General features: G+C 59.4%; 21 protein-coding genes and 1 long non-coding RNA gene across 31 annotated transcripts; 13 read left to right on the top strand and 9 right to left on the bottom strand.

Moving 5' to 3' along the window:
* The first annotated feature begins 5,798 nt into the window (after positions 1–5,798).
* On the top strand, positions 5,799–9,871 carry NHLH1 (nescient helix-loop-helix 1). Its single transcript, XM_050330555.1, has 2 exons — positions 5,799–6,472; positions 8,389–9,871. Exon 2 carries the CDS (start codon positions 8,674–8,676, stop codon positions 9,064–9,066), a length of 393 nt encoding a protein of 130 aa, XP_050186512.1. The 5' UTR covers positions 5,799–6,472; positions 8,389–8,673; the 3' UTR covers positions 9,067–9,871.
* Positions 9,872–20,307: 10,436 nt separating this feature from the next.
* On the top strand, positions 20,308–29,121 carry VANGL2 (VANGL planar cell polarity protein 2). Its single transcript, XM_050330592.1, has 8 exons — positions 20,308–21,116; positions 22,339–22,601; positions 22,692–22,812; positions 24,228–24,835; positions 25,321–25,457; positions 25,590–25,725; positions 26,400–26,631; positions 27,154–29,121. The coding sequence occupies exons 2-8, from the start codon at positions 22,531–22,533 to the stop codon at positions 27,412–27,414; spliced, it is 1,566 nt and encodes a 521-aa protein (XP_050186549.1). The 5' UTR covers positions 20,308–21,116; positions 22,339–22,530; the 3' UTR covers positions 27,415–29,121.
* A 5,024-nt stretch (positions 29,122–34,145) lies between these two features.
* LOC126647947 (SLAM family member 7-like) lies at positions 34,146–40,300 on the bottom strand. The gene is made up of 8 exons (XM_050330562.1): positions 40,215–40,300; positions 38,502–38,795; positions 38,143–38,421; positions 37,219–37,314; positions 37,019–37,063; positions 36,239–36,291; positions 35,238–35,321; positions 34,146–35,087 (listed from the first exon to the last, which is right to left on the bottom strand). The coding sequence occupies exons 1-8, from the start codon at positions 40,273–40,275 to the stop codon at positions 35,007–35,009; spliced, it is 993 nt and encodes a 330-aa protein (XP_050186519.1). The 5' UTR covers positions 40,276–40,300; the 3' UTR covers positions 34,146–35,006.
* Positions 40,301–41,332: 1,032 nt separating this feature from the next.
* Positions 41,333–44,708, top strand: LOC126647949 (SLAM family member 7-like). The gene is made up of 5 exons (XM_050330565.1): positions 41,333–41,415; positions 41,910–42,026; positions 42,147–42,440; positions 42,521–42,784; positions 43,624–44,708. Exons 1-5 carry the CDS (start codon positions 41,349–41,351, stop codon positions 43,731–43,733), a joined length of 852 nt encoding a protein of 283 aa, XP_050186522.1. The 5' UTR covers positions 41,333–41,348; the 3' UTR covers positions 43,734–44,708.
* Positions 44,709–45,069: 361 nt separating this feature from the next.
* Positions 45,070–48,440, bottom strand: SLAMF1 (signaling lymphocytic activation molecule family member 1). The gene is made up of 6 exons (XM_050330322.1): positions 48,085–48,440; positions 47,705–47,986; positions 46,193–46,309; positions 45,833–45,897; positions 45,213–45,356; positions 45,070–45,126 (listed from the first exon to the last, which is right to left on the bottom strand). Exons 1-6 carry the CDS (start codon positions 48,401–48,403, stop codon positions 45,070–45,072), a joined length of 984 nt encoding a protein of 327 aa, XP_050186279.1. The 5' UTR covers positions 48,404–48,440.
* Positions 48,441–50,791: 2,351 nt separating this feature from the next.
* On the bottom strand, positions 50,792–54,653 carry LOC126647790 (SLAM family member 5-like). Its single transcript, XM_050330321.1, has 5 exons — positions 54,427–54,653; positions 53,070–53,390; positions 52,734–52,997; positions 51,778–52,225; positions 50,792–50,834 (listed from the first exon to the last, which is right to left on the bottom strand). The coding sequence occupies exons 1-5, from the start codon at positions 54,479–54,481 to the stop codon at positions 50,792–50,794; spliced, it is 1,131 nt and encodes a 376-aa protein (XP_050186278.1). The 5' UTR covers positions 54,482–54,653.
* A 1,942-nt stretch (positions 54,654–56,595) lies between these two features.
* Positions 56,596–60,589, bottom strand: CD244 (CD244 molecule). The gene is given in 10 exon segments (XM_050330319.1): positions 56,596–56,673; positions 56,754–56,813; positions 56,935–56,997; positions 57,151–57,216; positions 57,366–57,439; positions 57,675–57,788; positions 58,355–58,498; positions 58,501–58,623; positions 58,704–59,033; positions 60,505–60,589. Coding segments are annotated over 10 exon segments (1,137 nt in total).
* Positions 60,590–63,830: 3,241 nt separating this feature from the next.
* Positions 63,831–66,224, top strand: LOC126647788 (uncharacterized). Its single transcript, XM_050330318.1, has 3 exons — positions 63,831–63,882; positions 64,031–64,348; positions 64,650–66,224. The coding sequence occupies exons 1-3, from the start codon at positions 63,831–63,833 to the stop codon at positions 64,967–64,969; spliced, it is 690 nt and encodes a 229-aa protein (XP_050186275.1). The 3' UTR covers positions 64,970–66,224.
* Positions 66,225–71,535: 5,311 nt separating this feature from the next.
* Positions 71,536–92,601, top strand: KIRREL1 (kirre like nephrin family adhesion molecule 1). The gene is made up of 15 exons (XM_050330392.1): positions 71,536–71,697; positions 86,880–87,029; positions 87,394–87,543; positions 87,998–88,155; positions 88,238–88,388; positions 88,926–89,031; positions 89,160–89,308; positions 89,411–89,538; positions 89,642–89,768; positions 89,907–90,007; positions 90,110–90,308; positions 90,407–90,514; positions 90,618–90,757; positions 91,128–91,205; positions 91,908–92,601. Exons 1-15 carry the CDS (start codon positions 71,637–71,639, stop codon positions 92,388–92,390), a joined length of 2,289 nt encoding a protein of 762 aa, XP_050186349.1. The 5' UTR covers positions 71,536–71,636; the 3' UTR covers positions 92,391–92,601.
* A 1,957-nt stretch (positions 92,602–94,558) lies between these two features.
* On the bottom strand, positions 94,559–110,251 carry TUFT1 (tuftelin 1). Of its 2 annotated transcripts, none has more exons than XM_050330453.1 (12): positions 109,576–110,251; positions 106,206–106,280; positions 106,012–106,116; positions 105,091–105,177; positions 102,996–103,067; positions 102,250–102,366; positions 99,317–99,445; positions 98,229–98,323; positions 97,557–97,662; positions 97,365–97,448; positions 96,860–96,960; positions 94,559–95,800 (listed from the first exon to the last, which is right to left on the bottom strand). In XM_050330453.1, exons 1-12 carry the CDS (start codon positions 109,633–109,635, stop codon positions 95,746–95,748), a joined length of 1,086 nt encoding a protein of 361 aa, XP_050186410.1. In that variant the 5' UTR covers positions 109,636–110,251; the 3' UTR covers positions 94,559–95,745. The 2 variants fall into 2 exon arrangements, with proteins under 2 accessions (XP_050186410.1, XP_050186409.1); XM_050330452.1 differs by lacking the exon at positions 102,250–102,366 and adding an exon at positions 101,085–101,201.
* Positions 110,252–111,451: 1,200 nt separating this feature from the next.
* CGN (cingulin) lies at positions 111,452–126,133 on the bottom strand. Of its 4 annotated transcripts, none has more exons than XM_050330362.1 (21): positions 126,116–126,133; positions 119,970–120,927; positions 119,777–119,877; positions 119,470–119,539; positions 119,242–119,337; positions 118,863–118,984; positions 118,539–118,680; positions 118,242–118,454; positions 117,723–117,871; positions 117,352–117,493; positions 117,071–117,271; positions 116,064–116,270; positions 115,727–115,984; positions 114,966–115,136; positions 114,654–114,815; positions 114,151–114,240; positions 113,547–113,630; positions 112,532–112,650; positions 112,324–112,432; positions 112,060–112,223; positions 111,452–111,958 (listed from the first exon to the last, which is right to left on the bottom strand). In XM_050330362.1, exons 2-21 carry the CDS (start codon positions 120,906–120,908, stop codon positions 111,817–111,819), a joined length of 3,681 nt encoding a protein of 1,226 aa, XP_050186319.1. In that variant the 5' UTR covers positions 120,909–120,927; positions 126,116–126,133; the 3' UTR covers positions 111,452–111,816. The 4 variants fall into 4 exon arrangements, with proteins under 4 accessions (XP_050186319.1, XP_050186318.1, XP_050186317.1 ...); XM_050330361.1 differs by lacking the exon at positions 126,116–126,133 and adding an exon at positions 122,632–124,210; XM_050330360.1 differs by lacking the exon at positions 126,116–126,133 and having other exon boundaries at positions 119,242–119,301; positions 119,970–121,425.
* LOC126647913 (uncharacterized) lies at positions 121,788–126,039 on the top strand. The gene is made up of 4 exons (XR_007630684.1): positions 121,788–122,301; positions 122,365–122,428; positions 124,825–124,992; positions 125,720–126,039. It is a non-coding gene; the product is annotated as an uncharacterized LOC126647913 (long non-coding RNA).
* A 194-nt stretch (positions 126,134–126,327) lies between the features above and the next one.
* PSMB4 (proteasome 20S subunit beta 4) lies at positions 126,328–129,796 on the top strand. Its single transcript, XM_050330465.1, has 7 exons — positions 126,328–126,563; positions 127,561–127,767; positions 128,402–128,548; positions 128,642–128,723; positions 128,808–128,924; positions 129,482–129,570; positions 129,673–129,796. The coding sequence occupies exons 1-7, from the start codon at positions 126,343–126,345 to the stop codon at positions 129,683–129,685; spliced, it is 876 nt and encodes a 291-aa protein (XP_050186422.1). The 5' UTR covers positions 126,328–126,342; the 3' UTR covers positions 129,686–129,796.
* A 2,470-nt stretch (positions 129,797–132,266) lies between these two features.
* On the bottom strand, positions 132,267–150,729 carry POGZ (pogo transposable element derived with ZNF domain). 2 transcript variants are annotated; one of them, XM_050330365.1, is made up of 18 exons: positions 150,598–150,729; positions 144,310–144,434; positions 143,087–143,262; positions 142,587–142,695; positions 141,387–141,566; positions 140,908–141,108; positions 140,562–140,671; positions 139,915–140,249; positions 138,747–138,901; positions 138,131–138,231; positions 137,738–137,884; positions 137,244–137,375; positions 136,661–136,833; positions 135,775–135,915; positions 135,346–135,405; positions 134,889–135,001; positions 134,104–134,128; positions 132,267–133,973 (listed from the first exon to the last, which is right to left on the bottom strand). In XM_050330365.1, exons 2-18 carry the CDS (start codon positions 144,431–144,433, stop codon positions 132,368–132,370), a joined length of 3,888 nt encoding a protein of 1,295 aa, XP_050186322.1. In that variant the 5' UTR covers position 144,434; positions 150,598–150,729; the 3' UTR covers positions 132,267–132,367. The 2 variants fall into 2 exon arrangements, with proteins under 2 accessions (XP_050186322.1, XP_050186321.1); XM_050330364.1 differs by having other exon boundaries at positions 132,268–133,973; positions 137,244–137,378.
* Positions 150,730–150,745: 16 nt separating this feature from the next.
* LOC126647852 (methanethiol oxidase-like) lies at positions 150,746–160,935 on the top strand. 2 transcript variants are annotated; one of them, XM_050330420.1, is made up of 13 exons: positions 150,746–150,770; positions 153,333–153,595; positions 154,936–154,989; positions 155,240–155,352; positions 156,407–156,592; positions 157,107–157,227; positions 157,970–158,152; positions 158,229–158,407; positions 159,056–159,134; positions 159,546–159,667; positions 159,814–159,906; positions 160,329–160,447; positions 160,559–160,935. In XM_050330420.1, exons 2-13 carry the CDS (start codon positions 153,592–153,594, stop codon positions 160,719–160,721), a joined length of 1,416 nt encoding a protein of 471 aa, XP_050186377.1. In that variant the 5' UTR covers positions 150,746–150,770; positions 153,333–153,591; the 3' UTR covers positions 160,722–160,935. The 2 variants fall into 2 exon arrangements, with proteins under 2 accessions (XP_050186377.1, XP_050186376.1); XM_050330419.1 differs by lacking the exon at positions 150,746–150,770 and adding an exon at positions 151,586–152,365.
* Positions 160,936–161,694: 759 nt separating this feature from the next.
* LOC126647889 (methanethiol oxidase-like) lies at positions 161,695–164,897 on the bottom strand. The gene is made up of 9 exons (XM_050330478.1): positions 164,715–164,897; positions 164,065–164,185; positions 163,792–163,974; positions 163,362–163,540; positions 163,119–163,197; positions 162,861–162,982; positions 162,676–162,768; positions 162,457–162,575; positions 161,695–162,216 (listed from the first exon to the last, which is right to left on the bottom strand). Exons 1-9 carry the CDS (start codon positions 164,880–164,882, stop codon positions 162,051–162,053), a joined length of 1,230 nt encoding a protein of 409 aa, XP_050186435.1. The 5' UTR covers positions 164,883–164,897; the 3' UTR covers positions 161,695–162,050.
* A 7,265-nt stretch (positions 164,898–172,162) lies between these two features.
* LOC126647787 (methanethiol oxidase-like) lies at positions 172,163–174,965 on the top strand. The gene is given in 10 exon segments (XM_050330317.1): positions 172,163–172,345; positions 172,869–172,989; positions 173,079–173,261; positions 173,513–173,691; positions 173,850–173,928; positions 174,055–174,176; positions 174,266–174,296; positions 174,299–174,357; positions 174,453–174,571; positions 174,800–174,965. Coding segments are annotated over 10 exon segments (1,227 nt in total). The 5' UTR covers positions 172,163–172,177.
* A 2,044-nt stretch (positions 174,966–177,009) lies between these two features.
* On the top strand, positions 177,010–181,443 carry LOC126647894 (methanethiol oxidase-like). Its single transcript, XM_050330483.1, has 11 exons — positions 177,010–177,055; positions 177,846–177,958; positions 178,389–178,574; positions 178,749–178,869; positions 179,053–179,235; positions 179,360–179,538; positions 180,476–180,554; positions 180,642–180,763; positions 180,870–180,962; positions 181,079–181,197; positions 181,281–181,443. Exons 1-11 carry the CDS (start codon positions 177,049–177,051, stop codon positions 181,441–181,443), a joined length of 1,365 nt encoding a protein of 454 aa, XP_050186440.1. The 5' UTR covers positions 177,010–177,048.
* A 605-nt stretch (positions 181,444–182,048) lies between these two features.
* Positions 182,049–187,260, top strand: RFX5 (regulatory factor X5). Its single transcript, XM_050330441.1, is given in 11 exon segments — positions 182,049–182,138; positions 183,139–183,264; positions 183,670–183,703; positions 183,829–183,911; positions 184,660–184,788; positions 185,678–185,794; positions 186,025–186,106; positions 186,383–186,581; positions 186,706–186,806; positions 186,909–187,049; positions 187,052–187,260. Coding segments are annotated over 10 exon segments (1,170 nt in total). The 5' UTR covers positions 182,049–182,138; positions 183,139–183,151; the 3' UTR covers positions 187,223–187,260.
* A 289-nt stretch (positions 187,261–187,549) lies between these two features.
* On the top strand, positions 187,550–191,228 carry LOC126647786 (polysialoglycoprotein-like). The gene is made up of 3 exons (XM_050330316.1): positions 187,550–187,555; positions 187,594–190,141; positions 191,224–191,228. Exons 1-3 carry the CDS (start codon positions 187,550–187,552, stop codon positions 191,226–191,228), a joined length of 2,559 nt encoding a protein of 852 aa, XP_050186273.1.
* Positions 190,915–213,289, top strand: PI4KB (phosphatidylinositol 4-kinase beta). Of its 4 annotated transcripts, XM_050330390.1 has the most exons (14): positions 190,915–191,024; positions 191,224–191,293; positions 194,977–195,898; positions 199,594–199,632; positions 204,337–204,564; positions 205,890–206,117; positions 206,915–207,024; positions 207,310–207,414; positions 207,675–207,798; positions 207,892–208,157; positions 208,670–208,806; positions 208,879–208,946; positions 209,662–209,713; positions 212,757–213,289. In XM_050330390.1, the coding sequence occupies exons 3-14, from the start codon at positions 195,008–195,010 to the stop codon at positions 212,936–212,938; spliced, it is 2,430 nt and encodes an 809-aa protein (XP_050186347.1). In that variant the 5' UTR covers positions 190,915–191,024; positions 191,224–191,293; positions 194,977–195,007; the 3' UTR covers positions 212,939–213,289. The 4 variants fall into 4 exon arrangements, with proteins under 4 accessions (XP_050186347.1, XP_050186345.1, XP_050186344.1 ...); XM_050330388.1 differs by lacking the exon at positions 209,662–209,713 and having other exon boundaries at positions 205,890–206,111; positions 208,670–208,997; XM_050330387.1 differs by lacking the exon at positions 209,662–209,713 and having other exon boundaries at positions 208,670–208,997.
* A 2,394-nt stretch (positions 213,290–215,683) lies between these two features.
* ZNF687 (zinc finger protein 687) lies at positions 215,684–227,327 on the bottom strand. The gene is given in 12 exon segments (XM_050330504.1): positions 215,684–216,484; positions 216,778–216,919; positions 217,192–217,304; positions 218,003–218,293; positions 218,574–218,736; positions 219,549–219,725; positions 220,364–220,542; positions 222,218–222,912; positions 222,915–224,129; position 224,182; positions 224,263–224,551; positions 227,179–227,327. Coding segments are annotated over 11 exon segments (3,711 nt in total). The 5' UTR covers positions 224,533–224,551; positions 227,179–227,327; the 3' UTR covers positions 215,684–216,019.
* Between the last annotated feature and the right edge of the window lie 719 nt (positions 227,328–228,046).

Here is a 228,046-nt window from a genome sequence, read left to right as displayed (position 1 = left end):
ATGTTCCAGGAGCAGTCCTGGAAGGAATTCAAGCTCTGGGGCTTTAGAGGGACAAGGTGGGGATGGATCAGAAGCTGAATTCCACAATCCTGGAGGTCTTTTCCAGCCTCAAAGATCCTGGGACTCAGCTGCTCCTCGGAACTCGTGGTGTTTGCCTCGTAAAGATAAAAATAAACCCACGTATTTAACGACACCCAAACGACCCCCCCCCCCATTAATGTGCTCGTTCCCCAGAGCTCATTAGCATTAGGGATGCTCTAATTAATGCTCAGCATCTCGGGGGGGTGAGGACAGGAGGGTGTCAGGGGAGTTGTAACAGTGAGGTCGGCGCAGCTGCTGAACTGGGATGGGCAGGACGGAGGCACAGAGAGGGTGGGGAGCCCCCCCTGGCACGGGTTTTCCAGGGAATTTGTGGCTGCCCCATCCCTGGAAGTGTCCAAGGCCAGGTTGGATGAGGCTTGGAGCAACCTGGGCTAGTGGAAGTTGTCCCTGGAATGAAATGATCTTCAAGGTCTTTCCAGCTCAACCCATTCCATGGTTCTGCTGATTTGGGAGGACAGGGGTCCTGTTCGTTCCCTCCCCTGCTCCAAACTTGCCTGGAAAAAAACAGGGAAGAAAAGAAACTGAGCAGCCAAAGGCAGATTCCCCCTGAGGAGATGATGAGCCTGGGAGAAGCAAGTTCTGCAGCCTGTTCTGGGGGTTGGGGGGGGGGGTAAAAAAACCCCAGTGATGCAACTTCTGGCAAGTCCTGCTGAGCTGCTGCTCCAAACCAAGCGGGGAGGGCTGGGCCGGCATCTCCCGGGGCTGAGGCTGCACCTTCCTGCTGGGATTTGCTCCTGGGGGTGAGATCCGCCTGTCCCTTCCACTTCCCGGCAGGACATGACCCCCCTCCCCATTCCCGGATCACCCCAAGCCCCCTCCAGCTCCAGCCGAGCCCGGCTGGGTGGTTTTTTTTGGGCAGCTGGCACGGGCTGTCTCCACCCGGAGCCCTCGGGCATCTTGCTGAGACATCCCCCCCTCTTCCTCCTCCTCCTCCTCCCGGTGCGCATCATTTGCAAGCATCGCTCTCCTCCCCTCCCTCCCTCCTTCCCTCCCCGCTCGACTCTTGCCGGGATTTCTGCACAAAAAGAAGATGCCACCGACTCTCTTTGACCCCCTGAACTCAGCTGGGGCTGAGCCCGGGGAGGAGGAGGGGTTGCAGCTGCCCCCCCGTGCCCCGAGGGGAGGGGGGGACATATGGGGGTGACACAGTCACCGAGAGAGGAGAAAGGAGAGGAAATGGGTGTTTTCTCAGTCCTCGGCCTCCCCACTCCTGGGAACTTTATGGCTCTGGAATATTAAGAGGCAGGAAAGTTAATTAATACCCAGAACAAAGGCAGGGCTGTTTTGGCTTCTGGGAGAAGGAAGCGGTGGAGACAGGAAGGGCAAAAATTGGTGTCTTCTTCGGTGGTGTCTTATCAGCAGCTAAAATTGAGGTGAAGTCCTTGGAGGGGGGGTGAGGGGATTAATTTTTTGGAGGGTTTGTGCCAAAGGGGGCAGGGTTAGGGTTGGGAGAGCCCTGGGAACAGCTCCCCTTTGCCGAGCTGGGGATGTTGGAGGGTTCAAGGTGCTGTGGGGGCTGTCTGGGAGCAACACAAGGTCCAGCAGAAGGAACAAAGGCAGCTCAGGAGCAGGAGCGGAGCGAGCCAGGGCCTTGGCTGGCACCCAGCAGGAATCTGAGTCCAACATGTGTTTGAAATCAGGGGCTGAACTGCTACAAATAGGAGCAGAGGAATTGCCAGCTTGGAGCCTGCCCAGGGTCCGTCTCTTCCTCCCCCTGTCCTTGGCACCACCAGGGACCGGCAGCACCAGAGCCCCTGGAGCGACGCCGTGTCCCAAATCCACGGCACGGGGACACCACAGGGACACCACAGGGATACCTGGGCTCCTCATGCCCTCCCTCATCTGCAGGAACACCCAGTGGCATCTCACCATCACCCCCTGCCTGTCTGTCTGTCTGTCTGTCTGTCCACCCAGCCGTGTGGATTCCTGGAGGAAAAACAGCCCTGCTGGGGAGACACAGGGAGGTGATTTGGGGACAAACCCAGCCTGTCCTTCCTGTGCAGCCCCCCCCCAGGGCCTCACCCTGTGCCCTCCAACCTCTGCTCTCCACCTGCCTCAGCCGAGGAAGAGCAGGGTGAGGAGGAGGAGGAAGGGGTGGGAGATGGTTTTTAGGATGTTTCTGCCGCCCAGGTGATGCTTCCCCGGCGCCAGCAGAGGTTCCGGGGGGCTAATCAAGATCGACATCAGGAACAAAAACAGCATCTCCACAGCTCCCAGCCAGCAGAAAGGCAGAAGCAGATGGGCTGGAGGAGGCAGGAGCTGCTCTAAATGGATTGATGGAGAGGCCTTTAAGGGAGATGGATTGGAGACGGAGCCGCTGGAGGAAAAGGGCCGGGGTGGCCACGCTGTGAATGGGGCAGGGGCCCAGGGACAGGCTGGGAAGGGAGAAAGGCCTGCAGATAACAGATGGATGGACACAAAGACTGGAAGGGAAGAGGGGGGGACAGATGGACAAGCAATAGAGAGAGTCGGGAGGAGAGAGAGAGGGATCTGGGCGTAATTAGATTGGATCTGATTATGACAGACTCGATTAGAGCAATATTATGATCAGGAGCTTCTGTCGCTATTTGGCTTTTAGGGGGGAACAAAGCCAGGGGAAGGGGGACGAGCAGAGGAGCAGGGAACAGGGCAGGATGAAAGGGGAGAGAAAAGGGAAGGGGGCTCCTTGTGAAAGCTGTCAGGGGTGGTGGTGACAGATTGTGTGGTTATGGAGCACCGGGGCCGTCTGTCACCGACAAAAAACCTGCCCTGGCCCCCGGAGCCAGGCACAAAAAAAAAAAAAAAAAAAGACAAAAGGGGGCTCCCAGAGCTCAGGGCTCCCTCCCTGCCCTCCAGGAGTTTCCTGGGAGGAGTAACTACACCTGGGTGTGCACACACACACCTTCCTCAGGCACCCAGCAGCACGTTTGAAGGCGGGGAACACACGTGGGAACACGTGGATGGCACCCCCAAATGCCCCCAAAACAGCCCCCAGGCCTGGCTTCCCCACTCTGGGGTGGCCTAACTGGGGGGTTCAGGACCTGAAGGGGCTCCAAGAGACACCAGAGAGACTTTGGAGAAGGGCCTGGAGTGATAGGACAAGGGGGGTGGGTTCACGCTGAAGGAGGGGGAATCAGGTGTTGAAATTGGATACTGGGAAGAAATTGCTCCCTGGGAGGGTGGCACAGGTTGCCCAGAGAAGCTGTGGCTGCCCCTGGATCCCTGGAAGTGTCCAAGGCCAGGTGGGAGCGCTCTGGTCTATGGAAGGTGTCCCTGCCCATGGCAGGGTGGAACGAGGTGAGATTTAAGGTCCCTTCCCACCCAAACCGTTCTGACATTCTGTGATTGACAGTGGATCATGCCCCCAGGTGAAGGTTCACAGGCTCTGTTGGTGCTTCTCCACAGAATCCCAGACTCCCTGAGGCTGGAAAAGCCCCCCCATCCCACCGAGCCCACCCCGTGCCCCATCCCCACCTTGTCACCCAATGCCACGGCCAGTCCTTCCCTGGGCACCTCCAGGCACAACATTCCAGACTTCCCAGGCTGGAAAGCTGGGAATTGTGTGTGGCCCCCAGCTTGGGAAGGCACCAGAGCAGGGGTAGGAGCTGCAGGGTCCCCAGGGAGTTGATCTTTCCTGGCTGCCTGGGCTGATCTCCATCCAGGTGTCCCACCCCACCTGTAGGATGGAATTGCAGCCCCCTCTCCACGTCCAATCCTAACCTCTGGGCCCAGCTCTGCTCCAGCAGCTGGAGGGTTAAAGCTGCCTGTCTTCCCAGACAGGCCCAGTGGTCCCCAGTGGCTTTGTACAATATGTCACCTCATCTCCTGCCAAATGCTGCCTCTTCCAGCCTCTTTCCAAACCTCTCCCAGCACACACAGGAGCTGCTCAGGGTCCCCCAGCACCCCAGCCCCTTGCAGCTGATCCCTGAGCCTTGTGGGGTCCCAAAACCACAGGATCATGGAATGGCTTGGGTTGGAATGGGACCTTAAAGAGCATTTTGTTCCAATCCGTGGGCCAAGGGACACCTTCCACTAGACCAGGTTGCTCCTGCCTGACACTTCCAGGGGTGGAGCATCCACAACTTGTGCCACCCCCCTCCCAGGGAAGGATTTCTCCCTAAAATCCAATTTAAGCCTCTGCTCTGGCAGTTTGAAGCCATTCCCACTGGTCCTGGCACTCCATGCCCGGGTCAAGGTGGACAAACCCTGGGTGGGGACAAATCCCCTCGGGTGGGGACACCACAAAGGACCCACCTGAGTCCCTCAACCTCTCAGGTGAAGCTCAAACCAGAGGCAGCTTTTAAATCCTTGGCTGTGCTCCCTCAGCAACCTCTTCCTTCTTGCCCCCTTGTGTTGAGAGGGAGGCCCAGGAATCCCAAGGAATGAGGGATTTCTGAATGTTCCAGGGATCCTGCCAGGTGAGAAAACAGGTTGGTTTTGACGTGGAAAACCATTCTCTTCCAACCAGGAATACTCAGGAGCGAAGGACAAAGCCAGAGGGTAAAAGAGAGGAATATTTTCCAAGGATTCCTCGCTGTGGACTCCCCATCCTTGAAAAAAAAAAACTCACTTGACTGGAGACGAGACAGAGGGAGCTGAAACCTTCCCGTTAATTTGGCCGAGCCCGAGCCCACTATCCCAGTGGGAAGGCTCTGGAAGCAGCTCCAAAATCCTTCCCCCCTCTCTTCCCGGCAGGATGCCCGGAGCAGCCCGGGATCAGCTGCGGAGAGAGGGGAGGGATGGGGAGGGGGGGGGCCCTGCTGGCGGCCCTGGCAGGGGGAGCAGAGCCGGGCCCGGGGAGGTGGGCAGGGAATAAACACCAACAGCCCATCAGCGTCCTCCGGGGAGCCCCGGGAAGGAGGGAGGAGATGGGGAGGGGGATGTGCGTGCCCGGGAGGGGGATATTTGGGGTGGGATGTGCAGCGGGAGGTTTTGGGAAGGGGAGGATTTGGGATGTGTGTGTGTGCGTTTTCCCGGTGGAGAGCGGTGATTTGCGTTCGGGGTGATGGATGCGATGGATGCGGGACGCGCGGGGGGATCCAGGCGGGATCCAGGCGCGCCTCGGGCTCGGAAGGAGGGGGGTGAGGTAGGGAGGGCGGACGCTCCCATTTTGCCACGAGCTCATTAAGGGAATATTGTTTCCTAATCGGTGCCATAGCAATGGCGAGGAGGCTCCGGAGCCGCCACCTGATCCCTCCGCCTCGGCAAACTCCGGGACCATCTGCCGAGCCGTGCCAGGCGCTGGAGCCCACCCAGGTGTCCGTGCCCATCACCTGGGCTTCGCCTGCTGTGCGGGGCGGGCACCGGCCCCCGGCGATGGCAGGAGGGGGGCACAGGGAGAAGACAAAGGTGGGAGAGTCCAGCGAAGGCGTTGGGAGGTGGGGGAGGACTCCCAAAGGCGGTGGGGGTGAGGATGAAGCGCTGGGGATTTTCTCAAGGAGGAGTTTTGACGGGAGGATTCGAGCAGGGTGAGAGGCAGAGGCCGGGGTCGACCCCCAAAGGATCGTTATCTCCTGCTCCAAGTGTTTCAAAGCAAGTTTCTGTGTCCTCTGCGCTCCCCTTTCCTTCCCTTTCCCTCGGTTTCCTCACCAAACTTCACTCAGGTGGATTTTCAAGCAGGACCTGGTGGGCTGGCCATGGTCTGGGCACCCCCCCCCGGGCTCAGCCACCCCACAGCATCCTCAGGGAGCTCCACACGGACACACAGACACGGACACGCAGCCCCGTCACACCCCGCGGGGCTGCACACGGGTGGGATCACCCGGGAATGGTCCTTCTTCTCCCGGCGCCGCTCCTGCCTCCCCTGTCCACGTCCCGTCCCCTTCTCTCCATCCCCCTTTATGAAATATGCAGGGGGAACAGATGTCGCCTTCTCCCGGAGCACCCGCACCCTCCTCCCTCCCTCCTTCCCTCCCTCCCTCCCAGCCCAGCCCACCCCACCACCCCATCCACCCTCCCGGACCGCATCCAACCTCCACCTCCCTCGTGTCCCGGGGGGCTCCCACGTCCCGCACAGCCAATGACAGCCCCACTCCCGTCTTTAATATTGATGAGGGGGGAGCGGCCGAGCGGCCAATGAGACACTCGGGGTCGGGCCCGGCGGGCGAGGCCGGGCTGGATAAATAGGGGTTTGGGGAACATGCCCCCCTTGGAGGCTCCAAAGCCACATTCCTGCCCGAGCAGGGCCATGCCTGGGCCCCGAGGCTGCCGGGATTCTCCTTGATTCCTCCCCAGCCCAAATCCATCCCACGGAGCAGGGGAGAGACCCAGGGAAACTTTCTCCCTCCTCGATGGATGGATGAGCCAAGGGGTTCCTCCCTCCTTGGATTACTTGAGCTTCGTCCTGTGGGAAGAGGAGAGCTGGACCTCGGGAATGATCGTTGGATTGGGGGTAAGGGGGCTGTCCCGGGGGGTGGGTGGCTCTGGAATGGGAGGGGGATAGAGAGTTAAACTGCATAATCCATGTGGGAAGGTGGCTCTGGACTCCTGGGAAAGGGCTTGACCTGGGGGGGCCGGGTTTAGCATCCAAACCTTCTTGGCACTGGCACGGGAGGATTCAGAGCAGGGAAAAGGGAAAGGAACCTCCATCCAGGTGGCCTGAAAGCAGGTCCCAGACACACTTTGGGTGGCCTGGGAGTTTCTAAAAAAAAATTGTCTGGAAGATTGTCGGGAGTGGAAGGAAAAGGGTAAGAGGGGAGGTGGGAAGTGTTGTTACTGCCCCTCAGGGGTCTGAGCACTGGGGGGGCTTTGCTGAAGGCAGGACTGCAGCAAGTGTGGGTTAAAAAGAAGTTCTCACAGTAGGTGAATTTAGGAAGGTGGCAATTTGCAGCTTATCCAAAGGAAAGAGGGTGAAAGAACCACTTGGAGCACGAGTCTCCCACGCAGAGGAAAAGCTTGGGTAGGACTGGACTAACCCAGCGAAGGAGGAGCGGGAGAAGGAGTTTATTTGAGTCCAGCTGAGCTTCATGGGTCTGGTGTCTCCTGCCAACATCCTGAGCCCCCCAGGAGGGCCTTTTTTGGGTGTTTGATGCACCTTTGATTCCCTCCTGAGGATGCAGAGCCGGGGACAGCGACACATCCCACGGACTGTGCCCAGACTGGTGGTGATTCCCAGGCTGTCCCTGCTCCAGGTCACCCTCCCTGCCTGCCCACAGAGCTTCCAGGGTGGAGTGTCCTGCTCTTTCCTCAGTGCTGGTGTCCCAGGGATGGATTGGGTGCCCTGGGAGGCCGTGGTTTGTCTCCTTCCCTGCGCTGAAGGAATGGAGCCAGGGAGGCAGCGGAGCCGCCGCTCCAGGGGTGGAATTCCTGCTGGGGCATCTCATCTGCACCTGGATGGAACCTCCAGCAGCCAGATTGACCCTCTGGTTCAACACCTGGGTTTGCAGAGCAAGAGGAGAACAGGGTGTGTGGTGGGAGTGGGGTGGGAAGGGGGCAGTGAGGCAGCACAAGAAACCAAATTCCCAGCACCTCGGAGCAGCAGGGAGAGCGTTTAAGGAGAACATAAATGTGATCCTGGATGTCCAGATCCTGGCCATCCACAGCCCAGGAGGTGGGAAATATGTCTGTGTGTGTGCAAGAACCTGTGTGTTTGTGTCAGTGAGCAAAGACCCCACCAGACGTATTTTGGGGGTGCTCAGACAGTTCTGCACACGCTGATGGGCCTCCTCAGGCTTTTTTGGACATTGCTGCTGCAAACTCACCTCCTGCAAGTCTTTTCAAGCAGGGTAGGGACTATTTCTCCCCTGTCCCCTGTTGGGTTTGTTCCATTTCTGGGCTGTGGCTCAGCACAAGTTTCCCCCGAGAGAGGTCACGGCTCGTCCATCCCAAGTTTGTCCCCCCCCCTTCCCCTGCCCAGCGCAGGAAGATTCTCCCGCAGCAGGACCTGCCTTTCCCGACGTGCTGGAGGGGTCTGTGGGGGCACAGGGAAGGAGGAGGAGGAAGAGGAGGAGGGGGAAGCAGCGGCAGAATTCCCGGAGGGACGGAGTCTCTTCTTGGCCGCACCAAGCCGAGCAGCTGCGAAGGGTTCCATATGTCGGGGGTGGGATGGTGTGGCAGGATCCGTGACATACGGGCTCATTTAGTGCACAATGACCCCCCCTTCCCCGAGCCCCCTGCGGGCTGGTTTTCCCCTTCCCTCATCCACCACCTGCCATCCCCTCCGGAGAGCCGGGAGAAACGGCTCCCACTTTTTCCCGGAGCGCTCCCCGCTCGCTCCTTCTGCATCTCCCGTGCCCAGGGAGCCGTGGAATGAGACCCGACCCCTGGAATGAGACCCGACCCCCCCCTCCCCGTGTTTGTGTTTTCCAGAGCACCCGGGAGGAGTTCGGCTCTGACACCTGAGGGCTCGCAGCCCGCGGCGAGGAGGACACGCAGCGATTTATCTGCTTTTTATGCATCCCCCCGTCCTCCCCGCGCCGCTTGTTGCCAAAGTTGCCGCCCGGGGGAAAATGCCCAAATCCCCCTGCGGACGCGGTGTGTGATGATGATGACGAGGAGGAGGAGATTCCCCGGAGGGTCGCTGTGAGCCGCAGACCCCCCTTGGAGCCGTGACTCGCCCCGTTCCCCGCCACGTCCGCCCCTCCACTCGCGGAGATGATGCTCAACTCGGAGCAGACGGAGCTCGACCTTCCCCCGCCGCGCTCCGAGGCCGAATCCGCCTTCAGCGGCTGCGGGGGCAGCGCCGAGGACGCCGGAGGGGTCGGGCTGTGCCCCCCGGCCCGGGCGGTGGAGCCGGGAGAGCCCGTGAAGAAGGAGCTGCAGCACCTGAGCCGCGAGGAGCGGCGGCGCCGGCGCCGCGCCACGGCCAAGTACCGGACAGCCCACGCCACGCGCGAGAGGATCCGCGTGGAGGCTTTTAACATGGCCTTCGCCGAGCTGAGGAAGCTGCTGCCCACGCTGCCCCCCGACAAGAAGCTCTCCAAGATCGAGATCCTGCGCTTGGCCATCTGCTACATCTCCTACCTGAACCACGTGCTGGACGTCTGAGCGGCCCCGGCTCGCGTCTGTCTGTCTGTCTGTCTGTCCGTCCGTCCACGTGTCACATCTGCGACATCTGCAGCTGAAACACGTGCTGGGTGTCTGAGCCGCCCGGCTCGTGTCCATCTGTCCTGCCTGAACTTGTGCTGGGCTTCTGAGCCAAGAGCTCGAGTCCCTCTGTCCCTCCGCGACCTGACCCCCATGCCAGGCACCCAGAAGGCTGCGCTGTGTCCATCTGTCTGTCCACACCCCATATCCATCTGTCTTCCCGTCCTGCCCGAGCCCAGCTGGATGTTTGGCCCCTCAGATGTCCGTCTGTCCTGCTGGATCCGCTGCCTGGCCGTGTGTCCCCCCAACCTCTGCCCATCCTGCTGATGCTGATCCCACGTCCTGCTCTGCCCTGGCATCGTGTGGGCACCCAGAGCTCCCCACCAGGACCGTCCTCTCTGCTGGGGGAGCACAGCCCGAGGCACTCCCGGGGCTCCTTCCCTGCCTGTCCCGGCTCTCCCCACCCTAAAAAGATTCCCCCCACTCCAAAACGGAAGGGATGGACCTGGCCACGCTTTCCGTGGATTCCAGCGGCTGGGAGATGGAGCAGAGAGGCTGGAGCAGCACTGGGAGGTGGGGGGGTCTCCAAGGTATCCCCCTCTTGTGCCAGGCTGGAGGGGACACCCAGGGGTCATTCCGAGCCCCTCAGTGGCACATCCCCAAAATTCATCGTTCCACTCCCCAGATCCCCAAGTCCCCCTCACCCAGCGAGTGTGAACCCCCCCAACCCGACAGATGTGACCCCCAAGGCACCCAGAGCCCCCCACCACCCCCCACCGCAGCTCTTCATCCCTCCCCACTCTTCCTCTGCCTCCTGGTGAGAAGGACCTGAGGGGGGGTCACAACCTTGATAGGGGGTGGGGGTTCCATCCTTGGCTCCCCCAACCCCAAATCCCTTCCCCGGCACCATCAAAACCTCCCCCCTCCCCCCAGTCCTCCCAGTAGGGCACTGGTGTGGCCCCACCTCTCCCAGCGTGGGGTGAACTGCACTTTACCGGCGGCTGCGGGGCCGGAACAGCGGGAAGGAAGCAGGAATGGCCCCTTTTCTCCCAGTTTCCAGCAGCTTCCAGCAGCCAGGAATCTCCCCTGACCCCCCCAAAAACACGGAGCAGCACTTGGGGAAAAAGAAGGGAGAGGGAAGGGAAAGAGAACTCGTGTCAGGAGTGAATGTTTTGCCTTGTTTTGGGGGTGTTTGGTGGGTTTGAGAGTTAATTTTTGCACTGGCAGTGGCGAGAGCACAAAGCAGAGCCCCGGGAGGGGGGGCAGGATCCCAGGGGAATGGGATGGGGCTGCTCCTCCTCGACCTTCATCCCCAGATAGGCAGGGATCCGGATTTTGGGAGGCCAGAGGTGACACTGCTGCAATGTGGGGGTCAGTGAACTCCACCAGACCCCCAGAGCTGGAAAAAAAAATGTCCTGGGGCCACCTGGGACCCCCTTCCCGGGGTTTTGGCCCCACAGACCCCACCTGGGATTCCCGGGATTTCACATCTCCATCCCACCCCTCTCTGCCTCCAGTTCCCAGCACCACCTCTCTCCATACCTCATTTTTTCCCCCCTCCCCATGGAAGCAGGGAGAAGGTTCTCTACCTCTGTCTCACTTGTCAGTGAATGTTGGATCCCAGAGGGCTGGAGCAGCTGATTCCAGGGAGCTGGAGCAGCAGATCCCAAATCTGGCTCGCCCATCACCCCAGAGCAGAGCAGATGAGCCCACCCTTCCCCTGCACTCACCAGTCTCTGTGCCACGAGGATATTTATTGAATTAATTTATTGAAAAATGTTATTATTATTATTTATTATTATTATTATTTATTTGCTGTGTTGTTGTGCACTTTTGGGTAAAGGAAAAGGAGAGAAACAAGTGTAAAAAAATATCAAGATCACGTCGGGAACCCCCCAGGCCACCCTTGGATTCCCCGTGTTCGGCTGCTCGGACTGTGCAAGGATTTATTATTTATGACTTCACGAGGAAGGTGGGGAGGGGGAAACGAATTAAATCGCCAGCACAAGAGAGAGATCTTGAACTTGCAGTGCTCAGCTTCGCGTTTTCTGACCCTTTTGTTGCGTTTTGTTTTAATTTTCACCATCTCTGCTCGCTGCCGGGCTCGCTCTGAGGGATCGCGATGCGCCCTCCTGGCACTCCAAATCCTGCACCTTCGCCTTTCCCTGGGTGTGCCAGCCCCGTCGGAGCCCAGCTTGGCTTTGTCACCGCCGGCTGCGGTGACAGCAGAGGGGATGAGGACGCCCAGCCCACCCTCAGCATCTCCAAACCCCGACAAACCCCCCTCTCCCTGTGGTGTCTCCTGCAAACCGCTGGAATATCGGTGTGGACCCCGTGTCGCTTCTTCCCCCCCGCCCCATCCCGGTCGCCGGAGCTCCCCCCGGGCCGTTCCAGCTCCTTTGTCCGCGCCGGTCCCGCCCGTCCCCCGGGGCGAGGCTGCAGCTGCTTCCCGACCTGCTCCAAATTTCTTCCTCTAATCAATTGGCCTCGGCTGCGGCTCCGCTGCCAGAGGGAAACAACGACCAAGAAGGGAGGGAGAGGGGGGAGGGAGGGCGAGACAGCCCTGAAGGGGCAAACGAGGGCACGGGAGGGGACCTCGGCCCTCCTTTTTGTCCCAGCTCATGGATTTAGGAGCACGGGATGGTTTGGGGGAGAAGAGACCTTAAAGATCTTGTTCCAGTCGATGGCAGGGACACCTCCCACCAGCCCAAGTTGCTTCATCCTGGCCTTGGACACTTCCAGGGATCCAGGGGCAGCCACAGCTTCTCTGGGCAACCTGTGCCAGGCCCTCCTCACCCTCCCAGGTGTGGGGGGATTTCTTCCCAATATCCCACCTAAATTTCCCCTCTTTCATTCCCCCCACCTTGTCCATCACTCCAATTCCTGCTGATGGCATTGATGAAATGTTGATTTTCCCCTTGGGATGCTCCATGTCCCCAACCCCCTGCACCCAAACCCAGCTCTTCTCCCAACCCTTCCAGCTCCAACATCCCCATCCCAATCCCTGCAGTTCCAGGAGGGAATATTGGGGTCAGGGCAGCACCAGCTCCGTGGCAGTGACTCCCCAAACCTCTTTGGGGCCCGTTGTCCCCTCTGCCAGCCCTGGGCCCTGACATATGGTCCTCATTGTGCCTCTGACAATGGAAACACTTGGCACTAATTTGGATGCCAGACTCTGACAGATTATTTTTTTTTTTTGGGGGGTGGGGTGGTGTCCCTCAATGTGCTTTGTGCTCCAAAAAATGGCAGCTCAGCTTCTCCTCTGCCTCCCACGGTGTTTTCCTGCACACTTCCAGACTTCCCTTCTTCTCATCTCTCCATCCTGGGCTCTGTGGGATGCTGGTCCTGGAATTTGGTGCTTCCTGAGGGGGAAAATCCCTCCGGAAAAAGGGTCCTGGAGTTGCATTTCTGTGTCCCTGCCTGGGGATGACACACAGGGGATGGTTCTTGGCCTTTTTTCCACGTCCTTTCCTCTCCCTAAAAGGAGCAGCCGGGACAGGATGGGTTGGGAAGATGGAAGGACACCCCTCGTTTTGGCTCCTGACCCCCCTTCCACGTCCCTTCTTCCCCCTAAAAGGAGGCAGGATGGGATCCCCTGGGTTGGGAAGGGGGAAGGACACCCCTGGTTTCAGCACTGCCCCAGGCTGAACCGGGGGCCCTGCGTGTGTCCCCCCTTCCCCCTGGATGTCACGGTGTCACATCCCTGTCCCCCAGCCCGCCGGTGAGGCAGCAGTGCCATCTGCTGGGTCCCCACACGCTCAGCCCAGACCCCCTGTCACGGTCCCCACACCCCGGCTTGGGGACCCCCACCCCTGCCAGCCGTGCCCTGGGCAGGGGGAGGAGCCCCCTGTCCCCAGAGCGGGGTGAGGAGGGAGGGGACCGTCCCCGTAAATCACCAGGTGGAACAAAGCGGCCCTTCCAGATGGCCGGGAGGCTCCAGCAACCCCAGTTGGCCGGGAAGGAGCTCCCAGCGCCCATTAATCACTCCCGGGGCTGGAACGGGAGCGAGGGGACAGCCCGGGACAGCTGCTGGGGAGGAAGGGGGGGACAAGGAAGACCCACACCCCCAAACCGGGGATCGCAAGGACCCGAATTTGGCCACAGATCCTGCGACCCCAAAGTTACACCCCAAGGCTGCTCCAGGGATTGAGCCCATCGGGCCACGCGAAAAGGTGGGGAGGGGGGCGGGATTGGCCCTGCCCAATCGCCCCCAGACCCACCGCTCCCCGCCCCAGAATTCCCGCCCCCCTCTGTCCCCGCCCCATCGTCCTCCGCCCCACAATCCCCCGCCCCATAATCTCCACCCCAGAAACCCCGCCCCGTCGCCCCCGCCCCATAATCCCACCCCACTGCCCCCGCCCCATCGTTCCCCGCCCCTGCCCCTCTCCCCCGCCCTTCCCCTTCCCCTCTCCCCCTCCTCATCGCCCCCTCCCCAAAATCCCCGCCCTCTCTTCCCCCCTTCCCATTCACACCAAACAACCCATTTAAATCCGGCCAATGGGAACGCTCCGGGCCGGCAGCGCCGCACGCCATTGGTCAGAATCGGCGAGGGGGCGGGGCCTGGCCGTTCCCAGCCCCGCTCATTGAGAGAATGGCGCGGCTGTTCCGGCCACGGGACGCGCTCCGCCGCGCTCCCCACGCGTGGGACCGTCCCGACCCTCCCTCCCCTCCCATCTCCTCCCCTCCCCACCGCCCAGGGCCTTGTGGAGAGGCTGGTTGTGCGTGGAGGGGCTCCCTTGGATTGGGAATGCTTCTGTCTGGAGTAAAAGCGGGGGTGCTGTGCCTCCTTCTGTGTGTGTGTGACTCCCACGAGTGACAGCTCCTTCCCACGAGCCCTGCCGGGCGAGGGGATGATGCTGCTCCAAACACCGGGTCCCCCGTGAAGCCCCCACCACCACTACGGCTCCCTGTTCTCCAGTCCCTCCCTGCAAAGGGGTGGTCTCCAGGTGTGTGTGTGTCCCCACCTCATCCCTCCTTGCTCCCTCTGCATCCCAAGGGAGCAGCTGGGAGGGGAAGGGCGCAGGGGGGTCTTCCAGGCCATCCCACCCAACCCGCTGATGCTGGAGCAGAGAGAGGGTCGGGGCTGATCCCCCCTCCCCGGCACCGGGAAGCTGCCACTTGCGTGACCACGATGACCCCACCCCGAGGGGCTTGGCCGGACCCTCCCCTGAGCACCCCGACCCCCAGGGGCAACGCTGGACCCTCACCCCGGGACCTGAACCCCGTTTTCATGGGTGGGGAGCACCCGATGGAGTTCACAGCCACGTCCTTCACCCCCACCCCAAAACAGCCTGGCCTGGCACAAAGGTGGGAGCAGGTGGGCTGTGCCCCCCCCGAGCTGAGACCCCTTTGATGGGGGGTCTTTGCCAGGGCACAGCTTTCCCCTTCCCACCCTCAGAGAGGGACGTGGGCTTTGCGTGACTCCCCCCGAGTGGGGGAGACCCAAGGGGGGCTCAACCCTCAGCCCCACCCACCCACTCACCCCCACTCCAAGAAACGGGGACCCCCAGGCCCAGGGCACCCCCAGGGCATCCTCACCCCAAATGCCTCTGCTGTGGGTTGAGGGCCGGGGAAGCAGGTGGGACCCCGGGGCAGGTGCAGAGGGTGGGACCCCGCGGGGCGGGGATCCCCCCACCCCCCATCCCGCAGCAGGATGGTGGGGAGGAAACCGGGGGGCGTCTGCGTGTCCTCCCCCACGCCAGACAATGGCCCCGGAGGGGCGCCGGGAGCGCGGAGCGCAGACAATGGGCGGGCGCGGGGAGCGGCCGGGAACGGGGTGGGGGCTCCGGGAGCGGCGGGGCTGGAGGGGGGCGCTCCGCTGGGGATCAGGGTTTCCTCCGCCTCCTCCTCCTCCTCTTCCCTCCTCCTCCTCCTCCTCCTCCGCCGCCGCCGCCGCAGGAGCCCAGGATTTCGGTGCGGGGGGGACGCGCACAAAGGTGCGGCGGCGATGGTGAGTGCAGGGGGCACCGGGGGGACACCGAGGGGACCCCGCCGTGCGGGGCAGGGAGGTGGGGAGAGCGGGGCCGGGCTCGGGGCCGGGCTCGGCGCGTCCCTGCGGGAAGGGCCCCAGGAGCCGGGGACTTTCCTGGCCCGGCGGCTGCTCGGGGAGCCCCGCGCCCGGGCTGGAGCCCCGGGGGTCGTGCCGGGGGGTGGGGGGGACACTGATGGTGCCCGGGTGCTCCCCGCTCCCGGGGAACCTCCCCGGTGGGCGATGCGGAGGGAATCGGGACCCCCCCCTCCTCCCCCGGGACCCGCCGGCTGCACGGGGCGCGATGCCACGGTACCCACCCGGTGGCCTCCGAGCCCTTTGTGCCCTGCACGGCTGACTTTGTGCCCACCCCTGCCCGTCACCCCTGCGCGGGGGGCACCTGCGGGGTGTCCCCTCCGTGTCCCCCCCGCCACCTGCCCGGTACCAGGGCGGGGTGGCAGCGCCCGAGGATGGCGAGGGGAGAAGCTCGGCTGCTCCTGCCAGGGCTGGGGGTCCCGCGGGGCAGGGTCTGCTCGTTCCTCTCCCCCCCTCCCCGGCTCTGCCAGCGCCCCCACCTGCTCCCGGCACAGACCCGGCCGGATCCTGAGCCGGTTTATCTTGGTCCCGTCCTGGCAGAGCCCGGAGCCAACAGGGAGTTCCCTTCTCCTCTCCACACCACCAAGTCGGGCCCTGCCGCTCTGTCTGGGGATTTATTTTTTTCCTTGGGAGAGGGCGTAGAAGAGGATCTTTTTTTGCCCCCCAGGCCTCGGTGTAATAACCCGGGTGGAGGTTAAAAAAAAAAAAAAAAAGAAAAAAAAAAAGGAGAAGAAGAATTAAATATTATCTTCACGGAGCCTCTGGGGACGGCTGGTGCTTAATCACAGCAATTTGGGATTGTGCTGGGACCGAGCTGGGCTCCGAGGCAGCCTGAGTCAGATGTGATCCCTGGGTTTCTCCCGTGTATTCCCAGTGTCTTTGTGCTGGGGGGGGTGGGGGGGAAAGCTCGGGATGAGACCGGATGATTTAATTAGCAGACGAGCCGCTGATGGCTCCTTGCCTGGCTGGTGGACCGTGGGGTGGCTGGTTTAGGGGTGAGGGTCACCGTGTCCCACGGGCAGCCCCCATTGTGGGAACGGGGCTTGGGGGGCATCCCCCCCCCGTGCTCCGTCTGGGCTCCCTTCAGCCTTTGGAATGATCCAATGTGGTTCCTTGTTTTCACCAGCTCGCAGACAATGGGGCCGGAGGGGGGGCTGGGAAGGGGGGGAGCCCATCTCCCGGCGTCTGGGCAGCGCTGGAGCAGCCCCAGGTCTCGGGGCTGGCTTAATTTTGGATTTCAGTTGTGGGTTTTTTTGCCGAGGGTGGGTGGCAGATGCTTTATGGCTTTATTGTCCGGCCGGGGATCCTTGGGAAGGGGCCTCGGAGGAAAGCAGGGACCATCCCTGCCCTTCCCAGGCTGTTCCCGGAGCCAAAACCGGACCCCACGGAGGGATTTCAGCCCTGGCACCTCCAGGAGTGCTGGTGGGTGAACACACACTCCCCTTGCTCCTCGGTCCTGGATAGATCCCGTCTCTGCTGCTTTTCCAGGATCCAAGACACGGATAAATCCTGCTGCCTGGCAGGGTTTAGGAGGGTTATCAGGCACCTGGAGCTGCTGGAGCAGAGCTGTGATGGATCTAAAAGCACAGCCCCTTGGTGCTCTGGGGGTCCTTTTGGGGTAGGAATGGGCCTTTTGGGATGTCACTCGGAGAGACAGAGTTTGGGAGGCTGCTCTTGGAGAATGGGTGGAATTCCAAGGCCATGGATTTCCAGGAGCGCAGCCCCTGGTGCCTCCTCGGCTCATCCTGCCTGAGCATCCCGTGGTGCCACTTGGGGACTCCTCCCTGTGCACCCTCCTGTGTCCTGGCGTGCTCCAGAAGGTTTGTCCCTTGGTGGAAGTGCCACTCGGTGTGGTGGGAGCAGGAGGGGGCAAGGGACGGTGGGATTTGGATCCCGGGGAAACGCTGCTGCTCGTCTCCATGGAGACCCCCCCCACTAGGAGAGCTTGGGATGAGGTGGATGGAGGATTCAGGGATGTGGGGCGTGGGCTGAGCCCTCTGGCAGGCGTGGAGCTCTGGGAAGGGAGGCGTGGATCAGGTGGGATCAGGGTAGGATCCCTGCTGTAGGATCCATTAGTGCAGGATCCATTGGTGTAGGATCCCTGCTGTAGGATCCATTAGTGTAGAATCCCTGCTGTAGAATCCATTGGTGTAGGATCCATTGGTGTAGGATCCATTGGTGTAGGATCCATTGGTGTAGGATCCCTTGGTGTAGGATCCATTGGTGTAGGATCCATTGGTGTAGGATCCATTAGTGTAGAATCCATTAGTGTGGGATCCATTGGTGTAGGATCCATTGGTGTAGGATCCATTGGTGCAGGATCCATTGGTGCAGGATCCCTTGGCTGTAGGATCCATTGGTGTAGGATCCATTGGTGTAGGATCCATTGGTGCAGGATCCATTAGTGTAGGATCCATTGGTGTAGGATCCCTACTGTAGGATCCATTGGTGTAGGATCCCTCAGTGTAGGATCCCTCAGTATAGGATCCCTTGGTGTAGGATCCCTCAGTGTAGGATCCCTCGGTGTAGGATCCCTCGGAGTCGGATCCCTCAGCGCACACCTTGCCTTGCAAACACCCTTCCCCCTTTTTATCCCGCCCCATTCCCAAGCAAATCCTTTCCTTTTGTCCCTCTCCTCTCTCCCTGTGGTTGCAGATCCCCCAGCGCTCCCGGACACTCTGCAGGATCCAAACTCCAGGAGCGAGGCCGGGCTTTGTCCCGCCGTGGGAATTCCCGGCCGGAGGAGCCGCGGTGGGGGCCGGAGCGCTCCGGGGATTGGTCCCTTCCCAGGGGGATATTGTAACAATCCCGAGTGACCCTAATTAAAGGTGGCACTTTGGAAGGGATATTAAACCTGCTGCCTCCAAGCTGACGCTGAGCAAGTGGAGGAGCAGAATGAGACCCCCGGAGAGGGAGGGAGGGGGGGTTTGGATTGAACCACTCGGCCTTTCCCGCGTCCCTCTGAAGCGCCAACGGACCAAAATGCTGGAAGTTTGTGGATTCCTCCTTTTCCAGGGGCAGGAAGGGCCCTCCCAGTTTGGTGTTGGGGGGACTCAGGCATGGGAAGCAGCCTCAGGGTTGAGGGACCTGCTGTGAGCTCCCAGAGCAGCTTCAGCTGCCAGGGGTGGATACAGCCAAGGAAAAGGAAGGAAAATTGGGATTTGTGCTTCTGGAGGGGTGAATGAGAGGGGAGGGAAGTGATTTGCCTTGGAGGCCTCTCCCTGATTCCTTGTTGGGTACTTGAAGGCTTGGATAGACGTGGCAGGGGGGGGATCTGTTTTGACCCCACAGCTCCTCCCTGAAGAGCCCATCTCCCCACTCATCCAAACAGGAGCTCCCACGGGGCTTTTCCTCGCCAGCCCCAGAATCCCTGAGGTTGCAAAAGGCCTCCAGGGTCACCAGGTCACCACCAGGAGCCTCAGCTGCAACTCCTGCCCCTCCACGGGGACCCTGGGGGGGGTCATCCCGGGCACCCCCGAGGAGCGATGGCCGTGGCGGTGATGCCAAAACCGGCCTGGGAACGGGAGCACCTCCCAGGCCCAGGGGCTGCTGACAGGGGACAAGCAGCACAATTTGCTTGCTTGGCTACACCAACACGCCCTGTTGCCTCCACACAATGGGCACCTTCCCCCGGGGAAGCTCCCGAGGACTCGGAGTGGGGGACGGAGCTGTGGCTGCTTCCCGGACGGTGGGGACGTTGGGGACAGTGGGGACAGCGGGAGGTGGGTGCCCCAAAGAGCAACGAGTTGTGTGGGTGGAACCTCAGGAATGTTGGTGGTTTTTCTTCGTGGAAAAGGTTGTCAGGCATTGGAAGGGAAGAAGGGACAGGAGGAGGGGGAACAGCCTCAAGATGCTCCAGAGGAGAGTCAGGTTGGACATGAGGAGGAATTTCTTGCTGGAAAGGGAGGTGAGGACTTGGCAGGGGCTGCCCAGGGAAGGGGGGGAGTCCCCACCCCTGGAGGTGCCCAAGGAAGGACTGGACGTGTCACTGGGTTGGTGACAAGGTGGGGATGGGGCAGCACAGGGTGGACTGGACTGAACTGGACTGGGTGGTCTCAGAGGGCTTTTCCAACCTCAAGGATTGTGGGATTCTGTCTAGGAGGAGAACACCTGCCCAGATGTGTTTAGTGAATTGTCCTGGAGTTGCAGATGCTGGGAAAGAGCACTGAGGGTGTAAATGGCAGCGGGCACTCCCTGCTGCCTTCCCAAACCCTCTTGGCCAGGAGAATTGCTCAGCCACCGGATTCTCCCTCTGCCCTTTGCTCCAAGAGGGTTTTTCTCCGGGAAGCCTCACGTCCAGCTCCCAGTGCCGAGGGGAAACAGGGATGGCAGGAGAGGATTTCCCTCAGGATTCGCTCTGGAGCCGTTGGAAAAATCAGCTTTTTCATCTCCAAACGCTTGGATCTATTTTTTATTTATTTTTTTTTTCCCTTTGGGAACATTTGAATACAAAAGCTGGTTGGTGTTTGAGGTTCAGGACTCCAAAGGCAGCGCAGAGACGGCGGCAGCGGCTTTTCCCGAGCTTTGAACCAGCCCCATCCTGAGAAAAAAAAAAAACATCCAGTCTGGACTTGAAGAGTCAGGAGATGGAAAAAAGAAAAAAAAAATCCTCTCCTCCCCCCTGGGGAGAGCTCGTTCTGACGGTTCCTAATCACCTCACCATTCAAAATGTGAATTTTCCTCCTTGTTTGCATCTGGCTCCGGCTCCCAGCCCTCGGGAAGGCGAAGCTGCTTCTCCTGGAGACCAGGAATCCATTCCCAGCCTCTCCACCTGAGTGCCCTGTGCTGCTGAACCGGCTTTTCCCCCCTGCTCTGCGGGGCAAACCATCTTTTTTTAACCAGGAGGACGAGGGAGCTGCTGTTTCCAGCGACAGGACGGCTGCTTGAATTCCAAATTATCCTTGGAAAACTGCTGGGATGGGGGTGATTCCCCCTGCAAGCCTCTGGGGAGGAAGTTGGGCCGTTTTGGTGCAGGAAGGACAGACGGCCTGCGTTGTCTGGAGTGTGGAAATCCATGGATCACGCCGGAGAAAACCATCCCACACCAGTGGGAAAACTCAGGGAAAGCCCCTCAAAGCCTCTCCCTGCAGCCTGTGGAACGTCACCAGCTTGGGAAGGATGGGCCAGGCTCACCCAGCTCCTCACTCGCTCCCTGTGGGAATCAGTGCCTGGATCTCCCTTGGAATGGATCAACCTCCATCCCCCCCCACCTCTGGATTTGCCTCGGGGACCTGGATAGCCCCAGGGTCCCCCTACACCAACAGCACAGCCAGGGGGGCACCCCTGGATTGGAGGGGGAATTCTGGTGTGGTTGAAGTGTGTTGGCCTAGGGGTGTTAAATCCCTGGGCCGTTGGGATATCTGGAAAATCCCGGAGTTCATTTGGCTGCTGGCTCAGGGTGCCGATGCCTGGCTTGTCCTGAGGTCCCCCCACCAGCAGCACAGCCACGGGGACCCCTGGGTGACACGGGGGCTGCTGCCCACGGGATTGTGGTGCCTGAGGGGCCTTAAATCCTGTGGGATGTTTGGAAACCCCCAAATTTAACCAGGCTGCTCGGCCTGGGAGGTGACACTGGGCAGTTTTGGGGGGGGGAGTGTGGGGAGTCCATCCCACCCTCACATCCCTCCCCTGCCCTTCCCAGCTACCCCCCCCCAGGAGCCAAAACCCAGCAGGGTGATATTCCCGGCGGGAAATTCGGGTGTTCCTTGCCCTGATTTCCTTCTCTCTTGCTCTCCCCTCACCCCTCCAGCTCCACTGCGACCCCCCGGCGCTGCCGCCCGTCCTTTGAGCTGCCCCCACCCACCCCTTTTCATGCCCACCCCTCCTCGGGTGCCCACCAGCTGGATGCCGACCCCTCCGGAGGCTCAGGATGCTCCGAGTGCCTCGGTGAGCAGCGGGACGGGGGTGCAGCCACCGCCTCGCCCGGACCCCCCGCGCTGCCCCTCGGGTGAGTGAGAGACCCCATTCCCCCCCCCACCGCCACCACCCCCAGTATCAGCCTCTTACTGGTGTTACTGGGCCGGAGTGGGGCCGGAGCTGGGTGGAGGCAGCTCCAGGCATTGTTCCCGGCAGAAACCCGATCCCTGCCCGCAAACAAAGCCCAGGAAAGGGTTGGGGTGAGGGGGGGCACAGGGGGGTCTTTTCTCTCCTGGCCCCCTTCCCCCAGCGCTCGCTGGGAATGCCGGGACGAGCTCCCGGCGCTGTTCCCATCTCCCAGACAACGCTGGAAGGGGGGGGTGGTGGTGGTTGTGGTGGCAGGGGGTGGCTTTTGTTTCCATAGTGATAAATGTGGGAGCATCCAGCATCTGGGACAAAAGAATCCTCCCCTCCGACCCCCCCCACCTCCTTTTTGCCTCCTTGACCCCGGCTCCCACTCCTGGAGGCCTCAGAAAAGAGGCCAAAAGACATTTGGGGGGTTGCTCGGTGGAAATGGCATTTCCCTGGAAACCTGGGAATTGTTCCCAAACACAGCCAGGGACCAAACCACCACGAGGGGTTTGGGGGGCTGGGGGTGACCCCCCCTGGGCACCTCAGGGGGATGGCAGGAGGATTTGCAGGATGCTCCAACGGGATCCAATATTTCTGGGTTGGATCATGCAGCTCCGGGTATTCAAAGTGTCCAAATTCCCTCCCTAGAGCCCCCCCAGTGCCAAACCCACAGCAGGGCACTTTGGGGGTCCCCAGAATCACAAGGATGAGCTGGAGTGGGACCCCAGGAGACCTCCAGGTCCTGCTGCATCCCAGTGAATCCCTGATCCCGGACACGGCCTGGGCTCTCCTGGGTGTGGGATCCTGGAGCAGGGAACGTGTCCGGGCAGAGCTCCCCTCGCCCAGCCGGGCCTGGAACCTCGTCTGCACCCAATTATTCACCCCCTTCCTTTGGGCCCCCACCCCAGGCATTGTCTTGGCAGTTGAATTAATGATGGTGGTATTAATTAAGGTGTAAATCCCAGCGGTTGATTGGGGGGAAGGGCGGCCGTGCCGGCCCCAGCCCGGGCTCAGGATAAACCTGAAAATGCCCCAAATGACCCCAAATCCCTTTTCCTGCTGATGTCCCGCCCCTGATGCTGCTGGAGCTGCAGGGGGTGGGTGGTGGGTGACCCTTCACTGGAATATTCCCTGTGGGAATACCGGGATGCCACAGCTGAGCCTTCCCTTGGTCCCTGCAGGTGGGCGAGTCGTTTTCTCCTGAGAAAGAGCCCAACCAGGTGATCAAAATAGAGACCCTCAAGGTGACAGTCGACTTCTTGAAGGTGCCCCTGGGCCTGAAGAAGCCCCCCCTGAAGGAGGCCCTGGCCGCCGTCCCGGGGCCGGGGAGATCCAAACCCCTGGAGCGGCACAAGCCCCGGCGCTCCGACAACATGGACAATGAGTCGCAGTACTCGGGATATTCCTACAAATCCGGGCATTCCCGCAGCTCCCGCAAGCACAGGTGAGGGCTCCAGGGGTCCCCTCTGGCCTCCAGTGGGTGCTGCCACCCCGCTGTGCCCACCCTGCTCCCTTCTCTTTCCCCCCCCCCCAGGGACCGGCGGGACCGGCATCGCTCCAAAAGCCGCGACGGGAGCCGGGGGGACAAATCCGTGACCATCCAAGCGCCGGGAGAGCCCTTGCTGGACAACGAGTCGACACGGGGGGACGAGAGGGTGAGTCGGGGGATTGGCACCTCAGTGCCGCCCCTGGGGCACTGCCAAAGGGTGGGAGCCGCTGGCAGGAGCTCCAGACGCTCCCGGTGCTTCCCGGCGGAGCGGTCGAGCCGGTTGGGCCGGGCCCGGGCTCTCCGGGGGTAAATGGAAGGAGCAGCCGGCTCCGACAAAGTTGTCGCAGCGCTCCGGGGCTGGAAAACACCCGCAGGGGATCCAATCCTTAGGGATCCGCTCCCCCCACCAAGGGATTTAGCTCGCCCTGGAGCGCCCGGCGGGATCGCGGAGGAGGAGGAGGAGGAGGAGGAGGAGGCTCCGTGTTGTGCCTCTCCCCGGCCCACAGAGGTCCCCCGTGCCCTCCACGGGTGCTGGAATTCCTCCGGACTCCACGGAGCCTGATCCTGGGCTTTCATCCTCTCCCAGCCGCCCACGCCGGCGGCTCCGGCTCTTTTCATCTTCCCTCTCCCAGGAGCCGGCGCCGGCTGAGGCTGAGCCTGCCCTGTCCAGCCGTGGCATCGAGGGCTCTGCTGGGGATGGGCTGGGGCACAAACTGGGTCCCCTCCCACCCCCCAAACCCTCTGCTTCTGGAAAGCCTCAGGATGAGGCTTTGGTTTAATCTGAAATAGAATTCACAGAATTCCGGAGTGGGATTGGGTTAGGAGGAAACTTTAGGCTCATCCAGTCCCACCAGGGGAACACCTTCCACTAGCCCAGGTTGCTCCAATCCCTGTCCAGCCTGGCCTTGGACACTTCCAGGGATAGGGAAACCACAACTTCTCCGGACAACATTTTCCAGCGCCTCCCCACCCTCGTAGGGAGGAATTTCCTGGCTTTCCTGAAGAAATTCATGGGAAAAACCTACATTATGATTTTTAGGGAGGCCCAAGTGCTGCAAACCGGGGTGTGAAGGGCTGAGGGAGGGGACAGACCCAGGGACAGACGTGTGGGAAGGAATCAAACAGGAACGGGGTTGTTTCGGCCCTGCTGTGGCTGCAGGAGGAGGAGGAGCAGGAGGTTCTGAGGGGTAGGAGGAGACCTGTTGGGATCCCAGGGACTCCTTCCTGGGTGTGTTGGGACAGGAACTGGGCATGTTCCTTCTGGCCCCACCAATGAGGGGGTTTGCCTGCCAGCAGGAGACTTCCCACTTCCAGAGTCGCTCTCGCCGGTGCCGGAGTGCGGAAAGGAGCCCCCACAGGAGGGGTTTTCCAGAGGGTCCCGCCCCAATCTCTGCCTCGGCCCGGGGTTCCACCACCCAAATGGGGGTGATGGTGCCCGGCAGCGCTCTGGGCGATGAGGTGTGGCGGGTGGGATTGGAAATGTGGGGTGGGGTGGGGGTGGAGGGGTGGGTCTGGGTGAGGGCAACACCCCACAGGGGCCCGTGTAACCCTCCCCCTACGCACCCTCCCACCCCCCCCCAGGATGACAACTGGGGCGAGACCACCACGGTGGTGACGGGGACGTCGGAGCACAGCATCTCCCACGATGACATCACCCGCATCACCAAGGACATGGAGGACAGCGCCCACCTGGACTGCTCCCGCCACCTGGGCGTGGCGCTGGCCGGGGCGCTGGCGCTGCTGGCCTTCCTCACGCCCCTCGCCTTCATGCTCCTGCCCCAGCTGCTGTGGCGGGAGGAGCTGGAGCCCTGCGGGACGCCCTGCGAGGGGCTCTTCATCTCCGTGGCCTTCAAACTCCTCATCCTCCTGCTGGGCAGCTGGGCCCTGTTCTTCCGGCGCCCCAAAGCCTTCTTCCCGCGCGTCTTCGTCTTCCGGGCGCTTCTCATGGTGCTGGTCTTCCTGCTGGTGGTGTCCTACTGGCTCTTCTACGGCGTCAGGATCCTGGACTCGCGGGACCGCAACTACCAGGGCGTGGTGCAGTACGCCGTGTCGCTGGTGGACGCCCTGCTCTTCGTGCACTACCTGGCCGTGGTGCTGCTGGAGCTGCGCCAGCTCCAGCCCCAGTTCACCCTCAAGGCCGTGCGCTCGGCCGACGGCGCCAGCCGATTCTACAACGTCGGCCACCTCAGGTGTGGAGTGGGGTTTTTGAAGGGGCGGGTTTGCGTGTTGATCGTGGGAAAGGGTGGTCGGGCCTCGGGAGGGGCTGCCCGGGGAGGTGGGGGAGTCCCCACGCCTGGAGGTGTCCAAGGTTGGGGTGCTGAGCGCTCTGGAGGGACAAGGTGGGGATGGGGCACAGGGTGGGCTTGATGACCTTGGAGGGTTTTTTTTTCCAGCCTTAACGGTTTTCTGTGAATCGATGGAATCCTGGAATGGTTTGGGCTGGAAGGACCTTAAGAGTTGTCTCATTCCCACTCCTGCCACGGGCAGGGATGCCTTCCACTAGTCCAGGTTGCTCCAAGCTGGCCTTGGGCACTTCCAGGAACGAGGCAACCACAGCTTCTCAGGACAACCTGCTCATCCATCCCTCCCTCCCTCTCCTCCTGCCCCTCCGTGTGTCCCCCTCTCCCCACACGCTCCTGACTCTCATTCCATGCCCGGCCCTGTCTCCCTGCAGCATCCAACGAGCGGCCGTGTGGATCCTGGAGAACTACTACCACGATTTCCCGGTCTACAACCCCGCCCTCCTCAACCTGCCAAAATCCGTCCTGTCCAAGAAAATGTCCGGCTTTAAGGTCTATTCCCTCGGCGAGGGTGAGCTCCTCTTCCCCCTTCCACCTTCTCCTCTTGTTCTCTCCTTCCCCTCCCGCTCCTTGGCTCCGGAGAGCGCCGGGCAACCCCTGGGCCTGCCCAGCCCTTGTCCAACCTCCCCGTTGTTGCCTGCAGAGAACTCCACCAACAACTCCACGGGGCAGTCCCGCGCCGTCATCGCTGCGGCCGCGCGGCGCCGCGACAACAGCCACAACGAGTACTACTACGAGGAGGCCGAGCACGAGCGCCGGGTGCGCAAACGCCGCGCCAGGTACGGGCTCGGCGCCCGGAGCGGGGCCCGCGGACGGGTTCTCGTGGAGGGTTCCTTCGGGAACTGCTCCAGCTCTGTGTTCCATGGGGTCAGTCCTTCAGGAACTGCTCCAAGTCCATGTTCCATGGGGTCAGTCCTTCAGGAACTGCTCCAGCTCCATGTTCTGTGGGGTCAGTCCTTCAGGAACTGCTCCAACTCTGTATTCCATGGGGTCAGTCCTTCAGGAACTGCTCTATCTCCTTATTCTGTGGGGTCAGTGCTTCAGGAACTGCTCTATCTCCTTATTCTGTGGGGTCAGTCCTTTGGGAACTGCTCCAAGCTCCATGTTCTGTGGGGTCAGTCCTTCAGGAACTGCTCCATCTCTGTATTCTGTGGGATCAGTCCTTCAGGAACTGCTCCATCTCTGTATTCCATGGGGTCAGTCCTTCGGGAACCTCTCCAACATGGGTCCCTCATAGCCTCATAAATTCTACCATTAGACCTGCTCCCCTGTGGGCTCCTCTCCCTACAAGTCACCACTTCCAGTCCATCCATGGTGGCGTGGAGGGAGCTCCCACAAAGCTGTTTTGGGCTGGAATTTGGGCCCTGTCCGCAGAGGGGCAGTGAGAGGCTCCCCCCAAACGCAGGGTTCTCTTGTCCCACCCTATCCACATCCATGGCTCTCGTCCCCACAGGCTGGTGGTGGCGGTGGAAGAAGCTTTCACCCACATCAAGAGGCTGCAGGAGGAGGACCAGAAGAACCCACGGGAGATCATGGACCCCCGGGAGGCTGCCCAGGCCATCTTCGCCTCCATGGCCCGGGCCATGCAGAAGTACCTGAGGACCACCAAGCAGCAGCCCTACCACACCATGGAGAGCATCCTGCAGCACCTGGAGTTCTGCATCACCCACGACATGACGCCCAAGGTGCGTGGGGCGGGGCAGGTCCACAGCTTTGCTCGAGCACAAGGACTTGGGTGGGGGTTTTTTTCCCCATGTGGGAGGGCAAGAGAGGGGGAACAAGGACAGGAGGTTGTAAAAGTGGGAACAAGGGACAGGAGGAAAAGTCCTCAAGCTGTGCCAGGGGAGGGGCAGGTTGGCCATGAGGAGGAATTCCCTCCTGGAAAGGGTGGTCAGGAGGTTTGGAGTCCCCACCCCTGGAGGTGTCCAAGGACGTGGCACAGAGTGCTCTGGGCTGGGGGCCAAGATGAGGATGGGGCACAGGGATAGCCTGGACGATCCTGGAGGTCTTTTCCCACCTCAGCAATCCCAGGATCCAGGCAGGACAAGCAGTTGTGCCCCCCCCCATGGGAACCACCCATGCTGGGATGTTTTTCCAGCAGGACCTGCCGAGCTGCTCGAGGCTGCAAACAAAAACCAACCAACCAGGGCTGAGCCACGGGAAGGTGAAATTCCCCGTGACATCCCCGTGTCCCTTCCCTCCCCAAGGCGTTCCTGGAGCGGTACCTGACGGCCGGGCCCACCATCCAGTACCACAAGGACCGCTGGCTGGCCAAGCAGTGGACGCTGGTCAGCGAGGAGCCGGTGACCAACGGCCTGAAGGACGGCGTGGTCTTCGTGCTGAAGCGCCAGGACTTCAGCCTGGTGGTGAGCACCAAGAAGATCCCCTTCTTCAAGCTCTCCGAGGAGTTCGTGGACCCCAAGTCGCACAAGTTCATCATGAGGCTGCAGTCGGAGACCTCCGTGTGAGCTGAGCAGGGGGTGTGGAGAGGGGGGTGTGGCTGGGAGACCCTCCCTGCTCCCCTCCATCCACGCCAGGGCTCGTGGAGGTCACCTTGGAGGGGCTCACCGAGGACTTTGGTGGTCCAGGACCCAAAGGACCTTGGGCAGAACTCCAGGAAGCGGCTCCGGCGCCAACCCAGGCTCGGGGTCACCCGCCCTCCACCTCATCACGGCCCCCCTTGGGGTGGGCTGAGCCCTTCCTCCTTCTCCTCCTCCTCCTCCTCCTCATCCTCCCTGAAACCCAGGGCCTTGTAGCATCTCCCCAGCACGGCCAGGAAGGGGTGACGGTGACCCGGTGGCCACAACTCAAGGGCTAATCCCAAACCTTCTTCACCAGCGTCTCGGAGCAACCGCCGGGTCCCACCAGGATCTTCTGCTCTTGCTCCCGTTTTCCTCCTGTCCTGGCTGGCTCTGGCCTTAAACCACTTCAAGCCCGGCCTTTGGGGCTGGATTTTTTTTAATCCTAGAGATTTTTTTTTGGGGGAGGGGAGGGAGGGAAAGGGGGAGAGTATTTTGCGAACACCTCCACATTCCATGGCTGCTATGAAAAACCTTCCCCCGGCGTTCCAGGACACTCCGGGCTGGAGGAGCCTTCCTCCTCGCCTCTGCTGATGGGTTTTTTAGCAAAAACGAGTGGAAATCTGATTTTTTGTTGTTTTTTTCCAGTGAAGCAGGAGGTTGGTTTGGGTGTTTTCACAGCAGGGGGTTGGTTTTTGGTGTTTTCACGTGGGTTCTGCTGCTCTCCACGTTCCTGCTTCCAGCAGCACCTCCGTGGGGCTTCCCGGTGCACTTGGAGCTGGAATTGGAGGCAAAGCAGCTTCAAACATCTCCTGGGGTCCAAGTCCTGGATCTGCAAACCCGAGAGGCTCCTGGGAAGGGGTCAACAAGGTCCTTCATTACCGTCCCTACGTGATTCCCACAGAATTATTCCCGTCGGGACGTGACAAAATTTGCCTCCTCCTGCTTTCTGTCAAGGTTCTCAAATACCTCATGGATTTATTTTCACTCTTTCACGTTTTCCCACCAGATCCCACGTCCAGCCACGCCACGGGGGGGTCCTGTGGGGCACCCGTGGGAGTGGGGGGCTGGTCCTGGTAGGGTTGATTTGCTCATGGAGGTGCTGATTTCATTCCGAGGAGGCTCGGCTTGGGTTGGATTTGGGGTTGGTTTTATCCTAAGCACTAAAAAGGTGGGAATTTGAGGGGGGGGGAGGTGGGAAGAGAGGGGAGGGGCTTTCCCTGGTGCTGGAGGGGTCCAACCCCACCCAAGCTCTCGCTGCTCGGGGCTGGCCTTCCCGAATTCCAGGAAATCTCCATTTTGGGGGAATTTTTAACCCCTCCTGCTGCTCCCCTCGTCTTCAGCCTCATGAGGCTGAAGGACCCAATTCCAATTCCACCCCCCTAGCAGGGGCCCATTTTTGGGGTGTTTTACTACAAAAAGAAAGATTTCAGCAGTCAAGTAGAAGGGTCAGCCAGGGAGGGAGGGGATTTTTCCACTTGTGAGTTTAAGAAGAAGAAGAAGAAGAAGAAGAAGAAAAGCCTTTTTTTGTTGTTTTTTTTGGGTCCCTTCTTGGGGTTGGTTCGATTCTCTTTTCAGCAGAGCCCAGACCTTGTGCATGCGTGTAGAAAGTTGTAAAATGTAAAATTGTTTTTTAATATATATAAAAAGCTCGGGGTTTTTGTTTTGTTTTGTTTTGTTTTGTTTTTATTTACAGTTTGCAGTGGGTCGGAATGTTCCGGCAGTGGTAGAAACAAGTTTTGGTTGGTGTTTGTTTGTTTGGCTTTTTATTTTTGTTTTTTTTTTCATAGAGGGACTAAAATTGTACAATTTTTTTTTTTTTTGTAATAAAATAAACCCGTTTTGACTTTTTTTCCTTTTTTTTTTTTTTTTTTTTTTGCCTACGCCTTGGGGGTTTTTTAGGGAGGGCAAAGCCCTGAATCATCAGGACCCACCCACTTGGGTGTTCCCTTTGGCTTTAGCACCTCCCCTTTCCCCCACCACGCCTCGTGGGTGGGTGGGGAATATTTTCACGCTCCCCACCATCACCCCAGGGGTGACTTCAGGGGTTCTCCTGAGGAGCTGCTGCTTTGGGGGGAGGTTGAGGGGGCTTATTCCATCCTATTCGGGTGGTTTTTTTGCTCCGTGTGAGTAACAGAAGAGCCCCCAAACCTCCTTTTCCCCCACCCACGTTCCAAGACACGGGGGGCGTGGGGGGGAAAAAGCGACTCGTGGGCGGGGCACGAAGGGCTGAGCGTCCCGGCAGAGAAACTCCAGGGGTTTTGGGGTGAAATCCCACTTTATTGGCTCGGCTGTGCCCCCCCTCGCCCCATCCTGGCACGGGGGTGGGGTGGGCACAGCGCTCGCAGGTCCCTGTCCCACGCGGGTCCCCGTGCCACGCGGGTCCCGTCGGGATGTGGAACGTCCCCAGGAAGGGCTGAGGTTCCTCGCGGTCCCCACGGTGCCCCCTCGTGTTCCCTGGGGGTGTCTGGAAGCCACCGGGATCCCCCCCCCCTCCCCAGGACCCTCAATCGTCACCGGAGCCGCCACGAGCTGGGGGGGAATCCGGCTGCGAGAAGGAAAATCGGGGGGGCTACAAACCCTCCTGAGGGTCTCGATGGGCTGGAGGGGCCGGGATTCAGCTGCCCCTTCGCCCAGAAGGAGGGAAATACCTGGGGTTGGGGGGGGTCCGGCTCAGAGAAGGCGGTTTCTGTGACGTCAGGGGCTGGGGGGGGCTCTGGGCCCTTCCTCTCCCCCTGCAAGAGAGGTGGGAGATGCACCACAGGTACCCCAGGGACAAGGGAGGGACCCCCGGGGACAGGAGAGGGACCCCCAGGGGTGGGAGAGGGGGTCCAAGGAAGGGGAAGGACCCTGGGGTTGGGGAGAACCAGGATGGACCCCCAGGGGTGGGAGAGGGAGTCCAAGGAAGGGGAAGGACCCTGGGGTTGGGGAGAACCAGGAGGGACCCCCAGGGACAGGAGAGGGACCCCCAAGGAAGGGGAAGGACCCTGGGGTTGGGGAGAACCAGGAGGGACCCCAGGGACAGGAGAGGGACCCCCAAGGAAGGGGAAGGACCCTGGGGTTGGGGAGAACCAGGAGGGACCCCCAGGGACAGGAGAGGGACCCCAGAGACAAGGGGGGGACCGCAGGGTGAGATGGGACCTGTAGGGACCCCAGGGGTGGGAGGGGGTCCCCAGGGACAGGAGGGCTGTGGGGAAACTGGGGCCTGGATGGAGCCCTGGAGGGGCTCTGAGATTTGGCTCCAATCCCTCCCAGCTCCCCAGAAAGGGGTCCCTGTCACACCCCCCCCCCCGGGGCTCACCTGGGGGGCTGCGATTATTGGGGTGGTGTCATGGGCAGGGGGGTGGTCCAGGACTCCCAAATCTGCAAGGTGAGGTGGGATCATGGAGAGAGCAGGTCAGTCAGTGATGGAACAGTGAAATATCCCAGAATCATGGAATGATTTGGGCTGGGAGGGACCGGAAAGATCCTCCAGTTCCACGGGCAGGGACACCTCCCACCAGCCCAGGTTGCTCCAACCTGGCCTTGGACACTTCCAGGGATCCAGGGGCGGTCACAGCTTCTCTGGGCAAGCTGTGCCAGGCCCTCCCCACCCTCACAGCCAGGAATTCCTTCCCAATATCCATCCAAACCTCCTCTCTGTCAGTCTCAACCCACCCCCTTGTCCTGTCCCTCCATCCCTTCTCCAAAGTCTCTCCCCACATCCCTTGAAGCCCCTTCAGGTCCTGGAAAGACCCCAGTCAGGTCACCCCAAAAGCTTCTCTTCTCCAGGTTGAACAATCCCAACTCTCCCAGCCTTTCTGATGGATCAGAGCTGCTCCATCCCCTCTGTTCAGCTCCTCTGGAGTGGCTCCAGCAGCTCCAGGGCTGGAGGGGGGTCTGGGGGTGGGTCTGGAGGGGGCAGAGGGGCAGAATCCCCCCCTGCCCTGCTGCCCACACTGGGGGATCAGCTCAGGGCACGAAGGTTTTAGGCTGGGTCATGTCCAAGCTCTGCCCCACCAGCTCCTCCAAGTCCTTCTCCAGCTGCTCATTCCCAGCCTGGATTGGTCCCATCTCACCTGAGGAGTCACTGGCAGGCACAGCTTGGTCCTGACTCCCTGTGGGCCAGGACAGACAGAGCTGTTACCACAGCAGGACTCTGGAAAATCCCACCAAGACCCTCTTGGGAATAACCTGCCAAAGCTCCAGTTTCGATTTGCAGGAGGGTCAAGAAAAAAAAAAAAACCCAAGCCCTGAGATTTGCGTGAACACAAGAGGAGAAACCTCAAGATGGGGGGGGGAAAGGGCAGAGCTGAAACCCAGAAATGCAAAGCTGAGCAAGGATAGGGGGAGTTTTTGGACTTCTGGACTTTCAGAACCAGATCTGAGCAAAGGGGCAACCTCACAAGGCTGAGCTGTGGCCAAAGGGGTTTTTTTTTTTATTTTTCTGACTGGTGGGATCATGACCAGGACCCCCCCTTCGTGGTGCTCTACCACAATAAACTGACTTTTTTGCAACACTTCTCGATATTTTGTGAGGATGTGGCTGAGAGGCCAAGCCAGCTGAGCGAGGAGGGGGGGAGACAGATGCTGCTGGGGGGGTAGGAGGGGGCAGATCTCACCTTCCCCCTTTTTCCTGTGGTAGGTGAAGAAGAGAACGAGCAGAGCAACCACCACGAAGATGATGGGGGACCAGTACCTGACGGGAAAGGCCGAGGAGCTTTCTGTGGGGACAGACAGGGGTTGTGGGCCTGGGGGGAGGAGGGGGGGGCTGTGACAAGCACTGTGGGTTGCTCAGAGCCCTCCAGGGTGGTGGCACATCCCTTCCTTTCTCCGTGGGACTCACGGGTTTGGTTCCTGGTGGCTCGGCTGGGGCTGGGGGTGCTGATGGGGTCCCCCGTCCAAGGAGGGGTCACGGTGTCTGTCGGCCACGTCATCGGTGTGGACACATCCCTGGAAGCTGTGGTGGGGCCTGTTGTCTCCAGGGGGTCTCCTGTTGTCTCCAGGGGGTCTCCTGTTGTCCCCAAGGGATCTCCTGTTGTCTCCAGGATGTCATCCTGCCGTGTAGGGCTTTGATTCCCTGGCTCCTCCTCTTGGAAAGTGGAGAGCTGGGAACGAGGGTTTTTAACCCAGATCAGTCCTCCCCAAACCACAACTACCCCCTCTGGGTGAGAAAACGTCACCCCACATCCCTCCAGCTCAGGGGACTGGGGACAGAGATGTTGGGGGGGGAGTGGGGTCATGGCCTGGAGGGTGAAGGGTTTTGGGGTGGCCACGCTTGGGGTCACTTGGTGACGGCCCCAAGGCTACCAGAGCTCCAGGAGGGTTTGGAGTGACAGGGTGGGATCTTTTGGGGTGTCTGTGCAGGGCCAGGGGTTGGACTCTGTGATCTTTTTGGGTCTCTTCCAGCTCAGGATGCTTTGAGGGGGCTGCTGAACACCAGCAGAGCCACTGTCCCACATCCTGCCTGCTCGCACCTGAGCAGCCCCCCCGAGACAAAACCCCCCCAAAACCAGACCATGAGCCAACGGTGCTGCTGCTGCTGCTGCTGCTACTGTGGTGGTTTTTTTGGGGGGGGCCAAGCCAAGGGTTGGTTGGAAACTGAGCAGCTCTGGGGGTTGAGCAACCAGTGGCCCCACGAGGGGTGGGGGACTCTGCGGTGGTGAAATGGGGTCCCCCAAGCCGAGGATCATAAAATACCAAAAAAAATACCCTGAGTTCTGGACCTTAAAGTCACGGAATATCAGAGGGCAGCCCGAGCTGGGGTCATAAAGTCATGGGAAATGCCGAGTTGGAAGGGACTCACAAAGATCATCCAGGTCCAACTCCCGGCCCCGCACGGGACACGCCAAGAATCACCCCATGGTTACACCAAAGTCCAGACAAAACCAAACCTAAGCAAAAAAACTCCACAAGCATCCCTGATGCTGGGCCAGGAGAGGGGCAGACGAGGTTTTAGGCCCAGCTCAGTGCTGGGAGAGCTCAGGAGGCCCCCAAACCCCAAGCCGAGTCGTGACCTGAGCTTTGTCCCCCCCTGCCCCGCTGCAAAGGGGCCCTAGGAAGGCCCTGGGGGTGTTGCCCTCTCTGCCTTCACATCACCCCCTCCTCCTCCTCCTCCCTCCAGCCCCACAGAGGCTCCCCCAGCCCCACTCACCAGCCCCAGAGCAGAGCAGGGCAAGGCAGAGCCACCTCGCCCCGAAGCCCCTCGGCTCCATCCTCCTCTCCCCCACCACCGCCCCTTCTGCAACATCTTCCTTCCCTTTTTTTTTTTTTTTTTTTTGTTGCCCAGCCAGCGGCTTCCTGTGAGCTCAAAGGTGAAACTGGGCTGATTAACAGCCCCCAACATCACCCCGTGGAGTCATCTCTGGGAGTGGCAGGGAAAGGGGCTGGAGCTGGGCAAGGAGAGGGTGATGCTCCAGCAGCTCCTCAGCTGCCTTCAGGCCACTCCCTGGAGCCACCACCGCTGTTTTGAGCCCAATCCAAGCTGAGAGTTGGAATCCCAAGGGCAGATTTGGTGCCACGTGGGGCAAATCCCTCGGGAAAACACACAGCCCACCGAGGGCTGTGCTTTGAACTGGTTGGTGTGAACTGGAGGAGCCCCAAACCAGCCCCGTGAAAACGCTGAGCAAACCCGAATTCCTCAGATGAGATGCAGACAGGAAGGGAGCTCTGGCATTATTTTTTTATTATTATTATTATTATTATTACTATTATTATTCCAGAAGCTCCTGGAGGGCTCTCCCATGCCAGGCAGCTTCAAAGGCATCTCCATTTTCATCCCTGAATAATTTACCACGAGGCAAAGAGCAGGAGGAGGGGCAGGTGCAGGAAGAGGGTTCCGGAGGCACCGGGGGGTTGATGGCAGAACCTGCTGTGGGGGGCTCAGCCACCAGCTCTGGAAGGTCCCCAAACGTGGGGGAGGCAGCAGCTGTGGTTGTGGTGGGGGGAAGAAGGTTCAGCTTTTCGTGGGTATTTTTTCTTCTTTTTTAGGTCTTCCTTTAGCAAATGAAGAAGCTGCCGAGAGCGGGTTTGAAAGTGGAGCCAAAATAAAAATAACAATTAAAAAAAGCAAAACAATAACGTAACAAAACAATCAGGAGGGAACTTCTTCCCGGACAGTTGGAAGGGGCTGCCTGGTGAGGTCACCAGTCCTGGAGGTGTCTAAGGAATGACTGGACGTGTCACTCAGATAGTTTTTTTTGTTTTCTTTGTTTTTTTTTTTTTTTCAACTCGTTCCGGTTGGGAAAACGCTTCCAAAATCCTCAGGTCCTTTCCACAAGGACGAGCAGTCGCAGTTTTGGTGAAAGGAGGTAGAAAAAAGGAGCTCAGCCACCACCAAAAACCCAGAGCAGGGTTCCTGAAGCTCCCTCAGCAGCAGACGGAGCTGCCCCTTGGGCAGGGTGTCGACATCCTCTTGCAGCTCTCACATCCTCTGGGTGCTGACACCCTTCCTGGCCCCCCTCCCTGCACCCAGGCAGGACCTGTGATGAGGAGGGAAGTGGAGAGGGGGAAGATGCTGCAGCTCCATGCTCAGCTGTGGGAGCTGTGCTGGGGAGGTCCCTTCAGATGACCAATGAGTAGCTGCTCTTCTCATCCGCCTCCTGGGCCCCCAGCGTGCTGTTGACCATCTTCTCATCGTCTGTCTGCAAGGGCAAAGGGACACAGGCTTGGTTGGGGCTCGTGGGAGCTCATCCCTCCCCTTGGTTTGAGGCTCTGGACCCTGAGTGTTCCCACATTCCAGGGGTTCCGTGTCCCACCCATCTCCTGGGAGATGGACATCAATCCCAGCTCACCTGGGCTGGAGCCTTGACGGTGGAGTAGATGGTCCTGGAGGTCTCTCCCCCTTTTGGGTTGTCTCTTGTTCTGTTAGAGATGCTCTGGGGGGAAAAAAAAAAGAGATTTTAAAAGGGTTTGAAGGGGCTGGGTGTTGGCAAAGAGACCCCAAAAAGCCAGAGATCCCTCTCTGATCCACCCCTGGAAGTGTTGGCCCATCCCTGGGACTGTCCAAGGCCGAGTTGCTGCTTTAATATAATTTCTTTAATACAGTGCATTATTCTATTTTATGCTGGTGTTTTATGCTATTTATACCATTATACTATATTTATGTAGTTATTTATATAATATTTATACTATATTATACTTTCATACTGTATTAGACTATTTATACTATTTATACTATTTATACTATTTTATACTATTTATACTACCTTATACTATTATACTATTTATACTCTTTATACTGCTATATTATTTATACTCTTTATACTATTTATACATTTTATACTATATATAAATATATGTATATTTATAAAACATCTATATTTATATATGTCATATATACATTATATATAATATATACATACTTTATATATATAATACATACATACTTTATATATAATATATACATACTTTATATATATAATATATATATACTGTATAGTAAAAGCTATATTTTAGCTTTTACACGTGCAATAAACAATTCTGACCGAGATCTTTCATCTGCTCCCTGGTTTGCTCGTTCCTCCCAATAAACAATTCACTTCACATAAATAAATAGCCCTGATTTGCCACCCTTGGAAGCTGCGAGACGAGAAGGATTTTCATCCCCCTCCCCTGCAACAACTTGAATTTAAACTGTTCAGGCTGGGTCCTGAGCCTCACCCATCCTCTGGCACGAGGAATTTCGGGAGCCAGGGGGTTGTTTAGGGAGCCAGGGGGTTGTTTAGGGAGTCAGGGGGTTGATTCTGCACCGTGTGGCTCAGGAGGATGGGGAGATGGATCTGCAGGGACTCACCTGCTGGCAGTGGTTGACTTGGGCGTACACGGTCGTGAGCTCCTGCCTGGCCTCTGCAAGGAGGAGAAGTAAAAAAAAAGCAGGATGTTGGCGAGGGAGAATCTCCAGTGGGATCCCCCCTGGGTGATCCCACATGCTCCTTGCCCAGGGAATTCCAGCCTCGAGTGTCCAGGCTCAGGTGGGACCCCAATCCTGCAGCTCCTGGAAGCCTCTCAGAGGTTTTATTGTGGATCTGCATCGAGGAATTGCTCCTCATCCCAGAATCCTCCTGCCCCTGCCACTGTGGGGCACTCCCAGCTCAAAGGACAGAGAAAATCAGCTTGTTTTATTTAAATCCAAAAATCCCTGGGTGTTTTCAGAGGACAAGATGCATTTGTCTCTCCTTCAAGAATTGCAGGAGGAATTAACACCAGCTCATGGAACAGAGGGGAGCGGAGAGGATTTTAAATCCTTCCTAATCTCCTTTTTGGGTCAAAAATTTCTCATTTGAAGTGCAGGAGAACAGCCACGAGGGCTCCAGAGAGAGGGTTTGCCCACAGTTTCCCTATGGAAGAGCTGGATCCAAGTTCCCATCCGCAGCCAGCCCTGACATCCCACTCGGACACGTGCAGATGAAAAGCACGAGGCAGCAGCTTCATTTCAGATGAGGGAAACGATAAACCAGGGGATGCTCCAGTACCAAGCCATGGCAGTGGATGATTTCCCTCCTGATCTTAAATGTGAGCAGGTTGTTCCCAGCAGGAAAAAAGGGGGAGGGAGGGAACAGCCCCCAAACCCTACCTGTGTCTGTAGCCCCAGTTGCAGACAAATGGAAGATCCTCCAGCCTGGGGGAGAAGCGACACAGGGCAACCATCAGCAGCAGCCCCAAATCACCCCCCAAGGTGCCCTGGCACAGCCTGGCTGTGTCCTCCCCTCTCAGGCACCATCTCCTGCTTGCCAGGGCTGCAGGGATGGTTTTCCAAGGGGGGATTCAGCTCACCTTTGGATCTACAGTAGAACAAGGCGACTGCTGAAAGTGCCACAGCTGCAGTCACCGTGAGGGCGATGATCACGGCCAGAGGGATGGAGTCGGTGCCTGCAGGGAGAAGAAGGCCCAGTAACAACGTCCCCAAACAGATCTGCCTCTTCCTGGCACTGAGGCAGAGGGAACCTGGCCCATCTCTGCCCCAACACCCCCCTGAGCCCTCGTCGGGACAACTCGGCCCAACCCGGCAAGGAGGCGGCGCTGCACGAGGACGAGCGGCTTGGCAGAAGCAGCAGCAGGAGACTCCCAGCCCAGCCCCTCACGGCCACGGCCACCCCCCATGGCCCTTGGACCTCCAGGGACATCCTGGAGGAGGTTTTGGGGACGAAATCCCCTGTTGGGTGGGGGTGCCCAGCGAGCCACGCTCCCACCTGCACTCCGCCCTTGGCTCTGCAGCGCTGATGGATTCCCTGCTCCCATCCCAAGGCAGGATTTTTGGGGGACACCTGCTCTCCCTGAATCCCCCGGGGGACACAGATGGCACGTGGATGCTGAGGGCACTGCCCAGAAAGCCTGAAGGGAGGAGATGGACCGTGCTGCTCTCAGCACCTCCATCTGCCCCTCCTCGGGGCAGGGCCCGTGCTGGTGCCCATCTGACCCCCTGCCCCCTGTGACAGCCGGCCCTGCAGAGCTGTCTGGGGCACACGGGGACACCGAGGAGCGAGGCTGGGCACACACAGGGGGGGTGGCAGCTCACCCGTGGGGGGAGGCCGGGTTGCGTTTTCTGGCCAGAAAGAGGGGAGAGAACAGGGAGAGAGGTCAGTGCCTCTGCCAGGGGATGCCACCGCTCTCTGCACAGCCCAGGGGCAAGGCTGGAGCCTCGGGGAGCATCACCCAGCCCATGCCAGCCCCCGACCAGGCCCTTTGGGGGGCTCTTACCTGCGCACAGCTCAGCGGGCCGGACGGTGACGTTGCGGCTGCTGACGGGGTTTCGTGCCCAGCACGTCAACGGCACCGACTCCTCCGGGGGTGACTCCTCCACCAGCACCGTGGGCCCCTCTCCCCGGGGCTGCTCCCCCACGCTCCAGCCGTAGGACACGTTCCCCAGCCCGGGGGAATGGTCCCCGGCCCCGGGCAGGGCGCAGCGCAGGCCGTAGCGGCAGCCGCCGGCCGAGCAGTTCTGGGCCTCGCAGCTCACCCTGGGCTCTGCCAGCTCGCCTGGGGGCAGGGCAGGGGCTGTCAGCAAACACTTGGAACATCAAAAACCAACCCAAAAATCAAGGCTAAATGGCACCTACTGTACACGTGGAGGGTGAAGGTGGATTTTGCCTTCGGGTTCAGTGCAGAGTAGGTCCCAGCGTCCTCCATCGTGAGCTGGGAGATGGTGAGGGCCCTGCCCTGCTCCGAGATGGTCAAGCGTGTCTTGTATTTGTTGTCTGAAAACACGGTTACAGGAGGTTCACTGAATTCCACAGTCACTATGGGTACATTGCCAAAGTGCCAGAAGGCTGCATCTCCAGCCAGATCGTGGATGTGGAAGGTGACGGACCCACCCACGGCTCCAATCACCTCTGTCTCGGAGTCATCACCCACTGTGGAGAGAAATTGGGCTGAAGGTGCTGTGCCAGGGGGAGGAGGTACAACAAGGGTTGGGGGATGTTGAGGAGAAGGCAGAAATGCTCAGGGAAGGGTCCTGGGCTGCGGTCACACAGCGTGAGGTCAAACAGAGCCTTTCAACGCCCACACGCAAAGGGTGTGGAGGAGGTCAAAGCCTGGGGCTGGAAAGTACAAGGAGGAGTTTGCAATGGCTTGGAAAGGTCAGGTAGATTCATTTTGACCACCACAGGCTGAGCTCACCAATGTGAGCAGGGCAAGGAGCCACATGTCAGTCAGATGAGCAGCTGCTCCTCCCTCCCTTGGAGGAGAAACCTGGAATCATGGAATGGTTTGGGTTGGAAGGGACCTTAAAGATCGTCTTGTTCCATCCTCCTGCCATGGGCAGGGACACCTTCCACTAAACCAGGCTGCTCCAAGCCCCATCCAACCTGGCCTTGGACATTCCCAGCTGCTCTTCTCCAGCCTGACCATTCCCACCTGTCCCAGCCTGTCTCCACATGGGAGATGCTCCAGTCCCAACTTCATGGCCCCCCCTGTACTTTCTCCAACAGTTCCACATCCTTTTCATCTGTTTCTCAAAGCTGGACACTGCTCCAGGTGGGATCTCACCAGAGTAGAGGAGGAGAATCCTCTCCTATGACCTGCTGGCCACAATCCTTTGGATGCAGCCCAGGATAAGGTCCCTCTGGATCCATCCCTTCCCTGCAGCCTCTGACCACACCACACAGCTTGGAGGGCGAACTCAAGGAGGAAGGCATTTCCCTCATTATTTTGCCTGTTTTCCACCTAAAAACTCAGCACTTCCCAGTCTGGGCTGGGAATGGAAAGGGGAACTGAGCCTGGCTCAGCTGTCCCACCAGATCCCGAGGCTGTCACGTCCCCCCAGGCTCAGCAGTTCTGGTTCCCTCAGCCTGGCCCTTTGGGGCATAGACAACCAACCATGGTAAAGGAAAAGGCTGGTGGGGATGATAAACCTGCAGGAAATCTGTGGACCAGCTGATAATAAAGATACCAGAGGCTGAGGGAAGGGGCCAGGGCAGCCTCTCTGCCCGTTTGCCCTCAGCTGAAGAGAGGCAGAAACACCACAAAATAATTCCCTGCGAGCACCAAAGAGGGCAACGTGTAGGGGAGCAGAACCTGAACGCAGAGCAGGGTGGACCGTGCACATCTGGCAGCAGCTGGATGGAGGCTGGGCCAGAGCTGAGACCTGACACACTCACTCATCAGCAGGGACCACATCAGAGCCAGAACCCGAGGCACTTTTCCCCCCTTGGTTTGCCCAACACCGCTGGGACAAACTCCATCCTTGCTCCCTCACATCCCCACTCTCACGGGCATCCCCCTGAGCTCCTTCCCTGCTGCTTCCACGGCAAAAGGAGCATCCCTGCACTTACTTGCCCGGTGGAGGAGGACGAGGGAGGCGAGAAAGAGGAACTGAAAGGCGTCCATCGGCATCGGCCTCCTGCGCGCGGAGCGTTGTCTGCACCCACCATCTGCAGCGGGTCGTGCCGGCGAGCGGAAGGCGAGGGAGCCTGTGAGCACACACGGGGTTTCAGCAGCTGCAGATGGGTGGAGAAAGCTGTGATGGTGGCCCCGTGACTGCCGTCGTGCTGTCGTGACACCTGGACGGGGCGAAACGTCGGGGCGGGACGATCCCACCTCCATAGCGGAAAGATCGAGCTCGTAAATTCCCGTTTCCAGGCAAAGACGAGGGTGGCAGATGGGAGAAAGAGCATCATCGTGGCACTGTGTGTGTGATGAGTGTCCCAGCCCTTTGGGGTGACCAGCTGGAAGAGAGGACTCACCACAGGGTGGACTTGGAGCTGGTGGAGCCACTCCAGAGGAGGCACCAGGATGATGAGAGGGATGGAGCAGCTCTCCAACGAGAAAAGGCTGGGAGAGTTGGGATTGTTCATCTGGGATGGTTCAATTGTGGCCTTCCAGGACCTGAAGGAGCTACAAGAAACAGGGGGGGAGAGGGCCTGGAGTGACAGGACAAAGGGGGAATGGCTTCCTAGTGACAGGAAGTTTAGGTGGGATATTGGGAAGGAATTCCTGGCTGTGGGGTGGGGAGGCCCTGGCACAGGTTGCCCAAAAAAGCTGTGGCTGCCCCATCCCTGGAAGTGTCCAAGGCCAGATTGGAGCAACCTGGGCTAGTGGGAGGTGTGCCTGCCCATGGTAGGGGGGTTGAACGAGGTGAATTTTATATCTCTTCCAAATCAAACCATTCCACGATTCAATTATTCCTCCAGGGTATGGGGGAAGAAGGGAGCTGGGTTTAGTTCAGTGGAATTCAACCACAATGCCAGTCCCTGGGAGGTGCCATCAGGCCCGATATCCTCACTGGGGAAGAGGACCCAGGGCTGTTTTAATGCCTGACCTCTCCAGCTGGTCCAGTGCACTTCTCATTTGCCTGGATTTCAGTAATCATGTGACTTCCCAGAATAACAAGAATTAGGGAAGCGCTGCTTTCCCTTCCAGTTCTCAGTCAGCTCTCCTGTCTGGGGGGGTCGGAGGGGACTGTCCCCATGGGAGTTCAGCCTGGAGAAGAGAAGCTGTGGCTGCCCCTGGATCCCTGGAAGTGTCCAAGGCCAGGTTGGACGGGGCTTGGAGCAACCTGGGACAGCGGGAAGTGTCCCTGCCCAGGGCAGGGGGTGGGACTGGATGAGCTTTACAGCCCCTTCCAACCCAAACCATTCCATGGTTGGGACCCAGCAGCACTCCCGAGGGACACCAGTGACAGCACACCCTGGTGACACCAGCCCATGGGCTCCTGGGCATTGACCCACCACGTTCTCCACGAGAACCATCTCTTCAGGCTGGTGCCCATGGAGGATTTGGGACACTTGTCACGCACAGCCACGACGATGTTCTTTGTCCCAGCTTTTCTTTGCATGGAACTGGGAGTTTTTCAGCTCGAGTTTCCTTTGTGGGGGTGAGATTGTCCCCCCATGATGTTGCTTTCCGAGTGTCACCACCCGAGGCCGCAGTGACAGTGACACCAGGAGGAAGCTCAGGGTTCTCTCCGCCCCTCCAACCACCAGTGAAACCCACTGTGTGCACCCACTCGTGTCTTCCTCTTGCACCAGGATCAGCCTCCAGACCAGCAGTTGCTGAGGGCAGACAAACCCTCTCCGCCCACCAGACGCCGATGGACGCGTTTCAGTTCCCGCTCCTCGCCCTCCTCTTCCTCCTCCACCGAGCAAGTGAGTGCAAAATGCTCCCCTTTAACCCCGACCCCTCCTGCCTGCTCCTCAAACATCCCCCCACCCTTGCTGTGCCTCCTCCCCCTGGCACAGCACCTTCAGCCCAACTTCTCTCCACAGCGGGCAATGGCACCGCGACAGAGGTGATTGGAGCCGTGGGTGGGTCCGTCACCTTCCACATCCACAATCTGGCTGGAGATGCAGCCTCCTGGAGCTTTGGCAGATCACCCATAGTGGTTGTGGATTTTGATGAACTTCCAAAAGCCCTGTTTTTAGACAACAAATACAAGACACGCTTGACCATCTCGGAGCAGGGCAGGGCCCTCACCATCTCCCAGCTCACGATGGAGGACGCTGGGACCTACTCTGCACAGAACCCGCAGGCAAAATCCACCTTCACCCTCCACGTGTACAGTAGGTGCCATTTAGCCTTGATTTTTGGGTTGGTTTGTGATGTTCCAAGTGTTTGCTGACAGCCCCTGCCCTGCCCCCAGGCGAGCTGGCAGAGCCCAGGGTGAGCTGCGAGGCCCAGAACTGCTCGGCCGGCGGCTGCCGCTACGGCCTGCGCTGCGCCCTGCCCGGGGCCGGGGACCATTCCCCCGGGCTGGGGAACGTGTCCTACGGCTGGAGCGTGGGGGAGCAGCCCCGGGGAGAGGGGCCCACGGTGCTGGTGGAGGAGTCGGTGCCGCTGACGTGCTGGGCACGAAACCCCGTCAGCAGCCGCAACGTCACCGTCCGGCCCGCTGAGCTGTGCGCAGGTAAGAGCCCCCCAAAAGGGCCCGGCCGGGGGCTGGCGTGGGCTGGGTGATGCTCCCCGAGGCTCCAGCTTTGCCCCTGGGCTGTGCAGAGAGCGGTGGCACCCCTGGCACTGGCACTGACCTCTCTCCCTGTTCTCTCCCCTCTTTCTGGTCAGAAAACACAACCCGGCCTCCCCCCATGGGTGAGCTGCCACCCCCCCTGTGTGTGCCCAGCCTCGCTCCTCGGTGTCCCCGTGTGCCCCAGACAGCTCTGCAGGGCCGGCTCTCACAGGGTCCTGCGCTTGGCAGCGGGGCAGATGGGCACCAGCGCGGTCCCTGCCCCGAGGAGGGGCAGATGGAGGTGCTGAGAGCAGCACGGTCCATCTCCTCCCTTCAGGCTTTCTGGGCAGTGCCCTCAGCATCCACGTGCCATCTGTGTCCCCCAGGGGATTCAGGGAGAGCAGGTGTCCCCCAAAAATCCTGCTTTGGGATGGGAGCAGGGAATCCATCAGTGCTACAGAGCCAAGGGCGGAGTGCAGGTGGGAGCGTGGCTCGCTGGGCACCCCCACCCAACAGGGGATTTCATCCCCAAAACCCCCTCCAGGAGGTCCCTGGAGGGCCAAGGGCCATGGGGGGTGGCCGTGGCCGTGAGGGGCTGGGCTGGGAGTCTCCTGCTGCTGCTTCTGCCAAGCCGCTCGTCCTCGTGCAGCGCCGCCTCCTCGCCGGGTTGGGCCGAGTTGTCCCAACGAGGGCTCAGGGGGTTTTGGGGTAGAGATGGGCCAGGTTCCCTCTCTCTCAGTGCCAGGAAGAGGCAGATCTGTTTGGGGACGTTGTTACTGGGCCTTCTTCTCTCCCTGCAGGCACCGGTTCCAGCAGCCTGGTCAGGATCGGGGCCGTGGCTGTGAGCGAAGCCGCTGCACTCGCAGCGGTTTTCTTGGTGTTCTACTGCAGGGACAAGCGAGGAGCTTGACTCAGAGCCTCTTGTCCAGCCAATAATCCCAGAATCCCTGAGGTTGGAAAAGGCCTCCAAGGTCATCCAGTCTGCCCTGTGCCCCATCCCCACCTTGGCCCCCAGCCCAGAGCGCTCAGTGCCATGGCCATGCCTTCCTTGGGCACCTCCAAGGGTGGGTACTCCCCCACCTCCCTGGGCAGCCCCAGGGCTCCACCCTGACAGAATTTGGGGCTTTTACACCATCTGAGAGGCACAAGGGTGAGGGTGGCCCTGCCCTGCTCTGGACCTGCCCTCACGCTGGGGGAACTGGTGGTTTGCAGACATTTCCAGGGAGGAAGCTCAGTGGGCACAGGAGAGGGAAGTTGGGGAGGTGCAAAACCATTGGTTCCTGTTCCACCTCAGCAGTGGATCCACCTTGTGACCATCCTCACCAGCAACCCCTTGCAAAGGGCTTTATTCCAAATTTATTCTCCTTTCCCTTAGCCGTGGCCCACGCAGTCAGACCTGCTGTAACAGCTGAGTTGTGCTGGGATTATTAAAACACCCCAGAGTGGGTCAGTTGGATTTTACAGCCCTGCTCCCCCATCCAGGCCACCTCCACCATCCCCACACAGGATATTTCCACGGGGAACCGAGAGTTGCTGCGGGCAGGGGTTGGCCGGGCCACGAGCAGGGGCTGCCTCCTCCTCTGCCCCACAGCCAGAAATTCAGCTTCAAGTCCATTTGGAGAAGCTCAGCTGTTCCCACAGAGATCAGTGGGGAAAATGAGGGTGGGAAAATGCAGTGGGACAGGGGCTGGCCAGCCTGGAGGGGCTCCAAAACCCTCCTCGCTCCTCGGGACAAAACCGAAAGTTTTTGTAACCTGTTGCAGAGCTCAGAAATAAAACCACTTCTCATTTTCCCCCTGCTGAACCCCTGCCCCCTGTGTGTCCCCAGCTGCCACAGGCCCTTAGGAAAGCAGGACCGTGGGGATGAGTTCCTGGTGTGGGAAGCCCACAGGGCAGGGGTGAGGTCGGAGCCCAAAATTTCTCCAGCCACCCTTCCCGGTGCTGCTGATCCTTCCCCTCCGAGTCACTCCCTCCTCTCACATCCAGCTGTGAGGTGGGATCCAGAGTCCCTCTCCCTTCTCCCAGTGCTCCAGGATCCAGCCAGGAGCCTCCAGTCGTAGGCAGAGGAGGTTTCTTGCCATGCTCTTTGCTCGGTCATCCCTCCCTTCTCCGGGCACCTCCGAGCTGCTCCCACCGGAGGGGCTTGTGTGGATTCCTCAGGGATGAGCAGGTGAATCCAGCCAGGAAAGTGGATTTTGGTGCCCATCAGCCAGGCTGGTGCAGCTGCCCACTGCCCCAAGAGAGGCTCAGGCCCTGGGCATCATCACACCAACATAAACCGTCGTGGGCTCCTGGGGGGGGCTCTGCAGCGAAGATTCAGGGGGGGCAAAGAGCTCAGTGAGGTGCCAGGGTGTGATGCCCAGCCAGGGTGAGGGGCAGCCAGCCTTACCTGGGAGAGGGGGGGGTGTCCCTGCAGGGTGGGGGGCTCTGGAGGGGCGTGGGGGGCTCTGCCAGGGGCCGCGGGGGGGCCAGTGGCTGCAGCGTAGATGGTGGTGCAGGAGGGGGGGTCGGCGGTGCGGGGCTCTTTTGGCTTCTGCAGGGGTTGGACAAAGGGCGAGCAGTGAGAGGCGAGTCCTTCCCTCCCTCCTCCCGCCGTTTCCCGCTCAGTTTTGGTTTAAGAGGAATAGGGGAAAGGAGGGAAACAGCCCAGAGTGTCCCCAAAGCCACCCTGGAGCGCGCTGGGGGTGGCGGGGGGCTCAAGGAGGCTGCAGCGCCCGAGTTTATTCCCGGCGATTCCCAAATTAAGGGTGACTCCCGGCACACGCGGGGTTGGGTGACCCTGCCCTCCTCCCATCCTCAGCCGCGGGGCTGCGTTGACACCCAGTGGCCAAAGCACGACACGGAGGTTGCCACCCACGGAGGAGGCACCGACCACGACCGTGCCCACGCTCCCCCCACCACCACTGCAGCACTGGGGGTCTAAAGCACCAAAGGAGCGTTTCGAATGCTGAAGGACACCCTTTTTTTTCCCCTTCCCCTTCATCGGGGGTCGGGCTGGTCGTGCCTCACCTCCACCCTCTGCACCTGAGAGTAGATGGTGTGCTCGGCACGGTCCTGCGTGGGCTCCTGGTCAGCTGTGGGGGGAGGGATCACAGGATGATTCAGGTTGGAAAAGACCTCTGGGATCACCTGCACCCCATCCCTACCTTGTCCCCCCCCCAGCCCAGAGCACTCAGTGCCATGGCCAGGCCTTCCCTGGACACCCCCACGGGGTGGGGACTCCCCCCTCCCTCGGAGGTCTTTTCATCCACGATTCTGTGACCCACAAGGTGCCCACGGCAATCCTTGGTCCCTGGTGCACCCACAGACCCCACAAACGCACACACACAGACCCAGCCCAGCCCACCACCCACCCCTGACCCCCCTCACCACGGGGCAGGGCCGGACGGGGGGTCCTGAAGACCCCCAGGAAGAGGATGACGATGACGACTGCGACGGGCACCACCAGCAGCAGCACGAGGAGCTCCAACCTCAGCCTGGCACTGCCTGGGATGGGGAGCAGAGAGGGGAAGGAGGGCCCAGGTCACCCCAGAGCCGAGCAGGAGGAGCTGCAGAAGCCGCTGGTTTTGGGGCTGGTTTAGGCAGAACAGGAAACGAGGTGGGAAATGATTGAGCTGAGCTCTCTCTCTCTTTTTAATCAGCTCGAGGCTGCACCAGGCAGTTAAAAACCTGCTGAGGGCGTGGATGGGGGCCAGACAAAGCCCCAAAGATGACTCTGTGGCTTTATCACCACTCTGCCACCTCAGAGGAGGGACAGTTTGGGGCCAGATAAAGCCCTAAAGACATCTCTGGTGGCCTTCTGGAGCCTGGCAGGGAGGCAGCCCCTCTGTCCCAGCTCCAGTGACCTCACACAGGGGTGGCACACAATGTGAGTCGGTTTTTTGGGGGGAAAAGGGGGTGAGAAACAAGTTAAACCCCCTCTGGGGCATCTCATTTCAGTCTCTGCTTTTCCTAAGCGAGAATCCCCCAGAGCTTTTCCCACGGGGACGTTTTCCCGGCACAGGTCACAGCAAGAGTCCCATCAGAGGTGGGACTTCACCTCAGTGTCCCTGGGGGAAGGGGCAGCCCCCACCTCACTCAACCCCCCAGAAAAATTCCCCCCACTCTGGTCACAAGAAAAAGCTGAAAAAAAAAAAAAAAACCCACTGAGCAAGAACGGGACTTTTGCCCCAAAAGCCTCCAAAGGGGAAGTTCTCACCGAGGGTTTTATCCTCCCCAAACCACCTGGGAGGAGTTTCAGGCCTCTAAAGCGAGCCTGGAGCAGCAGGGCGTGGAAAGGGCAGGGGCTGGGCTGGCTGGAGAGGGAGGTGGGACCTGCAGTCCCCGGGTCGGTGTTTATGGGGAGCCCAAGCAGGTGGTGCAGGGGCTGATTTTCTTGTAAAAAATGGACTTTTGATGGGGAATAAAATGGAGAGACAAAAGTGCCCTGCAGGGCTGGGAGGCTGCAGAGAGCTGGGTTGGGAAGTGGGGGCCTGTTTGGCCTGGAGAAGACTGAGAGGGGATGTCATCAATCCGTGCTAATACCTCAGATATCCACACAAATATCTAACCCCAGAGGGGAATCTCAGGAATCCACAGAAATCTCTCAAATATCCATAGAAATCTCTCATCTGAGCTTGGGGGAAGGGGGGGACTCTCACCAATCCATCCAAATCTCTCAACCATCCCTACAAATCTCTCAACCATCCCTACAAACCCCTCACCCGAGGAGGGGGGATCTCATCTCACCCATCCATCCAAACATCTCCCAAGAGACATCCCGACCCCACCCGGCCGTGTCACCCACTCTGGGTGACCCTGCCACGCCCTGGGTGACCTCCAGAGGTCCCTTCCAGCCCCAGCTGCTCTGAGATTCTGGGATTCTGGGATTCTGGGACCTACCCCCCGGCTCGTGGCTGCACTCGGAGGGGTGGAAGGTGACGGCCCGGCTGCTGACGGGGTTGGTGGCGGTGCAGACGCAGGAGGAGCTCGTGTTCCACGGGGGGTAGGAGAGGTGCAGGAAGCTGCTGTTCCCAGAGCAGGGCCCCCAGGTCCTGCTGTCCTGGCTGCCCCAGCTGTAGGAAACGTCATCCCCTCTCTCCGCCGTGCAGTTGAGGGCGATGCTGCAGCTCCCGTTGGCGACTTCCCTGCTGACGATGCGGATGCTGGGATGGGACACCGGCTCTGGAGAGAGGGGGTTACCTCATCAGGATGAGCATTTACCACCCTCCCACCTCCCAGACCTGCCCCCAGGCCAGGAGAACCCGGAATGTTCCTCTCACCGTAGACCTTCAGCTGGATCTGCTGCGCCTCCTCCTCCCGCCCTGTGCTCACGCTGTACTCGTAAATCTGCCCGTCCTGCCGGCTGGTGTTGAGGATTTCCAGGGAAAAGTCGGACTCGTGGAAGAGTATCTGCCCCTGGAAGTGGTTGGTGGGCTTGCCCCCCGAGTACTTGACCAGGACTTGCTTCTTGTGAGGCCCCCCCCGTTTCCAAAAGGCTTCCCTGAAGTCCAGGGTGAGGTTGCGGAGCCTGGGAGGGATCCTCAGGATCGTTGCCTTCCCCAGGGTGCCCAGCACTGTCTCACTCTCCCCGTGGTCCATTCCTGGGAGGAGGGTGGGGAGAAGGGCTGAGGCAGAGGGAGCTTCACCCCAACCATCCCCCTCCCTATCCCAGCTCTGCCAGAGGAGGGAGAATCCTCCAGAATCCTCAAGGAATCAAGCCAGAAGTGTCACCAGACCCACCCTGGTAATCCCCGGGCTGGGCCAGCCTGGGTTGCACGAGATAAGCCAGTTGAAGATGCAGCAGATTCTTGAACTGCATCCCCAGGGTCCTCCCCCACCTCCTGCCCGTGGGTGACAACACCAATCCAACTGTTCCCCACCCTGAGCTCTGCCCCCCTGCCCACCCCACAGGCCCTCAGAACCAAAGGAGAGACCCCCACCCCACCCTCAACCCCACATCCTGAACTCTGAGAGGAAGCTCTGCCTCCCCTCTGCTCTTCCTCCCCACCCTCCCCTTCCCAGAGCTCGCAGAGTCTGATTTGCATCTCCCTCAAATTCACAGCAGCACGGGGTGCTTTGGTTGCTCCAACCTGACCTTGGACATTCCCAGGGATCCAGGGGCAGCCACAGCTTCTCTGGGCAACCTGTGCCAGGCCCTCCCCACCCTCACAGCCAGGAATTCCTTCCCAATATCCATCCAAACCTCCTCTCTGTCAGTCTGAACCCACCCCCTCGTCCTGTCCCCTCCGTCCCTTCTCCAAAGTCTCTCCCCACATCCCTTGTAGCCCCTTCAGGTCCTGGAAGGCCCCAGTCAGGTCACTCCCAAAGCTTCTCTTCTCCAGGCTGAACAATCCCAACTCTCCAGCTTTTCTGATGGATCAGAGCTGCTCCATCCCCCTGCTCAGCTCCTCTGGAGTGGTTTGATATAAATCCCACTCTATCCCTCTCCTGGATGGTCCCAGGGGGGTTTCAGGGATTTCCAGGGCAGCACAGGGGAGGATCTTCTCCCCCCCCATCCCAACCCTCCCAAACTCTTTGCTGTGTTTCATTCAAGCCAAGTGACTCAGATTTGCCTCTCCATCCTTGGGCAAACAATCTGTTTTTGTAGGAAAAAGAGCGTGGGAGGAGGTGCCACCTCAGCCACCAGCGGTGGGAGCGCAGAAGGGACCCCAGGGTGCCACCCCCACCTTTCCTACCGCCTTCTTTCCATCAGGGTGGAAAAGAAAAGAGGGGGAATTACCCCAGAATGGCCCTGGGGAGGCCCAGGTAACCCCACAGCCACCTGTCCTGCAGCATCTTCCACTGGTGGGCTTGGAGGGGACGACCCAGGAGCCTGGACAGGCCTGGGAGGGATTTTGACTCTTCCAGGAGATCCCCCTGAGCTGATCAGAGCTCTCCAGGCACCCAGAAAATGGGCACTGCTCCCATTCTGATGGCAGGTGGCCCTGCCCAAGGCAGGTGGTTGGAACCAGATCATCCCTAAGGTCCTTCCAACCCAAAATATTCCATGATTTTATCCCTGGGGTAGCACCTCCCAGCAACCCAAACTGAGCATCACAACCAAAAATATCCCCAAACAACCTAAACTGAGCATTTAAAAAAAAAAAGAATACCCCTAAATAATCCAAACTGAGTATTACAATATAAAAATACTACCAAACAACCCAAACTGAGCATCACAACAAAAAATATCCCCAAACAACCCAAACTGAGCATCACAACCAAAAACTACTCCCAAACAACCCAAAATGAGCATCACAAAAAAGAATACCCCCCAAATAATCCAAACTGAGCATCACAACCAAAAACACCCCCAAACAACCCAAAATGAGCATCACAAAAAAGAATATCCCCCAAATAATCCAAACTGAGCATCACAATCAAAAATACTCCCAAACAACCCAAATTGAGCATCACAAAGAATACCCCAAATAATCCAAACTGAGCATCACAACCAAAACAATCCCAAACAACCCAAAATGAGCATCACAAAAAAGAATATCCCCCTAAATAATCCAAACTGAGCATCACAACCAAAAACTACTTCCAAACAACCCAAAATGAGCATCACAAAAAAAATACCCCCTAAATAATCCAAACTAAGCATCACAACCAAAAACATCCCCAAACAACCCAAACTGAGCATCACAACCAAAAAGAAAACACCCCCAAAGAGCCCAAACCGAGCGTTTCAGGGAGGCACGAACCCCAAGCAGCCCCCAGGGCGATGAGCAAAGGCAGCAGCGATGACGATGACGAGCAGCCCATGCTGGGAAGTCCGGGAGCCTCTGCCTGGCCGGGGTTAAAAATCAGCTGCCGGCTGTCCTTACGGGAACAGGTGCCCTCGAATCAGCGCCGCTCTCGTGGGCCATGAGTTTCCTGTTTATTTGGGGCTGAATACGGCTCTTTTTTTTTTTTTTTTTTAGTGGTGGTTTTTGATGGTTTTTTTTTTTTTAATCTGCCTTTCGTTTCTGAATCGGAAAGTATTCAAAGCGCCGGCTCGCGGTTCGGCAGAAACGACCCCAGAGACCTGCAGGGGGAAGCGGAGCCTCGGTTTATTCTTGCAACAAAACCTCATCCTCCAGCCGAGGGTCCTCAGCTCAAAAAAAAAAAAAAAAGAAGAAGAAATAACCTGTGAGGAAATAATTCCTTCGTCTTGCTGCGGCTTCTTCCCGGCGCTGGAACCTTTGAAAAGATACTAAAAGAAGCGGCAGGAGGACCCCTCGGCATCCTCAAACGCTGCTTCGTCCGCCCAGGGGGTGGGACCACCTCGGTGCCCACCCAGAGGGGTTGGTTCTCACCCGTGGGAAAGCCCCAAATATCCTGGGATTGACCCGCTTGGGGCTTTGTGGGATCCTCAGCCAGGAGGAGAAGGAGGAGGAGGTGGTCTTGGAAAACTCTCCCCTGGCAGAGGGAATCATCCCCTGCTGTCGGGATCGAGGGAAGGGCTTTTGCCTTTGGGTTTCTCCCAGTTTCGTTGCTTTCCCCGTTTTTTTTTTTTTTTTTGGAGGTGGGAGCAGCAGGAATTCACACAGCGAAGCATCACTGAGTCTTCGGCGAGTTTTGCCGTCAGCAGAATTATTTCTGACGGTAAAAACCACCCGAAACCGCCCCTGGGGGCATCCTGTGAGGCCCCTCCTCCCACCCAGAGAGCGGCCACTTCCCAATAATCAGCAGTTCGCAGCGGGGGAAGAACCCAGCAAAGCCCTTCCCGAGGAAAACTCCTTTCCCTTATCCAAAAGCTCAGCCTGAGATCTCCTGGTTGGGAATTTGGCTGAGGTGCAGCACCAGGCTCTGTGTTTATTCATTGCAGGAGGTTTTAGGGACATCTTGGGTCTTTTAAGAGGCAGATGAGCCCCAAACTTCCACGTGGGAATGGATCAGGACCCAAGAAAATATTTTCAAGGAAGGGGGGGGGGGAGGACCTCTGCAAAAATAAATATTGATGTTCAAACGACCCCCAGAACAGGCACCTAAAAACGTGGTGTTTGCGTAAAAATTTAATGTATAAACAGATATTTGTCCTCAAACCCAGAGGGAAAGCCAGAGGTGCCCCCTTGGCTCTGCCCCCTTGTCCTGAAAAACAGAGAATGCCCAAAATATCCAGAGAGCCCTTGGAAAGGCTCAGGCTGGGTGGCCCCACTGGTCCCACGGGGTGAAGGAGAGGAGGATTTCCTGGTGAACCCACGGAGGGAGGGATTAGGTGGAAATCATCTCCTCCAGCAGCCACTTCTCTCTGCACCCACGAGGTCTGGGAGCCCCATCCAGCTGCTGGTGACGTGGTGGGGGGTGAGGAGGCGAGGGCAGATGTTGACTGCAGCGTCCTCAGGCCAGAGCCAGGTGGAAGAAGAGCAGGAGGAGGTGCCCCAGGAACACCAGCCCGCCGGTGGCAGGTGCAGGATGCGTCAGAAAAGGATTCAGCTGGAGGCAGAGGGAGACCAGGGGTAGGGGGAGGGATCTGGAGTGATCCCAGTCCCTGATCCCTTCTCCAGGTGGGCTCCTGCCCCCCCCCCCACCAGCCCACAGTGCTGGGGGGAAATGGTCCCACAGCTCCTGATCCAAGGGATTGCAGGGACCACCCCCTTGGGGGTCGGGCTCTTCTCTTGTCCCACACAACCAGTGACAGGAGGAGAGGGAACGGCCTCAAGCTGTGCCAGGGGAGGCTCAGGTTGGCCATGAGGAGGAATTTCCTCCTGGAAAGGGTGGTGAGGCCTTGGCAGGGGCTGCCCAGGGAGGTTTGGAGTCCCCACCCCGGAGGCATCCAAGGAAGGACTGGACATGGCCCTCGGTGTGGATGGGGCAGGGGGTGGACTCGATGATCCTGGAGGTCTTTCCCAACCTCAGTGTCCCCCCAAAGCTACTCTGGGGCCCCTCCAAAGCCAAGGCCACCTCCCAGCCCACCCCACAGGGCAGCTCTGGCCCCTCCTACCTGTCCAGGAGCAGGGGTGCCTGTAGGTCAGCGAGGCGTTGTTGGAGGAGGCCGGGTTGCTGACCCTGCAGACGTAGGTGCCTTCCGAGGGGTTGAAGGAGACTTTCTGAACAGGGCCCTCCCCACCCTCCAGCAGGACCTGCCGGGGGGGGATCCACTCGTAGGTCACCTCCTGGAGCCCCACGGAGCACTCGAGGGTGGCGTTGCAGTGCTCTTGGTCGCCCTTGGTCACCGTCACCGTCACCCGGGGCTTGGGCACCGCGTCTGCCAGGGGAGGCAGGGAGGTCACCACCCCATCCCCACCCCGTGGGACGACCCTGCCCTCCTCCAGCTCACCGTACACCGTCAGGGTGACCCTGTCCCGGTCCTCCTTGCCCGTGTCATCCTCCAGGTACAGGTGGTACTCGCCGCTGTCGCCTTTCTGCAGGCGGCTGATCCGCAGCGAGAAGTTGGCGAAGAGCTCCAGGCGGTGCCTGGAGGTGCTGTTGGGGTACTGGAACTTCTCCTGGGGGCTCCAGCTGGCCAGCTTCCTGGTGTCGTTGAGCCGCCAGTGGATCCGGGAGTAGCTCCTCTGGTGGGCCGGGCTGGGGCTCAGGCAGACGACGCCGCCCACGGCGCCTGCCACGGCTTCGCTGTGGGCACCACACTGTGCCCAGGCTGCCAAAAACACCAGGGTGGTGCTGCTGGGACACCCCCAGCTCTGGGAGCTCCTCCCACGCTGCTCCCATTCCCGGTGGAACTGCTGGAACTGCTCCTGTTCCCAATGGAACTGCTGGAAATGGTTCCATTCCCCATGGAATTGCTGGAATTGCTCCCATTCCCCATGGAGTTGCTGGAATTGCTCCCATTCTCAATGGAACTGCTCCCATTCTCAGTGGAACTGCTGGAACTGCTCCCATTCCCCATGGAATTGCTGGAATTGCTCCCATTCCCCATGGAACTGCTCCCATTCCCCATGGAATTACTGGAACTGGTTCCATTCCCCAAGGGAACTGGTGCAACTGGTTTAACAGGTTCCATTCTCCAATGGAAATGGTTTAATTCCCCAATGGAACTGGTGCAACAGGTTTGACTGGTTCCATTCCCCAAGAAATGGTTTAATTCCCCAGTGGAGCTGGTGCAACTGGTTTAGCTGGTTCCATTCCCCAGGAGCTGGTTTAATTCCCCAGTGGAGCTGGTGCAACTGGTTTAGCTGGTTCCATTCCCCAGGAGCTGGTTTAATTCCCCAATGGAACTGGTGTAACAGGTTTCACTGGTTCCATTCCCCAGTGGAACCGGTGTAACTGGTTTAACTGGTTCCATTCCCACCCCTCCCCTCCGTGGGAAAAGCGAATGACCCTCTTTGCTTCCGATTTCCTGACACCTTCCGTGCCCTTCCACAAACAGGATTTCCACCCTCATCCACCCAGAACCCCCCCCCTTCCCCTCGAGGAGGAGATTTCTTTTTCTTCACTTTCACTTTTTGGGATCTTCTCCAGGCTCCCCCCCAGAGCTGCTTCACCCCCAGAGTGGTGGTGGCTTGGGGGGAGCCGAGGGGGTCACCCCTCAGGAGCAGCACCCGGATGGGGACAGTGGGGGGGAGGGACAGTGGGGACAGGGTTAGGGTTCACCCCAGCACATCCCCAGGGTCCCCCAGTGTCCCCCACCATCCCCAAAGCCAAGCCAGCCCCACACCCTCGCCCCGCTGCCGTACCTGGAGGGACGATGACGAGGAGCAGGACGAGGTTCACAATCAGCCCCAGCGCCATCTTCTCTCCCCGCTTCTCTCGGGGTTCTCACCCAAACCCAGGGGTGCAAATCCCTCCTGTCTGGGCAGATTCCCAGCGAGGAATCCCCCCCCCTTACCAGATCCTGCAGCCCCCCTTGCCACTGTCCCCAAATGTGGGGCTGGGGGGCTCTGCAGGACAGGAGAATCCCGTCGGGGAGAGCCCCTTTAGTAACGCTCAGCTCACACAGTTCCTCCTGCAGCGCTGGCGGGAAATCACCCGCCCAGGAGGCCTTGAGGAACCCCAGACTTTGGGGCGTTGATGCCGCCTCGTGGGACCCTTGGGAACAGGCAGCAACCCTGAATTCCCCCCTTCCACACCGGGGGGACACCTCACAGAGCCCCTCATGGAGCACCAACCTGCCCACTGCAGCCACCCCAAAATCATCCCAGTGGTAAATGGGACACAGATCCCACCCAGGGTTCCCATTTCCACACACCCAGGGCCGATGTCTGAGCCTCAGGTGGCACCAGGACAGGGTCAGGTTGGGCATCAGCAGGAATTTCCCCATGGAAAGGGTGGTGAGGCCTTGGCAGGGCCTGCCCAGGGAGGTTTGGAGTCCCCAGCCCTGGAGGTGGCACTGAGTGATGAGGTGGGGATGGGGACATGGGGTGGACTCGGTGACCTTCGAGGGCTTTTCCAGCCTCAGGGGCTCCCTCAAGGGGGGAAAAATGGCCCCTGGTTTTAATTAATAGTAATTAATGGTGATTAATGATGGGCAAATGGCCTCTGGTGGCTTCCCACGCACCGACAGGAGAACAAAGGGCGCCCGCTGAGCTCTGACCCACTTTAATCCCAGGAAATGAAAATAGAGATAAAATGAAAAATAAAATAAAAATAATCTAAAAAAAAATTACAAAAAAATTCATTAAAAAAATAAAAATGACACGAAAATTAAAATAAAATAAAGGTAAAAGAGTTTAAAAAATAAAATAAAATAAAATATAAAAAAAAAAATAAAATAAAATATAAAATAAAATAAAATATAAAATAAAATAAAATATAAAATAAAATAAAATAATATAATAAAATAATATAAAATAAAACAAAATAAAAGAGCCCGAGGCTTGGCACAGTTTAATCCCAGAAAATTAAAATAAAAAATAAAAATTAAATTAAATTAAAATCGTTTCAAAAATAAAAAAATAAAATATCATAAAAAATAATTTTAAAAATAAAAATGAAATTTAAAAAGCCTGAGCCCTGATCCAGTTTAATTAAAATAACATTAAAATAAAATAAAATTTCCATCCCCTCCTGAACTTTTCCCACTGAATCCATCGTGTCCCAGACCCCGCTGCCGACTCCCACGTGCAGAGGGAGATGATGTTATGGCTCAAGAAGTGTTGAACTCTTTCCAGGACACCGCAAAAGCCGAAGATGGAACTCGGGGTGCTGGAAAACCAACCCGGCTGTGACAGCAAAGCCTCTCCCGACCCCCACCCCCCCGACCCCCTTAATGATCCCAATTAACGCTCGTTTCGCAGCCACAAAGCTGGACGGGGAGGGAGGGGACCAAAGTGCCAGCTCTCTTTTGAATGGCGAAGAAAAACCCCTGATTTTCCCCCTCGGGAAGATCTTTGAAGCCTCAGCCCCTTTTCCTTCCCCTTCCTTCTCCCTGGAGGGCCAAGAGCACCTCCATCCCTTCAGGCTTTCCATCCCTTCGGACATTCCCGAGCCTCAGACGAGGCAATTCCTGCTTCCTCCCCTGCGCCAGGGGTGCCTTTCGGGCTATAAAGAGCCAATTAAGCTAATTAAACAAGCGCCTCGTGCAGTTCAGCTCGTGTTTGCACCTAAAAAAAAATAAAAAACTGAATTCCCGAACTTGTCAAGCCCTAAAAACCTAAAAGGTCCCATATCCCCTCCTCCTCTTCCACTCCCACTCCCACCAGTCCGATTCCATCTCCCCAGGAGACAGTTTTCCATCCCAAAGTCTCCAAAACACAGCTTGGGGTGGGGGGAATCCTTCCCAAAAAAAACCTATTTCTGGCACAGTTTTCTGGGACAAACCCCCGGGTGGAGTTTCCAGGTGCTCCGGGAGAGCAGGTCCAGAGGGAAGGGAATCTCCAGGGAATCTCCAGGGAATCTCCAGGGAATTAGGAGAGGTGGAGACTGGCAGGAGGTGGGGGTGGGGTCCGCAAAGAGGGGCGCCAGGGTCGGGGACCGCCCAGATCCTGCAGGGAAACGGGTGGGATTTAGCACACTGAGACCCCAAAAATATTTGGAGACCCCTCCCCAAGGAATCATCTGTTACCTCTAAATAGGCAGTGGAGACCAAAGCTGGGTCCAGCCTCTTCCTCCTGAGAGAAGGAGACTGTGGAGAAGAGGAGGAACCTCCTGTTAAGGGAGAGTGGGAGTGGGATGGGGAACCCACCACCCAAAGGGGTTTGGTGTCACCACAAATGGGGTCAGGGAGGAAACCAGGACAGCCTCACCCTCCTGCTGAGCTGGACAGTGGAGTAGATGGTGCAGCTTCCAGGTTGCTGCCGGTCCTCCTGCTGGTTGGGATGAACAAAAAAAAAAAAAGCAAATTTTGGGGGTGAAAGAGCGGATTTGGCAGCTGGAAGAAACGGGTTCAGCATGGGGGGCTCACAGGGAGCCTGTGGGGCAGCTCCAGACCCTCCAGGAGGGACCCCCAGCACTGACCCTACCTGTGTTGTGGGGCAGACCACGGCGTACACGGTGTTTGGTGCCTGGGGGGCCTCAAAGGTGCCGTTCTGAGGGAGAGAAAAAAACCCCCAGGGTGGTTAAAACAAAACCCCAAACAACCCAAGATGGTTAGATGAGCTGGGAGGGCTTTTCCAACCTGAATTATTCCAGGTAGGAGGGGACACTCAGGGACACACACCCCCCCCCCAGCACTCACGGGGTCTTGGCTGGTTTTGTCGCTTCCCACCTCCTCGTAGATGGTCAATGGCTCCTCCACGGGTCCAGGGGGGGCTTTGAAGGGTCAGTGTGAGACATCAGAACCCCCAGATTGGGGGGTTCAGCCCTCAAGAAAAGCAAAGCAAAGCAGAGGGAGAAAAAAAAAAAGTCCCTCAGCAACTGGGAGGTTTTGTTTGTGGGCAGCTTGGAATAAAGCGAATATCCAAATGGGAATTGTCCTCCAGGTCCCACAGGGTTGGGTTTCTCCTCCTGAGAGACCAATTCCTGCACCCACCCCCCCAGGACAAACCTTCTGGGGGGCTTTTCCTTCTCTTCCTCCACCAGCAGCAGGTGACAACCAGGAGGAGCAGGGTCAGTCCCATGGCCGAGGTCACTGCAGACCACAGGATGAGGGGGGAAAGATCTGCAGGGGAGCCACAGAATCCCAGAACAGCTGGGGTTGGAAAGGGAACCTCTGGAGATCCTCCTGTCCACCCCTCCCCCCCCGGCCAAGGCAGGGTCACCCCGCAGTGACAGGACAAGGGAATGGTTTCCCACTGACAAGGAACAGGTTTGGTTGGGATATTGGGAAGGAATTCCTCCCTGGGAGGGTGGGAATGGCCTGGCACAGGTTGCCCAGAGAAGCTGTGGCTGCCCCTGGATCCCTGGGAGTGTCCAAGGCCAGGTTGGAGCAACCTGGGACAGTGGGAGGCGTCCCTGCCAATCCCAAACCATCCCATGATTCTACAACTCTGTAAATTAATACGTTTACCTTAAATACATAAATATAAAATACATAAGTATATATTTATATATATATATATTTATATGATTTTTTTCCCAGTGTTTTTGAGCACTGAAAATACCCTTTTTTTTTTCCTTGTGAAGCTCTGAGATCTGGGATTCTTGGCACTGTCCTGTGCAGGGCCAGGAGCTGAACTCGGGGTTCCCTTCCAGCTCGGGAATTCCGTGATTCCCAAAAAAAATCACCTGAGTGGTGACAGAGAGCCACGATGTCAGCGCTGGCCGTGCTCCAGCTCACGGGGTTGCTCACATTGCAGAGGCAGATGGTGGGATCAGCATCCACAGGGACCTGCAGGAACAGCTGGGGATGCTCCAGGGCCGTGGGGGGATCCCCCTGCACTTCCAGCTGTAGGAGACGTTGCCAGGAGCAGGAACGCTGCAGGTCAGGGAGATGTTGCACCAGCCCTGCTCCCAGGGAAGAACCTGTGCCTGCAGATCCACCCAGGGAATGGGATCTGTGGGATCAGAGAGGGTGAGAAGGGACAGGGGGGATCGAAGGACAGAGGGATGGGGGGATGGGGACGCAACCACTCACCCCACACCGACACACAGAAGGACAGATGGGTGACAGTGCCTGATGGATCCTCAAACTCGACCTTATAGACCCCCCTGTCTTCCTTTCTAACCGGGGAGATCCTCAGGGAGAGGGTGTCTGGCTGGAAAACAACTCTCCCAGGAAAAGAACCGCCGGTGTAGGAGACACGTCCATCCTTCCAGGCCGTCAGGATGCGTTTCCATTTTCCTTCATCCGTCTTCACTTTCCATTCCACTGATTTCCACTCCCGTGGAAAACGTCCCCGTCCCTCTGGCAGCAGCTCCAGCTCTCCAGCGGTGGACACAGCTCTTTCCAGGCATTCCTGGGCTCCTAAAGCAGAGAGTGGGATGAGCCCCAGGTGGGATTGTGACCCCAGGAGATGCTCTGTGGCTGCAGGGGGGGGGGCACGGTCACTGCTGGAGCCCCCCCCATGCTCCAGACCCCCAGCACAGTCCCTCCCATCCCACTTCCCCACCTCCATCCACCCCAACGATTCCATTCCCTCCTCACCACCCCAGCCCTGCTGTGTGTGTCTGTCCCCCCCACCCCCACCTTGAGGGGGGAGGGGGAATTTTTCCCTCTTGACCTTTCCCCCCCCCCTTTTTCTGTGCTTGCCCCTTTTCAGAGCAGCCCCGGATGTCGAAGGGCTGTGGGGGAGGTGACAAAAAACAGCCCCCCCAAACCCTGGGAACATCCGGAGGGCCGAGGCCACTTCCTGGAGCTCTGTGTGGTCGGGGTGGCTTTGGGGGGGACACAGGGGGGGGACCCTGAGCTGAACCTGGTCTTTGCAAAGCCTCACGGGTGTGAGGACACCCCGTGCTCCCCCTGGACTCGGCAGATCCAGGGAATATGAGAGGTTGGAACGAGAAAAGGCACCAAAATCCCCCCACTGGGAAAATGGGACTATTTATCACCTGGGACCTGCAGATCTTTAAAAGGGGCCCTTCCCACTGCTCCAGCTCCTAAATATTTCCTGCAGAACGCAAGGGATTAGCTCTCAGTTGCTGCTCTGATGTTGCTGGGCAGGTGGGAGAGGGTCTTAATGATTCTGGAATTGTGGAACAGCCTGAGTTGGAAGGGACCCACAAGAGTTACCCGGTCCAACCCCTGGCCCTGCACAGACACCCCAAGGATCCCACCCTGTCCCTCAGGGCATTGTCCAGCTCTGACAGCCTTGGGGCTGTGCCCACAGCCCTGGGGAACCTGTTCAGCTCCCAGAAAACCTCTAGGGGAACAACCTTCTCCTAAAATCCAACCTCAACCTCCCCAACTCAGCTCCAGCCGTTCCCTGGGTGCTGTCCCTGCTCACACAGAGCTGCCCCTCGTGAGGAAGCTGCAGCCCCCCCGAGCTCTCCCCTCAGTCTCTTCTTCTCCAGGCTGAACACACCCAGCTGCAGCCAGAAGATGCTCCAGGGCCAAGCTGGACCCCAAACCCTGGTTTTTCCCCTGCTCTTTTTAGGAAGAAGCCCCTCAGCCGCCACCAGCTCCCCTGAAATCACTGGGAAAAGTTGCCGCGTTTGTCCAGCAGAGGGATTTGACCTCAGAAAGCCGCGTTTTTGGGGTCAGGAAAGGTCACGGCCACGGGCATCGCCCTGTCAGGAAGTGGCTACTTTCGGACAAACCCCTTGTCCAAAAACGCTGCCCAGGAAGGGGAACTGTGTCCCCCCCCCCACCCCTCCCTGTGTGAGAACCGGCCCGGATCGACCTGCCCTGGGCAGAGAAGTGAGGAAAACCCCCCCAAAAAACCCACCCAGCCCCTTCCCGCCTCCCTAGGGACCCCCAGGGTGTGACCCCTCCTCACCTCGGCCGCTGGCCACGACCACCACCAGTAGCATCAGCATCAGCAGCAGCGCCGAGGGGCACCGGGGACCCCTGAGCCGGAGCATCTCGGAGCGAACCCCCCCAAACCAGCACAAGGTCCCGGCGGTGCCGGGAGGTGCGAAAACCCCCTCGGTGAGTGCCCGGCGGCGACTTCCTCTCCTGCCTTCGCTCCCCTCCCTCCTCCTCCTCCTCCTCCTCCTCCTCCTCCTCCTCCTCCTCCTCCTCGTGATCTCAGCCGTGACCCCCGGGCAGCCCTTCCTTCAGGGTGGGTGCTGGGTGGGTGCTCGGGTACCCCGTGCGGTGGAGGGGCAAGGATGGGTCGGGCTCGGGGCCGGGCAGCCCCCAAACCTCCGAGGAAATTAATTTTACTGACCCGAGAGGGGGAGGGTTTGGGGGTTTTGCTTTCCCTTTTGCGGCTCCTTCGGGGAGGAGAAGCCGCTCCAGGCACGGTTTGGATCTCGGTGACCTCAGAGCCCACCAGCGGCAGGATCGGGCCCGTGGGGAGCCCAAAGACCCCCCTGCCCCGTGCTGTGGGGTCGGGGAGCTGGAGAGCCCGGCCAGGGGTCTCCCAGCAGATGTGGGGGCAGCACAGCCAGGCTGATCCTGCCTTCGTCTCCCTCCACATCTCCACCTTTCCGTGGGACAGAGCAGGTTGCCCTTCTCCTCATCTGCTCCCTCTGCTGAGCCCGAGGTAATCGTGGGAGCATTTTGGGGTCAAAAAGCCTCAGCATCACTTAAATCGGGCTGTTACCAACGGATTATTGTAAAAAATTATTGGGTTTTTTTTAAGGAAACTTTGTATTTCTAGGAAAATGTTCTCAAGGATTTGCCTTGTTGTGGGAAGCAAAGGGGGAGGGTGGTGAGTGAGAGCTTCACCAGAGCTTCCTTTCACTGCCTTTGGAAAATGGGATTTCCTTTGTATCAGCCTTGGAGAACAAATAAATATTGGGAGAAAATAACGCAGGCGATGCCAAGCTGAGGAAGTCATTAGGGAAAGGTGAGTGGAGGTGGAGGATACAAGAGAAGGAGGAACTGAAAACACTTCCCAAACTGCTCTCAGGCTCCCTAGGGGTGAGAAGCACCAGAGGTTTATTTATTCCCTCTCCCGAATATCTCAGCTCCAGATCTGTAAATAAATCCGGGATGGCTTCCGCAGCTGGAAGGAGCACCGTGTTATCTGGGAGCAGCACCGAGTTCAGTCGCTCCCTTATCTGGCCCAGACACCACCTCGAGCAATCTCCGGCGGAGATATTCATGAGCTTGTCCCCAGGGTGGTTCTCCGGTGCTCCGGCAGCTTTTTCCTGGGATATCCAGGGTGTCACTGGAAGAGAGCAAGAGGCGCCGGGGTCAGCGGTGCCTAAATCCGATCACTCCCGCCGTCTGCTCCTGGCCCTTGGAGCCGCGCCACTAATCACCTTATGGTAAGCTCATTGCCATTCCCGGGCGGCTCCCAGCCATTCCCGATCCCGCTGATGGCTTGGAAAACCCTGTCTGGGCGCTGAGTGATGCGTGGGATGAGCTGGGGACCGGGGTGGGGGGTTCAAGCTGAGCAGGGCCCTGGTTCTACCAGGGGGATGCGAAAAGAGGGGGTAGTTCCCAGCCAAAAAAAAAAAACAAACCCAAAAAAGTCTTGGAAAAAGGCACTGGGAGAGGAGAGGGGTGGGATGAGCGGGATTTCTGCAAGATGGACAGTCCAGGTGTGTCCCCGAGGATGCTGAGGGGTCCCCACTCCATCTCCAGGGGGTTGCAACCCCATCAGTGAGGGAAACGGCTCCCGGAGAAGCTCCACGGCTTTCCCTCCCTCCCCACGCGGTGCCCCGGCAGTGACGCGGGACGCTCCAGCTCCCACGGCCCCTTTCTCTCTCTCTCTCTCCTCTCCTCGCCCCTCGTCCCCTCACAGGCAGAGGAGAAAAAAAACACAACTAATTAAGGCTACAAAGGGAAAAGCGGCGTTTTGTGAGGCTGGAAAAAAAAAACGTCGGCTCCGGAGAAGGGGCTGAGCCGATTAATTAGAGCTTTTGTCTGCGGCCCCATTCAACACGTAGAGAACAATTTACATCAAGGGGACCTTCCTCGGGCTGGAAAAGCTCTGCCCGGGGAGGAGGGGGGAGGAAAGGCGAGTGAGTGGAAGGAGGAAACATTTACCACGTCTCACGGACCGTGCTGAGGAGGAAGGGAAGACGCCGCACACTCGAAGCACCGCATTGCAGAGGGTGTTTTTATTCAGCGCATCATCCGCTCTTCCTCATTCTCCTTCCAGCTAAATTTGGCCCCCGAGATGCGCAGACGAGGAGGGCGACGGGGGGTTTGGGGTGGAGGGAGGGGGGAGTCTTGGGCTCACAAAGCTGCCCTCCGGGGCCTCGGGATGGCTTTGGAATGAGGTTTCCCGGCTCCGGCGCTTGGGAAGGCGGTGCAGCCGAACGGGGCAGGTGATGCTGCGCGAAGGGTCCCGTGGGGACCCCCGCGGTCCCCCTTCCCCATGTTCGCAGACAGGCAGCTTTGTGAATGCTTTCCCGGTTTAAAGCAGTCCATCCCGCCTGCGCTGGCGCTTCGAAACCACTCCGGGAGGAAAAGAAATCCAAAGATTTTTTTTTATTTATTTATTTTTAAAGCCGGATCCTCTCGCAGACCGGAGCGCGGCTCTGCCCGGGAGGTGGCAGCATTAGACCGCGCTCAGCTGGGCTCGGCCTTGAGCCCCCCTCAAAAACCCGTCCCGCGGGGAGCTGAGCCCCCTCGCACTGCTCCCAAATCTCCCCGGGGAAGCACCAAACCGGGATGGAGCTGCGCGGGGGCTGCATCCAGGGGGAAAACAGCATCTTATGGAGTCACTGAGCCTATTCCCAGCTAAAATCCACCTGTCGTTGGGGGTGCAGCCGAGTGCCTGTTCCCAGCTGGCTCTGATGGGAAAAGGGCCGGGATGAGCAAGGAAGGACCCCCCACCCCAGCTCTGCCCGTGCCCCCCACCCCCACCCCCGCGAGCTGGATCGTCATCCCCGGCCTCCGCGGGCTTATCCATCACCTGCACGGGATCCCAGGGAAGCGGGAGCTGCTCCTTCCCTCTCCTGCCTGTCCCGGGGCAGAGCCGGGTCCCGGCATCCACCACCCACCACCGCTTCCTCCACCAAGCCCGTCCCACCGCCAAGTTACCACTTCCCTCTGCCCACGGGCATCCATGTGCTTCCCGGCTGCCAGCCTTGGGCAATCCCCCCTCTGGCAGCGCTGCCGCCGCTCCCGGGTCCCGGGGAGGGTCTTGCCCCAGTGGGTTGGGGGCTGCAGCACCCACGCAGCCCCACGCGAGGAGGGGACATGCTCGGAGCAGGGGCCACGCTCCTCTGCTGTTTGCTGGTGGCAGTCGGGGGTAAGGATGCTCCCGGGGCTGGGGGGGACGCCAGGGCAGGTGGGGTTGGGGCATCCTGGCAGCTCCAGCCGCCGTCCCTAGGGGTGATTTTGGTGGGGGAGGAGGTGGAGACCCCCCTCTGCCTCACCCCACCCCTGGTGCCTTGCAGGGCTGCGTGTCCCGGTGCTGTGGGGGCTGCAGGGACAGTCCCTGTCCTTCCCAGCCCTGAGTCCCGTCTTTGAGGACATCGCCCGCGTCACCTGGAGGACCCGGGGGACCCACATAGCCGAGGCCAAGCCCCGGGAGAAGAAATTCTCCGTGGATTACCTGCCTGCCTTCCATGGGCGGCTCTTCATCCACCCTGCCAACCTCTCCCTGGAGATTGGGCAGCTGAGGCCGGAGGACAGTGGGAACTACGAGGTGGTCGTGGACACCTTGTCCGACCCCACCTCCCCAAAGACCTTCCAATACTTTCTGCGGGTTTATGGTGAGTCCAAAGCTGGAGCAGGAGCTCCATCCCATGGAATTTCCCCCCACCTCTTTGACAACGTGGAAGAGCCTGGGGTGGGCATGTGGTCAGTGGAGGAATTTCCCTTCCTCTTTCGGTGTCTGCTGCACCCACCGCACCCAGCCCTGGTGGCTCCCAAATCCCGGGGGGGAGTGTGGGAGGGGCTGCACCCACTAACCCCTGTCCCAGTGGCACCCAGCACCTCCCTCCTTCTCAAAAGTGGGGGCCAGCCCCCTAACCACCCACTGGCCCTGTGTCACACCACGCCCTGTGCCCACAGGTGAGCCCTCCGAGCCCGGTAACGCAGCAGGACACGGTGGGAGCACCGCGACCCCCCCGGGGGTGACCGAGCCACGCCCTGGAGACCCCACAACGCCGGGCACGGGCGGGGGGCAGCCCCCCGGGGGCAGAGAGGGGCTGGGAACCTGTGGGGGGTGGAGACACTACTGTGTGCTGAAGGGGTACCTCGTGGCCGCCGTCCTGGGGCCGCTGCTGGTGCTGCTGGTCATCGTCCACCTCGTGACCAGGGACAAAGTGTCAGCAGGGGATGAGTCCCCCAGAGCTGCCATCCCTCAGGGATGGTCCCCATGGCAACGGTGAGCCCCTGTTCGTGCTCTGCTGCCTCAGAGCTCCCCCATCCAGGGGAAGCCGAGGTTGTCCTCAGGAAAGCCCCTCGAGGGTGGGAAGTGCAGGACGTTGAGGCAGCCGCGTTTCACAAGCGGCTGCCCCGAAATGTGGCAATGCCACTTCCCCCCAGAGGCCACCAGAGCTCGTGGAAGGACCCAAACACATCGTGGCACGTCCCTTCTCCACACATAAACACACACACACACAATCCAGGGATCCTGGGACACCGCCGGGCTCGCGTTTCCGACCCCAAATGCGCTGCGAGCGTCCCATAAAACCTCCCCTAGTTTATAATAAGTGAATTATTTACTGGTGACCCTGAGTAAATGCTGCACAGCATAAATTATTGAGTGGCAGATCTGTCAAAAAGTTCTCATAAATAAGTTATCCGGTGCCGTCTTAATGTTCCCAGTAAATTACTCATTCAATCTCCCGTCTAAACGCTCTCCTGGGGAAATTACTCCTGCCTGCTGATTTATGAATTAGGCCTGGGCAAACGAGGACGAGGAGGAAGGAGGGCCCTGCCAGGACAGCCCAGGGTTTTGCCTCGCCAGGATTCCTGAGCCCATCCCTGGGCTCCCCCTCTGGGTGCTCTGGGATGGGGTTGGGATGGATCCTGGTCCGTGTGGTGATCCCAGAGGGATTGTCCCCAGCCTGGTGTGTTCAGCATCATCCCAACAATCCTGGGGCTCTGCAGGGGTCCCACAGCTTCCCAAAGTTTGGGGGAGCACAGGATCCACTCCCAGCCCTGCCCTCCAGGAGGGACTCAGGGGGGATCCCCCAAATCCACCCAGCACTGACACCTTTCCCTGTCCCCAGCAAGGCCAAATCCTCCTCACCAGCAGCCTGGGATTGCTGTGTCCACCTCCATCATCCCAGGAACCCAATCCCTTGGGTTGCCAGAGCCTCCTGGGAGAGTGGGAGAACGGGATTTGCCCCCCCGTGGAAGGGCTGGGATGGCTCCCTGGGGATGCTCCTGCCTCTCCGGGGCTCCCCTCACCCCTCACCCCCACGTGGGGTCCGTTCCGGTGTTTGCTTTAACAATTAAATGTCGGTTTGGGGGACAATTATTTATTTAAAGGGAACAACGTGTTAACAAGATCCCGATGTAATCCCCGGTGACAGATGTCGCCTTTATTAGCACCTCTGTCCGAGCCGAGAGCCCGGGAGGCAAAAACAAACACACACAACTACAAGGCTCGTTAGGAGATGCAGGAATTAAGTGTGAGAGGGGAAATAAATATTCAAAGGCAACAACGACAGCCCTGAGATTGTTGTTGTTGGCGCCGGGGGTGGGGAAGTGAGGGGCTGGAGTGACCCTGGAATGACGCTGGAGATGGATCCTGTGCCTGGGCTTTGTCCCCCCCTTTTTGCCCCTCGATGCTTGAACCTGCTCCCTGGAATATGAGGAGGAATTTCCTCCTGGAAAGGGTGGTCAGGGTCTTGGCAGGGGCTGCCCAGGGATGGTGGGGGAGTCCCCACCCCTGGAGGTGGCACTGGGGGACAAGGTGGGGATGGGACACAGGGATGGACTGGAGGGCTTTTCCAACCTCAGGGATTGTGGGATTCCCTGAGCAGGGAGCAGCAGGATTTAGGAGATGGGGAGGCTGAGGCCCAGCTGGCAGCACCCAAAGGAGAGGCATCACAAGGAATCCCGGGTGGAGAAATCCCCAATCCTGGAGCAGCAGGGGATGGGACAGGATTATTTCTGGGAGAACCAGCTCAGTCCTCGGGCACTGCCTGGGGGGTTGGAGAGCAGATTGTGACCCCCACCCAGAGCAGGATTAGGCCAAGGAGCTGCTGGGGGGTGGCTGGGGAGGGGTGATGGGTGGGGGGAGATGGGGATGGGGGTCCCACAGCCAGGGCAGGGCCAGGGGGTGGGGCTGAGAATGGTGGCACCCAGCACCCACCAGCACCCACCAGTACCCACCAGCACCCCCCAGTCCACCAGCACCCACAGGCACCCTGTGCCACCCCCTACAGCCCCCATCAGTGCTTCCCACAGGGCTGAGCCCCCTCCCCCAGCTCTCCCCACCCTCCTTCCCCTCTTCCCTGCCTCCCTCCTTCATCCCTTCATCCCTTCATCCCTCACCCCCCTCGTGGAACGTGGTTTAAATCTCCCGAGGAGCTCAGGAGTTATTTTGAGGGGCTGGGGAGGGGGGAAGGAGCCCAGAGAGGCTTTTCCTTGGGAAATCAAGTTTCCTGCAGCTCCACAAATCCCAATCCTCGGTGCAGGCAGGAGCTCCTGGCCCTCCTGGACGGGAGTTAATTCCCATGGGATGGAGGTCGGGGATAGAGGAGCGAGTGAACACCGGGCAGAGAGGCTTCCTGGGAACTGCTTTTTTTTTTGTGTGGGGTGGGGAGGAGGGAAAAAAATATAAAAATATAATAATAAAGAGCCTGGAAGAGCTGGAGCAGAGACTCTTCCAGCCTGGCAGGAATTCACCTGCCTTTCCTGCTGGAAGCACTTCCCATACCCCAAAAATAATGGAAAGACACTCAAATTCTGTTACTGGTGAACAGGCAGTGAAATTCCTTCCCCCACAGGGACCCCCCGGGCCCCCATCCCGGGACGAGGGAGGGAATCCAGGCGGCTGCTTCCAAACGGGTCCTGGAAGGCGCCGGGAGGCTCCGGATAAATATCCCGATGATTGTTGTTATTGCTGGCGCAGATGGGGCTTTCACGGCCCGCCGGAGATTCCCGGCACGCCCCCCGGCGCTCGGGGCGGCGAGAAAACCGGCGGCCCGTGCCAATCCCGGCTCCGGGGTCTCCCGATGCCAATCCCAGCTCCGGATCTCCTGATGCCAATCCCGGCTCCGGATCTCCCGATGCCAATCCTGGCTCCGGATCTCCCGATGCCAATCCCGGCTCCGGATCTACCAATGCCCATCCCGGCTCCGGGGTCTCCCGATGCCAATCCCAGCTCCGGATCTCCTGATGCCAATCCCGGCTCCAGATCTCCCGATGCCAATCCTGGCTCCGGATCTCCCAATGCCAATCCCGGCTCCGGGGTGTCCCAATACCAATCCCGGCTCCAGGGTCTCCCGATGCCAATCCCGGCTCCAGATCTCCCGATGCCAATCCCGGCTCTGGATCTCCCGATGCCCATCCCAGCTCTGGATCTCCTGATGCCAATCCCGGCTCCGGATCTCCCGATGCCAATCCCGGCTCCGGATCTCCCGATGCCAATCCCGGCTCCGGATCTCCCGATGCCAATCCCGGCTCCGGGGTCTCCTGATGCCAATCCCGGCTCCGGATCTCCCAATGCCCATCCCGGCTCGGGGGTCTCCCGATGCCAATCCCAGCTCCGGATCTCCTGATGCCAATCCTGGCTCTGGGGTCTCCCGATGCCAATCCTGGCTCCGGATGTGCTGATGCCAATCCCAGCTCCATATCTCCCGATGCCAATCCTGGCTCCGGATCTGCTGATGCCCATCCTGGCTCCGGATCTCCCGATGCCAATCCCAGCTCCAGATCTCCCGATGCCAATCCCGGCTCCAGATCTCCCGATGCCCATCCTGGCTCTGGATCTCCCGATGCCCATCCCGGCTCTGGATCTCCTGATGCCAATCCTGGCTCTGGGGTCTCCCGATGCCAATCCTGGCTCCGGGTCTCCCGATGCCCATCCCGGCTCCGGGGTCTCCCGATGCCAATCCTGGCTCTGGATCTCCCGGTGCCCATCCCGGCTCTGAGGCTGGAGGGGTGTTGTGCTTCCCACCCGCTCCACAACATTCCTGGATCCGGATGTTCCCTCCCAGGGTGGTGGGACTGGGAAGGGTCTCTTGTGGATGACTCATGTGGAGTCATCCGGAAGGACGGAATGAGATGCTGGGAAGATGGGCCAAGCACCGGGATAATGGACCTGGCACTGGGATAATGGGCCCAACACCGGGATAAGGGGCCTGGCACTGGGATAATGGGCCTGGCACTGGGATAATGGGCCCAACACCGGGATAAGGGCCTGGCACTGGGATAATGGGCCCAACACTGGGATAATGGGCCCAACACTGGGATAATGGGCCCAACACTGGGATAAGGGACCTGGCACTGGGATAACGGACCCAATTCCAGGATGATGGGCCCAGCACTGGGATAACGGACCCAATTCCAGGATGATGGGCCCGGCACTGGGATAATGGGCCCAACACTGGGATAAGGGACCTGGCACTGGGATAATGGACCCAATTCCAGGATGATGGGCCCGGCACTGGGATAACGGACCCAATTCCAGGATGATGGGCCCGGCACTGGGATAACGGACCCAATTCCAGGATGATGGGCCCGGCACTGGGATAATGGACCCAACACCACAACGATGGACCCAGCACTGGGATAACGGGCACAACACCGGGATTAAAGGGCCCTGATGCCAGGATGATGGATCCAATGCCAGGATTACGGGCCTAACAGCGGGATAATGAGTCTGACGCTGGGATGAGAGGCCCAACACCAGGATAATGAGTCTGTCCCTGGGATGAGGGGCCCAACACCGGGATTACGGGTCTGACTCCGGGATTATGGGCCTGCCACTGGGATAAGGGCCCCGACACGGAGCTGACTGGGCTGTGCTGGCTTTGCCCCCTGCTTTTTTCCCCAGATTTTGGGGGTCCCCACTGCCTCTGCCAACCCCCCTGCAGTGCCAGCCCCAGCTACTCCCGCTCCCGAGCGCGGACACGGCGGCTTTTCCCTCTCCTGCCGTCAGCAAATTCCCGGCTGCCGCCGCCGCCGCTCCTCCCTGACCTCTCTCCGTGCTCCACAAACTCCTTCGGATTTCTCTCCTCCTCAAATTCCTCGCAGCGGGGGCAGATCTGTGGGGCCCTGGAGACCCTGCTGGATCCAGGGAAGAGTTTTGGGATGGATTTGGGAGCCCAGGAATATCATCCCAGCCCGGCTTCCCCCCCTGTGGACGCTTCCCAAGCCCAAACCCATGGGATCAGTTTTAATAAACATCCTTTATTTTCATCTCCCTTTATTGCCATCATCCATCTCGGCTCCTCTTTGGCCAGCGGGAAGCTCCTGGTGCCTCTGAGCTTTGCCAGGGGGAATTTGAGAATCCCTGGATTCCTGGGGGAGGTCCCCCCTGGTGGGGGGGAGGGGGGGAAAGCTGCAGCTGGAGGAAGACTCCGAGGAAGAAGAGGGAACACAAGGGACACTGGGAATGTGCCAACCTGCAACCACTGGAAGAGGGGAGGGAAAAAAACATTTGGAAATCCCCAGGAGAGATTAAAAAATGGGAGGGGGGTGGTGGTGGAAGGAGGGGGTTTAGCAGGCTCTGGAGCTGCTGCTCTCCGACCCCCTTGGCAGAGCTTGGGATGGAGCAGGGCTGGGGCTGAGTCAGGCGCCGCTTCCCGGTTTTTCCATGTTTCCTCTAAATCCCTCCGGGCTAAAAATTCTATTTAAGATTAAAAAAAAAAAAAAAAAAAAAAAAAAAAAAAAGGAGGAGGAGGAGGGGGGGAAAAAAACCCCAAACCAACCTCTGGCAGGGAAGAGCTGGAGGATCACACACACAACACGCATCAACACGCGTGGACAGGCGTGCACACACAACACGTGTGCACAGATGTGAACACACCCCCCAACACGCGTGTTCACACCCCAATATGCATGTACACACCCCAACATACATGTGCACACCCCAACACGCATGGGCACACCCAACATGCATGTGCATACCCCAACACACATGTGCACACCCCAACACGCATGGGCACACCCAACATGCATGGACACACCCCAACATGCATGGACACACCCCAACACGTGTGGGCACACCCCAACATGCATGTACACACCCCAACATGCATGTGCACACCCCAACACGCATGTGCACACTCCAACACACATGTGCACACCCAACATGCATGTGCACACTCCAACATGCATGTGCACACCCCAACACGCATGTGCACACCCCAACACGCGTGTACCCACTCTAACATGCATGTGCACACCCCAACATGCATGTAAACACCTCAACATGCATGTACACACCCCAACATGCATGTACACACCCAACACGCGTGTGCACACCCCAACACGCATGTACACACCCCAACATACATGTACACACCCAACACACATGTGCACACTCCAACACGCATGTACCCACTCTAACACGCATGTGCACACCTCAACACGCGTGGGCACACCCCAACACGCATGTAAACATCCCAACACACATGTAGACACCCCAACACGTATGTCCACCCCCCCACCGCCCCCCACGTGCACACCCCCACCACACACGCGCCCGCACAGCCCCACGCGTGACACGTCCCTCTCTCTCCCCCTCCCTCCCTCTTTCCCTCCGTCCCTCCCTCCCCTCGCACACGGACCCCCTCCCCCGGCACACGCAGAACCCTCACCCCCACCCCTCTCATCCCCCCTCCCCTCCCTCCTCCCACCCCTCCCTCCCCCCGTCCCGCCCCCGCCCGCCCCGCCCCTCCCGCGGCGCACTCGGGGCTCGGCGCGGAGCGGAGCCGGCGGAGCCCGTGGCCCTTCCCGGCCCCAGCCCGGCCCCGGCCCGGCCCGGGCCATGCTCTAGCGCTGCCGGTGCCGGTACCGGGGCGCGGGGCCGAGCGGGGCGGCGACCACCCCCCTCGGGCCCTGCCCGGAGCGCGGCCGGCCCGGGACGGGAGCATGCGGATCCTCCTCCTCCTCCTCCTCTGCCTGCTGACTCTCGCCGGGACCCGCGGGCAAGGTGGGCACCGGGCGTCGGGGCGCTGGGGATGGGGGGCGCGGAGCGGCGGGAGAGGGGATCGGGAAGCGGGAGGAGGCGGGTTCCGAGCATCGGGGCACCGGGGAGCGGGAATCGGGTACCCGGGGAGCGGGGAGAGGGCATCGGGGAGCGGGCGGAGGCAGCGCGGGGCCGCCCGGAGCGCGATTCCCAACTCCTCGGGCAGCGCTCCAGCCCGAGCTCGGCTCGAGCAGCGGAGCCGGTCCCGCCCGTGCCCGCTGGGATGAGCGCGGCTCCGGCCGGGATCGGAGCCGGGAAACCGGAGGGATCGGACCCGGATCGCTCCGCCGTGGGTTTTTGGGAACCCCTTTGCCATCCCGGAGGAGCTCCCGCCCGGCCGCGGTGCCCCCGGGGCTGCTCCTCGTGGTCCCCCCACCCTCCCGCCCCACTCCCGTACCGGGGAGGGGGGTGGTCCTGATGGAATCGGGGCCGGTTCTCCCCACCCCCGGGGCCGATCTGTTCGCCCGCTTCTGGTCCTGTTGGATCCTCCGCTCTGGGGTCAAGGTTTTGTCTTCCCCCCCCCGCCGCCTCCGATCTGGATCCTGGGCCCCCCCATCCCGGTCCCGCGGGGTTCCCGGGTCGGTGAGTCGGGGTGTTGGGGATTTGGGTGGGGGTCGGGGACCGCGGGATCAGAGGGTGCCCAGCAGTGGGGTCTCGGCCCTGGGCACCCCCCGTGGGGGGTGAGGGTGATGGGGGGACCCGGCCTGGCCATGGCGGGAAGGGAGAGGGGGGAGGCTGCCGTCCGTCCGTCCGTCCGTCCATCCATCCGTCAATCCGTCTGTTCGTCTGCGGGGAGTGGAAGGGACATCTCCGGGGGGGAAAATAAAAACAGCCAGGACCCCCCGTTCCCAACGCGGCCATCCCTGAGGATAGGCACCGTGGGGAACGTGGGCCCCCCCTTTTTTCCACCCACACGTTCCCCAGGGCTCCCAGCCGAGGGGAAAGGGGGGCACATCCCGAGCCCCCCCTCCCACGTCCCTGTCTGACCCCCCCCAGTGCCCCCTCGAGGAAACTGAGGCGCGGGGAATCGCTCTGCCAAGGTCACGCGGAGGGAGAGGAGCAGGGTGGGGGTCCAACCCCTCTACCACCCCCCCCATCCTCCTCCCACAGGGCCTCCCCTGCCCCACGCAGCGAGTTTTTGGGGTCTGAGCCCCCCCTCGGCCGGGCATTGCCCCCCGCGCCCAGGCGGCCCCTGCGCGGCCCCCTCCGGCTCCTTCCCAGCCGCAAAATCCAATCTAATTTTTAATTAAGGGGGCGGCGTTGCTAAGATGCCAAGAGGAGGGGAAAAAAAATAAAAAATAGTAAAAAAAAAAATTGAGTGGACCCGGGGGTTTAAAAAGAGCGTGCAAAGCCTCTTAGGGGCCGGGGGTGGGGGGCAGGGCCTGGATCACCCCCAAACCCCACGCTGGGCTGGGGAAGCGCCGGAGGGGAGGCGGGGGCTCCGCTGCCCTCCCAGGAACAAAAGCTGCCGCTCTCCCGCCCCGGTGCCATGTGGATTTGGGCGGCCAGAGGGGCCCAGCCCTTCCTTTCCCTTCCCTCTGCCTGGATGGATCCCTGGGGATGGCAGGGAGGAGGGAGGGAGGGGGGTGACATCCCTGGGTGACAAACCAGTGACCTCCCACCCCACCCCGGTCCATCCCGAGCAGCCCCATCCCACCCAACTCCCACCCTGGAAGTTTCTCTGTGGTCTGGGAAGAGGAGCCTTGCTCCAAAATGAGGCTCTGGGAGGGTTCCTGCTGCTCTTGTTGGGGGGAGGGAGGCAAAATTTGGGGGTCCTTCCCCCCTTAGAAGGGGAGGGGGTGGAATTTTGGGTTCCATTCCCTGCAGAGCCACGGCTGTGCTGGTGGGTCTGGGTGGGGAGGGGGGGGGGATTGGTGCCATTCATGCCCTTGCACACAAAGATGTTGAATGGGTTTCATCACTCTTCATTTCTCACTAAATAATTTTCTGTATCTTATCTAAATGAAAGCCATTATTCTTCTCCCCCGTTTCAATCACTCGCCGTGATTGCGCCTCAAATTGAAATATTTATTCATTTTCTGGGCCATTCTTTTTTCTCTCCGGGGTGGGTTTTTTTTTTAGTTTTTATTTCCCTCCCCCCTTCCCCTTCCCCTTTCCTTTCCAAAGCTGCAAAACTGAAATGGCAGAGAGGTGAGGGGGTGGTCCTGGGGGGGATTTTGTGCTGGTCCCCCCCCCCCATGGTGTGGCTCTGAGACCTGGCAAACTCACTGCGTGTCCCGTGGGAGACGTGGTGGCTGATGGAGCAAGAGGTGGCACCGGGTGGCTCGAGGTCAGGATGGGTCCCTGTGCTGGTGAATTGTTTGGGATGGCTGGGATGGGGCTGGGATGGGGCTGGGATGGAAGGATGTGGCTCCTCGACCCTGAATTTTTGCTGGGGTGGGAGGGACGGTGCTGGTGCTGGGGGGATGGAGCTGGGATGGGACTGGGATGGAGCTGGGATGGAGCTGGGATGGGACTGGGATGGAGGGACGTGGCCCCTTGACCCCAGATTTCGTGCTGGGCTGGGAGGGACGGTGCCAGGGCACCAGGCCACCCTGGCTGGCGCTGATCCAGGATGTTCATGCTCTCTGTGACTCCCAGGGAGGGGGAGGGAGGCAGAGGAAGGTCCTGGTGGTCTCGAGAGATGATGGGAATGGCAGTGGGCACCCGCCCGTCCTCCCTCCGGCAGCATCCGGAGCCGCTTTGGGATGCCCAGATGGGGGTCTGGGATGCCAGGACAGGGTCTGGGATGCCCACAGGGTAATCAAAGCCCCTCGTGGCTCGGGGGGAGGACAGCAGCCCTTCCCTCACCCCTCCCCAGGGCTGGGGGCTGTGCTAGAACCAGGGGGGGGTTCAGCCTCGTGCAGGTTCAGTTCGGGGAGCGCTGGTGCTGCCGGTGGCCCTCGGAACGTGCCCGATCCAGGGGGCTCCCTGGGCTTCCTGCAGGCGCTTGCCCGGGATGACCCCGCGGTGCACGTGGAGCCCTCGCTCTGGAGCTGCTCTCTGGGGTGAATTGATCCATCTCTGGCTCTGTTTTGACTCCATCTCTGGCTTCGCGTCGACCTCGCCGTGGCCGCCGGCGCGGGTGGTGGCTTTGCCTCGTTCCCCGTGTGTGTGTCCCCCCCCCCCCGCCTTGGGCAGGAACCCAACAGCCCCCAGGACCCCCACCCCCGAAAAACCCCTCAGTGGAGGGGGCAGAGCCATTGACAGGTCCCTGCAGCCCCGGAGTCACCCATTTTGGCAGCTGGAATCGGCGCTCGTGGCTTCTGGATGGGGGTCAGAGGGGTTGCCGATGCTTTTCCCTCCTCCAGGGGAGGTTTCATCCCTTTCCCACCCTAGGGATGCCTCTGTTTCTCCATGTGGGAGTGAGGGACACTCAGCAGCCCCATCACAGGGGCTGTGGGGACGGGGTCCAGGAGCTTTTTGGGGCTGACAGGATGGGCCCTGCCGTGGCAGCCACGGTGCCGTGCCGGGACTTGCCCGGGCATCCTGTGCCAGGGCTGAATCACCCCCTGGATGCCAGGGCCTGTTTCTCCCTCAGGAGGCAACCCCCTGGCAGCTTTTCCCTGTTCCCTGTAGGACCTGGAGCCATCCGAGGGCCTCTGGCATCCCAACCACCCGGAGGTGACACCCCAGGATGGTGAGGGCACCTCTCTCCCACCACCCAGGGCTGAGTGGCATTAATCACATTCCCATCCTGAATTAAGTCAGGATTGGTTTAATCCCAGCTTTCCTCCTGGCCTAGATCCTACCTGGATCCTGCTGCCCGGGCTCACCGGGATGCAAACCCATTCCAAGGAGCACAATCCCACGGGGATCCACCACGGCTTCCGTGGGTCCATCCCTCCATCCCAGAGCCACCCCCCTGCCGCGTGGGCAACGCCAGGATTAGAGCTAACTCTCCATAAAGATTCCCCTAATTGCTTGCCTTACCTCAGGTTTTATCATCAAAGCATCCGTTATTCCCTCTCTAGCCTCCTTTTTCTTTTTATTATCTCTTAATTAATCACTCCAGCTTTCACACTTAGCAGATAATTACAGTCTCCTGGGCACACGGCTCATTTTCATAACCTCCTGCTCCCAGCCAGGAGCGGGCACGGCGGGCGCGGGAGGAGGCGGCGAGTGGGAGACGCCGAGGGGACCGTCCCGCGCTTCCCTCGTCCCTCACCCTCCAGAGGGGCGGGTGGGCAGCGCTGGGAACCAGCCCAGGGGCAGAGGAGCCCCCCCAGTATCAACCCAGGGGGTGAGGAGCCCCCCCAGTATCAGCCCACACAGGGAAGAGCCCCCCAGTGCCAGCCCAGGGGGTGAAGAGCCCCTGGGTGCCAACCCATGGACATGATGCTCAGCAAGGAGCAACCAGTGCCAGTCCATGGGCTGAAGAGCCCCCCAGTGCCAGCCTAAGGGGTGAAGAGCCCCCAGTATCAGCCCACAGGGCAAGGAGCCCCCCTGTACCAGCCTAAGGGGTGAAGAGCCCCCAGTATCAGCCCACAGGGGATAAGAGCCCCCAGTGCCAGCCCAGGGGGTGAAGAGCCCCCAGTACCAGCCCAGGGGGGGAAGAGCCCCCAGTGCCATCCCAGGGGTGAAGAGCCCCCCAGTGCCATCCCAGGGGGTGAAGACCCCCCAGTACCAGCCCAGGGGGTGAAGAGCCCACCAGTACCAGCCCAAGGGGTGAAGAGGCCCCCAGTATCAACCCACAGGGGGAGGAGCCCCCCAGTGCCATCCCAAGGGGTGAAGAGCCCCCCAGTGCCATCCCAGGGGTGAAGAGCCCCCCCAGTGCCATCCCAGGGGTGAAGAGCCCCCCAGTGCCATCCCAGGGGGTGAAGAACCCCCCAGTATCAGCCCACAGGGAGGATGCTCCATGGGGAGGATGCTCAGTGAGAAGCCCCCCCAGCACCAGCCCCCAGGGCAGATGCTCAGACAAGAACATTCACCCCCAGCACCAGAAGCCCCCCCAGGTCCCACCCCACGAGTGAAGAGGCCCCCCCCGTGGGAAGCAGCCCAGGGAGGGAGGGGGGGACCCGCTGATCCGAGAGGAGCAGCACGGCCCGGAGCAAAGGGCTGACGGTCTGGGAGAAAAGCCGCGATCCGCCGATTCCAGCCTGGAGTTCTCCGGGATGCATCCAGCGGGGCTGGGAGCTGGAAAAGCAGCTCTCCTTTTCCTTTCTTTTCCATTCTTTTCCTTTCTTTTCCTTTCCTTTCCATCCCCCCTCCATCTCCCGGTGACGCGCCAGGCCCCGGCGCCGCGCGCGTGGATCCCGGCGATGCCGCGCACGCCGAAGGGAAGGGATGGCAGGAAGGGAGGGATTTAAGGAGCGAAAACCCACTTGGGGAAGGGAAAAAGAAGAAGGGGGAGAGATTCTGAGAGAGAGAGAGAGAGAGAGAGAAAGTGAGGCCTTTTTCTGCAAGGGCTGGGACATAAAGGGCTGCCAGCGCTGCCATGGCAACGGGCGGATTATGATCCAAATGGAAATCAAAATAAGGGGTGGGGGGGGAAAAGAGAGAGAGGGAAGGGAAAGAGTGGAGTAAAGGAGGAGGGGGAGGAGGGAAAAACAACTTTTATTTCCAATCGGAGAGCGGTTGTGCGCCTTGGAGGGGTTGCCATAGGAACGGCGAGGAGAAAAAAAAAAAGAAAAAAAAAAGGAAAAAATTAAAAAAAAAAAAAAAAGGAGTCGGGGAAGTGTGCAAGGGGAGGGCACGTGGGTGAGGGTGGGGGGGGGCAGCGAAAGACACCCCCCCCCGCGTGGGTGTGCAAGGGGGGAGGCAGAGGATGCGGTCTCATCCTCGGAGTCTCCCTTGGGGAAAACGCTGAGGGGTTGGGGGGCACTTAAAATTCCCAAAATCCACCTCCCCCCCTGCTGGTGATGGGGGACATCCCGGTGTTGGGAATATCCTGGTGTTGGGAACAGAGTGTGGCCAGCCCGGGACTCTCCTGCTTCGTCCCTTCCCCATTTTGGTGGGGTTTAATCGGAAAAAAAAAAATGGAAAAAAATGCCCTTCCAAGTGGATTTGATTTAAATTACCAGTGGAAAAGGGGATTTCCCACTCTGAGCCCGCTGCCAAATGGGTTTTGGGGGTGGGCAGAGCTCCGTCCTGTGGCCCCCGGGGTGGGCTGGGGGTGCTGCTGGGGAGGGGTCTCAGGGTTGGGGGTGGGGGCTGCGAGAGGCTCCCTGGGAAACTGAGGCACGAAGCACTTCGCTTTCCCCATCAGCACGGATGATCCCGGGCTCTCCACCCCCAAAAAATGTGGGAACAAAGAGAGCAGCCCCAAAGTTAAATCCTTCCCCCACCCCAAAACGCCCCCCAAACCCCTTTACCCCCCCAATTCCACCCCCCCTCCGCCCCTCTGCGGTTAACTGAGGGTTAAGGCTCTGCAGTTTTCTTTCTCTCCCTCGTCTTCCAGAGAGCCTTGGCAGGAAATTCCTCAAATTCCAGGCGTGTGGGATCATTGCTGGGCTCTGACCGCAGGAAAAGGGAGCGGGAGCCAGGGCTGCTCCTCCTGAGCGGGATCCGCCGGCCAGGGAGGGCTCCCGACCCCCAAAACCGAGGTCACCCCACTTGGGGGGGGTCCCTCATGAGCACAGACCCCCACTCTGAGTGGGGGGACCCCCCCTCCCAGCACCCCCAGCCGGTTTTTGGGGTCAAAACTTCGCGGGGGTCTCTTTCCAAAAAGAAGGGGTTGCTGGGTCACCCCCAAAGCCACTTTTTTTTTGGGGGGGGATGACACAGATCATGGGGCAGCCAAAGGTGGGGGACAGCTCTCAGGGGATTCCCACCCCCACACCCACCCCCAGCTCCACGTTTGGGGCGATGGCTGGGGAGGAAGGAGCCAAAATTCCTGCCCTGTTCCGCCTTGGGAAGCGGAGGGGGAAGGGAACACCCAGAAGTCGCCTCCAAACCCAGTTCCTCCTGCATTAAGAGGGCTTGTTTCTTATTAAATCCCATTTTCCAGGGATGGAAATATGGAAACAAGCTGCCAACTCCACTGGAAGTGTGGAATTCTCCTCAGCAATCCTCGCTTTCCTTGGGAAACTGAGGCACAGGGCGGTCCCTGCTCCTTGTCCCTCCATGGACAGCTTATCCAAGCTCGGGATCCACGGGGAAACTGAGGCACGGGCAGTCCCTGATGAGGCAGGGGCCGCTCCTCTCCCTCATCCCTGGGATCACAGAAGGCTGGAATTGGAGCCCTCCCCGTTTCCCCAGCTGCTTGTCCCGGGATTCAGGACCAATAATCCCATTATTAAGCGATGTCTCATTAAGACATCTGTAACGAGGGCGCTCACCAGCAGCTCAGGGGGGAAGGATGCCAGAGCTGTTTCCATATTTTTCCTCTTTTTTTCTTTTTTTTTTCCCCTCCCTTCATTAACGAGTTGGGATTTTTAGTTCCCTTCCCCCTCACTCCCCCTCCCAACTCGCCCTTTTCCCAAAGAAAATCTCCCCTTCCCTCCCCCCCCCACACACACACACAAACAAAAAGTCTTAATTAGACATTGTTCCTAGCAGGGATATTACACAAATTAATTAAACTCGAGCCAATAAACAGCGGCTGCTCCAGAATTCCGACAGCCCAAGGAATGAAGAGGGAATAACGAGGGGGGGGAGAGGCTGTGCCAGCTCCTGCTGGGCAGGGGGGAGGACCCAGACTGGGGAGAGGGGCTCAGATCAGTGTTTTGGGGGGTTCTGGTTGGTGTTTTGGGGGGTTCTGGTTGGTGTTTGGGGGTTCTGGTTGGTGTTTTGGGGGTTCTGGTTGGTGTTTTGGGGGTTCTGGTTGGTATTTTGGAGGAGGGGATGATTCTGAGCTGGGGGTCCCTGGGTGGGATGTGCTGTGTGGGCACGGCTGGGTTGGGGAGGACCCCACCCAGGGTAGTTTTGGGGGAAAGGGGGTGGACAGGAAGAGGGGTGACCCCAGGAATCCCAGGCAGAGCAGCAACATCTGGAGCGCCCCCAACATCTGCAGGCCAGGCCTTTGTTTGGCAGCAAAGGGGGAGGGGGAGGAGGAGCCCCCACCCTGTGCCCCCCTTCAGCCCATTCCTGGTGTCCCACAGCCCCCGTGCCCCCACCCCCATCCCCACTCAGGCCCCACCAGAGCCCTTTGTGTTTCTGCCTCGCTGCCCCCTTTCAGCACAAAAAGGGGCCGCCATTCCACCCGTTTGGGGCATCCCAGAGTCCTTCCCTGGAGTGGGGGATGGTGGGGGAGACACAATGACCCCCCAGACCCCCCTCCCAGCAGCAGAACCACGAGCAGGACCCTCAGACCCCTCTCCAGGGGGGACTTGTTGTGGGACTCCCCCCAAGCCAAGGAGGATGATCCTCCCCCCCTCCCCCTTTGTGTGGCCTTGGGGACATTCCCTGACACCACCGGTGTCCCCAGGGTGGGGGTCCCACCCTCTGTCCCACCCCCTCCCCAAACTTGGGCAGCTCATTTATTTGCTGCTGGTTTATGTTTTATTGGCAAATTTGCAGCGCTGAAAGTCCCGTCGTTATGGGGGGGATTTATATTTATTTATTTATGTATTTATATATTTATATGTTGGGAGTTCTTTTTTAAAAATATTATTATTATTGTTATTGTTATTATTATTATTATTATTATTAGGTGAGGAATATTTAAGGCTCCTCAGGAAGCCAAACTAGAACCCAATTCCAGCCCTGTCAACACCCTGGGTATTTTAAGCCTCTTCCTCACGAGGTTTTAATTGAAAATTGGTTTGGTTTGGGTTTTTTTTTACCCTAACAGCTACCTGGCTGCTCAGGTGGAAAATCTGGGGATGAGATGGGAATGGGAATGTGGCGTTGGAGGGCATGGAAAACATCTTGGGGGGTTCCTCATGGAGGTGACAAGGAGGGAGGAGCTGGGGGGGGTCGGGAACAAGGGGCAGGAGGAGAAGGGAACGGCCTCGAGCTGTGCCAGGGGAGGGTCAGGTTGGGCCACGAGGAGGAATTTGTTGCTGGAAAGGGTGGTGAGGCCTTGGCAGGGGCTGCCCAGGGAGGTTTGGAGTCCCCAGCCCTGGAGGTGCCAGGGAAGGGCCTGGATGTGGCACTGAGTGATGAGGTGGGGATGGGTCACCCGTCCATGGAAGGGATGGACACCCCCGGTCCCAGCGGGCACCAATCCCACATCCCAGTGGGCACCAATCCCACATCCCAGTAGGCACCAATCCCACATCCCAGTGGGCACCAGGATGGAATTCCCAAGTCCCTGTGGACACCCATCCCACATCCCCCTGTCGTGGACACCCCTGTTCCCAATGGGCACCCATCCCACACCCCGGTGCCCCCAGGGTGGCACAGCCAAGGTGACCCCGGCCTGGGCACAGGGATTTTGGGTGGGGTGGGGGTGTCTGTGCCCAGGCAGTGCCCAGAGCAGGGAGAGGGGGTGGAGGAGGAGAGGCAGCGGAGCCGGGGGAGGGGAACCAATCTCCTCCTCATTTGTTTTTATAATTTTGCCTTTTAAAAAATGAAAATAACTGGAGCATCCTTTCCCCGGAGAGCTTCGCTTCCACCGACTCCAGGAGCGGGCAGAGGAGAGGGGGGGGAGTTGTGGAGCAACCCCCACCATCACCACCCCCCCAGGGGGACACCCCAGTGTCCCCAACCCCGGGGGGAAACCATGACGTGGCCGTGGGAAGATCCATGGGTGGGTTTAGGGGGCTCCTGTGCCCCCCCACCCCGAATTTCCCTCTCTGGGGGAGGGTTTGGGGTTAAAACCACCCCGGCCCTGGCACTGCCAGCGGTGACAGTGGCGGTTGGGGACGCTCTGAGGGGCAAAGTGGTGTGTCCAGGCTGGATGAGGCCCCATCCCGGTGCCTCCCGAGGCCGGGCACTGGGAAGGTGCCAGGGATGAGTTGGCATCGGGGGATGGTGGTGAAATACTTTCCGTTGCTGCCGGGACGGGGAGGACCCGGGAGAGGGGCCAGGGAGGAGCGTCTGGGAGGAGCAGGGATGGGGACAGGGACAGGGATGGGGATGGAGACAGGGATAGGGACAGGGATGGGGATGGGGATGGGGATGGGGAACAGGGAATAGGAACAGGTATAGGGACAGGGATAGGGACAGGGATAGGGATAGGGATAGGGATGGGGATGGTGATGGAGATGGGGAACAGGGAACAGGGAATAGGAACAGGTATAGGGACAGGGATAGGGACAGGGATAGGATAGGGATAGGGATGGGGATGGTGATGGAGATGGGGAACAGGGAATAGGGACAGGGATGGGGACAGGGATGGGGACAGGGAACAGGGAATAGGGAGAGGGAACAGGGACAGGGAACAGGGACAGAGAACAGGGAGAGGGATGGGGACAGGGAACAGGGACAGGGATGGGGAACAGGGACAGGAACAGGGATGGGGACAGGGACAGGGACAGGGATGGAGAAAGGGACAGGGATGGGGAACAGGGATAGGGACAGGGATGGGGACAGGGACAGAGAAGAGGGACAGGGATAGGGAACCGGGAACAGGGACAGGGGACAGGGACAGCGATGGGGAGAGGGACAGGGACCGGGACAGGGAACAAGGATGAGGACAGGGACAAGGAACAGGGACAGGGATGGGGACAGGAACAACTGGCCACTGAGGGTACTGGGATGGCAGGGATGGGGACAGGGATGGGGACAACCAGCCTGTGAGGATGCTGGCACGTGGGGACGGGCACAGGGACAAGTGGTGGCCGAGGACGCCGGCACGGCAGGGGCGTGGCTGGTTTCCCCCAGATCGTGGATTCAGGGCTGCGGGATTCAATTAATAAGGAATTAAAGGATGGTAATATTTAATTAATGTCAATGCAAGAGGGATTATAGGAGGGAGATTTTGGTCAAACGGGGTCGATGGCTCCGTGAGATGAGGCCGGGGTTGGGGAAGGGGTGGGACACACACAGGAACTGTGACCCCCCTCAAATGGTGGATCTGCCACCAGGATGGAACCCCGGCACCCAGGACCTCCAGGATGACCATCCCAGTGGTCATGGACTGACTGGATGTCCAGGATGACCATCCCAGTGGTCATGGACTGACTAGACATCCAGGATCACCATCCCAGTGGTCATGGAATGACTGGATGTCCAGGATCACAATTCCAGTGGTCATGGAATGACTGGACATCTAGGATGACCATCCCAGTGGTCATGGAATGACTGGACGTCCAGGATCACCATCCCAGTGGTCATGGACTGACTGGACATCTAGGATGACCATCCCAGTGGTCATGGAATGACTGGACATCCAGGATGACCATCCCAGTGGTCATGGACTGACTGGACGTCCAGGATGACCATCCCAGTGGTCATGGACTGACTGGACATCCAGGATGACCATCCCAGTGGTCATGGACTGACTGGACGTCCAGGATCACCATTCCAGTGGTCATGGACTGACTGGATGTCCAGGATCACCATCCCAGTGGTCATGGACTGACTGGATGTCCAGGATCACCATTCCAGTGGTCATGGACTGACTGGATGTCCAGGATCACCATTCCAGTGGTCATGGACTGACTGGATGTCCAGGATCACCATCCCAGTGGTCAAGGAATGACTGGTCAGGGTGCCCTGGCCTGGCTGATCACCAGGTGGTGATCAAAGGTCGGACTAGATGGACTTGGAGGTCTTTCCCAACCCCATCAATCCCGTGATCCCAACCCTCCTTCCGGAGCTGCTCCGGCTTTTCCACCTGCCGTCCGTCCCTGTTAGAGTTTACAAAGCCGAGGGGGGAAAGAGGAGAGAACAGAACAGGAGAGGGCACTGAGTGACTCCCAGCAGGATCCTCCTGCCCAGCTCCCTCCCGAGCTGCCGGCTCTGCCCGTTCCCGGCCGGCGCTGTCACCGCGGGTTGCGGCGGAAAAGGAGGATCGTAAATTGTTGATGATGGCAAGAGGGACCTTCCCCGGGAAACATCAGGCTGGGAGAGGCAGCGGTGCCGTGCTGGTGCGTCCCTGGTGATCTGGGGAGGGGGGGTAAAAGGGGGTTGGCACCGCAGGGGGTGGTCGGAGCATCCCGAATTTACAACTCCTCATCCCAACTGTGCTGCCGGCCCTGAGGGAGCCCAGGACCCCCCAGGGGTGGCCACACTGGGGACACTCATTGTCCTCATGCCCCCCCCCCACCCCAAAGCCCAGGCCAGGGTTTGAGCTGAAAGCCCCGAATCACCAGGGCTCCCAAAAATAGCAGGAGCAAGGGGAGGGAGGAGGGGGGGGTGGATGTGCCAGGGCTCATCATGTCTCGGCGCCGGCACATCCCGCCGGCGACAACCACGGCTCGGCACCGCCAACAGCCGGCAGGATGGGACCCTCAGCACCGCCCCTGCCTCAGTTTACCCCTCCCTGGAGCCACCAACAGCCCCACGAGGTTATTCCATGAGGTTTCTCCACGGGGTTATCCCACGAGGTTGTTATTCCACGGGGTTATCCCACGAGGTGGTTATTCCATGGGGTTATTCCACGAGGTTATTCCGGGGCTGCAGCGGGTGATGAGTGACCCCCCCTACCCCGGGGGGGTGGTGACAGTGCTGGGGACAGCGACAGCGCCGTGCCCTGTCTGCAGGACCCGTCCCCTGCCTCATCCTGCCCTTCTCTGCCGTCTTTCCGCTCCGCCGGGCAGGGCCCCAAGGAAGCCAAATCCTCTTTTCTCTCCCCGCGGAATAAAACCAGCAGAGAGAGAGAGTATTTTTGATTTATTTTATTTTATTTTCCCCCTTCCCTCCCTGCCTTATATCTCCCCCCCCCTCCTCATATAAATAGAAACTTGGGAAGAGGGTGGGGGGAAAGGCTCAAATTTAAAAGCGACAAGAAGAGGAAGGGGAGGAGGGAAGAGATAAAATAATAATAAAAAAAATAAAAAAGAAGGGGGGAAGAAAAAAAAAACCTCCAGCGAGGAGAGATTTGGCTCCATCTGAAAGCTGTCAGTGTGAATAAAAAGCTTTTTCTTTGAACCCGGAGTTTAATAGCGAGAGGAGAGGGAGGGGCCGCGGCTCCGGCCCCGGGGCTTAATCAGCCCCGTGCTGGATAAATACAGGGAGACAGCCCGGCAAGGGGCTCCTGGCACGAGGGGGGCACAGGGGGGGCCACGCCGAGACATGGGAAGCCCTGCAGGCCATGGTTGTGCCCTGGAACATGGAGCATCCTGTGTGCTCCCTGGAACATGGAGCATCCCTTGGGCACATGTGTGTGTTCACTGGAACATGGAACATCCCACAGGCACATCCATGTTCTCATGCACATGTGTGTGTTCCCTGGGACATCCCACGGGCACAGGCGTGTTCTCATGCTCCAGGCACGTGTTCCCACGCACACGTGTGTGCATCCACTCTCGGAGCCCACTGTGCCCAAAGAGGGGCCACGGCATCGAAGGAGGGGGGCACAGCGGTGAGGGAGCAGTGGTGACAAGGGGGACACGGTGACACCGCGAGGAAGGGGGGGCGGGGTGGCTTCCTCCCCGCCCTGGGGACGCTCCGCTCCGCCGTCGTCACCTCCACGCGGTGTCGGAGGAGGGGGGTGGCCCCCGCGACACGAAAATCCTTTCAGCGCTCGCTGGAAGCGCCGCTCGGCGCTGCCTCCCCCGCACCCGGCGCGGCCCCGCCAGACTAAACAGCCCTTTTTGCCCGGCAGGACGGGCACTGCGGGGGGCACATCGTGACAAACACCCCCCATCCCGATGGTTTGGGGCGCTCCCGAAGCCTCTGGAGCAGAGGAGGGGAAGGGAGGGAGGTGGTTGTTGTGTCACCTCCAAACAACCTCCCTGGGGAAGGGGCGGGATTGGCACCCACCAGGAGACCCCCACCCACCCACCCACCCACCCAGGGGGGTGTTTTGGTGGCTGGGGAGATGGGCTGGGTACCACGGGCATCCTCGCCCTCCTCCTGCCCTTCCCGCTGCCCCCGGGGAAGCTCCAGATGAAACAGCCGGGAACGAACGGCCGGGATGGAGTTTGGGGAGGGCAGGGGGAGCATCCCTGGGAACGCTGGCAGAGCAGCCAGAGCGGTGGGTGGCTGGTTGGCACCTCGATCTGCCCAAAATATCCATGCTGTGGGCCATCCCAGCCTGGTGCTGTGCCAGCCCGGTGTCATCCCCGTGCCCGCCGGGCAGCCAAGAGGCTGCGGGTCCCCCCCGCTTCCCGTCTCTCCCTGCTCCTCCTCCCACCTGTCTCGCCCCCCCCCTCCACCCCTTTCCCTGCTCTGATCTTCCCTCCCACCTCCCTCTCTCCCGGCACCTTCCTCTTTGATCTCCTGCTCTGCTTTTTATTTCCCCCCCCCTTCCTTCACCCCCCCTATTCCTGCTCCATCCCTCCGCTCCATCCCCCGCCTCTGGATCGCTCCTTGCCTTTATCTTCCTCCTTCCCTGGATCCCTGCTCGGTTTTCCCTCCCTCTCCAGGGTGGGGGGACACAAGGCTGGCAGGCATGGGTTAGGGAGGGGGGGAGTGGCACAGGGTCACCCCCGGGTGGCCTGGGGGGCTGTGACTGTCCCCAAATCAAGGGGAGCACGAGGCCTCTTTGTCCTGCTGGGGTGCCCCATCCCAGGGATCCAGGGATGTGCTATCCCAAAGATCCCTGGGTGCCCCATCCCAGGGATGCTGAGGCTCCTGGGGGTCCCAGGGATCCTGGGAATGCCATTCCATGCCCGTGCCAGGCCCGTGCAGGCCAGGCAGGCAGAGGCTGTGTGGGGACTCGGCAGCTCCGTTATCCGCAGCTCGCTCATCCCCAAAAGGGATTTGTGCCTCCCTCCCTCCCTCCCTCCCTTCCCGCTCCACGGCACAAACCGTTAGAATATTCCAGAAAAAAAATAAATAAATAATTTAAAAAAAGGGCTTTCAGCTGAGAGAAGCAGCTCCTCCGAGGCCATACCCCTCTCCCAGTGCCCTTCCCGGGGGTCTGTGCCCATCCCCATTCCCTGCCCTGGGGACGTCACTGTGTCAGGCACAGCCACGTCCCTCCCTCCCGCCCCGTCCGGGTCGATCCCCGCTGGCCGCGTGATGGGACACGCAGGGATCGATCCCCGCGGCCACCGCTCGGGCTCGGGGGCTCATCCGGCCCGGTTTGGGGGTCCCACACCCGCAGGAGCCCCTCAGGAGCTCCTGAGGGAGCAGGGGGATGATGGAGCAGGGAATGCCGGCGTGCTGGGCGCCCCAAGCCCTGGCTGATCGTGGTGCTGTGCCCGCAGCGACGCAGACGAGGTTCGTGGAGGAGCCCGAGGACCAGACGGTGGTGGCCGGGCAGAGGATCGTCCTCTCCTGCGTCGTCCTCAACTACTCCGGCATCGTGCAATGGACCAAGGACGGCCTGGCCCTGGGAATGGGGCAGGGGCTCAAAGGTACCGCTCTCTGGGAATGCCGGGAATGGCTGGGAATGCCGGGAATGTCACCACGTGGGGCGGGGATGTCACCTCCGCAATGGGACGGGGGATGTCACATGGGGCAGGGGGGTGTCACCACGAGGGGCAGAGGTTTCCCTCCACCCAGCATTCCTGGCTGCTTTAGGATGGTGATCCATGTCAGGCGAGCACCTGGATCCCTGTGGGCACCGGGCACCATCAGGGCCCCCTGGCACTGCCCGTACCATCCCCAGAGGGGCAGGGACTGCTTCCCTTCCACCCCTCCCCTCCCTCTGGGGAATTGGGGTGTGTCCCCCCCCTCTCCTCCTCCATGTGTGTGTGACCCCCTGTGCCACCCCCACAGCCTGGCCCCGGTACCGCATCGTGGGCACGGCGGACTCGGGGCAGTACAACCTGGAGATCAGCGACGCCGAGCTCTCCGATGACGCCGTCTACGAGTGCCAGGCCACCGAGGCCGCGCTGCGCTCGCGCCGGGCCAGGCTCACCGTGCTCAGTAAGGACACGCCCCTGTGCCCCCCGGGGCATCCTGTGTCCCCTCACCATCCCCTGTGTCCCCTCACCATCCCCTGTGTCCCCTCACTGCACCCTGTGTCCCCTCACTGCACCCTATGTCACCTGGGGCACCGCCTGTGACCCCTACCAGCGTTTGGACAACGCTCTTGGGGACAGGGTGGGATTTTTGGGGTGTCCTGTGCTGGACTGGATGGTCCCACTCAGGAATTCAGTGGTTCTTCAAGCCAGGAATGAGGCTTTAGCTCTGGATCAACAAGAGGATTAATCCTCAGCTCCACTGGCGATCCCAACTCTGCCCCCTCGTCCCCCTCCCTCCATCACAGAGCACCATCAATTTTCCAGCGTCAGGCAGGGGTGGGGCGGGATCTGCCCGTCCCCCCGGGGCGGTGGGCAGGGATCCAGCGCCCACCCGGTGTCCCCTGTCCCCTCTGCAGTCCCCCCCGAGGACCCCACGATCGACGGAGCCCCCGAGATCCTGCTGAGGGCGGGGACCCCCTACAACCTGACGTGCCGGGCCCGGAGCGCCAAACCCGCCGCCACCATCGTCTGGTTCCGGGACGGGCTCCAGCAGGATGGAGCCGTCACCACCACGGTATGGGGACACCTCCTGGGCTGGTGCCACCCCCCTGAGTGTCCCCAGGGCCGGCAGCAACCGCCCTCTCTCCCACACTCAGGAGGTGTTGGCTGATGGGAAGAGGGAGACGACCACCAGCCTGCTGGCCATCAACCCCACCGACCTGGACATCGGGAGGGTCTTCTCCTGCCGCAGCTCCAACGAGGCCGTCCCGGCGGGCAAGGAGACCTTCGTCAAGCTCAACGTTCACCGTGAGCCGGGGCGGGGCTGGAAGGGGAGGGAGGGAGACACGCAGGGAGGTTTTTGGGGTGTCCGGGTTGGGGGAGGATGTGCCCGCTTTTTGGGGGGGTGGGATTTGCGGGGTCCCAGCTGAGGAGGAGGCTGGTGGTGAAGGACGACCTCCGGTGGTGAATGGGGAGCTCTGGTGGTGAACGCCGAGCTCCGGTGGTGAACACTGACCTCCGGTGGTGAATGTGGAGCTCTGGTGGTGAATGTGGAGCTCCGGTGGTGAACACCGACCTCCAGTGGCTGCTGTGGGAAGGCTCAACCCCACTGAAGCACCCACGCAGAAAGGGATGCAGAGAGGGCCAGGCAAGGGGTGGGGGTACCCAGGCCCAGGGATGGTCTGGAAAGTCACTGGGAAGGGATTTGGGGGTGCCCACCACGAGCACCCAGCAGGGACTTGGCTGGGTGCCCCCAGAACGGATCACCAGCGCTTTGGGCACCTCCCTTTGTCCCCCCCCGTGCCCCCCCTGAGCCTGTGACGACTCCGTCCTCCCTCCCCACAGATCCCCCGACCGTCACCCTGTCCATCCAGCCCCAGACGGTGCAGGAGGGCGAGAGGGTCGTGTTCACCTGCCTGGCCACCGCCAACCCCGAGATCAAAGGCTACAGGTGAGGGGGGTCCCCCCCACCAGCCCCTGGAGGTCCCGGTGGGACCCTGCGGGTCGTGGATCTGCCAGGAGGCAGGAAGGGGTCGAACAGGGCCCCTGAACGTGCCCGTCCTTGGCTCTGTGCCCCAGGTGGGCCAAGGGGGGGGTGATCATCGAGGAGGCCAAGGAGAACAGGTACGACACGCAGGTGGACTACACCTTCTTCACGGAGCCCGTGTCCTGCGAGGTGCACAACGACATCGGCAGCACCAACGTCAGCACGCTGGTGGACGTGCACTGTGAGTGGGGTGGGGCGGCCAAAATCCCCAAAATCCACAAGCACACACATGTGTGTGTGTCCCCCCACACTGGGCTCTGCCCCTCACTTTCTCCCCCTCCAGTCGCCCCCCGCATCGTGGTGGACCCCAAACCCACGGTCACGGACATCGGCTCCGACGTGACACTGACGTGCGTGTGGTCGGGCAACCCGCCCCTGACCCTCACCTGGACCAAGAAGGAGTCCAACATGGTAGGGCCTGACAAGCTGAGCCGCTGGGGGGTGGTCCATGGGGCCCCCCCCCTGTGAACCCTCCCTCCTGATGCACCCCACCACCACCACCACTTGCACCCAGGTCCTGAGCAACAGCAACCAGCTGTACCTGAAGTCCGTCACCCAGGCGGACGCAGGGCAGTACATCTGCAAAGCCATCGTGCCCCGCATCGGGGTGGGCGAGAGGGAGGTCACGCTCTTCGTCAACGGTGAGTGACCCCCCCCTTCCCCCCAAAAACCAGGAAACACCCCCCCCATACCTTGTGCCCCTCCAAAAAACACACTTCAGGGGCAAAGCAAGGATTCTGTTGGGGACATTCACCGAGTTTGCCCCCCACCCTTTCAAGGCCCCCCCATCATCTCGAGCGAGGCGGTGCAGTACGCCGTGCGCGGTGACCGCGGCAAGGTGGAGTGTTTCATCGGCAGCACCCCGCCCCCCGACCGCATCGTGAGTGCCACCAGATGGGTTTGGGGGGGGTTCCTCGGGGTGGTGCTGAGCTCCAGCTGCTCACCCAGCCCTCCACCCCTTTCCTCTGTGCCACCCTGCCAGGCATGGGCGTGGAAGGAGAACATCCTGGAGGCGGGGACGCTGGAGAGGTACACGGTGGAGAGGACGAACACGGGCAGCGGGGTCCTGTCCACCCTCACCATCAACAACGTCATGGACGCCGACTTCCAGACCCGCTACAACTGCACGGCCTGGAACAGCTTCGGGCCGGGCACCGCCATCATCCAGCTGGAGGAGAAAGGTTGGGGACCACCTTGGGGTGCTGGAGGGCCCCGAGTTTGCCTGGTGAGGCCTGGCAGTGCCCCCATGCCCCCAGGTGACGCCCCCCGTCTCCCACAGAGGTCCTGCCCGTGGGCATCATCGCCGGCGCCACCATCGGCGCCAGCATCCTCCTCGTCACCTTCCTCGTGGCGCTCACCTGCTTCCTCTACCGGCGCCGCAAAGGAAGTGAGTGGGGAGGACAGGGGGGTCCTGGGGGGGGGTCCCCAACCACCCCACAGCCCACCAGGGGTGCCACCCATGCCCCGGTGCCACGTGCCGTGTCCCCCAGGCCGCAAGGACGTGACCCTGCGCAAGTTGGACATCAAGGTGGAGACGGTGAACCGGGAGCCGCTGACGCTGCACGCGGACCGGGAGGAGGACACGGCCAGCGTGTCCACGGCCACCCGGGTCATGAAGGCCATCTACTCGGTGAGGGACGACCCCACGGGGCCCTGGTGGGGCGAGCTCTGCCCCTCCTGGCTGCGCCTTCCGAGCTGAAGGAGCCGACAAGGACTCCTGGCAGGAGCTTGGAGCGATGGGACAAAAGGGGGGATGGACTCAAACTAAAGGAGAGGAGGGTTAGGTGGGATTTTAGGAGGAAGTGAGGGTGGGGTGGGGAGCTGTGGCTGCCCCTGGGTCCCTGGAAGCGCCCAAGGCCAGGCTGGACGGGGCTTGGAGCAACCTGGGCTAGTGGAAGGTGTCACTGCCCGTGGTAGGGGGTGGAATGGGGTGATCTTTGAGGTCCTTCTGACCCAACCCCTTCCATGACTCGGTGATTCTCTCCCCACCTCTCCCGCAGTCGTTCAAGGACGACGTGGACTTGAAGCAGGACCTTCGCTGCGACACCATCGACACCCGCGAGGAGTACGAGCTCAAGGTCCGGGGGGGCTGCTGGGCTCATGGGGGGCAGAGGAGGGGCAGGTCCCACTCCTGTCCCTGACTGTGGGGAGGAGAAGGGTCACTTGGTCTGCTAGAGCAGCCCAGGAGCGTTGGGATGATCCTCTGGGGCACAGGGTGGGATTGTTGGGGTGCCCATGCAGGGCCAGGGATTGGGTGGGTGATCCTTGCGAGTCCCTTCCAGCTCAACATTTTCCATGGTTCTGGGAGATGCAGTTCCCACTTTAACATTGCTTCCCAGGCATCCCCACTCAGTCCCACCAAGTCCATCCATGGACTCAATCCCACCAAGTCCATCCATGGACTCAATCCCACCAAGCCCACCAATGGTCTGGGTGATCCCCTTCCAGTCAGGATATTCCACGATTATCCCACGAGACGCCACTCCCAGGCCTTCCCACTCAATCCCACCAAGTCCATCCATGGACTCAATCCCACCAAGCCCACCAATGGTCCGGGTGATCCCCTTCCAGTCAGGATATTCCACGATTATCCCACGAGACGCTGCTCCCAGGCATCCCACTCTCCCCAGGCCTCCCCACTCAATCCCACCAAGTCCACCCATGGACTCAATCCCACCAAGCCCACCAACCTTCCAGTTGAACCCCGTGGGTCCTCCCCACCACCACGAGCTCCCCTTGATGCTCACACCCCACCCACCACCACCTCTCCCCCCTGGCAGGACCCCACCAACGGCTACTACAACGTCCGCGCCCACGAGGACCGCCCGTCGTCGCGCTCCGTCCTCTACGCCGACTACCGCAACCCCGGCCCCTCCCGCTACGACACCCGCCCCCCTTCCCGCCTGTCCCACTCCAGCGGCTACGCCCAGCTCAGCACCTACGCCCGGGGCGGCCCCGCCGCCGACTACGGCTCCTCCGAGCCCCCCCCGGCGCCCGGCGCCGCTCCCGGCACGGCGGGCGGCGAGACGGCGAGCCAGCTGTCCTACGAGAACTACGGTGCCGGCCACGCCGCCTTCCCGGCGGGGCCCGGCTACGCCACGTACCGCCTGGGCTACCCCGGCAACCCGCCGGGCCTGGAGAGGGGGCCCTACGACGCCTACGACCCCATGGGCAAGTTCGCCAGCGCCACGCGCTTCTCCTACACCTCCCAGCACTCGGACTACGGGCAGCGCTTCCAGCAGCGGATGCAGACGCACGTTTAGGGCGGGTAGAGGGGGGAAGGAGGGGGGGGCCTACAGGTACCTCAACGACTGTCCCCTGATATTCAGGGGCTCATCCCGACCCCTCGTGCCCGGGTTTCTACCCCCCCACCCCTCCCCGAGTGTCTTTGAGCTTCCACTCATTCCGTTCTTTCTTTTCGGTACCTTCCCCGGAGGAGGGAGAGGGTTTGGGGAGGGGAGGGGGATGAGGGGGATGGGGAGTTTCCTGCCCGTTGTGCCCCCACCCCATCCCCACATCCCCATTGTTTTCCAGCCCCCTCCCCCTCCCAAGAGCTCCGCAGGGCCGGATCCTTCTCCCCAGCACCCAGAGCTGCCCCCCCATCCCGCCTGGAATCCCCCGTGGGATGGAGGAGGGGAGTGGGAGGGGTGCTCTGTGTGTCCATCAATCCATAGGGACACGCCTCGTTCCCGCCAGAAAAAAACCCCATCCCAGCCATTCCCATTCCCTGTGCCTTGATTTTGGGGCGAGCCCTCCCTCCGGGCCGGCTCCAGCCCCTTCCCTGTCCCCTCAGCCCCCTGGGAGCCACTCCCAGGGGTGTCCCGGTGGTCTCAGGGGACGGGGACGTGGAGTGGGGGGGAAGGATTTGGGGGATTTGGGGCTGCAGAGCCCCCCGGGGTTGGCACATCCTCACCATACGCACACATTCCCATGGGAAAGGCGGCCCAGCCCCCACCTGTCCGGGTTGTCACCTTGTCCCCAAGGTCAGGGACACAGCGAGGGGGGGTCCCTTTTATGAATGTACAGATAACACAGGGGTAGAAAAGGCCCCCCAAGCCCCCAACCCGCATTCCCAGAGCGCTCCAGAGGAATGTTCGGAGCCGGGATGACCCCAAACCGGTTGGGATCAGGAGCTGCAGGGCCCGGGAGACGCTTGGGGACCCCGATTTCGCTGCCTTGGAGCGGTGACTTCCCCCACAGCAGTGGGGAATTGTGGGGTGGGAAGTCCTGGATGAGTTTTGAGGGAAGGCAAAGAATTCCCGGGTTATCCCAGCCCTGCAGAGCCTCAGGATTAGGTACGAAACACCCCCCCACACACAACCCCACACAGACACAAACACACCCTGGGGTTGAGGGGGAAAGGACACATTTTCCCATCCCCAATCCCAGCAGGATGGATCCCACACCCCACCAGAAGCAGGTACGACACACACACACACACACACGGAAGGGCTGGAAAGGGATTTCCTGCCCCCCTCCTTTTCCCAGGATTCCTCCCCCTTCCCTCTCCTCCTCTCCCCCAAAAAAATATAAAAGGTACTGCCAGGACAGGCCCAAGCCTGGAAGGTGCTGAGCCAGGACCTCCGGCCATTCCCAAGGTGCCTGATTTTAACACCCCCTCCTCCCATCCCACAAACCCCCCCCTCGCTCCAAGGAGAGGGGAGGGGGGGCTCCCACTCCAGGTGCTGCACCCCCCACATCAATAGCAATATCCCATGGGAAAATTGGGAAGGAGGGGGGTCCCCAATCCAGCCACCCCCAGGCACCGGGAAGCGAAGCCGAAGCTTTAAATTCCAACCCCTCCCACTTCCCCAACCCCAAGACCCCCCGTGGTAAAAACGGGAATCCCCCTCACTCAGCACAGGCTGGTTCAGACACCCCCCAACATTTCTCTGACCCCCTCACACACACACCTTCCCTTTTTTTTTACGTTCCATTTTTCCTTTTTTTTTTTTTTTAAATATTCTGTACTATATTTTTAGTCTTAAACACGATATATTATATATATTTAATTTTTTTATATATATATATAAATATAAATGGTTAAAAAAAAAAAAAAATAAAAGGGTTTTTTTTGGTGGTGGTGTTCTTGTGGGAGCGGCGGGAAAGGGTTGGGGACATGCAGTGACCTCCCCCTGTAACTCCCACCTGGAGCCAGGAGGAGCAAGGGAGAGGCTTCCCAGCCCTTCCTGGCTTTGATATCCATATTTTGGGATGATTTATTTCCTGGGTAATTTATTCCTGGGATGGGTTGTGATTTATTCCCGGGATAGATTCCTAATTTATTCCCCCAGGAATATTCGCCCTCCTCTCCCAGCAGCACCAAATCCCTGGTCTGGTCCTTCCCTCCCACCACTTCCCTCCTTCTTCCTCTCCCTTCCTTCTTTTTTTCCCCCTCCCTCTTCCTCCCCTTCCCCTCATCCTTCTCCCACTTTCCTTCCCACCTTTTTTCCCCTCCTTCTTCCCAAACCCCTGGAAAGTTGGGATTGGGATCCCCTCAGCGGTCCAGGGCAGGCAGGGGGTGCTGATTCCCAGCTTATCCCACCCTCTCCATGGAGACAGTCCCGGCTCTGAGGAGAAATTCCCACTCTGGGAATGCACATTTCCCCCTCCCACCTCCCCCAGGGAGCTGGGAATGGCTGGAATTCCAATCCAGAGACCCCACCTCGCTCCCATGGTGTGTGTGGAGCAATGTCTGGATTGGAAAGATTGGAAAAACACCAACCAGAAGCACCTGGAGATGCAGGGAAAACACCCCCCACCCTCCCAAAATTCCCGCTGTTCCCACCTTTCAACCAACCCAAGCAGGATTTGGAGGCAGATGATGTATTTTCCTACCAAAAACAGGCAATAAAAACCACCCCAGCTCCTCCCCCCGGGGTGGGGAAAGGGATGGTTGGTGTTTTCCCAGGTCAAACGTGGGATGGGGCAGTCCTGGGCTGCATTCCTGGGAATGCCAGGGCTGGCAGCCTGTGCCTGTCGCCACATCCTTGGGAGACACCAATAATTTAGGGAAATAAATACAGGGGAGTGCCCCAAAGTGCCCCGAACGGCCCCTGGGGTCACACACATGGCACAGAGAACGGGTCCAAACTGGGGGGGGGGGAAGAGCTTGGGAATACACGGATTTTTCAGCCAGGTGGGTGCTGGAGGTTGGAAATCGGGCGGGAAAGGAGGGATTTCTCTCTCTGGGAGGTGGAATCTTTGCATTTGGGAGTTTGGAAAACCCGAAAGGAAAGGGTGGCCTTCAACCCCCACCCCAGGCCGTGTTGAAGCTGGAGGGGAGAGGGGGAATCTGGTTGAGGGGGGAGAGGGGAGACCCTCCCTCCAAACCCAGCCTGGGACAGCAAATCCACTCCAAGAAGGAAAGGAAAGGGGGGGGAACTATCCCAGCTTCCAGACCCGGGAGCTGGGCTGGGATCCCGCAAGGAACAGCCACGTTCGGGCGCTTCCCAAACCTCCTTCCCTGCTCCAGGAGTGCCCCTTGGGGCTCCATCCACCCTCGGCTGCCGCAGCTCCCGGGAGGGCCCCGAGGCCGGAGCCAAGCAGGGAAAATCCGGAAAATCCGGGCCAACCACGACAAAGGGGAAGAGTCCAGCTCGGCCCAGCCCTCGCAGATCAGGTCTCCACCACTCGGATCAGAGGCAGCGGCTTGGGGCCCGTCAGCCTCTTGCTGCAGGAGGAGAAAGGGGGGGTTTTCAGGACGAAAAAAAGGCTTAGGGGGTGATGGATCCCCCCCTTCTTCCCCACGGGAGGGATTTTGGCTGCCCTGGGCTCTGCTGAGGGAGGGGATGAGGGGATGGAGACGTGGGAAAAAGTAGGGTGTGCTTCCCAAGAGTATCCCCGGATCCAGAAGGGCATCCCCAATTTGTGGGGAGCATCCCTGTTTCCCAAGAGCATCCTCAAATCCAGAAGGGCATCCCTTGCTATCCAAGAGCATCCTCAGATCCAGAAGAGCATCCTTGCTTCCCAAGAGCATCCCCGGATCCAGAAGGGTATCCCTGCTTCCTAAGAGCATTCCCAGACCCAGAGGAGCATCCCTGCTATCCAATAGCATCCCCAGACCCAGAGGAGCATCCCTGTTTCCCAAGAGCACCCCAAATCCAGAGGAGCATCCCTGTTTCCCAAGAGCATCCTCAAATCCAGAAGGGCATCCCTGCTATCCAAGAGCATCCCCAGATCCAGAAGGGCATCCCCAATTTGTGGGGAGCATCCCTGCTTCCCAAGAGCATCTCCAGATACAGAACAGCATCCCCAATTTGTGGGGAGCATCCCTTCTTCCCAAGAGCATCCCCAGATCCAGAAAGGCATCCCAGATTTGTGGGGAGCATCCCCAGATCCAGAAGGGCATCCCTTCTTCCCAAGAGCACCCCCAGATCCAGAAGGGCATCCCTGCTTCCTAAGAGCATCCCCAGATACAGAACAGCATCCCCAATTTGTGGGGAGCATCCCCAGATCCAGAAGGACATCCCTGCTATCCAAGAGCATCCCCAGATCCAGAAGAGCATTCCCAATTTGTGGGGAGCACACCCTGACCCAGAGGACTATCCCTGCTATCCAAGAACATCCCCAAATCCAGAGGAGCATCCCTGCTTCCCAAGAGCACCCCCAGACCCAGAAGAGCACCCCCCAATCCAGCATCACCTCCCAGCCAGGCCGTGGCCCTGCAGAGCAGCCAGGTGTTCTCCCCCCACCTCCAATCCCGGCTGGAATTCCATGTTTCCCCCCGTACCTGCTCACGTATTCCGACTTGGAGCGGGCCCTGGAGCTGTGCCCGCCCCGGCTGACCTGCTTCTCGATCAGGTGCTCGATGCGGTCGTGCATCTCCAGGTTCTGCAGGAGAAGGGGCAGGAGTTGGGAATGGGGCTGGAGCAGCAGGAGAAAGGGCTGGAGAAATTCCTGAGGGAGCTGGGGGTGCTCAGCCTGGAGAAAAGGAGGCTCAGGGGGACCTTCTGGCTCTCTGGAACTCCCTGACAGGAGGGGGGAGCAGGGTGAGGGTCAGGATCTTCTCCCAGGTACAAGAGGGAACGGCCTCGAGCTGTGCCAGGGGAGGGTCAGGTTGGATATCAGGAATTTCCCCATGGAAAGGGTGGTGAGGCCTTGGCAGGGGCTGCCCAGGGAGGTTTGGAGTCCCCATCCCTGGAGGTGTCCAAGGAAGGACACTGAGTGCTCTGGGTTGGGGGCCACAGGGTGGACTCGGATGACCTTGGAGGGCTTTTCCAACCTCAGGGACCCACCTCAGCCTCCAGGTAAGAGACTCTCTCCTTCAGCTCCTGGATCGTGGAATCCTTGTCCTGAATCACCGCCTTGGAGTTCTGGAGCTGCAAGAGGCAAGCCCAGAACGGTTTGGGAACCCCTTTCCTCGTGGACAGGTGGGAAGTGCCCAGGGGGCTTTTTGGAAGTGCCTTCCCAGCCCTGCAGCCCCTCACCTGCTCGATCATCTGCCGGACTTTGCGCTGCTGGCTCTTCAGCATGTCATCCAGGTGATGGATCTTCTCCCTCAGCATGGCCACCTCCTTCTCCAGCTGGGCCACCCTGGGAGAGAGCAGGGACACGGTCCAGGAGCCACCCAAAACCGGGAACACCCCCCCCTTCCCCCCAAAAACGCAGCCTTGTGGTCTCCTCTCTCCAGCCTCAGGAATTTTTTGGGGAGGATAAGGAGAAGGAGAGACACAAACCCTATCCCAGCAGGAACCACAAAGCCTGGAAACCGCAGGAACAGCAGGAAGAGCTGGGCCACCAAAAAAAAACCAAAAAAAAACGAGGCCTCCCAGAAAACAAACCCGTCCGTCCCCAATCCCGCCCTGGAGCGGCTCCCCCGGGGGCTCCAAACCTGGGCCCGGATCTCCCAGCAGGACTCAGGGAGGGTTTGTTGGGGTTTTTTTTTTTGGTTTTTGGGGGGGATGAATCAGCTGTGGGGGAGCAGGGAAGGGTGTTTTGCAAGGCAAGGCAGGGCCAGCACGCCCTGCCCTGCCCAGGAATGTGCAGTCGTGCCCCGGCAAGGAGCGGTGACACCCCCGGCTCCTCCGGAGCCTGGCGGGATTCCCGGGAGAAAGAGAGAGAGAGAGAGGAGCTTGGCAGAGTTCCAGGGGGGGCCTCACCGGTCCTGCTGGGCGAGCTTGTCCCCTTCCACGCTCCGCAGCCGCTCCAGCTCGGCCTCTCCGGCTTTCAGCTCCGCCACCAAGCCCCGGTGCTCCTGCGGCGGGAGGAGAGAGCGGGGGGAGTTATCCCACATGGAAAAACATGGGATAGGTGTTTCCCTGGGCTTCCCAACCTCTGATCATCAAATACCAACCTCTGATCACTCAGTCCCACCTCTGATCACCAAATTCCACCCCTGATCACCCAATCCCACCTCTGATCATCAAATACCAACCTCTCGTCATCAAATACCAATCTCTGATCACCAAATACCACCCTCTGACCACCAAATCCCACCTCTCATCACCCAATCCCACCTCTCATCACCAAATTCCAACCTCTGATCACCAAGTCCCACTTCTGATCATCAAATACCAACCTCTGATCATCAAATCCCACCCCTGACCACCCAATCCCACCTCTGACCACCCAATCCCATCTCTGACCACCAAATCCCACCTCTGATCACCCAATACCAACCTCTGACCACCAAATACCACCTTCTGATCATCAAATCCCACCTCTGACCACCCAATCCCACCTCTCATCTCCCAATCCCAACCTCTGATCACCCAAAAACCTTTCCCTAAAACCCATCCTAACCCTCCCCTGCCCCATCTGCAGCCCCTCCCTCAGGCTCTGTCACAGGAGGAGAGCTCAGCTCATCCCCCACCGTCCCATTTAGGACTTTAACCTTAAAAACGAGCTAAAAAAAACCCAAACCAAACCAAAAACAACACCCCACAATAATAAGATCCCTCGCTGCAGGTTGTGGGAAATGCCCCACGAGCAGAACTGTCTAGACAGTGCTGCCACTTCCAGGAGACCTGGAAGAGCCTGAATGGACCAACCAGCTCTTCTAGGCCTGGGGGGAAAAGGCCCCTTTCAATCACACCGGTGGATTCCCAGCAGCTGGATATCGGGTTAGACCTGGTTGGGAAGCCAAACCCCTGCTGGGGGGGGGGATTTTGGGTTCCCTGGGCTGGTTCCCATGCCCAGCTCTGCTAATCCTGACCCTTTTCCTTATCCCCTGGAGGCTGCTGGTTACCTTTTCCAGCCCGGCCAGGCTTCTCTGCAGCTCATCCACCTGCAGCTCCTTCTGCTCCGCGGTCCTCTCGGCTCTCCGGAGGGCAGAGCTCGTCCTCTCCGCTTCCTCCTGGTACTGGGCCACCGTCCTCTGGGGGAGGAGATGATGGGAAAGGCTCAACACATCCCCCAAGCCCCGTGGGTGCTCCCAGGGGGTTTTTGCTGGAGGCACCTGGAGGTGTCTCCCAGGGAAAGTCCTTCAGGAGGTTCCCCCGGTTTCAAAACACTTCCAAGGGTGAGGAAAAAGCTCCCCAGATGAGGGAGACACGGAGGTTCTGAGCTCCAGGGGGACCTCTGGGACCACCTGCCCCTGGAAATGGCCTTGGTCACCAAGCCCCAGTTTGGGATGGCCACTCCTTCCAGCAGTGGGACCAGGGAGAGCTCTGGGAGCCCCGAGGGGACAAGGATGGGGTGACCACCCCCAGGGGTGACCCAGGGGACAAGGATGGGGTGACCACCCCCAGGAGGTGACCCAGGGGACAAGGATGGGGTGACCAGCCCCAAGGGGTGACCCAGGGGAAAAGGATGGAGTCACCAGTCTAAGGGGTGACCCAGGGGACAAGGATGGAGTGACCAGCCCAGGAGGTGACCCAGGGGACAAGGATGGGGTCACCAGCCCCAAGGGATGACCCAGGGGACAAGGATGGGGTGACCACCCCCAGGGGGTGACCCAGGGGACAAGGATGGGGTCACCAGTCCAGGGGGTGACCCAGGGGACAAGGATGGGGTCACCAGCCCAGGGGGTGACCCAGGGGACAAGGATGGGGTCACCAGCCCAGGAGGTGACCCAGGGGACAAGGATGGGGTGACCAGTCCAGGGGGTGACCCAGGGGACAAGGATGGGGTGACCAGCCCCAAGGGGTGACCCAGGGGACAAGGATGGGGTCACCAGCCCCAGGGGGTGACCCAGAGGACAAGGATGGGGTCACCAGCCCCAGGGGTGACCCAGAGGACAAGGATGGGGTGACAAGTCCAGGGGGTGACCCAGGGGACAAGGATGGGGTGACCACCCCCAGGGGGTGACCCAGAGGACAAGGATGGAGTGACCAGTCCAGGGGGTGACCCAGGGGACAAGGATGGGGTGACCAGCCCCAAGGGGTGACCTCAGCCACCATCAACAGCTCAGGAGCTCGGGAATGACAAGGACAGGCCACCCTGCCCAAGGGTGGGTCAGCTGCCCAAGGAAGTGACCTCAGCCACTGCCCACACCCCCCACCAGCATCTCAGGAGCTCAGAGGGGACCAAGGTGCCCCCACAACAGCTGCAGGGCAGGTCCAACGTGTGGCCAAGCACCAAAGGACCCCCTGGAACACCCACCACGGGTGACCAAAGACCCCGAGATGCCACCAAACCGCACCACTTCCTACAGAGGAAGGACTGAGGTCCCCCAGGGCACCCCCTGTCACCCCTCCAACCCCACTTCCTGGGGATCCCCCCCTCCTGGGCTGCCCAGGACCAGTTTGGCCTGTGGGACAGGATGGGCACCGGGGTGTCACCGCTGTCACCAGCTGTGGGGTGACACAGCCAGGCCCTGCCCATCCGGGCCGTGAGTGAGCAGTCACCAAATAAAAAACACACCAAAGGGGACAATTAACCCTTGGGGGAGGAGGAGGAGGAAGGGAGGAGAAGCAGGAGGAGGTGGCCACCTCCAGCAGCCCCAATGTGTCCCTCAGGCTCCCCGGGAAGCTTCGAAAACCACCAAAATGAGACGAAATTCCCTTCTCAGTCACCTCAAAGGCTTTTCTTTCCAACTGATGGCGCTTCTCGGCCTCCTGCAGCCTCCTGAGGAGCCTCCTGGCCGTCTGCTGGAGCGTCTCCACGTCCTGGCTGGAGCAATTCTCCTCCTCCTGGGCAGGGACAGGGCGGGATGAGTCGGGAGGCACCAAAGGGTCCCCCCCACCCCACCCCATCCCAGTGTGGGTGACACCCCTGCCCCACTCCTGTCCTCGCCTCCCACGCTCCCAAGCATCAGCTTCGGGATCCTCTGGTGGCATTCCCAGCCCTCGTTTCGGAGGAGGCCACTTGGGCAACCTGAAACCCAAGAGAGGCCCAGCCCAAAATCCCAGCCTGGAGTGTTTGGGTTGGATTGGGGGAACCCCGAGGTCTTTTCCAGTCTCAGGGATTCCAGGATCCTGTGATCTGCCCCAGCCCAGGGGAAGGAGGAAGAGCTGGAGGGATGCTCAGTGAGATTCCTGTTATCCCCGGTGCTAAAAAAACCTTTGGAATGCTTTTTAAAGTGGGGATCAAACCTCCCAAAAAGTGCATTTTTATATCTAAAATGGAGCCTCTCCCCATCTCTGAGCTGACCCTGTTTGCTGCAGGATCAAGCTGTGACAAAAAACCCACCCAATTAAACCTCCATTCCCCAAAATCACGGAATGTTCGCTGGAAGTGACTTCTCCCAGCTCACCAAGCCTCATCCCACCCATCACCTGGAACATTCCCCTTTTTTAATCCCTCCTCTCCGTACCTGCTCCTGCCAGGAGTCCCCCCGGAGCCTCTCGGGCACGTCCAGCTCCCGCTCTGCTGCTCCAGCACCACCTGCACAACCCAAGGACACCAAGGATGGCACCTCCAGGCCACTCCAACCTCCTCCAGGGGGTTTTCTGCCAACAACCTGCCCAGCCAGAGCCCCTTTTTTAATTTTTTCCTGCCTGACTCCCTCACACAACTCGGCCTGGGAAGCCACCAACACCCTCTGGAGCGTTTTCCTGGGCAAAGTGTGGTCCTCTCAGCCCCCAACAAATCCACAGTGGGGAGTTGGTTATGGATACACGGCCCTGCTGCTCCTGGGGGCTGCAGGGGAGGCAGCTGGTCCAGCCCCAATGTGTCCCTCAGGCTCCCCGGGAAGCTTCGAAAACCACCAGAATGAGACGAAATTCCCTTCTCAGTCACCTCAAAGGCTTTTCTTTCCAACTGATGGCGCTTCTCGGCCTCCTGCAGCCTCCTGAGGAGCCTCCTGGCCGTCTGCTGGAGCGTCTCCACGTCCTGGCTGGAGCAATTCTCCTCCTCCTGGGCAGGGACAGGGCGGGATGAGTCGGGAGGCACCAAAGGGTCCCCCCCACCCCACCCCATCCCGGCGTGGGTGACACCCCTGCCCCGCTCCTGTCCTCGCCTCCCACGCTCCCAAGCATCAGCTTCGGGATCCTCTGGTGGCATTCCCAGCCCTCGTTTCGGAGGAGGCCACTTGGGCAACCTGAAACCCAAGAGAGGCCCAGCCCAAAATCCCAGCCTGGAGTGTTTGGGTTGGACTGGGGGATCCCCAAGGTCTTTTCCAGCCTCAGGGATTCCAGGATCCTGTGATCTGCCCCAGCCCAGGGGAAGGAGGAAGAGCTGGAGGGATGCTCAGTGAGATTCCTGTTATCCCCGGTGCTAAAAAAGCTTTGGAATGCTTTTTAAAGTGGGGATCAAACCTCCCAAAAAGTGCATTTTTATATCTAAAATGGAGCCTCTCCCCATCTCTGAGCTGACCCTGTTTGCTGCAGGATCAAGCTGTGACAAAAAAACCCACCCAATTAAACCTCCATTCCCCAAAATCACGGAATGTTCGCTTGGAAGTGACTTCTCCCAGCTCACCAAGCCTCATCCCACCCATCACCTGGAACATTCCCCCTTTTTTTTTAATCCCCTCCTCTCCGTACCTGCTCCTGCCAGGAGTCCCCCCGGAGCCTCTCGGGGCACGTCCAGCTCCCGTTCTGCTGCTCCAGCACCACCTGCACAACCCAAGGACACCAAGGATGGCACCTCCAGGCCACTCCAACCTCCTCCAGGGGGGTTTTCTGCCAACAACCTGCCCAGCCAGAGCCCCTTTTTTTTAATTTTTTCCTGCCTGACTCCCTCACACAACTCGGCCTGGGAAGCCACCAACACCCTCTGGAGCGTTTTCCTGGCATTTTCCTCTCAGCCCCCAACAAATCCACAGTGGGGAGTTGGTTATGGATACACGGCCCTGCTGCTCCTGGGGGGCTGCAGGGGAGGCAGCTGGTCCATGGAGGCCCAAAATTCACCAAAATTTAGAGAGATGGAGTGAGGGGAGGGAGGAGGGAGGGAGAGGAAAGAGGAGGAATCGAGAGGAGGAATTGAGAGGAATGAGAGGAGGAATCAAGAGGAGGAATCAAGAGGAGGAATCAAGAAGAGGAGGAATCAAGAGGAATGAGGAGGAATCACAAGGAATGAGGAGGAATCAAGAGGAATCAAGAGGAGGAATCACAAGGAATGAGGAGGAATCAAGAGGAATGAGGAGGAATCAAGAGGAGGAATCAAGAGGAGGAATCAAGAGGAGGAATTAAGAGGAATGAGGAGGAATCAAGAGGAGGAATTAAGAAAAAGGAGGAGGAATTAAGAGGAATGAGGAGGAATCGAGAGGAGGAATCAAGAGGAATGAGGAGGAATCAAGAGAAAGGAGGAGGAATCAAGAGGGGGAGTCGAGAGGAATGAGGAGGAATCAAAAGCAGAAGTCAAGAGGAATGAGGAGGAATCAAGAGGAATGAGAAGGAATCGAGAGCGAATCAGGAGGAATCAAGAGCGATCAGGAGGAATCGAGGGAAAACGAGGGGGGTGAAAATTAAAGGGGGAAATCAGGAGAGATCAAGAGATAAATCAAGACAAATCAATGCAAATCCAAAGGAATCTGAATCAGAGGGAGGAAAAAAGGAGTTCTCTGGATAACCCCAAATTCCTGCTTCTCCCAAGAGCCCAAAGCTGGGATCGGAGGAGCCAAAAGCCCCGGGAATGGGAAGGCTCAGGGATAAAAGGGGTGAGATAAAGGGTTGGGTGGCACCACCCCGGAGCAGCCCCGGGCAGGAGGCAGCGGGAACAGACTGTTTTCTTTTTGGAAAAAGTTTTTTTGGCACAGGAGTTTGGTTTTTTTTTGGCACAGGAGTCGGAAGGATGATGAAAAAATCCGGGGAGACGCCCTCCCAGATCAACCCCCTGGGGCTCAGGAACGCCTCAATGGGAGCTTAAATTGAATTTAAATTGATTTATTTCCCCCCTTTTCCCCCTCCCCACTCCTAATTTTATTAAGGTCAAGCTGCCCAGCCCGAGACACGGTCCCACTTCCAAATTTAAATTTAATTATTTCCCCTTTCCCCACTTTTTTAAAATTTTTTTTAAGGCCAAACTGCCCATCCCAGGACATTTCCTCCCTCTCCTCCTAAATTTAAATTGATTTATTTCCCTTTTTCCCATGTGTTTAAAGGCCAAACCACCCATCCCAGGACATTCTCCTCCTCCTAAATTTAAATTATTTCCCCTTTTCCCACGTGTTTAAAGGCCAAACTGCCCAGCCCCTGAGAGGCTCCCCCATCCAAATTTATTTCTTTCCCATTTATTTCCCACGTTTTTAAGGCCAAACCCAGCCCCAGGAGAAGCTCCCACTTCCAAAATCATTCCCAGCGGGAGCCGAGGAAAGGGTTAAAATTCCCAGGTCGCCTCCTCCTCCTCCTCCAGTTCCCTTTGGGAGCCTCGACATTCCAAGGAAACTGCCTTTTAACCGTCGGGGCGGGGCCCGGGAGCGCCTTGGGGGGGAAAAGGCACCGCAATTCCCGAGCAATTCCCGAGCAATTCCCGCCCCAGAGCCCAGCAATTAGTCAGGCGGGACTAATTGATGGCCTCGATTAGAGCGGGAGAATCAACAAACTCCCAAGGGAATCCGGGGGGGATGGGAATTGATGCTCCCGGACACCCTTTGGGTGGGAATTCCCCCCCTCCTCGGCCGGGAATGCCGGGAATTACCTCCTGGATGTACCGCACGTGGCTCTTGAGCTGGGTCACCTTCTCCTCGTGGTTTGTGCTGCCCTCGGCTCGGGCTTTGAGATAAACCTGCCCAGAGAGGCTCAGACTAAAATAAACCTGCCCAGAGTGTCCCAAATCCATCCCAGGATCCCATCCCGAGGATCCCATCCCAAGGATCCCATCCTGTCCCGTCCCCAGGCACCTTCTCCACACGTTTTTCCCCGTCGGACTGAAACATTCCTGGGGTTTTTAGAGCTGTTCCTCCACTTGTGTGACCCCCAACCTTAATTTCAAGCTTAAGCTTCAGCTTGCTTTTAAGCTCCCTGAAAGGCTTTTCAAGATCATCCTCAGTGGAGGTTTGGTTTAAATTTTAAGTCGAACTTCAGGCTCCCTGAAAGGTTTTTTCAGATCATCCTCAGTGGGGGTTTAATTTAAATTTTAAGTTGAATTTTAGACTCCCCTGAAAAGCTTTTCCCAGACCATCCTCAATGGGGGGTTTAATTTAAATTTTAAGTCGAATTTTAGACTCCCCTGAAGAGCTTTTCCCAGACCATCCTCAGTGGGGGGTTTAATTTAAATTTTAAGTCGAACTTCAGGCTCCCTGAAAGGCTTTTCCAGATCATCCTCAATGGGGGGGTTAATTTAAATTTTAAGTTGAATTTTAGACTTCCCTGAAAGGCTTTTCCAAATCATCCTCAATGGGGGGTTTAATTTAAATTTTAAGTTGAACTTCAGCCTCCCTCAAAGCCTTTCTCCAGGTTGTCCTCCCCGGTTTTAATTGCCCTTTTAAAACTCCCCAAATCCCCACTCTGAGAAGGGAAACCCCCCCACCTTGAGCTGCTTCTCCCACCACAACCCCGCTCTCCCCTCCCACCCAGGGGGGGACAAAACCCCCCCTTTTTTCCCAGCCCAAACCGGTACCTTGATGATCTCCTCGTCCCCCTCGTTGGACTTGACGCACTCCGAGGCCAGGGCGTGCCCGTTGCTGGATTTGTTGGCCACCATGGCGTAGGCTTTTCCCACCGGCTGGGGGGTGGAATTTCCTGATCAGTGAATCCCAAAAATCCCGCTGCCCATCCCGGAATTCCCAAAAAAAAAGCTGGAATTCCACCCACCTTCTGCTTCGCCTGCTCGCGCCGCTCGCCCGGCAGCTCATGGGGCAGCGTCAGCCGCAGCACCTTCACGCTCTCCTGCAATTTAGAGGTTCGGTTTTGCAATTTAAAGGTTCCATTTTTCCAATTTAAAGGTTAGTTTTAGGTGTAAGTCGGGCTTTTGGCTCCCTGGAGGTGGTTTTTTTATCCCCCCACCCCTCCAGGTTGATGTCACACAAGCTGTTCCCCCCTCCTGAGCTGGGGACTGCAGAGTGGATCCTGATGGGATTAAAGGGGTGGATCCTCCTGGGATTAAAGGGGTGGATCCTGCTGGGATTAAAGGGGTGGATCCTGCTGGGATTAAAGGGGTGGATCCTCCTGAGATTAAAGGAGAGGATCCCGCTGGGATTAAACAAGTGAGTCCTGCTGGGATTAAACAAGTGAGTCCCACTGGGATCAGAGTGAATCCTGCTGGGATTTGATGAGTGAATCCCACTGGGATTAAAGGAGCGATCCAGGACAAGGCCATGGATCCAACCTCCTGGGGACTGGAGGATCCAAGGCTGAGTTGATCCAAGGCCAGGCTGGACAGGGAGTTTGGAGCAAGCTGGTCCAGTGGAAGGTGTCCCTGGCAGAGGGGTTGGAACTGGGTGGGCTTTTTTAAGGCCCTTCCAACCCAAACCATTCCACGATCCCACAATCCCAAGAGGCGTGCCATGAGAGGTGCCCCACACCCAGCACCCAGCAGGACTTCAGGTCTGGACCACCTAAAGGTGGGTGCTTCTTGGCACCCCAAAAAACGCTCCGAGCCCCTTCCCCCCACCGACGGATCCCGCTCCCGGCCCTCGGGAAGGACCCCAAATCCCGGAGCTGCTCCGTGGATCCCTGCCCTGGGATCGCGCCTGGGCCACGCCTGGGCCACGTCACCCCCTCCAAAGGCACCGGCCGGCTGCTCCCGCCTCCCTCTTCCAAGGCTTCTCCAAGTCTCAACAAGCCGAGTTTGTTTCCCAAATATTCAAATCCTGGCTCTGATGGATCTCACCGCCAGGTCCCTTCCATCCCTCCCCCTTGTTTATCCCGGGAAAGCTTCGCTCGGGATCTGCTCCCGCTCGCCGACATCAAACCGTTTTTAACCGGATGCTGCCGGGCAGGTTTTCCTCCAGGGAATGTTTTCCCGGGGCAAAGTCGGAAAAATTCGGGCGGGAAGCCTTGGGAGCAGCCGGGTTAGGAACACTCTGTGGGTTTGAGGGGATTCTGGGGGGGGGTTTGGGGAGATTTTGGGATTTGAGAGGGTTTAGGGAAGGTAAAAGGCTCAGGGCACCACTCAGCATCTTCCTGCTGCCAGAATCCAATGGGATTCCTTCCTCTCCTGCCTTTGTTTACAAGCACCAGGATCCCCACATTCCCAATCCCATCGAGCCTCCAAGGAAACCTCCTCTCTCCCAGGGAAAGATTCCCCCTGATAAAGGAACAAGCACCCAGCGATTTCCATCCCTGCAGCCAAAACTTCCCGGGGCCCCCGGCACGTGGGTGCTTCCCATCCCCAAAAAAAAAAAACCCCCCAAACCTGCTCCTGGATTAAACCCACCACGCAGCCCCGGCACTAAACCCGGCACTAACTTAAAACCAGCACCAAAGCCCGGCTCGACCAACCAGGAAACCACCCATGCAAATCCCAGCTCCATCCTCCTCCAGGCTGGTTTTAGGAGAAGCAGCTGCTCCCAGTGCCAAGCTGGAGCTTCCCCAGGTCCCAAATCCCGCCGGGATCAGATCCATAGGGACTCCTGCCCCGCTCCCGTCCCTCCTGCCTGGCCTTAAATCCAACACTCAGCTCCCGCTTCCAGCCCTGGAGCGGAGGGGGAGGTGGATTTGGGGCCTCCTCCATTATTTTCCAGGGAAGCAGGAGAGTTTTCCAAGGTGCTGGGAAGACAGTGGAGTGCCCCATGCTTGGCAAAACCCATCTTGGATGGAAAATCCTTCTTTAACCACCCCCCAGCTGTGCATCCCAGGAGTTATTCCAGCCTGGCCGTGTGTGTGTGTTTACAGATTTCACTCGGGAATTAACTGGGATGGGAAGAGTTTGGCCAGGTCAGGGTTGCAGGGAAGCTCCAGCAGCTGGAGGTTTTTCGGCAGGAAACTCCTGCCCAGCACCCTTCGAGGAGGCATTCCCAAAATCCCGCTGGCCCAAACACCCACAAGAGCTGAATCCCGTGGAAATGAGGACAGCTGGGAAGGGGATTTCAGGAACTCCGAAGCCGACTTTAAAAATATTTCGGCCTCTTTTGCACCACCCAACCCAACCCGGCTGGGGAAAGAGGGAACCCCACGAATCCCAACCACATCCCGGGCCCCACGGCCGGCGATCCCAAATGTTTTGCAACCCTCGGGAAGGTCCGTCCGTCTGTCTGTCCCGCCCGGAACAGGCCTGACCTGAGCTAGGGGGGGGTTTAATCTCCGAGGGATCAGCAGCCGGAATTTTGGGGATCGCCGGCGCTGGGAGCCTCTCTTATCTCCCCAAACCCCATCAACCACCGAGCCCAACGCCGCGATCGCTCCTTATAAGGCCGGGAAAAGCTGCCGGGAATGAGGACTCTCCTAAAGGAGACTCAGAGCTGAGTCACCCGCGGAGCCGGCACGGGGCAAGGCGGCCCAATTCTCTTTTCGGGGGGGATCCCTCCGGCCCCCCTGCCCCTCCAAAACCGGGCAGCTCTCCCGGGCACCGCCGCCGGCTTTGCCCCATCCCCGGCGATCGGGGCGCCAGGACGGCGCGGGGCCGGTTTTGGGGCGCCGCCAGCCCCACCCAGGGCCCGTCCCGGCCGCGGACGGCGCCGGGGAAAACCCGAGGACGAGGAAGAGAAAAATCGGGAGGATTTCGCTCAAAGAGAAGCGGGGGAAGGAGCCGCTGCCGGTTGTTCCCATCGCCCCCTCTCCACCGCCACCACCCTACCCTCCTGGGAGCCGCTGGAGGGGCGCGTTACCCCCACAAAAGGAGGTTTTTTGGGGCCGGCCCGATGGCTCCACGGCACCATGTGCCGGCCGGCATTCCCGGGATCCGTCTGGAAGCGCCGCCCGGGATCTCTCCCCGAGCGCGGCGGGGGAAGGCGGGACCTCCCCCCATTCCCTGCGAGTGCCGGGGGGTCCCTCGGGGGTCGCTCGGGGGGATGGTGGGCGCAACCCCGACCTCCCCCACGGGGGAAGGCGGGACCGCAGAGCCCCCCGTGGACCCCACGAAGCCCCGCAGGGCGAGGGGGGTGGATCGGGCAGCGCTCCCCGGGGCCGGGGGCGGGGCACCCACATCCCCCTCCCCACCGAGAAGTCCCGGGAGGGGATCGGGAGCGATCGGGGGCGGTCCCGGGGGTCGTGGGGAGGGGATCCCGGGGTGGGGGGTCCTTACCGGGCTCTCGCCGTGGGGTCGCACGTCCAGCACCGCGCACCAGCCCTTCAGCCCGTTCATGGCCCCGCCGAGACTGCCCGGCCGCGACCCACGGCCCGCCCGCCTATAGGGGACACACCCACCCACGGGGGACACGCCCACCCACGGGGGACACGCCCAGCACAGGTACCCGCCCGTGGGGGTGGCCACGCCCACAGGGTTTGGTCACGCCCACCCGTGACGGCCGCGCCCGTCGCATCCCCAGGTGACAAAGGCCGGGTCCGGGTGTGCCAAAACCGCGCTGAAACCGCGCCAAAAGTGTGCCAAAAGAGCGGTCCAGCAACGCCAAAGCCGTGCCCGGCCATGCCAAAGCTGTGCCACAGCTGTGGCAGTGCCGTGCTGTGCCCATGACCAGCCCGGCTGTGCCAAACCCGTGCCAAAGACATCCAAAGCCCCACCAAAGCAGTGCCAATGCCAGGCCAAGTCACGCTCATCCACACCCAGCCGTGCCAAAGCCACGTTTAGCCCGGCCAGGATGTGCCAAATTCACCTCGAGCCGCGACAGAGCTGGGCCAAAGCCCCGTCCAGCCGTGCCAAAGCCATGACAGAGCTGTGCTGAGCCGTGTCAAAGCCATACCCAACCGTGCCAAGGCCGTGCCAAGCCAAACCCCTCCGTGCCCAGCCGTGCCAAAGCCATTCCAACCCACCCCAAGCCCCTCCATCCCCCCTCCCCCGAGCCCTGTCCCCCTCTCCGGCCTCACCAAACCAAGCTGTGCGGGTCGTGGGGATGCCAGTGCCGTGCCAAACCGCGCCGAGCTGTGCCAAGGCGCCCCAAACCGTGCCAGGGACCGGCCCCCCACATCCCGGGGCCGTTTGGCACCGGGGGGCCAGCCCGGCGTGCCCACCCACGGGCTCAGCCGCCACATCCCGTGTCCCTGCCCGTGTCCCCGCGCGGCGCGGGTGGCCCGGGAGTGTCAGCCCGTCGTCCCGCGGGCGGTAATTGCCGCATAGCCGTGCGATGAGCTCAGCCGGCCCCGGGCTCGGCAGGGCCGGGGCCACGTTCCAGCCCCGTGCGGTCACCGGGGCCACGCTCCGGCCCCGGGCTGGGGACACGCTGGGGACGCCCCGGTTCGACCCGACCCGGCCCGGCCCGGCGGGGCTTTGGGGAAAAGCGGGATTGGCTGTGGGATGGAGGATGTGGCTCCCTCGGGGCCGGCAAAGCCAAGAACCGCCAAACTCCGGCCACGCTCCGCCCTGGCAGTGCCACAACCGCGCCACCTCCTCCCTGCGGGCACCCCTGAGCCCCCCAAGGAGCTCCGCAGCGCCCACGGGGGACACCGAGGCACGGAGCCGCCACCGGGCACCCCGAGGCACAGGGTGTGGCCCGCGGGTGACCTCGTCCCCGCCACGCGTGGCCGGGAGGAGCCGAGGGCGGCAGGACCGGTCGTGCCGGTCCCGGGGCAACCGCAGCGGGGCCGCCGTGGGCGCGGGGCGGGTGCCCGAGGGGTGGAGTTTGGGGGGGACGGGACGCGGTGAGAAGGCCAGCGCTGGGCAGGAAGGGGGTGGGGGGGTGGCACTGGTGGCACCGTGTCATTCCTTCCCCACCGGATGCATCCCGAGTAAACAGCGCCGGGATTTGGGAAGGGAAGCTGAGGCAGCCACGCCGGGTTTGGCGGGGTGTCCCCCCCCACCCCACCCCACGGGCTCGGGGACGGTGCCAGCTCGGCCCCGCTCGAGGCCACGAGGGGAACTGCGGGAAGCACCTGCCAATCAACGCTAATTAGCAACTGGCAGGGCTCCCATGCTCGTTAATTAGCGATAACAAGGGTTTATCTCCAGGCCAGACGAAGCAGCGGAACCACGAAGGTTCCCCGGGCCCCGCACGGACCACGAGGCGTTAAAATGCGGGGGTTTATTTAAAACAGCGCTTGGGGGGGGGGCTGCATAGAAAAATAAACCGGGGTGACCCCACCCGGGGGGGGTCCCCAGATACCCCCACGGGACCCTGAACCCGGGGGCCATGGTGTCCTGGTCACCCAGGCCACAACAGGGACGGTGAGCAGGTCCCCCCCAAACCCCCCAAAACCGCGGTGCAAACACGCCCTGAGACCCGTACGAAGATAAAGAGCTGAGAACAGTGTCCATGGGGGGGATCCCCCAGGGGGTTCCCACCCCTCCTTCCTTCATGCCCTTGGAAGAGTTTCTCCTCGAGCAGCAGCAGCAGCAGCAGCAGCAGCAGCACCCACGGCTGACCCGAAGTTGTCAGCAGGAGCTGGTTTGGAGGTTGGGCTCGTTGAGCAGGGAGGCGATGGAGGAGGGCCCGTAGGCGCTGTCGAACTCCTCGTCCGAGCTCAGCTGCTCGTCCTGCAGCGAGGAGTCGGCGGCCGAGCGCGCCGCTTTGCGCCTGGAGAGGGGACAGAAAACCGGGCTCAGCCCTCTCTCCCCTCCCCTCCCCTCCTCCTCCTTCCCACGGATCCCGGCTTTTTGGGGCCCCAGCTTCCCTACCAGGCCTCCTTCTCCAGCGCCTTGACGCGGTTCTGCAGCTGCTCGTTGAGCTCGTGCTGCTCCTCCAGCTCCCGCTGCGCCTTTTTCCGGGCGCCTTCCAAGCGCTCGATCTCCTCCTCGGCCTCGTCCACCTGGCGCTTCAGGGCCTTCACCCGCAGGCTCAGCTGTGAATCCCGCAGGATTAGGGGCGGGGAGGGGTCGTCCCCCTTCGTCCCCAAGCCCCTCAGCAGCTCCCAGGGGGTCCCATCCCGTCCCCGCCCCAACCTGGTCCTTCTGGTTGCTGACGTTCTGCCGCTCGTCGTCGATCTGGATGGTGAGCTCCTTCACCTTCCTCTCCAGCTTGCGGTTGGAGGAGAGCAGGGCGTTCTTCTCCCTGTGGGAGAGCGAGCAGGGGTGGATTGGCCCCCGCTAATTTAGGGAAGACACCCCCTAAAATTGGGAATTCAACCCCCCACCACCACCCATCCAGTACCTCTCCTCTGCCTGCAGCTGGTCCTGCAGCTCCTCCAGCCGCGCTTCCAGCTGGGAAATGTTGCTGCTGGGCCTGTGCTGCCCCTCGGAACTGGCCAGGCGGTTCTTCAGCTCCTTGTTCTGCAAAATTCACACCCCACACCCCCCAAAATTATCCCTGGCACCCCCCCACCCACCCTTCCCTCCCCACCCCCTCCTCCTGGCTGGGTGGGGAAGCTCCCAGGCCTGGCTTATGTAAAGCCAGCGGTGAGTCAGGGCCCAGCAAGCCTTTTCCAAGGAGGAGCCGTCACCAGCAGGGTTATATAACAGCAATTAACGTGTTGGCACTGGCCTGGGCACGAGGAGAGGCCGGAGGGGACCGGGAGATACCGGGATATACTGGGATATGCTGGGGTGTTACAGCCCTGTGATGCTCATCCCCCTTTACCTCCCCAATTCCTGCTCCTAAGTCCTAAAAATTCCACCCCTTCCCCACAAATCCCCCCCTTTCCCCACAAATCCCAGCTGCTGGGTGTCAACAGGAGCCCCATGTTTTTCTTGGAAGTGGCAATTCCCCAGTGGGAACAGGAAGAGCTCGGAGAGGTCGATCCCCAGCTCGTTGGGAGCACAAATTCCGGCAGGAGGGTGGGAAGCACGGGGGGGAAGGAGGGAATTCCACAGGGAAAGGCACTCTGGGAGGTGGCAGAAAGCTCCAAGGGTGGGCAATGGGAATCACAGAATCACAGAATTAAGTGGGTTGGAAGAGACCTCCGAGATCATCAAGTCCAACCCTTGATCCAACCCCAAGGGATGAAGGATGGGACAAATCCAGAGCGTGGAGGAGGAATCATTTTCCAGCAGGGAAAGCTCCTTGGGAACACGGCCTCCCTCCCTCCCTCCCTCCCAGGGATGCTCCAAGATGCTTTTCCCCAGTCCCTCACTGGACAAAGGGCCCATCCAGCTGTTCCCAGGCCCCAGGGAGAGCCAGTGCTGGATCCAGCTGGATCCATCCCTCCCTCCCTCCCATCCATCCCTACCTGCCGCTCCAGCGACACCTTGTCACATTCCAGGTCCTGCCGGCTGGAGCGCTCCTGGAGCAGCTCTGCCCGCAGCTGGTCGATCTGGGAACAGGGACATCATTCCAGGTTGGATTTGCCACACCCTTTGCCAGCTTTTTTACCCCCCTGTCAGAGCCTGAGGGGGAGGGAATTGCCTTTCCAAGCCCCAGGCTGGATCCCTGAGGGGCAGGAGGGTGACAGGCCATAGGAAGAGCTGCCAATTCCTGGGATCCTGGTAAATCCCAGGAGGCTCCAACAGCTCCAGCTTTGAGGGAATGAGCAGGTGGGGTCAGACAGAGGGAAAAATCCTGGATTTAAGCGGATTTAAACGCCAACTTCCCCACCCAAACCCAAATCTCACCTCGTAATTTCTGGGAATTTCTTTTGGATTTGTTTTTTTCTGGGAATTTCTTTGGGATTTTTTTTTCCCCCCCTAAACTCACATAATTCCCATTCAGCTCCAAGCTTTTCCAACGCCATCATTCCCATTGCATTCAGTGTCTCGTTAACGGGGTGTTAATTCCAGTGTTATTCCCGAGTTATCCCGAAGATTCCCGAGTTATCCCGGCTCTTCCCGCCCTACCTGGTCCCTGCTCCGGTTGACCCTCTCTGTCAGCAGCTCCACCGTGCTCCTCTCCTCATCCAGCTCCACTTCCAGCCGCTTGGACTTCTCCTGCAGGAAGATTTGGGATGAGAAAAGAAGCTCGGTCTGAGTCCACGGAGGGAACGGGAAGCAGGAAAGGCGCAGGAATTCCGGAGGAAAGGGATCTGCTCCAGAAACGCTTCCAACTTGGAAAGATCTGATGCATCCCAGGGATTCAGGAGAGGGGAAATGCTGGGATGTGAGGCACAGCAGCACCCACCACCCGCGGGGAGGGGGAGAAACCCCCACCGAGCCCTGGGGTAGCACCGGGAAGAGCCGGGAAAAGCGGCAACCGATAAACATCGGGAATACCATCCCATCCCAGCACTTCCAGGCGGCAGGAACGACGGCCTGGGCCAGCTCTGCCCCTTGCTGTCAGCACCGAGCACTGCAGGGCCAGGAAGGGGAGCAGGGGGGAGGGATTTTTGGGACACTCTCCCAACCTCCAGCGCCTTGAGGTGGCGGGAGCGATCGTCCTGCGAGCGCTTCCTGGCCTCCATCTCCTGCTCCAGGTTGTGCAGGCGCTGCAGCAGCACCTCCTTGTCCAGCAGGACGTTGTCCCGCTCGGCCTGGCTCTCCTGCAGCGCCTGCTTGAGCCGGGACACCTGCGGGGAAGGGGCGTTCCCGAGGTGAGGAAAAGTGGGATGGGATGGGATGGGATGGGATGGGATGGGATGGGATGGGATGGGATGGGATGGGATGGGATGGGATGGGATGGGATGGGATGGCCCTGCCTCCCCCCTCAGAGCCCAAACCTCGTCCTGCAGCCGCCCGAGGCTGAGCTGCATCTTCTCCACCTCGGCCCCGCGGTCCTTGGCCTGCTTTTGGGAGTCCGTGATCTCCCTCCGCGATTTTTCCTTGAATTCCTCCAGCTGCGACCTCAGCGCGCCCAGGGAGCTCTGGGACTCCGCCGTCATCTGCTCCAGCTGCGGGAGGAGGGGGATGGTGTGGACGGCTCAGGAATCCAGTCCTGAGGTGTTGGAACTCCAGGTGGGAGAAGAATCCCACGGGAAAAGGGGGGCAGGGCTTGAGAATGTCACAGAACCCCCCCGTGGGGCTTGGGAAGGTTTGGGAAGGTTTGGGAAGGTTTGGGAAGAGAAGGGGAAAGGAAAGGGCAATGGGAAAGGGAAAGGAAGGAAGGGAAAGGGGAAGGGAAAGGGGAAGGCGAAAGGAAGGAGAAGGGGAAGGGAAAGAGGAAGGGGAAGGGAAGGTTTAGGAAGGGAGGTTTAGGAAGGGAAAAGAAGAGAAAGGAAGGGAAGGAGAAGGAGGAGAAGGAGGAGAAGGAGAAGGAAAAGGAAAAGGAGAAGGAGAAGGAGAAGGAGAAGGAAAAGGAAAAGGAAAAGGAAAAGGAAAAGGAGAAGGAGAAGGAAAAGGAAAAGGAAAAGGAAAAGGAAAAGGAAAAGGAAAAGGAAAAGGAAAAGGAAAAGGAAAAGGAAAAGGAAAAGGAAAAGGAAAAGGAAAAGGAAAAGGAAAAGGAAAAGAAGGAAAGTTTTCAAGCAGCCCCGGGAGCCCCAACCTCTCTGTTGAGCTTCTCGGTGGTGCGGTCCAGGAGCCGCTTCTGCTCCTCCAGCTCGTTCTTGGAGCGCTTGAGCTGCTCCTTCTGCCGCTGCTCCTCCTGCAGGGACGAGCTCAGGTCCTGGTGCTCCTGTGCCAGCCGTGCCAGGCTCCTCTCGGCCTCCTCCAGCCGCGTCTCCAGGGACCTCTTGGCCAACAGCAGCTCCTGCTCCCGCTCCGTGGCCTCTCCCAGCGACTCCTCCATGTGCCTGCGCTCTGCCTGCGAGGAAAGGAGCCTTTCCAGCCCCTTCCCCGAGCTGGGAAGAGCCCAGGGAAGCTCAGGGGAACGCCACAAATACCTCCAGTTTGGTGACCTTCTCCTTGAGCCGCGCCTGGGAGCCCTCCCAGTTCTCTCCCAGGCGCTCGTACTCCTTCAGCTGCGTCTCCATGCCCAGGAATTTCCTCCTCAGGTCGTCGTTCTGCTCCTGCACTTCCCGCAGGCTGCCCTCCACCGCCTTCCTCGCCTGCTCCGACGCCTCCCGGGCGCTCTCCAGGGACGCCTTTGCCTGGAGTGGGATCATCCAGGGGGGTTCATTGGGGGTGCATCCCTTGGGATAAGCCAACAGCTCCCAAACCTTTCCCCTCCCCTGGGGAGGGGCCTGGGATCATCCAGGTTGCTCTGGCAGGTTTGGGGGTTTGAGGTTTGTCCCACCATCCCATAGCTGAGAAATTTGGGAAGGATTGAGGCAGGTTTGGGGGCTTGAGGGTTGTCCCACCATCCCATAGCTGAGAAATTTGGGAAGGATTGAGGAAGATTTGGGGGCTTGAGGGTTGTCCCACCATCCCATAGCTGAGAAATTTGGGAAGGATTGAGGAAGGTTTGGAGGCTTGAGGTTTGTCCCACCATCCCACAGCTGAGAAATCTGGGAAGGATTGAGGCAGGTTTGGGGGTTGCAGGTTTGTCCCACCATCCCACAACTGAGAAATTTGGGAAGGATCAAGGCAGGTTTGGGGGAGCTTGAGGTTTGTCCCACCATCCCACAGTTGAGAAATTTGGGAAGGATCGAAGAAGGTTTGGGGGCCTTGAGGTTTGTCCCACCATCCCACAGCTGAGAAATTTGGGAAGGATTGAGGCAGGTTTAGGGGCTGCAGGTTTGTCCCACTATCCCACAACTGAGAAATTTGGGAAGGATCGAGGCAGGTTTGGAGGTCTTGAGGGTTGTCCCACCATCCCACAGCCACGAAATTTGGGAAGGATTGAGGCAGGTTTGGGGGCTGCATGTTTGTCCCACCATCCCACAGTCACAAAATTTGGGAAGGACCGAGGGGAACCGCTCCCCATCCTGCGGCTTTTCCCGGTGCTCACCTTGGCGGCCTCGTCCCGCTCCTCCTGGAGCCGCTGCAGGTCCCTGCGGAGCCGCTCCAGCTCCTCATCCCGGTCGGATTCCTTGTCCCTCAGGGCCCCCCTCAGCGCCAGCAGCTCCCGCTCCCGCTCCCGCAGCCGCTCCTCCCGGCCCTGCCGCTCCTCCGCCAGCTCCCGCCGCGCCTCCCGCACCTCCCGCAGCTCCTGCACAGGGGCACGGGGAGGGGTCGGGGTGCTGGGCACGGTCCCTGGGCTGGGGGGGACCCTGTCACTCGTCCATTTACCTTCCTGAGGGCCTCCAGCTCCTCGGGATCGGCGGTGCTGCTCCGGGCCTGATCGGCCTCCTCGCGGGCGGCCTGGAAGCGCTCCCGGAGCTCCCGCAGCTCCTCCTCGAACTCCTCCCGCTCCAGCTTCACCTGCAGCAGCCTGGGGAGGGGCAGGGTGAGGCCAACAAATGTCCCAAACCCCCGCTGCCATCACCCTTCCTCCTCCTGAAACCAGGCGAGGAGGAGGAGGAAGAACCAACCCCATCCCCGCTCCTGACCCGTTCTAACAGGATTTGGAGTAAAATTCCTGGACAGTCCCGAGCAGATGGACCTCCCCAAGAGCTCCTGGTGGCTGGTCTCTGGCTCAGCCACAGCTGAGCAACACTTACTCCTGCTTGGTGCTCCTGAGCTCGTCCTTGTTCTTCTGGAACATGTCCCGCCAGTGCCCCGTCTCCTCCGCGCTCTCCTCCAGCTCCCGCTGCAGGTTCCTCACCACCGCGCTCACCTTCTGCCTCTCTGACTCCAGGTTGGCTTTATCCTGCAGGGAAGAACCGCCACGGGATGCTCCAGCCCTGCCCAGCAGGGACAGGACCCAGGGGAGCCCAAAAAAATGAGGCTGGGGAGCCCCAAAACCATCTCAGACCCACCCCCCAGCACCTCCATCCCGGAGCAGATGGATTCTCTGATGGGATGAGCTTGGGGCAAGGACACAGACCCTGTTTCCAGCTCTGGACCGTTTTAAAGGGGGGGATTTAGGGACACCCAGCCCCTCCACAGCACCTCCACCCTGGGGGAGATGGATGCTGCAAGGGGGTGAATTTGGGGCAGGACACACACCCTGTTTCCAGCTCTGGATCATTTAAAAGGGGGATTTAAGGACACCCAGCCCCTGCCCTGAGCCCCCAGACCTGCGAGATGCCCTCCATGCTCCTCCTCAGCTGGTCCATGTCGCTCTGGCACTGCTGCCTGACCCTCTCCAGCTCCCTGTCGTGGGTGGCCACCTCCTCCTTGAGGGCCCCCTTGAGCGCCGTCAGCTCCCGCTCCCGCAGCCGCAGCTGCTCCTCCTGCCTCTGCCGCGAGCTCAGGGCCTCCTCCAGCTCCTCCCGGGCCTCCAGCAGCTCCTGCAGGGCCAGGAGGAGGGGGCTGGGTGGGTGGCATGGAGGGGAGGGGGACATTCACCCCCCACTGAGGCCAGCAGGCTGTACCTTGTACAGGGATTCGGCGTCCGGGGAAGCTCCCGAGCTCTGGCGCAGCCGCTCGAGCTCCCGGCGCGTGGCCAGGAGCTGCTCCTCGCAGTCCCCCAGCCGGCTCTCCACCTGCTCCTTGGAGGATTTCACCTCCTTCAGCCTGGGAAATGCCGTGGGAACTCTCAGGGACCTGCTCTAGGGCAGCTCATCCCGGAATGAAAACAAGGTGGGGGGAACAATGACCTCCCACCATCAGCATTCCCACCCCTGGGACAGACAGACAGACACCCTCACCCCATGGACAGACAGATCCCCCAACATCCCCCTCAGGGTAGCTCTTACTCCTGCAAACTCCTCTGCAGCTCCTGGTTTTTCTTCTCCAGAGCCCCCCGGAGCCGCTGGGTCTCCGTTTCGGCCTCCCGGAGCCGGGAGGGGCCACCGGGCAGCTCCAGCTTCTGGCGGAGCTGTGGGAGGAGGGGGACACTGGTGACAGCCCTTCCTGGGGGGATCCTGACCCACTCCCCACCCCGGGTAGGGCATCTGCTCCCCAACACCCCCGAGACCACCCAGCAGGGAAATCAGGTTCGGTCTCACCCAGCATCCAAGTGAAAGGGGGGGTCAGAGCAGGGCCCTGTTGTGCCTCCCCTCACCCAGGGATGTAATCTGGGATCCCAAATCTCCTCCAAACCCCCCCCCACACACACAACCTGCTCGGCCTCACCTTGGTCTCCTCATCCAGCTTCTCCTGCAGCTCCTCCACCTTCCTGGCCAGTTCCCTGTGCTGGGGTTGGGAACACGCCATGTCCTTGGGGGGCACCTGGAGAGACGCCCCGGGGCTCACTCGGTGGGTTTGGGGTGCTGCAACCCCCACCCCAGAACCACCAGGATCCCCCTGGAGGGGCTGGGGGACCCCCAGGAATGGAGCAGCACCGGGATGGCCTCGACTCACCGCCAGCTCCTGCATCTTCTCCAGCAGCCGGGCGGTTTTCCTCTTCAGGGAGATTTCGCTCTCGCTGCTCCTGGGGGTGTTGGATTTGTGGGAAGCATTTGGGAATGAGGGCGATGGGGTGACCTTGTCCCTTGTCCCAGTGCTTTGCTGCTCACTCCCCCTCTCTCCCAAAATTCTGAGCTCAGGGGCATCCCCGCTCCCAAATCATCCCCCCCCCCATCCCAGCCACAGCCAGTGGGGCTTTGGGAAAGGGGCAGGGAATGATGGGGCACTCAGGGGGCTCTGGAGGGGGTCCTGGGGGGCTCACCCCTCCTTCAGGATGCTGTAGATGAGCTCCTTGGGGTGTTCACTGCTGCCAGGCTGGGCCACCTCCCGCTGATCCCGCAGCAGGTCCGGGGTGGATTTGAGCTGCCGAGAGGGATAAAAAAGCTCAGCTCCAGCCAGGACACGAATCTCCCCAATCCAGAGGATTAAAGGATCCAGGCCCCACCTCCCCATACCTGCAGCTCTGCCCGGGCTTTGCTCTGCTCCTCCGCGGCCCGAATTCCCCGCTGGATCTTCATCCCTTCCCCCTCCATCCCCGCGGATCCACGCGTGGGGCTCCGGCTGCCGCTGGGCCCCGAGGGCTGGGGGCGAGTGCCGCGGGTGTCCGGGACATCCCGGTGGGCCACGCGGCCGTCCAGGCTCTGGGAGCGCTTCCTCTCGGCCGAGGGGATGCGGCCTCTCCTGGCTGCCCTTCCCCGCTGCTGCTGCACCTTCCCGTCGAACTTGCTGATCAGCGAATCCACCGAGGACAGCGGCTTGGTGTCCACGTCCCCGCCGGCCACCTCCGTGTCCGAGCAAGGCTCCTTTCCCGCTGCCCTCGTGGTTTTGTGCCCCGGGGCGATGCCGCTCTTCCCACCGGCCAGGGCCCGCTGCTGCTGCTGCTGCTGCTGCTGCTGCTGAATCCCGGGAATGCCGCCGGCCGCGGGCTCGTCCCCGGTGGCGCTGAGCAGGTCCCCGTGGGACTGTGTCCTCCGCAGCTCCTCGCCGGCCACCCGCCTGCCCGCCGCGGCTTGGGGGTCCCGCCGGGAGCCCCCCGAGCCCCCCGGAGCCTCCTCATCCGAGGTGCTGTAGGAGCCGTGCCGGATCTGCCGCCCCGCGTAGGGATTCTCCGGCAGGTCCGAGTCGGAGCTGACGGAGCCCGAGGGCCAGGGGGGGCTCGGGTAGGACCCCTCGCTCTTGATCTGCACGCCGAAAGACTCGCCCCCCTTGTCGCCGCTGTTGAGCACCACGAAGGGCTGGCCGGCGATGCCCTGGACCCGCACGGCCACGCCGTAAGAGCCGGGCTTGCCCCGCGGCTTCGGGGGTCTGCGGGGCTCCTGGAGGTCGTTGATGAAGCGGATCTGCACGCCGTAATCCACGGGGCTCTGCTTCTCCATCCCCGCCGGCCGCTCCATCCCCGCGGGCTCGGCGGTCCTGGGGGACGCAGAGAGGAAGAAGGGGTGAGTATTCCCGGCTCGCAGGAGGGTCGGGCAGCGCTTTCCCGGCGGGACGGGAGCCAGAGGACACGCGGTGCCAGCGCTGCGGCGTCCCCAGGACAGGACGGGGACGAGGATTTGCTGTGCCAGCACCGGCAGCGCTCGGCTGCTCGCGGGGGGGACGCTGGGGACGGCGAAACCCCCGCGCCGCACCCGCAGCATCCTCGCCGGAGCCTCCCCCCGGCTCGTCCTGCCCTTGGCGGGGGGATGCGGGGGGAAGCCGCGATCCCGCGGGCTCCGCGGCCGGGCTCGGCTGCCGCTGCATTCCCGGTTTTTCCGCAGCCCGGCCGCAGCTCCGGGGGCCCCTCAGCATCACCCCCGGCGCCCCGCGGGGCCCTCGTCCCGTGGGGAGGGGACAGAGATGAGCAGTGACATATTGGGAACAGTGTGATGGAACCCTCCCCCTCGGTCCCGGGGCGATGCCGGACCCACAGGGACCGGCAGGAGCGGAGGAGGAGCGGGATTGGGGAGGGGGGGAGCTCCCAAATAGACACCGGAGGAGCGGGGGGAGGGGGGGAGTGATGGAAATGCCCCAAATCAGCCCCAAATCGCCCCTCCGTCATGGCGCGACCCCCCCCACCCCGAGGACCGGCAGCTCCTTTCTGTGCCGAAAATAAACCGGGAGCCACACGAGGCGCCCCGAGCCCCGATCACCCCGCAGGGTGTCCCGGTGGGACCCCGAGCCCCGGTGGGGAGGGCTGGAACACCCCCCGAGCGTGGGGATAAACCAAAAAAAGCAACCCCCCCAAACCACACGGTGGGAGTCACCCCCCCACCCCATTCCAGCTGGGAGGCAGGGATGGAGCAGGCATGCGGCTGGAGCAGCGGGATCCCAGCACAGGGATGGGATCTCGTGTCCTTGCATCGCCCCCGAGCCCGTGACTCCTCCTGTGCCCACCCCGGGGGAAGACGGGGCTGGAGCCGCGGGACGCAGCGTTTTCCAGGGACTTTGGATCGGGAGCAGAGCAGGGAAGGACGAGCTGTGGCTCTGCCAGCTCCCCACAGCCCCCCCTCTGCTCCCACCCCCCCAGCCGAACTCGGGGGCAGATCCCTCCGGGATCTGGAATCAACACGAGCCCATTGGGTGTCCCAAATCCCTCCCCAGCGCCAGGAACTGCAGGTGAAGGATCCCTGGAACCCCAGGAATGGCAGGTGAAGGATCCCTGGAACCCCAGGAATGGAAGATGAAGGATCCCTGGAACCCCAGGAATGGCAGGTGAAGGATCCCTGGAACCCCAGGAATGGAAGGTGAAGGACCCCTGGAACCCCAGAAATGGCAGGTGAAGGATCCCTGGAACCCCAGGAATGGAAGGTGAAGGACCCCTGGAACCCCAGGAACTGCAGGTGAAGGATCCCTGGAGCCCAGGAATGGCAGGTGAAGGATCCCTGGAACCCCAGGAATGGAAGGTGAAGGATCCCTGGAGCCCCAGGAACTGCAGGTGAAGGATTCCCAGAGCCAGTACAGGGGTTGGGAGCAGAATCCTCATCTCCTGAGCTCGTTATCCTTGCCCGGTGTCGGGATAAGGAGATCAGGACCTGACACCAATCTGGAAACCACCACCCCCTCCCTCTCCCTGAGCCCCTAAATCCCATCAGAGCCACCCCAGCCCCTCCAGCTGGGAGGAGCAGCACGGGCACCAACCTGCAGTGGGAAACCTGGGGCTGGGAAGCGGCTTTGGCACCGGACTCAGAATATTCCATGGCCGCCGGTGTCCAAAGTGCAGCCGGTGACGAATCCCCGGCACCGGGCGGGGAGAGGGCTCAGCCCTCTCACCTGGATTGGGGTGGGAACTGGGAGAGCTCTGGGTGCAGCTCCCGGCTCAGGGAGACCTTTGGATGGGCGGTGAGGGCCGGCACAGCATCATCCCACAGCCAAGGCTCCGTCCCACCATCCGGCCTGGCACGGGTGGGAAGCAGGTGGTGGAAAACCACGGGGGTCGGACACAGTCGGGGATGGCACTGGGCTCAATCCCAGCTGGCCAGGAGGATGATCCACTTTTTTTTTTTTGTTTTGTTCTCCCAAGAAACCACAGGGAGAGGCTTTGCCCTCCCCACCTGAGCCGAGATGCACCGTTTGGGGGGCTCTGGGCAGCGCTCACGAGGAGGGGGGAGCTGGGAGGGAGCAGGTGAGCCAGGCCCGGTAATCTCCCAGGAATTCCTCCCTCCTTCTGGAAAGGCTCCAGCTCTCTGGCAGATAAAGGGCTGCAGCCGGATCACATTCCTATGTGGGAAAGCAACACCACCCAACTCGGGCCTGGAAACACAGCCCCGGGAGGGGAGTTCACCGCAAACCACAAGGAAGGAGCCGGAAATTGGGGCTAAAAATAGGCTGGGATTTGTCCCCGGGGCGCCACAAAACACCTGAATCCCGGCTCGGGGTGGGCGGGCAGAGGGATGGGGGGGTTCGTGGCAGGGGGAGAGGCCAGTCAGGCACCTCTGGAGTGGCAGAGCCGGGATGGCCCCGAGCCAGCGGCGCTCACAATGAGCCCTTTGTGCCGCCCGACGACAACGTTAACCCAGAAAGTTGTTTTGCAATTCGCAGGCGGGCGCTGGAAAAAGAGGCTGGAGCTGGAAAAAGAGGCTGGAGCTGCCCTGGCTCCCCCCACCACCCAGGGAAGGGTGCTGGGAGCAGGGTATGGGCTGATCCCCAATCCTGAGCCGTGCCCAGGCAGGGAATGGGACCACCAGGCAGCCAGAGCTGAGCAGGGGCCAACCCCAAATCCAGCAGGAACTGCGGGATTATCCCAAACCACTTTCCACACCAGCTGGTTTGGGGCTCCTGGCACCACTCGGGCTGTTTCCATTATCCCAAACCACTTCCAGCCAAAACAGCTGGGTTTTGGCACCCATTTAGGATGTTTTCCATTGAGGTTTTCCCCATCTCGGAGCCAAAGCTGCTGGGTTATCCCAAACCACTTCCAGACCGGCTGGTTTTGGCCTCCAGCCTCTTTTCCACCAGGATTTCCCCCAAATTCCAGCACCTCTGGCTCCCTGTGTTTACCCACGGGGCCAAAGTCCAGGATTTTGGGCAAAGCCATGCCCTGGCACTGGCACCAACCGGCTCTTCCTGCTCTGCCACAACCTTCCAGAGCCTGAAATTCCCAATAAATCCACGTGATCCAGGTCGGAGGAACCCGAAACCAGGGCACCTGCGTCACCAGGGCCGGGTGACAACGGCGGGAGGGGATCAATCACGGTGACAACGGCGAGCTGGCACCGCCCCAGGGGCTGGGACAGGGACATCCAGCTGGGATCGGGGCTGGGATTGGGATATCCAGCTGGGATCGGGGCTGGGATTGGGATATCCAGCTGGAATTGGGACATCCAGCTGGGATTGGGGCTGGGATTGGGATATCCAGCAGGGATCGGGGCTGGCATTGGGACATCCAGCTGGGATTGGGACTGGGATTGGGACATCCAGTTGGGACTGGGACATCCAGCTGGGATGAGGGTTGAGATAGGGACGTCCCCTGGGGCTCCCTCTGAACCGATAAGAGCCGAATTCCTCCACATCCAGCCCGGCCACAGGCAGAGCCCTTCGGGTTAATCATCAACCCAGGGGCTGGAAAATCCCGTTCCTGCCGCTTCCCCGGGAGGGGAAAAAAAAAACAAAAGCCTCGTCGCCGTCCTTCAGGGGTCAGGCCCGTCACCAAAACCACCTCTCAGTTTACACTTTCCGAGCCTTTGAAACCGGAGTTATTCGGACCGGGGAGGGAGCGTGGAACGGGCCCCGGGGGGGGATAACGTGGAGCCCGCAGGTCCCCAAGGGCTGCGGGGCTCTGGTTTCACTCAGATCCCATCCCCTTTTCTCCCCCCGGTAAATCCCGATCCTCAGGCGATGCTGCTGCCAACCCCAAAAAAAGGAGGTTCCTTGCGGCGGGTGAGGGGGTAAAGCCTTATCAGGTGGAGATGGAGAACCCACAGCTCACCCCAAACCAGTTCGACCGGTCCGGGCGATGGGAGGGGATAAAAAAACACACAAAAACACCCTCCCGAACAAAAGGTTGGTGGCAAAAAAGGACGAGGAGGGAGGGGGGGGGACACGTGAGCGGCTCCTTGCGGGAATTAGGGGGGGTTGGATCCGGGCACCCAAAGGATCCCCGAGGCACCCGATGGATCAGGACGGCACCCCAAGCCCTGGATTTTTCCATCTTATTTAAACGAGCTGCTAAAAATACGGGGCAAAGTAGGGCAGCTCCGCACGGCAAAGCTGCGGCTTTCTGGGGATGGGATTCTGGAATTCCAGGGGTGGAGGGAACCAGAATTCCAGGGGGGATCTCCTGCCGGGTCCTAAAGGCTCTTTCCCTCCTCCTGGGATCGGTAGCCCAGGAGAAGCAGCGGGTCCCCCTCTAGGGGGAGGTGCAGGGGAGGCCCCTCCCCAAAAGCGGGGACAATTCCCACAGGGAAAGGCAGGTCCCGCGTGGAATGACAGTGCCTGGAAGGGACAGGGAACGGTGGGTCCTGCAGGGCTTGTAGGGCCAGACAGATCCCCGTGGAACAGGGAGAGTTCACCAGGGCGAGAAGACCCCTATGGGGGCGGCTAAAGGGTCAAGGAGAGGGACTTGTAGGGTCTTTATAGGGCACGGTGCCCCCAAAAGGAGATTCATTCCCATTCAGGCCCAGCCCCTGCAGGATCTGCTGTAGGGCAGGACACACGTGGGGACAGCCCCTGTGGGATCTGTTATAGGGCAGGACACACCTGGGAACAGCCCCTGTGGGATCTGTTATAGGACAGATCGCAGCTCGCCTGGCACCACCAGCCCCTATCCCAGGACAGGGCACATCCCAGGAAGGACAACACCTACAGATCCCCCAGGGGGGCCGGGGCACACACCTGAGACAACAGACCCTGCAGGAGTGACATGGACCCCCTGCCATGGGGCAGGACCCCACATCCTATGGGTCAGGACCCCCCATCCTATGGGTCAGGACCCCCCATCCCATGGGTCAGGACCCCCCATCCCATGGGTCAAGACCCCCTCCCACGGGTCTTGATCCTCTCCCGGATCAACAGGACCCCCTCCCACGGGTCGCCGTGGGTCAGGACCCCCCTCCCGATGGGACAGAAGGGTCGTGACCCCCTGCCATGGGTGGGGACCCTCCTCACCCCTCGCCCCCCCACTCACCTCCCGCCGCTCCCGCCGCCGCCACCGCAACCTGTTACCTTCCCTCAGGCCCCGCCCACCCCGCGCCCATTGGTCCGCGACGCGCCTGGCCCCGCCCATGGGCGTGATCACACCGATTAAACCACGCCCACAACCACGCCCCACTCACCACGTGCTCACCTGGCGCGGCCGCCGCCATCTTGGGGAGGGAGCCGTGAGGAGGGGGGAAAAGCTCCGCCACACACAAGATGGCGCCGAGGCCGCGCCCCTCTCTACGGCGGCCGGGAGGGGCCGCGCTTCTCCCGCCGCGCACGCGCGGAGGCGCCGTGACTAAGATGGAGGCCGGGGCAGCAGCGGCGCCGACACCGCCACCGTTCTGGGCCGGGGGTCCCGCCCCGGGGCAGATCTACATCCCCGGGGGCACCGGGATAGCGCCCCGAGCGGGGACAGGGCCCTCATCCCGCACGCTGTGAGAGCGGGGCGGGCGGAGCGGGCTGGGGGCTGAGGGCGGGGGTCCATGGGGGTCGGGGTGGGAGCTGAGGGGCTGAGGGGGTCCCTGGGGGTGGGGTGGGAGCAGATTGGGGGTGCTGAGGGGGCTCTGGGGGCTCGGGAAGGGATGAGGAGGTGGAGGTAAGGAGGGTCGTGGGGTCTGGGGGCAGAGTTGGGGAGCTGGGGGTGTTGGGGGACCTGAGGGAGGAGAGGAGATGGAAGGAGAAGAGAGTCAGGGGTGCAGAGAAGGGTCTGGGGTGACTGGGAAACTGGGAACGGGGATGGGGGTGGGATCCAAAGGGTGGGAGTGGGGAGATGGGGCAGGGGGATGGTGGAAATGGGGGGGATCTGGGGAGATGGAAGGAGAATGCCTGTGAAGATTCCTGGGCCCTGGGATGTCTGGGGAGACTGGGAATGGGGATGGGGGGATCCAAAGGGTGGGAGTGGGGAGATGGGGCAGAGGGGTTGTGGAAATGCGGGGATCTGGGGAGATGGAAGGAGAATGCCTGTAAAGATTCCTGGGCTCTGGGGTGACTGGGAAAACTGGGAGCAGGGATGGAGGTGGGGGCTCCAAAGAGTGGGAGGGGGAGATGGGGCTGGGGGTGGTGGAAATGGGGGAACCTGGGGAGATGGGGCTGGGGGAAGATGGGGAGAGGCGAGATGGAAGGAGAAGGCCTGTGAAGATTCCTGGGCTCTGGGATGCCTGGGGAGACTGGGAATGGGGATGGGGGTGGGATCCAAAGGGTGGGAGTGGGGAGATGGGACTGGGGGGTGGTGGAAATGGGGGGGATCTGGGGAGATGGAAGGAGAATGCCTGTAAAGATTCCTGGGCTCTGGGGTGACTGGGAAAACTGGGAGCAGGGATCTGGGGGACCCCCAGGCTGGCTGGGGGGAGCTGTGGGGTGATGGGGGAAGCACAAAGAGGGGGGCTCTGCGGGGCTCACCCCCTCCTCTCTCTCTCTCTGTGTCCCTGCCAGGACCCCGATGGTGACGGGCACGTCGGTGCTGGGGGTGAAGTTCGAGGGGGGGGTGATGCTGGCGGCCGACACCATGGGCTCCTACGGCTCCCTGGCGAGGTTCAGGGGCATCTCCCGCATCCTCAGGGTCAACGACAGCACCGTCCTGGGCGCCTCGGGGGACTACGCCGACTTCCAGTACCTGCGGCAGGTCATCGACCAGATGGTGTAAGTGCTGCTGCTGCTCCGGGGGAAAAAATAAAGAGGGATTTGGGGCCGTCTTGGTGGGGTTTTGGGGTGGGGTTGGGGAGGTTGGGAAAGCCTCACCCCTGTGCCCCGTCCAAACCTCAGCCCCGGGGGGGCTTTTGGGGTCGCATTCCTTGGGTTTTGGGGTCACATTCCTTGGGTTTTTGGGGTCGCGTTCCTTGGGTTTTGGGGTCTTGTTTCTTGGGGTTTTGGGGTCTCGTTCCTTGGGTTTTTGGGGTCGCATTCCTTGGGTTTTTGGGATCTCGTTCCTTGGGTTTTTGGGGTCTTGTTCCTTGGGTTTTTGAGGTCTCATTCCTTGGGTTTTTGGGGTCTCATTCTTTGGGCTTTTGGAGTCACATTCCTCAGGTTTTGGGGGTCTCCTCCCTTGGGTTTTTGGGGTCTCCTCCCTCGGGTTTTTGGGGTCACCTTCCTCGGGTTTTTGGGGTCTCATTCCTTGGGTTTTTGGGGTCTCATTCCTTGGGTTTTTGGGATCTCATCCCTCGGGTTTTGGGGTCACATTCCTCAAGTTTTTGGGGTCACATTCCTCAGGTTTTTGGGTCTTATTCCTCGGGGTTTTTTTTTTTTTTTGGGGTTTCCTTTTTCTCCCGGGGTTCAGGATCGACGAGGAGCTGCTGGGGGACGGCCACACCTACAGCCCGCGGGCCATCCACTCGTGGCTCACCAGGGTGATGTACAACCGGCGCTCCAAGATCAACCCCCTGTGGAACACCGTGGTCATCGGCGGCTTCTCCGGCGGCGAGGGGTGAGCGGGGCCGCTCCCTGGGGAAGGGGGGGAGCCAGGGAATGCTCTGCCCCCCCCTGAGCTCTTCCAACCTCCTTTTCCCTGTGCCCTCAGGTTCCTGGGATACGTGGACATGCTGGGAGTGGCCTACGAGGCGCCGACGTTGGCCACGGGGTTCGGGGCCTACCTGGCTCAGGTGGGGGCCGGGCTTTGAGTTCAGCTCAGTTTATTTTGTGATGTCATTTGTTCTGTCGCTTCATTTTGTTCCTTTTCCTCTCAGCCCCTGATGAGGGAGGTCCTGGAGAAGAAGCAGAGCCTGTCCCAGGACGAGGCCCGGGATCTCCTGGAGCGCTGCCTGCGGATCCTCTACTACAGGGACGCCAGGTCCTTCAACAGGGTCAGTGTCCTTTCCCCTGGAGACACCTCCCTGATCCCAGAGTCCCAGGAATCCCTCCTCCAGCCCCTTCCAGACACACCTCCCTGATCCCAGAATCCCAGGAATCCCTCCTCCAGCCCCTCCTGGACACACCTCCCTGATCCCAGGAAAAGGGGGGAGATCCTGAGCTCCAGCAGGTCGGGATCCCCTTTGGGGGTTTCCTTGGATAACTGTCCCATCCCTGCAGCTGTGGCTCCAATCTTTTCCCCCTGGGAATCATTCCAGCTGTTTGGGATCCCGTTTTGGGCGTTTTCTTTGCACAATTCCTGTCCCTGCAGCTGTGGCATCCAGAGTCCCCAATCCTTTCCCTTGGGAATCGTTTCCCACCATCCCCTGTCCCCCTTGCCTGGCCCCATCAACCCATTTTTGGGGACAGTCTCGTTAATTGGGGCATCCCCCCAGGGCCCACCTGGGCTCCAGGTGTGGAATTCCAGGCCCACCTCTCTCCAGGGGTGGAATTCCAGGCCCACCTGGCTCCGGGTGTGGAATTCCAAGGTCCCCACGTCCTCTCTCCCCAGTATGAACTCGCCACCGTCACGGAGAAGGGGGTGCAGGTGGAGGGACCCCTGACCCTGGAAGCCAACTGGGACATCGCCCACGTGGTCAGGTAACGCTCCCAGGGGACATTCCCAGCTGCAGGAATGTCCCCTGATCCCAGGGGAACATCCAGGGGGATTGTCCTGACCTTCCTTCATCCCTTCCTTTCCAGTGGCTCAGAGTGAACTTCCCGGGAGCTGCTCCGAGGTCGCCCCTTTTGTGTCCCACCCACCCCATCCCTGTCCCCCTGGAACGTCTGATCCATGTTTTGGGAATAAAAACAGACCTTTTAAAAACCAGGCTCTTGTGTTGGTGCCTCCCAAAAAAAAAAATGTGGGATCTTCCAAAAATAGGGGGCTTGAGGGAGTCTCGGAGTTCCAGGTGAAGTCCTTGTTTTTGCGGGAATCTTGGAATTGCTGAGGTTGGAAAAGCCCTCTGGGATGGTGGAATCCAAGGGCACCGTCGAGTCCTGTCCACAAATGCCACGTCCAGGTGTCCTTTGGGCATTCCAGAGGGCTGGAATTCCACGGGCCAGCCTTCCCAGGAAGGAATTTTCCCAAATCTCCAACTTAAAATCCCCCTGGAGCAGCTTCAGGGCCAGTGCTGGGCTCCCAAGGATCAACCCAGGTGGGGTCAGGACCCCCAAAATAGCCCAGATTTGCCCCAAATCAAGACTTACACAGAGCAGGTGCTGTGTTATTCCAGCTGGGAATCCGGGAATTCCAGGAAGGCAAAAAGGCTCAGTCCACCTTTAGGAGTCACCTGTGGATGGAAGGAAAACACATCTGGGAAGAGATTTTGTTAAAATCACAAGTTTTTTTGGGGAGGTTCAAAATGACCTCGGGAGGGATGGGGTTGGATCCAGGAAAAAAAAACAGGGATAAAGGGGCCTTCAAATAGGGCTGGATTGGGGCATTTTCAGCTTTACAGGAAAGAAATGAATAATAAAAGCAATGTTGGCTGAACCTTGAGTTTAAAAAAAGGCAATATTTTGGTAAAATGAGGAATTACTAAAGGAGACACGTCAGTAAAATAAGAAACTGTAAAACATGGAATTATTTGAGTAGAATATTGAAATATGTCAGTAAAATAAGGACATAAATCGATATAAAAGTGGTATTTTTTACCAGCACAGAGAACCACCAGTAAATACATTTTCTTCAGGAGAGTTTTATTGACCTTTTTTTTTTTTTTTCGACTTTTTTATTTAAAAAGAGAAGGAAATCTCAGCGGGAAGAGTCAGTCGTGGCACTGGAAAAAAAAAACCTCCTGGAAAAAAAGGGGTGGCAGGGCTGAAAATGAAATTTAAAACTGAATTAAAACCCATCTCTGGGTTCTCCAGGACACGGGAAGGACTCAGAGGGCAAAAGGGGGAAGGGAATTCCAGAGTTGTGGGGAATAAAAACACGTGTTTAGAAATCCATTTCCCTGGTTTTATTAAATGTTCCAACGGCTGTACAATTTTCCAAGCTGAACCATTTACAGGTCTGCACATGCTGCTGCTTCCTGCTTTCCTTAGGGAAAAGAGGGGGAAGGCTCACAAAAACCTCTGGAAACAGAAAGGTGCAGGTGCCTCTGGATTTTGGGATCAGCCCCCTTTCTCTGGTGTGGGGACCCCAAGGCAATTAAAAAAAAAAAAAAAACAAAAACCCTCCAAACATGCAAATTGTAGAAAAAATTGAAGCTGGCAGTGAAAAATAAACCCCAAAATGTTCTTTTGTCGCTGTTGTTGTTGGTTTGTGCACGTCACAGTTTGGTTCCTAAAATCCCGTTTTTTCCTGATCCTGAGGGACCTAAAGCAGGTTTGTCACTGGGGAATGAGGGGGGGGGGATTAAAAGGGGTTTTTTGGGGGGCTCTGGGAGGGAGAGCCAAGAATAATTTGGGTTTTTTTCTCCTCACCCCCTTCCCCCCCACAGTGCCCTCTGTGGGGAATTCTTTGGAGCAAGGCGGGAGAGTTTTCCAGGTGGAGAGGAGGAATCAGCGGGAAAACAGGAGGGTTAATGGGGTGGGAAAGGGGGGTTTTTTAGGGCAGAACCCCTAAAAGCTGCTCCCAACCCCAAATCTGCTGGCATTGAACAGGAAACAAACGAGTGTTGGGGTTTTTTTCACACCCCGTGGTCGAATTTGCAACCAAAAAAAAACCCCGAAAGGATCCCCCCCCTCAAAGCGACCCCAAATCTCCCCCACAATCTGAAGGGTTCACAAGTTGTGAGAGCCCAAAATCTCCACGGAAATGGAACTTCCTGGGTCGGGTGTTTGTTACAAAACCAAAGAACCTGTTTTGTTTTGTTTTGTTTTGTTTTTTTAAGACAAACCCCCCCAAAAGTTTGGAGAACTGGTTCAGAGCTACATCTGCTTTTTGTTTTTTCTCTCCTTTCCCAAAACGGTCACGTTGACAAAATGTCCAAATTCCAAAAAAAGAAGAAAGAAAAAAAAAAAAGAAAACAAACCAACCACATTTCTGCACCATAAAAAACCAGAAACTATGATACAAGTGAGGTAAAGGAAACGCCAAAAAATAGCCACCCACGAGATATTTTCAGGAAATACCAAAAAACACAGTGATTTTTTTTAATCCTTTTTCTTTAAAAAAAAAAAAAAAATCCAAAACAAAGCAAAAATAGGGAAAAAAAAAGCACAAAAACTCCCGAAATGAAACAGCAGAAATGGCCATTTTTTTTTCTTTTTTTTTTATATCTCGAGTGATCGCCTACGAAATTCCTAAAACCCACAAATCCACAGGGAAGTTTGTAATGGTCTCAATCCGACATTTATTCCAAAAAAAAAAAAAAAAAAAAAATAACCCCCTTTCCGTGTTTTCTCGTTCTGTGGTTCTGTGTTTTTTTTTTTTTTCCCCCTGGCTCCCTCAGATCTCCATCAGCTCCAGGTCGGCGTCCTCGAAGCCGTAGAACGACTCGGTCTCGCTCTCTCCCTCGAAGAGCTGCTGGAGGACCTCGGGGTCGGTGGATTCCTCGGGCTGGCTCCTGTCCCGGGGCTCGGGCGGCTCCTCGGGGGGCTCGTGGCCCAGCTTGAGCTGCTCCTCCAGCGAGGCGATGAGCTCCTCCTGCATGTCCCCGTTGCGCGCCGGCGAGTTGGCCGTGCCGTCGGGGCCGGGCAGGACGCTGGCCACCAGGAAGGATTGCTGCACCAGCTCCGGAGAGTCCCCGATCACCTCCAGCGCCTCGGCCAACCAGCACAAGACCAGCTGCAGGAGGATGTCCGAGTCGCACGTGGAGTCCGCCATCTCCTTGGCCTGCTCCTTCCACTTTTTGTGCAAGAAGTTTTTCACGGTCCTCTTGACGCAAACGTCCAGGGGCTGGATTTTGGAGCTGCAGCCGGCGGGCACCACGGCGGGCAGGGTGCTGGCGGAGCTGAGGGCGGCCAGCACCTCGTCGGAGAGGTGGCCGCGGTGGCAGTCCAGCACCAGCATGCCCTTGCCGCTCTGGCACGCCGCGTGCTCGCGCCACACGCGGGACGCCCACAGCTCCATCACCTCGTCGTCGCCGTAGCCGCCCTCCCGGGCCTCCAGCAGGATGGACTCGGGCACGTTGGCGGGCGGCTGCACGTGGCCCCTGTAGAACACCAGGGCGGGCAGGACGCTGCCGTCGGCCAGGATGGTGAGCACCACGTCGCACCAGGGCTCGCCGTTGCCCACGGTCTGCAGGGCGTTCTCCTTCCTGTCGTCGCTGCCCAGCACCTCCGCGTCCAGGAACAGCGAGATCTCGTCCACGGCGGCGATCATGGCCAGCGGCAGGTCCTGCGTGTGGATCTGGCGCTGCACGAACTCGATGAAGGAGCCGGCGCTGTCCTCCACGTCCTTGGGCAGCGGCTGCGCCACGGCCCGGCGCGTGTGGGTGCTCAGGTGGTGCCTCAGCATGAACCTCACGGCCCACTCGTAGGAGATCTTGAACCCCCCCTCCAGCGAGCGCCCGATCTTGGTGGCCTTCTGGAACAGGGTCTCCTCGTTGACGGGCAGCTGCTGCTCCCGCTGCGTCAGCACCCACTCCGCCAGCTTCTCCTCGGCCTCCAGGCTCAGGTACTTGCCCTCCAGGCTCTCGCCCTGGCAGGCCTGGACGCGGCGCAGCCAGCGGCGGATGCGGCGCGGGGGGTTTCGGAAGTGCTCGGCCGCCTGCTCGGTGTCGGAGCACAGGGCGAACAGAACCACCCGCAGCTTCTTCACCGACAGCTGCTCCTTCCTCAGGGACCCCTCCAGCGGCTCCCTGGGGGGCTGCTCGTCCTGCACAGCGCCCTCCTCCTCCTCCTCCTCCTCCTCCTCCTCCTCCTCCTCCTCCTCCTCCTTCTCCTCCTCCTCCTGCTGCTGCCGTCGCTCCAGGGGCCTGTCCGGGGCTGCCGAGGCGGGATCGGGCTCTGGGTCGCCTTGGGAAGGAGCCACGGGCTGGGGTTTCACAGCTTGGCTGGGGGAGCAGGGAGGGCAGGGGGGCTTCGGGCTCGTGTCCTGGGCTTGGAGGTGCCTGGCAGGGGAGAGAACGCAGGGAAATTCCTGGAAACTCGGGGGAAAAAGGGAGGAGGGGGGAAAAACCCCAACCCCAGGGGGGAAATGAGGGAGGGAGGAGGGGAAAGGGCAGTTCACGAAGGGTTTACCTGGAATGTGATATCCAAGTGGGCCCTGAAAGGAAAACAAAGCAGTTTGTAGAGCTCAGCAAACAAACACTGAAATCAATCAGTGCAGGTAAACACACTGAACCGGTGCAAATAAACACGAAATCGGTGCACATAAACACAAAATCAGTGCACATAAACACAAAATCAGTGCACATAAACACTCCAGAGGGGAGGACCAGTGTCTCCCTTACTCCCCACTTTCTCTAGGAATAGCAAAGATCCACCTTTTCCAAGCCCAGCCTCCACCCAAGGAGCAAAGACTTGGACCAGGCAGAGCCACATCTGTCAGGGATCCCTCGAGACAAAGCAAACCCAACAGCCCCAGGAAACCCCCAAAATCTGGTGGGGGAAAAGCTCAGGGTTTGGCACATCCCCCAAGGAATCTGGGAGCCGTTAATTCCCAGCTAGAGGGGCTGGAACAGCGTCCTCAGGGTTTGCTGGGGGGGAGCCTCAGGGTGTCACCTCCGGGTGTCACCGGGGACAATGATGTCCCTGAGGAGCAGAGGGAGTGGCTTTGTGAGCCCTTGGCATTGTGTGGGCCATGGGAAGATCCCAGGGATCCAGGCAGAGCCAGCCTGGCCCGGGGCTTAAACTGCCCATCTCCATGACAATAAAGGCTCATTCAGGTCCCACACAACCCATTCAACCCCACACAAAGCTCTGTTTGACCCCCCCCTGGGGCCGTGAATTGATGGATTATGGATGGATCCTTTCTTTTTCCTCCCCCACTCCCAAGTTTTCTCGCTGCTTTCTCCAAGCCTCACCTTGGAGGATGATGTTGCTGGACTCGTGGGAGGGGTTGAAGACCAAGTGCTTGGCCATGGAGTCCCCCTCGGAGGTGACAAAGAGGCAGGAGGAACAGGAGAGCTTCACACCGCTGGGAAAAACAGGGGAGGGGGGAAAAAAGAAAAGGAAAGTGGAGAAATAAAGGTCACATCAGCCCTAAAAATATACCCATGCCCTCACTAATAATTAGAATTAAACGTGTCACCCTCCAGTGTAGATAGGCAGAGTCCCCCCTCTGGAATACAACGGGATCCCAATATTTGACCCCCCTCCCCAAATCCCTAAATCCCTAAAAAAAAAAAAAGAATGAAAAAAATTCAACAGCTCCTTCGAGCTGCTGAAGATCAGAAAGGGACTGCACAGGAGATTCCCAGGGGATTAAAGGAGATGATTGACTTAAAACTGGGGCTAAAAAAGCCCCCAGGTCTGCATTACCAGGCCGTGTAGTTCTTGAACAAAGCCAAGTATTTCGGGCTCTTCCGAGGGACGTGGTTGCTGGAAGACACAAAAAAAAAAGAGTTCACCAAAAGTCACAATAACCCCTGGGCAAACAGCTGTAACACCGTGTAAAACACACCATTTTTTTCTCTCTCCTGGTTTACCAACAGCATTTTGTCTGCTTGTCCTGTACCCCAGGGGGTTAAACCCGAGCCCAAGCAACCAAAACTGGCACCAAACCATTTCCGAATGCCCCCGATTTTTGGGGACAATTTTCCCACCCTTTGGGGCAGCACGGTGGAATTTTTGGTAAGAGGGGGACTTCTTTCCCCCTTTTTTAAAAAGGTGACTTCCAGAGCACTGCAGGGAGGTGGGATTGCCCCAGATCCATGGTTTTTTTCCCCCCCTGGAGATGCCAGGACTCACTTGATCATGTGGTTGGCGTAGGCCCGGGAGCAGCAGGTGCTGTAGCGACACAGGGAGCAGTGCACGTAGGTCGGGAAGTGGTTTGGGAAGTCTGGGATCTCAAAGCTGCACTCCAGGCACGTCTGCCTGCCCAGGACGCTCCTGCAGAGGGCAGGGAGAGAGCTCTGTCAGCGTTGGGATTGCGGGATGTGTGGAATTTTATTGGGATAAGAGGGAGTTTAAGGACACGGAAACTCGTTCGTTCCCTCAGGGCCAGGGGCAAACCTTTCCCACCCCCTGTAAATCATTGGGAAGTGGGGAATAAATGGGAAAACCACATCAAATAATAATCCTGAGCACAAGGCAGCAGCACATGAGGGGGCTACAGGAGAGGGGGGCTTTGTACAAGGGGTGGAGTGACAGGACAAGGGGAGTGGGTTCAGATTGAAACAGGGAAATTTAGGGTGGATATTGGGAAGAAATCCTTCCCTGTGGGGGTGGGGAGGCCCTGGCATGGGTTATTCCATGGATTCCCCATCCCTGGAAGTGCCCAAGGCCAGGCTGGACTTGGAGCAGGACTAGTGGAAGGTGTCCCTGCCCATGGCCTGGAGGATCTTTAAGTCCCTTCCCACCCAAAACCACTCCATGATCCTTTTAGGGAGGGCAGAAATCCCTCCCCTGCTGGAATTCCACTGCCAGCTCCTTCTGGATTCCACCTTTAGGGCTTTCCCAGCACAATCCTGGTCCTGTGGGAAGCCAAACTCCTGGAATAAACCCCTCTTGGCACTGGATCAAGGATCAGGTGTTCCCCCCACCCCCGTGGCACCGAAACAACCCACGAGAGCCCCTCCAAAACCCTTCAGAAATGGTAAATTTGGGCAAAAAAACCCAAAAAGGGAGTTCTCACATTTTTTTGACCGCTCTCTTCTGGACGTTCCTCTGGACAGGAGGGTACAGGAAGATGGGCTGGGGGTCTGAGGATGACGACAGAGGAGCTGTGTCCTGTCCCATGCCCTGGGACATCTCGTTGGAGGAGACCGGCAACGTTCGTGGTTGTCCCCTGGACGCCCTGATTGTCACCTGCAGGGAGCAGAGACACCCCAAAAAAAAAATAAACAAACCCAAAAAAAAAAAAAATGGGGCAGAAATGAGCTTTGGGAGCTTCTCTCTGCTGGTGATGGGGGCAGTGGGAGTGGTACTGAGGTGGTGGGAGCTGGGCAGGCTGCAGAGGGGATGTCCATCAGCAACTGGGGTGACAGGACGAGGGGAAGGGGTTCAGACTGGGATTTGAGCCCCAAAAAGCACCTGTTTGTCCCTAAAAAAAACTATGGAGCTCGTCCAGACAGCTCAGAGGTGAGTCTGTCACCTCCTCTCTGTCACTTACTCCCAATTAACTAATTACACCTCCCATCCACTGTGGGTTAGGTGATGGTTTTTTACAACCCTCAGCAAACACAAACACTCCAGGAGTTCCCTGGAAATCTCCTCACCTTGGTTCCAGGTTTTAACCCTTCCAACTGCTTGGGCTTCCGGAAGGTTTTGTGGTGCTGCAGCTTGTGCTCGATTTTGTCCTTGGCAAAGAGGAACTGGAGCCTGCACTTGTTGCAGTGATAAACACTCTTCTTCTAAAGCAAAGGGAGGAATTGCAGCTGAGAGGAACAGGAGAGGCCCCCCACCCACACACACACAGAGCAGGGTTTTGTTGACAAATTAAAAGGGAATAAACATCAAAATCCCAACCAAGTTTTCCCCTCTCTGAAAGCAAAGGCCACGCCCTGGATCTGTGGGGGTTTGTTTTTAAAATCTGAGGGGTTTTTTTTAATTAAAATCATCGGGTTCTGCACAGACACCTCAAGAGCTGCCTTCCCTTTGCCCCTCACAGGAGCCCAGCAGAGGATTTTGGGGGCCATTTCAGCGAATTCCCGAATTCTTACCCACTAATCCCTCATTTCCCACCCCCCAGGGAGGGTGATTCCCGCTGTACCTGGTGCCTCATGAAGTGCTGCTGGAAAGCATTCCCGTTTTTGAAGACCTTGAGGCAGTAGGGGCAGAGCAGGTGCCGGGTGTCCTCGTGGATCATCCGGAAATGACTGTCCACCTCGGAGTAGAGGGAGGAGCGGTACTGGCACACCTGCAGGACAAGGATGGGGGGGGAGATCCCAAAAAACGCAGGGATTCATCAGCAGGACGTTCCCAGGAATGCTCAGCCTGAGCTCGTCCATCCTTGGAGCTCAGGGGGAGTTTAGGAACCAGCAGGGGAAAAAAAATGCCAGTGGGGCTCCCCCAGGATCACTAATTTGGATGGAAAATTCCGGGTTTCCTCTTTTCCTCCGGCATGGGAGAAGGAAATGCGGCTCCCACGTCCCTGTTTTCCTACCTGGCACACGTAGGGCATCTCCCCTGGCTTGTGGGTGTCCTTCATGTGCTGCAGGAACATGGGCTCGCTCTCAAAGGCCCACTCGCAGATCTTGCACTTGGCTGCAAAAAAAAAAGAGAGAGGAAAAGCAGGTCAAAGTTGGGGGAATAAACAAAAATTAGAGTTACAGGTTCCTTTGGTTACAGTGCCCTTCAGAATTTGTTCTCAGCGTTGTCCTGCTGGGAAGGAGGATAAACCCTCCATCAGCAAAACTGGCAAACCACACAGCCAAGGCTCAACTCTGAGCAGAGCAGGAAATTAAACAGCGATTTTCTGCCCCAGACTGAAGTGGATTTTGACTTTGTCTCTCTCTGTGTGACACTTGTGTGACTCCACTTCACCTGCTGGTGTTGAGTCAGGAGGAGAGGTGGTTTGTTTTTTTTTTCAGCAAAACAGAACAATTTCCTGATGGAAAACTGAGTAAAACTGAGGACATCACTCAGGGATCTTCTCCCCTGAGAACTGGTTCTACCTTTTGGCTTCAAGACAAACCCAAATTTGGGATCCCTGTAAGATCTGTGACCAGCACGAGACAAAACCCCCCCAGTTTGAGGTGGTAAAGGCAGGAGGGGCTCACTGGTGGACTCGTAGGGGCTGTGGACGTTCTCCAGGTGGCACTGGAGCTGGAAGGGGGTGGAGAACTGCCTGTAGCAGTGCTGGCAGATGGTGTGCACGTCCACCTCGCCGTTCTGCTGGTCCAGCTCCACGTGGTGCTTCATGTGGTTCATGAACCTGCAAGGGAGGGGACACAAGTCCAAAAATGTTCTGCACCTCTGACCCCCAAAAACTCTTGGTCTGGGCCCTGGCTGGCCCAGCAAACACCAGTTCAGCAACAAAACATTTCCTCCTCCTGGTGAGAAATCGAGGCAGGGAGATGAGGAGGAGGATGACTGGTTTTTTTTTTCAAGGGTTATTATTTCTTGTCATCCAGCCACGAGCAAAGGAGACTGCCCTGGAAACTGGGGGGGTGCTCAGGATGGTTTTTACACACACACACACACACACACAGCTCTGCAGCACCACTGGTGCTCACAAATCAACTCCAGCCCCTCCAGCCCTCCAAACTGGGGCTGTTCAGGCTGGTTTTTTCTATATAAACCCACTGCAATTCTGTAGCACCACTAGTGCTCACAAATCAACTCCAACCCTCCAAATTGGGGCTGTTCAAGCTGGTTTTTACACACACAACCCCCTCAGAGCTCTGCAGCACCACTGGTGCTCAGAGTTCAAGTCTAACCTTCCAAACTGGGACTGTTCAGGCTGTTTTTTACACACACAAGCCCCTCAGAGCTCTGCAGCACCACTGGTGCTCAGAGTTCAAGTCTAACCCTCCAAATTGGGGCTGTTCAGGCTGTTTTTTACACACACAAGCCCCTCAGAGCTCTGCAGCACCACTGGTGCTCAGAGCTCAAGTCTAACCCTCCAAATTGGGGCTGTTCAGGCTGATTTTTACACACCCCCCACCCAGAGCTCTGCAGCACCACTGGTGCTCACAAATCAACTCCAACCCTCCAAATTGGGGCTGTTCAGGCTGGTTTTTACACACTCCCCCCACCCAGAGCTCTGCAGCACCACTGGTGCTCAGAGTTCAACTCTAACCCTCCACATTGGGGCTGTTCAGGCTGGTTTTTACACACCCCCCACCCAGAGCTCTGCAGCACCACTGGTGCTCACAAATCAACTCCAACCCCAGGAGCTGGGGCTGCCCAGGTTGGTTCTGTGCCCCCTCTGCCCCCTGCCCTCACCGGATGTTGTTCTTGAGCCTCTTGGTGCAGTGTGGGCAGCGGAAGGACGTGGGCACCTTGGGGAAGGGCAGCAGTTGGGCGCCCTTGCCCCCGTCCCGGCCGTAGTAGAAATCATCCACCAGCATGATGAGCTTGCTCTGGGCAGAGTCCGGGCCCCCCTCGCCCCCCTCGGGGCCCTTGGCACACGGGGACAGCGCTGGCACCGCCGGGCAGGGGGCAGGGGGGGCTCCAGCCGGGGGTTTCTCCGGGGAAGGGGGTTTGGGGGACTGCAGGGGGGGCTCCGAGTCCAGGGATTTCCTCTTCTTCAGGAACTCCACCATCTCGGGGCAGCAGTACTGCAAGAGGAGGGGGAAAACAACCCAGGGTGAACCCACACCCAGGACACTCAAACCCCCACAGCAAAGTGAGATCTGGGAATGATTAATCATTAAATCATTGACTCCCACACTGAAGTGCATCTAGAATTACTGATCCCCCTTCACCTGAATCTGGAGCTGATTAAGCCCCATACATTGAACTGTATCTAGAAATAATTAAATCCCCCAAGCTGAGCTGTATCTAGAAATAATTAATGTGTAAATAAATAATAATAATAATAATAATAATAATAATATCCAGAAGAATCCCCTTTGGGAATAGCTACTCACACACATGTGTCCTCTCAAAGCTTCGGTGACTCTGAACTGGGCATCACACCTGGGGCAAACCTTCCTGCCACCGTCTTGCAGGTCGAAGGTGGGAATAGGGGATGAGCTGACTGTGACAAGAGAAACGGGAGATGAAACAAGAAGGATGAAACCTCCTCCCCCCTTTTTTTAAACGTTTGTTTGGTTTTTCCAGCAGAGGAGAAGGCTGGAGAGACACACCTGGAATACAGATGGCATGGAGCACAGCCTGGGCTCCCAGTGGCATGAAATGCCCCTTGATTTTTGGCTCCCTCACGCCCTTTGGAAGGTGTTTTTTATTTTTGGGGGGGGAGAGCACCCCTCGTACCTTTGAGCGAGGAGGAGGAGGAGGAGGATTCTGACACGCTGGATCTCTGGGATCCGGGGCTGCTGTTGGACACCACGAGGGGGCCGGGGCTCTGTCCCAGGGAGGGGACAGTGTTGAGGGTGTTCACCAGCTTGGCCACCTCGTTGCTGTTCTCCCCCGTCACGCCGGGCCTCTTGACGGTCACGAAGCTGGCGATGCTCACTGGGAGGGAGGGAGGGAGGGATAACACAATTCCAGCGAGGAATCTGCACGGCCTCTGGGAGCCCCAACCCCTTTTTCTAAGCCTCGAGGTTTCCCCAGGCATGGCTGAGCCATGGATTATCCCACTGGGAACGCGGAGGCTCAGGGGGGACCTTGGCAGGAGGTGGGAGCCCAGGTGGGGGCTCTGCTCCCAGGGGAACAGCGGCAGGACATCGGACACTGGGAAAAACTTCCTGCTGGAGAAGGGGGAGGTGGGGCCAGGAGGAGGCAGGACTTACTCTGCTGGGGGGCCTGGGCCTGGGGCACGGTGCTGCGCAGGGTCAGCGTGGCCGGGATCACCGTGGTGAAGGTGTTGGGGGCGGGTCTGACGGGCAGCGGCGTCCCCGCCCTCACCTGGGCCACCTGGGAGAACACCTGGGGGACCCCCACGGCGGGTTTGACAAACTGGGTACCTGGGGCTTCAAACACACACGGACACGTCAGCGGCCCAGGCCTGCAGCAGCAACCCCATCCCAGGCCTGCAGCAGCAACCCCATCCCAGGCCTAGATCAACTAATCCCATCCCAGGCTGAGATCAACTAACCCCATCCCAGGCTGCAGATCAGGAACCCCATCCCAGGCTGAGATCAGGAACCCCATCCCAGGCTGAGCAGCAACCCCATCCCAGGCTGAGATCAACTAATCCCATTCCCAGGCTGAGATCAGGAACCCCATCCCAGGCTGAGATCAGGAACCCCATCCCAGGCTGAGATCAACTAATCCCATTCCCAGGCTGAGATCAACTAATCTCATCCCAGGCTGAGATCAGGAATCCCATCCCAGCCCTGAACCAGGAACCCCATCCCAGGCCTACATCAACTAATCCCATCCCAGTCCTAGATGGGCAATTCCCAGATCAGGAATCCAATCCCAGTCCTGGATCAACTGATCCAAGTCCATTTCCCTCATTCCCCGAGTACAACTCGTCCCTCCCCACCCCACCACTGCAGAGCCCCCGGAATTCCCAGGGGGAGTTTTCCTTTCACTTCCCAAGCACACTCCAACTGGATTTGGATGCAGATTGCATGAACAGCTTTTCTTTAGGCTGAATTTTCCCCCCAAAAAAGCCCAAGCAGCTGGAGAGCTCCAGTTTCAGGATCTGGTTGGTTTTAATTCCATTTATAAATGATGGGTTTTAATGGAGGTTTTTGTTCTCCTTCACAACCCCTCAGTCACCAGGGATGGAAACTCAGGGCATGACCAGGGGGATCCATCCCCCAGTACCAAATTAATTCGGACAGGAGGTTTGGGAAACCCATTCTGGGGACAGTGACCATGAGTTTGGGGTCCTTCTGAGCTTCCACGACAGGGTCTGGCAGCAGAAATGAGTGTTATTAAAAACCTCCTCCCAGGGTGAACACAAGTTTGAAAGTTTTAGTGGGTTTTTGAGCCCTAAAAAAAGGAGTTTTGGCAGTGGGTTTGGCTGTGCCAGCCCTTACCTGGCACGAGGGTGATGGGTCTCACTGTCTGCCCTTGCTGGACATTGAGCACAATCCCAACCTGGTTCATGGTGTTCTGGACGGGCCTCACGTTCCTCACAGGAAAACCCTGGGATCAAACAGCACCATGACCACACAGAGCATTTCCAACCTCAATTTCCCACCCTGAAAATGCAACAAATCACTCCAAAATAACCCACCCGACAGGGGGGTTGGACCAGGAGGTGCCTTCCTTCTACCGGATAATATCCCATAAAAGGCCTCCACTCATCCCTCCTCCCCCCAGGCACCCAAAAACCTTCCCCCCGAAAAAAAACCTTCTTCAAAACCCTCTTTTCCAACACCTTCTCCCTTCCACCCTCCTCTGTTTGTTGACCAAGCGTCCAACCAAACCCCGAGGGTCAAGTCCCCTTCCAGCGCGACGCCCCTCGGAAGCGCGCGAGGGAAAACGGGATCGTTCCCACCTTTTTCCCATGGATTTCCCGGCTCCAGGAGCTCACCTGGGTGGTGATGAAGATGGGCTGGCTGGTGACGGGCGGGGTGGGCACGTGGTTGGCGTTCTGCATGATCTGCACGGGCCTCAGCAAGGGCTGGGTCACCACGGCCCCCAGGGCGGGCGTGGGGCTCTGCGTCAGCAGCAGGGACTGCCCCCCCGGCGGCACCGCGGCGTTCCCGCCTGGAAAACACCGGGAGAACGGCGCAGGGAATGAGGTTTGGTAGGGGGGGCAGCAGCAGGAGTTGTCCCAATGGAGGTACAAAGGAGCAGAGCTCGATTTCCCCCTGCCCGGCTCCAACCTCCTGTCAGGGAATTCCAGAGCCAGGAGGTCCCCCCTGAGCCTCCTTTGCTCCGGGATGAGCCCACCCAGCTCCCTCAGGAGTTTCTCCAGCCCCTTCTCCCGCTGCTCCAGCCCTTCCATGTCCCTCCTGCAGCGAGCTGGGCTCAAAGCAATCAAAGGAAATTAAGGGAAGAGGAAACGAGGCCGAGCGTCACTTCAAATATATTTAGAGTTGGGTGATTTTGCCTTTTTTTTCTGTCCCAGTAATTTGAGTGAGATGTTTTAAAATCAATCTGCAAAAGAAAATTGGGATCCAGCAGAAAGATATTCCTGGTTTCTTGGGTTTGGAAATCCTGGGTTTTTGAGGTGTGGGGTGTTGGGGGGTCTGGTCTGGCAAAGGGAAGAGGTTTTTGGGTAAATCCACGTTTAAAAGGATGAAACATCTCAGGAGGAATTCAGACCTGGGGGGTTTAATGTCTGAAAGTTGCAGAGTTAAACCCCAGTGTGGATGTTGTGAAAACACAAATTTTAGGCCTCCAGGCTTGTTCTTTAGGGAATTATATCCCAAACCAAAAAAAACTCCCAAACCAAACCCTACAGTGGAAGAACAGACCGATCCCGGGCTTGTCAGCCCTGTCAATTAATTAAAACATTAGTAAGTAAAATCCCATCCCACAGCCAGGAGCAGGAGAGCAGACTGGGGGAAGCTTGGGATGACTCCAGGCAGGATTTTGGGAGCGTTCCAGCCATTCCCAACTCCAGCTGGGATGTGACCCCCCAGTCCCTGGGCCAGCAGGGCCTGCTGTGGCACTTTGGTCACCCCAAACCCTCCCTGGGATGGGGGCCAAGGAGGATTCCTGGGGCAAGGCAGAGCCACTTCCCTTCCCATTTAACCCCTGGAAGAGGAGCAATCCCAGGGGAACTGGGATCAAGCAGGGGGGGATCACCTGTGGCAGTTTTATCCATGGAATTGTAATCCTCGACCACGGAGTCTTCGATGACATCGCTGATCTTCTGCCACGGCTCCAGCTCCTCCTCCTCACATTCCATGAAAAGGTCCGTGTCCGCCATCCTGGAAGGAGGGAGAGGGGTGGAAAGGATGGAATCTGGGATTATAAACCCGACTGGTTCCGCCAGGCAGCAGGAGGAACCCTTCCCAAGGAAGAATTCCAACTGGGAAGCAGCAGAACGGGCGGGGAAGGGGTTGGGAATCACCAGGGGCCGGAAGGGATTTGGCTGCTCCTGGTGACACTTTTTTGTGGCATCTCTGTCACCTCCCCCTCCCCATCTGACAGCCACAAAAAGCTGAGGGGAAACCAGCCTGGAGAGGAACCAGCCCAAAACAAAGTAAAAAAAAACCTGCTAAAAACCAGGAATTACCAGCTGGATTAAATAAACACACAGCAATGAGCTTAATAATATGAGATTTATTCTCTAGGTCTGCCCTTTTTATCCCAGCACGGCCACAATTCCGGCCAAGCTGATGCCGAAGCTGCTCCGATTCCAGTTGTTAAATCAAACCTGGAGCTGGGATTTCCAGGAACCCTCCTTCTGTTCTGCTTTTGGAGCACAAAAAATGCTCGTTTTTAACAGCACAAAGTGCTGTTTCAGGCAAGCTCCTCACACCACTCAGGAGTCCTTCCCCCCCCCCAGTTTTGTGGATTTACAGCACAGAATCTTCAGTAATTCAAATATTTCGGTGCCATCTCATTTTTGGCCTCGAGGAAATGGGGGTTTGCCCTTTATGGAGGGGTTGGTTTGTTGTTGTTTTTATTTTTTTAAGGAGGTAAAAAGTCCCCAAAACCCAACCCAGCTCCCAGATAACCTCCTCTTTTCCCAGGATTTTGGGTTATACCCAGGGTTGGTCAAAGTTCCTTTTGGGGGGGCTGCTCAAATTGGGGAAGCCAAGTGGTAACTTTGAACCCCAAAAAGAGCTTTTTTTTTTTTTTAGGGGCTTTTCAGTGACTTGCTCCCCCCCTGCTTTGGAATTCCAGGTGGGAAACGAGGGAAATTCTCATTTAGCCACCGAAAAGCTTCAAGGACTCCTGGAAAACACTCCTGGAAAACACTCCTGGAAAACACTCCTGGAATGTTCACCCCTCGCCTGGCTGGAGACACAGAACAGCCCTGAATGACAGGGCATGGGAAGCAAAGGATCCAGCTGGATACAGGCAGATTCCTGCCTGGGAATATATGGATATAGGGATATAGGGATACAGGGATATAGGGATATAGGGATACAGGGATATAGGGATGTGTACCCATATTTAACCCATATATCCATGGATACAGGAATAGAGAGATACAGGGAGATATGGATATAGAAATACATGGATACATGGATAAAGGAATACAGGGATACATGGATATATGGATATATGAATATAGGGATATAGGGATACATGGACACATGGATATATGGATATATGAATACATGGACACATGGATATATGGATACAGGGATATATGGATATATGGGTACAGAGATATATGGATATATGGATACAGGGATATATGGATATATGGATACAGGGATACATGGATATATGGATACAGGGATATATGGATATATGGGTACAGAGATATATGGATAGTGATACATGGACACATAGATACAGGGATATATGGATACAGGGATACATGGATATATGGGTACAGAGATATATGGATAGTGATACATGGACACATAGATATATGGATATATGGATACAGGGATATAGGGATATATGGATACAGGGATATATGGATACATGGATACATGGATATATGGATACAGGGATATATGGATACAGGGATAAATCAGGAGTTGCTCAAACGCATCCACTGAAGAAAAACAGAGGCCTAAAATCATCCTTAAAATGTTTAAAATGAGGAAAAATTTAAAAAAAATTTAAATATCTAATAAATAACAACCGAATATAAAATAATTGTGAACGACAAACCCCCTCTGTCACCCCCTCAGACAGGAAAAGGGAAAGCAGCAAAAAGACACAAATCCATGTGGGAATGGGAATGGGAAGGAACCACATTCCAAGGGATGGAGCTTTGTGCCAGAGACCACAATCAGAGAGCCTTAAATCCCATTTTCTCCTCCCGTTAACACCAACTTCTGCTGTTAATTCCCAACTCCTGGTAAAACCAACCCCCAAAAAACAGGGAATTTCCTCCTCCTCGACATCCAGAAGGAAGAAATGTTGGGAAAGCTGGGGGTGGGGAGGGAAAAGCAGAGCCAGGAAGGCTCCGAGGGGGGAAACTCTTTCCCTGGAATCATGTTACTCCAGGGCCTGGATGCTCCACTGATGGGGGAGATCTATAAATAACCAGCAGAAATCTATTAATTAATCCAAGCAAGGTTCCAGCCAGCCCTGGAACTCTCTGCACGGCGTCGGAGGCGACAAAAATAAATAAATAAATAAATATTTTTTTAAAAAAATCCAGATATTATTCAGCAGCTCATCGTTATTCACAAGATGCACCGACAAAACGCTGAAGAGAGGAGGTACAAGCTGCTCCTGACACTTAACTTACATTATTCACGGAGTATTTTTCAGCTGTTTTGAAGCCAGAAAATGTCTCCCCTCTCTCTTTTCTGGAGTGGGAGAGAACAGCTTTTGTTTTGCAAAGCTTTGATCTGGAATATTTTGGTGCGTGAGGAGCCTTTTTGCTCAAATAAAAGTGATTAATGCCGGTGATAAACGCTGGGGGTTGTTCGGCTCTGCCAGCAGAGCTGGCAGGTGCTGGGCTGGAAATACAGCTGCCAGAAAATAGAAATAAAACTAAAATACAACAGCAGCAACAGCAACAAAAGATGAAGAATATTACAGTGTCCTAAGAAATCAAGGTGGGTTTTATACAGCTTCTATCTCCAGGTGTTGTCATCTCTCTGTACAGAAAGAGATGTGTTTAATTAGAGATATAATTAGATATAAATATTTGGGTAAGCTCTTTGGGGCAGCTACAATGAAGATACTAAGGCATGTTGATGTCATAAACATATTCCACGCTCCAGGAGAGCTGGGGAAGGCACAGGTGAGTTTTGGGAACTGGGAAATTCAGCCCTGCCTGGGTCAATGTGGGAAGTCTGGAGGGAGCAGGGAAAGGGTCTGGGAATCTCCACTCCCAGCTGGGTTCATTCCCTGCCTCTGGATCAGGAACTCTGGATGCAGATCCATTGACGCTCCCCACGCCACAAATGAGGAGGAAAACATTAAATCCTTTTAAAAAAAGGACTTCCTAACCCTAGAAGACGACCCCCAAATCAAAAACCCCTCAATTTACAGCTTTTCCCAAAGGGAATACACAACTTTTCTCCAGTCTTGTGCCTCATTTTCTCCCTGGCTCTTGATAAAGTTGTCTTTCAACAGCAAGGAAAGCATCTTGGCTTTTAAGGAGCCCCCCCAAACCCCACTGTTTGGGAGGGTTAAATGCAAACAAACCGAGGCTTCCACACTTTGCAATCCCTGCCTTTTAAAAAAACGAAAAATAAATAAATAAATAAAATCAAGATAAAGCTTTTTTTTTTTTTTTTTTTTTGTGGCTTTAAATGACTTGACTGGCACGGCCCAAACCTTGTGATGGAATTTAGGTGATGAAAACACCACTCTGGCTGATGTTTTCTCTGTGGTTTTTCCTGGGGAGGAACACCCTGGGAGAGAGAAGGGGGCAGGTGAAAAGGTGAGCTGAGTTCAACAGTCCCAGGGAATTCCCTCTTGGCTGACTCGATGTGGGTGCTGAAATCACTTCCAAAGGCTTCCCAGGAATGCCACCATTCCAAATCCTACAGGTTTTAGGAAAGGCTTGGAACTGCCTGGTGCTGCTCGTAATTAAAACGTCTTATTATTACACACTTAATTAGAAATGATTGTGATCTGCCTCAGAGCCCAAGCTGATGAAAACAAAACCCCCCTTCCCGACTTTTTTTGGCTTCTTTTTGGAGCTCCCAGAGTGGCTGGAGGGGGTGGAGACAGCAGAGCTGCTGCTGGTGGGTGCAGGAGGACACTCCAAGCTTCTGGCTCTGGGAAAAGGGCATGGAAAAACCGATTTTCCCCCCTATTCCAGAACAACTGGAAGTATTTGCACAAGCCCCACACCCGGACAGAGCTCTGAGAGGCAACAGAGGGCGAATTCCCTGGGGGTGGGGGAAACACTGCAGGAGGTTTTCCAAGCTAATAATTATAGGATTGAAAGGGCAAAAGATGTGCAGGCAGCAGGTCTGGCTGCACAGCCCAGGGAGAAAAATTAACAGGAGCAGGGAACGGGCACAGTTGGGGCACCCTGGAAAAGCATTTCCCAGCAGGAGCCATCCTGGCTGGAAAAGGATGCCCTGAGGGTTCCCCAACACAGTCAGGATGGCACCAAACACCTGATTTTTTTAACAGCCAGGAGCAGCAGGTGCCAGATCCTGCTGGAGAGAATTCCTGAGCTTCCCAGGGAGGAGGAAGCGAACGATCCCGGATTTTCCAGGGGTCAGGGACGGGGCAGGTGAGCTCAGGGAAGCAAAGGGAGAGCAGCTTTCCCTTCTCCTTGGATGGGGTCAGGATGAGAGAGGGGATTGAGAGAGAGAGAGACCCCTCCTGTCACCTGAGGATGGCACTGGAGGGACGAGACAGCAGCAGCACCAGGAGAACCTGGGGACCTGAGGGAGATGCTCAGGAGAGGGGTGGGATGGCAATCCTAAATCCCAGGGGATGAGGGTTGGGATGGCAATCCCAGCTCCCTGAGGGGTGGGATGGCAATCCCAAATCCCAGGGGATGATGGTTGGGATGGCAATCCCAGATCCCTGAGGGGTGGGATGGCAATCCCTGATCCCAGGGGATGATGGTTGGGATGGCAATCCCAGATCCCTGAGGGGTGGGATGGCAGTCCCTGATCCCAGGGGATGAGGGTTGGGATGGCAATCCCAGATCCCAGGGAATGAGAGTTGGGATGGCAATCCCAGGACCAGGAGAAGGGGGTGGGATGGCAATCCTAAATCCCAGGGGATGGCAATTCCAGCTCCTTGAGGGTTGGGATGGCAACCCCTGATCCCAGGGGATGAGGGTTGGGATGGCAATCCCTGATCCCAGGGGATGAGGGTTGGGATGGCAATCCCAGGACCAGGAGAAGGGATGGCAATCCCAGCTCCCTGAGGGGTGGGATCCCAGCTCCCTGAGGGGTGGAATGTCAATCCCAGCTCCCTGAGGGGCTCAGACAGCAATCCCAGATGCCAGGGGATGAAAGGTTGGGATGGCAATCCCAGCTCCCTGAGGGGTGGAATGTCAATCCCAGCTCCCTGAGGGGTGGGATGGCAATCCCTGATCCCAGAGGATGAAAGGTTGGGATGGCAATCCCAGCTCCCTGAGGGGCTCGCACAAGGCACTGGAGAGGGGGAACCACTCTGAGAAGCTGGAGAACAAGCAGGCCGAGGAGGAGGAGGATGGGGAGGGGGGTGTTGTCCCTCCAAAGATCTGATCAGACACTCCCCCCTCACCCTTAAGCTCCCCTAAAAAAGGGGGGGGGGAAAGGCCGTTTCCCCGGAGAACCCCACTAAAAACCCACCCTCGGCGCATTGTGGCGGCTAAGAAAGGCGGCGAAAAATAATCCCCGTGCCCAACATGGCCGCCCACCAGCGCAGCGCCGGCAAAACGAGGAGGGGGCGGCAGACAGCGGGAGGGGTGGGCGGCGGGGAGGGAGGAGGGGAGGACGCGGGCTCTCCCCCTTCACCCCACAGGGGAGACGGCGATCGCGGGGAGGGGGGAGAAGCGACCCCCGAGTGTGGGGATGGAGTGGGGGGGGAGCGCGGAGGGAGCAGCGGCGCGGCCGCATCACCGCCGCGCCCCCCTCCCCTCCCCTCAGGGGCGGCCGCTTCACCGCGCCCGTGAGGGGCGCGCGCGGATCCCTCCGCGCCCCCCTCAGAGCGCCCGGCGGGGCCCGGCGGGAGCGGCCGCGGCTCCTCCCCGGTCACGGCGAGCCCTCCTCCCTCCTCCTCCTCCTCCTCCTCCGCCTTCTCCTCCTCCTCCTCCTCCTCCTCCCGCCGCCGCCGCTTTGTGTACGGCGCGCTCCGGCCCTGCCGCCCCCCTCCCCTCACCACCACCCCCCCACACACACCTTCATTTTCCCTCCTTCTCCTCCATTCCCGGGCGGTTCGAGCCGGTTCCACAATCAGCGAGCCCCGAACAGCACCCCCACCACCCCTTCGCCCACCCCCTCGATCCCGCCACCCCCACCCCGCCTCAGAACGCACCCCCCGCCTCACCTCCCTCAGCGCCGTCGCCGCTCCTCCCTAAGGGGCTCCGCCGCTCTCCGGGCGAGGCGACCCGCAGGGCGCGGGGGCAGGTGGCATGAGCCTCCCCCGCCCCGGGATGCTGAGGATGGAGAAGGACGAGGAGGAGGAGGAGGAGGAGATTATCCCTGTTCTGCTCGCCCTCTGTACGTTCTGGCCGGGGACGGCTCCGTGCTTGGCGTGTCCCGTGTTCCCTCCCTCCCCTGCCTCCCTCCCTCCACCGCCACCTTCGAGCTCACGGGGAGGGCGAAGAAAAAAAAGGGCGCCGGGCCCGGCGGGCTGATACACGCGCGCGGCGCCCGCAGCCGCACCACACACACACCACACATACACACACACACAAGAAAGGGGACCTGGCCGGCGGAGGGATACGGTGACGTCATTTCCTCCTGCGCGCGGTGACGTCACGGGGGCCGGCCCTGAGGGGGCTGAGGGGGGCGCGGGGAATGGCGGCCGGCGGGGCGCGACCCCCTCACGGCTCTCACGACCCTCCCGCTGCTGCCTCGGGGGCTCCGAGGGGGATGCGGGGCCCGGGAACGCTCTGAGAGAGGCGCCGCCCACCCCCCCCCGAGCTGGGTGTCCCGGGGGTTGTCCCGGAGCTGGGCCTGAGCCGCCCCCCACCCAGCGGGGCTGTGAGGAGTGTGAGGGGCTGTGAGGAGTGTGAGGGCTGTGAGGGGTGTGAGGAGTGTGAGGAGTGTGAGGGGCTGTGAGGATTGTGAGGGGTGTGAGGAGTGTGAGGGGGTGTGAGGAGTGTGAGGGGCTGTGAGGAGTGTGAGGGCTGTGAGGAGTGTGAGGGCTGTGAGGAGTGTGAGGGCTGTGAGGGGTGTGAGGGGCTGTGAGGAGGTGTGAGGGCTGTGAGGAGTGTGAGGGGCTGTGAGGAGTGTGAGGGACTGTGAGGATTGTGAGGAGTATGAGGGGTGTGAAGGGCTGTGAGGAGGGATCGACTGTCCCCAGGTGAGGAGGAGGTTGAGGTTGAGGTTGGCCTGGAGGTGCTCCCTGTCAAAAATCCCTCACCTGGGGCAGGTGTTCCTTCGCTTAAGTCTGGCTTTACCTGGCTGTCTGGAACCTGCTGCCTCCAGGAGCGTAATTACCCCTCATTTACAGCCTTTCAGCACCTTTATGAGCTCAGAAGGGGCTCAGAAAAAAGGGAGAGTGACTTCGGCGCTGACAGGACAATGGGCTCAGTTATTATTATTATTATTATTATTATTATTAATTTAGGATAAATTCGTAGTTAACTGCTGGTAAATTTAAACGTAATTAACGTTCTTTAAATCCGGACGTTGAAAGCATAATCCAGATTTTTAATGCCCATGCAAAGTTCTGAGCTCCCCATTCCCTCACACAAAGAACACATTTCTCTATGGAAATCGATGTTTCCGCCCCTTCCTAAAATTCTTTTTCCCAGACCCCTCAGGAAGTGAAAGCAAAATGTGTTGTTTCACCTCCCTCAAAAAAAAATAATAATTTGGGGGATCCTCCATTAAATATTTTTCCTTGATGCCCTGCACAAATGGGTCGCTGTGCTGCCTGAGGATGCTCATTAATTGGGTTTTTTTATTTTACACAAATATCAACCCTAGGACAGGAGTTAAATTGGAGATTTTCTCATTCTGCCTGTAGGTGAAAGAATTATTGTTGGCAGCTCCAGTATGGAGTTTAAAGATTGAAAATAAAGTGTTTTTTTTTCCCATTAAATCCACCTTGGGAGGGTCTGAATCCAAGAGGATCCATCAAACAGGTGAGGATGAGCTTGAGATGAAGAACAAGAATAAGAACATTTGAAATCCTGGCCTTAAAGCCTGGATTTGTTCCCCACTGCTCAAAAAATGCACTGAAATTTTGGGGTGGGACAGGAATTGTGGATCCTGTGCTTCCAGACCAGCTTTTTAAATTTAGGAATAAACCCAAATTCCTCACCCCTGTGCAGCACTTCAATAAAAACTGGAGTATTGCTTTGAGCCAGCTCAGATTTTTATCTCGAGAATAATTTGGGATTTGGGGATGCCAGGAGAAGGCTGGGGCCAAAAAAACGAGGGGGTTTGGCCTCCACCCCTCTTTGCTGGGCTGCTATAAATAGAATTTCACGTTCTAATTGCCCTCCCCTGCAGAGGAGCAAATGCCAACGTGGTGATGGAAGGATTCCCCTCCGAGAAAGGGAGGTTGGGAATTGTTGCACAGCCTGAGGGGAAAAATCCCCCCCCAAAAAAAAAAAAAAAAAAAGTTATAAATGCACCTGGTTCTCCTAAAAAAAATCAATAATAACTTTAAATCTCTTCAGTAATAAAAGAAAAATCGTGTTTATGTTTCCTTGCTCTTCCTGGTGGTTTCTATAAAAGTCAGGGAAGTGAGAAAGGGGTGTAAAAATGTGGGATCCCCTCCTGAGAACGCTTTGGGAATGAGGGAAAACAAAGCGATTTCCTTGGAAAACCCGGCGGGAAATCCACGGGTGATTCTCCTCGGGGCCAGTTCAGCCAATCCCAGCTGGAATACAGAGGGAAAGCCACATTTCCCAGCCCTCGGGGCAGCCGCCGAACTTGAAAAGGATCTTCTGTGAGAGGGAATCCCGTGGGTTTTTCCTTATGGAGCTGCCTGGTCTGGGTGGTTTCCAATCCGAGCTGAGCCGGGATCCCGCCTGGCATTCCAGGACAACTCCAAACACCAAAATCCAGCTTTTTGGAGCAGAACTGTCTCTCTTTCATTCCCAGGAGAACGTGGAACGCGAGGACAGAAATTCCCTGCGCTCTTCCCCAGGGAATCGAGGCTGGAGTTTGATCCTTCCCCTCGCGCTGGATCCTCCCCTTTGGCAGCTCCCGGTCCTTGCCTGCTCCTCCTCCCGCGGGTTCCGCGGCTTCGGCTCCGCAAAAAACACCGCTTGGATCCACCAAAAACACCCTTTGGATCCACCAAAAAAAAAAAAAACAAAACCTCTCCAGGCAGCTGAACTTCCCATCGCGCCGCTCCAACATGGGTAAGAGCTCCAACCCCTGAATCCCACCCTGGATCCAGCCCTGGATCCCACCGGGATCGGGAGGTGTCGATGCGGGTTGGGGACTCAGCTTCTTTTCCTCCCTCTCGCTGTTGCTGCCCCGAACTCCCCTCGAATTTAATCCCATCGCTAAATGCCTTTTTGGGGGGCTCTAATTAAGGGTCTCTCTCCCAGTCCCCCCAGCCTTTAAAAACTTAAATAAACCCTCGCACTTGCTGCTCGTGGATGTGAAACCCCGAGGAAGTTTTGGGGGCGGGGGAAGGGTCTGGATTGACCTTTTTTGCTTCTATTTGACGTATTTTTAGCGACGAGACACCACCCCCTCCTCCCCCGATTTCCACGATCTTCCGTTCTTGGCTCGCCGGACGGGAAACAGAGGGAGGGACTAAAATAAGTTGGACCCTTGACTGTGAAATGTTGTGCGGTTTGCCAGGGACGCCGTTGCCCTGGTGGAGAGTTTGGGTAAAAAACATGATCCTGCCCAGGTTAAAAAAAAACACCGATTAGGTAAAAAAACCTAATTCTGGCTCAGCAGGAGGGTGTAACCTGGTGGGAACGTCAGCACTTAGCAAAGCACCAAAATACAAACATTCCAACATTAAATATATATATATATATATATTCCTTTCATTTTTAACTCTGAGTTTCATTTTTTTCAACCTGTGCTCATGAGTTTTGCCTGAAAAGGTTCCTGGAAGTCCGTGAGAAGCCTCAGGGCAGTGTGTGAGAGCAGGTGGTGCTTGAAATCTGTAAACTTGCAACTGGAAGCTTTTTCTTGTTCAGTGGTGCCCTCCCGGAATGTCAGTCCCTGTTTTATTGTTATTGAGGGGTTGGGGAGGATCCAAACCAGCCCAGGTTGCTCCAACCTGGCCTTCTGGTCAATCCTTTCCTTTTCCAGGCTGGGAATCCTAAAAAAATCACCACTTCTCCAGGGTTTCCTTGCAGGGAAAGCCCAGAGGCTTTCCAGGAATAACGACCACGTGGGTTGTTCCCGTTGGGAAATCTTTCTCCTGGCACCGAATCAGCAGCTCCCTCAAATATTTAACACCCTTTCCCCACATCCCAGGCCTTTGGCACAGACAAATGGGCTTTGAAATGGGGAGGCTGAACTCCTGGAAGGCCCCAGCTTCCCATTTTTCATGAGGATGGAGCATCATGATGTGGGTGTTTCCAGGGGACTGGGAGTAACCCCAGCGCTGCCTGGAGTCAGCAATTAAAAACTGGAGTTAAAATTCCCCTCTCCTCTCGGAGATGTGCCTGAAAAGAACTTGGATGTTTAAATAATTGGAATTTATTTCATTTTTTTCTCTCTCTCCAATCAGCGAAATGTGGAGCGTGTGGACCAGGATATGCAAGTCCTCTGGATGCCATGAAAGGCAAGTTCTTGGCACAGCTTTCCTAAATCCAGGCCAGCAGCAGTGGAATTATTTTGGAATTAGGGGAAGACAAGGCAGATGCCTCCCAGAGTGGCATATGTGAAATATATAAAGTCTATGAAAATATATAAAACATATAAAACACATATAAAATCCTTAAGATTCCTTTAAATGTCACCACTTTTTTTTTTTTTTTTTTTTGGTAAAAATGAATATTTTTTGGTGCCTCACCCAAATTTTGTGCCCCCAGGTCCCCGGGAGGAGCTGCTCTACCTGCCCTGCATCTACAGGAACACGGGGATCCAGAAGCCTGACTACCTGGCCACGGTGGATGTGGACCCCAAATCCCCCCACTACTGCCAGGTACCTGCTGGGGAAAATTAATATTTGGCTTCACAGAGTCCCTGGAGAGTTGATATTTGTGGGGGGAACAAGAAAACCCAATTTTCTTACTCCAAACTCCCATTTCTCTCTCGGTCTCGAGGCCCTTCCTGGATTTTCGTGGCTCTTTTTATCTCACACCCCCCTGAGGAGAAGTTCTGCACATCAGGAATTGGGATCTGATCCCTGAACTTCCCAGGAGCAAAACAGCTTCCTGACTGACAGAAACCAGCACTTTCCCTCTCTCTTTGTGCATTTACACTTCCACACAATGACCCATTTCCTTGGCATTTATGACCTTTCTTTGCCTGAGGGAAAAACCCCTCAAGGGGGCTGAGTTTGGAGCCTGATTTCCAGTTAGTTTGGACCCTGATTTCCAGGTAGTTTGGAGCCTGATTTCCAGGTAGTTTGGACCCTGATTTCCCTGATATCAAGGTAGTTTGGACCCTGATTTCCAGGTAGTTTGGACCCTGATTTCCCTGATTTCCAGGTAGTTTGGACCCTGATTTCCAGGTAGTTTGGACCCTGATTTCCAGGTAGTTTGGAGCCTGATTTCCCTGATTTCCAGTTAGTTTGGAGCCTGATTTCCCTGATTTCCAAGTAGTTTGAAGCCTGATTTCCAGGTAGTTTGGAGCCTGATTTCCCTGATTTCCAAGTAGTTTGAAGCCTGATTTCCAGGTAGTTTGGAGCCTGATTTCCCTGATTTCCAGGCAGTTTGGACCCTGATTTCCAGGTAGCTTGGAGCCTGATTTTCAAGTAGTTTGGAGCCTGATTTCTCTGATTTCCAGGTAGTTTGGAGCCTGATTTCCAGGTAGTTTGGAGCCTGATTTCCAGGTAGTTTGGATCCTGATTTCCAGGTAGTTTGGAGCCTGATTTCCAGGTAGTTTGGAGCCTGATTTCCAGGTAGCTTGGAGCCTGATTTCCAGGTAGCTTGGAGCCTGATTTCCAGGTAGTTTGGACTCTGATTTCCAGGTATTTTGGAGCCTGATTTCCCAGATTTCCAGGTAGTTTGGAGCCTGCTTTCCTTGCTTTCCAGGTGATCCACCGGCTGCCCATGCCCAACCTGCAGGATGAGCTGCACCACTCGGGCTGGAACGCCTGCAGCAGCTGCTTTGGGGACGCCAGCAAGAGCAGGAATCTCCTCATCCTGCCATCCCTCATCTCCTCTCGGATCTACGTGGTGGACGTGGGAACGGACCCCAGGGCTCCCAGGCTCCACAAGGTGGATTGTGAGCTTTAAATCACCCTTTTATTCCTCATCTGTTTGGCCAAGAGATGGGCACTCCAAGGATTCCAACCTGCAGGACATTCATGGAAACCTTTGCCAGGCATGAGGAACTTTGAAACTCCATTTATTGACAAACTCCACACAAAACTGTTATCCCAAAGAAACACAAGCAAATGTGGTGGGGTTTAAATTAATTTTAAAACTTCCTCAGCTGCCTCTGCAGTATTTCAGTCAAAGCCACTGTTTTTGACCACAAGAGGCAAACCCCTACATGGCACATTCAGCTGACTGTGTTTTCCAGGGGCTGAATTCAAATTTCCTTGGATTTTCACCCAGGATTCGTTTGGCAGAGACACAGACCTGGCAGAGAGGGCTGGATCTGAATGTCCAGTTTTCCCTGTGTAATTATCTGGCTTTGCTTCACAGTGGGGGCCCCCAACCAGAGCAGGACTTGCTGGGGACACTCAGGGGCAGGTGGGGGGTGACCTATCTGTGCATCCCATTGCAGGTGGTTGAGCCTCTGGAATTGTTCCAGAAGGGGAACGTGGCCAACCCTCACACCTCGCACTGCCTGGGCACTGGGGACATCCTCATCAGCTGCCTGGGGGACCCTGCTGGCAATGGCAAAGGTGCTGCTCCCCCTCCTTTCTCTGGGAAAGGATTCCTGGCACGGCAGGATCCACCTCCCAGAGTCCAGGCTGCAAAAGCAGAAGAGCTTTTTAAATCTCCCAGAACAGAACGATCATTTATCTGCCTCCAAACATCATTTATCTGCCTCCAAACACACTCCTCGAGCTGTCCCAGGTTGCATTCTCCCATTTTCAAATTTCACAAGGATTCCTGCCTGGAAATTTTGTTGCCTTTTCAGCCACCTGAGAGCTGGGAGGAATTAAAAGAAATGTAGTTTAGGTGGGAGGTAGGGAGCTCCTATTCCCAGGGATTTTCCTGCTGGATCAGGGGCAAACATGTCCTTGAGCAGGTGATTATTATGTCCAGGATTCAAGGATACTGAGTCACCAGGTGAATCCTCCAGGATCTTCTCTAAGATCCTGAAATGTCCCCTAAGAGGGCTGGTGGATTTACTGGGATGATTTCAGCAGAAACAGAAGCAAACTGGACCTTAAAAAATTCATTATAAGCCTTTAAAAATCCAGAGTTTTGTTTGCTTTAGGCCACAAGAGCAAAAAGCAGAATCACAAAACGTTCACTAGAGGACAAAAGCAAAGCCAGAATCACAAAATATTCTTCCAGTGTAGGGGTTGCATTTTACAGCATGTTCAGAAAACCAGCTATTTAAATATTTAAATATCACTGCTCTTATTTAAAGCCGTGGGAATGTCTGCCAACAACATTTTTTGGCCTTTGTGTCAGGGAGTTTTATCCTGCTGGACGGGGAGACCTTCGAAGTGAAAGGCAACTGGGAGAGAGGGGGAAAGGTCCCTTCCCTAGGATATGATTTCTGGTACCAACCTCGGCACAACGTCCTGCTGAGCACGGAGTGGGGAGCTCCCAAAGCCCTGAGGGACGGATTCAACCCGGCTGACGTGGGGAAAGGTGAGGGAAAAACCCTTAAAAATACAATTATTTCCTCAAACCTTCCCTTATAAGAAGGTTTATTCCTGCCCCTCAGGGCGCTACGGGCGCCACATCAACGTGTGGGACTGGAGCAGCCACGTCCTGCTGCAGGCCCTGGATTTGGGAGAGGGCTCCATCCCGCTGGAGATCCGGTTCCTGCACGAGCCGGCGGCGGCCGAGGGGTTCGTGGGCTGCGCCCTGAGCGGGGCCGTGCATCGCTTCTACAAGACACAGGTGGGTCAGCCCTTCCAGGAGAGGGGAAAAACATCCCAGCCCAGGGCACCCTGAGGGTGGGAGAGGGGATGGGATGGTGGAATTGGGGTCGGGTCGGGGTTGGGAGCGACCTTAAAGGGCGGCTTGTTCAGGGCAGCGACGCCTCCCACCAGCCCAGGCTGCTCCAGAGCTCCATCCAGCCTGGCCTGGAAGGCTCACAGGGATGGGGCATCCACGGAATGACCTCCCCACCCTCACCTAAGACCATTTTCCCCTTGAGCCATCACCCCACACCCCTGTGAAAAGTCCCTCTCCAGGGGTTATCCCCCTTAGGGGGGAGGGAAAGTGGGCACGGACTGGACACAGAGGTTCTGCTGCTGCCAAAGCAATTGCAGTTATTGTTGCATAGGAAAGCTATTAGCATTCCTGCTGGGAATACTGTTACCACCCTCCCTGGGGCCTGGGTAACACTTACTGGGTGTGTAAATCCCCCCTGTGCAGCACCTGGTAAATAAATACCCCTGCCAAGCCCAGCTCAGACCTCCGGGGGTGTTCATCAAAGCAACCATCAGGAGCTGGACTTGGAGGATCCTCGTGGACCCCTTCCAGCTCAGGATATTCCATGATTTGGTGGCTGCTTAAATCCTAACTCAGCGTTCCCTCCTGCAGAAAGGAGACTGGGCAGAGGAGAAGGTGATTGAAGTGCCCACCAAGAAGGTGCAAGGCTGGCTCCTCCCAGACATGCCTGGTTAGTGGGAAAGAAGTGGGGTGTTCTCCTCATCAGTTCCCTGCTCCAGAGCAGCTTTTTTGCCTAATTTTGTCCTTAAATGGCAAAAAAACAAGACCAAATTTGGGGAGGGGGTGGTTCTTTGTGTGGCACCTCCGGGGTAAGCAGATGGAAGGTTGAGTTCTGCCCCCCACCCTGCTCGGTGCTTGAGGTCGCTTTCTCCAGAAGAATCCTTGGGAGTCTGGGCCTGAGCTCAGGGTGTTTGGGAATGTCCTGGGAATGCTGGCAGAGCCTGGAGCAGGCCCTGGGATCCCAGGGTGGGTTGTGACCCTCCGGCTCGTGCGTGTCGGAGCTGCTGCCACCGGAGCTCTGGCAGAGGATGGGGCTGGGGGATGGATCCTCCTGACTTGGCTGTGGGATTCACCCCTGCAGGTCTCATCACCGACATCCTGATCTCCCTGGACGACAGGTTCCTGTACTTCAGCAACTGGATCCACGGGGATGTCCGGCAGTACGACATCTCCGACACCCGCCGGCCCCGCCTCGTGGGGCAGGTGAGGCTCCAGCCCTGGGTGTCAGCTCCTCCTTTTCCCAGGAGGAGGAAAAAAACGAGTTCTCTTTGTCTGGAGGGTTTTACCCCTCGTTCTCTCCCGTTCCTGGGGGGGCTGGTGCCTGTTTCTCACCCCTCTCCTGCTCGCAGGTGTTCCTGGGGGGCAGCATCTGCAGGGGGGGCCCTGTGACTGTGCTGGAGGACAAGGAGCTGCAGTGCCAGCCCGAGCCCTTTGTCATCCAGGTCAGTTTGCCCAACGTGCTGGTTTTAATCCTTTCTGGAGATGCCCAATATTTAAAGGTAACTAAACCCTTTCATGGCCTGGGCAGGTGCCAGGGCCTCACCACCTTCACAGGGAAGGGTTTATCCCTAAAATCCAGCCGAAATCTTCCCTCTCCAGTTAAAAAAAAACCACCAAAAAAGTGGTGGAATCATTAATTTTGGCAAAGCCCTCTGAGCCCACCGAGCCCAACCACTGAGCTGGAGTTATTCCCACTGAGGCAGCTGCCTGGGGAAGCTCTCGGGATGTGGAAGAGCTGAAGGTGGCCTTGACTGAAACCTGTTGGCCACCAAAGCTGGGCAGCGGTGGAACCACCGTCCCTGCAAGTGTTTTGGGAAGGGGGTGGACGTGGCACCTCAAGCACCTCGTTCTCCGCTCATTTTAGGGGAAGAAGGTTCCAGGTGGGCCTCAGATGCTGCAGCTGAGCCTGGATGGGAAGAGGTTGTACGTCACCAACTCCCTGTACAGCGGCTGGGACAAGCAGTTCTACCCAGACCTTCTCCGGTAAGGAAACCTGGGCTGGGCCAGGTCGGCGCCTCCATTATGGGCTAATTAACAAGCCAATTAACCTGCCACGGCTCCTCCCACCGCCTGTTCCCTCCTTCCCTTTCGCAGGGAAGGCTCTGTGATGCTGCAGATCGACGTGGACACTGAGAGAGGGGGGCTGGCGGTGAACAGAAACTTCCTGGTGGATTTCGGGAAGGAGCCAGACGGGCCCTGCCTGGCCCACGAGATGCGGTACCCGGGGGGGGACTGCACCTCTGACATCTGGCTGTGACCACTCCTGGGGCTGCTTCACCCCCCTCCCAAACCTCCCCAAACCTTCCCTTTCCACCAGGAGAATCAGGGCACCTGGAGCTTCGCCCGCTCCCTAAATCCACATTTCTCTTTCTGAGGCAGCCGAGTGAAATCTCCCTGAAATCCTCACCTCCAGCTCATTTCTGTACTTGTGCACCATAAAATAATCAGCAATAAAATTACCCTTCAGGTCAGGTGGAGGTGCATTTATTTATTTATTTATTTATTTATTTAAGTGTCTATCTGGCACTTTGTGTTTCCAAGACCACAGGTGTGAGGTCACTGCAGGAAGCAGGGATGTCGTTTGTTTGACAAATTTGTGTCTTTTTTTTTTTTTTGGAGAGTCTGCAGTTGGAAAAGGCACCTGATCTGCCCGTGGCCAGGGGAGGGCAGGCTGCACCTTCTCCTTCAGCACAGAACTGCACCCAGGAACGGCTCTTCCTCCACCTGGAACTCCAGGTCGTGCCTTTCCAGGGATCACAAACTACATGAGGAGGATTCCACGCCCTGGGCAGCACGTGGAGAGCAGGAGGAGGGTCTGCAACTCTCATGGTTCCCTCTGGATTGGAGGAAACACTCAGGGTGAAGGAGAACTGAGGATCCCCAAGGGACTCAGGTCAGTTTGTCAGCACATGAAGTGCAGGAAGAGAACTCTGGGAGGAACAGAGTCCCTGTCTTAGGGATTTTCCCAACCCTCATCTCCTCCTGAAGCCCTGCTGGGGTTTGTTCTCCCTGAGCTCCCCCTGAACTGACACACCACAAGGTCCAGCTGATGCAACCGAGAGTTTTATTGGCGTTTGAAGCAGGACAAGAGCAAAGCAGTGGCAGCAAACAGGCCCCTCTTCCCAGGCCAGCACTTGGAGCTCCTCCAGCCGGGACACAGAGCCGGTGGGGCGGGAGCCGGGAGGGCTCCTGTGCCCGGGAAACGCTGCGGGAACGGCGCGGCCGGAGGAGGGAACTCAGTCAGACTGGGCACTTCACTTTCTGCCCAGGAGCTCGGGAGCCTGTCCAGGATCACTCCTGGATCCCACCTGGGATCACTCCTGGATCCCACCCGGGCCCGTCCCGCCCTGGGCAGCTGGGAATGGCACTGGGAATGGGCACTGGGAATGGGCACTGGGAAGGTGCCCACGCACTGGTTTGCCCGCACAAAGCCAGGGGGGTTGAAGGGCCGAGCTCCCTCAGCCCGGGGGGGAAGCGGGACTGGAGCAAGGAACAAGGAAGGGGGACCCCAAAGCCCATCACCCGCCGCCCTTTCCCAGCAGCTGCACTCCAGGGGCAGGGAAGGGCGGAGCCGCCCCGGGCCGCCCTAGGGCAGGATCTCGATGGTGGTGGCGTCGCCGCCGGGGAAGTGAATGTCGTGGGCCAGGGCGGGCCCGTTGGGCTCCTTCCCGAAATCCACCAGGAAGTTCTTGTTGACGGTCAGGCCTCCCTTCTCCGTGTCCACGTCGATCAGCAGCATCACCGAGCCCTCCCTGCGGGGGGACGAGGGGCAGCTCTGGGCACCGGCGACCCCCGTGCCGGGCGCCACGTCCCGCCCGGGGAGAGGCTCCAGGGATGAATGTCCAGGGATGAATGTCCAGGGATGAATGTCCAGGGATGAATGTCCAACCCTCGGCTCCACTCCTGGCCCGGGATCTGCCCCCCGGCACAGCCCCGGCCCCGCAGAGCCCCCCCCGTGCCCAGGAGCCCCTTCTGCCCCCCCTGTTGCTGACCTGACCATGGTGGGGTAGAACTGCTTGTCCCAGGTGCTGTAGAAGGAGTTGGTGACGTAGAGCCTGCGCCCGTCCAGGCTCAGCTGCAGCTTGGCGGGGCCGCCGTAAATCCGCTTGCACTGGGGGGCAATGGGGGGGTTACTGGGGCTGGGGGGTGGCAGGAGCAGGAGAAGGAGCAGAGCAAAGCTCTGTCTCCCCTCCCAATCCCCCAGGACTCACCTTGATCACCAGGGGCTCGGGCTGGCACTTGAGCTCCTCGTCCCTACACACGGTCACGGGGCCCCCTCGGAGGATGCTGCCTCCCACAAACACCTGCAAGGGGGGCAGTGGCACACACGTGGCCCTGGCACAGACCCAGCCCTCCATTCCCCACCCACCCACCCAGCCCCCTGTGCCCCCCTCACCTGCCCCACCAGGCGGGGCTTGCAGCCCTTGGACAGCTCGTACTGCCGGATGTCCCCGTGGAACCAGTTAGCGAGGTACAGGAACCTGTCGTCCGGGGAGATGATGAGGTCCGCGGTGAAGGCTGCGACAGGGACACGGCTCAGGGGCAGCCCCAGCACAGGGCACGGGGCTCTGGGCCGGGCCAGGCTCTGGGCTGGGCCAGGCTGAGCCCCACGGGGCTCTGGGAGGGCAGGGGAAGCCCCCGAGGGGGCACAAACCTGGCATCTTGGGCATGATCCAGCCCGACACGTCCTTGGGCGGGATGCGAATCACCTCCTCCACGGCCCAGTTGTCTCTCTGCGCACAAACACGGCCCCCTGAGCCCCCCCAGCGCCCGGCCCGGGGGCTCCCCTGCCCCCCACGCCCCGGGGGGAGCCCAGCCCGGGCTCGGCCCACCCGCCCCTGCCCCCTCCACAGCCCCCTCCTCCCCGAGGGCCGCCCCCGGGGGTCCCCGCGCCCACCTCGCACTTGTAGAAGCGGTAGATGACCCCGCTGAGGGCACAGGCCACGTAGCCCTCGGCGGCGTCGGGGTTGTGCAGGAATTTCACGGTCAGGGGCAGCGAGTCCTCGCCCAGGTCGAAGCACTGGGTGAGGCTGCGGCACGACAAGTTCCACACGTTCAGGCGGCGCCCGAAGACCCCTGAGGGGCGGCACAGGGGGGCTCAGCAGAGGGGCAGGGGGCGGCCCACGGCCCCCCAAACCCCCCCAGGACGCTGCGGGGCGGCAGGGACGGGAAAACGCCGCGGCAGCCGCGGGAGAGGCCGCCCGTGCCCGGGTCATGCCCGCCCAAGGGGGCTCTGCGGGGCAAAGGAGCCCCCAAAGGGAGCCCCCAAACACCCCCCAGGACCCTCGGGCAGCGCTGCCCCGGCACTGCCAGCCCCGGGCACGCACCTTTCTTCAGGTCATCGGGGTTGAAGCCCCGTCCTGCCCGTTTGGGCACCACCCCGGCAGAGCTGACCAGCACGTTGTGCCGGGGTTGGTACCAGAAGTCGCAGCCCGTCGGGGGGGCTTCGCACTCGTTCTCCCAGTTGCCCTTCAGCTCAAAGGTCTCCCCGTCCAGCACCACGAAGCCACCTGGGACACACAAGGGGGGTGGCACCGGTGCAGCCCGGGCTGTTTGGGACAGGGGTGACTCCCTGGGGGGGTTTGGGCATCCCAAGGTACCTTTGCCGTTGCCAGCGGGGTCTCCCATGTTGGCAATGAGCACGTCCCCGTTGGGCAGGCTGTGGACCGTGGACAGGTAGCCCTTGTTGCACTTCCAGAACACGTCCACCGGCTCGATCATCTGCGGGATGGACACACACACACACCCCCCACTTCAGCCCCCGACTGCTTCGGCTCCTCCCACACCAGCACTTGGAAAACACCCCCAGGTTGTCCAGTCCAGCCTTTGGACTCTCTCCCTGGCAGGGCCTTTGGCTCCCGACATCCCTGCTGCTCCAGGACTTCTCCCCCCACAGCCCCCCCGGCTGGGGCTGCTCCTCCCTGGGGAGGGCACAGAAGCCCCTGAGCTGCCCCTCAAGCAACAACCCCCAGCTCAGAGCAGCTCCTGTGCCCCCACCCTGCTCTTTGGGGGCCAGGGGGGTGCTGGGGAGTCCCGGGGGTTCCTGGGGACACAGAGGAAGGGACCCAGGGCCGGGGGGAGCCCCCCTGGGAGCGGCAAGGACAGAGCCGAGAGGAAAAGGGGGGCGGCTCTGCAGAGCCAGGCTGAGAGAGAAGCTGAGCAGAGAGAGCCCTTGGTGCCCAGGCCCCGTCCCAGAAGCGCCAGTTCCCAACTCCCTGCCAGAAGGCTGGCACTGCCCCCCCTGGCATACCTTGCACAGCTTGGGGGCCCGGCACTGGGTGCCCACATCCACCACGTAGATGCGGGAGGAAATCAGACCGGGCAGCACCAGCTTGTTCCTCCTCGTGGTGCCATTGTCAAAGCAGCTGCAGCCAGAGCTCCACCCCGAGGAGTGCAGCTCGTCCTTGAGGTTGGGCATGGGCAGCCGGTGGATCACCTAAGGCAGCCAAGGCAGAGTTAGGGGGGAGGCAGAAACGGCAACGGCGCTGCTGGCGGGGCCGGGGGCTCGGGGGCCTCCCTGCACAGGGGCTGCCACTGCCCGCCCACCCCCGGGGGGACAGCGCTGCTCCCTGCCCTGCCCACTGCCCGGGGAAAGGGGGGATCCTCCCCACACCTCCTCAGCCCTGCCCACTGCAGCTCAGGGACACTCGGCTGGGGAAAGGAAGGGATCTTCCTCCTCCCCACGGAGCTGCTGCTCTGCTGGGCAAACTCCCCCTGGGGAGGGACTTCCAAACGCATTTCAGTTGTTCGGGGTCCTATTCTGGGCTTGGAAGGGACTTTTCCTTCGAAATCCTCGCAGCCCTGGGGCTGCTCAGGTGGTCTCTGCACCCTGGGTGGAGAGGAGGTGTCTTGGCAGCCTCCAGAGGCAGGGAATGCCCATGGCCCAGCTGGGATGGGAGCAGGAATTGTGAGGGAACATCCCTGACATCGCAGCATGAGGGAAACCTGCTGGAATCTGCTCAGGACACCTGAACCCCCCTGGGGCACCCCTCGTGTTCCCCCTCCTGCCAGGTGGATTCCCTGCTCGTGCCCCAGGGCTCACAACGGCACCAAGGCTCTCTGGAAGGGAGTTGGGAAGTGAGTCAGAGGCGACTTTGTCCTCCACACCGAGGTGGAGATGATCCAGGCACACAGGGGAGAGAGAGGGGAGAGAGCAGGAAGGTGGAAATCCAAACAGAAGCCATCCCTGGCCGCTGCAGGACAACCAGGGGAGGAGAAAGGAGTGGTGACAACACTCCTAAGGGAATTCCCAGGTGGCTCCTACCAGGATAAGAGCAGGGGACAAGAAGCAGGATGAGGGAGATGCAGGGAAGAGGAGGAGGTGCCAGGCAGGGGGAGAGGGGCTGAGGGAAACCTGCATTTCCCCAGCACATCAGAGTAAATGTCCTGACCCTGGAGGCCTCTGAAGCAGAAGAACCAGCAGAAAGTCATCAACCCAGCAAAAGCAGAGAGGAGCAGGTACCTGGCCATAACAGGGAGACCTGGGGTTCAGGTCCACGGTGGCCAGGAAATCAGGCTGGTCGATGCAGGTGGATCTGTAGGTGCAGGTCACGTAGGCAACCTCCTCCCGAGGGGCTGGGACACAAAGCTCGGCTTAAAAACCACCCCCAGGACCAACCAGGGAGGACAGCAGAAGCTGTCAGCAAACTCCCAGCCCAGCCGGGGCTGAGCTGATGCTCTGGACCCACAGGGTCTGTCCCGCTGGGGAAGGGGCTCAGAGCCCATCAGCTCCTGCGGGGGCCACACACCCCCAGCCCTCCCCCGTGCCCCCCTTGCCACCCCCTGCCCAGCACTTGCCTTTGGCCACCTCGGGGCAGCAGGTCGGGTACTCGTAGCACTGAGCTCTGCATCTGTCTGGGGGCAGAGCAGGGAACGTGAGCCCCGGGCCGGGCCAGCAGCTCCAGGGGCTCCTTCCTGTGCCCGGGCTCTGCCCCAGCCCGGGGACCTTCTCCCAGCCCAGATGGGCACCGCTGGCACACAGCCCAGCCCCGGCACAGCGATCCTCCCTGCAGCGGGCACAGCGGCCACATCCCGGGCATCGGGCCCGGCTCTGGCCCCTCCCGCCCCCTCCCCGAGCCCTCCCCGAGCCCTCCCCGCTGCGGGGACGCCGACGGAGCTGCCCCCGGAGCCGGGGCTGCAGGGAAGGGCCAGCCTGGCACGGGCTCCGGGCTGCCCCGAGGATGCCCCGGCAGCAGCGCAGGCTCCCCGGGCACGGAGCTGCAGCCCCGGGGCAGCGGCTGCCGAGCCCCAAGGGAAGCAGCACCTTGGGCAGCGGCGGCCCCGACGGCCGAGGCTCAGCCCCACCTTCCTCCTCCCTGCGGGCTCCCGGCCCCCCGTGCCGGGACGGGGGCATCGGGCAGCCCCCAGGCAGGGCTGCAGCTGCCCGGGGGGGCTGCCGGCGGTGTCTTACCCATGCTGGAGCCTCGGGGTGCCTGTGCTCACTCACGGCAGAGGTGCTGGGGCTGGAGCTGCAGCTGCTTCTCGTCCCGCTGGAGCGGCTTGTGCTGGCCCGGCTGATGCGGGGGGATTTATATCCCCAGCCCGGGCCGGGGGCAGCGGGGAAGCCGCCAAGGGAGGGGCCGGGGCTGCCCAGCGCTTGGGAGGGGCCCCCACCAGCCCCGCGGCTTCGTTCCGCCTCCCCACCCGCAATCTGCGGCCAGATCTGCTGCTCCGGCAGCTCCTGCCCTCACCCCAAACACCTCCCGGATCGCAGCGCGGCGCTTCCCCGGCCAGGGGCTTCTCCAGGGGCTTCTCCAGGGGCTTCTCCAGGGGCCTTCTCCAGGGGCTTCTCCAGGCTCCCCCCCCAGCCCCAGCCCCGCTCCTGCCCACACAAAGCCCGACCCCCAGCCCAGGGCTGGCACCAGCGGGATCGGGTGACCCCCACACCGGGCTGAACTGGCCCCAAACAGCCCCGGGAAGGGCAGACACCCCCTTACAGGGGATGGGGGGTGGATACAAGGGACATCTCCAGCCCAGCTGCCCCATTCCAGCAGGAGGGAACACTCAGGCCCCTGGAACGTGGATCAGATCTCGGGCAAGAGCTGCTCAATCAGTGGGCACATCCCAGGGACAGGTAATTGCTGCCCAGGAATGCAGGAACATCTCAGGGGGCCATTAAGGAGCCCTGGGCAGATCCCCATCAGGAGGGCACAGCTCAGCCCCCTGCCCTGGGCTGTCCCTGCTGCCTCTGCTCCCACAACAGCCCCTGGCACACCTGGCACAGCCCCTCCCGGGCCTGCCTGCACAGCACGAGCACCAAAGGGCTGCCCTGGCCACCACTCGGGGCCTTGGGGCACAAAACCATCCCTGCCACCCACCAGACCCTGCATTCCATCCCACCCAAACCATTCCCGGGCTCGGAACGAGGGCACCCCGTGCAGGGGGGAGCAAAGGAAGCGTCTCCAGCTCCAGCTCCTGCAATCCTGGAGGGCTTGGCCTTGGAAGGGCCATCAGAGCCTGCCCAGTGCCACCCCTGCCCTGGGCAGGGACACCTTCCCCTGGCCCTGCCCGGCCTTGGAGCCGCTTCCCGCAGGGAAAGCCTTGCCCGGCTCCCCAGGGCAGGAGCTCGTGCTGGGCTCCCCCAGAGGTGCCAGGGCCGGGCACCAGCCTGGCTTTGGGCCCCCTGGGCACATTCCAGGGGCTGGGCCGGTGCCTCCTGCTGCTCCTGCTGTCCCCACCTTCCTGTGGCCCCAACACCTGCTCATTAAGGGCTTCATTAGCCGGCCTCATTAAGAGCCTGGGCTGCTCATCCCCCCTTGGCTTCCCCGGGTGACGTCTCTGGCATCTCCCCAGCCCAGCCAGGGGTGGAGGGTTCCTGATTAAAGCTGATGCCAGCAGATAAGAGCAGGCTCAGCAGCCCCAGCCAGCGCTGGCCACTCGGGAACCCCGGCCCGTGGGCAGATCCTGGCCCAGGAAAAGCTCCCTGGGGAGCAGCCACGGGCAGCCTGGCAGGGCCAGCCCAGCAGGGCCTGCCCTGGGCACAGGCTGGCATTTGGGAATGGCCCAGCCTGGCTGATGCAACGAGGGGCACACGGGCCCAGCTCAGCAGGAGCCCTTGGCTCAGCACTCCATCGTCCAATCCACCACCCAAAACCAGGGGGAAAATGAAACTTGGGAGAATCAGCTTGTTCCTCTCCCTCAGTGAGACGTCTCCAAACCACGGGATGGCCCCATCCCAACCCCAAGTGGTGACACCCATCCCTCAGCTTGGGAGGGAGAGGGATTATCCCTGTCCTGGGATCCATCCCTGTCCTCGCTGATTCTGCTGGGCAGCACATTCCTGAGCGGGACACGTGGAGGGCTCCCACATTCCCTGGGGAATTGGGTAATTTCCCTGGTGTTTCTTCCTCTAATCCGTTGGGAATTGGGAACCTGAGAGGCTCGGGAGGTGCTCCGGCCGCCCCTGGGAGCGACGTGCGCGTCCAGCCGCGGAGCCGGGAGAGGCGGGCCCTGCCCGGGCGCTGCAGATTAAACCCCTCCCAGGAGGAGACAAACGGGACCTGCAGTGCGAGGAAGGAGAGGGACCCGATTTTCCACGGCTGGTGGGAAGGATGGGTTGGCAGAGCTGGGGGGAGGTGGCAGCTGCTGCTGGGGCTGGGGGGGCTCTCGGGTGGGTGCCCAGGGCAGGCCCTGCTGGGCTGGCCCTGCCAGGGCTGCCCAGGGAGCTTTTCCTGGGCCAGGATCTGCCCACGGGCCGGGGTTCCCGAGTGGCCAGCGCTGGCTGGGGCTGCTGAGCCTGCTCTTATCTGCTGGCATCAGCTTTAATCAGGAACCCTCCACCCCTGGCTGGGCTGGGGGAGATGCCAGAGACGTCACCCGGGGAAGCCAAGGGGGGATGAGCAGCCCAGGCTCTTAATGAGGCCGGCTAATGAAGCCCTTAATGAGCAGGTGTTGGGGCCACAGGAAGGTGGGGACAGCAGGAGCAGCAGGAGGCACCGGCCCAGCCCCTGGAATGTGCCCAGGGGGCCCAAAGCCAGGCTGGTGCCCGGCCCTGGCACCTCTGGGGGAGCCCAGCACGAGCTCCTGCCCTGGGGAGCCGGGCAAGGCTTTCCCTGCGGGAAGTGGCTCCAAGGCCAGGCTGGGCCAGGGGAAGGTGTCCCTGCCCAGGGCAGGGGTGGCACTGGAGGGCTCTGATGGCCCTTCCAAACCCAAACCCTCCAGGATTGCAGGAGCTGGAGCTGGAGTCGCTTCCTTTGCTCCCCCCTGCACGGAGTGCCCTCGTTCCGAGCCCGGGAATGGTTTGGGTGGGATGGAATGCAGGGTCTGGTGGGTGGCAGGGATAGTTTTGTGCCCCAAGGCCCCGAGTGGTGGCCAGGGCAGCCCTTTGGTGCTTGTGCTGTGCAGGCAGGCCCGGGAGGGGCTGTGCCAGGTGTGCCAGGGGCTGTTGTGGGAGCAGAGGCAGCAGGGACAGCCCAGGGCAGGGGGCTGAGCTGTGCCCTCCTGATGGGGATCTGCCCAGGGCTCCTTAATGGCCCCCTGAGATGTTCCTGCATTCCTGGGCAGCAATTACCTGTCCCTGGGATGTGCCCACTGATTGAGGAGCTCTTGCCCGAGATCTGATCCACGTTCCAGGGGCCTGAGTGTTCCCTCCTGCTGGAATGGGGCAGCTGGGCTGGAAATGCCCCTTGTATCCACCCCCCAGCCCCTGTAAGGGGGTGTCTGCCCTTCCCGGGGCTGTTTGGGGCCAGTTCAGCCCGGTGTGGGGGTGACCCGAGCCCGCTGGTGCCAGCCCTGGGCTGGGGGTCGGGCTCTGTGTGGGCAGGAGCGGGGCTAGGGCTGGGGGGGGAGCCTGGAGAAGCCCCTGGAGAAGCCCCTGAGAAGCCCCTGGAGAAGCCTGGCCGGAGCGCCGCGCTGCGATCCGGGAGGTGTTTGGGGTGAGGGCAGGAGCTGCCGGAGCAGCAGATCTGGCCGCAGATTGCGGGTGGGGAGGCGGAACGAAGCCGCGGGGCTGGTGGGGGCCCCTCCCAAGCGCTGGGCAGCCCCGGCCCCTCCCTTGGCGGCTTCCCCGCTGCCCCCGGCCCGGGCTGGGGATATAAATCCCCCCGCATCAGCCGGGCCAGCACAAGCCGCTCCAGCGGGAGGAGAAGCAGCTGCAGCTCCAGCCCCAGCACCTCTGCCGTGAGTGAGCACAGGCACCCCGAGGCTCCAGCATGGGTAAGACACCGCCGGCAGCCCCCCCGGGCAGCTGCAGCCCTGCCTGGGGGCTGCCCGATGCCCCCGTCCCGGCACGGGGGGCCGGGAGCCCGCAGGGAGGAGGAAGGTGGGGCTGAGCCTCGGCCGTCGGGGCCGCCGCTGCCCAAGGTGCTGCTTCCCTTGGGGCTCGGCAGCCGCTGCCCCGGGGCTGCAGCTCCGTGCCCGGGAGCCTGCGCTGCTGCCGGGGCATCCTCGGGGCAGCCTGGAGCCCGTGCCAGGCTGGCCCTTCCCTGCAGCCCCGGCTGCGGGGGCAGCTCCGTCGGCGTCCCCGCAGCGGGGAGGGCTCGGGGAGGGCTCGGGGAGGGGGCGGGAGGGGCCAGAGCCGGGCCCGATGCCCGGGATGTGGCCGCTGTGCCCGCTGCAGGGAGGATCGCTGTGCCGGGGCTGGGCTGTGTGCCAGCGGTGCCCATCTGGGCTGGGAGAAGGTCCCCGGGCTGGGGCAGAGCCCGGGCACGGGAAGGAGCCCCTGGAGCTGCGGGCCCGGCCCGGGGCTCACGTTCCCTGCTCTGCCCCCAGACAGATGCAGAGCTCAGTGCTACGAGTACCCGACCTGCTGCCCCGAGGTGGCCAAAGGCAAGTGCTGGGCACGGGGTGGCAAGGGGGCACGGGGAGGGCTGGGGTGTGTGGCCCCCGCAGGAGCTGATGGGCTCTGAGCCCCTTCCCCAGCGGGACAGACCCTGTGGGTCCAGAGCATCAGCTCAGCCCCGGCTGGGCTGGGAGTTTGCTGACAGCTTCTGCTGTCCTCCCTGGTTGGTCCTGGGGGTGGTTTTTAAGCCGAGCTTTGTGTCCCAGCCCCTCGGGAGGAGGTTGCCTACGTGACCTGCACCTACAGATCCACCTGCATCGACCAGCCTGATTTCCTGGCCACCGTGGACCTGAACCCCAGGTCTCCCTGTTATGGCCAGGTACCTGCTCCTCTCTGCTTTTGCTGGGTTGGGGACCATCAGCTGGCTCTGTGTAACATTTTCTCTGTCCCCTCTCTGCTTGGCCCTGGTCCAGGACAGAAGCACCTGCCAGGATTAGGGTTCCCTTCTTTACCAACCTCCCTGGCTCACTCTAGGCTGCCAGCTGGGCCATGGGCATTCCCTGCCTCTGGAGGCTGCCAAGACACCTCCTCTCCACCCAGGGTGCAGAGACCACCTGAGCAGCCCCAGGGCTGCGAGGATTTCGAAGGAAAAGTCCCTTCCAAGCCCAGAATAGGACCCCGAACAACTGAAATGCGTTTGGAAGTCCCTCCCCAGGGGGAGTTTGCCCAGCAGAGCAGCAGCTCCGAGGGGAGGAGGAAGATCCCTTCCTTTCCCCAGCCGAGTGTCCCTGAGCTGCAGTGGGCAGGGCTGAGGAGGTGTGGGGAGGATCCCCCCTTTCCCCGGGCAGTGGGCAGGGCAGGGAGCAGCGCTGTCCCCCCGGGGGTGGGCGGGCAGTGGCAGCCCCTGTGCAGGGAGGCCCCCGAGCCCCCGGACCCCCCGTTCTGCCTCCCCCCTAACTCTGCCTTGGCTGCCTTAGGTGATCCACCGGCTGCCCATGCCCAACCTCAAGGACGAGCTGCACTCCTCGGGGTGGAGCTCTGGCTGCAGCTGCTTTGACAATGGCACCACGAGGAGGAACAAGCTGGTGCTGCCCGGTCTGATTTCCTCCCGCATCTACGTGGTGGATGTGGGCACCCAGTGCCGGGCCCCCAAGCTGTGCAAGGTATGCCAGGGGGGGCACTGCCAGCCTTCTGGCAGGGAGTTGGGAACTGGCGCTTCTGGGACGGGGCCTGGGCACCAAGGGCTCTCTCTGCTCAGCTTCTCTCTCAGCCTGGCTCTGCAGAGCCTTTTTCCTCTCGGCTCTGTCCTTGCCGCTCCCAGGGGGGCTCCCCCCGGCCCTGGGTCCCTTCCTCTGTGTCCCCAGGAATCCCCGGGACTCCCCAGCACCCCCCTGGCCCCCAAAGAGCAGGATGGGGGCACAGGAGCTGCTCTGAGCTGGGGGTTGTTGCTTGAGGGGCAGCTCAGGGGCTTCTGTGCCCTCCCCAGGGAGGAGCAGCCCCAGCCGGGGGGGTGTGGGGGGAGAACTCCTGGAGCAGCAGGGATGTCGGGAGCCAAAGGCCCTGCCAGGGAGAGAGTCCAAAGGCTGGACTGGACAACCTGGGGGTGTTTTCCAAGCGCTGGTGTGGGAGGAGCCGAAGCAGTCGGGGGCTGAAGTGGGGGGTGGTGTGTGTGTGTCCATCCCGCAGATGATCGAGCCGGTGGATGTGTTCTGGAAGTGCAACAAGGGCTACCTGGGCGTGGTCCACAGCCTGCCCAACGGGGACGTGCTCATTGCCAACATGGGAGACCCTGCTGGCAACGGCAAAGGTACCTTGGGATGCCCAAACCCCCGGGGGGTGACCCCTGTCCCAAACAGCCCGGGTTGCACCGGTGCCACCCCCCTTTGTGTGTCCCAGGTGGCTTCGTGGTGCTGGACGGGGAGACCTTTGAGCTGAAGGGCAACTGGGAGAACGAGTGCGAAGCTCCCCCGACGGGCTACGACTTCTGGTACCAACCCCGGCACAACGTGCTGGTCAGCTCTGCCGGGGTGGTGCCCAAACGGGCAGGACGGGGCTTCAACCCCGATGACCTGAAGAAAGGTGCGTGCCTGGGGCTGGCAGTGCCAGGGCAGCGCTGCCCGAGGGTCCTGGGGGGTGTCGGGGGCTCCCTTTGGGGGCCCCTTTGCCCCGCAGAGCCCCCTTGGGCGGGCACGGCCCGGGCCCGGGCGGCCTCTCCCGCGGCTGCCGCGGCGTTTTCCCGTCCCTGCCGCCCTGCAGCGTCCTGGGGGGGTTTGGGGGGCCGTGGGCCGCCCCCCTGCCCCTCTGCTGAGCCCCCCTGTGCCGCCCCTCAGGGGTCTTCGGGCGCCGCCTGAACGTGTGGAACTTGTCGTGCCGCAGCCTCACCCAGTGCTTCGACCTGGGCGAGGACTCGCTGCCCCTGACCGTGAAATTCCTGCACAACCCCGACGCCGCCGAGGGCTACGTGGCCTGTGCCCTCAGCGGGGTCATCTACCGCTTCTACAAGTGCGAGGTGGGCGCGGGGACCCCGAGGGGCGGCCCTCGGGGAGGAGGGGCTGTGGAAGGGGCAGGGGGTGGGTGGGCTGAGCCCGGGCTGGGCTCCCAGGGCGTGGGGGCAGGGGAGCCCCGGGCCGGGCGCTGGGGGGCTCAGGGGGCCGTGTTTGTGCGCAGAGAGACAACTGGGCCGTGGAGGAGGTGATTCGCATCCCGTCCAAGGACGTGTCGGGCTGGATCATGCCCAAGATGCCAGGTTTGTCACCCTTGGGGGCTCCTCCCCTGCCCTGCCAGAGCCCCGTGGGGCTCAGCTGGAGCAAAGCCTGGCCCACAGCCCTGTTTCCTGTGCTGGGGCTGCCCCTGAGCCATGTCTCTGTCGCAGCCTTCACCGCGGACCTCATCATCTCCCCGGACGACAGGTTCCTGTACCTCGCTAACTGGTTCCACGGGGACATCCGGCAGTACGAGCTCTCCAAGGGCTGCAAGCCCCGCCTGGTGGGGCAGGTGAGGGGGCACAGGGGCTGGGTGGGTGGGTGGGGAATGGAGGGCAGGGCCTGTGCCAGGGCCACGTGTGTGCCACTGCCCCCTTGCAGGTGTTTGTGGGAGGCAGCATCCTCCGAGGGGCCCCGTGACCGTGTGTAGGGACGAGGAGCTCAAGTGCCAGCCCGAGCCCCTGGTGGTCAAGGTGAGTCCTGGGGATTGGGAGGGGAGACAGAGCTTTGCTCTGCTCCTTCTCCCACTCCTGCCCCCCCAGCCCCAGTAACCCCCCGTTGCCCCCAGTGCAAGCGGATTTACGGCGGCCCCGCCAAGCTGCAGCTGAGCCTGGACGGGCGCAGGCTCTACGTCACCAACTCCTTCTACAGCACCTGGGACAAGCAGTTCTACCCCACCATGGTCAGGTCAGCACCAGGGGGGCAGAAGGGGCTCCTGGGCACGGGGGGGCTCTGCGGGGCCGGGGCTGTGCCGGGGGGGGGGCAGATCCCAGGCCAGGAGTGGAGCCGAGGTTGGACATTCATCCCTGGACATTCATCCCTGGACATTCATCCCTGGACATTCATTCCCGGGCGGGACGCGGCGCCCGGCACGGGGGTCGCCGGTGCCCAGAGCTGCCCCTCGTCCCCCCGCAGGGAGGGCTCGGTGATGCTGCTGATCGACGTGGACACGGAGAAGGGAGGCCTGACCGTCAACAAGAACTTCCTGGTGGATTTCGGGAAGGAGCCCAACGGGCCCGCCCTGGCCCACGACATTCACTTCCCCGGCGGCGACGCCACCACCATCGAGATCCTGCCCTAGGGCGGCCCGGGGCGGCTCCGCCCTTCCCTGCCCCTGGAGTGCAGCTGCTGGGAAAGGGCGGCGGGTGATGGGCTTTGGGGTCCCCCTTCCTTGTTCCTTGCTCCAGTCCCGCTTCCCCCCCGGGCTGAGGGAGCTCGGCCCTTCAACCCCCCCGGCTTTGTGCGGGCAAACCAGTGCGTGGGCACCTTCCCAGTGCCCATTCCCAGTGCCATTCCTGGTGCCCAGGGCGGGACGGGCCCGGGCGGGATCCAGGAGTGATCCCAGGCGGGATCCAGGAGTGATCCTGGACAGGCTCCCGAGCTCCTGGGCAGGAAGTGAAGTGCCCAGTCTGACTGAGTTCCCTCCTCCGGCCGCGCCGTTCCCGCAGCGTTTCCCGGGCACAGGAGCCCTCCCGGCTCCCGCCCCACCGGCTCTGTGTCCCGGCTGGAGGAGCTCCAAGTGCTGGCCTGGGAAGAGGGGCCTGTTTGCTGCCACTGCTTTGCTCTTGTCCTGCTTCAAACGCCAATAAAACTCTCGGTTGCATCAGCTGGGCCTTGTGGTGTGTCAGTTCAGGGGGAGCTCAGGGAGAACAAACCCCAGCAGGGCTTCAGGAAGAGATGAGGGTTGGGAGAATCCCTAAGAGAGGGTACTGCTTGGCCAGGGACCCTCTTTGTCCTCCTGCAAGCTCCTGGTGGGAATTGCCTTTGCTTGTTCTCTTTTTGGTGTGGATTCTTCCAGTCTGGTTTTTTTATAGACTTTATTTGGTCTGTTCTGTTGGGTTTGGGAGCCAGGGCAGGTCAACCCCTTGTTTTTGGGGAGCTGTTGCCTTGCTCCAGCTCAGGGTGGTGGTCCCAGCCTGACCAATTCCCAGGAACAGCACAGGGGTCTTTCCTCACCCCCCTGACTGTGATGGGTGACTGGGGGAGAGACCAAGCCATTGGTCTTTTTGTTGGGCACCTTTGGGTGGGATTTTTGGGGGACAAATTGTTCCTGGTGATGGTGGGGAGGCCCTGGTACAGAACTGTGGATTCCACCTGCCTGGAAGTGTCCAAGGCTGGGCTTGGAATGACCTGGGATGGTGGAAGATGTCCCTGCCCAAGGCCTGGATGATCTTCAGGGCTCTTCCAAGCCCAACCATTCCAGGATTTTCTGGCCCAGGAGACTCTCGGGAGCCAGATTAGACCCTGACTAAGCAGACAGAGGTCCCACAGCTCCCCAAAAGCGAACCCTCACTCTGCAATTAAAACAAACCCCGTCCCCCATTCTTGATAAACAATAACCACTCTTGATCCTGATAAACATCTGCAGCATCTGCACTTATCCCCGGCCTTGGGATCGTGGTGCTTTCCCCGTCCCTCCTGGGGAGCTTCTGCCCTGCCCTGATGGGACCTCCCACACCCCGGGGCGGCTCAATCCTCCCCCCCAGTCATCCCATTTCCAGCCCCTCCTTCTCCCCATCCCGCTCCCTTTATATTGGAACCCCGGGAGCCGCCTCTCCTCCCTCCCTGGACTCTGCTCCTTGCAGGAAAAAAAAAATGCAGGTGGAATCATTTCCCCCCCAGGTGAGATCCCAGCCGACCTCCAGCACAGGTAAGGGGGCTCTTGGCTGGCTCCTCTCACTCTCGAGAGGAGAAATTTTGGGTTTGTTTTTTTCCTTAAAAATCCTTTTAAAAACCCTTCTGGAGCTGGAACTTGGGGAGGGGTTTGTTGCTCTGAAGGAGAGAAACAAAAAAATAACCAATAAGGATGAATGTGGGGTTTTCTCCCCACCACAAAGAGGCTCCTTTGGGAGGTGATGGGAGGGTTTTGTTTTCCGAAAAGCTCTCGTTAAAACTGCATTCAAACCGATTTTCTCGGCGCTTTTCGGGTCGTTTAGCGGGGCTGGTTGGGAGCTGGGTTGGGGGGAGGCTGATTCCTCCTGCACTGAACTTTTGGGGTGAAAACAGGGATCATCCAGTCCCCTCCGAGGGCGGTTCTTTCGTGTGTGGGAGGGAAAAAAATGGGATTAAAGGGATTTTTACCGGGTTTCTGTTTGATTTTCGTTCTTCCCTCTGCAGAGAAGTGCGCGGAGTGCGGTCCTGGCTACGCCTCCCCCCTGGATGCCATGAAAGGTGGGGCGTGAAATCCTCGCTCTGGGTGTGAATTAGGCGAGGATTAAGCCCATCCTTCTCCCGGGAGGCTCCCAAACAAGTCGAGGGAAGCCCGAACTCCCCATTAAATGATGACAGTTGGGAGTCAGGAGGAACCTTTATGGGGTTTTTATGGGCTTGGGATGGGTGGTGCCCCTCGGCAAAGTCACCTCTGCCTCGTCCCTCCCTTGATGCTCCTTTGGCACCCCGGGGAGCTCGGGAATGGGCCGGGATTCCCTGAAAAGCCTTTTTGAACTGAGAAAACCAGGGAGAGGAGAGTCCCCGGGACACCCCTTGCTGCTGGCAGGGCTGGGTGGTGCTTTTATCCTGCACAAATCCCACCTTTGGGATGGTTTGGGATCGGGATCAGCACCCACCGGACACCCCGTGAGGATTCCTGGGGTGTTGACCTGGCCTGACCCAGATCCAGAGATCCCAAATCTCCTTTCCCGGTGCCAGGTCCTTCCTCAGCACTTCCTAAACCAGTTCTTCCTCCTCCAGGCCTGGCTTGGGCAATGCTGGTGCCACCTCTGAAGGGATCAGGAGGCTCCTTGGGACCTTTGATTTGGGGGCTTGAGGGGTCTCTCTGCCTTTTATTCAGAGTTTTGGGGTTTTCTTTCCCTTTTATTCAGAGTTTTGGGGTTTTCTTTCCCTTTTATTCAGAGGTTTGGGGGTCTCTGTCTTTTATTCAGAGGTTTGGGGGTCTCTCTACCTTTTATTCAGAGGTTTGGGGGGTTTTCCTGACCCTCTCCCCACCTTCCCACCCCTCCAGGCCCCCGGGAGGAGATCATCTACGTGCCCTGCATCTACAGGAACACGGGCAGGGGCAAACCCGACTTCCTGGCCACGGTGGACGTGGATCCCAAATCCCCCACTTACAGCCAGGTAGAAACACCGGCATTTTGGGACCTGGGAGGGTCCTTCACGACCCCAAAAGCTGCGGGATCGGTCCCCAGGGGCTGTGGGAGGTTGTGGGAGGCGGTGCCGCCCCTGCTGATCATCAAGGCTGAGTTGCAGTGGTGGAATTGCGGGATAATTAGGGTTGCAAAAGGTCTTTAAGGTCACCAAGCCCATCCACCAACCTGACACTGCCAAGGCAGCCGTGTCGTGTCCCCAAGTGCCACCTTCACACCTCTCTGGGAAGGAACGTGCTTCCAAAATCCCTGGAACACACCCCTCTTCCCACCCCACATCCCTGTGGGTGAATCCCGGAGTTTGAGCTCCCCAAGAAAAACCCCGGGGTCTCCTGGGAATCCCGGAATCCCCGGGGGGGCGGAAAGGACCCCAAAACCCACCCAAAACCTCGATCCCCAAGGTGATCCACCGGCTGCCCATGCCCAACGTGGGGGATGAGCTGCACCACTCGGGCTGGAACGTCTGCAGCAGCTGCTTTGGGGACAGCAGCAAGAGGAGGGACCGCCTGGTCCTGCCATCCCTCATCTCCTCCCGCATCTACGTCGTGGACGTGGGGACGGACCCCAGGGCCCCCCGGCTCTTCAAGGTGCCCCCCAAGCCCCACCCCCCCCCACTGTGGGAAGGGCACTGGGCTTGGAAAAGCTTTAAAATTCCCTAAATTCCCCACGCTGGGGTCAGGGAAGGGGGTGACAGTGCCCCAGGACGGCCCAAGATGAGGGGGCTGATGATTCCTGGGGGTGTCCCCATCCCCATCCCACAGGTTGTGAACCCCGAGGACGTGTTCTGGAAGTGTGGCCTGGGCTACCCCCACACCTCCCACTGCCTGGGCAGCGGGGAGGTGATGATCAGCACCCTGGGAGACCCGGCTGGCAACGGCAAAGGTACCCCAGAACCCCCCCCCCCACCTTGGGACAGCAGGGACAGCCCCCACACCCGGGGGTGTCCATGGGGGGGGCTCCATCCAGGCCCTTTTCCAACCCCCCAGAGGGTGGATCTGGGGGTCCCTGCTCGGTTTACAGCCTGAATCGGTGCTAACCTGGGGGGGGATTCCCCACTCCCCCCAGGTGGGTTCATCCTGCTGGACTCGGAGACCTTCGAGGTCAAGGGCAACTGGGAGAGGGGGGACGAGACCCCCGCCATGGGCTACGACTTCTGGTACCAACCCCGGCACAACGTCCTGATCAGCACCGAGTGGGGGGTGCCCAAGTGCCTGGGCTACGGCTTCGACCCCGGGGACCTCCGGAAAGGTGAGGAGGGGGCTCCCAATTTCCCCGGAGAGGCGCGAGGGCTCCGGCACAGCCGGGTTTCTGCTGCTGGGACATCGGGGTGGGGGTCCCAGCCCCCTCCCGCTCCCGGAATTCCCAATCCCAGGGCGTTACGGGCGCCGGCTCAACGTGTGGGACTGGAGCTCCCGCAGGTACGTGCAGGCCATCGACGTGGGCGAGGATTCGGCGCCGCTGGAGATCCGGTTCCTGCACGACCCCGACGCCGCCGAGGGCTTCGTGGGCTGCATCTTCAGCAGCGCCGTCCACCGCTTCTTCAGGACACAGGTGTGGCATCCCAGATCCCAAATCCCAAATCCCACACCCCAAATCCCAGCAGGGCCGTCCACCGCTTCTTCAGGACACAGGTGTGGCATCCTACATCCCATATCCCAAATCCCACATCCCAAATCCCACATCCCAGCGGGGCCAGAACATGGGCACATCATCCTACATCCCAAATCCCAAATCCCACATCCCAAATCCCAGCAGGGCCATCCACCGCTTCTTCAGGACACAGGTGCGGCATCCCAGATCCCAAATACTGCATCCCACATCCCAAATCCCACATCCCAAATCCCGCAGGTCCAGGACACAGGACATCATCCGACATCCCAAATCCCACATCCCACATCCCAGCAGTGCCACATGGGCACACATCCCAAATCCCAAATCCCACATCCCAGCAGGGCCAGAACATGGGCACATCATCCTGCATCCCAAATCCCAAATCCCAGCAGTGCCATCCACCACTTCTTCAAGACACAGGCACATCCCACATCCCAGATCCCAGTAGGGCCAGGACACAGGCACATCCTACATCCCACATCCCACATCCCAGCAGGGCCAGGACATGGGCACATCATCCTACATCCCAAATCCCACATCCCACATTCCCAGCAGGGCCAGGACATGGGCACATCATCCTACATCCCAAATCCCACATCCCACATCCTAGCAGGGCCAGGACACATCATCCCAAATCCCAAATCCCCAAACCAGCTGGAAAATCCAAGGCATTTTTGGCCCCCCCAGCCTTTCCAGCTGTGCCAGAGCCCGGGGGGGGGGGTCTTTAGGATCTCCTTCCCCCCCCGTGCCAGCTCCGGAGGGGGCTGGAGAGGAGCGGAGCTGCTCCCAAGGGACGAGAGCTGGGGGAGCCCCACGGGGGGGTTGAGGGGGTCTCACCCCACCCCTGAGCCCCCCCGGGGGTGGTCTCTGTCCCCAGAGAGGCGACTGGGCCGCCCAGAAGGTGATCCAGGTGCCCAGCAAGCAGGTGGAGGGGTGGCTGCTGCCGGAGATGCCAGGTCGGTGTGTGTGGCGTGTGTGGGACAGGGGAGGGGTCCCCAGGGGCTCTGCTCCCAAATCCAGCTCCCCTGCTGTCCCTTCCCAAGGCTTCATCAGCGACATCCTGATCTCCCTGGACGACAGGTTCCTGTACTTCAGCAACTGGCTCCACGGGGATGTCCGGCAGTACGACATCTCCGACACCCGCCGGCCCCGCCTCGTGGGGCAGGTGAGACCCCCCTGGGGGTATCCAGGGGTTTATCCCACATCCCACTGGGCCCCCCCCACATCCCCGTGTCCCCCTTTGGGGAATCAACCAACCCCTTCCCCCCCAGGTGTTTTTGGGGGGCAGCATCGCCCGGGGGGGGCCGGTGAAGGTGTGCGGGGATGAGGAGCTGCAGAGCCAGCCCGAGCCCTTCGTCATCCAGGTGAGCTCAGGGGGGGAGAAGAACCCCCAAAATCCTGATCCACCACATCCCTGGGGGCGGGGTGGAGGGTGGAGGTGTCTCCTCTCCCACCGGTGGCTGCTCCCACCCCGCTCCAGGGCAAGAAGGTGGCGGGGGGGCCGCAGATGCTGCAGCTGAGCCTGGATGGGAAGAGGTTGTACGTCACCAACTCCCTGTACAGCGCCTGGGACCGGCAGTTCTACCCCGACCTCCTCACGTGAGTCACCCTGGATGGGAAGGGGGGATGCTCCTGTGGGACCCCCACCCCCCCGACCTTCCCTGCTCCCGCCCTTCCCGCAGGGAAGGCTCTGTGATGCTGCAGATCGACGTGGACACTGAGAGAGGGGGGCTGGCGGTGAACAGAAACTTCCTGGTGGATTTCGGGAAGGAGCCGGACGGGGCCTGCCTGGCCCACGAGATGCGGTACCCGGGGGGGGACTGCACCTCTGACATCTGGGTGTGACCCCCCCACACCCCCACCCCGTGCCCCCCACACACACAGCCCGTGCCCCGGGATTTGGGAATTCCTGGAGCGGGAAGGGGTTTGGGAATTGTCCTGCCCGGGGAGAGATGAAAAATAAACCCCGAGGTCATTTCACCGCTTGTTTGGGTCGTTTCCTCCTCCTGCTCTTCTTACCCCCTGACACACACGTCACACACATGTCACACACATGTCACACACATGTCACATGCACTGCACACGTTACACACACGTTACACACACACAGTGCAGAGTGACACCTGTTACACGCACACAGGTGACCACACACACACACGTGACCCACACACATGTTGCACACACCCCCCACACCTGTTACACGCACACACGTGACCCTCCACACACACACACGTCACCCCCCTCCCCGACCGTTGCCCCCGCCCCCCTGGCGCTCCCGCCTCCCGCGCGGCCAATCAGCAGCCTGTTACCAGGCAGATTTCGGCTCCCGCGCCGCCCGCCCCCCGTATCCGGGCCGCGCTCGGGGAGCCAGCCAATCGCATTAAAGGAGCGGCGCGTATCCGGGCAGACCAGCGGCGCGGCGGCCAATCAGAAAAAAGCGGTCGGCGGGCTGCGGGGCCGTCCCGCTCCCGCGCAGCACTTTCGGTTCGCGGGGCGCGGGAGCGGCACGTGGCGGGACCCCCCCGGGCCGGCCGGGTCAGGTGGGTGCGGGGCCGGGGCTGGGGGGGACCCCCGGGGCCACCCCACCGCCGTCGGGCCCCGCTGCCGGGACCTGAGGGAGCTGCGCAGCCACGGAACCCCCGCACCCCCTGTCCCGCCGGGACCGGCCCGGAGGGTGACCCCGGGCCTGGGAGCCGCTGGGCATGGGGACCTCTGCCCTCCCGGTATCCCGCGTCCCCATCTCCCCGGGACCTGCCTTCCTGGTGGCCCGTGTCCCTTTGAAACCCCACTTGTCCCGGTGTCCCGTGTCCCATCTCCCTGGGGATCTCTGCCCTGCCGGTGTCCCGGTGTCCCTGTTCTCTCCCGAGATCCCCACGCCCCTGGTGACCTGCCCTGCTGGTGGCCCGTGGCCCCGTGGCCCTGGGGACGTTCCCTCCCGGCAGCGCCATGTCCCGGTGCCATCCTACAGTTCCTGTGTCCCCATATCCCCGTGCCATCCTGCAGTCCCGTGTCCCGGTGCCATCCTACAGTTCCTGTGTCCCCATATCCCCGTGCCATCCTGCAGTCCCGTGTCCCGGTGCCATCCTACAGTTCCTGTGTCCATCCTGCAGTCCCGTGTCCCGGTGCCATCCTACAGTTCCTGTGTCCCGGTGCCATCCCACAGTTCCTGTGTCCCCGTGTCCCCGTGTCCCGGTGCCATCCTACAGTTCCTGTATCCCCATATCCCCGTGCCATCCCACAGTTCCTGTGTCCCCATGTCCCGGTGCCATCCTACAGTCCCGTGTCCCCGTGCCATCCCACAGTTCCTGTGTCCCCATGTCCCGGTGCCATCCTGCAGTCCCGTGTCCCCAGCGACCCTCCAGGTCACGGTGGTCCTGCCAGTGCCCCCCAGGACCCCTGACCCCCATCCAGGAACGGGGCACCCACAACCACTCAGCTGGGGATGCCCCTCCCGGGACCATTCGCTGTCCGTGACGCGGTTTTATTCCCCTTTTTTTTATTTTAAGTCGAATTTTGGCTTTCTCTCCCCCTCCCTACCAGACTCCCGAAGCCCATGGGTGACCCCGAGGTGGGTGCCCGCCCCGCCAGGAAGGGGGGCACTTTGTCCCCCCGGGGCGGTGCCAGCGAGTCGAGCACGCTGCTGCAGGAGCTCCGGAGCACCATCTCGTAAGGGCAGCCCCCAAAATCGGGGTGGGGGGAGAAGAGAGGGGAGTCCCTGGGGTTCAGCCATCTGCACCCCCAGGGGGACGAGGGGTGCCTGGAGGAGGGGGCAGGGCCGCGGGAAGTGGGACAGGGAGATGGGGACACCAGCAGGGCAGAGATGCCAGTTTTTGGGGTGCCAAAGCAGCGGTTGAGGGTTCCCAGCAGCAGCTCCCGTGGGATGTGGCTCTCCCTGGGCTCGGCAGGGGTGGCTCCGGGATGGGGCTGTTTGGGGGGCACCCTGGGAGCAGGTTGGGGTCTGGAAGGGCCTCGGGAGCCCTGGGATGAGCTGGGCAGGGGGAGGGGGGGAGCCCAGGGGTGCTTTGGGGTCCGTCCTGCCCTGACAGCACCCCCTGTCTCTGTCCCATCCAGCAAATCCGTGCAGAGCAAGGTGGACTCCATCCTGGTGAGTGCTTCCCGGGAATGCTCTGGGAATCTCCACCTCCCCCAGCCCTTCCCAGCTGGGGAGCATTCCCTGAATCCCTGAGGATCCTTTAACCCCTTCCTTGTCTCTGGACCCTTCAACCGTAGCAAGATGTGCAGAAGTTCTCAGACAGTGACAAGCTCTACCTGTACCTGCAGCTGCCCTCGGGCCCCAGCCTGGGCGAGAAGAGGTGGGTCTGGAGCTCCTGGGAGAGCCGGGAATGCCGGGATGGGGGTGGGACAGGGACAGGGGTGGGACAGGGACAGGGGTGGTCGTGGGGTTGCCCAAAATCCAGGTGGAAAAGAGCCCTCTGAGACTCTTTCCTGCCCAGACCACCGACCTGCAACGATGAGCTGTGCAGGTCCTGCAGGGTCTGCTGACCCTGCTGATAAATCTGTGGGTCCTGCAGGGTTTACTGACCCCAATAATAAATCTGTAGGTCCTGCAGGGTCTGCTGACCCTGCTGATAAATCTGCAGGTCCTGCAGGGTTTGCTGACCCCCATGATAAAATCTGCAGGTCCTGCAGGGTTTGCTGACCCTGCTGATAAAATCTGTAGGTCCTACAGGGTTTGCTGACCCCAATAATAAAATCTACAGGTCCTGCAGGGTTTGCTGACCCTGATGATAAATCTATAGGTCCTACAGGGTTTGCTGACCCTGCTGATAAATCTGCAGGTCCTGCAGGGTTTGCTGACCCCGGTGATAAAATCTATGGGTCCTGCAGGGTTTGCTGACCCTGGTGATAAAATCTGTGGGTCCTGCAGGGTTTGCTGACCCCTGATAAAATCTGTAGGTCCTGCAGGGTTTGCTGACCCTGGTGATAAAATCTGTGGGTCCTGCAGGGTTTTAAGCTACACTCATTACCCTGCATGGCTCCACTGGCTCTGCCCTCTGCCTTTCCCCCTACTGATGGGATGTTTTTGTGCCCCGGGAGCAGCAGCAGCAGCTTGGACCTGAGTGCCCTGGGCACAGCCGAGTACATGCACGCCTGCAACTGGATCAGGAACCACCTGGAGGAGCACACGGACACCTGCCTGCCCAAGCAGGACGTCTATGATGCCTACAAGTGAGCCCAGGGACAGGGGTGGGGCTGGGGGTGTCCCTGCCCGGGGCTGGATCCCAGGGAGCCAGAGGTTCCCAGGGACAGGGACACCAGGAGAGTGGTTCCATGGACAGGGACACCAGGACAGTGCATTCCATGGACAGGGACACCAGGACAGTCCATTCCATGGACAGGGACACCAGGATAGTTCATTCCCAGGGACAGGACACCAGGACAGTGGTTCCATGGACAGGAACACCAGGATAATGCATTCCCAGAGACACCAGGACAGTGCATTCCATGGACAGGGACACCAGGACAGTGGTTCCATGGACAGGGACAGCAGGATAATACATTCCCATGGACACCAGGACAGTGCATTCCATGGACAGGGACACCAGGATAATACATTCCCAGAGACACCAGGACAGTGCATTCCATGGACAGGAACACCAGGACAGTGGGTCCCCATGGACAGGAACACCAGGATAATGCATTCCCATGGACAGGGACACCAGGACAGTGCATTCCATGGACAGGAACACCAGGACAGTCCATTCCATGGACAGGAACACCAGGATAATGCATTCCCATGGACAGGAACACCAGGACAGTGCATTCCATGGACAGGAACACCAGGACAGTGGGTCCCCATGGACAGGAACACCAGGACAGTGCATTCCAGGGACAGGAACACCAGGATAATGCATTCCATGGACAGGGACACCAGGACAATGCATTCCCATGGAACAGGGACACCAGGGCAGTGGGTCCCATGGACAGGAACACCAGGACAGTGGGTCCCCATGGACAGGGCCACCATTCCCCGGGCAGGGAGTGGCTGGGAATGCCTTCCCTGATGGGAGAGCAGCAGGAAAGTCTCCCTGGTTTGACCCTTCATCTCTCCCCTCAGGAGATACTGCGACAACCTGGGCTCCCGCCCCCTCAGCACGGCCAATTTCGGGAAGATCATCCGGGAGATCTTCCCAAACATCAAAGCCCGGCGCTTGGGAGGCCGAGGACAATCCAAATATCCTGCCCTGCCCCCCTGGAGCTGCTGCTGCTCCTGTTTTTTTTTTTCCTGGGGTGTTTTTTATCCCCTTTGTTTTGTACATTTGGAGGGGTTGGGTCCCAGTTTGGGGAGGGGGGGGCAGGGACACCCCTAGGGGTGGTTTTGGGGGGTCTGGGGGCTTCTGGGTGTCCTTGGGGTTTTTTTTTGGCCTGTTCCCATGGCAGGAAAATCCCTTAACGGGGCCAAACGTACTGTTATGGGGGGATCAGGAGGAAAACCGTGGTCAGCCTCCCTCCCCTGCCCAGCCTGGACCTCAAAGTCACAGAGACCGTAAGTTTGGGCTTTTTGGGGGAGGGGGGGGTGATTTGAAGTCTGGGATGGTGCAGGGGGGGTGGATTGGGGGAGAATCAGGCAGGTCTTGGGGTCCTGAGAAGGAAGGGGGTGAATCTGAGGAGAACTGGGGTGGGGAGGGGGTGCTGGGGAGAGGAAGGAGGCAGGTCCTGCTCTGTGCTGGCCCCACCTTGGGGGGAAATCCTGCCCTGGGTGGGTGTGGGGGGTGTGGGTGAAGGTTTTTATGGGGTCTCCCAGCCCGTCCCGCCCTGGCAGTCGGAGCTGGCGGAGCTGGTGCAGTCCTACCCCAGCGAGGTGATGGAGGCCGCCTGCGCCCTGACCTGTGACTGGGCCGAGAAGATCCTCAAGCGCTCCTTCAACAACATCGTGGAGGTGGCGCAGTTCCTGCTGCAGCAGCACATCATCAGCTCCCGCTCGGCCCACGCCGACCTGCTCATGGCCATGGTGGTCTCAGGTGGGTGCAGGGCCCCCACTCAGGGGCTCAGAGGATTTGGGGAGGGTCTCGTGGGATTTTTTTGGCACCTCCCCCTCATCCCACATGGGTTGTTGTCCCACCTTTGCGTGCCCCCCCCCAACAGAGAACACGGAGAAGACCCCCCAGGAGAACCGTCCCCCTCCCACAGCCAAGAAGAACGGGCTGGACCCTCCCGAGAGCAACGAGAGGATCCAACAAGAACAGGTAAGATTTTCCCCCCCAGAGCTGGGGGTGGGCAGCTGGAACACCCCCCACCCCCCAACACCCAACTCTGTGTGTGTGTCCCCCCCCTCTCCCAAAAACCAGGGCAAGAAGGAGCCGCCCCCCAAGCCCCCGGGGCGGCCGGAGAAGAAGAAAACCCCGGAGACCCCACGCTCGTGCAGCAGCCCCCAGGTGAACGCCCTGGTCGCCCGCCTGCCCCTGCTCCTGCCCCGCATCCCCCGGAGCGACCCCCGGTCCCCCGCGCTGCGCCCCGGCCCCCCGTGCTGGTGCCCTGTCTGACGGCGGCCCCGCTGGGCGGGGCTGGGGGCACGCTCAAAGTGGCCCTGCCCTTGCCCGTGGGTGCCACCGCAGCCCCTCGCTGCCCCTGGCGCTGCCCCCCGGCCCCGCGGGGCTGCTGAGCCCCCCCACGGCCATCCCCGTGCTCAACGTGCTGCTGCCCGGCGTGGGGGTCCCGCCCGCGGACCCCACCAACCCCCGGCAGCGCCCGCCGGGGGCGGCCCCGAGGGGACGGGGACGGGCACGGGGACACCACAGGAGCAGCAGCAGCAGCGACCCAAGGGCACCAAGAGACCCCTGAGCCCGGGGGACCCCGCCCTGCACAAGAGGAGGAGGGGAGGCCCCGCAAGAGGCCCGAGGAGGGAGCCGGGGGCTCCCCGGGGCGGAGGGGCCGGGGGTCACCCACGGGGGCTCTCCTGGTGCCACCGCCGCGCCCGGGGGTTCTGCCCATGGGGGTCCTGGGGGCTCTGCCCATGGGGGGGGTCCCGGGGAGGGCTCTACTGGAGGTGGCGGGGCCGCTGTTCCTGTTGGGGACAGGCAGGTTGAGGGTGGGGCCACTGTCTCTGTCACTGCCGGTGCCACCAGTCCTGCTGGGGACAGCTCTGTCACTGGCAGTGCCACCACCCCTGTCAGGGACAGCTCTGTCACTGCCAGTGCCACCAGTCCTGCTGGGGACAGCTCTGTCACTGGCAGTGCCACCATCCCTGTCAGGGACAGCTCTGTCACTGCCAGTGCCACCAGTCCTGTTGGGGACAGCTCAGTCACTGGCAGTGCCACCACCCCTGGGGACAGCTCAGTCAGTGCCACCATCCCTGTCAGGGACACCCTGGTCACTGCCACCATCCCTGTCAGGGACAGCTCAGTCACTGCCAATGCCACTGTCCCTGTTGGGGACAGGCCAGTTGAGGGCAGTGCCACCATCCCTGTCAGGGACAGCCCGGCCACTGCCAGTGCCACCAGTCCTGTTGGGGACAGCTCAGTCACTGGCAGTGCCACCACCCCTGGGGACAGGCCAGTCAGTGCCACCATCCCTGTCAGGGACAGCACAGTGAGTGGCGGTGCCGCTGTCCCTGTTGGGGACAGGTCAGTCAGTGCCACTGTCCCTGTTGGGGACAGCCCTGCCAGTGGCAGTGCCACCGTCCCTGGGCGTGGCTCTCCCAGCAGTGACTCTCCTGGTGACAGTTCCAGTGTCCCCACTGGGGACAGGCCAGTTGAGGGCAGTGCCACCATCCCTGTCAGGGACAGCCCAGTCACTGGCAGTGCCACCAGTCCTGTCAGGGACAGGTCTGTCACTGGCAGTGCCACAGTCCCTGGGGGTGGCTCTGCTGGTGGTGACAGTTCCGGTGTCCCCACTGGGGACAGTCCAGCAAGGGGCAGTGCCACTGTCCCCGTGGAGGACAGGCCAGCCAAGGGCAGTGCCACCATCCCTGGTGGCAGCTCTCCTGGAGGTGACAGTGCCACCACCCCCACTGGGGACAGACCAGGCAGTGGCAGTGACACCGTCCCTGTCAGGGACAGCCCAGCTGGTGGCAATGCCACCAACCCTGCTGGGGACAGGCCAGGCAGTGGCAGTGCCACCGTCCCTGTCAGGGACAGCCCATCCAGGGGCAGGGACACTGTCCCCATCAGGGACAGGCCTGTCAGTGGCAGTGCCACCATCCCCCCCAGGGACAGCCCCTGCAGGGACAGTGCCACTATCCCTGTCAGGGACAGCACATCCAGGGGCAGGGACAGTGCCACCAGGGACAGGCCAGGCAGTGCCACCTGCCCCCCCAAAGAAAGCCCATCCAAGGGCAGTGCCACCATCCCCAGGGGCAGTGCCACCATCCCCACTGGGGACAGGCCAGGCAGGGACGGTGCCACCAGGGACAGGCCAGGCAGTGCCATCTTTCCTCCCAAAGAAAGCCCATCCAGGGGCAGTGCCACCATCCCCTCGAGGGACAGCCCATCCAGGGGCAGGGACACCACCCCTGCTGGGGACAGACCAGGCAGGGACAGTGCCACCAGGGACAGGCCAGGCAGTGCCACTGTCCCCACCAGGGACAGCCCATCCAGGGGCAGTGCCACCGTCCCCCCCAGGGACAGCCCAGCCAGGGGCAGGGACACCACCCCCATCAGGGACAGTGCCACTGTGCCCCACAGGGACAGCCCATCCAGGGGAAGTGCCACCACCCCAGTAGGGAACAGGTTGGCCAGTGGCAGTGCCACCATCCCCTCCAGGGACACCCCATCCAGGGGCAGTGCCACCATCCCTGTCAGGGACAGCCCATCCAGGGGCAGTGCCACCATCTCCTCCAGGGACAGCCCTGCTGGTGGCAGTGGCACCGTCCGTGTCAGGGACAGACCGGTGGGTGGCAGTGCCACCATCCCCCCCAGGGACAGCCCAGCCAGGGGCAGGGACACCACCCCTGTCAGGGACACCCCATCCAGGGTTAATGCCACCACCTCCATCAGGGACAGTCGAGCAAGTGGCAGTGCCACCATCCCCTCCAGGGACAGCCCATCCAGGGGCAGTGCCACCATCCCCCCCAGGGACAGCCCATCCCGGGGCAGTGCCACCATCCCCTCCAGGGGCAGTGCCACCATCCCCCCAGGGACAGCCCATCCCGGGGCAGTGCCACCATCCCCCCCAGGGACAGCCCGGCTGGTGGCAGTGGCACCGTCCCCGGTGGCAGTGCCACCCTGCCCGTCAGGGACACCCCACCGAGGGGCAGTGGCACCGTCCCCTCTGGGCACAGCCCCGCGGGTGGCAGTGCCACCCCGCCCGTCAGGGACGTCTCCTCCAGGCCCGTCCAGCCCACCCGTGTCAGCGTCATCAGGGACGGCAGGACCCGGGCCCGGGTGGACCCCCTGGCACTGCAGGGCCTCGGCAGGGCCGGGACCCCCCTGGGGGGCACCGGGGACTGGGGAGACCCCCGGGGACACCCCCACGCCGCGCCACGGGACGGACAGACGGGCACGGGCACGGGGACAGGGACAGGTCCTGCTGCCACCGCTGCACAACGTCCGGACGCGTCCCCTCATCCCCCACGGCCACACCAGTAAAAACCAGTCGCTCCCTCCCTCTTGTCCAGTTTGTGGCCCGCGGGAGGGGACACGGGAACTGTGGGGAGGGGACACCGGGAGTGGGAGGGGACACGGGGACTGAGAGGGGTTAGAGGGAGTGAGAGGGGACACGGGGAGTGGGGAAGGGACACGAGGAGTGGGAGGGGACACGGGGGAGTGGGGAGGGAGACACGGGGACTGGAGAGGTGACACGAGGAGCGGGGAAGGGACACGGGGAGTAGGAGGGGACACGAGGAGTGGGGAGGGGACACGAGGAGTGGGGAGGTGACACGGGGAGCGGGGAGGGGACAGGGGAGTAGGAGGGGACACGGGGGCGTGGGAGGGGACACAGGGAGTGGGAGGGGACACGGGGAGTGGGGAGGGGATAGAGGAGTGGGAGAGGACACGGGGACCGAGAAGGACACGGGGAGCAGGGAGGTGACACAGGGAGTGGGGAGGGGACACGGCGAGTGGGAGGGGGCCTGAGAAGGAACACGGCGAGTGGGGAGGGGGACACGGACAGTGGGAGGTGACACGGCGAGTGGGGCTGTGACGACAAGAGGCGATTTTTCCGCCGAAACCCGCCGGTTTCTGCCAACCGCGGAACCTCCGAGGCCACGCCCCTTTATCCATATTTATCCGAGACCACGCCCCTTGCCCCGCCCACCCCAATGTTCCTCTCGGAGGCCACGCCCCACCCCCCGGCGGCCCGCCGGTCCGGCGAGGGCGCTGCGCGCGCGGCCCCTCAGCGCCCGTGAGGCGGCTCCGGCCGGGCCTGGGAGGCTCCGAGCGGCCCTGCCTGGCCCCGCCGCGGCCCCTGCTCCGCTCCGCCGGCCCCGATCGCACCCCTGCGACCCCTCCAACACCCCCACCCACGAGGTGAGCCCGGCCCCGCAGCCCTCGCTCCGCCCCGGCTTCCCCCTCGCGGCCTTCCCTGCCCCCTTCCCTTCCTCATCGGCCTCTTCCTCCTCCTCCGAGCGCTTCGTGGCGCAGGGAAATAACGAAATCACCTCCTTTCCTTTTTTCTTTCCTTTCTTTTTTTCTTTTTTCCCCTCAACATTTTCTCCTCCGTGCCCAGGATGAGCCGCCCGCGCCGGGCCGTGCGTGGCGATCCCCGAGCGGAGCCGCGCGCGATGGGACCGCTCCAGGTACCGCATCCCGATCCCCCCCCGATCCCTTCCCCCCGGGAATAAAAACACACACACACCCCCCAAAAAAACCAAACCTCCCCAGGAAGTGTCGCGATGGCCTTTTTACCACTTTTCCAGCCGCTTCTCCGCGCTGATTTCGGGGCCCCCCTTTGGAAACCCCCCCCCCAAAAAGCTTTAGGGTTTTCCACCCCCCTGCCCCAAATCCCCACCTGAAACCCGCGTGGGGTTCCACGGGGTGGTTTCTCCCCCCTTTAAAAAACTTGGGCTGCGAGTTGCTGGGAAGTTTAATCAGGAGAAATAATAATAATAATTATAATGTTGGATCCCTTCCCTTTCGATTTTCCCTGGGGGAGGAACCGGGCACGGGGTTTGGGGGGGGGGTTAAAGTGTTGCTTTCCAGCTCTTTTCCCAGAGCGGAGGGTTGGAATTCCCCTCGGGGAACTTGGTCCCTCTCCGTGTGAATGGGTCGGTCCTGGATTCCTGTGGATCCCAAAGGGATCAGGGTCAGCCCTGGAGTCATTCCTGGATTCCTGTGGATCCCAAAGGGATCAGGGTCAGCCCTGGAGTCAGTCCTGGATTCCTGTGGATCCCAAAGGGATCAGGGCCAGCCCTGGAGTCGTTCCTGGATTCCTGTGGATCCCAAAGGGATCAGGGTCAGCCCTGGAGTCGTTCCTGGATTCCTGTGGATCCCAAAGGGATCAGGGTCAGCCCCGGGAATTGGGGCCAAAAGTGGAGATAATAGTTCCTGATTTCTTGTTCCTGAAATCTTGCTGGGATTTCGGTCTGTGCTCCTGAAATTCCAGGTGATCTGTGCTCCTGAAATTCCGGGTGATCTGTGCTCCTGAAATTCCGGGTGATTTGTCATCACCCAGTTCAGGGTCCATGCTTGGATCAGCAGAAGAACTGCCCTTGGTGTCTCCAGGCAGGCCTGGGGTTTCCTGCTTTTTTTTTTCCTACCTTTTTTTTCCCTGTCTTTTTTTCCTGCCTTTTTTTTTCCCTGCCTTTTCCCACCTTATTTCCAGTCAGGCTTTTGGAGAAGGAACAGCACCTGGAAACAGGGAATTTGCCTAAATAAGCAGGGGCTGGGAATGTGGCACCTTGGGATCCACGGGAGGAGGGAACTTTTTTTGTTGTGTTTTTTTTTTAAATATCCTTTCATTTCTATGCAAATCCCTGGATTTGCCTCCTTCCCATGTGGAGGAGGAGGAAGGAATGAGGGAAGTGCTGAGGAGCTGCCAGGCTTGGGCTTCCCCTTTTTTTCCAGCAGGGAGACTGGAGCAGCTTATTAACCATTAGTATAATTCATTAATAACTATTAAAACTATTAATAGTTGCTGTGGACACTCCAGGAAGGGAATCAGGGGGTTGTTGCAGCTCCAGCGGATCCTGGGATGCTCCAGGGATCCTGGGATGCTCCAGGGATCCCGGAATGCTCCCAAGGAGCAAAGGGGGCTCTTCCCAAAATTCTAGCTCCTTCCTAAGCTCCCCCTGCTCCAGCTCTGCTGTTCCCTGCCCTTCCATCCCATCCCATCCCATCCCAATCCCAATCCCAGGCTTTTCCAAAGGCTGAGCAAAAACAAAACCCTAATGCAGACCAGATGTCCTGGGAGGCTCCTGGTCCTTGGCCAGGGCTGGGAGTTCTCATTCCAGCCAGGCAGGAGAGACTTTTTTTCCCTGTTTTCCTGAGCTCCCAGCTCTTGTTCCCTTTGGATCTCCCTGTCCCTCGTCCCTTCCCCGAGTCTGACTCTCCATGGGGGAGTTTTTGTGGGATTTTCCCTGGATTTGGGGTTTAGGGCCGGGGTGGAGGATGAGCCACATGGATTCAACCCCAGCCTGGGAGAGCAGCAGCTCCTGGGGGTTTTATCCCTGTGGACACTGGAAATTTGGGAGAGCAGCAGCTCCTGGGGGTTTTATCCCTGTGGACACAAAATTTGGGAGAGCAGCAGCTCCTGGGGGTTTTATCCCTGTGGACACAAAATTTGGGAGAACAACAGCTCCTGGGTGGGTTTTATCCCTGTGGACACAAAATTTGGGAGAGCAGCAACTCCTGGGGGTTTTTTATCCCTGTGGACACTGGAAATTTGGGAAGGCGGAGCTGTGCTGAGCCTCTGGAAGTGATCAGTGGGGATGAGAGGGACAGGCAGGGATGGGAACTGTGGGAAAACGAGGTGCAGGAGGCAGGGAATGGTTTCAGGAATCACTCACTAACCCCAATAATCACCCAATACCAACAATTCCAGGCGGGATTTACCCCGAAAGAGCAGGAATGCAGGGATTTGTGCCGAGGGAGCCCCGTGGGTGGCACTGATCCCCAGCAGCTCCTTAATCCCAGTTTAAACCCCCTCAGCTCCTGAGCTCCTGCAGGGGCCCCCCCTGGGGAGGTGGGGGCAGGATCCAGGACTCGGGAATGGGGCTGGATCCCACCTGGAATGGCTGTAGGGCCGGGGAAGAGCCAGGTGGAGCCACCTGGTTGTTCCCTTTGCTTTTTCCCTCCCCCCCCCACCTTTTCCTTTCTCTTTTTGGCTTCCTGGGTGCTTTTTATCGTCATGGTAACGGGAGAGGCTCGTGCTGAGGGACCTTCCCAGCTCCCTCCAAGCTTGGAAAGGGCTCGGAAACCCCGGGATTGGAAGGGATGAGGGACCTTCCCAGCTCCCTCCAAGCTTGGAAAAGGCTCGGAAACCCCGGGATTGGAAGGGATGAGGGGTCAGGAGACCTTCCCAACCCAACTCGTGTTGGCCCAGGGGGTTCTTCCCGGTTCTCCTCCAGGAGCTCCCACCCAACCTGCCCATCCCTTGGGGCTCATCCTGGTTCCTCATCCCCATCCCTGTTTTTCGAGCTTGGAAAGGGCTCAGAAGCCCCGGGATTGGAAGGAATGAGGGGTCGGGAGACCCCAACCCAACTCATGTTGGCTTGGGGGCTCTTCCCGGTTTTCCTCCAGGAGCTCCCACCCAACCTGCCCATCCTGGTTCCTCATCCTCATCCCCATTTTTCGAGCTTGGAAAGGGCTCGGAAGCCCCGGGATTGGAAGGGATGAGGGGTCAGGAGACCTTCCCAACCCAACACATCCAACTCGTGTTGGCCTGGGCAGCTCTTCCCGGTTTTCCTCCAGGAGCTCCCACCCAACCTGCCCATCCTGGTTCCTCATCCCCATCCCCATTTTTCGAGCTTGGAAAGGGCTTGGAAGCCCCGGGATTGGAAGGAATGAGGGGTCAGGAGACCTTCCCAACCCAACTCGTGTTGACCTGGGGGGCTCTTCCCGGTTTTCCTCCAGGAGCTTCCACCCAACCTGCCCATCCTGGTTCCTCATCCTCATCCCCATTTTTCGAGCTTGGAAAGGGCTCGGAAACCCCAGGATTGGAAGGGATGAGGGGTCAGGAGACCTTCCCAACCCAACACATCCAAGTCCTGTTGCCCTGGGCGGCTCTTCCCAGTTCTCCTCCAGGAGCTCCCACCCAACCTGCCCATCCTGGTTCCTCATCCTCATCCCCATTTTTTGAGCTTGGAAAGGGCTCGGAAGCCCCGGGATTGGAAGGAACGAGGGGTCAGGAGACCTTCCCAACCCAACACATCCAACTCGTGTTGCCCTGGGCGACTCTTCCCGGTTTTCCTCCAGGAGCTCCCACCCAACCTGCCCATCCCAGTTCCTCACCCTCATCCCTGTTTTTATTCCCCTTTCCCAGCTCTGAGGCGTCCGGCCCCGGCAGCGCCACCATGGGCGACTCGGCCGCGGGTCCGTGCCGGGCGCCGGGCCCGGAGCCGGCGGCGTCCGCCCAGGGCAACGGGGGGGCCTCGTCCCTGAGCGTCATCAGCGAGGGCGTGGGCGAGCTGGCCCTCATCGACGCCGAGGTGGCCCAGAAGGCCTGCGAGGAGGTGCTGGAGAAGGTGAAGCTGCTGCACGGCGGCGGCAGCACCGCCGGGGCCGTGCCCAACGGCGAGGGCCGTCCGGACGAGCCGCCCCGCGAGGAGGAGGAGGAGGAGGAGGGCGCCGAGGCGGCGGCCGCGGCCAACACGGTGAAGACGGCGCGGCGGCGGCAGAAGAACAACTCGGCCAAGCAGTCGTGGCTCCTGCGGCTCTTCGAGTCGAAGCTCTTCGACATCTCCATGGCCATCTCCTACCTGTACAACTCCAAGGAGCCCGGCGTGCAGGCCTACATCGGCAACCGGCTCTTCTGCTTCCGCCACGAGGACGTGGACTTCTACCTCCCGCAGCTGCTCAACATGTACATCCACATGGACGAGGACGTGGGCGACGCCATCAAGCCCTACATCGTGCACCGCTGCCGCCAGAGCGTCGACTTCTCGCTGCAGTGCGCGCTGCTGCTCGGGGCCTACTCGTCCGACATGCACATCTCCACGCAGCGCCACTCGCGGGGCACCAAGCTGCGCCGCCTCATCCTCTCCGACGAGCTCAAGCCGGCCGCCCGCAGGAGGAGGGAGCTGCCCCCGCCCCCTCCCCAGCTCCTGGGGCAGGCCCAGGACACGGGGCTGTCGCCCTCCAAGAGGACTCACCAGAGGTCCAAGTCGGACGCCACGGCCTCCATCAGCCTGAGCAGCAACCTGAAGCGCACGGCCAGCAACCCCAAGGTGGAGAGCGACGACGAGGTGAGGCCTGGGCGGGGTTTAGGGGGAGGTCTGGGGGTTTAGGGAGGTCTGGGGGGTTTAGGGGGAGGCATGGGGGGTTTTAGGGCTCAACCTGAGGGCGGTTTTAGGGCTCAGTCTGGGAGGTGTTTTAGGGCTCAGTCTGGGAGGTGTTTTAGGGCTCAGTCTGGGAGGGGTTTTAGGGCTCAGTCGTGAGGCATTGGGGGGGTTTTAGGGCTCAGCCTGAGGGGTTTTAGGGCTCAGTCTGGGGGTGGTTTTAGGGCTCAGTCTGGGGCAATTTTAGGGCTCAGTCTGGGGGGGTTTTAGAGCTCAGTCTGGGGGCGGTTTTAGGGCTCAGTCTGGGGGCGGTTTTAGAGCTCAATCTGGGGGCGGTTTTAGGGCTCAGTCTGGAGGGTTTTAGGGCTCAGCCTGGCAGGGTTTAGGGCTCAGTCTGGGGTGTTTTAGGGCTCAGTCTGGGGGGTTTTAGGGCTCAACCTGGGGGCAGTTTTAGGGCTCAGTCTGGGAGGGTTTTAGGGCTCAGTCTGGGTGTAGTTTTAGGGCTCAGTCTGAGGGTGTTTAGGGCTCAACCTGGGGGCGGTTTTAGGGCTCAGTGTGAGGGGTTTTAGGGCTCAACCTGGCAGGGTTTAGGGCTCAGTCTGGAGGGGTTTCAGGGCTCAGTCTGGCGAGGGGTTTTAGGCTCAGCCTGGGAGGTGTTTTAGGGCTCAGTCTGAGGAGCTTTAGGGCTCAGTTCTGGGGGTTTAGGGCTCAGTCTGGGTGTGGTTTTAGAACTCAGCTTGGGGGTGGTTTTAAGGCTCAGTCTGAGGGGTTTCAGGGCTCAGTCTGGGGGGTGTTTTAGGGCTCAGTCTGGGGCGGTTTTAGGGCTCAGTCTGGGGTGGTTTTAGGGCTCAGTCTGGGGCAGTTTTAGGGCTCAGTCTGGGGGCAGTTTTAGAGCTCAGTCTGGGAGGGGTTTTAGGGATCAGTCTGTGAGGGTTTTAAGGCTCAGACTGGGGGAGTTTTAGAGCTCAACTTGGGGGTGGTTTTAGGGCTCAGTCTGGGAGGGGTTTTAGGGCTCAGTCTGAAGGAGTTTTAGGGCTCAGTCTGGGGGGAATTTTAGGCCTCAGTCTGAGGGGTTTCAGGGCTCAGCCTGGCAGGGTTTAGGGCTCAGTCTGGGGGCAATTTTAGGGCTCCATCTGGGATAGTTTTAGGGCTCAGTCTGGGGGGGGTTTTAGGGCTCAGCTTGAGGGGGTTTTAGGGCTCAGCTTGAGGGGCTGCAGAGCTCAACCTGGGGGCAATTTTAGGGCTCAGTCTGAAGGGTTTTAGGGTTCAGTCTGGAGGAGTTTTAGGGCTCAACCTGGGGGCAATTTTAGGCCTCAGTCTGGGCGGGGTTTTAGGGCTCAGTCTGGGGCAGTTTTAGGGCTCAACCTGGCAGGGTTTAGGGCTCAGTCTGGGGGAGATTTTAGGGCTCAGCTTGGGGGTGGTTTTAAGGCTCAGTCTGAGGGGGTTTTAGGGCTCAGTCTGGGGCGGTTTTAGGGCTCAGACTGGGGGGTTTTAGGGCTCAGTCTGGGGCAGTTTTAGGGCTCATCTTGAGGGGATTTTAGGGCTCCGTCTGGGGGTTTTAGGGCTCAGTCTGGGGGGGGTTTTAGGGCTCAGCTTGAGGGGGTTTTAGGGCTCAGTCTGGGGCGGTTTTAGGGCTCAGTCTATGGACGGTTTTAGGGCTCAGTCTGGGGGCAGTTTCAGGGCTCAGTCTGGAGGGTTTTAGGGCTCAGCTTGAGGGGGTTTTAGGGCTCAACTTGAGGGGCTGCAGAGCTCAGCCTGGGGGCAATTTTAGGGCTCAGTCTGAGAAGTTTTAGGGCTCAGTCTGGGAGGTTTTAGGGCTCAGTCTGGGGCAGTTTTAGGGCTCAGTCTGGGGCGGTTTTAGGGCTCAACCTGGGGGTAATTTTAGGGCTCAGTCTGAGGGGTTTTAGGGCTCAGTCTGGGGGCAAGGAACTCCAGGACTGAGCTCAGGATCCCCAGGATTTATCCTGGATTTATCCTGGGCCAAGGAAGGGCCTTGGGCAGGGAGGTGGGAGCAGGAGGAGGGAGAGAATTCCATGGGCTCCATCCCTGGATTTGGCTGCTCCCCCTTTCCCCCCCAGTGCCCAGCTCTGGCATTCCCAGCTTCATCCTGGCTTTTCCTGCTGGGAAGGGACAATTCCAGCTTCCAGCTGCTTCCAAACCGGAATTCCTCCCCTGGGATTCTCCTTGGGAGCTGCTGGGACGAAGTTCCTTCGGATCTGGGGCCGTTTTGTGGGATTTTATGGGATTTTATGGGATTTTCCCCCCTCCCCCCCCCAAAAAAACCCCCTCTGAGGAATTCATGGAGCAGAGGGTTGGTGGGAATGTGGGGCCAGAGGGAAAAGAGCTGGAATTGCTGATCTGTGTGTTCTGGGGCTTGTCCTGAAGGAATTCCAGCTCGGAATGGCGGGAAACAGGGGGAAGCTGAGATGGGAATTCCAAGGCTCTTTGGGATAAGGATGGAAGGAAAGTTTGGAGCAGTTTTATGAGTCCCAACCACCCCCTTCTTGCTGCTCCCAACCCCCCTGGAAAAAACCTGATGAATTTTTCATGTGGAAAAGGAGCCTGGAAACCGGAGCTTCCCGTAAATTATGGATGGAAACGCTCCAGAGGCTGGGAAAGCTGTGCCACAAAAACAGGGATTGCCACCAAAGCCTCCCTGGATTCCAAACTGTTTGAATATTCCCAAAAAATTCCCTGGGAAAAAAAAAATCAGCAGGAATTCCAGAATTCCCAGGAAACCCACAGGGCTTCTTTTCCCATCGGGTTTTCCCTCCCCTGATGAATTTGGGGATTGTTTTCTCCACTTCCCACCAGGAAGTGGGAATTATAGAAATCCCAAACCTTGGGATTTGGGAAGGATAAATCCCCCCCACACCCACCCTGAGTGCCTGGAGAGGAATCCCTGCAGGAACTGGGATCAAGCTCCCAAAATTCCTGGAGCAGGGAAGCAAAAAGCAGCTTTTTTTCCCCCAATTTTCCTGGATTTCTTGGATTGGGAATGGACTTTTTGTTTTTTTTTTAGGAATGGGAAAAGTTTGGCCCGAACTGGTTCTACTGGTCAGGGCACCAGAAGAAAAATGTTAATTAAGAGAGCTCTTAATTGGATAATGAGGGAAGAATCTGGGCTGGGAGAGCTGGGAATGGGAAGGGATTTGGGAAGAGGAGGAGGGAACAACAAAAGGAGGGATTAGGGGATGGATCAGAGCCCAGGGGAGGGAAATAAATGGATTTGGTGCTGGTTTGGGGATCTCTCCAAGGAATCCAAGGAATCCAGAGCCGAGTCTTTCCAAGGAAGATGAATCCAAAGGGATGAAAAAGCGGGAAGATCCAGGGGGGGCTTTGTGGGGAATTTCTTTGGTGCCACCCCCAAGCAGAGCAGCCTGGAATTTTTTTGCTCCTGGAATCTTCACCTCCTGGTTTTGCTGCTCCAAGATTTTGGGGGGTGGGGGTGGGATGGGAAAAAAAAAAGCAGCCAAAATTCCAAAGGGAAGGGACAAAAACCTCTGGATAACGGAGCGGGTTGGGAACCTGGAGCTAAACTGGTGCTTTTTCTCCCCTCCCCTTCCCTCCTTCCCATCTTTGAAACAACAACAACAACAACAACAAAAACAACCCCAAAAATAAAAAAAAAAACCACCCCCCCTTTTCCTGCCTTTTCCCAGGAATTCTCCTCGAGCACGGAAAGTCTTGATAAGGCTCCCGTAAGTGGCCGTTGCGTCCCCGGGGTCCCCACCTGGCAGCATTTCCTCTCTTCATCCCCCTCAAAATCCCACCAAAAAAAATCCCACATTGTTCCCAAAAAAATCCCACAGTGTTCCCAAAAAAATCCCACCAAAAAATTCCACATCGTTCCCAAAAAATCCCACCAAAAAAATCCCACATTGTTCCCAAAAAAATCCCACATTATTCCAAAAAAAATCCCACATTGTTCCCAAAAAAACCCCACATCATTCCCAAAAAAATCCTACATTGTTCCCAAAAAAATCCCACAGCGTTCCCCAAAAAATCCCACATCATTCCCAAAAAAATCCCACAGCGTTCCCAAAAAATTCCCACCAAAAAAATCCCACAGTGTTCCCAAAAAAATCCCACAGCATTCCCAAAAAAATCCCACCAAAAAAATCCCACAGCATTCCCCAAAAAATCCCACATTGTTCCCAAAAAATCCCACAGCGTTCCCAAAAATCCCACCAAAAAAATCACACATCTTTCCTAAAAAAACCCCACATCATTCCCAAAAAAATCCTACATCGTTCCCAAAAAAATCCCACATCGTTCCCAAAAAATCCCACATCATTCCCCAAAAAAATCCCACATAATTCCCAAAAAAATCTCACAGTGTTCCCAAAAAATCCCACCAAAAAAATCCCACAGTGTTCCCAAAAAAATCCCACATTATTCCCAAAAAAATCCCACCCAAAAATCCCACATTGTTCCCAAAAAATCCCACATTGTTCCCAAAAAAATCCCACAGTGTTCCCAAAAAAATCCCACCAAAAAAATCCCACATTGTTCCCAAAAAAATCCCACATCACTCCCAAAAAAATTCCACAGCATTCCCAAAAAAATCCCACCAAAAAAATCCCACCAAAAAAATCCTACATCGTTCCCAAAAAAATCCCACATAATTCCCAAAAAAATCCAACCAAAAAAATCCCAGTGTTCCCCAAAAAATCCCACATTATTCCAAAAAAAATCCCACATAGTTCCCAAAAAAATCCCTCATAATTACCAAAAAAATCTCACAGCGTTCCCAAAAAAATCCCACCAAAAAATCCCACATTGTTCCCAAAAAATCCCACATAATTCCCAAAAAAAATCCCACATCGTTCCCAAAAAAATCCCACAGTGTTCCCAAAAAAATCCCACCAAAAAAATCCTACATCGTTCCCAAAAAAATCCCACATAATTCCCAAAAAAATCCCACATTGTTCCCAAAAAAATCCCACCAAAAAAATCCCACATAATTCCCAAAAAAATCCCACATCGTTCCCCAAAAAATCCCACATTATTCCAAAAAAATCCCACATCGCTCCCAAAAAAAATCCCACCAAAAAAATCCCACATTGTTCCCAAAAAATCCCACATAATTCCCAAAAAATCCCACCAAAAAAATCCCACAGTGTTCCTAAAAAAATCCCACATTATTCCAAAAAAAATCCTACATCGTTCCCAAAAAAATCCCACAGCATTCCCAAAAAAATCCCACATTATTCCAAAAAAAAATCCCACCAAAAAAATCACACATCTTTCCTAAAAAAAACCCACATCATTCCCAAAAAAATCCTACATTGTTCCCAAAAAAATCCCACAGCGTTCCCCAAAAAATCCCACATTATTCCAAAAAAAATCCCACAGTGTTCCTAAAAAAATCCCACATTATTCCAAAAAAAATCCCACATAATTCCCAAAAAAATCCCACAACGTTCCCAAAAAATCCCACCAAAAAAATCCCACATAATTCCTATAAAAATCCTACATTGTTCCCAAAAAATCCCACCAAAAAAATCCCACAGCGTTCCCAAAAAAATCCCACATTATTCCAAAAAAAATCCCACAAAAAATCCCACATTATTCCCAAAAAATCCTCCTCATCCCCCCACCTGGGAAAACTGGGAATTTTGGGTCCAAAAAAGGGGGTTTTGCTCCCTGATCCCTCCTGAAATCCCGCTGGGAATTTGCCTCTCCCCTCCCCTTTTGCAGATGGAAGAGGAAATGCTGTTTCCTTGGAATTTCGACTCCCTGTTTTGCCACATGAGATTTATTTTTTTTTTAATAATTTACTTTAATTTCCCTCCACCCCCCCCAATCATTTCTTCATTTGATTAATTATTTATTTCCTTCCCCCTCTCTTTTTTTCCAATCAGAAAATCAGAATTCCGGTGGTTTTGTTTTTTTTTCCTGATTTCCTGTCCAAAATGAGCCTTTTCCGTGGGTTTTTTAAATTTATTTATTTATTTTCCCAATGATTTTAATCAACAACATCTCCCTCATCCCTGTCCCTTCTCCTCCTGGAATTCCCTCTGGGAATTGTGTAGTCCATGATCCAAACTGCTCCAGGACAAGGTGGGGTTGAGGAGGGGTGTTTTGATGGAGAATTCCAGCTTTTTTTAAGGAATTACCAAATGCAAATCCAGCTCTCTTCCCTCTGGGAGTTCAGAGGGAATTCCCATTCCAGGACTGGGAATGTTGATGGTCGTGTCCACGCTCAGGGAATGAGGTTTTTTATCCCAAATTCCACCCCCAGGGGATCCTCCTTGCAGGTTTTTTTTATCCATCCCAGGGTTTTATTTTCAGGGCCTCCATCCCATAAATTCCCAATTCCACCTGAGGAAAAAAGGGATGGGATGGAGAGGACATTTCCTTTGGAATAAGATGGGATGGAGAGGACCTTTCCCTTTGGAATAAGATGGGATGGAGAGGACATTCCCCTTTGGAATGGGATGGAATGGGATGGAAAGGACATTTCCCTTTGGAATGGAATGGGATGGAAAGGACATTTCCCTCTGGAATGGGATGGAGAGGGACATTTCCCTCTGGAATGGGATGGGATGGAGAGGACATTTCCCTTTGGAATGGAATGGGATGGAGAGGACATTTCCCTTTGGAATGGAATGGGATGGAGAGGACATTTCCCTTTGGAATAAGATGGAGAGAACATTTCCCTCTGGAATGGGATGGAAAGGACATTTCCCTCTGGAATGGGATGGAATGGGATGGAAAGGACATTTCCCTCTGGAATAAGATGGAATGGAGAGGACATTTCCTGGGATCTGGGATCAGGGCTTGGAATGTCCCCCTCAGGCAGAGCCTCATCCCAGAATTTGGAGGGAATTTTTGGCATGGACTACAGATCCAAGGGATTCTCCCACAGGGAAAAAAAACCCAACCCCCTCTGCTCCTTCCCTTCTTTTTTCCCCCCCTTTCCTTTCGCTCCAGGGGCCCATTCCCGGCTCTCCAGGGTTTTTCCTTTGCTCCCATTCCATGGCTTTCTGCATGTGTGCATCTCCCAGCATGGCTGGCCGAGCTGGGCACCCCCCCCCATGTGAATTATCCCAAAATCAGCCGGATTTTCCCATGGAAAAGCTGAAAAATTGCTTGGATGGAGCTGAAATCGAGGCTTGGGGTGTGGGGGGTTGATCCCATGGGAATGGCAGATCCCAGTTTGGGAAGGGGGAGCACAGGGAGGGTGTGGGATGGAGGGGAAATGCTTTGGTGCTGCTGTGCCTGTGGATGATTCCCGAATTCCCAGGGGCAGAGGGTGGGATGGGATGGGAGGAGTTCTCCAGAGTTTATCCCAGGCTGGAAAAACCACTGGAGTTGAGGTGACTTTGGTGACGCTTTTCCCCCTCCTCCTTCCTTCCCTGAACCCTTTTTCCCCCTGAACCTTCCTTCCTTCCTTCCCTATCCCCTTTTTCCCTTCCCTATCCCCTTTTTCCCTTCCCTGATCCCCTTTTCCCCTTCCCCATCCCCTTTTCCCCTTCCCTGACCCCTTTTTCCCCCTTAAACCTTCCATCCTTCCTCTCCTATCCCCTTTTTTCTTTCCCTATCCCCTTTTCCCTTCCCCATCCCCTTTTCCTCCTCCCTATCCCCTTTTTCCCCCTAAACCTTCCATCCTTCCTTTCCTATCCCCTTTTCCCCTTCCCTGACCCCTTTTCCCCCTTAAACCTTCCATCCTTCCTCTCCTATCCCCTTTTTCTTTCCCCCCTCCCCTTTTTCCTTCCCTACCCCCTTTTTCCCTTCACCCATCCCCTTTTCCCCTTCCCTGACCCCTTTTTTCCCTCTAAACCTTCCATCCTTCCTCCTCCATCCCCTTTTCCCCTTCCCTTAACCCTTTTTTCCCCCTAATCCTTCCATCCTTCCTCCCCCATCCCCTTTTCCCTTTCCCTATCCCCTTTTCCTCCTCCCTATCCCCTTTTTCCCCCTAAACCTTCCATCCTTCCTCTCCTATCCCCTTTTTTCTTTCCCTATCCCCTTCTCCCTTCCCCATCCCATCCTTTTCCTCCTCCCATCCCTTTTCCCCCTAAACCTTCCATCCTTCCTCCCCATCCCCTTTTTCTCTTCCCTTATCTCCTTTTCCCTTCCCCTATCCTCTTTTCTCTTCCCTACCCCTTTTTCCCCCCTAAACCTTCCATCCCTAAACCTTCCTTCCCTATCCCCTTTTCCTCTTCCCTGACCCCTTTTTCCCCCCTAAACCTTCCATCCTTCCTCCCCCATCCCTTTTCTTTCCTATCCCCTTCTCCCTATCCCCTTTCCCCTCCTGCCCCTTATTCCCCTAATCCTTCCATCCTTCCTCTCCTATCCCCTTTTTCCCTTCTCCATCCCCTTTTCCCCTTCCCTCCCCTTTTCCCCCTCCCCTCCCCCTTTTTCCCCCCTCCCTCCGCCGTTCCCGGCCGGTTTTCCAGCCAGTCCGCCTGGCCCCGGAGCGGGAGTTCATCAAGTCGCTGATCTCCATCGGGAAGCGCCTGGCCACGCTGCCCACCAAGGAGCAGAAGACGCAGCGTTTGATCTCGGAGCTGTCGCTGCTCAACCACAAACTGCCCGCCCGGGCCTGGCTGCCCACGGCCGGCTTCGAGCACCACGTGGTCAGGGTGCCCCACTCCCAGGCCGTGGTGCTCAACTCCAAGGACAAGGTGCGGGAATTTGGGGGATTTGGGGGAGGGGTCACTGCCAGGAGTGATGGGAGAGACCTGGAGGGGTCACTGCCAGGATTGGGAATGGTGGGAGAGACCTGGAGGTGTCACTGCCAGGATTGATGGGAGAGACCTGGAGGGGTCACTGCCGGGATTGGGAATGATGGGAGAGGTCTGGGAGTGATGGGAAAGACCTGGAGGGGTCACTGCCGGGATTGGGAATGATGGGAGAGACCCAGGGGTGTCACTGTCAGGATTGGGAATGGTGGGAGAGGTCTGGGGGTGTCACTGCCAGGGTTGGGAATGATGGGAGAGACCTGGAGGGGTCACTGCCAGGACTGGGAGTGATGGGAGAGTCCCAGAGGTGTCACTGCCAGGAATGATGGGAGAGACCCAGAGGTGTCACTGCCGGGATTGGGAGTGATGGGAGAGGTCTGGGAGTGATGGGAGAGACCCAGAGGTGTCTCTTGGAGGTGTCACTGCCAGGAATGATGGGAGAGACCTTGGGGGGTCACTACCAGAATGATGGGAGAGGTCTGGGGGTGTCACTGCCAGGGTTGGGAATGATGGGAGAGACCCAGAGGTGTCACTTGGAGGTGTCACTGCCAGGATTGGGAGCGATGGGAGAGGTCTGGTGGTGACTGGGACAGATGGGAGAGACCCGGAGGTGTCCCTGCCAGGGTTGGGAATGATTGGAGAGGTCTGGGGGGGGGTTCACTGCCAGGAATGATGGGAGAGACCTGGAGGGGTCACTGCCGGGATTGGGAATGATGGGAGAGACCCAGAGGTGTCCCTACCAGGATTGGGAGTGATGGGAGAGACCCGGAGGTGTCCCTGCCAGGAGTGATGGGAAAGACCTGGAGGTGTCACTACCAGGACTGGGAATGATGGGAGAGACCCAGGGGTGTCCCTGCCAGGACTGGGAGTGATGGGAGAGGTCTGGGAGTCATGGGAGAGACCCAGAGGTGTCACTGCCAGGAATAATAACAGAGGTTTGGAGGGGTCACTGCCAGGGTTGGGAATGATGGGAGAGGTCTGGTGGTGACTGGGAATGATGGGAGAGACCCAGGGATGTCCCTGCCAGGACTGGGAATGATGGGAGAGGTCTGGGGATGACTGGGAATGATGGGAGAGACCCAGGGGTGTCCCTGCCAGGCCTGGGAGCACCGGGAGCCGTGTGAGGCATCCGGGATGGAGACACCACCCCCCCCCACCACAACGAGATCCTCCAAAAATTCCCCCTCTGGAAGCTCCAGCCACCCCCTGGCAGTGCCCCCCCAAACCCCTGCTGACCCCCCTCCCCTCGTGCCCTGTTCCTCCCTCAGGCTCCCTATTTAATCTACGTGGAAGTGCTTGAATGTGACAATTTCGACACAGCGAATGTTCCCGCCCGGATCCCGGAGAACCGGATCCGGAGCACCCGCTCGGCCGAGAACCTGCCCGAGGTGGGCGTGGGCCACGAGCAGAGGGCAGGCAGCTTCAGCACCGTCCCCAACTACGACAACGACGACGAGGCCTGGTCCGTGGACGACATCGTGGAGCTCCAGGTGGAGGTGGGGAGCGGGAAAAAGGGGGGTTGGGAGCGGGAAAAAGGGGGTTGGGAGCACCGGGAGGGGCCTGGGGGTGTCACCTGAAGGGTTGGGAACAGTGGGAGAGGCCTGGAGGTGACAAAACCAGGGTTGGGAGTGGTGGGGAAAGGACTGGAGGAGTCACTTCCAGCACTGGGAGCGCTGGGAGAGGCCTGGAGATGACAATTCCAGCACTGGGAGCACTGGGAGAGATGTGGAGGTGACAAATCCAGGGTTGGGAGTGGTGGGGAAAGGCCTGGAGGAGTCACTTCCAGCACTGGGAGGCACTGGGAGAGGCCTGGAGGTGACAATTCCAGGGTTGGGAGCACTGGGAGAGATGTGGAGGTGACAAATCCAGGGTTGGGAGCACTGAGAGAGGCTTGGAGGTGACAATTCCAGGGTTGGGAGCACTGGGAGAGGCTTGGAGGTGACAATTCCAGGGTTGGGAGCACTGGGAGAGGCTTGGAGGTGACAATTCCAGGGTTGGGAGCACTGGGAGAGGCCTGGAGGTGACAAATCTAGGGTTGGGAGCACTGAGAGAGGCTTGGAGGTGACAATTCCAGGGTTGGGAGCACTGGGAGAGGCCTGGAGGTGACAGTTCCAGGACTGGGAGCACTGGGAGAGGCCTGGAGGTGACAGTTCCAGGGTTGGGAGCACTGGGAGAGGCCTGGAGGTGACAATCCCTGCCCTTCCCAGACCCCACCAGAGCTCCCCAGCACCTCCCCCTGCCCCACCCCCGGGATAAGACCCCCCCTCACCCCCTTCCCGCCGTGTTTTCCCAGCTCCCCGAGGTGCACACCAACAGCTGTGACAACATCTCCCAGTTTTCCGTGGACAGCATCACGAGCCAGGAGAGCCGCGAGCCCGTGTTCATCGCCGCGGGGGACATCCGGTCAGGCCCCCTGGAGCGGGGTTTGGGAGCGGGATTTGGGGCTGGGGGAGGGCTCCCTGAGGTGTCCCCCCCCTCATTCCTGCTGGGAATGGAGCACTCCAGTGGTTGGGAGCAGCTGGAATTGGCTCCATGGATATTGGGGAACATTCTGGACCAAACCACCCCTCTCCTCTCCTCCCAATGCCAAAACCAGCACAGGGTGGGTTTTTTTGGGGGGTATTTGGGGTGCTGGGTGATGCTCCCCGTGCCCAAATCCAAGGAATTGGGGCGTGCCTTGTGTTGCAGGAGGCGGCTGTCGGAGCAGCTGGCACACACCCCCACCTCCTTCCGCAGGGATCCCGAGGATCCGTCCGCCGTCGCCCTCAAGGAGCCCTGGCAGGAGAAAGTCAGGTGTGTGGGGCCGGCCAGGGGACTTTGGATATTCCTTTTTCCCCCCCCCCCAGATCCCAGGGAATCGCTCCCTGAGTCACCCAGTGATTATCCACGGATTCCCTGGGAGCGGGATCGGAGCAGGGAGCGCCAGGACAAACCCAGGAGGGGGCAGTTCCTGCTCCTGGGCCGGGCTTTGCCGGGGATTTCCAGTCGGCTCCGGGTCACCAGGGCTTGGCCTCTCCCCAGAAATCATCCCCAGCCTTCCCTTTTCCCCGCAGGAGGATCCGGGAAGGGTCTCCCTACGGACACCTCCCCTCCTGGAGGCTCCTCTCGGTCATCGTCAAGTGCGGCGACGACCTCCGCCAGGAGCTCCTGGCCTTCCAGGTGCTCAAGCAGCTCCAGGTGAGCCGGGATGAGGGGGGGAGCCTCGGGGGAGGGAATTCCCCTGGGTGCAGCTGAGGAATTCCCAGCTCCCTGCCCGCGTTGTCCCCGCAGTCCATCTGGGAGCAGGAGCGCGTGCCCCTCTGGATCAAGCCCTACAAGATCCTGGTGATCTCGGCCGACAGCGGGATGATCGAGCCCGTGGTCAACGCCGTGTCCATCCACCAGATCAAGAAGCAGTCGCTGCTGTCGCTGCTGGATTATTTCCTGCAGGAGCACGGCAGCTACAACACCGAGTCCTTCCTGAGCGCCCAGAGGAACTTCGTGCAGAGCTGCGCCGGTTACTGCCTCGTGTGTTACCTCCTGCAGGTCAAGGACCGGTGGGTGTGCCCTGCCCTGCCCCTCCCCGGGGGGCTGGGCTCAAATTTAACCCCTCCTTTGCTACCTCCAGAGGGGGGGAAAAAAAAAATCCTCCCATTCCCCCCCCCTCCTCTCCCTCCCTGAATTCGGTGCGAAAATCTGGGGGGAAGGGGGGTTTGGCCAAAACAAGGAACCCACAAAAGCTGCTGGGAACAAAAGGGGCTCCCCTGCCCTCTCCTTCCCAGGCACAACTCGTTTTGTCACCCCCATGAGGGTTAGGAAAGAGAGATGAGGGGGGAGAAGGAAGGAGGAAAGAGAGGAGGGGGGGAAGTTGGTGTTGGCAGTTCCAGGATGGGCTGGAAAGGTGACCTCTTGTGCCCCTCTTTTATAGGGTTTGGCCCCTCCCCACACACACCCAGACCCACCCAGACAACCCCCCAGACCCCAATCCCACTCCCACACCAGGGAATCCAGGAGTGGTGGAATGTTTCCTGAGGTTTAACAGGGAATTCCCTCTCCCCCCCCATCCCAGGCACAACGGGAACATCCTGCTGGATGCAGAGGGACACATCATCCACATCGACTTCGGCTTCATCCTCTCCAGCTCCCCCCGCAATTTGGGCTTCGAGACCTCGGCCTTCAAACTCACCTCGGAGTTCGTGGATGTGAGTGGGGGGTGGAGCCCCGTGGGGGGAGGGGTTTGGGAAGGGAATTCCCACCCCATTCCCGCTGTTCCTGCAGGTCATGGGGGCCTGGACGGGGACATGTTCAACTACTACAAGATGCTGATGCTGCAGGGCCTGATCGCGGCCCGAAACACATGGACAGGGTGGTGCAGATCGTGGAGATCATGCAGCAAGGTGGGGACATGGGGGGGACATGGTGGGGACATGGAGGGGACACAAACACATGGACAGGGTGGTGCAGATCGTGGAGATCATGCAGCAAGGTGGGGACATGGAGGGGACATGGAGGGGACATCAGGGACAGGGGGGACACAGGGGGGACACAAACACATGGACAGGTGGTGAGCATGCAGCAGACTGTGCAGCAAGGAGGGATGACACTGGGGGACAGGGTGAGCCACAGAGGGGACACAAACACATGGACAGGGGTGGCAGATCGTGGAGACTGCATGCAGCAAGGGGATATGAGGCAGGGGGAATAGACAGGGGGGACATCAGGCAGGAGAACATATGGACAGGGTGGTGATCGAGATCAAGCAGCAGGTGTGTGACATGAGGACAGGGGGGACATGGAGGGGACACAAACACACGGACAGGGTGGTGCAGATCGTGGAGATCATGCAGCAAGGTAGGGACATGGAGGGGACATCAGGGACAGGGGGGACACAGGGGGGACACAAACACATGGACAGGGTGGTGCAGATCGTGGAGATCATGCAGCAAGGTGGGGACATGGGGGGGACAGGGAGGGACACAGAGGGGACACAAACACATGGACAGGGTGGTGCAGATCGTGGAGATCATGCAGCAAGGTGGGGACATGGAGGGGACTATGGAGGGACACAAACACATGGACAGGGTGGTGCAGATCGTGGAGATCATGCAGCAAGGTGGGGACATGGAGGGGACATGGAGGGGACACAAACACATGGACAGGGTGGTGCAGATCGTGGAGATCATGCAGCAAGGTGGGGACATGGGGGGGACATCAGGGACAGGAGGGGACACAGGGGGGACACAAACACATGGACAGGGTGGTGCAGATCGTGGAGATCATGCAGCAAGGTGGGGACATGGGGAGGGGACACAGGAGGGGGACACAGGACCATTCATCCCCAAATTCCCTGCATTCCCAGGCCCTCAATTCCCTCCATTCACCCCCAAATTCCCTGCATCCCCAGGCCCTGAATTCCCCCCTCATTCATCCCCAAATCCCCTCCATTCATCCCCAAATTCCCTGCATTCCCAGGCCCTCAATTCCCTCCATTAACCCCCTAATTCCCTGCATTCCCAATCCCTCAGTCCCCTCCATTCTTCCCCAAATTCCTGTATCCAGGCTCGCAGCTCCCTCATTCACCCCTAAATTCCCTGTATCCCCAGGCCCTCAATCCCCTCCATTCATCCCCAAATTCCCTGCATTCCCAATCCCTCAATTCACCCCCAAATTCCCTGCATTCCCAATCCCTCAATCCCCTCCATTCATCCCCGAATTCCCTGTATTCCCAGGCCCTCAATTCCCTCCATTCACCCCCAAAATTCCCTGTCTCCAGGCTCGCAGCTCCCCCTCCCTCATCCATAAATTCCCTGCATTCCCAGGCCCTCAATTCCCTCCATTTACCCCTAAATTCCCTGCATTCCCAGATCCCTGCAGTTCCTCCATTCACCCCTGAATTCCCTGCACTCCCAGGCCCTCAGCTCCCCCCATTCATCCCTAAATTCCCTGCATTCCCAGGCCCGCAGCTCCCCTCATCATCCATAAATTCCTGTATCCAGGCTCACAGCTCCCCCCCACTCATCCATAAATTCCCTGCATTCCCAGGCCCTCAATCCCCTCCATTCTTCCCCAAATCCCCTCCATTCATCCCCAAATTCCCTGCATTCCCAATCCCTCAATTCACCCCCAGAATTCCCTGCATCCCAGGCTCGCAGCTCCCCTCATTCACCCCCAGAATTCCCTGTATCCAGGCTCGCAGCTCCCCCCCTCTCATCCATAAATTCCCTGTATCCAGGCTCGCAGCTCCCCTCCTCATCCATAAATTCCCTGCATTCCCAGGCTCGCAGCTGCCCCCTTCATCCATAAATTCCCTGTATCCAGGCTCACAGCTCCCCCCCTCTCATCCATAAATTCCCTGTATCCAGGCTCGCAGCTGCCCCCCTCTCATCCATAAATTCCCTGTTTCCAGGCTCGCAGCTCCCCTCCATTCATCCCCAGAATTCCCTGTATCCCAGGCTCGCAGCTCCCCCTCTCATCCATAAATTCCCTGTATCCAGGCTCGCAGCTCCCCTCTCATCCATAAATTCCCTGTATTCCAGGCTCGCAGCTGCCCCCTCTCATCCATAAATTCCCTGTATCCAGGCTCGCAGCTCTCCCCTCCTCATCCATAAATTCCCTGTCATCCAGGCTCGCAGCTCCCTCTCTCATCCATAAATTCCCTGCATCCTAATCCCTCCATTCACCCCCAGAATTCCCTGTCTCCAGGCTCGCAGCTCCCCCCCTCTCATCCATAAATTCCCTGTATCCAGGCTCACAGCTCCCCCCCCTCATCCATAAATTCCCTGTATCCAGGCTCGCAGCTCCCCTCTCATCCATAAATTCCCTGTATCCAGGCTCGCAGCTCCCCCCCTCATCCATAAATTCCCTGTATCCAGGCTCGCAGCTGCCCCTCCCTCATCCATAAATTCCCTGCATTCCCAGGCTCGAAGCTCCCCCTCTCATCCATAAATTCCCTGCATTCCCAGGCTCGCAGCTCCCCCCTCACTCATCCATAAATTCCCTGTATCCAGGCTCGCAGCTCCCCTCCATTCACCCCCAGAATTCCCTGTATCCAGGCTCGCAGCTCTCCCCCCCTCATCCATAAATTCCCTGTCTCCAGGCTCGCAGCTCCCCCCCTCTCATCCATAAATTCCCTGTATCCAGGCTCACAGCTGCCCCCCTCTCATCCATAAATTCCCTGCATTCCCAGGCTCGCAGCTGCCCCTCCCCTCATCCATAAATTCCCTGTATCCAGGCTCGCAGCTGCCCCCCCCTCATCCATAAATTCCCTGTATCCAGGCTCGCAGCTGCCCCCCCTCATCCATAAATTCCCTGTATCCAGGCTCGCAGCTCTCCCCTCCCTCATCCATAAATTCCCTGTATCCAGGCTCGCAGCTGCCCCCTCTCATCCATAAATTCCCTGTATCCAGGCTCACAGCTCCCCCTCTCATCCATAAATTCCCTGCATTCCTAATCCCTCCATTCACCCCCAGAATTCCCTGTCTCCAGGCTCGCAGCTGCCCCCCTCTCATCCATAAATTCCCTGTTTCCAGGCTCGCAGCTGCCCCTCCCCTCATCCATAAATTCCCTGTATCCAGGCTCGCAGCTCCCCCTCTCATCCATAAATTCCCTGTATCCAGGCTCGCAGCTGCCCCCCCTCATCCATAAATTCCCTGTATCCAGGCTCGCAGCTGCCCCCCTCATCCATAAATTCCCTGTCTCCAGGCTCGCAGCTGCCCCCTCATCCATAAATTCCCTGTATCCAGGCTCGCAGCTGCCCCCCCTCATCCATAAATTCCCTGTATCCAGGCTCGCAGCTCCCCCCCATCCATAAATTCCCTGCATTCCCAGGCTCTCAGCTGCCCCCCCATCCATAAATTCCCTGCATTCCCAGGCTCTCAGCTGCCCCCTCATCCATAAATTCCCTGCATTCCCAGGCTCTCAGCTGCCCCCTCATCCATAAATTCCCTGTATCCAGGCTCGCAGCTGCCCCCTCATCCATAAATTCCCTGTATCCAGGCTCGCAGCTCCCCCTCTCATCCATAAATTCCCTGCATTCCTAATCCCTCCATTCACCCCCAGAATTCCCTGTATCCAGGCTCGCAGCTCTCCCCTCCCTCATCCATAAATTCCCTGCATTCCTAATCCCTCCATTCACCCCCAGAATTCCCTGTCTCCAGGCTCGCAGCTGCCGTGTTTCCACGGCTCCTCCACCATCCGGAACCTGAAGGAGCGCTTCCACATGAACATGACGGAGGAGCAGCTGCAGCTGCTGATCGAGCAGATGGTGGACGGCAGCATGAGATCCATCACCACCAAGCTCTACGACGGCTTCCAGTACCTCACCAACGGCATCATGTGACGGCATTCCCGGAAAAAAAACCCATCGAACATCCCAAAAAAAAAAAAAAAGAAATACAACAAACCCCGCCCCTCCCCGCGGGCTCCGCCCCCACCCCCGGGAAGGAGATCCCGCAGGAGGAGCTTCCAGGAGCAGCAGCGTCTTCCCTTCCCTCCTCTCTCTTCTCTTTCTCTCTCTCTCTTTTATCCCGAGAGACTTTTCCAAGCAGGAACCGACCGAGGACACGCGGGATAAAAAAAAAAACAAACAACAAACAAACAAAAAAAAACCAAGGTGGAGACAAAAAAACAAAAAAAGAAAAAAAAAAGGAAAAAAAATCAACCAGGAGAAGCAGGAAAAAAAAAAACAAAACACAAGAACTCCCCACACCAAACCCCCACGGGTGGGAAATGGAAGCCTGATGGATCATGTGGAAAATGGGGAAAGGGGGAGGGGGTTTGGGGGAGGTGGGGGAGGCTCAGCCCTTCCCCCTCCCCACCAGGGTGAACCCCGGGGGTGTCCTGGAGCCCCCCACAATCCATGGAATGTTTGGGATGGGAAAAGGGGGGGGATCAGGTACAGCCAGGGGGGGTCCTGGAGGGTCCTGGAGATTCCAAGGGGGTGTCCTGGAGCCGCTGCCTCCTCCTCCTGGATTCCCTGTTCCAGGAATTTGGGACTGGGATGCTCCTTCCCCCCCCATTCCCGGGGATGTTGGGGGGGGATCCCGGGGGTGTCTCCTCCTGGGGAGCCCCAGAATTTGGGGGGGGTGTGACCCAGGGAAGGACCCGGAGCCTTCCAGACCCTCCTGGGAAGGGAAAACAGCCCCAAAATTCCCTCTGGGAGGGGGGGGGTGAGGATTTCCCATCCCCCCTTTGTGTGTCTGACCCCTCTCTTGGCTTTAAGAGCAGTGACCCCCTGCACCCCAGTGTCCCCCAATGTCCCCCAGTGTCCCCCAGTGTCCCCCCATGCTCAGCCCGTCCTGCTGGTCAGATGGGGACGCTCTGACAGCGTCCAGTGTGTCCCCCACCCCCTCAGTGTCCCCCCACCCCCTCAGTGTCCCCTCAGTGTCCCCGGTGTCTTTGTTTAGCACTAATTATTTGTCACGTTGATGATTATTTAGCATTAAAAAAACCAAAAATTCTATTTTAAACCGCTGGCAGGACCCACCTGAGGAGGAAAAGGGGGGGGGTTTCAATCAAATTGGGGTGGGGGGGCTCACAAAGAGGAAGGAGGGGACACTCAGCCCCTTTTTCCCCATTTTTTTGGGGCAGGACCAAAAAAAGCTTTTTGGGATGGGGGACCAAAATCCATGGGATGAGATGGAAGGGGATGAGGGGGGGGACACACAGGACAAACCCCCCCCCCTCCCACCCTCCCCAGGCCACAGCAGGGCCCGGGGAAAGCAAAGACAGGGCACAAAGCAGGGGTTAAACCACTAGAAGTTTAATTAATTGCATTATTACTACAAGAATAAAGGATTCCTGAGAGCCTCTCGCAGTGCCCGGAGCTTTCATGGAGCACAAAATTCCCACCCCAGCCCCCAAAATCCCCCAATTCCCACCCCTCCCCCAACAGAAATCCAGCTAAAGGCACTGAAGTGCTTGAAAACCAAGGTTACAAAGCCTTTTTTTTTTTTTTTTAATGTTTCCTTCCTCTAAAACTCGTAGAAACTTTAGCTTTTTGTTTATTTTTTTCTCTCTATTATTAAACAGCATTTACAGGGTCAAGGCCCCCCCCCACCCCCCCCGGGGGGGGTCACTGGTTGAGCTTTGATTCCTCTCCTTTGATTGGAAATCCCCCCTCCCCTTCTCTCCCCATCTGGAATCCACCTGCAGTGAAGGGGGAAATAAATTCACCCCCTGCCCAGAAAAACAACAACAAAAAAGGGAGAAAACCAAAGAGGGGGGAAAAATAAAAATATAAAATAAAAATACCAAGAAATCAACCCCCAAACCAGCTTTCCAAAAAAAAAAACCAAACAAACAAACCCAAAATAAGGGGAAAAAAAACAAAACACAAACCCCTCCAAAATCACAACAGCAGTTGGTTGGTTTTGTCACCTTTAGTGTATGATACAAGTTTACAGGGCGGGTTAGAGGTTATTTATTCACAGCGGGAATTCCCGGGATAACGGGACAAGGGACGAGTCCAAAGAGTCTTTTCTGGCTGGTTTTTTTTTTGGTTATTTTTCTTTTTTGGGAGGGGGGGATGAACCTGCTGATGGGGAGGGTCCCCCCTGGTCCCAAAACATCCCGAGGAAGAGGAGCAGCCAGGAAATGAGGGAAGGAGCCCCTCTGGTTTCAGTCCAGAGCGGGATTTGGGAGCAGAATTCCCTCCTTTCCTTCCCCTGGAGAGCAGCACAATCCCGGTTGGAATGTGGGGAGAACCCCCCCCTTTCTCCCAGAGGCGGTTTTTTTTGGGGGGGGGTTGTTATTCCTTTGCCAAAGGGAAGTTTCCTCCTCCCCAGGGAATGCCGAGCGTCCCGGAGCGATGGCTGATCCCAAGTGACGGACGAGGGACCTCTCGGAGGGGCTGATGGAGCCCAGCCCCGTCCCAGGAGTCTGGAATCGCCTCCTTCCCGCAGCTCCCAACACAACAAATAAAAAAAAAAACAACAAAAACACATCCAAAAGGGAAAGAAAACCGCAAAAAAAAAAAAAACCCCAAAAACCAACCCAAAAAAGGTGGATTTTGATGTGATGATGTGGAAAAGCCTCCCCTGGTGGTCCCGGGTCCTGCCCAGTGCAGGGAATGGGCAGGGCGGGAAGGAAGGTCCCTCCCGGAGCAGGGACAGGGAGCAGCCCCTCGGCGAATCCGGACGTGGCTCCTCCTCTCCCAAATCCCCCAAAACTTTGGGGTGGAGCAGATTCAGGCACAGAGTCAGGACAGCTCGGCCCATCCCGGTTCTCCTCTTCCCAGCTCCTTCATCCCAGCGGGATGGAGGGAGGGGCAGCCCAAGCCCCCTGCTGTTATTTACACCGTTCCCACCTGGATCCCGTGGGAATTCCTGGGGCTGTTCCACGCCCGTGGGTCCCGGAAGGTGGTGGTGGTGGTGGTGGGAGGGGAATTCCAGAGGGAATTCCAGAGGCCGGGAAGGCTCCCTCAGTTCTCGGGGCTGTTGTTCTGCCTGGCCCTGATGAAGGCCATGCCGTGGGTCCTGAAGTGGGTCTTGAGGTTGAGTTGGCTGTCGAAGCCCCTCCCGCACACCTTGCACACCAATTTCCCGTCGGCCGCGCCCTGGGACCCCCCTTCCCGGGGGCTGCGGGGCCCGGGGTCCTCCAGGTCCCCCGCGCCCTTCTTCTTCTTGTGGGTGATGAAGCGGTGGCGGTTGAGGGACACCTGGGAGGTGAAGCAGAGCCCGCACTCGCGGCACTGGTGGGAGCTCTCGTCAGTCCGGTGCTGCGGGATGTGCTCCTGGAAGTCGGACGGGCTGCTGGCCAAGTAGCCGCATTTCCGGCACCTCAGGGGGGCTTTGCGGTCGCCCTTGGGGGTCTTGGAGGGGGTGGTGCTGTCGGGCTCCTCGCTGCACGAATCGTCCGAGGAGAGCTTCCTCTTCCGGCCCGACACCTGCGGGAGGGTCCGAGAGGCTCTGGGGAGAACCGGGATCGGGAGGAGCCGACACCGGGATCCCCTTGGATCGAGGGCTGGGGGGGCACCAAGAGCTGGGGAATCCCACCTAGGGATCCACCCGGGAATCCCTTCCAAAGGGTTCCAGTTCCCACCCCCTTGGTGTCCTCCCGCCCTGGGGCATCTCCCACGAAGCGGGATGGGACATTCCCGCTCTCCTGCAGGACATGGAGTCAGGAGCGAAGCAGGACACGGCCCCAAACCCTCCCGGGGCCCCCCTGAGCCCCCCCTACCTGGGAGGGGCCGCTCCCAATCCGGGCGATCACGACCTCCTGGCTCTTCATCTGGTCCGTGACCTTGATCCCGTGCCGGACCTGGATGTGCTTCTCCAGGATGAGGCGGCTGCTGAAGGTCCGTTTGCCCTCCGTGCAGTACCTGGGGTTGGGCAGGACCTCGGGAAGCTCCAGCACATCCCCCCCTCCCCCCACAAAGCCCAGCTGGATTCCCTGGGAATGCTGCTCTGCCATCCTGACCCCCAAATCCAGCCCCAAACCTGCTCAGGACCGAAACCCCGGAGTCCTTTCCCACGCGCTCCGTGCCCGTCCTGCAGCTTCCTCTCCCCCACTCTTTTCCCCCTCCCCAGATCCAACCTCCCCCCAGCTTCCCCATCCCAGTTTTCCAGCCCCAGGAAGGAGCTGTGGGGGTACCTGCAGGGATAGACCCGTTTGATGCCCTCGTGGTTGACCCGGACGTGCCTGCGCAGGCTCGGGGCGGAGCAGAAGGAGCGTTCGCAGAGGTGACACGGGAACTTCTTCACCGACTGCGGGGACACCACGGGGTCCCTCAGGTGGGGACCAGGGCAGGGGGCCGGGATCCCACTCCAGGGGATGGGGGAGGACTCAGATTCCCCAATCCCTGCCCATCCGGGATAAGGGAGCACCTCGTGATGACCCCGCCCCTCAAACCTCGACCCTGGGGGGGAAGGATCCCCATCCCTGCTCTGTGCCGGGACATTCCCTGATCCTAAAACAGCCCTGCGGGAGCTTCTCCTGGAAGAGGAGGTTCCTGGGTGAAATCCCACCCAAGGGAATCCCAGGACAGGTGGAATCCCATCCAAGGCAATCCCAGGACAGGTGGAATCCCAGGACAGGTGGAATCCCAGGACAGGTGGAATCCCCATCCAAGGGAATCCCAGGACAGGTGGAATGCCATCCAAGGCAATCCCAGGACAGGTGGAATCCCAGGACAGGTGGAATCCCCATCCAAGGGGATCCCAGGACAGGTGGAATCCCATCCAAGGCAATCCCAGGACAGGTGGAATCCCATCCAAGGCAATCCCAGGACAGGTGGAATCCCATCCAAGGGGATCCCAGGACAGGTGGAAATCCCCATCCAAGGGAATCCCAGGATAGGTGGAATCCCCATCCAAGGGGATCCCACCCAAGTGGTCTCCTCCCCAAGGGGCTGTGGACACCCCCCAACATTCCCTGCCCGCATTCCCAGGCATTCCCAGCTCACCTTCCCGTGGTCCTTCTTCATGTGGGACACGTACTCGTCCCGCTCCGGGAACCAGGAGTGGCAGACCCCGCAGGTCCAGCCGCTGCCCTTGGATTTGGTGCCGCTTTTCCTCTGGAAGCGGCTCCTCTTGGCCTTGCGCAGCTCGGGGGAGCTGGGGGGCTCGTCCTCCTCCGTGGAGGACGAGGATTCCTCGGACAGCTTGGACACGGGGGTCTCCAGGGGCTCCTGCTTCGGGGTCAGCAGCACCTTCCTGGCCACATCCTCCTTGGCCTTCTGGGGCTGGTGGGTGTTCTGGGGAGGGGAAGGGGGGGGTTGGGGGGGTTGCTCCAGCAAGGGGGGTTTTCCTGAGGGAGCTGAGAAGGGAATGCTGCCCATCCACAGTGGGAATTTAAAGGATCAGCTCCTCCCAATCCACAGGGCAGGGGGTGCTTCCCACGGCCCAGCTGGCACCACCCGTGCCGGGCGGGAACCCCTCCCTAAAACCCATCCGAGCGCTCCCAGCCCTGGGGGTGGTGACACATCCCGGTTTTCCCGGGTTTTTTTTTTTCTTCATTCCCAGGGGGGTCCTGACCTTGAGGTGCTCGAGCATGGTGCGTTTCTGGGCGAAGAGCAGGGGGCACTCGGGGCACTTGAAGACGCTGACGCGCTGGGGCAGCAGGTGCTGGTCGAAGTGGGCCGAGAGCAGCGGTTTGTGCGTGAACACCGTGTCGCACATGGCACACTTGTAGATCATCCTGGGGGGGAACACAGAACACCCCAGTGGGACAGGAATCCTGGGAAAAACAACCTGGGAATCCCCCTCAGAGGAAGGTGGGAGTTGGGCTCTTCCCGAGGTCCCCGCCCAGGGAGGAGGATCCCGGTCCTTGGGAGTCACGGGGGGGTTGTTCGGGTGGGACTGCCCAGTCCTTGAAGTCATGGGATTGTTCAGGTTGGATTCCCAGTCCTTGCAATCCTGGGATTGTTCAGGTTGGACTGCCCAGTCCTTGAAATCCTGGGATTGTTCAGGTTGGACTGCCCAGCTCCCCACAAACATGGAATTGTTCAGGTTGGACTCCCAGTTCCAATTCCTGCAATCCTGGGATTGTTCAGGTTGGACTGCCCAGTCCTTAAAGTCCTGGGATTGTTCAGGTTGGATTCCCAGTCCTTACAATCCTGGGATTGTTCAGGTTGGACTCCCAATTCCAATTCCTAAAATCCTGGGATTGTTCAGGTTGGATTCCCAGTCCTTACAATCCTGGGATTGTTCAGGTTGGATTCCCAGTCCTTACAGTCCTGGGATTGTTCAGGTTGGACTCCCATTCCCCACAAACACAGAGTTGTTCAGGTTGGAAAACCCCTCCGAGCTCACCGAGCCCAACCCTTCCCTCCCCACTCCCTGATCCCCATCCCCAAGTGCCACACCCACACATCCCCAGGACCCTTCCCAGGGATTTCAGCCCCACCCCTTGCCCCGGACAAGCCCCCATTTCCCACAGAGGAAATTTCCTTCCCAATTCCAGCCTGTCCCAGAGGATCCCTGGGGATGAGCCCCCCCAGGAGCACTCACTTGGCCTGCTGGTTGCTGAAGCCGGGGTGCTGGGTGTACACGTGGGCGTGGGCGCTCGGAGCTGACTTGAAGGCCATGGGGCAGATGGGACACTTGTGGAAAACCTCGCAGTGGGACGTCTGGATGTGGGACTTGATGGAGTTCACCCCCCCAAACACCACGGCACAGCTGGGGCACCTGGGGGAGAAGGGTGTTGGGATATGGGGAGGATTCGGGATGGGAGGAGGACACGGAGCATGAGGAGACCCAAACGGGGGGTTTGGGATGAGCCCCGGCCATGGCAGGCACCGGGACACAAATAGGGTTGGGAGCTGGGAAAATCCCGGGACACAAACAGGGCTGGGATCTGGGAAAATCCCACAGACACAGGGATCCAAACTGGTCTTGGGATCTGGGAAAATCCCCCCAGATCCCAGGACACAAACTGGTCTTGGGATCTGGGAAAATCCCAGGACCCAAACTGGTTCTGGGATCTGGGAAAAATCCCACCAGGCCCCAGGACCCAAAGCACAGCCAGGCCCGAACTCCAGCCTGGATCCGATCCCGGCCTCCAGCAGGGCTTGGATGCTTCCAGCTGGGACTGAGGCAGCCCAGGAAATGCCAGGAGGAGGGAAATTCCCATGGGATTAATGGGATGAGAGCAGAGAAAGGGGCAGGAGGACCACACTCCCCCCTCGGGAGGGGAGGAGAAGGAGCCCAGAACGGGATTCGGGGCCTCCCCCCGGTTGGAATTCCCGGGATTCGGGGCCTCCCCCGGTGAAATCCCAGGATTCGGGGCCTCCCCCCGGTGAAATCCCGGGATTTGGGGGCCGTACCTGTATCCCACCCTGCGGGAGAAGTGCAGACAGGACTCCTTCAGGTGGGCCTCGAAGTTGGCCAGCAGGAAATTCCCGCCGCATTCCGGGCACACGTGAGGGGGGCGGCTCCGGTGCATGCGCTGGTGAGCGCTGAAGCTGCAGCGGTTGGACATGATCATGGGGCACGTGGAGCACACCTGCAACGGGGGAACCCCAGGGGGTCATTCCCACCCGGAATGGAGGGATCTTCCGAGGGCTGAGACCGCCGGGAGCTCAAAGGAGCCCCCGGTCAGCCAAGCGGGAACGCCTGGGGTGTCCCGGGATTGTGGAGGAGGATCCGGGATCCTAAAGCAGGGGGGGATCCCTGAGGGTGTCTCTCAGCCCTTTTCCAGGATTTCCAGCCCAGGAGGATCCAGGATCCTAAACCAGGGTATATTCCTGAGGGTGTCTCCCAGCCCTTTTCCAGGATTTCCAGCCTGGATGGATCCCAAATCCATGTGTGCTGAGGATCAGCCCTGGAGCAGCTGAGGGGAGGGATTTGGGATAGATTAATTCCAGTTCCACCCTGGGATATCCAGGGAAAAGCTGGCAGGGAATCCCTCCCTGTGCCAGGAAAGACTCTGGATCCCTGGTTTGTTTTCTTTTTCCCCTTTTTTTCAGGAATAAAAGGTTCTCCAGGTTTAGGGAAAAGCCTCTGCTGGGGAAAAAACTTCCCAGAAGGCCCTGCCAGCCCCTTCCTGTTGGACTGCCAGGCTCAAAACATTTGGATATCTGGATTCCAGGAGCTGGAAATCTCCCACCACACCCACAGGGAGCAGGTCTGGGCAGGGATTTTTCCTGCCAGAGGAAAACTCCCCCCCCCCCCAAAGGAGGATGATTTTTCCCAGCTCCCTGTGCCCTTTCCCTGCTCCCAGCGTGGATTTCCCCCTTTTCTCTGTGTCCCAAACTCTCTGGGGCTTGGAGAGGGGCTGAGAAACCCTCCCAGGAAAGAGGAAAATCCTTGGAGAGCCCAGACAAAGACAGGGAATTGCTGGTGACCTTCACCCCAGCGGGGCTGGACTGGAACAGCAGCAGCTCCCAAGTAAACAGAGTTACCAGGAAACAGCGAATTCCTGGTGGGAAAGGGGGGCTGGGATGAAGGGAAAGGGAGGATGTGCCACAGGCAGGGAGGATGGGACTCCTCTGGGAGCTGGTTCAAGGTTAATCCCGGGCTTTTCCTGGCTAATTCCTGCCCTGAATCTCAGAGCTGGCTCTGGGAGGAAAGGGGGAAAGAACCATTCCCAGCCCAGGCCCTGGCTCGGCCTCCCTCTGCTCCAGGAGGGAATGACCTTGGAGCTGCTCTGCCCTCCCTGCACAGCCCTGGCTCCTGGATCTCCTGGATCATCTCCTGGATCTCCTGGATCATCTCCTGGATCACCTGCTCCCACACGGGCACAGACACCACCCCCTTGCCCCCTCCCCTCTCCCAGGTGTTCTCCCCCCCTGCAGGAGTTTTTTTGGGGGAGAGATTTGGTGTTTGGGGGCAGGAGCTGCTTGGACCTCCCCCTGGAGAGCCAGGGAATGTTTGGGGTGGGAAGGGACCTCAGGGACATCATCCAGAGCCGGGGCAGGGACACCTCCCAGCAGCCCAGGCTGCTCCAACCATCTCCAACCATCTCCAACCATCTCCCACCACCTCCAACCATCTCCAACCACCTCCAACCATCTCCCACCACCTCCAATCATCTCCCACCATATCTCATTACCTCCAACCATCTCCCACCACCTCCAACCATCTCCCACCATCTCCCACCACCTCCAACCATCTCCCACCACCTCCAATCATCTCCCACCACCTTCCCCCATCTCCCCCCACCTCCCCCCGTCCCTCACCGTGCTGCCGGCGCCGCCGGCGCTGCCGGGCTGCTGGAAATGCGCCGCCAGCCCGGCCTTGTCCTTGCACTGCTCCTTGCACTCCAGGCACCTGAAGCAGCTGTAGCTGCCCTGCTCGGGGGCCCCCCCGCCCCCCAGGGGCAGCACGGGCGGCTCCTGCGCCCCGTTGGCCGCGCCGGGGCCGTCCTGGGCCACCCTGCCCGGCGGGAAGGAGGCCACGGGCACCAGGGGGGTGATGTCGGGCTGGCCCACCATCTGGTCCAGGGCGATGGGGCGCATGACGAGGTGCGAGCACTGCATGACCAGCCCCTTGTCCTTGTGCTCGCGGGCGTGCAGCAGCAGGCTGCACTTGTTGAAGAACACCAGGCGCTTGGTGCAGTGGTTGCAGGTGACCTCGATCCTCATGCTGCGCCGGTCGTAGTGCCGGGCCAGGCTCTTCTCCAGCGCGAAGGCGTCGCCGCACTCCAGGCAGCGGTAGCCGAAGGGCGGCAGCGCCAGGCTGGCGTCGGCGGGCGGGTTCAGGTTGGGCTTGTAGGTGGGCAGGAGGTTCTTGCTGTTGAGGATCTTGTTGAAGGCCTCCACCAGGCTGGACTGGCTGCGGGAGATGACGGTGCCGGCCAGGGCGGGCGGCGGCGGCTTCTGCGGCTGCACCATCACCACGGCGGCGCCGTTCACCTTGGGGGCGGCGGCGCGCCGGCGGCACCGGCCCTGCCGTCGGCGCGGGGCAGGCTCTGCGGCACCAGGTTGATGATGTTCTTGGCCACGGCCTTGCCGGGCTTGGCGGGCAGCACCACGGCCTTCTGCTGGGCCACGCTGGCGGCGATGAGCATGGCGCTGCTGGCGCTCTGGATGGCGGACACGGGCAGCACCGCGCCCGGCAGCTTGGCACCCAGCTGCACGCTCACCAGCCTGGGCCCCTCCGCCGCCTTGGAGGGGCTGCACAGCTCCGGCCTGGCCGTGGGGGAGCCCTCCGGGGTCCCATCCTCCTTCAGGGCGGGCGCCGAGCCCTCCAGGGCCGGCTCCTGGCAGCTCTGCTCGGCGGCGCCTCTGGCACAGCCCGGCTCCGAGTCCGAGGACACCCTGGTGACCGTCCTGGTGATGCTGCCGCACGAGGTCTTGATGGTTTTGATCCTCACCTTGAGCGGCCGCGAGGAGCTGGAGGAAGGGGAGTCGTTGTTGTTGTTGCCCCCTCCCTGCTCCTCCTCGTCCTCCTCCTCTTCCTCGTCCTCCTCCTCGTCCTCGGCGCTGGACACGCTCTGGGGGCTCCCCACGCCTTTCTCCAGCCCTTCCCGCTCCTCCTTGAGGGAGAGGCCGTCCCTGGGGGTGCTGGGGGGCAGCCCCCCGGGCGAGGGGGGTTTGTAGAAGGGCTCCTGAGGGCTGGGGGGCGAGTGTTTCACCTCTGCCCCCGGCAGGGCGGGCTCGGGGCCGGGCCAGGGCGGCAGGGCCGGGTCCTCCGGGGGGTAACGAACCGTCACCGACTGCAGGTGCTCCAGGGGGCCGTCCCCCAGGCCCTCGGGGCTGCGCTCACGCCCCCCAACCTCCTCGGGGTCCGAGTCCTCCTTCTTGATGGCGGTGCCCGCCTGGCCCGGCTCGAAGGGCTGCGGGAAATTCGGGGGCAGCTTCTCGGGGCCCTCCCCTTTGCAGTCCAGGCCCGGCCCGGGCGACGGGGCCAGCGAGGGCACCGCCAGCCCCTTCTCCTTGGCCCTGCCCTCGCGGGGCTGGGGGGCTCTGTCCAGCAGGGCGGGCTCCTCGCCGGGCTCGGGGCCGAAGTGGGAGAAGAGATCCAGGGCCTTGGGGCCTTTCTCCTTCCCCCAGCACTCCCCGTTGGCCCCGTCGGCCGCCCTGGCCCCGCCGGGGGGGGACCGGGGGGCGTCGGCGGCGCCGAAGCCGTTCTGGAGCAGCCGGGCCCCCACTCCGTGTGTGCCCCCCACTCCGTGTGTGCCCCCCACACCATGACCCCCCACACTGTGCCCCCCTCCCACGCCGTGCCCCCCACGCCGTGCCCTCCCACGCCGTGCCCCTCCCACGCCGTGCCCCCCTCCCACGCCGTGCCCCTCCTTCCCGCGGCCGTCCAGCGGCTCCAGCTGCTCGGGGCACACGGTGTTCTTGACGATGACGCTGACGGCCGAGATGTCGGGGTGGGGCAGGACGTGCTCGGGGGGCCCCCCTGCCGTCCCCGCCGTGTCCCCCGGGCCCTGCTTGAGGGGGGGCTCGGGCTCCTCGTGGCCCGAGTGGATGGCCTCGTTGGTGTCGATGTCGGGGATGTCGAAGGCGGCCAGCAGGTCGTCGAAGTCCGGGGTCTTCATGTCCCCCATGGTGGGGAGGGGGGAGAGGCTGGAGGGGAGGGGGAGAGATGGAGAGATGGGAATGGGGGTGTCAGGGATTGGAGCTCCCACAAAATCCCTGCTGCCCTCTGCGCCCCCAATCCCGACAGCCCTGGCGCTTCCCGAGGTCGGGAATTGCCTCAGGGCGGAGGTGACACCAAATATCGAACCCAAACTGCTCCTTTCCGGGCTCTTTTCCCCACCAGGAAAAGCTGCAGTGCCGTTAAAAGCCCGGATTCATCCACCTGCTCAGTGCCTGGGTTTGGGACAGCGACCCCAAACACAGCACGTGGCTCTTTCCCTTCTCCCAGGAAAAGTTGTTTCCCTTCCCTTTTCCCTTCCCTTCCCTCTCCCAGACTCCTCCTTTCGCTCCCCCCCCCCCCAGGACATTCCAGGAGCAGCTCCAGCTGCTCCTCCCTCCCCACGGGGCTCAGGGACAACCCCTCTGTCCCCTCCCCAAAGCTCCATTCCCACCATTCCCACCCCACATCCCGAGGATCCTGCCCTTGGAGAACCCGGAAAAAACAAAACCCCCCCTGGGGGCTGCGTTTTCCCTGGGGAATTGGAAGGGTCCAAACTCCCCCCGGAGCTCCCCCGAAGTGCTCGTTTGAGCCCCGGGAGAGGCCGAGCTTTGAAATTCCCCCTCTGGAAGAGCCCCCCGAGCGATTCCCGAGGCCGGGACTATCCCCCCCCAAAAAAAAACCCGGCTGTTTTTAAAAAGCCGCTTTTCCCGAGTCCAGGGAGGGTTTTCCCGGCTCTTTTCCCGATCCTGGGGGGGATTTTAAGCCGGGTTTAAACTCCCCCCCCTCCTCCCTGCCCGGGGCCGAGGCCGCGGCGCTCCCAACGCCACGTGACGGGATCAGCTTCCCAGGAAACCTTGGACAAAGCCTGGCCCTGTGTCCCTGAGCCCAGGGAGCCTTGGGAATGCCGGGAATACAGCCAGGGAACCTGCAGGGCCGGGCTCTGGAAAAGCGGGAATGACCGGGCCGGGTTGGGCTGAGCGGAATTCCAGCCCTTCCAGCTGTTCCCTGGAGATCTTTGGGATGTGATTCCCTTGCCCCAAGGGCCTCTCTGCATCCAAGATCCCTGCTCTGGAAGTGATCCCTGCTCCCCAAAGCCCTCTGGCACCCAGGACAACAACTGGATTGAACTGGGTTATCCAATCCCAACCCCCCCAAAAATTCCCGGGGTTATCCAACCCTTCCTCCCCAGGGACACCTCCCAGAAAATCCTCAGGGATATTGAGGAGGAGAGAGAAGAAATTCCAAGCTTTTGGAGCACCTGGCACAGCTTTTCTCCCAGAAAATCCTTCCCAAGCTCTCCCAGACCCCACTGGTGGGGAGGGAAAAGCCTGGAAATCCTGGAAATCCCCCCCATCGTTTTTGGGGGAATTTCTGCAGCTCTTCCTTCCCTTCCAGGAGTTTGGAATCACTGGACAAGGATCCAGCGGGATCAGAGCCCAGAACAACCCCCCAAAACTCCCAAGCAGGGAGCAGGAAAAAGCCACTTGGAAAATAAATCGGGATTTGTTTGGGTGGATTTTTTTTTCCCCCCCTTTTTTCCTCCAAAAAAAAAAAAAAAGGGATGTCTCCAAATTCCCTGGAAGCAGCCCCAGGGAAGCTCGGGAAGGAGCTCCGTGCTGGAATTCCCTTCCCGGGGGGATCCCAGGGAGAGGAGCCGGGAGCCCCCTCCCCATCCCAAAATCCCAATCCCAAAATCCCACCCCCCCCCATCCCGGAGCAGCTGCCTCGTCCCTCCCCGAGGCTCCGGGCAGGGATTAAAATTCCCTCCGGATGCCGGGAATTAACAACTCCCGACCATCTGCCGACCCCTGGAGGCCCCAGCGACACAAACAAGGGGGGTGGGGGCAGATCCAGGGATGCTCCCGATCCCTGGGGATCATTCCCAGTTTTCTGGGACCTTCCCAGCCATCCCTGGGGAGGCACAAAGTCATTCCAGGCTCTTTGGAGCCTTTCCCACACATCCCACGTTCTCCGCTCCCACCAAAAGCCGGGGATTCCCGGGATTCCCTCTTCCCAAGCTTTGAATTTCCCGGGACAGCGAGGTGTGATCGGATTCCCTTCCCCCCCCGGGGAGGATCCAGCCCCAAATCCCGATTGGATTCCCAGGGGTTCCCGCAGAGCTCACTCCTCAAAAACGGGAGGAGCAGGAAAACTCCCCTGGGAATTTTGGGGCTCCAAAAACGAGGCAGAAATGAAGGTGAAGGATTTGGGGGGGGTCCAATTCCCACCAATTCCAAACCCCAAGATGTTGGAATAGCTGTGACCCCCCACCAAAAAAAAAAAAACAACCTAGGAGGGGGTGACGAGACCCCCCAAAATCCCAAAATCTCAGAGCGGGAGTGTCCAGGAGCCCTCCCCAAAATCCCAGCACGGCGAAGGGACCGAGAGCCCCCCCCCCAGTCCCAGAGAGGGGGGACCCCTGACCTGGGGGAGGGGCGAGGGGACCCCCACGAGTGAGGGGGGTCCGGGAGGGTTCCTGGACCCAGGGGTTCCCCTCAGAGCTGGGATCCCATTCCAGCCCTGGGACCCCCTCAGAACTCGCTCCCCTCAGACCTTCCCCCTCAGGCCGGATCCCCCTCAGGCCTCACCTCCCAACCCCCCTTTGCGGCGGTACCTGGAGCTGCGGGCGGGGGCGGCTCCCGCTGCCCGTTCCCTTTCCCGCTGCCCGTCCCGGATCCCGTTCCCGATCCCTGTTCCTGTTCCCGGTCCGATCCCGCTCCCGGTCCCGGTCCCGGTCCCGCTCCGGCCCCTCCGCGGCGCCGCTTCCCCTCCGCCACTTCCTGCTCGGCCCCGCCCGCCCCGCGCGCCCGCCCCGCCGCGCCATTGGTGGAGCCGCCCGCCACTCATCCCAACTCGCCCTTCTATTGGCTCGCGGAGCTGTCGCTCAAGGCGGGTCGCCGCAATTCGCACTCGCCATTGGCGGAGCGTTCCCCCGCGATCATAGGAGGGTGGAGGTGTCAATCACCACGCGGATCACACCCACGGCGATGTAGAGCTTCTGATTGGTTCTGGTGCGCGTAGAGCTCTCTGCTGATTGGCTAAAGGGTTGTCCATCAACTAAACCCGCCTCTCCGCGCTCCCCATTGGTCAAGATGGGTCGTCCGTCACGAACAGGCCGTGGCCGCCATTGAGGCGGGGAAGGTTCCGCGGGGGAGGCTCCCGGTTGGGATCTTCCCATTGGGCTCCGCGCCTGTCTCTCAGAGCCAGGACCCGCTCCTCGCCTGTCCCGGACGGGGTTCAACCTCGTCCTCTCATTGGCTGGCTCAGGAGTCGACTGGTGGATAACCCTGTCAATCAATCACACCCTTCTCTCTTTTCGCTCCCCATTGGCCAATCGAGCTGTCACTCAACACAAACTCCCGCCCTCCTCCCCACCCCTTGGCCCGCGCCAATCACAACATCCGGTCCTTTCCCCGTCGCTGATTGGCTGGTCCCGCTGTCAATCTTCGGTCAAACCCCGCCCCCAGACCCCTCTGTAAACA

This window comes from Myiozetetes cayanensis, unplaced genomic scaffold (assembly GCF_022539395.1).
Source record: "Myiozetetes cayanensis isolate MyiCay16 unplaced genomic scaffold, myiCay2020 scf41, whole genome shotgun sequence".
NCBI lineage: Eukaryota > Metazoa > Chordata > Aves > Passeriformes > Tyrannidae > Myiozetetes > Myiozetetes cayanensis.
Note: the sequence above shows the minus strand (reverse complement) of the source record. Positions and strands in the feature narration are given on the sequence as shown.

What these genes read in the sequence shown, in the direction of transcription:
- NHLH1 (XM_050330555.1), top strand. Translation starts at nt 8,674, where the DNA reads ATGATGCTCAACTCGGAGCAGACGGAGCTCGACCTTCCCCCGCCGCGC.
- VANGL2 (XM_050330592.1), top strand. Translation starts at nt 22,531, where the DNA reads ATGGACAATGAGTCGCAGTACTCGGGATATTCCTACAAATCCGGGCAT. An exon ending in TACAACGTCGGCCACCTCAG is followed by an intron (nt 24,836 to 25,320) that starts GTGTGGAGTGGG and finishes GTCTCCCTGCAG; the next exon opens with CATCCAACGAGCGGCCGTGT. An exon ending in GGTCTATTCCCTCGGCGAGG is followed by an intron (nt 25,458 to 25,589) that starts GTGAGCTCCTCT and finishes TGTTGCCTGCAG; the next exon opens with AGAACTCCACCAACAACTCC.
- LOC126647947 (XM_050330562.1), bottom strand. Translation starts at nt 40,275, where the DNA reads ATGCCGATGGACGCCTTTCAGTTCCTCTTTCTCGCCTCCCTCGTCCTC. An exon ending in CTTCACCCTCCACGTGTACA is followed by an intron (nt 38,422 to 38,501) that starts GTAGGTGCCATT and finishes CCCTGCCCCCAG; the next exon opens with GCGAGCTGGCAGAGCCCAGG. An exon ending in GTTCTACTGTAGATCCAAAG is followed by an intron (nt 37,064 to 37,218) that starts GTGAGCTGAATC and finishes CTTCTCCCCCAG; the next exon opens with GCTGGAGGATCTTCCATTTG.
- LOC126647949 (XM_050330565.1), top strand. Translation starts at nt 41,349, where the DNA reads ATGGGAGTTCAGCCTGGAGAAGAGAAGCTGTGGCTGCCCCTGGATCCC. An exon ending in CTGGAAGTGTCCAAGGCCAG is followed by an intron (nt 41,416 to 41,909) that starts GTTGGACGGGGC and finishes CTCTTGCACCAG; the next exon opens with GATCAGCCTCCAGACCAGCA. An exon ending in GCCCGCTGAGCTGTGCGCAG is followed by an intron (nt 42,785 to 43,623) that starts GTAAGAGCCCCC and finishes CTCTCCCTGCAG; the next exon opens with GCACCGGTTCCAGCAGCCTG.
- SLAMF1 (XM_050330322.1), bottom strand. Translation starts at nt 48,403, where the DNA reads ATGGACCACGGGGAGAGTGAGACAGTGCTGGGCACCCTGGGGAAGGCA. An exon ending in GTGCAGCCACGAGCCGGGGG is followed by an intron (nt 46,310 to 47,704) that starts GTAGGTCCCAGA and finishes TCCCCATCCCAG; the next exon opens with GCAGTGCCAGGCTGAGGTTG. An exon ending in CTCAGGTGCAGAGGGTGGAG is followed by an intron (nt 45,357 to 45,832) that starts GTGAGGCACGAC and finishes CAACCCCTGCAG; the next exon opens with AAGCCAAAAGAGCCCCGCAC.
- LOC126647790 (XM_050330321.1), bottom strand. Translation starts at nt 54,481, where the DNA reads ATGGCGCTGGGGCTGATTGTGAACCTCGTCCTGCTCCTCGTCATCGTC. An exon ending in GGTCACCCTGACGGTGTACG is followed by an intron (nt 52,998 to 53,069) that starts GTGAGCTGGAGG and finishes CTCCCCTGGCAG; the next exon opens with ACGCGGTGCCCAAGCCCCGG. An exon ending in CGCAAACACCACGTTTTTAG is followed by an intron (nt 50,835 to 51,777) that starts GTGCCTGTTCTG and finishes TTCCCCCTGCAG; the next exon opens with GTCTCTGGGGTCGTTTCTGC.
- LOC126647788 (XM_050330318.1), top strand. Translation starts at nt 63,831, where the DNA reads ATGCTCGGAGCAGGGGCCACGCTCCTCTGCTGTTTGCTGGTGGCAGTC. An exon ending in TTTGCTGGTGGCAGTCGGGG is followed by an intron (nt 63,883 to 64,030) that starts GTAAGGATGCTC and finishes GGTGCCTTGCAG; the next exon opens with GGCTGCGTGTCCCGGTGCTG. An exon ending in ATACTTTCTGCGGGTTTATG is followed by an intron (nt 64,349 to 64,649) that starts GTGAGTCCAAAG and finishes CTGTGCCCACAG; the next exon opens with GTGAGCCCTCCGAGCCCGGT.
- KIRREL1 (XM_050330392.1), top strand. Translation starts at nt 71,637, where the DNA reads ATGCGGATCCTCCTCCTCCTCCTCCTCTGCCTGCTGACTCTCGCCGGG. An exon ending in AATGGGGCAGGGGCTCAAAG is followed by an intron (nt 87,030 to 87,393) that starts GTACCGCTCTCT and finishes CCACCCCCACAG; the next exon opens with CCTGGCCCCGGTACCGCATC. An exon ending in GGCCAGGCTCACCGTGCTCA is followed by an intron (nt 87,544 to 87,997) that starts GTAAGGACACGC and finishes TCCCCTCTGCAG; the next exon opens with TCCCCCCCGAGGACCCCACG.
- TUFT1 (XM_050330453.1), bottom strand. Translation starts at nt 109,635, where the DNA reads ATGAACGGGCTGAAGGGCTGGTGCGCGGTGCTGGACGTGCGACCCCAC. An exon ending in ACGTGCGGTACATCCAGGAG is followed by an intron (nt 103,068 to 105,090) that starts GTAATTCCCGGC and finishes TGGGTTGTGCAG; the next exon opens with GTGGTGCTGGAGCAGCAGAA. An exon ending in GCCTGGCCGGGCTGGAAAAG is followed by an intron (nt 98,324 to 99,316) that starts GTAACCAGCAGC and finishes CTCCCGCCGCAG; the next exon opens with GAGCACCGGGGCTTGGTGGC.
- CGN (XM_050330359.1), bottom strand. Translation starts at nt 121,151, where the DNA reads ATGCTGCGGGTGCGGCGCGGGGGTTTCGCCGTCCCCAGCGTCCCCCCC. An exon ending in CTGCAGAGGAGTTTGCAGGA is followed by an intron (nt 118,681 to 118,862) that starts GTAAGAGCTACC and finishes GGCATTTCCCAG; the next exon opens with GCTGAAGGAGGTGAAATCCT. An exon ending in GCCACCTCAAGGCGCTGGAG is followed by an intron (nt 114,241 to 114,653) that starts GTTGGGAGAGTG and finishes ATCTTCCTGCAG; the next exon opens with GAGAAGTCCAAGCGGCTGGA.
- PSMB4 (XM_050330465.1), top strand. Translation starts at nt 126,343, where the DNA reads ATGGCGCCGAGGCCGCGCCCCTCTCTACGGCGGCCGGGAGGGGCCGCG. An exon ending in CAGGTCATCGACCAGATGGT is followed by an intron (nt 127,768 to 128,401) that starts GTAAGTGCTGCT and finishes CCCGGGGTTCAG; the next exon opens with GATCGACGAGGAGCTGCTGG. An exon ending in GGCTTCTCCGGCGGCGAGGG is followed by an intron (nt 128,549 to 128,641) that starts GTGAGCGGGGCC and finishes CTGTGCCCTCAG; the next exon opens with GTTCCTGGGATACGTGGACA.
- POGZ (XM_050330364.1), bottom strand. Translation starts at nt 144,433, where the DNA reads ATGGCGGACACGGACCTTTTCATGGAATGTGAGGAGGAGGAGCTGGAG. An exon ending in CAGCCCCTACGAGTCCACCA is followed by an intron (nt 138,232 to 138,746) that starts GTGAGCCCCTCC and finishes TTTTTTTTGCAG; the next exon opens with CCAAGTGCAAGATCTGCGAG. An exon ending in GGTTAAAACCTGGAACCAAG is followed by an intron (nt 136,834 to 137,243) that starts GTGAGGAGATTT and finishes TGCTCCCTGCAG; the next exon opens with GTGACAATCAGGGCGTCCAG.
- LOC126647852 (XM_050330420.1), top strand. An exon ending in CCCTGCTGGCAATGGCAAAG is followed by an intron (nt 157,228 to 157,969) that starts GTGCTGCTCCCC and finishes CCTTTGTGTCAG; the next exon opens with GGAGTTTTATCCTGCTGGAC. An exon ending in TTCTACCCAGACCTTCTCCG is followed by an intron (nt 160,448 to 160,558) that starts GTAAGGAAACCT and finishes TCCCTTTCGCAG; the next exon opens with GGAAGGCTCTGTGATGCTGC.
- LOC126647889 (XM_050330478.1), bottom strand. Translation starts at nt 164,882, where the DNA reads ATGCCCAACCTCAAGGACGAGCTGCACTCCTCGGGGTGGAGCTCTGGC. An exon ending in GGGCCCCCAAGCTGTGCAAG is followed by an intron (nt 164,186 to 164,714) that starts GTATGCCAGGGG and finishes TCCATCCCGCAG; the next exon opens with ATGATCGAGCCGGTGGACGT. An exon ending in AGCCCCGCCTGGTGGGGCAG is followed by an intron (nt 162,769 to 162,860) that starts GTGAGGGGGGCA and finishes CCCCCCTTGCAG; the next exon opens with GTGTTTGTGGGAGGCAGCAT.
- LOC126647894 (XM_050330483.1), top strand. An exon ending in GCTGCTGCCGGAGATGCCAG is followed by an intron (nt 180,555 to 180,641) that starts GTCGGTGTGTGT and finishes TCCCTTCCCAAG; the next exon opens with GCTTCATCAGCGACATCCTG. An exon ending in GGCCCCGCCTCGTGGGGCAG is followed by an intron (nt 180,764 to 180,869) that starts GTGAGACCCCCC and finishes CTTCCCCCCCAG; the next exon opens with GTGTTTTTGGGGGGCAGCAT.
- PI4KB (XM_050330390.1), top strand. Translation starts at nt 195,008, where the DNA reads ATGGGCGACTCGGCCGCGGGTCCGTGCCGGGCGCCGGGCCCGGAGCCG. An exon ending in ATCGCCGCGGGGGACATCCG is followed by an intron (nt 207,025 to 207,309) that starts GTCAGGCCCCCT and finishes CTTGTGTTGCAG; the next exon opens with GAGGCGGCTGTCGGAGCAGC. An exon ending in AGGTGCTCAAGCAGCTCCAG is followed by an intron (nt 207,799 to 207,891) that starts GTGAGCCGGGAT and finishes TTGTCCCCGCAG; the next exon opens with TCCATCTGGGAGCAGGAGCG.